This window comes from Scophthalmus maximus, chromosome 22 (assembly GCF_022379125.1).
Source record: "Scophthalmus maximus strain ysfricsl-2021 chromosome 22, ASM2237912v1, whole genome shotgun sequence".
Taxonomy (NCBI): Eukaryota; Metazoa; Chordata; class Actinopteri; order Pleuronectiformes; family Scophthalmidae; genus Scophthalmus; species Scophthalmus maximus.
In genome coordinates this window covers 8,652,501-8,878,200 of record NC_061536.1, presented here as the reverse complement: position 1 = coordinate 8,878,200, position 225,700 = coordinate 8,652,501, and the positions used below count along the sequence as shown (strand labels likewise).

The following is a 225,700-nucleotide window of genomic DNA, read 5'->3' as shown; positions in this document are numbered from 1 at the left end:
TAACGCTTTTCTAGTCTTATTGACCACTCAAAGCGCTTTATAGGAAGAGTCACATTCATACAGCTCTTGCCCTTTACTGCACTTTTTCTGTCACATTCATACACTGCTGGAAGACCCGCAAGTGGCAATTTAGGGCTAAGAGTCTTGCCCAAGGACACATCGACATGCAGACTAGGGGAAGCTGGGATTGAACCGCCGACTTTTGGGTTAGTGGATTCTCTACCGACTCTACCTCCTGGGCCTCAGCCTCCAGGGAAGTATGTACTCAGTTGACTTTGATTGTGAACTCAAGCAATCACACCAGGCGTAGACAAGATGTATATTTACTTTTATTCTGTGATATTGATTAATATTTTTGTTAAAATACATTTTATGGAAAATCAGTTGAGAGACCCTTTACTGTGTTAATGGATACAAGATTTGTCCTGTGCAGCCAAAGATATTCAAGAGCGCTAAAGCTTGATGGCAAAATCTCATATCAGCAAACACCAAATCAAATCAGGTTCATCAAGTCCAGTATATTTTACCAGTTTATCAAAGTAGTCGAACATAAGGTAGAGTTTAAAGTAACAGTCATCAGTAACAGTCATCACTGCCATCATCCTGTTCACATGTTCAACCTGAACAAAGGGCAACACAGCAAACAAGTCTATTGTTTGACAGTAGTGTTTCCATCCTTCTGAGTGGTCATCGTATCCCATCTGCACGCTTGGAAATCTGCTTTACTCTCACCGTGGAAATTATAAAAACAAACCCAAAGTGCTCTCCATGGGAGTTTACCCTACTCGGCTGCCCACACACACTCCACGCTGACTCCCACATGAACTTCACTCTGCCATCATGTTACTTTTTCATGATTTCAATTTATAGTAGAGACTTTTTTTTTCTAGCACTTTGAGCTGCTTCAGGGCTCTTAACTGTGTTTGTTTTCTTTTGTATTTATCTGTTTTGCTGTCTATCTATCTATGTCGAGGAAATAAAGAGGTCACACTCCTCCAGTTCAAACCAACCTGACTTAGAAACAGGAAACCAAAAGAACATTTTTAGAACATTTTTCTTGATTATTTTCTCACAGGTCTAGTATATTTAATGGAAATGTTGCTTGATTAAGCCTTCTATAGACAGAGCTAATACTGTAGTCTTGGTGGAAAAAAACTAATTGTGTTTGTTATATTTATATATATTTCTAAAATATATCATCAGCTTTTAAACCACAACATGTCCAATTTGTTTGTGGTTGCAGTACGTTAAGTTTTTACGTATTTCACACACACACACACACACACACACACACACACACACACACACACACACACACACACACACACACACACACACACACACACACACACACACACACACACACACACACACACACACTATATAAATCCATTTTGTTTTCAGAAGCCCTGACAGTTCAGTCTTTGGCCGCGTGGGGCAGCAGATAGTTAGAATTGAACAACCCACGGTGGTGAATGTAATAAACAAATTGTCCACATGATGGCAGCAGTAGAACAGAGAAAAAAAACATATAACTGTGGATCTTTTCTTTCTTTCTTTTTTGGCCTGATTCCATCAAACTGATGCAATAAATACACGCCTTGTGCTTCGACCACGAGGCCAAATATCTCATTGATGTATATATATATATATATATATATATATATATATATATATATACAGTATATATATATTTTAATTCGTGTTCAGTCAGTAAATGTGCATTTAATCACTGGACCACTATTAGATACATCACATACTGTGACACAGCAGAGAGAGATCAATGCATCGTTACCACTGTCACAGTCGCTTCCAGACCTGTTTGATTTACGATTTCAAAAAAATGAATCTACTGATGTCTGATGGTCTATCTTTTAGATTAATGAAGCATTATATTGTCAACCCAGGTTTAAAGTGCTGCACTGGAATTCTCACTCAAGATCCAAACCAGTTTCAGTTTTCATTTGTGTGAATTTGAAAAATCCAAAACGGAGAAATGTGTTTTTTAGAAATTAGAACTGCTCAAAATGTCCCATTTTTGTTGTTGTTTCCGCCTTTCATCAAATACTGTAAAATAAAAAAGGAAAGTGTAACTGAAGTATCTAATGAGAGCCTCAATCTGTTGTTTTTTCGTTTCTAACTATAAACCACTAAGCAATTTCTGATTGGAAACGTGAACTTCTGCCTGATTGATTCATTAAAAAAAATATTGAATAAATGGAAGCAGTTTTTGAACGGTTGTGCGATAAAGTTGTGGGTCTTTTCTTTTAATGAATGTACACAGAGGAGTCAAACAATTCAAGATAAAACCCCCAAAATAAAAGGAGGCCACTTTATTCCCCCCGGAATATGAAGTTTATTTTGTCCCCTTGGCAATCTGAAGATTTGATTGATCACGATCAGCGGGCAGCGAGTTGAGTCAACTTCAATCATTTGCTGTGTTTTCTGTGGTTGTGGGAAAAAAAACCACATAGCTGACTATGACTTATTTTCGTTATGAGGGGATTTTTTTTTTCATGTTTTGAGTTAAGTTTGTGTCTGCAAATATCAGTGAGCACCTGTTGGTCTGTGAGTCAAATCCTCTCCGAAGAAAAGCCATCTTACTTGTATTCTACTTTATTCTAGTCACACATTCAGTTCGCCAGTCTCAGCCAGTTACATAAAAACACTGAAGGGAATTTGATGAGATTTTACACACTGTTTGTTTGTCCGTTTTGATGTCATGAAATGTTCATTTGCAGCGTTAATACATCAGATTTTTCATTCAAAGAGACAAAGGAGAAAAACAAAACGAGCACGTTGCCAAATGAGTAACACACAAGCAAATGAGGGGTTAGATTTCTTTTTTTCCGACTTTCATGGACTAAATAAGGCATAAATCCATTTAACAGCAATTTGAGAGGAGTTGGAATAATCTATAGTGACTATAAATTACAACTAATAAATATATTTTTTTTTGCAAGATTCTTCCTGATTTTTTCCCATTTATTTTCTATAGAGGATGTGTGGTGGAGTGTAAGTCGTTGTGGCTTCATTCAGGTCATATAACTTTAAAGTACAATAGTTTTTATAACCAACAGATGTTTGAAACAAACACACACACACACACACACACACACACACGCACATACACACGCGGGACAAGTACGAGAAAAAGCTCAGCCATTAACAGGCTACTGGTGAACATGTAATACTCTTCTGAATAGGAAATCATTGAAAAAGCCTTTTTACGTTTATCGAGTTACTGGATGTAAAATGAGATTGTGCTCAACCCACTAAGTGATAGTGACATTTCCAAAAGGGACTAACAATGTTCAGAATTAAAAAATTAATTTGAATGCAAACTAAAAATAAAAATACACTGAAATAGAAGAAAATCAGGTGTCAAACTCATGGCCACTCCTGCAGTTTCAATTGCTTTTTGATCACTTGACTGAAATGTGCTTCAGCAGAAGAATAACGTCATGTAAATATTCTGCAGCCTGATGAATCCATGTGGAGACGCTGCGTGTGGTCCTCTCGTCAGAGCATCAGTTGAATTTGACCAGTTCTCTGAGGAGATGACGCCACATATATGATCTTCCCCCTGACCCTGATGAATCCCTCAACTCACTTGCACTGAAAAATGTTAGATTTTGTCTTGTGCATATCAGAACTTACAGCTGGTGCTGTTACGGTTGTGAGTTTCTGCAAGTTTACTTCTCCAATACTTCCAAAACGTTCATTCCCCTCTTTAAAACGTGCAAAGCCACTCTGATTTAAAAAAAAAACCCAAATTACAATAATTAGCTGCGATCCTGGAATAACTCCAGTTATTCTGCAGCATGCCTTCAATCTAGTGAAGGGCCCCCGCTTTCATTTATTATACACCACCATGTCTCATTAAGCCCTTATTCAAATCAGAGGATCCCAATTTGAATATTGGCGCGACATGGGGGTGAAAGGGTGCCAGGTCTGAGTGCATGCATGCATGGGCACAAATACGTAATCCCTGTAAGCAGGATAAAGTAAGTATTCCAACTCATATTTACAGTAACAGCAGGTTTAGTACAAATCAGTGGTAGTGACGTGGTCCTCGTCACCGTGCGTAAAAGCAGTTATTTTTTGGCGCCACGCGTTCGCCAGCCTCTCTGCTCAGCGAAGCGCAGTAGGATATATGGTGTCTGGGCTGGCAGCAGTAAAACAATGGGCTGATGCTGAGGGTGGGTTACTGCTGTCGGAGGGTCTGAGACAGACTGTGACCCACCAGCCCAGAGATTGTCTGCTTCTCACGGCCCGCGTGACGCAGGTGACAGGAGGGAACGGGCGGATTACTGGCATTTAATGGACGAGCCTAAACATCACAGTCAAAACGAATGCAAGTCAACAACATTCCGGATGAATCACCCTCGAATTCGTTTATCAGAGTTTGAGTTGAAAAAGTGATGGAGAAAAAGTTACCAAACTATCAGCTGGTGACAGAACTCAGTGAGCGAAGTGAGGTACAATTTTAAGGAAGCCCGTTCTTTACTTGGGTATTTTACTCCATTACATGGATTGCAATAGTTATGAGCTCCATCTTGATCAATAGTAAACGCTGCATTAATTAAAAAGTAAAAATGCATTACATATATAAATAAAATCTACCTGTGGACCCGTCAAGAGCTTTTTCTGCACAATGAGCACTTTTACTTTTGTCATAATTAAGCCAAACAACAATAATACAAACGTACCATGAAACAATAAGCAACTGATGCGTCATTAAAACGGTGACCGATTCAATTTGAGCTTCAGATGATCATAGTCATGATCCATGTAAGAGATCCAAATGTTGACCCCACTGTGCAGACAATTAAAAAAATTCTACTTTTGTCTGTGTAGTTTAGCATTTTAGATTGTGGAAGAGGGAAAACCTCCTGTAGTGTGCCTTCCATAAGTTTGTCCCATTCTTTTTTTTTTTTAGAGTTTTCTCTTAAGGTCTTACGGATACAATGGATGATATATGATCCTATCAGGAAACTATACTTGGACAAACAAGTGAATTAATGTACCAGACTTGGCTTGACTTGCATTGAGCCTCCATGTGGTTGGCTACCTTACAGCTTGCAGGGCACTGGGCAGCTGTTCTAAACTTTAGGCCTTCTTTATATATTGCTAAATTTAGATTTACAGCCTATATAAACCCATACATACATTGTCTTCTTTTTAGACTACAGTGTAATGGCCCATCAGTTTCCTGGCGAGGCTTGCGCCTTGAATCCGTGGCGGTGTTGTGTCTGTGTTGGTAATGAACTTGAGTTATGTCCTCGCTCGCGGCTCAGTCAATGTGTCTGGAGCCGGCTGCCGTGCCGTACAACAGGGAGACGAACATCGATTCTCCACGGATCATCGAGCTGTCAGTGTGAAAACTTCAAATGTGCAGTGGTCTTTTAAACCATTGATAAAGGGAACTTGCATTCGCTTTCCACTTGTTTCTGATGTGTCAAAATGTTCCGCAACACCTTAACACCATGACTACAAGAAAGGTTTCACCATTGCTCTATAAAAACCGTAGGGTCTTATTATAAAGGGTTATACCATAAAAAGATATGAGCCTAACTGTTGTTGCAGTGTGCGGGCTGTTTGACATGGCTGCGTGTGAGGGCATTTCCACACACTGAAGTGGTCTAGACAGCTCAACATGACTGAGGTAACTTTGTTTAATGCAAATAATGAGCACGTCTAGGCTGAGACCCCATACAATAACGTTGGAGGGGATACGTCTTTCAGGGCATTCAAAAGATCTCTGGTGGGATTATCATGATAATTAGTCTGGCCGGAGCACCTCTCAAGTCTGTCGCTGGAACTTTCAGCTGCAGATACCAACTCGTCGAGATATAGTTCAATACTATAGGTGATGAGCTAACATTCAAATACGATTTTCCACATGTATCCATGAGAATTTGAGATTTTCCCCTCGCTCATATAGGCTGCACTATAGCATCCAATACTGACCCAGGGACAGTCGATAGCCTCTCTTTATATAGAGGTGTATAAGAATAAAAGTATATCGATATTTGCACTTTTAAACAATGAACACAATAGATGAACAAACGGCTGTGTTTCATGGATTATTGTAAATACAGTGATGTAGTTAAAAGGCCCATATATCTCTTTACCGGAATCGGAGCAGTTCTCTTTTTGTATCGTTTCGAAGATATTTCAGTGATGATGTGCAAGCATGAAAAAGTCATGCATGTAAGAAAACATGTTTAGGGGGATGTTCGGTGTAAGGATGAGTGATGGTACCACCATGCACTTCTGCATGTGTCTGTTGGGGGGCGTGAGAGGCGCTGCCATAGGTCCATATTACAATTACATCGGCCGTCTTGCATAATATCAAAAAAAAAATCTCAGAGGGTGGGGGCAGTGTTACCTCATTGACTCGCGAGGGGGAGGGCCTTCGAACGGGCATATATGATTTTGGACAAATGAGACGTTGAACCATTTGGAGACAAGGATGGTGGAGGAGATGTAGCCATCCAGGGCGGGCAGCCCCAACTCCCCCGTTTGTTGGTGGGGGGGCTGTGGGTGTGGAGGACAGCTGTGTGGCGATATGCAAGAGAGGGAAAAAAAGAAGGACCCGTTAGATTAAAAAAAATAAAATAAAAAAAATGGACGGGGCCGGCGGGACGTCACGATGCGCCGTCGCCACAAAGCCCGAGACGCCGCTCGTGAACGCGCTCATTTGGCTCCCAGCGTGCCGCACGTCCGGAGGGACTGCTGCTTCCCAGGAGCTCATCCGAGCCCGGTGCAACCCGCCCTGCTGCATCTGAAGGGGAGACAGTAAAGACAGGTGTGTTATTTTCATTCCATGTGATTGCACTATTTCATTTTCCTATAGTTTTGATAAAAAAAATCCCCTGGATATGGCACAGGAGATGGTTTGTGGCGCGTTCAGGCTGCAACATGCTGTATTGTGTGTGCGACCCCATTGTGAAAATAAATGAGCATTTATACACTGAGTAGTCGTTTCAGACTAAACCTGTGCTACACGTTCTTCCAGTGGAGCCTTGATCTGATGCACGAATGATGCGGAGCAGCAGCATCAGCAGCATCTGAGATTAAAAAGAACAAAAAGGTTCCACATCATCTGTGGACACAGACGAGTTTCACTTGTGGCTGCAGCCACTTTTGTTTGGCACTAGACGTGTGTGTGTGTCCAAGGGAGTTTGTGGTGATCTGACCATGGCCAGTGTGAAGCCAGTCAGCAATTTCAGTATTTAGATCAGTGGCCTTTCCTCTCTGATTTAGTCAAAGGCTGCTGCCCCCAACAAGGTCCTTTGATTGGTTTCCAGTCAGCTTTACTTATAGCAATGTTGAATATCATTCTAAAGAATCAGCAATACTCCTCCTCTCTCCACCCCCACAGGCCATTTAACCTACTCTATATTAAAATATGATTCCTAGAAGCCACTAATTACTTTAAATGTTGCTTTTGCCAGTGCCAATAAAGCAATTCATCACTATGTCAAATGTATATTCATGTATATTTTTCTATGATGCTGACCCCGGATCAGCCACATACACTTATGCCAAAGTATTACATAAGTTCAGGTAGCTCCACCTCCACTGGTTTATATAGTTCACAAACTGAAGAGCTGTTGAGTTATTAATGCGCGCTGCATCTTCTTCTTCTTCTCCTTCGGGGCATCTCATTGTAGGTTTCATTGGCTGTAATTATGATGCTGCACTTGGTGTATGTAGCGCGGGCCTGTGGTGCTGGTGTGACAGTGGCCTCGGGGCAACAGTGCAGTGTTGTGTGGGGCCCGTTTGCTGTCAACGGATTACGCGCTGAAAAGGCTAAGCAGGGGGAGAAGCATGTAAAAAGAAAAAGAAAAAATTGAAAAATAGAAAAAAAGCTAAGGTGATTATTGCACTTGGAGCCAGCAGCGTGCGGCTCTAACGCGGCTCCCTGCAGCCGTGGGATTATACGGTGCCAGCATCGCGCTCTGCACGGGGAGCTCTTACGTAAGGCCCGTTAATCTGTGAGAGAGGGTATCAGACCTGCCTCTCATGCATGTCTGCCTATGTTTCTTTTATTGCTGCAATAAAACATTACCTAACATTTTCATAGCAGTCAATATATATATAATTGCAGTGGAAGTTGCCCATTTAGAAGCAGCGATGTGTCTCAGGAGAAAAAGTTTTCCAGATTTTCGGATTTTCTCCTTCTATAACAACAATGTTGCAGAGATTTTTTTTTAACGTGTGCGTTTTTCACCCATTCAATAGACTACATTTTTGTATCTGAACAAGTTGGCTGACAGAAATCCGTCGGGTCCTATTCCGAAATTTAGACACGAAAGGGGGCCATTACGCACGAGCGTGCACATAAGTGTTAACAGGTGAATCCAGGAAGAAAAGAAAAAAAGACCCACTGTGAATTTGATCTCGCCTTATTAAATTCCCTAAAGTGAGACATGGGGAATGAATCCATGTGGAAAGTTTCAAAGACAGCTCCGCTGCGTGAGACAGACGCGAGTCAATAAGATGCAGTAATTTGAAGTGGGACCGCGGTGAGTCCGCAGCAGCAGCAGCTCCGGAGCCTCGCTCACATGGTGCAGAGTCGGTGGAGCTGCAGGTGCAAAACAACTCCGACAGAACGACCCCGCTGAGAAACACAACCTGGGCTAGTTTGGAGGTGTCAGTGGCCTAGTGGGCATATGTCCCAGGCAGGGTGTTTTCCATGGGGTTTCCAGAGATGGAGGGAGAGAGGGGGGGGGGGGGGGGGGGGGGGTCATTCAAGTGGTGGACGGAATGCTGACTATTTCACCTTAATTTGAAGTCTAATCCCCAATGTCATTGTTCTTCTTCTTTCCTCTGCAGTTATACGCATGACGCATAAAAGCATCGGAAAGGAACATCGACACTTCCTCCAACTTCCAGGTGAATATGAATGATCGACCTTATGGTTTGTCGTGATTCGTGATTCGAAAGAAAATGTAGGAACATAGAAGAGCATCTGTCTCTCTACATAGCAACACAGCAGCACGATGTGTAAAACTAATTGATTGCTTCTCCAAATCATTTTAAAATCCTTTCCGAACCCTTTTTTTTTGTGTGGGTGCGACTGTTGCGCTTATATTTTGCACAATTTACAGCAGATGTTTATGATCCTGACAACCTCCTGAAGTAGAACATTTCTCACTGTATAGCTGCCAAGTTACCTTGAACGAAAACGTCAGTGCCACGGGAAAAGATGAGGGGCAATGGTACAGTTTGGATGAATATTACTTATGTTTTCTTCTTCTTCTTTAATTTAATCTTAATGTAATAAAGTAGAGGTTATTTGATAGCTCCGCCTCCTCCATATTGCGTGCCCCTTCTTTCAGATCAGACATCCAAGATTAAATTAAAACTGTAATATTTCTTTTCTAGACTATTAAGGACACGTCGTCTCGTGTGAGCCGCTCACTAACAGTCAGTATTTAACAGCTTATTTAAATAGAAAATAGTCAATGTTCTAACAATAGCCATGATTATTATGAAATTCGTAGCACATGAATATTCACACTCCTCATTGTAAAACCAAGCCCGCAGCAATTTTGTTGATTTTTACGCAACTAGTATTTTCACCAAAAGATATCCTCCTCAAATTCAAAATATAATATGAGTGTAAATTTAGCATTGGAAAAACACACACACACACACACACACACGCACACACACACACCTACACTTGGTCGATCAATTCAACTGTATTGTATGCAGCAGCTCGTCACCTGCAGAGCAACAGATGCACAGTTAATCCCCAGATTAAAAATAAATAAATGGTAAATCGGTGTAACTGGTAATACATGTATTAATAAACGAGAAACCCTGGCTGTGTGCGTGTGTGTGTGTGTGTGTGTGAGAGAGAGAGCTGAAGTCGTCAGCAGGTGTGAGTGTTGAAACGTGTGAGTCGCGGCCTGCAGACGTGAAACAGCCAAGTGATCTCCTCTAATGGACGTTTGGCAAAACTCCAAAGTCTGCGTATATAATTCATCCCTCTTGGTCTTACGGGAGACCTCTACCAGCCAGCACTTGTAAAATCTAATGTAAGACATGGCATTAGGCTGTAATATGTTTATATGTGGGTCTATTTTTTTAATTTTTTATGGAAATGTTTTCTGATTCCGATACCTGCAGCAGCATCTTTACCTGCACGGTCACAGAAACAGTGGAAACTTGTTCACGACGCTACACTCCCTCTCCATTCTGGCATGTTCGAGTCACGTGTGTGTGAGTGTGTGTGTGTGTGTGTGTGTTAATTAGATATCACACCTTGCTGTTAAAACGCGTTAACTGAAAGCCAGCGATGTCTGTGACGTCACTCAGAGCACGTTCTTCGAAAAAAGAAATGGAGGAAGTTTTTTTTTTTTTTAAATATTCATTAATCATTTTGGAGTGAGAAACACAAAGGGATTAATCTGGCTTAGTGTTTCTTAACATTTCATTATTTTCCCATAATTATGTATTATGGGAATTATGTGTGTATATATATATATGTGTATATATGTATATATATACACTCTACATAAACTCATGTTATAAATGTCAGGGTTTAAAATAAGTGCATTAAGTAAATGTATAGAAGAAATGTAACCACAATTAATGCCACAGGTTTATTGATTTAATATATATATATTCTTATTTAATCATTTCTTTTGCAGTTAGGTAGGAGTCTCTTGTAAAGCCGGTGTAGGTTCTACATTTATTAAACTAGCCCTTTTCCCAACTATGTTATGATGAGTTTAAGATATTTTTTTCGGTTTTAAACACAATATGACTTGAGAGGTTTTGAGATTTGATGTAATAATTTAAAAACAATAATGCTCAGTTTGAAGACTTTTTATAGTGTATAGTATAGTAATTGAGTATTTACTTACTGTGAAATGAGTGCATGTATTACATTTCCATTTTACATTCCGCTATTATATTTCCTTACAGGAGTGTTTGTGTAAACGATTCCCCCCAGAGCCATTTTGTCTCCGGCTTCTGATGCCTCATAAAGACCTTTAGTGTTGTTGTCTTTAGTTCACCGGATAGTTGGCTGTAATGCTTTGTTTTGAATTCCTTTAAGAGCCCTTTCACATTTCAGTCGTATAAAAACACTTAATAGCTTGGAAAATGTGTTTTCCCCGCCCCTCTCCCTTGTGAATCTTTAGTCATGCTTGTTTTTCATCTCATTTCACTGAAGCGTCTTTAAGACTGTGTGATAAATCATCTGCATTAACACTCCAGATATATGACCATCACGATCATTATTTCAAACTCTGGATTATGTAAAAAAAAACCAGTAGGTTTGCTACATCAGCTTTGTTTTGGTTAATTAGCTCTTTAAGCATCTTCCCTTGTCATTGTTTGTCTGTGCAGGTGTATCGGAGGTTGTGTGTGTGTGTGTGTGTGTGTGTGTGTGTGTGTGTGTGTGTTGGTGGCAAAGAGCTGCGTTCGCAGGCCTGAGGGGTTGTCTGTTATCTTTGGTTATCTAGCTGTATGAGTCATGTACATTCTTCATAAAGCTAGATAACCGAAAGTAACAAGAATCCCATTACACGCCTGCACGGAAGAAGAAAAGGACATTAAAAAAACAACAACACAAAAAACAGAAGTGATGCTCTGACTCGGAAAATGGACGCTGCTCACCGATGACGTGAAGGTATGATGCTGCGTTACATAAGGGGCAGTTTTAAACAGAGGGGAGGGGGAGTTGTGTCTTTTGTAGAGGAGCTCACGTGCACCAAAGTTAACAAAGACGATCGATATCTGAGTGATGATTACAGAAAGCATTTACATTTTCACAGAACACAAAATCTGCATTGTCATCGATACGGACCACAGCGATAGTGAAGGTGCAGCTATATGGTTGTGGACTGAAGTAGATCACGATGGCCGACAACGTGATGGTGTAACTTGTCGAGTGTGCATGAGTGCTTGTGAATATTTTCCTCATGCTCACGGGTAATTTCAAACCCGCTGACATTGAGGGAGTCCTTTGATTGACAAGGAGAAAGAAGATTAGTTCAACACCGAAGTTTTCTTCCCAAATTTGCACTTAAAATCACATTCAAATGAAAAAAAAAAAAAGATGGGAGCTAACAATAGGTTACTGTACTATGCTACTGTGGAGACACAACAACACACAATCTGTCATTTTCACATCCAAAATGTACATGACTCTCAAATCAAATGGGAAAAAATTTCACCTTCACCTGAAAAAGTATCAACACTGCAGGTACAAATAATTGATTAATGAAGCAACTTGCCTGCAGTTATTTCAACAATAAGAGGATAATAACGGATTGAAGAGTTCATTGGAAAAACAACCTTCACCTTTTGTCCTACTGTAAGCCTCTATTTATCAATCTTCCTCTCCCTCTCTCACACACACACACACACACACACACACACACACACACACACACACACACACACACACACACACACACACACACACACACACACACACACACACACACACACACACACACACACACACACACACACACACACACACACACACACACACACACACACACACACACACAGGAATTACTGTGTCTATTTACATTTTAATTTGGGTAAGAATTTGGCCTCAGTCTGTCCCTAATTAGCCTGTTTTTCTTTGTTGTATTTTATTGTTTTGCCATGTTAATTGGCAAAAATTTGGATTTTACCACACATTTGATGTTGTCGTTCGATGACATGGAGCGTGAGCCCCACACATTCAGACACTTAACAGAGGCATCTGTAACTGGCAAAGAAGCGGCGATCCATGTATCTCTTAATGGCCCTCAAATAGTGGCTATTTCCTATATTACATGTATTTTTAGAGCATTAATAGATAAATTAATCTCCTGCTGAGATATTTAGACTCATCAATGTTTGGCTTCTCTTTTTCCCGCAAAGGAAAAGCAAAACTACTGTCCCCACTATTTTTGGCGAGTTTCAGAGTTTGGATAATACGTTACGGTACTAATGGCCGATAATGTCATGCTGCTCTTCCGGGGGTTTTAGGGTCCATGTGGAAAAGAGGCAGCAGTGTGGTGAGAGAGGTGATACAAAACAAAGAACACCTCGAGAGGCAATTAGCAGCACTTTGCCATCATTTGGAGCATCTCCACTCCAGTTGATGCTCTTCTGCGTTTCCTGCTAAAAAACTCTCCTGGTCTTTGCCTCATACGAGGCGACAGTGCGGCATCAGTGGGGCAGTGAAGAAAGACAGTGTGCGTGCTTGTGTGTGTGTGTGTGTGTGTCAGCCCATTTCCCATTTTTAGTGCACATTTTTGGGGGATTATAAATAACCCATGAAATAAAAATCTTCAAAAATGGGCCACAAAATCTCTTCTCAAAAAATACATTTTTTTTTTAAACTTCCAAATTTTGATTCCCATTCATTATTATCTGTACTACTTCTTTTTAAGCAGCTCTTTATATTTCTAATGTCCTACTGAAGGTAGGTTATAATGTTTTTTTTTGTTCACATGCTTTTTGTACTATGAAGTGACAGTACTTTGTCCACACATACTTCCCAACACGCTTCTTCTTTCTTTTCTATGCGTTTCCCCTCATTCATTTAATTATATTCTTTTCTTTTTTTTCCCCAGCTCTGATTCTCAGATGGTTGGTCCTGATTTGTATGCATTTGCATAATGAATGTCATTTGCATGCTCAGGGGCAAACCATACCATGAGAACGGCTGTGTTGGTTGTTTGTGCGTGTGTGTGTGTGGGTGAGAGTGTGTCTGTTCATGCATGGGTACATGTGTGTGTTCATATGTGTGCAGCGTATATTAAGCACATAAATTACATGATGTTTTTTTACACAAACAGACCATCACAGGCTGTTTCGCCCTCACACTGTATAAACACATTGTTCTTCCTCTCGGACATGTCACTCGTGTGTGTGTGTGTGTGCGTGTGGGAGTGTTTGAGAGTATTTTTATGTTCATGTGTGGCAAAATTCCTTCTCTAAGTGGTGCATGTAGGGCAGCAATCTGACGATCATGCCTCCGTCTGTCTTTGCGCCTCTCTTGCCCCTGTCTTGGTAACCGTTCAGCAATTCACTGACTAGAAGAATGAAAATAAGAGACTCCCTCCTCAATCCCATAATCCTCCTCTTCTCCGACCCCTCCCTTGCCAGTTTGTCCTCCTCTCCCACATGGCAAGTCACAGTCCTGCCACCATCTTAGGTGTTAAGACTGGCACAAAATGGCAGCTGAAAAAGGGGGAACGTGGATCGCCAGCGCTGCACCTTCCCCCACTTCGTGTTGGCCCCGATCCTCTCCGCGCCATCGGTTGCCTCAAGACAGTGTTAATTACTGCCAGTGCGTTAATTGCAGAGATCGCCCCAAGAGACACGCGGGAAGGGATGAGATAGGAGGAAACCGTGGAGCCAGTGGCTTTTGAGGGTTGACAAGCTGGCATTTTTAAGGGCAGCTGCGGTTCCCGCACCGCTTTCCCTTTTTTTGCCCGTCGTCTCGCTGCGGATGCTGACAATCGACCATTTTGTAGATTTCCATGACACTCAGAAAACTCTTGCGATTGCCTTATTTGTGCGCCGTTAATTAGACAATTCTAGGGATTTTAATTACGAAGGCATGACTTCTGCATGTGGAGCATCCATGCGATTTTTATGCCGCATGCTTGTGCAGACAGCTTTTGTTTGATGGTGTGGGGAAAAAAAACGCCTACATGCTCACTGACATCCACTAGGAGCCATAATTAGCAACACAGCGATCTTCATAAATCTCCACTTGTTATCACACTGCTCTCTCACATGCACAGTACACTTCCTATATGGGTTTAGAAGGGAAATGTGTCGCCATATGTGGAAAAATTGGAAAGTGTCATTAACTTTCACTGATTCCTGAATTGTGGTAACAGCTGAAGTTCGAGGTTTAACTGGGAGCGATACTTAAATAATCTAAAAATAACCGTCTCCTCTTTGGCTGCTGTTGAATGAACCCCTTGTGTTTCCATTAAGTCAAGTTTTCTGGCCTTATTTTTAGCTTCATGCGTATCATAAGCTTCATGAACAAGCAGTCTGGACAACAACCATTTGGTTTTGAAAGGGTCTCACAAGTCTGAGAAATCCCTTCATTAGAGAAACTTATGTTGCTGTAAGATTTACTCAGTTTCTTTAACTTCCACATATTTTTTTTTAATCAGAAGATCTAAATTTGGGTATTTAAAGTTAAATAGCCTTAAACAATATGAAGTCACATCTGAATGTAAGAATCCTGACTACCTTACTGGTCTTATTTTGAGCTTCGTGAGAGGACATTTTAATTGTTAACCATTTGATTTAGCTTTGACAAACCTAAGAGCTCGGAGAAATGTACCTTTAATAAGCGATTCTGAACTGAGCAGGATCAACTCCTTTGATGTGTTTTTCTGACCTAACCACTAGAACACAAGGAACCCACCTATAACTGCTGAGAAAAAAACTGTGGTGAGAGAATGAGTGAGAAAAAAAGTCGAAGGAGGGTGGGGGGACGAAGGAGAGGGGGGCAGACAGACAAGGAGAGGGAGCCTGCGACAGTGAGATCTCAATAGTGAGAGGCCTTCTTTGTGTTTCTGTGTGAGGTTTGTTTTGGGGGCGCAGGGGGCGCTAAGAAAAGACGGGAAGAGAAGAGGGTGGGGATCCTATCCCGGGCCCTCAGACAAGCGGCACATTGTCCTCCCCAGTGTGTGGCGGCACTTGTGGCGTAACGCCATTATTTAGGCCAGTGGAGGGAACGGGGTCTGGAGACCAGCTTAACCAAAACGCCAATTAGAGCCGGATCGTCCTGATTAATGGACGAGGGAGATTGGTAAACAATGACGGCCATTGTTAAGCCCTCCCTCCTCTCACACACACACACACACACACACACACACACACACACTCCCCTATCCCACTGGTTTCTTTCACACGGCAGACCCTATATCCCTACCGCCTCTGACACACACATACTCATTTGTCTGCCATGCCAATGTAAAGAGTCCTGCCATTAGCATGCTGCTCTGTTTTTTTGGTTTTAGTTTTTACAGCCTAAATGTAAAGTTTGAGTTGATCCTCACATTGCCAGATTGTTTAATTTACTCACAGATTGAGTGGTTTAGTAATTACAAAAATTAAGAAAAACAATCAAGATATATCCTAATGGATTTAACGTACATAACATTTGATTAAAATGTAACATGAGTCATTTCATGTTGGTTTTACTTGAGTTTTAACTGAAGTGTCTTTCTTCAAAACCAGCGCTGGGCTCATATGTTAATCACACACCATGTGATGCTTGGCTCTGCATCTCAATACGTCCTACTTTATTGTTTTTTTAAGCATATGCACTGAATAATTAGCCACCACATACTCCAATCAGGGGCATGCCAATGTGGGGTTGCCATGGAGACCCCATCAGTTCCTATACCCACCCCTCCTGCCTTACCCCTTCCACCCCCCACCTTCTCCTCCCCCTCCTCCTTCTGCCTGGCTGCAAACAGGACAGAGGAAAAATGAAGCGTGGGAAAAACACTTTGGTGGCTCAGACAATGATCGTGGACGAGAGGAGAGGAGGAGAGGAGGAGAGGAAAAGAGAGGAGAGGAGAGGAGAGGAGGTCTGATGTTGGTGATTGGGAGAGCAGCTTGTGTCTAGACTGGTTGTTTTGGAGTTTGGTGGTTGGGGGTTTAGGGGGCATATTTTACTTTGTTGTCTGGGATGACTGTTTGTATGTGAGTTTGTTGCATCTGTTATTAGTGTGCCATCTATGGGCAGTGAATGGCAGCTCACAGCAGAGTGTAAAGGAGGCGATACAGTAACACTGAGCTTAGTGATACATTGTGCCTGGCTTAGCCCATGAGTCCCACACATGATTGAGTTTATGCACATGAGCCGATGCTCAAAATCCACCCAGCCCCTTACATATTCAACATCTTATGAATGTTTTCAAGACTTAGATAAAAAAAAAATGCTTTATGTTTTTCTTCAGTTGGATTGGACCATAAAGGCTGATTGTTGTCAAATAATATGGCATATGAGTTCCACATCGGGAACAGGATATGTTTGATTAATAATTGCATGTATATTTGTAATACCATTGAGCTTTATTTAACCAGGAAAGTCTCTTGGGATCTTTTTGTCTCCAGTTCTAAAAATGCAGTTAATTCAAAACAGTAGAATCGGAGCAACTGAGGGATTGATTACCTTTATACTTTGACTAAAACGCAATATCAGAATGCACACATATACTGTGTACGTGTACATGCATTATTCGTGAGGAACTAATCAAAAAAGTGTGTCTTATCAAGAGATTAATGCTGGAACAGTAACGATAACACTTTGGCACCACTGCATAGTTTGGTCTTTCTAGATGTAAAGTTTAGACAACTGTAGATAAATATGGTTGTGCTTTATCTTGTAATTTCTTAACTGTTTGTAACTTCTCCTTGGCTTCTTCTTTTTAGGTTTCTGATCGGTCTGGAGTTTTGGAATCACCTGATCTTTGGATTATGACTTTGAGTCGAGTGATGCCCACTTCCCTCAGGACTACATCACGGTCAACTGCTGTTTTCTAATACTGGAGGACATTGGTCAAATACATAGATTCAAACGCTAGTCATCTCCGACAACCTCACAGTGGACACCGTCAGTTCTTAAGACTGATAACGGAAACGAACTGTTTTCAGAAACAATGAAACATCCTCAAAAAGACAAACTGACATTCAGCCAACGTAAGACTGAAACTGTGAGAGTGAAGGAAGGAAAGATGGACTGTCTTTTTGATTGTTTGTTTGTTCAGAAAACTTGTGTACTGGATGTTCATGTAGGTGATGTAGATCATTTCTCTCAAACACACTATAACTGACATTAATGCAGATTTGCGGTTAATTTCAAAAAGGTGGGGGAAAGGTTAGATAATGACTAAAGTAGTAAAAAAGTAGATGTGATGTTTGGAATGATTAATTCAACAATTAGATCTCCTTAGATTAGAAATGTGTATATATATTTAATTTTTTCAATTTGTCATTTCTTCTTACAAATATTTTGCGTCTTATTTGTTTGTAATTATTTTAGCTGGTAGAAAAAAAAAGCATATTTGTCTCTTGTAAAATGTGTTTGACAATCGGTATGACTGATATTACTTGAAACATTTGAAACATTTTTTTCTGGTACAAAGTCAAGTTGATGCATCAATTATACATTTTACAGTGTGTGTGTGTGTGTGTTTGTTTTTAGAAATTATTGCACTGGTGATAAATGAGGTTCTTATGTGGTCAAATGGTTGTTGGATTAACTGCATTACACTTGCCAGTTTTTTATATTTCACAGCAAACTTTCAGTCTTTATCATGTTATATTCCATTTATAGTAGAGAGCAACCACCACAGCAGGAAATATGTCAAATTCAAAACAAATTTTTATCTTATTTTATCTATGCAAAAGAAAATTAGAAGAAGGCGTTCAGTTTGCACTATTTGTATGTGTTTGCACATTAACAGTATGAGTGGTCTGAGATAAATGTGGTAAATTGTGATGTTTTACTAATGTGCAATATGAGCACAGGTGCAATGTAGATTATGGAAATGTATATTTAGCTGGTTATCTATGCCAGCAGAAATGTGTTCTTTTCATTGATTTAATCAGTAACTGCACTAAGTCTCTGGATTTATTCGACACTCCATTTGTCAAATTGGCTCCTCTGATAATACAACTACAGAAATGCATTTGATCAAATTTGGAGAACTTGGAGATGTGCAATATATTACATATGACGTTTGAATACATATTTTGAGGGAATGGTATTTGCATTATTATGCACTGTGAATTACTGTTTCAGGACTTATATGCTTGATTTGCACAAGTTACTGTGTCTGTACTATACAACTGTTTCTATTGCAGTTAATATAATCAATAAAAGTATTGTTTACAATGAGACAATAACTGTCTAAATGTGGATTTATTATGCCTATCTTTATGATCCTCTCTACGTCTTAAAGCTACATGAAGATCAGAATGGATACCATGATACAGTTATGATGAACATCTAGATTATAAGTATGAATTAAATCTGTCGATACTCATTTTACAAATAATCATCAAATTATATACGTATTTACAAAAATTTATTCTGCTTTCCTCCAACGTGGCATCATACATAAAATACCTATGAGAAGAATATGCAACAAGTCCTCCAACGTCGTACATAGCGTACTCTAGCGGCCGAGTACATAACGACTGCTAGAGGTCTGCGGTTTTTAAAGAGACAACATAAGTCGCAATATGCTGCTTCAAAAATGACCTATCTGGTTGTTTATGGTGGAGGACAGTCTCAGAATACGAGTATTGCTGTCTAACTTATGTGAACCTGAACTGATTAATCCACTTTGTTGGGGTTAGCCGAGGCTTTTCAATTCAGATGAAAATAAATGAATCAAGTGTGAATAATTACAAACAATTTTTTTGCTAAAGTATCAGGCATGTAACGAGTATAAGTTGGTCCAGGATGACTGGCTTTTTATGTTTCTGTTAAGACTCAAAAACAAGAAAATATTTGCACTGCAAGATGCCGTTGAGAAATTAACCACTTTTTTCCAATTATCAAAGGCACATTACAGAAAGAGTCAATGAAAAAAGATTATAAGATGAAGTTCCTTACACAGTTTAGATGGGATGTGGATGAATTTCCAGCATGTTGTCTGTCATGGGGTGTAGCAGAAGCCTGTGAATTTCATTACACTCAAAAATTATAATACACAAGACAATTTAAGTATCAGGATTGGTATCGATACAAAATCTATTTAGTATCAACTCTGATGGACAAACAAATACCTCAGAAGATATTCCCTGAAAGTGGAAACTGTATGTTTTAATATCTATGTTTATTGTCAATAATGGCATCTATAATGCACAGCTTGTTTAAGATGAGTTTCCTTTTACACAGATGTATGACTCAGGAGTGTGTGAGATTACATAAACTGGGTATATTTCATAAATAATACATTAGTTAACTTTGAGAGACGTGGTCTCCAGATTATTCATTTTCAGATATTATTCAGGTTGAGGGGATCCATTTAGAATATACTACTTGGCTTCATGGTCCTTTGTCGACTACACTGCAACCCACGGTTGTACAGTACAACACGAAAGATGTAAATGTGTAGTCATATAACTGACAAACCTACCTCTATTACACCCTCGTTAGAAACGTCAGGCGGTATAGGAACAGTACACCATGCTCCCATGAGCACTCAACGCAATCACTGATCAATGTGTACACGCACTGTACACATGCAGAGGAAAATCAGAGTCACATCTAGATGAAGTGTTGCCTGGGCCATCGTGGCGCAGCTGCTCTTAAGGAGGTGCAGGCCAGTGGATCCAGCTGCTGCTGTGCTGCACGAAGCATCTGGAAGGACGAACTCCACAGCTCGCAAACAATCGTGGGGCTAAAGGTTGCATCAAGAGAGGTTGCTGAGCAATAACAAAGGTAGAGACAATTTAGATTTAGGTTATATAAACTTGAGTTTCAAGGCATGTTTGTCAAGTAAATAATATTAAATGTTGAGTATTTTAAACTTGTCCTTTGGACTCTGTACTTGTATGCCTCATCACACTGATACGCAAAGCCGTCTGTCAGTGAAGTTAGAAGGACAAATATTTAAAAATAAAAGAACAAAACGTTTTTAATTTACGTTCACATGTATTAAATGACTCTATACAGTTTGGACATTAGTGTCACATCTTTTCAGAGTGTCACCCACTGTCGAACGTGACTTTAAACAAAAAGACGACCTGACTCACTGAATTAAATCATGACATACAAAGCACGACTTTCATTTACTTTGTCTTACAGTTGATGCCATCACTGTCCACGTCTTTTAACAAGTCTGGGCTTAACTGGCTGACCATTCCCTTGTTTATGTAACCATTAGTGACTGAAGCTTAACAATTAATTTCAAATTTAAACTCAGTAAAACAATGAGCAGTCATCACAGGAGGCGAAAGTCAGCTCAGTTAATACTTTTAGAAATGAAAGATGGTCTTAAAGAGAAAAAACGGTTTATGAACCAATCTAGGAAAGGCTACCTTTGGAGATTATTCCTTGACACCAGAGCATTGACAACAATATTGCAAAAAATCTAAACATGTATACTGCTGAGTAAATTCAAGATGATTCTCTGCCAGTTTTCTGCTTCATTGTGGTCTTTGTCAGTTCAAAACATTTGACATAAAATGAACAATGTTTAACAGGCAGCAATATAAGTAGAAACAAAAAAATTATCAAATCTCCACGTGTGAAAAACATAGTCCTACAAATTATTCAAAATTGTTACAAGAGGCAGTAGTTACAGACTGATCAAGACCATTTATAGTGAGACTTATTCATTTTCAACATTCCTCAGATGCATTATTTTCTAATATAAAAGGTATTTGCAATGATTGTGAAATGAAAATGCTTCAGATTTAAACATAAACATTAACACAAATGTTGTTCAAACCCTTTTAGCTGTCAGTGTATAACAGTAAAAGGGGGTAAAACCTGGGACTGCTGTTTAAGCTCAAGTATCAGTAAATTGAGAATTAGCAGTTTAGAGATTAAAAAGTCCAATCGTGAATGAATGTGAGCAGGGCCATATGACAGGTAGGCCCTCTGCTAAAGTCAGCGCGGCAGACCGCCTCCAGACAGCAGGATAGTTAAGGGAACCGTCTGATTATAATGGAATCAATAACAAAACAATAGCTCGCGTCTGGGAGCAAAATCGTGGGAAGTGCCGCGGAGGGCCTGATTAGCATTCTGTACTGTGAGTCCCCGTAGTCCCGTCTCCTGGAGCCCCCCGACCCAGAAGTGAAGAATGGCTGCTCGGGGAAGGGTGGGGGCAGAGATGGAAGAGAGGTTGCAGAGGGCCAGACGGGGGATGCGGAAAGTCAAGGAAGACAGCTTAACAAAGACAGGCATGGTGCTGAGGACGACGGGGGGGGGGGGGGGGGGGGGGGGTTTGAGGCTGCCACTGCGAAATCAGGCAGTGAGAGGGAACTGGGTTCAAGTTCAACTGCAAATCCTTGTCTGCACGTTGAGTGGATGCAGACAAAATACCTCCCAAAGATTCCTGTGAGACCAACTACCTCGGTCTATATCCACCCATGGCTGGTGCAAAACTAAAGAGAAGAGGAGAGTATCTGAGAAAAGTGGAAATAAATGAAATTACACAGATTCCTCAGCGAAATAGAGTTTAGAGTTGATCACAAGCAGTTTAATGTGCTTCATTTTCTGTGTGAATCTGAGTGAGCAGTAAATACAACTAAAAGTTGGCGTCAAATGTTTCCTTAGATTAGCATTCTTGTTTACACTAATTGAAATAACTACAAATTTGATAAACTTTGTGTATAGCAAATGTCTAATGAGAGAAATAAAATTCTGTAAATCTACGATTAAGCGGAGGTCAAACTTTTCCTCCAGAATCTTCTTAGACATTCAAATTTTTTACGTTCAATCTTGACATTTCTAGTGCATCTGTGCAAATTTAGCCAGTAAGCAAACAATGTAAGAAATGTAGAATTTCTACTCTTTTTTAACTTATTTCAATCAGCCTGTGTCCGATTTAAATTCACAAAAAAAAGGTATTCTTTTTTTTTCTCTTTTTCTACTAGAGATACTTTACATATTATATATATTTATATATATTTTCATAGAACTTTATATGCTTTTTAAGAAAAAGTCTGCAAACTCAATCACTAATATCTCCATGATGTACAGTTTGTATTGTGCTGCAAACCAAGGGAAAACATTGCGGAGAAAAAAAACAGCATAAATAAATTAAGGTCTTAGGGGTCAGAAATTGAAATGAAGAGATCTGACCTCAGAGCAAAGGGACAATGGTCACTTCCTCCCCGATTCACCTCCTCTCTACACATAATTGACTATTTTAATGTGCGTGTGTGTGAGATGCATTGGACAGAGCGTAGGGTGGAGGTTGCTCCGTGTGACCCTTTTCAATGGCCTTTTTAAATCCACAAGTTGTTTGACCTATGATCCCTTTGATTGTCGTTCCGGTTTCAGGTCTCAAAGATTTCTCAAAAAGACACCTGTGACATCCTGCTGTTAAGGTTTCATGGTGACACACCCTCCTCATCTAACACCACTAATTCCTGCTGAAACGGTGGTAGAAGAATTAATCAGATCCTTTACTTGAGTTGAAACTTTAAGTACTAATTCTGCAGGAAATTGGCCCCTTAACAAAAGTTTGTTAATCCTGATACATCAAGGTGTAAATATAATTTTACACATGGAGCTGCTTTTATTCACTTTATGTGCAGGTATTAATAAATGTTAATATCTGCATTATTGAAGTAAAAGCTGTTGGATCTTTACTTTCATTCTCATCTTATTTGTGGTTTTCAAAGTTGAGGTCATTTAGTCCATGTGATATCAGATCAGTTTGGGACAGAAGTTTTCAGAAATGTGAAATGTCAGAAACAGGCTCCTCGGTTCATTCCTAAACTGCAGAATTGGGGTCAAAGTTGGATAAAGAGGTTGTTGACCTGCTGGTTTGCCAAGTTTAACCTCTTGGCCTCTTTTTCTGATGAGTGCTCAGAGGTCATGACTCCAGTCAGGCGGGGTCGAGGGGAAGTCGTCCACTGATGGCCAGACAGGAGGTCGAAGTGTGTCGTCCATCCCCAGCGGGACGTGAACATTTATTTTCACACGTGTGCTCAGACAGACACAGATACAAACTTAACAGCTAACTTTTTTCAAATAAATGCAAATATGCACAGATTGCTGCAAAAACAATACAGACTGAGTGCACAGCTTTAAAAAAACATCTCTTGACCTATACTTTTTTCTCACCTATTGTTTAGCTCTTAAATGTGTGACAAAGATCATACATGTGCATGCATAGTTGAACCCCTCTCCACAAAATGGACTTTGCCTGAAATGCCTTTCTCCATCTCAAAGTCACCCACTTGCTGGTTTCCCACAAAAAAGTGGGTGCCATTGAGCGTTTTGTGAATTATTCCTCAACTTTCTCAGACCATTGACAGAGGGGTGCCGGGCTCGATGGGAAAACAATATCTTATAGATTGCAAAATAAAACCAATCTATCCAGACGAAGACACACGCACAAAACATGGGTAGAAATCAGCCATGAGTATGTCATGGCACGCTGGAGGGTCTGACTTCTTAATTAGACGTGTAAAAAGGCCGGGTCAGACGGAGCAGACAGGCAAAGAAAGGCAGGCGTGATGAGACCCTTCAAACTGTCTGCGTCACACTGTGGGTGTGTGTGTCTGGACAGTGCTGTGAGAAAGTGTGTGTAGTGGGGTTTTGCATGTCTCAGTCTCGTCTGTGCAGGTCTGAGTCTGATTGCGCCTGGTGAATTAAAAAAAAAATGAACATTTGAGGTTTTGTCGTGGCCGAGTGCATCAAACTTTCTTGTCCTTGAAAAACGTGTAAACGCGACTAAGTAGATTTATGAAAATGACAAAGGTTTTGGGCTGTAAAAGAAGATTCCTCCACATGACAGACGTTGAATTTTTCATTTGGATAAAAAAAAAAAATCATTCCAGGACATAAATCAGAAGAATGATAAACCTATGGGTGAAAATTACCAATTAATAATATCACATACTAATAGTAAATTGCACAGATGATCAATTTTTTTTACCAATAATTATTAAATTCTATACGGTTCTGTTGCACCACACTATGGACCAGTGGGGATCAAGAGGATTAAGAGAACAGGAAAGAAAATACACACTCATGCTACATCAAATTATTTTTATTTTGTCAGTCTTTCACCAATAACCACTGTATATTTTTTTGATTTTAAAGGGAGGGGTTACAGGTAGTAGAAGTTTAAAACCTTTTGTTGCTACAAAGGCCTCGAGTGATGTCACTTGAGTCTGTGGCCATGGGGTCTGAACATCTGAGGCCGTGGAGTTAGAGAGAAGTGAGTTTACAAGATGTCTATAGCTCAACGCTCATCTCTGCTTGATCTGCTCACGGCTACATTAACTGCAACTTGTATGTATCACCCAAATCTGTCACCAAAATGACATTCCCAAGTTCCACTGAGGAAAGTAGGCGCAAGAATATATTCCTGCTTCTTCTGCATCAATTTTAGTGGGGTTTTTTATGTTGTCTGTCCATTTTGAATGTTATAGAAGTACAATGCTAAATTGGTGGACTGCTACTACTACTACGTCCATTCAAAAGTGGAAACACTGAGTAAAACATGCAGTAAAAAGTAATGGTGCTCAGGTGAACAGAAACCTAACATGTCAGTAACCTGTACAGGTGAGCAGTGGCTTATTCCAAGAACAATTTCTTAGTTCCCCACCCCACCCTCTGCAGGTTACCAAATATCATATGTGATTAAGTGCAGTCCTAGTATGAATTATCTGTCCTCCAACATTTCAATGTTAATTTGCACTGTTAATCTATGCATTTGATGGTCCCGACTCTCACACTGGCTGGGCCTCTCAACATGTTTAAGCTATGCAAGTGTACGGAGGAGGATAAAGAATGTGTCTCTCAATAAGTCATTAATGGTGAAAACAAGTCAGAACCACTTATAATAATCACTTATTCTTACTCACTCATTGTTGCCTCTGGGCAGACATGTCCCAGTCGATCTGAACTGGAGTCTGTGGGTGAGAACCGTCCGGGAAACCCCTTCCATCCCAGCTGCAGCTGTTTGTTGTCTGTGACACATAAGAGAGAAGGTCAGAGGTCAAATAAGTTCACAGGAACTGGGGGCTTTCACATGTTAATGCCTCAGAACCGCACAAGAAAAACAACAGAGAGAGAGGTGCTTATACGTTGTTGGGACTCTGTTTGTTTAAATCCGTCACAATCTCACGTTTGATGGACGTGTCTACTTGACTGGTGGTGGATATGAAGGACTTTGGGTTTGCCAAACATTCTACATTTGAATTGTTCTTCCAACATGACACGAAAATATGGACAACGACACGGTTAAGAAACAACTGGGTCTGAAATCAGCAGAGGCCACCAGAGCAAACTTTTTTTTATTATAATTATTATATATCACATTACCCTACTTAGGAAGCAAGTAAAAAATACCTTCACCTCAAGTTTTGGCAATCCATCAATACATGATAACTTTCCTGAAGAACAAGTACTCTTACTTTCAATATTTTCAGTACAAGTTACAGATCATAAACCTGCGTTCTCACAATCACTGCAACTCATCTATTTTTAGAAAAGAAATCTTTCATATTTCCTTTTGAAAATGTATTCAAAATAAAACTTAAATTTGGTTCACACACACACACACACACACACACACACACACACACACACACACACACACACACACACACACACACACACACACACACACACACACACACACACACACACACACACACACACACACACACACACACACACACGTCACAAGGAATCCTGGTGTCATGCCTGGGACCTTCATTGTATGTCATTCCCCCCTCAGTCAAGTTTTTTTCCCACCTGGTTCAATCACACAAATTGAAACAGGAGCTGAATATTGAAAAGAAGAGCTGAGTAAGCACAACTTCAGCTCAGAGTGCCCCCAACTGGAGTTTTGCAGCACTGCAGGGAGTGAAGGTCTGGCAACAGCATTGTGATGGTCAAGTCTTCTACTGATCACCAAATATGATTCTTAAACTTGAGCTCATTTATTAATAGGAGTGTTTCTGATCATTTTGTGTTGGTAACAGAAATCTAAATTCTTGTACTTCCTAATTGATTTCTGTTTCCAATTGTAATTGAGACCAGTTCTTCTTGTGTTGTATTCAAGTAAATCATAATTAATATTCATTGCAACAGTAATACAATATTGTATGCAGTGGGGGAACTTTTGTCTCTCCCTTTGGCAGTGAGAGTAATTACAACAACACTGTCAAATACAGACATTTCCTCAAATGTAATAACTACACATTTACTTACAAATAATTTGATATATGTCAACCTAAGTAATCACATTCCTAAATGGTCCCAAGTGCGTTCTTGTCTTTCAGTGCCCTCCAACAAGGAAAAGTCACACCACTGGTAATGTATATTAGTCTTCTTTTCTACCGTGCACTCCCCCCATTATGCTGTAGTTTGACCTGTCTTCGTCGCTATTGTTGCTGTCCTCTTCAGCTTTGGCAAACTTGCTGGTTGACGCAATAAACAACAACAACAACACTACGCAACATATGCAGCATGGGGATGTCACCTCAGACACAAGATCTATAACAATGGTACACTGTGGAATACAGGGAGATTTACCTGGGGCTAACAGGCTTAATCAGTATGGTGAGAGTTCTTTTGCCATGTGCTTGAATGTAATGGATGTTCATTCATATGTAAAAGTCCCACAGTGCAGCTTTGATGTTTCCCATTATATATATATATATATATATATATATATATATATATATATATATATATATATATTATACAAGAGCAGTGGTTTCCAACCTGTCGTGATAAAATAAATCTGAAGGTTCATGATATGATAAACCGATTTTTGATTGAAATCATCTTTTCAAGCCTCACAATTACATTTAAATTGAAACACTGGGAAGTGTGACGTAATCAGTTCTTTAAACATGAATGTAGAAGCTGTCTGTGTGTTCATTCATATTGATCCTCAATGTGGTCCGATTGGCTCATTGGGTCATGCGTCTGATCCGATGGAGGATTTTTTTCCTAGAGTAAGAGGATATCAGTGAATGATAGTTCTACAAATCGTTTCCCATGCAGGCTGCATCCTCCATATTGCCTCTCCATGGGTTCTAAATTATAACCTATTTGTCCCTCTGTTTTCACACGGTGGCCTGTCAATCAGCCATCCCACCCCCCAGCGCAAATTGGTGCAGTGTGAAAACAGCCACTCCCTGTACCCCGTGGGTCTAATTGGCTCGGATTAAAGAAGCTATTATATCAGTGGAGCTGATCTGAGAGCCGAGTAGCTGACTGCGGGCAGCCCGCACTTTTTTATCATGCTGAGAAACGCCGCATCCAGCTGCTGCAGCAGCTTCCACTTACCAGGAGAGTTCTCCCACAGCACTACTGATGGTGTGCGTGTGTAAAACCGTTATAATGATCCAAGGATGGGATTACAGTGTTTGCAGATAAGAAAACAATTGTACACGGAACCAGTATGTTTGAGGTACAACTAGGTATTATATATATATTACATAAAATAGAGATTATATACATGTTTGGGCCATCGTTGAATATTTGGTTTACCAGAGATTTTTCACGTCCCACTCAGTACAGATTTTGATCAATAAACATTTAAGTGAATTGTTTTTAAATATATGTATGTTTCCATTATGTTGTGTGAAAAATAATAATATGATTGTATCATATTTGTCCTCTATGTATTATTATTAATATTCTGTTCAATGTGTTATTTTTTGTAGACAAGTAAAATTAAGATATGTTTTATCCTTTAATAATGGCCACTAACAGTAGTTAGAGGTTTCTCAAAGGAAATAATGTGCATTTCTTACAATTGTAAATTTTGAGCAGAAGAGTTTTTCCAGTGACATTCCCTGTATCTGAACATTGATTAAAGTAAAATGAGCAAATCTTATAGGTGAAACCAGAATTTTCCTGTTACAACTCCATTACTTTCACAGACTTAGAAGTATCGTTCACATTTACTTTCAGAATATCATTTGCCACACACTCACTCACTCACTCACTCACTCACTCACTCACTCACACTCACACTCACACTCACACTCTGAGTATTTGTCTTAATATTGTAGTAGTAATACCAGAGGAAGAAGGGGATGCTGCTGCTCAGACCCCCAAAAACACAAAACACTGCATTTGTCCACGTTGAAATTCAGAGGGAGAGAAGCCACAAAGGTTGTTTGTATCCCAGTGAGCGGTGGTGGTGGGGTGAAGGGTTGTGGGTAAAGCTCACTGCTGAGGTTCCCAGCAGACTTGGCACGCCTTTTCAACCTCTCCCCATTCTGTCTTTTCATTGTGCGGACAAAAATATTCTAACAATTACCAATACATTTTGATAATAAATTTGCCATTCTGGCAATTTGTCAAGAAAAAAAAATCCCAAATGTATGCTGGTTTCTCAAACGGGAGAGTTTGCAGACTAATCAGTGTATATTTAAAATATTTGGATTACGGGCAGTTCGTCGAGAAAAAAAGCAGTGTGACAGCACAACTTTAGGCACTTGTGTCGGGCATTTCTTTACTTGAAATGTTATAGACTAAAATATAATCAACAAAACTAAAATATTAATAAATAAAAAATGCATAATGAAAGACAAACACTGGCTGCAGCTCCAACAACGCATTCCAAAATAATTACCACTCGTGTCTTTTCATTCCCTGCAGTTCACTCGTCTCCCTGCAGTTCACACCGGTGGTCATTCTCAAGTGTCAAGGACCTCGCACAGGGTTTAGGGGAGGTGGGCCCTCAATTAGTGAGCCACGCGCCTTTGGAAGAAAGAGGAACTCCGCGAGGAGTCCTTAAAGATTGGCCTCTGTTCACTCTGCACCGACCCCAGCACCTCAGGGTCACAGGCCACAATGCGTTCCCATCTGGAGCTGTGTTATCAGCTCTGTGACAGAGGGGACGGACACCGGCCTCCTGCATTCAGCCCGAGCTGCGTGCCACTGCCGAAGGCCTGAGAACTTCAGTCATGCTGCAACACAAGACACCTCTCTGAGCATCCGCCCCGCCTCGCAAATTCAACTTCGGCCTTTGATCGGCTCTGATAATGTGGATCGGTCTTTTTAATTGAGCAGGAAACAGAAGAGAGGAGGGCTGCACGACATATTGCACACCGGGGGAGCTGCGGGCTCAACTATAATCCAGTATTTTTGGCCACCGAGCAGCACTAATGTGGATCTGTTTCAGGCTAAATGCCTTGCTCAGTGGCGTGTTGCTTAGAAAGAACACGCATGTTTGCTGCATTCTGCATAATAATGCACGCACACACAAAACGGTTGTTTAAATGTGTTTTTGCCATGGATAATGGTATTAATGATTACTATATTAGACTTAACCAGTGGTGGAATGTAACTGAGTACATTTACTCAAGCACTTCATGCAACTTTAAACTTCTCGTTTGTTGATTATATTGTGTTAATCTGAAGCACATAAATTATGATTCTTTATAAACAGGTTCAAATGAGATTAGCTTTTTTTTTATCCGCAGCAATTCAACAGTTTATAAAGTCATTACAATCAGCTTCACCTTTATCAGCTGCAGCATTAATGTCATGAACACATTAATGAGTCAATATAAACATTCAGCAAGCACTTGGGGTCCCAACATACATTGTCTGAAATGGGTTATTCTACATAATGAGTACTTTTATTTTTGGTACTCTTAAGGCTATTTCTTTATATTTTATACTTTTGTATTTGTACGTTACGTCAACGTTTTCAATGCAGGACTTTCTGAGCACTTCTTCCACCGCCGAACTAAACATACTGAATTTCTGTATGTGTGCGATAGCTTCCTTGTGATGATAATGATTTCAATGTTTATTGTGCATTAGCCTGTGGGGTCGTTTTTTTTTTTCCTCACACAGTTGCAAACGAATTCCCTCTCACCACCTACGAAAGATTTACCAGCACTTACTAATGTCCAACATACTACACTGAGAATAACTGCACATTCAAAGAGTGCAGTACATAAACAAAGACATTTTCTCCAAAGGAAGATGGAAAATAAAGCAAATAGTGGTCCACGGGTTTAGCAATGTGGCTGCACACAATAACAGCATGAACGGCTTTACATGCAGCCAGTTGAAGGACTTGCAAAAGTCAAAGCTGATATGCAAAAAAATATTTTGCAAAACAAATGTTCCTACATATCTGGACTCCTTTGTGGCATCTCATCAAGGAGCAACTCTTGGGAGCAGCTTCATTAGTTTCTGCTTGTCTACTGTATATATATATATATATATATATATATATATATATATATATATATATATATTATTAGACATGTCAAGTGTTCCTTCCCTGTCGCTTTGCCATTAGTTTCCTTGAAATGATTCCAACAGTTCACGGCACAATGATGCCACCTGGTGGCAGAATAACCAGGTCTGTTGGGAGTCTGTCTATGAACTATATGAGCATTCGTTTAAATAAACTCTGCTGATCTAAAACAGCAAAAATAATAACGACAACAAAATTAATATGTTATTCACGCCAGGTAGGACCACAGAAAAACACCCCAGTTGAATTTTCATTTTTAACCTATGTGTGGAAAATGAATGTTGTTTTTTTTCATAGCTAACTCCTCTGCAGGCTAACACGCCTGCTAGCTTAAACTCACCTGCTCCAGGTGTTTCGGCGGCGCACGTCAACGAAGTTGCACTACACATTATGTTCCTTACTTGCACCTGCTCCCCTTCACATATGTACTTTATATTTTAACGTTAAAGCTAAATGTGTACGAAAAAACACAATTACAGTAAGTAAGCGTTTCACTTACTGTCCGCGTTCCTCCGCTTTTCCTGCGTTTCCTCAATTTTCCGACGCAGTGACGAAACCGTGACGTCATATTCGAGTGACCTGTGGACAGGTGGTGTGGGATCGTCGCACATTTATACCCAAACTTTTCCTTCTTTCTTTTCTTCCTTTTTTGTTTTTGGGTGAAACTAAATCATTTTAAGTGCAGTTAGAAAAAACCAGGAAGCTCACTCTTGTTTATTTTTCAGTGTTTAGATGAATAAATCATCTGGTGGTCTGTCAGGGGGATTTTCTTGCTCTTATGCAGAATTAAAATTAGAGCTATAGCTTATAAACGCCTTGTACAGTAGACTTGAGTTAATGAAGTGAACATGATCAAATACAGATGTAGCTTCAGAAATGCTACTGAGAAAACCCCCCACAAGCTTCCCAGGTGCAGTTCCTGCCTGAGGGAAGAACCAGGTCTACTTCATTTACCCAATGGTAGATCAATTTCATCAAACTGTTTCTTTCATCTTTTTCCTCCTGAAATGCCTTGTGCATCGGGGAATCTTCATCCACGTGATCTGTTAAAATGTTTTTGCAAGATCGGTTAACACACAGTCCGAATCACCAAACATCAGTCTCAGCTTTCGGTCCCCCATGTCCAACTTGCATGTGAAATGATGCCCACACACAGTGCTATGGGTAAAATAAGAGAAACAATTTATTCTTTGCTCTGTTCTACAAAACTTTATTACAACATAAAGCTGACGAACAAAACTGTGTCTGCTGGAAATCAAAGGTTTCAAAATGCGCACAGCACTTGTCTGACAGGTGAGAAAGCTGATATATTTACATTGTTTATTGGGTTTTTGTTAAGGTTGACTTTGTGCTTTGGACGGAAAACTAAAATATCTATTGGATACAAAGGTTTGAAAACATTAGCACCATTTAATAAAAAGGTTCTTGATACCACAAAACCCACAAAGAGAACGGTTATTGATGTGGATTTGGAGCCGGCATAGAAATTTAGTCTCTGCACATTTACTGTATTTCTTTATCATGAAAAGGACCCTCTTCTTCTTCTACTTCTTTTCTGACAGCCACTGTATTCATTCATTAAAATCCCCCTAACTTAATACATTAGAGAGAATTTAAAGGTAATCAAAAAATTGGAATGTTGTTAGTCAGTGTCTCCCTCAAAAGAAGTTAGTCAGTTTCTGCGCACTCAGGGTCTTTGGGAAAGAGGATGTTTCGTTCAGTGTGGCCTGTGTTTCATTTTGTCCTATTAAAGCATTCATTGGTAAAAAGCACTCGGTTCTTTTGTCATGTTACAGCAGCAGAGTTTAACAAAACAAGACAAGGAAAGCATGGCTGACTTTTAAAACTTGATGTCCCAGTACTGTGGTGTCTCTTTAGTGGCTTCAAACTCGTCGTCAAACACTGCAAGGTTGTCGGTGGGTGACATCGCTTCAGGTTGCTGGGTTGGACCTCCAGCCTCTGAAAATAACACATTTTGATAATTGTTTAGTATTCTTATCCTGTGTGTCATGCTTTCATTTGAATCACAACACCATTGTTTGACTTTTGTCCCGATTCCACGATGGATTGAATTTGTGATTTTTGTTCCTTTTATTTAAAAGTTGTTCAACAGAATAAAATGATAATTTTGTTGTTGTTGAACTAATCTCTTATCTTACCAGGGCTGCACATGATTTGAGGCCTCTCCCACATGCCTCCAGACCGACACCTGACCAGGGGATTTAGTCTCTGCTGGAAACCCTTGGCACAGTGATAGCGTACAACTGCATTGGTTTCATATCTCTGTCGAGGTTTTCCAAATACGGAGGCATTTCGGACCCTTGGCGGTGGACCGCATGAGGCTGTTGAAACAGATAAACACTATAGATCTCATATTTATTCACAACTTTGCATCCTTGAATAATCGCTCTATTTGCAGATATCACTGATGTATGGTGATGTTATCACCCCAAATAACCTCAGGAGGGACGTGAACCCATTAATGATGACCTCAGTGTTCATCTCCATTCATTTACTCACAGGTGCCCTTCTTGCAGGTGTAGGCCAGGTGGTAGTTGCAGGGCACGTCGCTCCAGCGTCCGTCATCGTGCCACACCATCACCACACAGTCTTCTCCGGAGAGAAAATAGCTGTCCGGCTGCCCTCTGTACCAGTTCTCATAGAGCTGTAAACATGAAGAGAAAAGATAGTCTGCCCATGTTTTTATGGGTTTATATCAACAACAATAGAAAAACTATGCCATTGTAGGTAGGCTGGAACTGTGTAATATAGATTTTTATAAACTAAATAAGTTAACTATCCAAAACAGGTCAGGTTTTCTTAAGAACTGATATGAGCTAACAAGTAGGTTGAATCATAGGAAAATAATGTGCTAAATGTCAAATAATTAGAGAATCCTGAACATCAAACAACTACTATAAAAATGAAGAAATCTAATGAATGAAGGTAAAGTGCAAAGAGAAAATATTCCAGTTCATATTTTCCACAAAATCTGCTTCATCTGTGTTGGTCTTTCTGTGATGCACTTGGAAATGTTTGGTTTTTCTGTAGCCCACATGTTTCTGCTGGTTTTTAATATTACTCACCAGCGGGTTGCCATCCGACCAGCGGAAATCATCCTCTATGGTCTTATCGTTCAGACCGGTCCACTGGTATTCTTTATAGTTGTCTGAGGAGGAAGGTAATAAGATTAAATATTCAGTCCCTATTAAACAATAAATAAATCACACATACATCTATTTCATTTCCCGTATATCAAACAGACAGTTGGCACAGTGAACCCACCGTTGATGTAACTCTGTTCCTCGGGTGTCATGACGGAGACCAGGTGAGCTCCCAGGACGCGACAGTGCTGCTCTGCGACCTCCCAGCTCAGACGCTGGCTGAAGTGTCGGTAGCAGAAACCGTGAAACTTATCCCAGCCTGGTTCACATTGCTCCAGGTCTGAAAGAAACGCAGAGAAGGAGAGGGGACACTGAAGAGTCTTCAGACATAACTGCAGACATGTTAACGACCATTGAAGTGTTTCATGGATTTCCAAAAAAAAATCATTTGTGGGCTCACCGGTCTGACAGAAGTTTCCTCCATATGATGGCAAACAGAGACACTTAATCTGCCCGTCTCGGTCGGTACAGGTGCCTCCATTGAGACAGGGGTCGCCCAAACAGGCATCTGAAAAACAAGGTCCGGTTATTAGCAGATTATTCTGCTGCTTAAACTACACAGGACCACGGGACAGAGTCAACCACAGTATTCTAAATTTATTAATAATGCAGAAAATTACAAAACAATTCAATGTGATTCAAGATATATATATCTATATATATAGATATATATATATTTATGTGTTTTAAATGTACAATATAGAGGTTAAATATAGGAGGAGGAAAATAAAAAACAAAATATGCAAAGGTTGCATCTTCAACTCAAAGAATCATGATCCACATGAACCAACAGGTGGCAGCAGAGGACAAACATCAAGATGTCCAACTCCAAAGGTCCTGTTCTTGAAGCAGGTTTGGGTTGGTTCTGTGAGATTGTCTTTCTTTCTTTCTTTCTCTTCCCTTTCTTCCTTAAAGATCAACTTTTCACATCATACTTTGGTAAATTGGAGCCTTATCGCTGCCAAATGATATTACACTGTGTGATTGGGTCCTACTATTTAAAAAAAACAAAACAACTTAGCTTCAGTTTCATTTTCCTCAAACTGTTCACCCCTCAACATCACACTAACTTTGTTTATTGGGTTTGACATGCCAACACATTATGCTTGGAATAACCCCACAATGTTCCTTAGAAAATGCAATGACATAGTTACAACTAATAATCAAAAGACATTTCTGTGATTTTTTACTTTTCAGTACTAAAGAATCTGTGTCAACGATTCTGTGCAGAAGTACAAGTTGCTTCCTTTTACTGTTAGATTATACAGTATGTCAAACAATAGTGTGAAAAATCTTCTTGTGTTGATTGATGTCTCACATGGTAATTCACGTAGACTAGATACCTGTGTGCACTTGTTACACACCCTCCCCATAAAAAGTCTTTAAAAAGAGGACTCACAGGACCATTTTTCTGAATTTGACTAAACTAAATTAAAGAAGAAAAAACAGCAACCTGCAGATTATTTCAAGGTCTTCATGGTTTCTGTTGCATCAAGAAAGAGCTCCGTTAACTCTTGGATAATGCAATGACCTAACAATCATCATTTCCATTAAAATGTGTGCTTTCTTGTGCTAGATTGAAGTGTTTTGTGTTGACAGATTTAGATAAATTATGACTTTTTTGCTGTCAAACTCCTGCATGAATGATTACACTGTACAAAAGTTGCAAATCTCTTCAGTTTAAGCTTGAGTCACCACTACACAGATTTTCTAAATGTGTAAAAGAAGGCTAAATGTTGGCATGTGTGTCCCAACTGAAATTAAACCTTTTACAAGTGGAATTGGTTTGTTTTTCCCTTGACACCCTATAAACAGGAACTCTGTGGTGTCTGTCATTATACTGAACACTCATATAGTGCTATTTAGACAGCTCTCTTTAAGTTAGTGAGTGTACGAAAGGTAATTAGTGCCTTACACAAGTAATGAGAATCACATGCAAAAAACATTATTCGGTTTTGCAGAAAAATACACAACAGGGGCATTGAGACTAACTCATATAGCTTTCAAGTCTTAAGTACTACGTAAAGTACGTAAAGCAATGAAACAATGTGCAGCTACACGTTTGCACAGCAACAAAAACCCGGGTTCAGTTCTCACCCAATTCTGGGAACAGTCTTCATGATCTCCCTGTGTTTTGTTGAAGTGTTGTAGTTTTCCCTCACATGACAATAAATCAACTGTAAGTGGTGATGTGAGGTCAGTAATGTGAATGACTGAATGAGCTGTGGCTTCACCACCACAAAGTGATTGAGATTATGTACACGTATGAGTTTCCACTGTGATTTGTTTGCACACATAAATGTCTTTGCATCATTTAAAATTCTCTTTTAAGTTCTGTTCTGAAGACATGCACTAAAAAAATAGATTTCAACTGATGGCGAGAGGAGAAACAATCATTTAGTCGACTTTATCATTATAACACCTAAAAAACACAACACTGTACAATTTTGGAATGATTATGGTAAAACAATAGAACATGATTGGATCCATAAAGAACAGTTAAAAATGTGATGCTAAATGCTACAACAAAACCACACTTAACAGTAATTGTGCTTATAAACATAAAAATAATCTGTGCTTTTGCTACCAGACTTAAATAGCAATAGAAGTCTAAAATCTGAGGAATTACAACGGTTTTAAACATTTGATGACTGGACAGTTTAAGATTAAATATAAAAACATGATTGTGGTCAGTGCCGCTACATTCAATGTTATTGCTGTAACAGAGAAAGATCAAGTCCCTTTATCATGTTACTTCCAGATTACTGCAAAAAAACATGGTGAGATATGACAGCAAGAAGAGAATTATTATGAAGAGGATAGTTTGCATTGGCTTAGTCAGGAGATTCATTTTCTGAAAAAAAGTAATCCATGGATCAAGGTTCTGAGAAAGGTTCACCAACATAACTCTTGCAGAAAAATCCTGTATCCTGTTGGAAGAAGCACTAACACTCATTCAAGCTACTATATTACTGTACTTCACAGAAGTCAATCTTTGGATGAGGATCATGCATAACGAGACAGGACTGTTGACAAATGCCAAATGGGAGCAGTCCCAGTGTGAGTATCTTGAAGGGAGGTTGGGATCACAAGGACAGAAATGAGAAGTGGGAGGAGTCAGAAGGGTGAGTGGGCTTTCTGAGACAAGCGAAACAAACGTGGGAAGTTGTTTGAAAAGGAGAAGGGGGGTGTTTTTTTTTTTTTACAGAAAATGGAGCATAGGGAGTTTGGGGCAGAGGACAGACCAGGGATTTTAGTGCATCATTGCGTCGAGTAGAAAGAGGAGGACGGTAAGGCTGATGAGAGTGGCTTTAACATTACCTGAAACTTTCCCTGTGCCGCCTACAGCTGCCCTCTCATTGGGCAAGTTAAGCAGGGTGGGTGGCTGGGTGAGACTAAACTCTACATTCACCAGACCCTGATCCACTGGTGGTATGAGGTGCGTCACCTTCTGGGGCTCTGTTGTCTTGTGGAAAACTCTTGGCCTTGAGGCGGTCGGGCTCCAGGTGCGTCTGGACCAGTGTGTGGTGGTCGTGGTAGCCCCAGCGGTCGTCTTTGTGGTAGCCCCAGTGGTCTTAGTACTTGACGCGGAATCTGGAGCTACCGTGGAGGTGGCTTTTCTGCTGTACTCAAGGTCATTGAGCGACTCTTGGGGTCCAGTTGTGGTTGTCAGCAGAGCCCAGTTAGATGTTTGAGAATCAAGAGGAAAGATAGTGAAGTCCTCCACAACAGTAGGAACAAAGTAAGCTTCTTGTTCTAAGGTTGTGACAATGTTAGCTTGTTCTTCAAGGGCTAAGGCACCATCAGCTTCCTCTTCTAATGGTGGGGAAACATTAGCTTCTCCTTCAAGGGTTGGTGAAACATAAATGTCTTCAAGGGTCGGGCGAACATTAGCTTCTCCTTCAAGGGTTGGGGAAACCTTAATTTCTTCGAGGGTTGGGCGAACATTAGCTTCTCCTTCAAGGGTTGGGGAAACATTCATTTCTTCAAGGGTCGGGCGAACATTAGCTTCTTCTTCAAGGGTTGGGGAAACATTAATTTCTTCAAGGGTCGGGCGAACAATAGCTTCTCCTTCAAGGTTTGGGGAAACCTTAATTTCTTCAAGGGTTGGGCGAACAATAGCTTCTCCTTCAAGGTTTGGGGAAACCTTAATTTCTTCAAGGGTCGAGCGAACATTAGCTTCTCCTTCAAGGGTTGGGGAAACCTTAATTTCTTCAAGGGTTGGGCGAACAATAGCTTCTCCTTCAAGGTTTGGGGAAACATTCATTTCTTCAAGGGTTGGGCGAACATTAGCTTCTTCTTCAAGGGTTGGGGCAATGTTAGCTTCTTCTTGACGTGTTGGGGCAACATTTGTGACTTCATGTGTTGGGGCAACTGTAACTTTCTCTTCCAGTGAAACATAAACTTTGGCTTCTTCGAAGGTTGGGGAAACTTTAGCTTCATCTTTAAGCGTTGGAGTAACGGTCATATCCACGTCAACAGTTGAGGAAACATTCTGTCTCAATGAAAAGGAAACTTTAGTCTCGTCTTCAACAGTTGGGGTAACTTTACTTTCCTCGCCAAGGGTTGGAGTAACTTTAATGTCTTCTCTAAGGATTGCCGTAACTCGACCAGGCTCCTGTCCACTTGCCTCTTCATAAGCAATGGTCGCAGTATCCCAAAACACTCTGTACCCTGATGTCCGATGCTGTGCTGTAGTGGGATCAGTAGGCAAATGAGAAGTGTTTGCCACTTCCAAAGACTCAGTGGTAGTTAAATTTGCTCTAGGAAGAAGGATGTCTTCAGCCTTTGTCGTGTGCAGCTGTTTTTCCTCACTTTCTATTGTGACTGTGTCTTCAGATTCTAAGCTTGTACTTCCCTCCTGTTTAGAAATGGAAGACTCCCATAATTGTGCTGCTGTGGAGAGGATATCGAAGCCCAATTTATCAGTAGTTTGTGACCCAGATGAAGATGTTGGATCTGGGGGTGAAGTCCGTGGTTCAGCAGGAGTGCTGCTAGTTGAAGCTGAAGGTGACGGGTGAATGGTGAAAGAATCTGATGTGCTGGCTTCAATTTCAAGGTCACTCTCTGGAAAAAAAAACACAAAACAAATTTGGAGCTGTAAGTATGTAAGTATCTAATAAGGTACTGATTTTTTCAGACATACTAGCAGCATGGCTCTATAGATTGCAGTATCAGTCAGTCCACCGCTTGGTGTAGACTAAACTATCTCAACAGCTACAGTACTGGCAGGATTAAGATGAACTTTTGCACATTACTGGTCCTAAGAGAACAAAACTCAATGCTTAACCATTTCTTGATTTTAACTTTAGTTCCTCCATGTGATTAAATTGCTTTGCTTATCAGTGAAAAGCCAATTGATAGTGTCATGTCTACTACTAGATGGACTGCTAAGAAATCTGGTACAGCTAGTGCCCAGAGGATTCATTTATATGTGTCCCAATATCTCAGCTGTATAGTGATGCATGCAATTAACATGTGATATCATACTAACACAATAAACTAAGATGGTAAACATCCTCACAGAGCTGCTATAGCATGGCAGTAGACTCTTACTTTGGTTACATCCAAAACAAAAATGAAATCCTTACCTTGAGAAATATCTCCAGATCCATCAAGTGGTAGCCACAAAGAAGTTTGGTTTTTAGTGGGAGCTTTAGTAGTTTGTTTAAGAAGCTGTCCATCCTCTCTTGGTGACTGAGTCGAGAAAGACATCTGCTCAGGTCCTGCTACTGCTGCCTCCTCCAGCTTCACTTGGAGCATGTTGTCAGGGGTTGTTGGGGTCACCTCCAGGATATTCTCCCCTCGAGTATGGTTGCTTTCTGTCTCGCTGTAATTGGCTTGTGATCTGTTTGAATCCAAGTTGCTCTCGTGTATTTCTTGGGAATCCTTCGAGCTCTCAGATGGTTGTGTATGTTCTTCAGGGTTTGTGTCTGGAACGGTTTGGTTATGTGTGTCAGGTTCATGTGATGGTTCAGGAAACCCTGAGGTGCTTTCTTGTTCAAACTGGTAAATGGTGAAGTTCAAGTTCTGGTGCAAATTTGTGTTATTATAAACACTGGGCAGAAAGGATGTATTTTGTGGGACATCGTAGGTTTCTTTGCTACTGATTGTGCTGTTCATCATGGCTGTAGGATGCTGGGCGTGAGAGCTCATTTCTGTAGGAGAGGAAGTTTCATCAAAAGGCTGAAGGAGGTCCAATGTAGATGTGGTGTTGATGGGAGACTCTGTGGTATCTGATGTAACTGTTGGGTGAGTGTCAACCAGGTATTCCTCCGTGGAAACATGCGAGACAAAGGGAAAGGATTCAAGCACACTCTGAGCCTCTCGCTCCACTTGCTCTGCATGTTGGTTCAAGTGCATCTCTTCATCTGTTTCCATAAGCATGACAACATCTGGTTCAGTGTCTTCAGGCTCTGTGGCCATGTAGTCAACAGGAGAGTCAGTGGGAGCATTTCTGTTATCTGCAAAAGACAAGATAAGTTATTAGAAATAAGAAGTAAGAGGTAAAGTATGAAAGCCACAATTTTCTGTTCCTTTGCTACTTTGAATATTTAGTCCACCTCCTTCAAGTGGCATACATAAATACAAATGGTAAATTACTAAAATGTACATATAGTAGAATGTCCTTATATTATCTATATTTAATAATGGTTATAAAAAGCAACAATAAAGCAAACATTGGTTACTGTGTCTATGGTATTTATCATCAACAGTTTGCATCATTGGTGATACACAGAACACTCACCTCTAAAACAATAAACGTCATGAAGGCTGGATGGCTCTGGGAAACCAGTTTGGTTGCTGAAGCGGTAGAGAGTTTTGACGCCTGCCTGAGGCCCTCCACAGCGCACCCTGGGGGTAATGATGGGGTAGCGCACACTGCCATCGGACAGCCATCCGGGGCTGCAACGGTCCAGGCCTTCACTCCACGCCAAGTACAGCTGTGCTGTTGTAGCCAGCTCTGCCCCTGCAGCTCTGCAGTATGACTGTGCTTCAGCAAAGGACAGCAGCTTTCGGACAGAGTCATGGATCACCTCTCCTGCAAACACAATTTTTTTTTAAAAGTTTTCATCATTTATTTTATAGTATGTACAGTTTCTTTAGCTCGATCACACATTTTCTCATGGGTGTAGATATACAGTAGCCTGCAGGATACACTGTGGAGGCACTTGTGTCCTGTTTAACATGAATGCAATGGACAAAAGTCACTATAACAATGCGATACCTATATTTTGGGATCATTTTTTATTTCTATTGTAGCTTTTAAGCTCTAAAATATGGATTTAAGTATTGGCCTAAAAAAATATAGTGTGTGTGTTAATATCCATACCGTCAATTTGTTCCACATAACAATAAACGTCAAAAAGATCATCTGGATCCATTGTCCCATAGCTTCTCAATCCTGGCTGCCCATCCATGTCACCATAGCAGCCTTCACGGGGAACTTGGATCGGGTACCTGGAAGAATAGAAACAATCAGCAGGTACATAACATTGACCTCTCAACGTTTGTCTGACAAGACCAACCAGGAATCCGTATTTTAATTTATTTATCCAAATATGGCAGATACATGCAAACTTACAAAAATTAGAGGGGGGGGGGGGGGGAGGAACCATGTATCTGGACTTTTTAGTTTCAGTATTGGTGCAGATTGAGTGTGAGCATCACTGAGACCACAGAGGTGATGAGATACCTGACAGATTGGTCTGCCACCCAGCCTGCATCACACTGCTCATATCCGTCGTGATAAGCTGCCAGCAGCTGGTAGTCAGTGGCAATTTCTGCCCCAGTTGCCTCACAGGCCCTCTGGGCCTGATGGAAGGTAAATGCATACCGGCCCAAAGCATCTCTGTAGTGAAATACAACACCTAAACACACATAATGAACATTAACCTTATGCCATACATATCTACAAATCACCATTTTTTGCACCAGAAATATTGAGGGTTAAGGTTTTACATATGTGAAAAAAAGTTGCCTGAGCTCTGGTGAAAGTCCAAACAGTGAAGGATTTAGCAATGAAAGGATTTTTTAAATATGGCCTGTAAATCTATGCACAACAAAATTATAATTCGTAGTCTACGGTTTTTGCAGTTAGTACACAAGAAATTAACATATTTTAAACAAACTAACAACAAACATTTATACAATGAAGAAAGAAAGTTGTGGCCAATTAAACTTCACAAAGGGACCTCAAAATGTTTTCCCAAAAATATGATATATTCTTCTAAATTTTCCTTGGAGCAATTAGTTTAAAATTTTCCCAGCTGAGAGCCACTCCTCCATTTCCTTTACATTGCATTATGGGACAGCACTCTCCAAAATTAAGGGTTTTCAATATGCACGCTGACTGTTAAACCTTGTCTTTTCACTTCTCCAACAGAGAGTGTGTAGTGTGGGTGTTCATTTACCTTTGACCTTGAGTTGTACGAGGTCACTGGCGTCCTCCAGGCCTTGCTGCACCTCGCAGCGATAATGACCCGAGTCACTGGAGCGCAAATCTTCAAGCCACAGTGACAGGTCATCAGAGGAAGACGTGTAGTTGAGCAATGCGGCCCGGTATCTGTATGCCTCGTTGACCTTCACCCTTTCACCCTTCGCCACCAAGATCTGCGTCTCCACACCGCCAGACACCACCGACCACTTGACCCGCGGCACAACAGGGGAGGAGGAGGAGGAGGTGCTGGCTGTGGTGGATAGAGACACCATGCAGGGGATGGAGATGGACCTGCCCAGTGAGGCAAAAACTGGACCCGAGTGGGGAATGTTCACCTGAAGGGACTGGACATCTTCTGCAGAAAAAAGAGAAGAGGATACAGAGTGTGAAAGGCAGAGCAGCTCCTTTGTATTCTTTGCTCATATATTAATTAGCACAAGATCTGATATTTATTTCACATATAATATGTAGGATTCATTGATTCTGAGTATTTTGTGCTATTTAAACATAATGGGAAAATGTAGACGTACCATATCCAGATGGTGTTTGGGTGGGAAAGGCCAGAGTGAGACGGCAGACTGCGCAGAGAAGTGGAAGAACATGTCTGTGGAGATAAAGAGCCAAACACAATAAAAATTCTGTTCTGACACAAATCAAGATGAATAAAGAATTCCTCAAATAAATTCAGGAAGGAAAGGAAAGACACAAAAAGGACGAATGAATTCCTTTCCTGTTTCTAATTTCCCACGTATTTAACCTTTAATAGTCAGAGTATCAATTATGATACTGGACGTCATGTAGTGTGTTGATTCAGCCAGTCGGGGAACACGCTCCATTGATCTCTCTCGCCTGCTTGATTTATTGTTATATTAAAGGTCACAACTGAAAAGCACCTTCACCACAGCGTCCACCTATACTATGATTTTAGTCTTGAACATGTCTTAGCTTTTTATTATTTGTATTTAACATGATTTGCTGCTATCATGATATAAGTTAAGATAACTTAACGTGAGCAGATACACACAAATAAGGTGAGGAAAAGGATCATGGATTTCAAAATATGAAAAATTTAATTTCTTAAGAGGAAGATTTGAATTAAAACATCACCATAGAATCTGTGAGGGAGTTTTGTTTAAAAAAAAAACATATTTCTTAAAAGTTAGGCTACTGTCATGAAAACAAATTGTGATGGGAAAAAATGATATTTATTCCATCTGTGTATTTGTAGAAGGGAAAATTCTCATGGATGAATCATAAGAAAACATCTGTTAACCAACGTTAATATATACATGTCTGATTTTCATCATTGAATAACAGGAAGACCTTTGTGCATCATCACCTCTCTTAAACAGTTTTAGCAAAAACTGTACATAACAACCTTCCTGACGGTATTTATTGTAGAACTCCAGCATTAAACTTGACTAGTTTTAGCTGCGTAGGTGCACCATGGCGACTGAGGGAGTGGAGGAAACCTGCTAGTCTTTGTTTTATAGGCATCCTAACACACAAGTCTCCTAAAATACTGGAAAAAAAAACTTATCTCAAAGCTCAACTATGCAGCATAAAAGAGCGACTTCTGCAGTTCTCAAAGGGAAGCAGGGAGCACAGGCTGCTGACCACAAACCATTCATCACAATCGGGAGCTAATGACACGGCGTCTCAGCCCACAGCGGCATCCTGCCAGCTCTCCGTCAACAGTCTGGCCCTGTTATTAACCCAGCAGGCATGGCAGGATGCTCACTGTGCCCTCACACAACCTCCAAATGTCCATTCATTATTTAAAAAGCAGCAAATACACTGCGGGTTACTTTTCAAGGCTGATAAAGTGTCTTTTTTATTTATTTAGACATGTAGAACAGCTAAAATAATTTGATATTGATTTAAAAAATATCATGCTTTGAACCGCACTGCACGTTCAGCTCTGTTGCTCTCTGCTGTAAAACTTTAAAAAATTTATTAATAATAGCTATATTGCTTTTAACCAACCAACCTTACGCCTGACAAATCTACAAATCACCATTTCTTGCACCTGATATGTTGAGAGTTTAAGGTTTTACATATTTTTATATAAATGAAAAAGTTGCCTAAGCTCTGGTGAAGGATTTTAAGAACATGGCTTTTAAATCTATGCACAACAAAATTATCATTTGTAGTCTACGGTTTTTGCAGTTAGTACACAAGAAATTAACATATTTTAAACAAACAAACATACAATTATACAATGAAGAAAGAAAGCTGTGACTAATTAAACTTCCTCCTCAAAATGTTTTCCCAAAAATATGTTTTTTTGTTTTTTTTGGAGTCTTCTTGCAGCAATTCGTTTTAATTTTTCCCAGCTGTGAGCCACTCCTCCATTTCTTTTGTGCATTGCATTATGGGACAGCACTCTCCAAAATGAAGGGTTTTCAAGATGCACGCTGACTGTTACACCTTGTCTTGTCACTGCTCCAACAGAGAGCGTGAAGTGTGGTTGTGGGGAATAGCTAATGAAGGAGTTTCTGTTTCTCATATTGTTTCAGGGTAGATGTTTTCTGCTCGCTTGGCTTTGAACGAGTCCAGAGAAAATTTCTCGAAAAAGAATCCCCAGGGCAGAGTTTGACTGTTGCTGATGCCGCTGACACAACAAAACTCTTGATGGAGCGAATGTTGAAAGGAGTCTCCGTGGCAAAGCACAGAGGGGGTACTTTGTGTGTGTGTGTGTGTGTGTGTGTGTGTGTGTATCACCCTGGTGCATTTATGTCAAGAGGGAGTATCAATAAACAGAAGACATACAGTAATGACTGCAGTGTGTTCTGACACATTATCAATGCAGGGGCTCTCTTCTGTAATGTGAAAGGAAAATAAAAACTGTAATACTGACAAGATCAAATTCAAGAATCACTCATGTGTTCGAACCTTTTCTGCATCTGTAAATGAATCAAACGCATCCTTTCGTACGGAGTCAACACAAACACGGACCAATAAAACTGCACTATGTTAAATGGCCGTCTATGATGGAAGAATAGTTGATGTCTGTTTCCCCACCAGCTGGGTGGACTCCACAGAGCTCGTATCACTATTAGTATTCTTGACAAGAAAACCTCTCACAAAAAGTGAGCAGTGGGCCAGGAGGACAGCTGCACACTGTGCTTTCACTTCATCCCGACTCCCTTACAAAAGGCTTCAGGCGAAATTAAAGGACAGGGCACTGGCACACTTGCTCGCCCTTTTTCTCTCTTTCTTTTCTCCAGTTCCTTTCAGGGATGGAGAAGGACGTTTTGAACTGCTAAGAATGAGCATGCTTCATACAAAGGGAGAGGCCACATTAAGACACTGCACACTGTTTCACATGGTATAAATGTTGTGTAAGTGTGCTCACATATGGGCCTGTGCAGCGGAGATAATCCTGGTCGCTGCCGGTTATTTTGTGACTTTTTATTTTAAGATCGCATTTTTTCCACTTAAGCCGCTGGTCTTGCCGCCACCAGGCGCTCCGCAGTTCAGCTCTTTTTTAATGTCAGTGACAATGAAGGCAAGTCAAGCTAAAAATCCATGCAATGCACTGCATTTGCAAGGCTTCAAAACTGCAGCCAGGGCATTATCCATGAGCAGAACTAATCCTCCTGCTGCAGACACAGACCAGTGAGCAAAAGCAGTTTGGTCCTCGGTGGAGGAGAATCCGTGAAAAATCAGGATTAAAAAAACATTGTCAACTTTAATTATTAATGCAAGAAGTAATAGTTATTAAGGGGGATGTAATCAGATGCCGATATCCCTGTCAGTGAGTTGTGGGTGGTCTCTGCAGCAGCCTGCATCGAGGTCAAGTCAGGTCAGGCAAAACTCGTCTGCGCCAACAAGCCGGAAAATGACTGCTGATCCCAGTTCGGCCGATTCAAACGTGCAGAGACTCTGGTTTGACTGATGTCATCGGAAAGCGGAGAGCTGAGCTGGACCTGGCTTTGGCACTAATGGGTCTGTGATAAAATACAGCAGGCGTCTCCTGAAAACGCTCGGTAATTGGGTTTTTACAAGGCAGAAATCCACTCGAGTCCACGTTTCTGTCTGCCACATGAGCATCGGGCTTCATCCCTCTCGTTTTCATTTTCTTAAACCAAGATGGACGATACATGACAAGTACTTTCCCCCTATTACTCCTCATTGTCCTTACTCTCCTCCATCTCACCCACACTTCATGTAGAACATAAATCTTCTCTATAATCAGAGGTTTTCAAGAGTAGTGTAACTGATATAACATCTGGGACTCTTGGATCATTCTTGCAACCTTACCACTTACATCAGTGCCAAGTCTTCACTCTTCTTCTCAGAAGACAATCAGACAAGATTAAATCTTTGTAGTATGATCTGACAAATTACTAAGAGCACTTATGTTATTCTTTTTTTAAAAAATCCTGCTTATGTGGGGAATAGTCATGTTCCTGGTCAACGACAAAGAATTCACCTTGGACTATAAGTGTATAAAGATGACAGGCCCTCACAAGGATCAGCTCCTGCACTAAACCTCAGCAACTTCTGTAGAAATGAAATGCCAAAAACCAGATCCCACAGTTTGATCTATGCTGACGACATCCATCTTAAGTCATTGGAGAAGTTGGTCGATGAAGTTGGAGTCACTGTGCAAGATCTGGCATCAAACACAAGAAACTCTCTGAGCACCATCAAACGTTTGCTGTAGCGCCACCGCACATCACATCGCCCCCGACCTCCCAGACTACATTTGACAGGCGTCACGAACACGACAACTGTCGGGCCTCCTTACAAAGGAGGACTTTTTGTCAAAGTCACCCACCAGATGATTCACCGCCCAGTGTAGCTGGAATAGAGTCAAAAAGGATGTTTCGCGCAAACTGACTGATCTCAGTCCTGACTCAACAACTCCAAGGCCGGACCATGGTCAGTCCATCATAAACCACGCAAAGACACACTTGGTTGATGATGTTCCCTCTGGACTGGGCCTGTAATTTGAAGCTCTTATGCTTATGTTGGAGTATCACTGCTGGACAACCACATTCAGGACTTGATGGGTCCGAATGAGCAGCTCTGATCGTCATAATCATGGGCTACATTTTGTGAACAATCAAGTGTCTTCAGGTGAACACCAGAACAGAGAGGACTCTTTAAAAGTCTGCCTTTTCATCATTCTATTTGCCCCGTGTCTCTGTCTCCCTTCACATCTCTTCCTGTCCATCACTGAGGTCCACCTGAGCCCGGAGGTGCGCCACAGACGATGAGCAGTGGAGGATACATGTGCACTTAAAGACAAAATAGCAGCTCCTTGTTTCTGCTGCAGGGCACATGCGGGGACAACCTTTCAGAGCTTAACAAATCCATCCCCATCCTTATTTGACCCCCACGGAAACAGCGCTGGACGTTTCACAGTGGAATGAGAGCTGCGGTCTGGAAGTGTACAGAGGACGGTAAGTTCATTTTAGGCTGGCAGTTATCCTTGAACTTCTTTCAGCTTCATGCTCATGCACACATGATGTTATGAGAGAAAGACAAAGTTGCACTTTAACTATTAACTGCGTCAATTGGTCATTTTTTACGAAATTATATTTAAAAGGAGAAAATAAAAATAACTATACTGGCCCCAATTTCAGGACCTCGGCCGAGGACAGCGGCTATGTGCTTCCAATAAACCCGGTGCAGATCCCGACTTGCTGATATGACGTCGTCATTTCAAACGTGACACTGTGAGTTTAAAAGAACTTTGAGGAGAAAAAAAAAATGAAAAAATCAACACGACGAAGAAAAAAAACCTACCCGATTCTTCTCAGCAGCATTTCAGCTGATGCAGGGAGGGACCGACAGTCTCGTCTGTAAAATAATAATAAAAAGAAAAGAATAATTTTCCCGTCAGCTTGCTGCAGTGCGACTGTCCCGTCGGGGAGAGGGGGAGCGACTGTGGATGCTCTGCGCAGGTACACGGGGAGGGGGGAGGGAGCTGAGGAGAGAGTGGTCCGACCGACCCCGGGGCTCGGAGAGAAAAGGGAGGCAGTTGAGAGAAAGTGAAGGACACACACGTGGAAATCACGAACTGCCCCCTTTTTCGCCCAATACCCGGGATGGTGGACGGCCTGCCACGGGGGAATTGGGAGGGGCGACATCTAGAAATAGCCAATGTTACATGGGCTGGGGAGTGAAGCCTGCATGCACCCAGGAGAGGACGTGTGTTCCTGCAGGGAAACGAATGCATGAGTTGAGTCGGTGCTGCAGCTGCTGATGCTGCTGCTGCTGCAGATGGGATTTTTTGGCAGCACGGTCACTTTTGCAGGAGAAGGAGGATGAGGATGATGATGATGATGATGATGATGATTATGAGGGAGCTGACTCTTGTTCTGTCCTCATCATATAACTTCCCAGCTGCACGGCCCGAGCGGACTGTTTGGTCTCCTTAAATCACATGGAACAAAGTCTGCATTCGTGTAATGAGCAGTTGGAAATATCTTTACATGAAAGGAACGTGTCTCTGTGTGACAGTCCACATGCAGCAGCTGCTCCATCATGTCCAACTTCAATCTGCAGGGTGTGCGTGCATGTCGACATCAGTAAATCCAATGCACTGCCACAATAAATGCAGCTAATCCAGAAATAACCAAAAAAAGAAAAGGAAAAAAGGCCCTAAAAGAAAGTGTCAACACATTTATTTACCAGCACAAACTGTAGGTCACTGTACATTGATTCAAACACTACATCAGTTCCCTTAATGCTGTTGTTACGTATTAGTTTCAACTAATGGTCCACGTCAAGCTCAAAGGGGTTCGTATGAATTCTGTTGAAGAGAACTCCAGCGTGTATTTGTCTCCTGATCATAACCAGATTAAGCTGCATGGGGGCCTGGGCAAAAATGGGCCTTTGACCACACCTCCACCCCTCCCACCCTTTCCATGCATTATGTGTCCTGTCATCTTCGGAAAAAGAGAAACCGAACAAAAAATGTATTCAGTCAAATGCACCATGGTGAAGCAGATTTGACACAGGGCCTCTCAAAGATAAAGAATCAACAAGCCTGTCGTCATTGAAAGAAGCGACATGCGTAGAAAAATGGGGATAGTTTTCATTCTCTCCTCATCATGGTGTCGCTCTCATTTCTACACACAAAAAGTGACAAGAGGCAGTTGGAGGAACAATCAAGACAATGAATCTACAGCCAGGCCGCGGTCTTTGAGGCTGTACCCAGGAACGCTGCAGCGAGGCTTTGAGCTGGAAGCTTCATCCTCTGGGAACCATGAATTTCTGTGTAAAATATTGTGCCATGACCTGTTGACAGTGCCAGACCTAACATAAGTGGATCAGTTCAGTCCTGGGAATGTTTATAGGCTCAGGTTTATCAAAGTTTGGGTTTTGGAAAGTTGCAAAAATTGTGCAGAAGGTCTGCCAGGAGGCTGTTCACGGACTTATTAAGCATTTTATTTGTCATTTCATGGCTCATATTCTCAAAAAACTTCCAGTAATTCAAATGACCACAAACCAATTCTGGTCTTGGGGTTATTGTGCCCTGAGCAAGCAGCCAGCCTTGCCCTGTCAAAAATCAATACTGGTCCTGTCATCAAGTTTGCTGCTGCTGATGAAATCTGAGGTCATTATCGGTCACATGCAGTATGATTATAACTACGTACTTGGCTCATCGCTGGGTTTTTACCACCTGTTGTAACAGAGACACGCTGAAGACGAACAGGGTCAAGTGAGGTGTGGTATACCTGTGCCTTCTGCAGACGGGACTGAATGCCGCTTTGTAGTCGTCGTCCCGTGGCCCGGCAGCAGCAGGTGGTGCTGCAACACCTGAGGAATCTGACACCCACATACCAGCGGGACTGTCTGAGAAGGAAACGTCAAAAGCTCACAGAGCAGACAAGATCAGAGGGGGTGTGTGTCAGACCAACTGTAGCAGTGATGAACTGTCACCGTGACCCAGATTGATTCAGCTCCAGTCAGCAGTTACGTCCAGTGTAAGACATCATCCTCCCCGCTGCTGCCCTTGTCTTCAGCAGCAGGGTCGTGAGATGGCGGCCTGGGGGTCCTGACAAAATGTACCTTTCTGTGAACTAACGCAATCAACCGTTGTTTAGGGGGTCCCCATCTGCTCGGGCCCCCAGGCAATTGCCTGCGTTGCCCACCCTGTTGTAAACGCCCCCTGGCTCCATTTGACGAAGAAGTTCATGTGATGTGATCAAAAGCACCAGAACCGCTTCCAAATGAACCTTGTGGTTGAACAGTTTTCACACAAAAAAACGTACCTGCTCTAAGTGATGAGAATAAAAAAAAACAAGACTTTAAGTTTGATAATGTCCATAAAGATCAAATCTGATATAGAAAGTGAACCGTGTATAAGTGAAATAACAAATTTAAGTTACAGACCTTATGGAGAGAGGACATTTGGCCTGTCCTCACTTTCTGAAAAACAGTGATACAGGCCTGTCTGAGGGTTTAGACTTGAATTTGGGGTCGGAATTAGTCTTAGGTTAGGGAATGCATTACGTCTATGAGTATCCTCACAAAGGAAGACATACAATTTGTGTGTGTGACATAAAGTGGTGAATGTACATTTACTCACTAACTGTCGTTCAGTAAGGTTTGGAGGTACTTTACTCGGGTATATTGCTTTTCTGACACTCTACATTTAATGTAGTGTGGTTAAAATGACTTACCAGCTACACAAGCTTGAAGATAAAACATACTTCCATTCATCAGAATCAATATAACATAATACAATACAATAAACTGACCATAAAAATGTTTGGGTTAAGGAATTTAAGCCCAGAAGGGAAAAGTAAGGGCGGTCTTTTACTTTCTTTATAAGTTCCTAACTATAACGTAATGAGGTCTATATAAGAATCAGCTGGGAGCCAACTGAATTAGACCAAACACAGTTAAACATGCATGCAGGCCATTCCTCAGACCTGCATACAAGCTAACATTACATTTTCCAGCAGCCATCAAACAACCAGCCTATAATTAGACACTATCATTATATTGTAGCCGAGCTTAGATCATCAAATGAGTCAAGAGCAACGCTGAAATTTAGTTTAAATAAGTATCTTCAGATGTTCGGGAGATGTTTGAGCGATCGCAGATCCTTCGGGTTTCTGCAAAGAGAACGTGATGATGCCACATATCAGGCAGGGGTGAATTTGAAAAAAAATCGGGTTTTTAATGTAGCAGCAATAAACAGACAGTAACACCATTGTTGCCGAATTTGACTCTGACACATGCAGCCAACACCACCAGGTGGGATTCATTAGGTTACGTGGCGGAGCAGTAGATGTGACTCAGCTGAAACACAGAACACAGCCTGCACTTTATTTTTATGCATTCTTAATTCGACTTGAGTCATGTTCAGTGGTTGCATTTAACTGGGTTACCAGAATGGCTGTCAACTGACCACAGAGCAGACATTAGAGGATGGGCATTCTTGAAACTCACTGTACCTTGCACAAGTTGAGAAAATCTGTGCGTGTGTGCAAGCGGAAAAAGAAATGAGGACAAATGAAGCAACACAAAGGTTCCACTTCACCCAACGCCACACTTCACCTTGATGTGAATCCCAAACTGTAATCCATACAACACTCATGCAATGACAGGAAAGACGACAAGCCTCTGAATAATTTTTCCCTCCCATAAAAGCAAAACCTCAAACCCCTGTTTCCGCTGACTGGCTGCTTTTTTTTTTTTCCTTTCCTTCTTGGATGCAGTGTGGCAGAGACAAACTGGCAGGACGGACGGGGTGTGGGAAAGCTGCTCCGCTCCTCTTCCAAAACCAACCGCCTGACATGCTTTCTGCATGATGCTGCTGCACCGACCAGAAATTAGGGTATGGACTGCCACAGTGAAATTTTGACGCAACTGTTTTGTGACACATCATTTTTTTTTATTGTGCCGGGTGTCTGGGAACGAGGCTGGTTGCTTCTTGCAGCTGGAGATTGGGCGACAAGTTAAACTTCAGTCTTTCTGTAAATCAATACTCGTGGTTAACCGGCAAGGAAAGAAGAGACTTTATATACTTCCCAGTCCCACCTCCCTCGTTGATAAAAGAACAGCTGAGGATGATCTTAAAAAAAAGACTTGCTCTTTTATTGAGAGAAGTGGATAAAACTGGATATTTATAGGTACAGGTGGATATTTTAAGTGAAGTGAGTGTTGCTCACTGAAAAGTATAATTTAATCGGGCCCACAGCCAGAACTTTGGAAATTCGGAGGTCCAAATGTGCCCAAGTGAAACCCTACCCGTGAAATAATTAAATACTGAGCATAGCCACCAAGCTTGGGAAATTTGGACTAAATCATTTTAAGATTATTTTATTTTTTTGTAGATGTTTATCTCCCTACATGTTGGCCTGAATGCCTTTTCACACTCCCAGGATTGAAGTCTTTCACAGAATATTGAATACCTTTATATTTTATGTACAGTCCAAAAAGAATAAAACACATCTTGTTTAATAAGGAATAATAATAATAATAATAATATAAGAACATAACTGCTCCTGAGGATAATGAACTCAACAAATTCCCAGAAACTACATTGTGTGACGTTGAGCCCTGAATCTAATAGTGATGACTGAATTATTTATAATAATTAATTTTACACTGCTCTTTATCATTTCTTGTATTGACATTACAGATGTTACTGTAATGAACTGCAAGCTAATAAAATATGTCTTTAAGCTTGGTGTCCTCCGAATCAAAAAATTAAATCAGTGTGTGTGTGTACACGATACTTCTGAATCTCTCTCTCATGATGGCCTTTTTCATAGTAGCTAATAAATCCATATTTGTAACCTGATCCAACAAGAGACCACAGATCCCAGGAGTAAGTGCCAGTGTATAAAAAGTCAGATGAGGTCACTGCAGACTTTGTTGAAACTATCCCGTCTGTATAGTCTCCTCTGCGGCCCCTTCCCTCTCCACACTGTTTCCCAGACATGTTGGAAAGACAGACTCACAGGTTTTAGGTTTTGGAGAGCAGCATGTCTGGGCTTCTGTAAATTAATACGACTATTTTCAGCCTTATGAATGATTCAACCATTTCCATTAATAATCCTGCCAATACCAATGATTTCACTTGCACAGTCTTCCAGACTATATGCACGTAGTTTATTGTCTCAGGGACAGAAGTACTGCATTGTGCGAACACCAGAATTGACTGATGTTCTCCAGATGTTGGCTCTAATAACAACAATCTCATGTCACATCATCTTCGCCTTCACCATCTTTGCCTCACATACTTAATACTACCAATTCATATGTTCTGAATATTATTCAAACATTTGCAGGGATGTACATGCACAATTTGATGTTCTCTTCCCAAATTACTGCATGTTGTCATTTGATCAATCAAAGCCAAACCTGAAGTGAATAAAAATGCTTTTTCTGTATGACTCCCCTGTGGAGTCATACCTTGGGATTTTGTGAAGCACCTCAATTACAATACAAACCATTCATTAGTTTATGTGACATTTATTCACTATATTATAAAGAGAACACATTTCAGAAACATTAAAGGTACATGTCTGTTATCAACTGGGTTTATACAACTGTTTCACCTCAAAGCATTTTAACATAGCTATCATTACCTTAATAGTTGTGTATTACGTCTGTGTTTTACCGTCCAAGAGCCTAACTCATTCCGTCCTGACCCATTGTCCTCAGCACGACTTCCACCAAGGGGTGAGTGTCTCTGATTTCTGTGGTCAGTACCAGTAGGACTTTTTGTGCCGCCTTGGCTCCTCAATACCCATTTTCTCCATGACCTCTTCCTCCAGCGTTTTGAGAGATGGCACATATGTCTTGTCTAGAGTGTCTTCAGGACTCGTGTCTTTGGGGCCATCTTTGAGAGGAGAAAGAAAAACGGGTCAAATTGAGGTCACTGTCGGTCATAATTACATTTGCAAAATTTTGTAAATGTTTTTACAAAAGGTTCAGAGTTATTTGAACCGACTATAAAATCTCCTCTACAGTGTACAAATAAAGTAACTTGAACCAACAAAAAATCAGAATAACAGGGTTGATGTGTCATTGGAAGTACAAGTTGGAGGGTTGCTCAGTATATATTTTTTCCCACTGTAAAACAAAGACTCAAACTGCATCATCATGAAGCCTATTTTTTGGAATTTCAGGTCTGCACAGAGTGGAACAAAAAACAGATGGCTCTCATGTGCGGCCTGTTAACTATACATGGAATAAACTGCATCAGATTTGGGTCCTGACAAGAATACCTCTCCAATCAACACACACAAACACACACACACACACACACACACACACACACACACACACACACACACACACACACACACACACACACACACACACACACACACACACACACACACACACACACACACACACACACACACACACACACACACACACACACACACACACACACACACACACACACACACACACACACACACACACACACACACCTTTCCACTGCTCTGGCACGATGCCATCTCGTCGCTCCACGACAGGCTTAGGGAGGATTCGACCTGTCCTTACAGACACTCTGACTCTCTCACCCTCCTCAGTGAATTTCCACTCCACTTCTGTGGGCTTCCTGGAAGATAAATGTCAGTGTGTCAAAATCAGTCTGTTGAGATTCCAGTGATCAGCTAGATTTATCTGAATAGCACTGGACTGTATCTTGACTTTCAGAGGGAGTTTCAGGATTGTTGTCACGGGGCATTTGTTTAAATTATGGCGTGGAGAATAAATTAAATAAAAGACCAACTACACACAAACATTACAGATGCACGGTTCCGGTTCTGCTAGAAATGTCTTCCAGTTAAAAGGGAGTTTTGTCGCCAAGTGCTTGCTCATCGTGGGAACTGTTGGGTTTCTCTGTAATATTGTGAGGTCTCAACCTCACTATGTGAAGTGCCTTGAGATAATGTATGTTGTGATTTGGCGCTATACAACTGAATTGAATTGAATTTGACCCTTCTATTCAGCCATTGCTTAAGTTCTGAGATGGTTGCACACAACTATAGTCCTGGATTTTGTCGCAGGGCTCACCGTACCTGTCGGTGGGGTCAATGAGGGTGATGTCACGCAGCAGGAGGGGAGCCTCGGTGGCAATGTAGGTCCCACGATAATCTCCAGTAGCCCCAATATACCTGTGATGCTAACACACAAACAATACCTCACAGTTCTCCAACTCGGTGGTAGTAAAAAAGGCTATTCATGGTGCACTTTGTCAAGCTTGGACCTTAGACATATGGCTCCATCTGGTGGAGCTAAAAAGTAAATACATGAATTTTTACACTGGTAATCTAAATTAAAAAATTGTGAAAGTTAGTAATAACTTTCATTTTTTCGGGACATGGTTTCTTTATTATGTATGCTGAGAAAAAATACTTCAGGCAATACCGTGCTCACTCGGATACACAAATTAATGTACAAAAAGCAGATGAAACTGCTTCTAATCTTCTGGTTGGATCAACAGTGGGCTGATGAAGAATTAGTGGTTACAGGAGATATTTAAGTTAATGTTGTATAAGCAAAGTCTCTTCAGTTTTCCTTGAGAGAAACAACTTCCTTACTGTGTTCAGTCCCTCTAGGATAACCCAGTTTCTGTGTCGGAAGACTTGGATCACTTTTCCCTGCTTCCCTTTGTCCTTCCCTGCGAGAATCTCCACCTGAGAAGCAAAAGCAGATAATTAATTTGATGTCGAAGTAACATTTTTATTCATTCACCTCTTACTTTTATCAAGCCAGGTTTGGCCAGGAATGTAAAGAACACCAAAAAGATTGTAGTGACAATATAACTATCATCAGCTTGATTGCAAACGGTTGAAAAATTTTAAGTTAACTCAGTATTTAAAAGGTGCACTCATTCTTCTAAAAACTAGCTCCTATAAACGATGATGCTGAAAAATGAGGTGATATACTTGATTTAATATGTGTTATTCTAATCTGACCTGCACATTTTGATGGCTGCCCTGTCCAGTTCTGTGCCTCCTGTTCTGAATAAATGAACTTTTCCACAATTGCAGACTTGAGACTTGGACTTAAGTTACACTTCACAAATAGAAGTTCCTGCTCAAGACTCAACACGTGCCATCCAGATGTTGAAAGGTATGTCGTGAATACAGACAGATCTATCCTGTTATCAAACAATTGGGATCAATCTCAATAATATTCAGCACTGTGCAAAAGTTTAAGGTACAGATTGTCTAGATTCTTATCTATCACACAGTACCATCAGGGAGGCATCTGATTAGTCGCAAATTCATTCTGCAGCTAGACAACAAGCCAAAAACATACACAGTCATTATCATTAAGAACTATCATAAGGTGAACGAGGGGTCCTGCCACAGATGGTGTGACCCCCACAGGGTCCTGATCTCAACCCCATGGAGTCTGGTTTTGTAGGGATCACATGAGGAAAAAAAAACTGTGGCAAGATCTCCAAGATGCTTGAGGAAAACATAGTCTGTCAAGTACATTCAAAAACGGTGCACACGTGTTTACTCACCGTGTCCCCTCTGAGCACAGACCACTCGTGTGATGCCAACGGCTCCACAAACACCTTTCTCCTCTTCTTGCCCGGGGGATTCAACCTTTTGGCAGCCGCAGTCCACGGTCTGTTGGTGCCGTACCGGTAGTCCTTGGGCACAACCACCCTGGCCGCTATCGCCAGCAGAGTGGTCAGCCTCATTGTGCTGCACTGACAGAATGAATATCAGCGGGTTAGTAAAGCTTGTTGTTCAAAACGACGCAGTCTCCGCCGACAACACTCAATTCCACGCTAGGCTAACGTTAGCTTGCGGAGTAGCGATCATTGAACGTTTTGCTACTACAGGTAAACACACCACTGTGTCCTGAAACGAAACACGCGAAGAACTCAAATCGGACTGCTGCCTATCTCTTAGACTACAAAAGTAGTTGCTATAAAAGAAAACGGAGTGAGGGACACGCAAACATGATGTTACCTTCTGTTGATGTCAATGTCACATGCAGTAGTTTGCGCTGCTGACACACGTCCGGGATCGGCAGGCAGCGCCGCCTACTGGACGGGAGGGCAAGAACAGGCTTCACGCAGGCGCAGTTGCAAGAAGAGCTTGATTAGTGCGTAAGATAATTTATCTAGAGTCAGATATAGGCGTGGATATATTATATAGAACTGGATACCGGACCGCCGCTCAGCCTTGAAGCATTGTTTTCCAGTGGCCGCTTGTGGTACTGCAGCAACAAAATATATATCCTGAGGCCCAACAAGCATTTTTCCCACAGACCACAATTGTAAGAGTCGCATGTAAAACTGTTAACAGGACATTCCCAGCTATAAATACAGTCCTTTATTATTCTTTGTGTTTTATACTTTTAAACCACTGTCATGTGTCTCAGAACGAGGAAACCAAAGCGAAAAATGAATAAATTACACAAAGGCAACTGTTCTTTTTCACACGTCAACATATTAAGAATTGTGGTTCTTCACTTCATCACCACTGTTATGCATCCAAGTTATAACTGCCTGGTAAAGGAGTCACAGTATATTTTGAACACCCAGAGAGATCAAGTTTATTGCAAATCTGTTTATAAAAAAATGTAGAATGAAAAGGAGGACATCAATATTAAAACAAAAGCACAATAAGAAGTTTCAGTCTAGCACTTTATCTATATTGTTAAAAGGAGAAATGAGCATGGATTTATAATTCTGTATTACTCATACTCAACTGTTATATAACGCCAAATCTAGCTTTCAGCCACCTCAGCCTTAGGCCCCAGACCGAGCTGCAAGCAAATTATTTATGACAAGTGCACACACCCACATAAAAGGTGCTATTACATTTGTAACATGAATGAAAAATGGGATGTGAAATGAATTGGGCTAGTTTGGTTTAAAGTTCCCCCCTTGCATGAAATTTGATTTGACCCAGGGGTTTTTACGATGGGGTTTAGAAAGTTCTGTGACTCTAGGATATTTTTTTTGGAAAAGAAAAGTAAAGCACACAACCCCATTTAAACCCCCGCCGAATACAATGACTAAGATCTAATCTTTAGGTGCCAGAGAAAGTGGATAATCTACAACAAACAAACATGATTTATTAGTAATTAAAATGACAGAACAAGAGCTTTTTTTGTAATCAACTGGTTTATTAAATGGACTGGCAACTACAACAGTAAACTAAGCAGCAGATTAAGATGAATGGCAGCTTCCAAAAGTAACACAGAAAGCAAAACCAAGAATTACACTTACCAAATCATACCCTTGGAATTAACTGCAGATCTGAGTGGGGCATTTGAAATTGAATTGAAATCAGTGGTGTGGTGATAGATAGGTGTCCATCTTTAAAACAACAGCAAGAAATATTTTCACTTTCATGACCTGTGATTTCCCTTAAGTTTTTATTTGATAAACTATGGCCTCATGTTGCCAAATACACGACACTGAAGCAATGACTAGGACATCCAAGTAACATGGTGAAAAGGCCAAGAATTTAAAAGAAAAGAAAAAACAATCTTGCACCTTATAAATCACATATAGTGGAAAATAACAACACCACATATTAACCACATATTGATAAAGTTTGAACATGTCAAAACAAATGTTTGGATCAAACATCTTTAAAACATCACAACTTTGTTTCACAGCGAAAAAAATAATAAGACCACCGAAGTAGAACAGACCCAGGATCCAGTTTGGAGGGTCCGAAAAAGCAAAAAAGTCAAAAACTTGAGATTTACACATTGTTCACTCTACAGATTCTCTCTCAATTCAATTTCTCACAAAAACACTTTGTGTAGATCACAAGTTGGTATTAACAATGTCAACAATATATTTCAGAGCTGAAAAATATTTGGAACAACTTAGTACTGAATGCAACCATGTGTTCTTCACAATTACATGTCCAGTATCAACAAATGGCAGCGATAATGTGAGCTAAACAGGAAATTAAAACAACATGAGAGTTGAGTCGATGGATTTGAAAGAGTTTGACACAATTTCCAAAGAGAAAGACAACTATCAATTTCCCCCCTCAAAAATGCCGTCACTCCACCTCCACAAAAACGGAGCTCGGACACATCAACATTCAGGAATGTATTTCTGCTTTCAGTGATGCACATCAGTTAGAAGAAATTTACAGAGGCTCTTGCAAAGAAACTTTTTAAATCGTAAAATTGTTTACTTCTTAAACGGGGCTTACATGTTTAATACGTTCAAAAGCCAAGTAGGCCATATGTGGGATCCTGTAAAATTAATCACGTAATTTGGTCACATGCAATGAAGCATACTACAATGGGGCAGTGAAAAAGGTGCAAATCATAAATCCTACGAGTGACTAAATGATTCAGATGAGGCTGAGACATGTAATTCATGAACTAAAGCTGAGAGCATGGGTGACATTTTGTTCTTTTTTATTCCTGTACAAGATCTACGTTTTAAAACCACCAAACAGGAACCATTGTCAGATAATTGCTGCTTAAATGTTTTCATTTTTTAAATTTCCTTTACTTTATTTTCAGTGTTTATTCCCTCTAAATGAAAAAAGAAAATGTTTTGACACCTAGCATTTAGTCTTTGTAATTATGTAATTGCACTTAGAAATAAAAAATATATACACACCAAAATCCCATTTATAAATGAGCCTTAAAGTGCTCAGTTCAATTGTTTGAAATCAGATTAGCAAACTTTTTTAATCCCTGGGATATATGATATCCCAAAAATGGTAAATGAGGATTTGCTTTTCTCTCAATACAAACACTTAGGCTTTTTAAAATTTTCCTATGAATTAAACAGCTGAGATGTGGCATCCTGCAGGGAACCGCATTGACGCTTCAATTCCAAGCGTCAACGGTTCTTGGTTTTCTTCTGAGTGGATGTTAAGCACTACCTGTCACAGGCTGCAGACAGAAGAGTCGAGAGCAATTAGGAATTGTAACATGTTTCCAGCTTTAAGACCAGCACATTGGTTGCAATTAATATCTTTCAGAGAAAATGTATAGTACAATTCGTTACATCTGGATTTGCTCAAAACGAGCAGATGAAAGTAATTGAAGGTTGTTTTGTTTTTTTAAATGAAGATAATCCTTCAAAAAGCTGTATTATACTGATCACTATACATTTATATATTAACAACAGCACGTTGGGTCTTTTGTTGCCTTCATGTTGCTAGTTTCTTCATATGTTTATACTGCCTCTGTTAAAAGTGCCCATATTATGCTTTTTGGGTTATCCCCATTTCCTTCCAACAACCTGTTAATGGTTCAAAACACTGGAGTTAGTTAGTTGAGAGTTAGCAGGCAGGCAAAGTCTCACCTTATCTGCTGTTAGCTGGCCTCCTGCTGGAGCCTTTTCCTGGGCCTCTGGTTTTGACTCGCTCTGTGAAGAGGGAGCAGTCGCCTTGGGCCCAGCCACATCGTTGAGCTTGGCCTCCGAGTTAGACTTGCTGCCGTCTACTTTAGTGTCACCTTCCACTCCTGTATCCTTCGGCCGCTTCGGAGAGGCCTACCGAAAGTTTGAGGAAGTGTCAGAGAGACAGAACCGACTATGATGCTCACCACTTTGGACTGTGTACAACTGACCGGCTCAAAGCTCACCTCTGTGGAATCCTCCGCTTTTCGCTTGCCTCCTCCCCTCTCGTTCTTCTCGTCAATGACCAGGGCCCCTTCATCCTCATCACTGCTGCCCTCGGCATCAGCTTTCTCTGAACTACCTTCATCTACTGCTCCTTCAGATGCGTTATCCTTCTTCGATGACTAAAGGCAGGGATTAAAATATTAACGAAAGTAAAGAAAAGCTTCAAAGTTAACAAAGAGACACTTGTTGATTAGTGCAACAAGTGGCTCTATCCTACAAATCCACCCACCTCGTAGTCTTCATGCGTGACGGTGGGGTTGTTCTCGATCTCCCAGAGTCCCTCAGCAAAGCCTTTCCTCTTGTTTGATTTCCCAAACTTCTCCTTACATTCATCATACGAGAACAAATCCTTGGCCCCCAGGAACGCCCTTTAATGGGGTCAAAAAGGGACTCAGTATTTTTTTCTTAATTTGTACACCCACCCTGTCAAGTACACAATTAGTGTCTATTGTGACATTTGAATGAATGGTATAACGTCACATTAATTCCTTGCTTGATCTACATAAATTCATCAGTGACGATTCTGGCCAGAAGAAGATAACTCGTCCATGGAAAATTTTGATTCAATGTATAAATACATCCAAAAATAAATATATATATGTTAGAAGTAACAAAAGCATGCTTTTGTACAACTCACACCAATAACTTGTATTTACTTAATACTTACGTCTCATGTGTTCCAAAAAAGAACACCTGGTATTTGTTTGAAGGCGACTTCACTGCTCCTTCAGGTAACTCATCAATCTGTGAATTAAGAACACACCTCTTTACAAAAAAGGACGCTGATGAATCCATAAGTCCTCTTAAATTATTATGAAGTAAAATACAAGGCTAAAGCAGATTCTAATACTGACGACATGACAAAAACATGAACTCAATATCACTGACATATGAAAGGAGCTCACTTGAATTCTGACTGATATAAAAAAAACACTTTTGGAAAACATACGCCGCGATTCACAGCTGAGACATATGTATATTCACTTTTAAAGTTCAGCCAGAACTGATTATTTTCATTATTGATTAATCTGTTGACTTTTCATACCAATTAATTACATTGTCAAAATAAATAAATTAATAACAATAATGAAAATGGTAAGTTTGGTTGATTGTTAGACCAATTCATGAAATCAAATTAATATATACATATCTAATTTATGATGATAAGAGCAGCAAAACCTCATGTTTAGGCAGGTTGAAGCGTATTTGGTTCTTTTCGTTGATTAATGACTTCAACAGTCAGTTGATTATCAAGATTGTTGACGGCTCCCTTTCTGTAAAGTGACTAATGAATCAACATTTGGGCTCCGAAATTCTGTAGTGGTCTTACAAGAGTGGAGTGTCATGCAGCAGCACCACAGACTTATTTTAGCCTGATGAGGTCTTTCTGGCGACTGCACAATCCCCTCTGGTTCAACAACCCAATTCTCACAATTAAGCAGTGCACCGTTTGCCTCTGCCAGACAGGCCGCTTGGCATTCCCCGATAGGGCCACTGTGTCGGGAGAGGTGGGGCACGGCCTGTGGCCTGCTGTGATGGGGGCAAGGCTGATAACGCCGGGGGGGGAAAGGGAGGGAAGAGGGCCCAGACCTGTGTAGGAATTCACTTCATTATGTGGGCTGACTACACAAATTCAATTCTTTACATTTAGCGGCTCTTTGAACAAACCAAGTGTTGACACCGAACACAGATTTGATCTGGAGGCAATTCATTCCTTTTTCAACGGTGCAGGACAGCTGTGGCTGGGGATTGCTCTAGAGCAGTGTCGTGCGACTCCCAATGTGTTTCTGTCGCTTCTGGATCTTGAACCGTCCCTCACTTTGAGGGATCGCTCCCCTCGACCTCTCAGCGGGGTTCCACTCGTTTCAGAGGACAACTACTTGAAAGTTCACATCTCACATCGAACTGAATGACTGGGAAACACACGACAACAACGGTGTGTCCATGCACCGGGCAGACATTGTTATTATTATTATTATTATTATTATTATGGTATGCCGTTTCAATTGATCTGGACCAAATGTTAACGCAATGGAAGTGACTTTAAGGGGACGTGCAGAAGCACCTTTAACCTATGACAACAAGTGTGGGCTGATGGGCATGTTCACCTGGGTACCACAACATACGGGCAGCGTTGTAATGCAACGGTGCATTTAAGCGTATTGACAATCTAGCTAAGCGCGGGGCTGGCGTCGTGTCACTTGACGGTGATGTCTGCGAGTGTCGGTGACCGACAGGGCCGTTATGTGACAGAGCTGACGGTCTGTTCAACCACTGGCGGGGTCGTGGCTCACGGTGAACATTAGCCGACCAGGCCCCTCGGGGGACCGGGCTGGCACATGAGACAACCCCGCTTCACGTAGAAGAGAGGAGCCGCTAGCTAACAGTATTCACATTTGGTCCGCCGGTCCGGTCGGGCCGACACGACGGATCGCGCCGAAAGAAACGCGGAAACTGTGCGCGGCACAAGAGTCCGCGCGGTGCGCTAGCCGTGCGCGGATGCTAGGCAACGTTAGCTAACGCGACCGAGCTAGGCTAACTCATGGTGGCTAACAGCGTTTAGGCCTCGCAGGTAAACGGGCGACGGGAGCGGGCGGCGATCGCGGACCGACGTGGAAGAGCGAGCCTAAGGAGCTGGAAGCGAGGAACGTAACATCGGCCGCTTACCCTCGCAGGCCAGTGTGGATACCCCTTCATCTTGGCGAAGACGAGATCTCCGGGTTTGTATTCCTTTTGCCTGTTGGACCTCGGCATGTTTCTTGCAGAAATAGCTCGCTGCGTCGGATTATGCGTGACACACTAACACAGACACACACACACACACACACACACACACACACAGCGGTGGTACAGAACCCGGGATCGGTGAACACCTGCAACGACCGAGCCAAGCGTCGGTTCGCCAAATGAAACCAGGCGGAGCAGAGAAAAAAAAAGCTGGAGCGAAAAACGCGACGGACGGACGGACGGACGACCTTTTCTTTTTTTCTCTTTTTTTTCTTCTTTCTCTTCGCTGATTCTGTGGGATGTTAGCACGACCGGCGAGAGCAATTCCGTTCAGATGCACGTTTGAGTAACGTTTTACGTAAACGCTGTTACTGTTTGGTTTACGCGCTTTCCCTCCTCCTCGGACTGGGGTTTGAAATTGAAACCCGCTTCCCTCTGTGTCGACGCGCCTCCAGAACCTGATGAAGCCGCACAGTTAGCGCCCCTACTGGCTCATGATGGGAATCACTCACGTAGAACATAACCACCGAAAGAGCAGTCGGTAAATTATTTATTGCCTTCATATGTGGTGAAGGGTAATTTTTTGAAAAGGAAATTCTGTTTAGTTAAACATTTCCCCCCTATTGCCTTCGGTCCAAAGGACTAATAGGGCTTCATTTGCAATGGCCGAATGAAGTTGCTAGGATGCTACCCCCCTGGGCAAAAATGAGCTGTTGGGGCCCCAATAACCCCCTCTTTCCTCCCACTACTTAATATACTTAAAAGGGCCTGTACCTAGAAATCTAGTCAATAGCCTTTGGCTCACCCACTTCACTCATGCGTTATCCAGTCATGTTTATTTACCAAACGTGAATTTATAGCATTGGTGAATCAGAGAATCGAAAAGAGTGTTTTATAGAATAATAGACCGAGTTGTTAGGAAGGGGCCACGTGAAGTTTAAGTCTGAGATTAATTTTAATTATTTTAAGAGATTCCTCTGAATAAAGTCGTTTTGGGGGGGTTCAATTTACGGATTTAAACTTTTCAGATGCTGTAAATTGATGTAGATGCACACTCGGCCCCTTGGGGCGGTAAACTATTTTCCGCCTGAAAATAAACAGACGAAGAAGAAAATGCTGCGCAGGAAGCTGCGCAGTTGCTTCGACTTCGGTCATGAATGATGGAGACGAATGTTTTGATGGAGTCTAGGGACTAAACTGGATATATTTGTTGGTGTAACACCACACTGCAGTCGCCGTTTTAGCGGTTTAAAAACACTCCTGCTGCATCAACCGATGTGCATCAACAGTTGTAGACTGATTTAATCTGACTGAGCAAGAAGTGGTCGGTTAACGAATATCGTTTACAGCGGCGGCCTAGCTAACATTTTAGCTAGCGCCGTGAAGTTTTTTGTTAGCCCTCCTTCAACCTGCGGTGTTGTCCACGACACTACACCTCCACCTGGGATTATTCCATCACCACTGTGGCTAGATTGACGAGAGATTGTCGTACCTCTTAATTGACTTCAGTTCCTCGCAAAGCCAAGTGTGAGTACGGCGCCTTGAGAGCAGATCGAGTGGAAGTGGTTACCCATGTCCACGAGCTACTGCAGAGTAATACTCTTTGATAACCTCAGCAAACATGTCTTTGGTCGCCTATGGTAGCAGCGATGAGAGTGACTCCGAGGGGACCTCTGCCGCACCGCAGAGCAAAGTCGGCGCAGGTGGGCTCTTCTCACTCCTGCCTGCTCCGAAAAAGTCTGCGTCGACAGGCGGAAGCGATGGACCACGCAAGGAGACAAGAACGAATCCTTCGGCGCGGGACGCCTCGTCAAACGACGACCTAGATACGCTGCCATCTAAAGGAGGCTTGTTATCCAGTCTGCCGAGGCCGAAGAAGCGAACGGAGCCCGTCAAGATCACCGTGCCACAGATCCAGAGACGGGATGTGAGTGCTGAGGCTGATCGACCCGTTTGCTCATTCATATCACAGCTCCTCTCATATGTAATCTGTTTGTAATTCACAATTGAATGTGCGTGTTTCTTGTCCATAGTCAGACTCCGATGATGATGATGAACCAGCGAAGAAGAAACTACAACCTCAGGTAAAAAAAATTAAAAAATCTCCGTGACTATCCCAGATTATACGTGAGTAATGTAGCTGTCATCTCTGACCTCACAATCACGTTTGGATTGTGTATATATATGTTATATAATTTATGTCTGACACAATCACTAGAGTTTAACAAACATCCATAATGTTTTGTTCATGCCAGCCTAGATTTGACTCTTCTACCTCCCTCTTGTGTGTCTCAGTCTCAGGATAAAAATAGAAGATAGAGGAACTCTGTGACACAGAAAAATGATTATATAATCCCATAATAGACCAATAGTGATTCCCTTAATTCACACGTCCCCTTTCTTTCCATATCTTCACCAGGGTGCCGGCACGGGCCTGTCTGCCCTTCTACCGCAACCCAAAAACCTGACGGTGAAGGAAACGGCCAGAACCCTGATTCCACACACACTCACCAAACGGCAAGAACCCAAAGGAGCCAAGCCTGGAGCACCCGCTCGGGCTCTGGTTGGCTCCAGCGCGTCTCCCTCTGCTATCAAAGCCGCAGCAAAGTCGGCGGCCCTGCAGCTGGCTCGACAAATAGCCGCTGACGACCAAGATAATGAGGAGGACATAACCCCACAGAACTACTTCTCCCTAGGCGACAGCCCCCAGCCCCTTCCCGCAGTCATCTCTAGCTTGGACCCTGAGCCAGGAGCCACGGCAGAGCCTCCTTCTATAACACCTGATGATGAGCCTGGTCAGTCGGACGCCCCTCTTGACTTTGGGGGCAGCCAAGAGGGAGCCGGTGCATGGGGAGGTCAATATTCTCAGTATCCCCAGCCCATGACAGCCCCAGAGGCTTTCCCTCAGGTAATCGGCACGTGTCCAGTTGCTTATAACCTTATGACCGATATCAGAATGGCTTTAGACTCAGATTCCACGCTTCTCCAGCTGGCAAGACCTTATTAGAACATGTTTAAGGACACGTCAATTCAGTTGCTTGGAAGAGCTAGATTGTCGAATTAAGAGTCTGCTAATAAGATCTGAGTGCAGTCATGGAAACTTTGACTGCTAAGACGTAAGATGCGTGTCTTTGCACTTTATTTATTCCCATAGCACAGATGATAATGTGACACATTCAATGATACAATTTCCCCTTTAAATGCATTAATGATACAATATGAATATTCAGGGCCATATACATGAATTAGCATTTATATCCTCTGGCCTGCTTACTGATATGTTTACACCAAACAATCACTGTGTGAGTGACAACTCACAAACATTTATTTTCCTTGTGCAGGATTACTATTCTGAGTCATACTATCAAGATCCTGACCCCCCATTGTCAGAGGAGATTGAAGAGCCTGGACAATCTGCCATGTTTGATGATGAAGCGGTAAGATGTGCACGGCTTTTTCCCCTCAATTTTTTTTTTCTGTGAAGAAATAATACTATTGCATACTTGGTTGGTTTGTCTTTTTTATTCTCTAAATTTAAGTTTGGCAATTGCCCCTATTTTTGATTTAAAAAAATGTGAAATGGGGCTGCGCCATTGTGACTCAATGAGCCTCTTCTCCCCTTTACTCCAGTTCATGCGGCTGCAGGGGAAAAGAAACCGAGGCAAAGAGGAGGTGAAGTTTCTGGAGATCAAGGGAGACGACCAGCTGAGTAGCAACCAGCAGTGGATGACCAAGAACATGACAGAAGAGAAGCAGAACCGCAAGTCCTTCAGCAAGGTGATCTGATCTCTGTCTTATTGGGGTGGTAGCTGTAAGAAAGTACAGCTTTCTTCAGTTGACTTTTGAGGTTTCGAACAAAAAGAAAATGCAAATGGTCTTTACATTTAATAAGCTGTTACAGGTTTCATGTCAAGTCAAAAAGCCTAAACATACATGTAGGTTTCACCAGGTGAACACAAGCTCATAGACACATTAACATTATTTTAAGCAGCACTAGTTTTGTATTGTAATTTAATGTAACTTGTACTTTTTCCTGCAGAAAAAAGGAGAACAACCTACAGGACAACAGCGACGCAAGCACCAGATAACATATCTCATTCACCAGGTCAGTGATGCTAAAGCTGAAATAATACTTTCTGCATTTCTGTGACGTGAAGTTTATCACGTGATCATGTCTGCGCTCATGTCTGTTCAGACGTAAATCAGGACTACGCCTTCTTTTTGTTAGCTGAGAAAAGTCAGTGATGCCTTTGAGTTGCTTCAATAACGTAAACCCAAAGATAATATATTGTATCTAAAGCAAGTTGAACTCATAAATGATTTTTCAGCTGGTTTTGAAGGAGATACACAGCAGGGTGGAAGTCAGAAATTCTCGATCAACATACCAAAAATTTCTATTTGAAAGGCATTAATTTTATGACTTTTACTTTTCCAAAAACTTCTGAATTAATAATTTTACTCTTTCTTTCCCAGGCAAAGGAACGTGAGCTGGAGCTGAAGAACAGCTGGGCGGATAACAAGTTAACCCGCCGGCAGACCCAGGCCAAATATGGTTTCTAAATGTCACACTGTGTGGACTCAATGGTGGCTCACCAAAACGCCGGATCAGAAAGTAGAATAGAGATTCACAGATTTCCCAAACAAAGAAGTGGTTGTGTTTTGGGGGTGTATATCCTAATACAGATTTTTCCTCTTGCCCATCATGCATTTTTGTTGAACTGTTAATATTCAATAGTTGTTTTGATCAACTGTTTGATAAGGTGTAACTCCCACTTCAGAACTGAAGTTAACAGCAGTGAAACTCTCCTTTGACTGTATTTTACCATAAATAAACTGGCACTATACCTACATACTGTACAACAGTGTTTTTAAGGTCAGTCAGTGGTAGAGAGGATGTTATGTGACTGAAATGACCATTACAAATGTTTTCTTTTGAATGTGTATGCTTCCTGACCATTAACATTAATGAATGACAACTTTTTTTCTGGTGAAGTCCCTATAGAAAAAGCTTGGTTCTCTGGCGATCATAGTCATTAGAAGGCTGTGAAAAAATATACGTTCATAAATATATATTTATACACTGAATCAACAACTTTGAAGGGAAAAATAATGTTGGAAGACAAACAAGTTGATTTGCTTGTAAAAGTTGTTCATATCTATTCTGTGGCCATTACTACTTATATTCCTGGTTATGTTTCTTTATCTTCATAAATTGCCAGAGAACCAAACGTGCATTTCTACTCCAGGTTCTGGCGATTCTGGTGTCAGAATGAATTTTTGGAATATGTGTAGGCTCATCCTCTGCCAGTGTGCCAGAATGTTTTAAACGAGCGGATTACTTTTGTTTAGGGAAAGACCTTTTGTTTACCTTTGTTATGAGTGTTGTGCAGTTAAGATTGGTCAATAAATATTTTGCTTTCCTGGCTCTGTACCTTTGATAGCCACCGGACAGATTTATTATTTTTTAATAATGGCTGGTATCACAATGATGCAGATGTAACATACATGGTAAAATAATTAATCACATTATCCTGCTTCAAATTAATAATAATATAGTTACCAACATAAGACTGCAGTTTCTTTTGATATAAAACCTTTATAAAAAGGTGCTAGAAAATCTCCCATGGAATTAAAAAAACAAAACAAAAGAGGGAACAGACAACCTTTTATTTCCCACCATACTAAACTACACTGTTGTCCTAAAATTAGTTTAGCATATTCTTGCATATTATTTCATGTTAAATCCATAACCACCAGAATTAGACTGATTTACTTGACAAGACATTGTGTTGAATTGCCAGCCAGATGTAAGAGATTTTAATAATTCAACCAACAACTGTTTTTTTAATTCAGGTATAATGTGTATTATAGGTAAACATAATCCACTGTATGTTGTCTTCGTTTGGATTCCTTCCTAATCTTTTTTTGGGCTGTCACTTGGTGGTGATGTTGTGTCTTGAGTTGTCTGCCTAGAGGAGGCTGTTTCCTCAGCAGCAGAAGCTGCTTCACTCACAGAGTCTTTACCAGCTTCAGTCTCCACTGCTGCATCAGAAACTGCCTTCACAAGAGCTTCATCTTCGTCAGCGACCTCTGACGTGGGTGCGGCCTCCTGCTGCTGCTTTTGTCTCTTCAACTCCTGCCGATACTTTAAAGACGGGTCTTCATATGGCACCAGGGACATCGGGACGCGAACTGTGTTTATTCCATTAACCTAGAAAATAAAATTATGAAGAATAAGCAACAGTTAAACTATCTGCTATTTCTTAAATCAGTTTCTACCAACCACAAAAAAGTCAAATAGCTTGGAGCTATAAGCATGTGATGCACAGAAAGAGATTATTTCTTACCATCACTTCACACCAGTAGTCACCCACGTCCTTGATCGGCTCAAATGGAAGACTGAGTGCATGAGGTGGCACTACAACTCCCAGCTTAGGAGAAGTTTTCAGTAAAGTTAATAAAACAATTACATAATCATTTGCTTAATGAGAAATGGACCATTTAGCAGTTTTTTGACTGGATAATGTAATTTAGGTAAAAACTAAGCCAAACACTGACATACCTTCTTGAGAAACTGTCTACAGACGACCTCTTTAGTGAGTTTGAATTCTTCAGAGGGCATTTTGTTTATCTTCAGCTGGGAGTGTTTGAGGAACTCCACCGTCTGTAAAAAAAAAAAAAATATATATAACTGCGACTCAGGCAGAAGAGCATGGTAGTGAGGACAGTTTTTGAAAGGTGAAATACATTCAAATATCTTCAGAGGACAAGGACTCACCATTTGTCCAGTGCGGGTTTGGACTCTGTCCTCTGGCTTCCCCTCCTTCAGAAGCTGTAGGTGACAAAAAAGGTGATGATGATGATAAATAGCTAAACTCTGCTTAGTAATGTGTAGGCGGGAAAAAAATAAGAAACTAAGTTGTGCAGTACACACCCTTAACTCCTCCTCAAACATCTGCTTGTTGTCTGGGGATGGATACGCTGCGAGACCCTGAGGCAGCAGCTTGTTTCTGCCAACGGATTTCTGCACAAACACAGTGTCTCCTCGGCCACCGAGCTCTGTCCAATCCAAGAAAAAGAGATTTCAGTTCACCAATCCTCAATATATTTTACTACTACTCCAAACTCCCCAAAATGTCCTGGTGTTCGTCGGTAATTCAGGTTCATTTGATCTGTTTAATAAAATGAAAAGATACTCACTCGGTACTGTCTGAGTAAGAATGAGCTCCATCTTCTCCTTGGGAGCCTTGCTGGTGTCTTCAACCAACTTGTAGACCCTATGTCTTCGCGGGTGAAGCCTTGGTGGGCTGCCTACTTTGGACAGCGGGACCTGCCACCATCGCTCCACCACAACTGTGTTCTGTGGAAACATCAAGCAACCAGAAAAGATGTTAAAAAATGTAAAGTCTGGTGTCAGTGTCCATGTGAGAAAACATCTTTCTTTCTTTCTCAAAGTGACCTCCAATCTGTACAAAGCTTCAAGTGATTTTATAAATGAAGTGAAAGGATGAATACTTATATTTTAACAAAATTGATACTAAAAGGGAGCAAAGATATGGACACTATCACAAAAGTAGAAAGCAACACTGTACACTAAAGGAAATGATATTGACAAAGATATACTTCCAGAAACACAGTAATCTTCATGAGGATATGACTTATTGTGGGATCATTGTATAAGACTGCATTAGGTTTAGCCATTTTATATACGTTTTCCCTGAGCCAATTAGTTTATCCTTTTGCATATACAACAATAAAAAACAAAGTCATATATCAATGCAACATTACACATGCATATACAGTATGTATGAATTCAACACTTTGAGCTTGAGAACATGGTCCTAGTTTTCAGTTCAGTCTCTCTCCACAGGTTTTTATTTTTACTACAAAAGAACAAGATAGGTGCAACAACTCTCTGTTACAGAGAGACGGATGTGACTGATGTGTGTGTGTTTGATGAACACGTGCAGCGACACTGACCTGAGCAGGAGTCAGAGACAGACTCCTGACAGCCGCCGGGCTGAGCAGGTCCTGAAGAACGCGGCGGCCTGAGCTCCACATGTTCGGTCAACGCCGGCAGACAACTCGCCTCTCACGGTTCTATCCACACAGATTACTACAAGGTTAAGGACAGTATCTATAAACAACTAGAAAAAACCTTTACTTTATGCCACGGTCGCCGCTCGGGTCACCGCAGCGTGAATGTTCGCTAGAGCTAAAACAGCGTCGCTTTTTAGTGACGTCAGAGGACCCCAACAGTTGCCGCAGCAGTCCCGAAAGAGAGCCTGAAGTAAAAAGTCTTCACCTCGTAAAATATCACAAACTAAATTAACCTTGTTAATTTCTAATTAATTAAATCTATTATGTTTTGCAGGTCATCCTTATTAAAACACAAGACAGAGACAAAAATCAAACCAGCATTTCTTTATTCAAACCCTTACCTCCGGCCAAACTATGTTCATCACAGAATAACCAAAGAATCCTTGAGTTCTTAATAATTCATTTAAAAAAAACAACAACATACAAGTTTACAACATAAAAACACACAATAGCCTCCTAATATCCATTTATGTTTTATCTTAATATTGGATCAAAATTAGTTGCCACTAAATTATCTACCATTTTATCTTCTACCGTTTCAAAGGTTTACTGTTCAATGTAGGTTTCAGCAGGAAACATGTGATCTTTCATCATCTTTTTTTGGAAGCTGTTGTTTAAGTACCTGTAGCTACAATTTTTATAACTAGTTTATAACTACCAGAAGAAATAAAATGAACCATAAACTGCAGGAGGAGCAGGAGCAAGATCAGTAAAATAACTGTTAATATTTGGATTTTAATCAGACATCTCCAGCAATGGGTTTTTCAAAATCACTTGTCCCACCATAGTCAGTATTACGGCGAGGTATCAAATAGCGCCTTGCCCTCACAGTCTTACAACAGGTCAGTACAGCAAAGCAACTGCCACAGACAAATACAAGAGTCAGCAAGACCCATGTGAGGGTGGTGACAGTAAACGCAAACTGGAAGGTTGTCTTGTGGCAGTAGCGAGCTTCTCCTGGTGTGTAGCTGGGGGGATATACTGAATAAACCCAGATGGTGCCTACAGGGGAAAGATAGCACTCAACATTAGGCTGCATACATACATTCAATTTAGAGTTGAAATGGCACCAAACTGAAATTAAAGGTCCTGAAAACATATTTTCTAAATCAGCTTTTATTATTTTGTTTATTGTGTTTCATTTGAATGCAGTAGTTGTTTCAAGAAAATTTCTCTGGATATCAACATCTAATGAACCTTTTTCTAACACAGCCCCACCCACTGAAAACAATTGAGAAGAGCACAGTAAAAAAAAGGTGAATACTGAAAAGGTCTCATTTAAAACGATCAGAACTGTTCTAACTTTGGCAGAAAATGTTATGTTCACACAGAATATCATCTCCTATACCAACGAGATGGTTCAGAAAAACATAGTCATGGCCTTTACTGCCAGATTACTGATTGCCGAATATTTTGTCGTGGAAAAACACGTTTTCTGGTAAGTATTTTAACCATCAGGCCAACTTTTAAAAAATGGGAAAGAAATGAAATATAACATCTTTCTGACATTTTCTCCCACCTGCAATGAACCAGCAGAGACTGAAGAAGTACAGGAAGGCAGTGCATGCTGAACTTATTAGGGAGACAGCACCAACTTTCCATGTGCTTCTAGTGTATGTCAGGGATAAAGAGAGGAGGCTGGCCGCTCCCAACACTATCAGGAAGATGGGGACGTTTGGCTGTACTGGACAACGGCTCAGATGTGTGGCCCCTGTATGATTAAGCAGCACAATGTGATTATTAACATTTTGTCCAATGAATAAGATTCCAAAACATACTACTGGATTCCCAAAATGACTAAATAATCAACCTACCCAATCCAATGGCTGCAATCATAACCATCCACCAAATAACATTCCCCACAACTACAAGAAAGAGGAAAAGGGCCAAGAATTACCGTAACAATCAAACAGATAAACTCATGTCAAAGGAAAGTGTGAATGTGACGGAGAACAGGACTCTTACCTATTGTTGAAATCGCCACAGCACTTTGAGGCATGACTTCTTCTTGTGGAGACAGGTTCATATCTACTGCGGAGAAAGAGGAGAGATAAGTCATAAGTTATGAACAAGAAGAGCTGCAGTAACAGTGTTATATACTGTACCTGCTGTGAGCTGACACACTTTGAAGTCTTTTTCTTCCAGTATCCAATTGAACAATGAACAAGTTGGCATTAGACGAGACACTTGGCAGGATGTTATGAAATACTGTTTCAAGCCAAAGCATTTCAACAACTGTTTCGCAAAAGCCTTGTGCATCTAACTAAGAGGAAATAATGGTAAAATGTGATACTGTTATCTGATGCACGCAATATGATACAAGCGCTTATATATATACAAGTATATACATAAGTATATACAAATAAAGTTCATTATTACATAATCTGTAGTGTTTTTTTATGTCACAAACCATATGGTACCCTTATATTTCTCTGGCAAACCAGTCTTATTTGAAATTTTGTTTGTTAAACATAATCTCTACATCTCAATGGGATTGCGTGGTTCAGCATGAGGGCTTGATTAATGTAATGCAGCACAGGACAGACTACCAACTCAAGTGACATCACATAAGGTCATCTGTTAGATTATGCACAGCTCCCTCAGGAGTCACATATGCAGTAGCAAACCTTACTTCTGCATACAAAAACATGAAGGTGAAATCACCTTTCTGTTCCAGTTAGAAATGTGGCTCAATTTGAGCAAATCATAGTGAAACAGCAGCACGACAGTTAACGTGGGTTTGTGTTGACACACTTGTTCCCCTTGTCTCATCAGACAGACGGATACCAATGAACCAGAATAGGATGTAAGTGCCAACAAGCGCCTGAGCAGCAGTTCTACCACCCAATAACGGCTTACATCCATCCCGGCTCAAACACAACTGGTTCTAGCCATTCGAAGAGACGGTGACCTCCGCAAAGTCAACAAACTTCTGAATCAGGTGTTGGCCTGGCCTTTTTCTTCCAGCTTGAATCTATTTGTCTTATATTGGCTTTAATGCAGCTACCAAATGCCCTGACGAGTGATGAACAAGAATTGCTAAAAGAGTAAACATAACACTTTTTCAGGTTCCTCAGCAGTTTATTATTTTGTTTTCAATATCTTTGGTGAATGACACAATGACAGATTCTTTTCTAAAGTATAATTTAAATCATGTTTTTGAGTAGGAAGGTTAAACTTACTATTGCGTTTGTTGTCGGAAGTGATACCTCATCGATTGTACAGTCATTCATAAGTCAACTGCTCCCTGCACAATGCTTAATTGCCTGATTGGTTCAAATATTAATACTAAAATGTTTGTCCATCTTCTTTCTCAATGAGGACATTGCATATTTCAAACTTCCCTTGCTAAGAGCTGGATTAAAGGCCTGTCTCCTCTTTGTAGCCTCTTCAAACTGGAAGTCAATGATCATTTGAATAATGGGAGCAGCGGGGAAGTCCATGCATATGATCCCAAGGCGCTGGTTCAGGTCATTCTTGGCCCTCAGGTAGCCGTACAGTTGTGCGTTGATGCGCTGAGCGACGGCTCTGGGGTACGCAAACACACCAGCACCACTGCTGAAGGTGAGAAAGATCTGGGCCTTGTTTCCTTCAGGCGCAGCCTCCAGGTGTTCATAGATGCTCTGCCATTTCTCCTCCACGTGCATAATTGTGGGAACCTACAGGGAACACCAAACTTTTGGTCACCCACAAGATTTTAGAATTGTCTCCAGCTACTTTAATTTTGGTTACGCCCTGATCTGTTTAACTTCTTTTGTCTATCATTGGGAAAATTCAAGAACATTCAAAGAACTTTACTTAAAAAAACGCAAATTAAGTAAATTCTGAAAATATTTAAACAATCACAACTGTACATACCTTCCAGTCATCTGCTATGTCGAGGGATCCATAGCGCATCCCCAAGTCGGGGCCAGAAAAGTCTTGCAGGATGACGAGTTTCCCTCGGGCCTCTCCCATGGTTGGCACGAGTCGGCTGTGCCACAGCAGGTCCCAGTGGGCGTAGCGGTGGATGTAGTCTACCACAGCACCGTAGATGTCATACGTCTCGCTTAACTCCTCCTTTATACGCATCAGCACAGTCTCACTGGGATACTCTTGCAGGAAGTCCGCTACACCCTCCAGCACATGGCCAAAGTGGGCCCGCTGATAGGACACCCCGTGATGGATGGTGAGGTTCCCCTTGACATGGCGCACACGGACGTCCAGGAAGCGGACACCCGCCTGGAGCTGAGAGGCCAGGCTCCAGGTCTGGCATTCGGCATACACACCGCCGTACAGGGCCATGGTGTTGTGGGTCCCAGGCATGGTGACCTCAGACAGCGGCTGATCATCAGGGATACTGGCCATCCAGGACGGGTTGAGGAACTCCGGGTTGGGAGTGTCGTCGTAATCAAGTCTCTGAATGGCACCGTGACTCAAACCAATGACTCTAAAATGTAATGTAATGAGATATATGACAGTTTTATTGATCTCAAGGAATGTCATATGTGGCACTGATTTCCACATACTCACCCCAGCAGGACGATCACCTCAGTTAACATCTTCTGCATTTTTACTGGCCGTCCTCTGATGTTGCTGTTGATTTCTCAGTTCTGATGACAGGGTCTATCTATGATCAGCAGAGGTAAAGACCAGAGGTAAAGTGAACAAGAGCTGAGCAATCGCCCAACAATATACTGTTTCACTGTCAACGATATGTGATGCCCTTTTACCTTGCACAAGACATATCATTGATTAAAAGAAAAAACAATCACATAACCTCCTAACAATATTACTATGTCTATTAATAAACTGTCCACCCAGTGGTCAACCAAGAGCAGGACAAACAATAATCCAAACATCCATCCTGACTTGCTGATGACCTTATTGGCTAGAGTCAAGAGAAGCAAAAGCCTTTTCCACATGTGGACAATATTCTTTACTTCACTCACACGGCAACTGTTTAGACTGAGTGAATACATTTCCTGACTAAATATCCATAGGACACAACCAATATTCTCACATGGCAATTATAAATAATTGTTAAGAACTCCATTTGCTCACTACTCTTGTAAGGCTAATACAAAAATGAGCATAAATATTGCTCCGCTTATACCTCACTGGCTGTCATGACTTTTGACCTTTGCACACCTGATTACTAGACGCTTAGATTAATTAAAATGTCTGAAAAAATACATGTATTTTCCCTTTCTGCAAAAACACAACCGAAACAAACAGTGGAAACAATGTGATCCCCATCCAGGCTGAGGTCGACCTCTGCTCACCCCTCCAGGCAAATTCAATGGCAGGCTTAAAGCTTTCTAATCCCGAAACCGAACCAAACCATGCACTGGTTCTGTGTCAAACCTGCTGATGTGCTGATGTGCTGCTCTCGGCTGCTCCGGTTCATACCTGAAACCTGGAGGTGTTCCTCAGACCGGGTCCGGGTGCCTGGAGGGTGACGGACAGAGAGAGGGATGGAGAGAGGAGCACAAGGGTCAGAGGCAAAATGACAGAGTCAGTGTGTCGACCCGGGATGTTATTGTGGGAAATACCAAAGAGGAGCTGAGCTCTATGTTAGCACGCTGGGGTGCAAGTAGAGGGGTGTGTTTGTGTGTGAGGGTGGGGGTATTTGTGTGTGTGTGAAGGGCATTCAGAAACACATTGCATCATGGACTGACTCAGTGTTTTCCTGTGTGAAATAAAGTCAAGGAAGAGGGTAAAAACTAATTATGGAATTAGTTTATCTCGTGAATCAGGTACCTTATTTTAAAAAGCCCGTACAGACTGTAAAGTGAAAAGGATTTAAAATACAAAATTCATATCAGATCAGCTCTCACAGCAACGAAGGCCTCATATACATTACTGTAACTGCAGCTGAGTGATTTCCCACAGTGTTTCTTATCAGTTACTCAAAGCCCAAAACAGGCACTATATTGATAAGGTAGGTATCAATAGGAATGTAAGAATCTCAGGGGAGAAAAACCTAATTTTGACACAAACATTTGATATATATGTTGGTTTCTACATGTGAGACATTCACAAAACAAAAGAAGGGGAAGAAGAGCAGAAAGGAAAGACACAGGTTCAATCCAACCTGGATACGCAGAGACAAAAAAAATAATAAAATGAAATACAAAAACTACGTAAACTATAGATAGCATGTAGGTAGCACCACAATATGCATGCTGCTGTATTTCATTATTTCTCTCAACCTACAGTTTAATAAATACTGTAGCTAACATCTAGGTGTGGGGAAGGGGATTCCTGGATTTGATTGGGTCAGCCCAGTGCCAATAAAGAAAATTAACCAATGGGCCACTGTCTGTTCTTTAAAGCCCTATAAATTATATCGGCGATTCGGCCCACAAGTGCATCGGCCCACCGGGAAAATGTCTGGTATGCCAGATGGCCAGTCCAGCCCTGATGCCACATACTAATTCACATCAGTGAAGTTTGACCCCCTCATAGGACACGAGGTAGCAGGAGGTCCTGAGCTCCAGGAGGTCAGGGAGAGGTTATCTGGGAGAGAGAGAGAGTATGGTACTTGGAAAATTCTGCAGATGTTTTCCCATTTTGTGTCGTATCACTATGTGGGAAGTCAAACATTACATAACAGACTTTTCCGTGTCCTGATGGAATAATATTTGGTAAGCTGCAAATACAGATTGTATACCCAGAGTGTACAGAATAGAAATTCCTGCATTATTTTTCCAAAAATAAATAATCAGGCCAGTTGAATCCAGGTGAAACCCAGGACATATTTGTTTTTCTTTACTTTTATCAAACCATTTCAATCTTCAACATTTCTATAGAATATACATTGAAAATTACAGTAAGTGTCTTAGTGTCCTTAAAGCTGGTGATCCACCATCCTGTTGTCTGAAGTTGTGGGGCAGGGGCGTGTGCTGGGTGTCATTATTGACATTACCACTAGATGACAGCAAAGTAAGAAATCTTCAAGTATTGCTTAGTTTCAAGTACTTCTTCAGGTACAAAAGACATGATTATGAGGTATGAATTTTAAATTTCATTTAAAAAAAGAAGCATGTCTGTTTGGAAATATATGTGTAAGAAAACCACAAATAAAGGCTATTTTATTTTTCAACATCAAGAGTGTCTTTCCTGGTTGATTTTACTTTATGGTCTGTGTGGTCTATGGATTAACTTACCTTGTATTGCCATGGTGATGGCCTACGGAGCTGTTACCACAGATGATAAGGCCGGAATTCGGGAAAAGTTGACCAAGAGTGTGGAGAACATCCAGAGGAAGCTGGGGGAGAACATGCCTCTGTTGAAAATGTCAAATTAAACTTTTAATACTGTGAGCACTGCAGACAAAATCAATTTTTCTCCATTTTATTTCAAATCAATCTATCTGCTTACCAACTGACATGAAGGAGAAAATGTGTATTTATCCTCCACATATCATGTCATCATGTCTTGCTGTATTTATTAATTCTGATCAAGAATTCAATAAATCCACATACAGTGATAATCAGACATACAAATACTGAAAGTTTTTTTTAAAGCAACACAAATGGAGAGGATGCCCTGTCATTCAGTGTCTGTGCTGCAGCCTGTGGTTGGAGCTGCAGTGCATGCGAGGAACTCCCCTCATCCAATCAGCACAGGGCAAGCACGAGTCACTTCCTCATGTTCACTCCCTTATTTGGCAGCAAGGGGCCGTCCCTTTTGGTTGACCAGGGAGGAAAATGGTGGAAAGGGAAGTCAGACGGCTGCTGTAAACAGAGGGATACCGACAGTTTTATCTCTGGTGAGTAAACATCTGCTGCCTCAGCGCTTTGTAATCTCTGATCTGATGGGGGCTTGAAGTCTGGGAGATAGCTGAGTCAGCGGCGAAGGATGAAATGAAAGAAAGTGATTGGTTGTGGATTCATATGTGTATGTGTGAGAGGTTAGAAATCAGGAAATGAGAGACACAAGCTTGAAAACAAAAAAGCATCACATCCTTTAAGTTTAAGGTCAAGATGCCTAATAGCTACTGGCCGTTCATTAAACTGTTAAAGATGATAGATTAAAGGTCACGACCTGCAGCCGTTTCTATATTTCCAGTCTTTCCTGTGTTACTACGAACCATGACACACCCACTGTTGTCCCGGAGTTATTTTTCCTGCAGGACAACATTGAGAAGGATGATTAAGCTTAAAACTATGAGGAACATTAATGACAGTTGGATTTTGGGTCTGTGGTCGTCTGCCAAACTGCACTTTAGTTCTTCACTATAAACAATATGGTATGTTAAATAACATCACACAATACTTCATTTTGCTTTATTTTTAACTGAATGATTAATTGTGAGATTATTATTTTGACCTAATAATGGAGGAACAAAATCAGGTTTCCTCCAGGAACTACAGGAACTACCACTATTTTGATCACTGATTCATTTTTAATTTTTTTGATTTATTTTTAAGCGCTTAAAAAACACCTCATCACATGTATTTAAATATATACTTGAATACATTTTGTTTAACTATTAGTAAAACAAAACTGAAAATTTGGTCTTAGGGAAAGTAAGATATATGACATATTTTACTATTTTCAATAGTAAGACAATAGTAAGAAAATAGTGGCAAGGTTCGTGCGTGCGTGCGTGCGTGCGTCACTCAAAACACAAACCCTCATTGTGAGCAACCTGTTGCTAGTAACATTAGAGTGTAAGATGACACCTCTGACAAAATGGAGTACATCCAGCAGCTGGTGACGTGGGCTTCAGTCATAGCGACCTAACAGTTCACCATGATGTAAAGCAAGAAGAGGCAATATGTTACTCTCTGTGAAGTAGTTTCATTGTGTTTATTATATCCAGAAAAGCTTGTGGTCAGATGCTGAGGTATCTGCAGAGTATGGATTCAGTTTTTACAGATGTTTTTTTAATCTCTCCAGCTTTCAGACTCACTTCGTGTGGACCTTTCAAGTGGCAGAAGAAAAGCAGCAGCGATGGCCGATGCAGTACAGATCAAGAAAACTGCAGCCAAGGTGCTTTGCTGTGTGGAGAAGGTGTCCTCTTTCGCCTCCTCCATCGACCCCATCTTTGGCATCGTATCCTCCCTGGTTGGGGTGGCTCGCAAGGGCCTGGTAGACGAGGAGGCCCACGCTCTGGACAAGGACTTCCAGGCAATCCATTCAAAGCTGGAGAGCATCTCACAAAAGAACCAACTATGCCTGAGGCAGATCCGCATCGACGAGGTGAACGAAACCTACGGCAAGTACGAGGAGTACATCAAGCACCAGTACACGGCGTTCAACAGCATGGTGGCGCAGCTGAAGAAAGACCCGGACAACACCCAGCGCTACATGGAGACCTTTGAGAAGATATACGAGAGAGACAAGAGCGACATGAGCCTGGACGTGTACTACCGCGGTGTGATGGGTACAAACTCGCTGTTTGGGAGACCCCTGCTGAAGGTGTACCTGGAAAACTGCGACCGCGACCGTGAGATCATGGAGCGCCGCTGTTCACACATCACCCACCTGTTCCACATGGGCCTCATCGCGCTCATGGGCTACACAGCCGTTACAGAGGACGATGAAGATGAGGTGCGGGAGAAGTGGGCGAAGAGGGTGGAGGACATCCAGGAGAAGATGCAGGAGGTGCTCAGTCAGTGCAAAGACAAGACGGCCTGAACGAGGACCAACCGAGAGAGGATGTGAAGCCAACGACAGAGGGACCATTATCTGTGCTCTCCGCTGTGGACCAATGAAAAAAGAAGAATTATATCATGAATATAAATATAAGTATAAAACCAAAACCAAGTTTGCATTTGTGCACTTGAGCTGCGCCTGCGTATTCGTATTGCAGCTATTTACTAATTGTACCGACATTGTTATTTTTCAGTTCCAAAGAGACCACTGTTTTGTTTCAGCTGCTGAGTGTTGCAAACCTATAAATGCTGTTTTGTACAATCCCTTCAATTAAAAATGTATAGATCATTAGTTGATGTTGATGAATTCGTGTATTTGTGAAATCTTTTTTATCTACACTAAAACCAACCATTTATACTTCAAAAAGTCATGCTTTACTGACTAGTATTAGCCTGCCCATCTGTAAGGGTTCAAAATGTATTAATACTGTATATCCATCACACAGCACACACAAACCTGCCTATTCTAGAAAAAACAGCTCTTCATGAGCTGCCAGCGCAAACTTGTGCAGTGCAGCCCAAAACTTTTTGAACCTCCAGAACATATTTCAACACAATTCTAACAGAGAAGGAAATTAGTATTCATTTGATTATATAACTATTTAGGTTATATGTTTTCTGTATGACTTTCATAATCCATTATTGGTTTATTTTATTATAACATTTTTTGTTGTGATGGAATAAGAGCTGAGATAAAAAAAACATGTTGCTCATGAAAAAACAACAACAACAACAACAACATTCTACGAGAATAAAAACTGTACCAGATCAATAAGAATAATAATGATTATATAATTGGACTTGGAATTGACTTTTTTGTTATTTCTTTACCGGAAACAAATATCGAGATATATATCGAGTATCGCCATTCAGCTAAAAAATAACGAGATATGGTTTTTGGTCCATATCGCCCCGCCCTAGTTTCTAGATGTGAGACATTCACAAAACAAAAGAAGGGGAAGAAGAGCAGAAAGGAAAGACACACAGGTTCAATCCACCTGTACATGCAGAGACAAAAAAATTATAAAATGAAATACATATAATAAACTATAGATAGCATGTATGGAGCACCACAATATGTAGGCTGCTGTATTTCATTATTTCTCTCAACCTACAGTTTAATAAATACTGTAGCTCACATCAAATACCCAAAGGTCAACAACTTCCTGCCAAACGCCTACTGGGTCAGAACAAATGCAATAGAGAACCACATTTCTGACATCAATACTAAAGAATATGCCAGAAATTAATATTCCTGGATGTGTATGCCATGTATTAATTCAAATCAGTGAAGTTTGACCCCCTCATAGGACAGGAGGTAGCATGAGGTCCTGATCTCCGGGAGGTCAGGGAGAGGTTATCTAGGAGAGAGAGAGAGAGAGAGAGAGAGAGAGAGAGAGAGAGAGAGAGAGAGAGAGAGAGAGGTCAGAGAGAGAGAGAGAGAGAGAGAGGTCAGAGAGAGAGAGAGAGAGTATGGTACTTGGAAAATTCTGCAGATGTTTTACCATTTCTGTTGTATCACTATGCGGGAACAAAAACAGACTTGTCCGTGTCCTGATGGAATAATATTTGGTAAGCTGCAAATACAGATTGTATACCCAGAGTGTACAGAATAGAAATTCCTGCATTATTTTTCCAAAAATAAATAATCAGGCCAGTTGAATCCAGGTGAAACCCAGGACATATTTGTTTTTCTTTACTTTTATCAAACCATTTCAATCTTCAACATTTCTATAGAATATACATTGAAAATTACAGTAAGTGTCTTAGTGTCCTTAAAGCTGGTGATCCACCATCCTGTTGTCTGAAGTTGTGGGGCAGGGGCGTGTGCTGGGTGTCATTCTTGACATTACCACTAGATGACAACAAAGTAAGAAATCTTCAAGTATTGCTTAGTTTCAAGTACTTCTTCAGGTACAAAAGACATGATTATGAGGTATGAATTTTAAATTTCATTTAAAAAAAGAAGCATTTCTGTTTGGAAATATATGTTGTAAGAAAACCACAAATAAAGGCTATTTTATTTTTCAACATCAAAAGTGTCTTTCCTGGTTGATTTTACTTTATGGTCTGTGTGGTCTATGGATTAACTTACCTTGTATTGCCATGGTGATGGCCTACGGAGCTGTTACCACAGATGATAAGGCCGGAATTCGGGAAAAGTTGACCAAGAGTGTGGAGAACATCCAGAGGAAGCTGGGGGAGAACATGCCTCTGTTGAAAATGTCAAATTAAACTTTTAATACTGTGAGCACTGCAGACAATCTATCTGCTTACCAACTGACATAAAGGAGAAAATGTGTATTTATCCTCCACATATCATGTCATCGTGTCTTTCTGTATTTATTTATTCTAATCAAGAATTCAATAAATCAGACATACAAATACTGAAAGTTTTTCTTTGCCGGTTATAAAGTGTCAAATTCTTTTTCCACCTGATTTGTTCCGTGTTACATAGTTAGTGATACTGGTTTGGAAGGTGTGGAGACTTCCAAGTAAAGCAACACAAATGGAGAGGATGCCCTGTCATTCAGTGTCTGTGCTGCAGTGCATGTGTAGGAACTCCCCTCATCCAATCAGCACAGGGCAGGCAGAGTCACTTCCTCGTGTTCACCCCCTTAATTGGCAGCAAGGGGCCATCCTTTTTTGTTGACCAGAGAGGAAGGGAAGTCAGACGGCTGCTGTAGACAGAGGGATACCGACAGTTTTATCTCTGGTGAGTAAACATCTGCTGCCTCGGTCCTTTGCAATCTCTGATCTGATGGCGGCTTGAAGTCTGGGTGATAGCTGAGTCAGCGGCGAAGGATGAAATGAAAGAAAGTGACTGATTATGGATTCATATGTGTGTGTATCTGGTTAGAAATCAGAAAACAAAACGGCATCAGATCCTTTAAGTTTAAGGTCAAGATGCCTAATAGCTACTGGCCGTTCATTAAACTGTTAAAGATGATAGATTAAGGGTCACGACCTGCAGCCATTTCTCAATTTCCAGTCTTTCCTGTGTTACTACGAATCACAACAAACCCCACTGTTATGTGAGTTATTTTTTCTGCAGGACAACATTGAGAAGGATGATTAAGCTCAAAACTATGAGGAACATTAATGACAGTTGGATTTTGGATCTGTGGTCGTCTGCCAAACTGCACTTTAGGTATTCACTATAAACAACTATTTTAAAAAACATCACACAATACTGTTTAACTTTAATTCTAACTTGAATGCTTAATTGTGAGATTATTATTTTGACCTAATAATGGAGGAACAAAAACAGGTATCCTCCAGGAACTACAGGAACTGCCACTATTTTGATCACTGATTCATTTTTAATTTTTAAGCTAAAGTGCTAAAAAAAAAACACTTCACTGATTAATCACATGTATTTAAATGAATACTTGAATCCATTTTTTTCACTAATAGTAAAACAAAGCTGAAAATTTGGTCTTTGGGAAAGTAGGATATATGACATTTTACTTATTTCTGTCTTTTTTTATTAATTAAAACAATAGTGGCAAGGTTCTTCAATAACAAAACTATTATTTACTTCAAGTCCTAGTTTCTTCTTCTGCTAACATGTTAAAGCTCTGTGTGTGTGTGTGTGTGTGTGTGCGTGTGTGTGTGCGTGTGTGTTACATTAGAGTGTCAGATGATACCTCTGATAATATGGAGTACATCCAGCAGCTGGTGACGTGGGCTTCAGTCATAGCGACCTAACAGTTCACCATGATGTAAAGCAAGAAGAGGCAAGATGTTACTCTCTGTGAAGTAGTTTCCTCGTGTTTATTATATCCAGAAAGCTTGTGGTCAGATGCTGAGGTATCTGCAGAGTATGGATTCAGTTTTTACAGATGTTTTTTTAATCTCTCCAGCCTTCCGACTCACTTCGTGTGGACCTTTCATGGGAGAAGAAAAAGCAGCAGCGATGGCCGAAGCAGTACAGATCAAGAAAACTGCAGCCAAGGTGCTTTGCTGTGTGGAGAAGGTGTCCTCTTTCGCCTCCTCCATCGACCCCATCTTTGGCATCGTATCCTCCCTGGTTGGGGTGGCTCGCAAGGGCCTGGTAGACGAGGAGGCCCACGCTCTGGACAAGGACTTCCAGGCAATCCATTCAAAGCTGGAGAGCATCTCACAAAAGAACCAACTATGCCTGAGGCAGATCCGCATCGACGAGGTGAACGAAACCTACGGCAAGTACGAGGAGTACATCAAGCACCAGTACACGGCGTTCAACAGCATGGTGGCGCAGCTGAAGAAAGACCCGGACAACACCCAGCGCTACATGGAGACCTTTGAGAAGATATACGAGAGAGACAAGAGCGACATGAGCCTGGACGTGTACTACCGCGGTGTGATGGGTACAAACTCGCTGTTTGGGAGACCCCTGCTGAAGGTGTACCTGGAAAACTGCGACCGCGACCGTGAGATCATGGAGCATCGCTGTTCACACATCACCCACCTGTTCCACATGGGCCTCATCGCGCTCATGGGCTACACAGCCGTTACAGAGGACGATGAAGATGAGGTGCGGGAGAAGTGGGCGAAGAGGGTGGAGGACATCCAGGAGAAGATGCAGGAGGTGCTCAGTCAGTGCAAAGACAAGACGGCCTGAACGAGGACCAACCAAGAGAGGATGTGAAGCCAACGACAGAGGGACCATTATCTGTACTCTCTGCTGTGGACCAATGAAAAAAAGACAAAGTATATTATAAATATAAACATAAATATAAAAGTTTGCATTTATGCACTTGAGCTGCACCTGTGTATTCGTATTGCAGCTATTTACTAATTGTACAGACATTGTTATTTTTTAGTTGCTGAGTGTTGCAAACCTATAAATGCTGTTTTGTACAATCCCTTCAATAAAAAATGTATACATCATTAGTTGATGTTGATAAAGTTGTGTATTTGTGAAATCTTTTTTATCTACAGTAAAAACCAACCATTTATACTTTAAAAAGTCAGCCTGCCCCTTCTATAAGGGCAAAACTCAAATTCAAAATGTATTAATACTGTGTATGCACCACACAGCACACACAACCCTGCCTCTTCTAGAAAAAAACAGCTCTTTATACACCTATTGAATAAAAAAATCTGTGACCTGCCAGTGCAAACTCGCATTGTGCAACCATAAACTTTTAGAACCTCCAGAACATATTTCAACATAATTCTAACTGAGATCCCAGTTTTTTTTTACCAAACTTAAAGCTACTTTAGTACACATGCACAGTGTTAAGAAATTAAATAAATCAGACATCATGAAAAAAATAATTATATATTAAATACAATGTATGATAATATTGGCTTTTCCAAAAACAATCAGCGATAAACGAAGACTGTGAAAAGTGGCTGTACTGAGTAAAAGGGAATTAGTTTTCATTAGATTATGTAACTATTTAGGTTATATGTTTTGTATGACTTTCATAATCCATTATTTGTTATTTTAATACTAAACATTTTTTGACCTTCACAGGACTGGATCTATTACGTAAGTGATGGAATAAGACAAAAACAACAACATTCTACCAGAATAAAAACTGTGATGGATCAATAAGCATTATAATGATTATATAACAACCTAACAATCATAGGTGAGTTATATTGATGACTGTGTTTTAATAGTTTCAGTTTTTTTTCCCATGGATATACTCTACTTTTCTTTCCTTGAGGCTTCTTTTTCCAGACCATATACAATCCTGCCGAGATACATTTGCCTTATATATCATTATTGAAAGTAACTAAACACAATCCGGACGAGGAAGTAGACAGGCACTGGGACCGTGTGTTGCACCGACTCCCCCTCACCACCAGAGTTCTCTGTTTTCCGACCCGCGCCGCGGAACTGGAACGTAACGTGATTCCTCTGTTTGTGTCCGCAGCCCTGCCCCACACTGAAGGTCCCTGCTGCCGCTTCCACACTCCCACGGCTGCCGGGGATAGTTTCTCCGGAGCGGCGGAGCGGCGTCCCGGCGGCGGAGCGTCACCTTCAACCCGGTGAACGGGTCCGTGAGAGCGGGGAACACTTCGAGGACGAGTCACGTCGCTCCGCGGTGAGTTTCGGCTGCTCAGCGAGCGGAAGAAAGCGGCGGGGATGACAGTGAAGTGGCCCCCCGGCGGCAGCCGCCGACCGTGGGGCTGAAAGTTGGTCGTAGTGGTCGTGGAGAGGAGACGCGGGTCAACGTGGTGTTCAATGTGCGAAAGAAAGAATGGGACAGATTCAGTGTAATGTAACTGTTTTACAGACAAGAGCCGTTGGTTTCCGGGGCGTGACCTCCCTCTGAACTGCACAAGTTGGTTTTTGAGCTGATGGTTGTGGCTTTTTTAATTTAAATTTTTCAAATGATTTGCGGTGAAGATATTCCACCGAGGCATTGGTTTATTCTCCCCGTTTTATTTCTTTTAAATTCATTTTCTGTTTTTACCTTAGACATTTCTGTACAGCACTTTCGAGTCGAATTCTGCGGTCGAACTTGAAGCGCAGGTGAAACCTTCAGTATTTCACTGTGTTCTAAAAGATATAAAATCTATTATGACGTGTTCATAATGCATTATTGAAGTTGCTAGGTCTATAATGTACTAGTTAGTGTCATAAACCACAGGTATAAAACGTTGAAATGAACGATTCAACAGTAAACAATTAATGTCAGTTCTTTAAAGCATAATATTAAACTTCTGCTTGTTTCAGCTTCTCTAGAATGTTACGTTTTATCATATTTAACAGTAAATGGAATATCTTTGAGTTTTGGACTGATGGTCAAATGTTGTTTCTTCTATTATGTGAAGGTACCTGGCCCTTGTACCTAAGTGAGATGAGAAATGAATGTTAGTAGTACCTATTCATAACTACCCTGATGATATATATATATATAGATATATATCTATATATATATCTATATATATATATAGATATATATATATATATATCTATATATATATGTATCGGGCTGCAGCCAAGAGCTTGAGCTCTAGATATATTCTCTCTGACACCAGTAACACATATCAGCCTACATATCGTATGGAAGCATCAATATTTCAAGAACTACTAATATTCTATTACTGATTGAAAACTATTATTTGACATTTGATACTGCAGCCGAGGTGCTGCGCTGTGTGGATGGTGATGTAAGTTACAGTATGGACATGTTGGGATATTGGTCCCGTGAGAGTTGAGTGACCTCGTTTGTCTTGATAGTATTTTCTCTCCACCTGTAATCTCTCTCTGCGGCAGGCATGCCTCTGCACGGCATTTGGCCTCTGTGTAGGATGTTTTGTCGGGACTGAGGAGAAAGGCCGGCGCGATGGGCAACGAGGATCGCCTCGAGGATGTGTTTGTCGCCGTCATTCGTCCGAAGAGTCAAGTCAGCCTGAGCTCGAAGGAGTACAGAGCCAAGGCCTATGAGGTAAATGTGCCGAGTCTGAACGTCGAGCTCCTGCTCTTCTAAAGATCTAGTCAAGAAGCCACAGAGAAAAAAAGGGGCAAAATAAATGAAAACATTGCTTATTCCCTCTGGTTCCTGTAAAGATCCTGTTGATTGAAGTGCCTTTGGAAGGGAAGGAAAAGAAGAGAAAGAAAATCCTCCTGGCGACAAAGATCCAAGCAGGAGGAGACAAATCCAAATCCATATTGGATTATGTCGACGAAACAATCAGACCGATATCTAATAATCAAGGCTTCATAGGTGAGTGAGACATTTATGTTCTATTCCTACCTGCAGACTTTATTTAAAACCAGCAGTTTGCTGCAGCAACTGTTTTAGCTCGTGACCTTTTAGGTGAAGGAATAATATATTCATGACCTCTTGCTGCACATTTCTAAGTTGTGAGACGTGCAACCAGAGATTGACATTACCTTCTAATCTGAGGATTGTAAAACCTCTGAGTCCTAAACACAGTTTGGTTTGCAGGAAAGCGTGTGGTGCACATGAAGAAATTTCCTCTTGATGGAGACAATGAAGGGAAAGAGGCCTCACTTTTTGTCGTGCCCGTCAGTGTTAAAGGTGAGCAAATATAAAAAGAAGAAACAATATTGTCTATATAAACTCTCCATGCTGTATATTCATTATTAGTCATTCTGAACAGACAACAGCAAGCCTGTGTACAGCGCCGGGAGCCCCAGCTTCTACTGTTTCCAGGACATCATGCGGGTGTGCAGTGAGACCAGCGCTCACTTCTGCTCCATCACCTCCAAGATGCTCCTGGCCTTAGACAAGTGAGTGTTTGTTGAAAACATTGTCTACCTTTTGCAAGTAAATAGGATGAACGAGGGATTCATTTTGTTCCCCTTTTGACTTCCGCAGATGGTTAGCAGAGCAGCACACCGTACCTCACGCTATCCCCGCCCTGTTCAGGCCGGCGCCCGTGGACCGGGTGAAGACCAACGTCAGCAACCCGGCCTACGGCAGCGAGGGGGGCAAGCTGTGTGACGAGGGTCTGCACATGGGCTACACCGCCCTGGAGATCAAGAGCAAGATGATGTCCCTGGAGAAGGCGGACATGTGCATCCTCAACCCACTTTACGGCTCGGACCTGCAGTACACCAACCGGGTGAGAGACTTCATTGTGAAGGGAGATGTTTCTGTATGGGGACGTCAGGTGGATTTATTTGTTTTGTATCAGAAGAGACTTGAAAGACTAGAAAAATAGTTGGAAGGATATATTTACATTGGAAGTGTGGATACCGTAAAGATACCAAGCCCAGCTGAATAAAAAAAACAGCTTTTTAAAAAATTGCCCTTTTTTGTACAGGTGGACAAAGTAATCATCAACCCATACTTTGGGCTCGGAGCCCCGGACTACTCCAAGATCCAGATCCCCAAGAGGGAAAAGTGGCAGCATGGCCCCAACTGTGTGACGGAAGACAAGTGAGGAGTTCTTAATTCTTCTGCGGCTCTTCTTTTTGTTTTCTTTTCTCATGAAACCTAACTGATTAAATTGCTGTGAAAACGATAACGACAGCACAAACCTCCCCACTGTCGCTGCAGGGAGCGCCAGTGGGTGGACGACTTTCCTCTCCACCGCAGTGCCTGTGAAGGCGACACGGAGCTGCTCTCTAAGCTTCTGGACAGCGGTTTCTCAGTCAAGCAGCTGGACAGTGACCACTGGGCCCCTATTCACTACGCCTGCTGGTGAGTCTGACCTGCTTTTTTATGAGAAAAGTCTGCGGTATGGAACGTATCCGTTCGTCTCATGAATGATGAGTCGGTTTTTTTTTGCTTCCCTTCAGGCACGGTAAAGTCGAGGCTACCAAGCTGCTGCTGGAGAAAGGAAACTGTAACCCGAACCTGCTGAACGGCCAGCTCAGCTCGCCGCTGCACTTCGCTGCCAGAGGAGGCCACGCAGAGATCGTGCAGCTCTTGCTGCAGCACTCCGAGATCGACCGGGTATGAAATATGATGCTGGTGTTCCGCAGAAGCTGCAGTGGACGATTATCAAATGTTTTTTATAATTTTGACATGGTAACAGTGTCAATACTGCAGCGACGTGCACTGCTGTTTCCATCAGGAAATATGTATTTATTTAAATGCAACATTAACATCCACTGTAGAAACTGGTTAACACAACAAAACCAGGTAACTGTTACTGTTTACCTCCACCACTTTGAAAGTTATTTGATCTAGTTCAAACTAAATATCCCATGCAAAGAATAAACATATCGAAATATAAGGAAGGGGCCTCCTGCCAGTATTGACACAGTGTCAGTCAATAATTTGCTTGAAGCCTTATGTATTGAATATTAGATGCTTATTATTCTGGACTGTGTGATATTGGTTAATGTAATTGTTAATTTGAAAATCCCCAACAGCACATAGAAGACGAGCAGAAGAGGTCGCCGCTGCAAGTGTGCGAGGAGAACAAGCAGAACGAATGGGAGGAGACGATGAAGCTTCTGCAGCAGGCCAGCAGCAGACCTGTGAGTGGCACATCAGACACCGATTCACTCTGTTTGTATTGTAACCATGGCAACAAAGTGGGATGGCAGCGTGTTCATTCATCAGCCATATCCAGCTAATCGTTTACATACTTCTTAATAGCTTCTGTTTGACTTTTTCCCAGATTGGACTAAGCTTCTTCACTTATTTTTGTTTATGATGTTTATATGTGTGTGTGTTTTCCACAGTATGAGAAGGTGCGCATCTACCGCATGGATGGCTCCTATCGCTCTGTGGAGTTAAAGCATGGCAACAACACCACAGTACAGCAGATCATGGAGGGCATGCGTCTCTCTCAGGACACCCAGCAGTACTTCACCATCTGGATTTGCTCCGAGAACCTCCGTGAGTCGTCATGTTCGTCCACTGGCTGTGAAACCGACCACAACAGAGTGCTGTAAGAGGATAATGTTGGTATTTGTGTACTGTGTGTACTCGGTGTCAGACCTCCAGCTGAAGCCGTACCATAAGCCCCTGCAGCACCTGCGGATCTGGACGGAAATTGTGACTGACCTGACGGTGCTGGATCCTCAGAGGGAGTCACCTCAGCTCTTTCTCCGCAGGGACGTCCGGCTGCCTCTGGAAATCGAGAAAAAGGTAGCTCACGCTTTTACAACAGGCTACTCATTTCAGAATGTTATGTATATGTTGGGTGTAAAAGTCCTCGCTCTTTTTGGTTCCAGGTGGAGGATCCGCTGGCCATCCTCATCCTTTTCGACGAGGCACGTCACTGCCTCCTGAAGGGCTTCTTTCCCGCTCCGGACACCAAGCTCATCACTCTGGCCAGCCTCCTCCTGCAGATCATATACGGCAACTATGAGAGCAAAAAGCACAAGCAAGGCTTCCTCAAGTAAAATACTCCCTTCAAATTATGTTTATGCTTAAATACATAAAGTGATGACCCTATTATATGATAAAACAAACTGTTTTGTCTTTGGTACGTCAGGCTTCAGTAAAATAAAGCTGCATTTCTTTGTGTTTTATTTTCAACAGTGAGGAAAACCTGAAATCTATTGTGCCCATATCAAAAGTGAAAAGCAAAGCGTACCACTGGACCAACAGGATTCTTCATGAATACAAAGTATGCTCAATTTTTTTCATTGTAAAAATTCTTCACACCCAACAGTGCCCTGAGTTGACTCAAAGCCTTTTTGCCCTCCTGCTCCGACAGGCCCTGAGCACCAGCGAGGGGGTGAGCAAAGAGATGCACCACCTGCAACGACTCTTCCTGCAGAACTGCTGGGAGGTCCCGACCTACGGAGCAGCTTTCTTTACGGGCCAGGTCTACACCAAGGCCAGTGCCAGCAACCACAAAGTCATCCGCGTCTACGTCGGGGTCAACACAAAGGGGCTGCACCTCATGAATATGGAGACCAAGGTATCATGTCCTGCATTGAACTTCAGCTGAATGCTAAGTTTTCCTATTTACTATGAATTTATTTCACAATATTGTTATTTATTTTTTAAATTTGTTAAGACCTTAGATATAAGGCCTCATGCAAAAACCGTTCATATGAACGGATTTGTACTTAAGTCAGGTGCACAAGTGATTTAGGAGATTATTAAACTAAAATTCTCTGAAATTGGCTCATGACATTTCTATTCAACCGTACGAACAAATATAAATTTAGGATAAGAATACGAAAATATTCTTGCATGAGGCCCAATGCGTCTGAAGGAGGCTATGAAGCTGAAAATTGTGTTGAACTGTTCTTCTACTAAGCTTTATTTCGGATGGAATATCTGAAATATTGTTTATAGTCCATGATTGCAATAATTTAATATGTGGTGCCCGATTTATATGATGCGATAGGCCCTTCTCATCAGTTTGGAGTATGGCACGTTCATGTGGCAGCTCGGACACGCGGACCAGTACTTCCAGATACACAGTGGCGACAACAAAATGAACTTCATTGTGCACACAAAACAGGCAAGTGCTCGAAAAAATTATCAAACAATTTAAAGTATGAAAATGTTGTGGCTGTGATGTTTTTTTATTTCTCCACAGGCTGGCCTTATTGTGAAGCTTTTAATGAAGCTGAGTGGACAGATGACTCCGAATGATAAAGTTGTAACAGACAAATATGCCTATGGCTGAAAACTGTTGCAGACACAAGAGCTGCCAAGGATCCCAGTGCAGATTCTTTCTCACCGACTTTCATCGACAGTATTAACTCTCAGCACCTCCGTTTTCACTCACCAGTATCTTTCACTTCACATTGTGTATTTTGACAGGTCATATATTTTCATTGCAAATGTAAATATGTTGATTATTTAATGTTTTTAATAAACTGACTTGATTTATGGATGGACTTGTATTGTTATTTTAGCTATAAATATATCATTAGATTATTAGGAAATTATTTTGGAGGATGCAATCATGCATACAACTGAGTACTTTGTAATGGCACTATGAATGAGTGCTTAATGAAATATTATAGAAACAACATATTAATAATCAAGTAGGAGGGCCACTGGTTAAAAAAACCCAGTATAGTATTATTGTATAGTTTATAACATCAAGAACATTATTGTTATGTTGTATTGGCTTTTAAGGATATTTATGAAATGTATCCATTATACTTCGTTTGAATTTTTAAAAAAATGCATGGAACAATATTGTATGTAACTATGTTCACATAGTCCATAAATAATATTTTTTTTACATATTTTTTCCATGTGGAAATATTCTTTGACAGCCTTACAACATATCTAGATTTTTAACTCCACTGTGCTTTTGTTTAGATGAAGATGAACATTTTACTTTCTTTCACATCATATCATAGTAGGAAAGGTCCACTTCAGATTGACTGTAGACCATCTCTCAGACAATATCATGGTATTCTTAAAAATAACTTTAAAAATGAAAGTCCCTTAAATTTCTTATTACAACAATATCGTTTATAAGTCACATTTACATTGATATCAAAAGGAACACTGATGTAGAATTTCCAAATTAAAGCCCCATGAACCAATTATATACACGTCAACAGCAACAACACGGGGGCTGGTTCGACCGTGTTCGTCGAAGTGGAGGCTGACTAGAACTTTTATCCAACGTTTCACTTTAAAACCGCGCCAACGCAACTTGACGCTAAATGTCTTCCTTACAAATCGATGGTCGCGTCCTGCCGGGCGGGCGTGACATCATATAGCAAGACATCGGTTCAGGTGGCGCCAGCCAATCACAGTGGCCCTCGCTTGACGGACACGCCGCCCACAGCCAATGGGACGTGCCCGTCGGTCAGGCGGGGGCAGGACCAGCGCTGACAGGTAGAGATGTTGGGGCGAACACAGGAACAGCAGACGGAGGGGAGAGTCGGTCGGCCCGTCGGAGGAGAGGAAGTGTGAGTTACTTCTGCACCGCGGTGGGCTTTCTGATTCCGAGGAGGAGTGAACATGGCGATGCACTTGTACCACTTGAGCAGTAAGCTGCTCGAGGACACTGTCGGGACAATGAACGACAACCTGACCTCCGTGGTCCTGGCGGCCTCCGTCATCACCCTCACGCTGGGATATGTGTCCAAGCTGCTGCTCCAACAGGCGCCTGGCAACGAGCCGGTAGGTCAACACGAGGAGACAGGGAGAGAGAGAGAAGAATGAGTGTTTGACACGGTTGTCACGTTGACAAATTAATCACTGTCAGTTTCTTTCCTTCTGCAGAAACATCCACCTTACATCCCCTCCAGCATCCCCTTCCTGGGCCACGCCATTGCTTTTGGGAAAAGTCCCATTGAATTTCTCGAACATGCATATGACAAGGTAACTATCATGCATTCACTGCAGAACTGGAACTATTTGTCTGCAGCCATTTTTGTTTAAATATTTTATTATTATTATTCAAAAGAACAAATATGAATTGCTCCACCTTTTCAAATGAGAGTGTTTGCAGGCTGTCTCAGTCTCCTGATGTGTTTAGGGCTGCAGCTAACGATTATTTTCACTAGAGATTCATCTGTTGATTGTTTCCTTGATTAATCGATTAGTTGTTCGGTCCATAAAATGTCACACAATTGTGAAAAGTGTTGATCGTGTTTCCCAAAACCAAAAGATGATGTTTGGTTTCGTCCACACACCAAATATATTCAGTTTACAGTCACAGAGGAGCAAAGAAACCAGAACATAGTCACATTTAAGAAGCTGAAATCAGAGAATTTTGACTTTTTTCCCCATAAAAACTACTAGAACCGTCAAAACGATTATCAAAATTGTCGCCGATTGATTTAGCGGTCGATTGCTAATTGATTAATCGATTAACTGTTGCAGCTCTACATATGTTCAAAATTGTTTGTAGGTTTTTGGGACAAAACAAGCAGTGTTAATATGTCAGAATGGGCTTTGCGAGATTATAATTTTTAAACAACAAATGGACCAAACTGTCTCTCATCTAATGTAAGAAAGTATTTTACAGGTTAACTAGCTAAATAACACTTTTTTATGTTGCAGCCCTTTGTTTCAGTGCACATACAATCTTGAGCGGACGTTTTTGTACCTTGTTCAGCATTTTTTTTTTTAAACGACAACGTCTACTTGTGCCACATCAACCCTAGTTACGTGTACATGGCGTATGACCTCGAAGTTCTTTGAGGCTAGAAAAGGGTGAAATTGTCTAGTAATTCGTTAGGACAATACATTTTTGTATTGACCCTCGTATCTCACCTCACAGTACGGACCAGTGTTCAGCTTCACCATGGTGGGGAAAACGTTCACCTACCTGCTGGGCAGCGAAGCGGCGACGCTGCTGTTCAACAGCAAGAACGAGGATCTGAACGCCGAGGACGTCTACTCCAGACTGACCACCCCGGTGTTTGGCAAAGGAGTCGCCTACGATGTGCCAAACCCTGTGAGTCTTATCTCGGATAAAATAAATATTAAAAATCATTGTATATTTGCTGTTGTATCAAATCAGCTTTAATACAAACACTCTCTTTTAATATGTTGCAGCTATTTCTGGAACAGAAGAAGATGCTGAAGACCGGACTCAACATTGCTCGTTTCAAAGACCACGTGAAAGTCATCGAGGCAGAGACCGTCGAGTACTTTGAGAGATGGGGAGACAGCGGAGAGAGAAGTGAGATCATTGACAGATCACGTCATTGACAACACGAATGTTCGAGCGATAGGAACTGACTTTTAAGATCTAAAAAAGATATTCTGGAGTAATAACCCAACATAGCTCATTTTATGCAGATTATCTGCTAAAGTGAAGTTTTTTGGTTCAGTCAGTTTCATCTCTAACTGTCATCGCATGTCATGTGTTAAGTTACTGAACAACTAGAATAAATAGAAGCCAATGGAGCCATTAACAAGGGATATTAGGTACGTGCGCAGGTTCAGTGTTTGCCTGTGTGGCTGACTTGGGTTGTATTGACATCAGACCTGTTCGAGGCCTTGTCGGAGCTGATCATCCTGACGGCCAGCAGCTGCCTCCACGGGAGGGAGATCCGCAGCATGCTGAACGAGCACGTGGCCCAGCTCTACGCCGACCTGGACGGAGGATTCAGCCACGAAGCCTGGCTGCTGCCCGGCTGGCTGCCCCTGCCCAGCTTCAGGTAGGATGGCCCCCCGGACGAAAGGCATCTGCACACGGTCAACACCACATCTGCCGCAGGGTGAAGCAGCTATTTAGACATCCCTGCAAAGAAATCAGAGCAGTAAAACATATTTAAATAACGTTTTTTTTTTGGTTTGCTAGGAAGAGGGACAAAGCTCACAGAGAGATCAAGAACATCTTCTTCAAGGTGATTCAAAAACGCAGAAAGTCTGGAGAGACAGTGGACGACATCCTGCAGACCCTCATCGATGCCACCTACAAGTAATGGAAAAAAAACCCAACATTATTCACTGTGTGCTGCAGTCCAAAACGTCCAAATAGGCAAACGCTTTAACTGCACCATTTTCTAAACCCCCTAAAGAGACGGCCGGCCCCTGAATGACAGTGAGATTGCGGGGATGCTGATTGGTCTCCTCCTGGCGGGCCAGCACACGTCCTCCACCACCAGCGCCTGGATGGGCTTCTTCCTGTCCAGAGACAAAGCTCTGCAGGAGCGCTGCTACGCGGAGCAGAAGGCCGTGTGCGGAGAAAACCTGCCGCCGCTCGACTATGATCAGGTAAGACATGATCAAGATACAGATGCTCGACATTTCATTGAGCAAAACACATTCAAGTACTGGAAGTTACTGGAATATATTTGGTGAAAGCCTCATCGACCGCTTCCCAGAACAAAGAAAAAAGAACATTATTAAAAGTATTTCAGGAGGCCGGGTGTCAAGAGTGAAACTAAACTAGACACGCTCCAATTATTTTCTACACATGATGACGTGAGATCAGTAACAAACGAAGGATAATTTTAATACTCCCTGATGAATTGTCCTGGTGTCCCCCCCCCCAGCTGAAGGATCTGAGTTTGTTGGAGCGCTGTTTGAAGGAGACCCTGCGTCTGCGCCCGCCCATCATGACCATGATGAGGATGGCTCGTTCTCCTCAGGTTAGTCCGACTGGATGATCATTCATATTTCATATTCTGTACATTAGTATCATTTACACCTAGAATCCTAAATCAACAACTGCTTCTCAGCAGTTGTCTGCTGAGAAGCAGCTTGATTATCCTCTCCTGCATGCAAACATAAGGACATTCTCCACCTGCGTCTGAAGTTCCTCCAACATTTTGTGTGTAATGACCCCCCCCCCCCCCCCCCCCCCCCCCCCAGACTGCAGCAGGCTACACCATCCCCGCGGGCCACCAGGTGTGCGTCTCGCCGACCGTCAACCACCGCCTGCACGACACCTGGGTGGAGAGGATGGAGTTCGACCCCGAGCGCTACCTCAACGACAACCCCGCTGCGGGGGAGAAGTTTGCCTACGTGCCATTTGGAGCCGGTGAGAAATATAATAAACACTTAAAAACAGAATATTTTGTATGAATTAAATGAGTTCAATGTCTCTGTACCTTAAACACAAAATGCTTTCACTCAGGTTTACTCTCGTTTGTCAGCAACGCACTGTCAATATCAAAATATTTCCCTGATTGGTTATTTTCCCTTAAAAAAATTAGCTTTAGCTTAATAACGTACGTGTTTCTGAAAACAAGCTGCATGTGCCTGAAAGAGTTTAAAGAATAGGGTCAGTATTTGATGAAATTCCTTGTAGCTTTTAAAGGGAGACAAACTTGAGATTAAATGCTGCCAAAGAAATATTGAGGCACACCAGTCAAACCAAATCCAAACCATAATCTCTTTGTCTGTTTTTCAGGCCGCCATCGCTGCATCGGGGAGAACTTTGCCTACGTCCAGATCAAAACCATCTGGTCCACTTTACTGCGCATGTACGACTTTGACCTGGTGGATGGATATTTCCCCACAATCAACTACACCACCATGATCCACACGCCTCACAACCCTGTCATCAGATACAAGAGGAGAAAACAGTGAGAGACCGAAGGAAGGCAGTGACGGAGGAAAGACACGTCCTGTGTGTGTGTGTGTGTGTGTGTGTGTGTGTGTGTGAGTGTGTGTGTGAAGTGGATCGCCACGTTTCCTGGGACTTGATTTGAGGAATGTTTAGATGAAACACACTTCGCTCCATCTAAATACCTAAAGCTTGTGCTTTTATGCTTTCCTTTATTTAGAGTCCAGATTTTTGTCCGTCAACATAATAAACAATTGTTAGATACTTGTGTTTCCAGAGCAAAACACACCTGTAGTGTGACTCTGACTAGCTCATATTCACAATGTGAATTCTTAAAAAAATATTTGAAGTGTGACCAGTGTGACCAGCAGGTGGCAGTGCTGTTCAGTGTTCAATGTGACATAGTACCAACACTACCTTTGCTTTCCCTCATCACAGGCTTGTGCTTTTCAACAATATATTTTGGTTTATTTCGTTGGTGTTTTTTGTGGTATCTCAGCATCCAATCGACACGACCTAGAGCTTGTACAGATGGAAAAAGTAATTTATGATCATGTGGTATGAATAACAATGTCCTTGCATTATTATGCCTTCTTTAAGAAATAAACTTTAAAAACAGTTTTGCCTTCTTGTCACATTATAACTCAGTAAAATTAATAAATAGCAAACATATTGCACAACATGAATATCTCATTACTAGAAATATTTTTGGACTGCTTGCAAACTCACATGAAAATGGCTGGAAACCCCTTCAAAAACTGAACAGCAACTAAGGATGAAAAAAGTGGATAGAGACATTGACTTATGATCTGATCAATGTGAAACAATAGAAGAATTGACAATGTATGTTTCAAAAGAAAAAACAGGTGATCCTTTGTAGAAAAACTTCTTATTTTGCATTAAGATCCAATAAAATATTTTCCAGCTAGGTGGTGAATACGAAATGAAAAGTGCACCACTCATTCAAATAATGTAGTCCTCTTTATTTCAGTTTTTGACAAAATACCCAGAAAATTCAAAAGCTCCTACGCTTTACAAAAATACGTTCTCTACAAATGTCCTCTGTCGTCTGTCCGCCCTAAACAAAACACAGTGTAGTGTAGAATATCCAGTAGCAGCCTCCTTTAAACAGTAAACCCACACATTCTCTACGTAACGCTCCACCCATACAACACAACATAAATTAATCACAAGGTCTTAAATTAGCATTAGACAAATATACATGATTGTAGTTCATCCACGACAAAGAGGCAGATTCAATTACAAACGTAGCTGTTTTCTTTTCAAGTGCTGGGCAACAAAGAAGCCTGAATACAACATGTCGTACGTACGCTAATAAAAAAAATATGTTTTGGTCCACACATGGAAAGATACAGTCCACACCAGAACGATAGAAAACAGCGGAGCGCTCAGCACGAGAAAAAGGCAACTGAGTTTCTTCAAGCCAAAGTAACTTGTCATCATCTTATCTCCTCAAGCCAAAGTGCAATTGAGCATACGAAGAAGCACCTGCGAAGAAAATGAAAGTTAGTTAATTGGACATCAAAGCATGGGGCTGGTTTTAAATGTAAGTTAAGACTTGTCATTCCTCAGCATAACAGTAAAATACCAAACTAGCCAACATTTACCGATGTTAAGAATATTATAGACACAAAACTTCATGACAAAAACCTTTGAAACACATTTCAAGGCTTCTGCTGATACAAAATGTCGCTAATTTTTGGAGTTTGAATGAATCTGAATTTCACAAGCAGTTAGTTAGTTGTGGTTAACTGCTCATTTAAACTCATGAAGTCTGAGTTTAAGTTGATTTTTAATCTAATTATTTCAAATCAAAAGACGTATCTCTATGTGTAACATGTTTTCTAGGGAAGTAGGTTTCCTATAATCCTCTTCCCCCGATTACAGTAACAGGATTTCTTCCATACGTGACATTTCAAAAGATCAGATTCGTGCGCCAACCCCTGTCGCCATGAAGTGCGTGTGAAGTCACTGTGCTGCTGCGTCTGTTACCTGAAGTCACGCTCCCCAGCCTCCGCTGCAGCGCCTCCAGTCTGGAGATGTAGTCGGTGAGCGCGCGGTCAGGGTCGTAGCTCTGCAGGTGGGAACAGGTGAGACCGCCGTGGTCTCCAGCCACGTGAAACCTGCACGGCACACAAACAACAACAACAACAATCTCCTCTTCAGTGACAGAACTGGCCAATATTTCATCACAACACATCTAAAAGTTTTTCATAGCAGCCTCGTTGTATGTTGTACCTGTGAGGGGTGGAGGAGATAGCCGATCGGGGAGACTCGCGTCCACTTCTCCCCCTGCTGCTGGAGACTCCTCCTCCGCTTCCCTTTTCTCTGTACATCTCTACGCTGCCCGGGTGAAGATACGGTGAATCTCTCACATCCGTACCTGCGAGAGATAAAGAGAAAAATGTATTGAACATCACTTCCAGATGATACCCTCCGTCAGAAATAGTAAAAATATAAGTTATATTTTGATTACTTGATGTCTGTCCTGTTCCGTTCTTGTTCACGCTGCAGAAGGCCGTGGAGCTCATCCCTGTTGCCTTATGCCATCGCTTCACTAGGAAACGCATTCTGCATTAACATGGAAAAAAAATGATAATTTAAATGACAGTTAAAGTCATAATCTTCGTTACTACACATTCATCAGTTATCGGCTGCCGACCTGGAGAGGGCGATGGAGACCCGGACGGCAGAGCGGAAGCGCATCAGCCCTCGGCGGCGCTGGTTGAAGGACTCCAGGCTGTGGAGCGACGGCCGGCTGCCCATCCTGGAGAGCAGCGACAGCGTGGCCTCCTCACACTCCTGGAAACCGCCCAGCAGTAACAGCAGATATTTTTTCTGGTAGATCAGTGCTTTGCGGAAGCTTTCTGACCTCAGGTACTTCCCATACATCCTCTGTGAGAGATACACAGGAGACAAGAAAACATTCAATATTGATTTACAGAATTTTCTCTACAGACTAATTTTCTTTTTCAACAAACTACCAAGTCCTCTAATAGAAGTTGATGTTAAGTGATTATTAGCAGAAATTAGCCAACCTTCAGTGCAGCATTGTCAGCCTCAGGTCCGGTTATCTCTCGCAGCGTGTCCGTCCTGATCTCCCCCCTGAGTCGGGCCACCTGGGACTGAGCCAGATGTAGAGCTTTCTCCAGACGGACCTTCTCGCGAGTCCAAGCCTCCCGCTCATGGGAAAGCAGCATACTGTCCGAGTCCATCTTTGACGCCCCTTTCCGGCTGCTGAACTGCAGGAGGAAATCAAAATAATCAAACAATTCTATTTTCAGACACCTACTGCATGGCTCAATGTGCTAAAAACAAAAATAAAGTTGATATTAAACATCTCAGAGCAGATTGTACTCTCATTCTGTCATGTACTTACACTGTCTGCTGCTCCCAGTCCAGCCTGTCTATAACGTCGGAGCTCCTCCTCCAAGCGCAGTGTGTGGTTCCTCAGGTCGTTCTTCTCCTCCGTCAGGCGGCTGACGAAGCCCGTCAGCTCAGCGTTCTGCCTCAGCAGCCGCTCGGTCAGGGAGCTAGAGGAGCTTGAGGAGCCTCCTGCCAGCAAGGACACACTCTGGGGGAAAACACAGCGGATCACAAACGTGCGTGGCCCACAACAGACGGCAAATGTTTGCAAACATGAACAGTTAATTTGAAGATCATAGGCTCATTGTTTGTGTGAGTGAAATTAATTCTGCAAATATGTTTTCACAAGATTTTGATTGTGCATATCCTGGACAGAGACAATCTGAAAATATTCACAAAAACATTTCCTTACCTCAGGGATGGAGGGTAGACCCGGGGATTGCTGCAGCAAAGTTATGACCTCATCAACACTGGACTGCACCCAGGACAACTCTTCACTGTCGACCTCTGCAGTCAGTCTGTGAAGATTCAGAACATATAGACATTCATTTTAAAAAAGCAAATTTTACATAAGGCCACATAGGAAAAGGCCTGTATACCACAATGCATCAACGTTAACTTACGCTGCATATAAACTAGGACAAATTGTTCTTAAGCAGCATCAGCAATCTGATCTGTTCTGCAATCTGTTAAACCTGTAATAACTATATTTTTGGTCACACAGTGAACCTTGTTCAGGAGACATAAAGCAACATTACAGTATTTATTTGGAGTTGTGTTTAAGGATACTAGACACATTTAAGTCCAGTATTGACTTTCTTTTTAGTTTTTGGTTTTCATCTTTACCAGTCTCTTTATTTACGTAGTGGTTTAAAGGAAACAAAACAGTTATGTTGAGCACCATAAAACCAAAACAACAAGCTGAAAAACATTCTAAGCACAAAATCAACCCATTCTCACATTCAAGTAGTCATGTGATCCACTGTTACCTGCCAGTAGTTTTGTTTGCCATGCTGCGGATCTTTGAGGAAATGAGGTGGAGTTTTCCCACGACCTTGTCGACTGTGCGCCAAGAGCCGTGATGTGGTCCACCGGTGAGACCCGTTGGAGAGAGCTCATGGTGGGGTGACGGGCTGGAGCCGGCAGACTGAACATCTCCACTCTTCTGCTGGAACACCCAGTCTTTGGTGAGGTCGGTGGACGCTCTGTTCGATACGGCCTGCTGATTAGATAAAAAATAATATGGCTTTAATTCTTCCTATAATCACTAAAATGTGAGGATTATGTGATGTTGTAACTCTTACAGCGTGGCTCTCGGCCTGCTGAGCTCCGCTCCCATCCCTTGGTCCTCTCTGCTCTCCGACTCGGGTCAACCTCTCCTCCAGCCTCTCCTTCTCCTCTTCCAGGCTCTTCCTCCTCTCCCCCTCTCTCTCCAGCTGCTCCTGGGTCTCTGAAATTCGTGCTTCCCAGTTCTCCAGCTGGGCCCGAGCCTCCTGCAGCGCCTCCTCGTCCCGTCTCGACCTCTGGCCTGCCAAGGTCAGCTCCTCCTCTTTTCGCACCACCTCAAGCTTCTGGGCCTCCACCTGACTGAGGAGATGCACCACCTAGAGAAGAAGAAGAATCAGGTTAAACTAAGATAATTTTTTTTTTTAAAAAAGGTAGATGTTTGACACTTAATAATGTTACAGCGCGTTTCAGTTGTGTTTACTGATGTGTGGTAACCACTGGAAGATATTTGATCCAGCTGGGATCAAAAGTGTCTGTTTAAAAAAAAAGTTGTATGGCAGAATTGTCCTTCCAACTCCTGACTACAAATGCGTGAACCTCTGATTGAGTGAAAGCATCTTTTTGACTACTATGCAGTTTATCAACATTTATATTTTTGTCTTGGGGCCATTTGGATTAAAGTTCAGTAGAGAAAACCACAAACATCCCACCTGTGCGTGCTTGTCATCCAGCTCCCTCTGCAGTCTTTCCAGCAGACTCCCGTCCTCCTCGAGGCCCCTTCTGTCCTCCTCGACCTGTTCCCCGTTGGAGGAGCCGTTGTCAGAGAAGCGACCCGTCCGCAGCTCCCTCTCCCTCCCCAGCGCAGTGCTCATCTCCCGGGCTTTGGCTCGCTCAGTTTCCAACTGGACCTGAAGCTCCTGGAGGTGTCTGTGGAGACTCAGGCGCTCCAGCTCAGACTGCTGGGAGAGCTGGGACGAGTCCCTGCGCTCCTGGTCAAGGGTCAGGGTCAGCTGGGCCACGCGGCTCTTCTGCTCCTCCAGACTGAGGTGGAGGTCCTAACAGGAAAAATAGAAATACAACTTACTTAAGATAATAACCATAAAGTGGAAACGGTTAATGTAATGCTTGCGAGTCCTTAAAAGTTTTCCAATAGTAATTACTCCTCTTACCTCCAGTTGTTCTCGCTTATTCTCCTCAGTTCTCCCAGTTCGACATTTCTCCTTCTCCATCGCCCACTGGAGATCTCTGCCTCGCTTCTTCTCGTCTGTCAGCTGATCATTCAGCGCGTCCACCTCGGCAGCTTTCTTTGATACCTCTGCCCTGTAGACAAAAGATCATTTTAATAAGGGGAGAACTTTAGTCACGTAGTCACTATAAATCTCCAAATTAAAATCTGCTTTAATTGGTCTAACCTGAGTGTGTCCAGCTCTTTGAGGTGTTTGTGTTGAGTTTTGAGCGTCGTCTCAAGCTCTAGTTTAGTCTGGAACAGTTCACCCTTCAGCTCCTCCACCAGCAGCCTGTCGGCCTCTGTCACTCCACCCGCTCCTCCTCCTCCTCCCTCCCACTGCTCCTTAATGCTACATTCACCGGTCAAAGACACTGCAGGCTGGACGCCTGAATGACAGTGATTAGGGAAAACATCAGTCACACAGCATGTACAAAAATATCATATTAAATCTGCAGTCAGAATTTTTTTTTAAAAAGTTGAAATCTGTGTTTATGATTAGGTTGTGACATATTCCAGTGTATTTCAACACAATATACTAGCAATAAAAACGATTTTTTTTTTTAGTTTTTAAACAGTTTCACCTTGATGAAGTTGCTCTAATTGACCACGAAGCTGATGAATCTCAACGATGAGACTAGACCGCTCTGCAGTGTGGAGTGAACCCATGGCGTCTCTGTGGTGGGCGTCCTGTAACAGGATCCCAAAAAACAACAACATTAAAAAAGCAACATAATACAATGAAAACAGGAGAAAAAATTATTAGCTCTGCTCAATAATGAGCAGATTTATCACGCCTGGGTATAAGTAAGAGATTGACAATATCATGTCCATCAGTAAGTGGCGTTGGTGTTCATAAACAGCCTTTCAAACATTAAATGCCATAGTTGACATAATGTGGTCACCTTTTTATTTATTTAGCATCATTATTAGTATTCATATCGATTCATGCCCACAAAGTTTGACACAGTGGAGTAATGCTAAAGAGATAGTCCACTGATTTGGTAGTGCATGTCTATAACGTAGGTCAGGATACAGAAATCCTGACTCCTCAAAAACTCTGGATCCTATTCTTTTTCAATTACAGCTGTGATTACTGACCTGTTCAGCCAGTCTGCGCTCCAGCTGATTGAGGTGGATGATGGCGTCGCTGGTGTCCAGCAGGTCCAGCTGGCTGTAGAGGGTGCTCTTCAGCACGCTTCGTTCCCTCAGAAACACCTGCCTCACTGCTTCCAGGAGCTCTGCACGCCAGTCCACACCACCCGGCGCCTGCAGCAAGTTCGAGACAGATATCAACACACAAGCAAAGAAGAAGATTTGTCCATCTCAAACGACAAGGATGACAACTTGACATCTGAATCGACCATGTCGCTTTTAACTGGCCCTTGGCAGGTTTCCTCTACCTGTGTTTCTCTGCGTGTCTTCATCTGAGTGATGAGGCCCTTGAGAGAATCCACGGTTGCGAGCAAATCTTCTCTTTCCTTCACCCAGCCTTGGACATTGAACTGGTTGCCCGGCTCGCCTCCAGAGAGCGGAAGCTCTGACAGAGAAAGAACCTGCATCCCCTCCTGGTGCACCTCACGGAGCAACAACTAAAATGACAAACACCACACAGAAATGTTTTTTGGATTTACCTTCGGTCTTTTCTAGGTCAGGAAAAAAAGAAACAACACACACAAAATACTGTACTGACAGTATTGTATGAATCAGTGTTTAAATCACTATAGTAACTAAAATCCAAGATGATAATGAGTCTCCGTTAATTTTTTTCAGAGCTCTCGGCCATAAGCAGGGGTTTATAATAAGTAGAGGATGTACTTTGATCCGGTCAGGCATTGGATCATCAGTTTCTCTCCTGGCGCCCTCTGGAGTTGTCCTGAACTCCTGCTGCAGGCTTGGGAGGTCGTATCCAGTCCGCTGGCTGTAGTCAGAGCTGCTGTCTGCAAGAGCACAATATGAAATTTAAAAAAAAATTGAAAATGACTACAACGCAGTCACATATGCTGAACTGAGCTCCCCTGAGCTTTATTGTTACACAAACTAACACTGGAAGTTGAAACCAGAACAGCACACTGCTCTCTGTAGATGATTATCTTTATAGCACAATTTGTTAATTAAAGCGAAAGCCCAAAACACACGGTCGATGCTAAAAAAACAACAACATTTCATCATTGTCAGTTTTAGTGCATTTCTAGTTCACAAAAATGAAAAACATTTTCATCTTGTGTGAAAGTGAACATTTGTTCACAGTCATTAGTTATTGAATGTCTTGTATCTTACCACTGGTGTATCCATCTTTGAACTGTGGCGTAGGACGGTCTTGTCTTGATGCGAGAGTCTACAAATGATGACATGATATACAAATGATTCCTTGTTTGTAGACAATTAATGTACAAAACTTTTCTGCAGGTGGGTACTTAGTGTTGAACAAAACAACTGAATGTAAGCAGCTGCAACAATTTATTGCTAAGCCAATTGACAGAAAATTAATAATAATAGTTCTCATAATTGATTAACTGTTGATTGAACTATTGACCTTCTAAGTTTTACATCATTCAATATTTTGGTTCTGAGCTTTTGGTAGACCAAATTAGCAAATTAAAGATGTTTGAAAAAGTCTCCTGACATTTTTCTGAATAAATTATTAATTGAAGAAAATCTTTGCTGGATTAATTGATAATGGAAATAATCATTTGTTACAGATCTAAATGCAGTGCTCATTCCTGATTTCTGAAACTGTGTTATGCAGTATTTACATAACAGAAGTGGGTGCAGCATATATCACTATGCTAGTGTTTAGATGAATGAAAGATGCACCAGTTCATAAAACCGGTTCCAAAATCCATAATGTTACAAGACAGAATGCAACTTAAAGTCTTAAGACTTAAAGTATTTACTGCAGACACATTGTAAATACAGTATCACACTGTGTCTTTCTTGTTTCCTGCCCTCACCCCAGTAGAGCGCAGCTTGTCAATGACGGCCTTCAGGGCTTTACACTCATCCTCCAGTGCATGTGTGTCCCTCCGCAGGTTCTCGCTCTCCGAAATATGCCGAGCCTCCATGTCCAGGATTTCTGCTGCATGGAGCTCCTGCATCTGCACTATCTTCTCCTGAAACTCACCGATCACCTCCTCCATCTCCTCTTTGGCGACAGACTCGTTTTCTGGACTGAGACGGGACATTTGGAGGGGTTCGGTCTGTGTGAACGAGTCTGCAACAGCCAAATGTTGCTGTTCGATGCTGCTGTTTGGCCGGGAGCTGTGAGATCTGTTCGACGACTGGCTAGAAGCAACAGAGTTTTTCTTGGACAGAGATGGTTTATCTTTGGCACTGCTTCCCTTAGCGATCGGCTGTTTGGCTCCTTTCCTCTTGGGCTGGGTGGTGGCGGAGGATGAAGCAGAGGACTGTGGCTGAGGAGACGGAGAAGGAGACGGCGACGGAGATGGAGATAGAGGACCAGAGTCTGCTGGTTTCATCAAAGCTGTTTTCACCACCTTCCGCTCCTCTCTGAGCTGCGAAATAGACAGTTCACGGACGTGCAGCTCATCCTGGAGTTTCTCATTTTGCTGCCTATAGCTGTTGAGTTCTTCTTTGGTGGAATCCACATCCTTGATCAACTGCTGGAGCTCCTCTTTAAGTTTGGAAATGGAAACTTCACGGACTTGGAGCTCTTGCAGCAGTTTCTCATTGCGCTGCCTGTAGCTGTTCAGTTCTTCTTTGGAGGACGCCACGTCGTCTCTGACCTCCTGCAGCTCCTGTTGAAGCTCTGTCCTGTCTGCTCCTTCGACAGATTTTACCTGATGCACAGTTATACAGAGTCAGTCAGTTCTAGATAAATATAAATACATTGATAATACTGTACATCAAATGTCAATGCACAAAATGAAGTTAGAACGCTCCTCTCTTACTTGGAAAAGTTCTCCTTTAAGGTGAGCAATGGTCATTTCCCGCTCCTTAAAAAAACAGGATTGTATGTGAGTAACATGTGTATGAATTAATATTTACTATTTACTAATATAGCATAATAGAAATAGAAAACTGAAAAAAAATTATTTCTAAAACACATCAAACTATTCTTTAAAATATAAGCTACAAGAACTCAAAGCATCAATTTAAAATAAAGTGAAAATATGCATAGATACAGATGTATTTCACAGTACAGGGTAAATTTGAGATATCCAGCTGGCTGTGTACCTGCAGCAGCTCCTGTAGCTTCTCCAAACTCTCCCGGCTGCTGTTCAGCTCCTCTTTGGTAGCTGCTGCCTCATCCTGAGCCTCCGTGAGTTCCTGTTGAAGCTCGGATAGCTTGACTTCCTCACTGCCACTAGATGATACCTAAAGTGACCAGGTTGTAGTGTTAGACAGGACTAGCCAGTAAGCACGTCTGTTCTGAATGTGTAGTTTTGTTTTTTTTGTCTTACCTTTTGAAGTTGGTCCTGTAATATTTCTATCGTCACAGTTTTTTCCTAGAAAGAAAAGCAGACGATGGTCACCCAACAAATACTCTCACAATAAGTAAGAACACTGATGAGCTGTTTATTGTGACATACTTGGAGCTCCTCCTGGAGTCTGCTGCAGCTCTCCTTGTAGCTGTTGAGCTGCTCTTTGGTGGCCAAGGTCTCGACTTGAACCTCCTGTAACTCCAGACGAAGCTCTGACACAAGCGGCTGGTCATCAGCAGAGGAGGCCTGATAAAGAGGTCACAAAGATCCAGACCTGTCAGATCCAGAGCTGCCTTTGTCTGAGAGACTTGTATAGAATCCAGATACCACTGCGCCACGGGATTTATGTTTAATTCCAGTGTATATGTAAGTATAATCAAGTCTGTTCTTATAAATCATGATCTGAAGAAGAAAACTGAAACCAGTTGGCATTTTAATCAGTATGCCTGTCTGAGTCTGCCTTAAGATCTGTGACCAACACCTTAAGGTTGTCTGGACAGGCTTAAATTTGACATTTATATAAAATATTCTATACTCACTCTATCACGAGTCAGACCAGTTTTTAGAAATAATAAAAACCGAAAGTTTCAACATAAAAACACTCACAAACTAACCGACTAACAATTTATGCTTTAGTGGAAGGTTACACGCAGGGCTATTTGTGTCCAAGCCCGAAAGCTCGAACTGTTTTCACGCTGAACTCTTACGTTCACAGCTGCTGAAGTCCTCTGGTGAGTACTCGACTTCATCTGACTGAGCAGGTCCATGAGCATGGCCAGCCTCTTCTCGTACTCCAGCACCTCCTCCTCAGAGCTGGAGAGCAGCTGCTTCTGGAGCTCCTGGTCTTTCTGCATCCCACTGAGTCCCACCTCCAGCTCCAGAAGCTTCTGGGTCAGATGAACCACCTTGCCAGTGGAAACTTGTGTTGGTTGACCCAGTCCACTGAAATCCATTTTGGGAATACCAAAGTCACCAAAGTCATGTACACGTGGCTCCACGTTGGGCTTTCCTTGTGGGTCTGCGTGTCTCTGCACGTCCCGGTTTTCTCTGGATCCCTGTGCCTGCTGCTGCTGCTGCTGGAAGACCTCCAGAGTGGCTTGGCTGACCAACGCCCCAGCCACTTTCTCCCTCAGATCTTCCTCCAGATTGGAGACCCTCCGTTGGAAACCATCTGCGTGGCTTTGAGTTTGCTCCACGAGGAGGCGACAGCGACTTATTTCACTGTCTCTTTCGGCGACCAAGTCCTCAAGCTCCTGGATACGGAGCCCTAGCTCTTCCACCCTGGACGTTGCGCTCTGCTCCAGAGCTTTTACTTGGGCCTGCATGACTACAAGTCCTGCAGTCTTCTCTCTGAGAGCTTCTTCGAGTTGACCCTCTGAACTACCCAGTTTTTCTGTTTCATCAGCTCCCTCCCTCTCTTTAAAGCACCGATATGTCTCCAGCAGCTTACTGTGGTCTGTTTTCAGTGTATTAAGTTCTTTGGTGGCCAGGTCCATTCTCTGCTTCATTTCATCGTACTCATCTTTTCCTGGCCCCCATGCACCACTCCCTGGCTCACCCTTGATGTCCTCGTCCTCCTCTGCAGCCTGTTTTTGCTCGATATTGGCCAGTTCCTGCTGAAGTTTGTCTATGACTGCATTCAGTTGGTCAAGCTCCTCTTCACTATTCCTCTTCAAGCGCTCTTGCTCACTGCGCAGGCACTCAACCTGGGACTCCAGATCTTTTATCAGCTCATCCTTCTCATCAATTTCCTACAGAGTAGAACGTAGATATTATCAAACCACAAAAATACCAGATTTGAGGAGTCCATGGGAATACAGCTGTGTGATTAAACCTCTGAGTCCCCATTTCTTTTGGCCTTAATTAATGTAGTTTTCACTGGAAGATTTCATTGAAAATTTCTGAAGTTTTTCAGAATACAAGTGCTGTGCAGAGATAGAAAACTCAGAGTTTTAATAAGCCACCTCAAATGAGCAAATGATCACCTCACAACAAAAGATGGTTCTGTGGATCTACTTACCAGGACAAAACAAGCACAAAATACCCCAGCAAAAAAACACGAGCCAACAAAACTTAAAGTGAACATGAAACCAGGGAACACACACTTATGCACTACCACGGAGCTATGCGTATTCGAAATAGACTTTGGCTCTATTTCGTATATGCATATTGTGTTACCTTGTTATCAGAGGCTGTTTCCATGTGTTGAAGCTTAGTGATCTGTTCATTAAGAAGTGCTATTTGCCTGTCCTTCTCCTCCATCACCTTTAAAAGTCAAGAGATTATAATGCCATGGCTATTAATAAACACGTCACGCTAAAAGTCCACTCAGAGTCTGCCTTGTGGTGGACTACTGAAGTTCAAAAAGTAAATCAAAGAATACATGTATCCGTCTTGCATCTTGCAAAGCAGAGTGATGAGCAGAAAAATCCTTCAAACTAAAGTTAGCAACAAATTCCAAATTAAAAAACCTGAACGAGTATTTTTTATAGTTTATGAGCAAAAATATTCATCTACTTTGGAAATGATAACATCACATAAAGTATCTATTACTTCTGTTGGGAGCAGTTTTTGGTAAAGCCCGACCGATATGGAACGGTATCTGGCAAAAAAATTAACGATATACACTCTGACATAATAAAAAAATTATTCGTAAGATGTCATAGACATAGAAATGTAATTAAAAATGTAATTAAGGCTTTATTTTATTAGAAACATAATCTGCATTGTTAATTCCGTAAAATAACATTTTAATATTGAAGTTTTCATAAGTCTGGGAAGGCTTATATCGATTGATGTAATATGCCAATCGTCGGGCTCTAGCTTGTGGTGTTACTGTTTTTTGGTCAACAGTCTAATGTGTGTACGGTAACCGGTAATTTAACTTTTGCACTTTAGTCGAACAGTTAATAAAGTGACACATTAGCTTAACATTTAAAGTGTTAAGAGGACAATTGATTAGTACAGTTGATACAGTCCTTCCACTGTCATCGGACAGCCAGACTTCACCTCCCATTTAAAGACATGACGTCTTAGCGTCAGGACGTGTGTTTACCTGGAGCATGCTGTCCCTTGTTTCTTGATATTGCTCCTGGCTGCTGATCTCCTTGCTCTGGATCTCCATCTGCATTTGAAGCTGCTGCACCTCCTCGCTCTTGTTCTCCAGCTCCTCTCGGAACTGCTCCAGCTGCTCCTCCAGGTTACAGATCTGAAAAAACACGCAGATATTATCAGTCTTTCTGTTCACGACTTAATATTTACTGTTCTACTTTTAATAAGGTCTTATTGTTTTTAACATCATTTAGTATCTTTATATGATCTTTTTTTAAGCTTCATCCTTTTTTTCATGTAAAGCACATTGATCTGCATTTGATGCTATGAAAAGTGCTATATGGATAAAAATTATTATTAATATTATCATTATTATTCATCTGCTTAAACAAAAATCCACAGATCTTTATACCATTATTTATACTATCAAATAATATCTTTCCCTGTCTGTCTGTTTTCTTTATGTTCAAGTACGGTTTAATTTTTGCTTTTGGCAGAGTATAATAATGATCCAAGTGTCAACAAATACCTCTTTCTCTTTGCGCTCCAGAGCTTCTCTCTCCGTCTGTAGCTGAGCCTCCAGTGTGGAGTGTCTGGTCTCTGTAATGGATGCATGCTGCTTCTTTTGTTCCACCTGCAATTCACGCACATTAAAAACGCATACATGAAAGAAAGTATTTAGCTCAGCAGTTATTTTACGACATGCGCAGCAAGACATGAATTATAAAAAATGAAACAGATTCTTAAAGGGAGATAGACTTGTTTAGATTTTTATAAATGCATTTGTCTGCCCTGTATCGTCACTGGAACTCACTTTGGAACCAACGGGAGCATTACCTGCAATCCTCACTCGCTCCCTCACTATCTGCTCACCACACCTCCACAAACACTGGGGGGGCAATCTTGGCAGTTGCTAGCCAGAGCTCACTGTCATCTCCAACAACAAAGTGCTGAGGCGGCTGAAGTAGACCCACCCACACATTGTTCCCCTTTTCGGTGCATCTCACTCCTCCTCCCATTCCTCCACTAGCTGTCACCTCATCTACATGCTCTCACACACACACACACACACGCTATTTTTTCAGGTTTTTCTCTATTGCAGTCTCTGCTTTAGCACATCGTTCATCTCCCCCTCCCTCCCCCTCCCTAACCTTCTCCAGGGAATCAGCGCTGGCCAGCAGGGCCTGCTCCAGCTCGCGGATGCGGCTCTCCAGCTTGTCAATCTCCTCGTCGCGCTCTCGCAACTCACGACGCAGCTGCTCTGAGCTGAGCAGCAGCTCACTGCACCAATCCGCCTTCTCCTTCAGCTGGGAGGTCAGCTGGTCCACCTGGTAGTGAGAGGAAGAGAGAGAGAGAGGAGGGGAGAGGGCGAGAGAGGAGGGGGGTTGTTTAATGAGATTCGTTCTCAGACACCACTCGCCACAGCGTAGCTGGTACATGTACAGCTAGCTGGGAGGTCAGCTGATCCACCTGAGAAAGGAGGGGGCCAGGAGAGAGAAGAGATGCAGGCACAAAAGGGGGAGAGAGAGATTTCATTCAGGGGGACACAAACCACAGAGCAATGCATTAACCAGGAGGACAGTTGGTAGGTAACTGATCCACCTGTGAGATGGCAAAACAGCAGCAGATCAATGAGCAGGGAGTGGAATCAACAGGAGGAGGGTTTGATGAGGATGAACTTGAAACTGGGAAATGAAAATGACATGTCCTTATTGTATAAACAGTTTCTACATGGTAAACTCTCCACTGCTCAATAAAACAAGAAAAATATATTCCCTCCATCAAGGACTGACTTTTTTTTATGAATACTGTTGTTTCAAATTTTTGAAGATCAGAAATTCAGAGATCAGAGATTGAATTCAAATCAAGATGAAACTGCAGAAAGGCTGATGAAATACATTCCCTCACTGGCAACCCTTCATTAAATATTAATAATTAAGTATATGTATTCATTTCATTTCTATTCATGTTATTTTACCAGAATGGATGAATGGAAATATAGTCAACACCACATTCAAAAAAAACCCTTTTTGTTTTACATATCTTCCTTTCCTTAATGAAAAATACAGCCATAATTATGAAGACATTTAGAATTTCAACAATGCAAAAGTAACATTTGGTCTGATTTTGACAAAAACAAGCTTGAACCTTAGGTTAGTTCACTTATTCGATCCACATCGTATGTTCTACTTTTTAACTGCTTTGCTGTTGAGTTTTGCACGGGGACATTTCAGGATGGATCAGAGTGAGAGCAGCGGACAGAAGACGTTGTACAGTAGAGATGAACCAAACAGGGGAGCAGAGAAAGAAAGGGATGCCAGAGATGGAGAGGGTAACTAATCGCTACAGGGTTGGGCAGGATTACTTAAAATGCACTAATTGCTCTCTGGGGGAGACTAGACTCTACATGAAGCTAGAAGCAATACCTTTAAGGTTAATCCATCCACCTGCAATAGCCACGGGAGAGAAAGGCAGCGGCATAAAGGAGGATGGAGAGTTCAAGGGCAAAAGGGGGAGGAAAAAGCACTTAGTGATAAAAATGTGGCATGAGTCTCTGGAAATTGTAAAAGTGCTAAAGGTATTAGTCAGCGTGTTTAAAGCAGAGGTGACAAACACAAGGAATCCAAAAGACAAAGCGACCACAGCAAAGGTTAAAGCTGCAATTGGAAATAATATTATTCCAAGTCTTTATCTAACTTAAGAGGAAATGAACTGGTTATGAACTTCATGCTTCTGTGATCAGGCAGGTCAAAAACAAAACAAGGAAACTTCAGTAATTAAAAACAGTATTGTGGGAAAGGACAGAATGTTTTGATATCAACGAGTTATCTTCCCCTGAATGAACAACTGACTTATCTTGTCAAATGATGTTTCAGATTGAAACAGTTGATTTTCTAAAGCTGATTCTGTTCATATAAATTATTCAAAGAAGAATTACTTGAATGTAACAGTTTCTTTTCTTTATGATAAACAGGGTGTCCAGATAAATCAAGTGCATTGCTTTGCAAGCAGATTACTTGTGCAATTCCACGACATGACAGTATTGATCAAAACTGCATTTCTCGTTGCCCAAAGAGAACTGGGGGCCAGACAGAGATTTTTTTTCTTTTTTGAAATGACAGACTACTAATTTAGCAGCAAAACAGCAAAAGCACATTAGGCACAGAAAATACACTACATCTACGATGAAACAGAAACAGCAGTGATGAACTGATGGAATATCATTCTGTGACTTGGTGACAATGCTAAGAACTTAAATGAGCAGGTTACAACATGCAGGTCATGTACAGAGGGTGTAACGGAGATATTTTGCCCTGTTTTATTGCAAGAGATTATGCTGATGAGACCGAATCAAAACAGTAAAGTTGTGGACGTACAGTAAAAACCAAAAGAGCTTAAATATGCTACAACACAGCAGAACTGGGGGAAACAGCAAAGTCAGGTTATAATTCTCTTTGCGTTCTACACAACAAACTACCCTTTTCACATAAAATTAAACATAAATTAAATGTGTAGCTTTAAAAAATATATATTTTAATTCAGCCTGTGACCTGTCACCATTACCTGACATGAGTATTCACTTCTGAAACCTTACGTCAGGGGTCACGTTACATATCATGTAATTTCCCTTGTCAAAATGTATGTGATACAGACACATGGCCTTATTTTTGACAGACTTAAAATCAGAGTAAAATCTGCACCAGTGCAGAGATTAACATTAGCACTCCCCATGTATAGTGTAATTGATTGCAATATAACCCACTACTACACAACTTACACAAGATCACAAGGACAATCATTAATCCCACTCTCATTCACCTGCTCAACACTCCCACTATTTGGTATCGTTTTCGGGGCAGCACAAGTAATTCTACCAGCTCTTTTGTGCGAAAGTGTTGTCGCCACAACAATGATGTGCTCAGAAATTGAGCATCTCTATTACTGCCTGGTCCACACAGTACAGAGCTTTCTCCCGTTACCTCTCGGTTCCTTTGCTCAGAGCCGCCCTGGAGCTTCTGCGGATTCTTCAGCTGCTTCTCCAGTTTCTGGATCTCCTCCTGGAAGAAATCCCTCTCGTGTTCCCGGTCCACGGCTTGTTCCTGGACATCCAAAATAAAGACGGAGAAATAAATAAAAATGGAATAGGAAAATGTTAAAACAGATATTCAACAAATTGGACAGGAAAACAGCATTTACTAACAGTTACTAAGAGCAACAAACTGTGCAGCTGAATGACATTGGAGTTCAGTGTCGCTTACGTCGAGGAACCTCCGGTTTTTCTCCAGCTGTTTCTCCAGAGCTTGGATCTGTTGTTCCAGGTCTCCGCTCTCTGTCCTCTGAGCGTGTTCCAGCTCAATCACCTTGTTGACCTGCTCCTCCAGCTCTGCTTCCAGTAGCTTCACCTGCTTCAGGAGGTCGGTGTTCTCCTTCTCTGCCTGACGCTGGACCTCCACCTTCTCTTTCATCAGCTTCTCCGTCTCCTCCAGCAGATCTAAAGCACACGATAGATGGACGGAGGAGAGGTTATGGCGTCACTGTCTGGCACTGAAGGTGGTTAAAGGGAGTTAATAATTTTCGATTTGATTTCATCGATGAGCAGGATGCTGAGATGATCTGAAGAGTCTGAAGTCTTTGAGCCTTGTAAATAGATTTTATGACAGTTTTGCTTTTTGCAATGTCGATCATCTTTCTGGTGCAAAATCAAGGTTTTCAAAAAGTTTTTATGTATTTATATATATATTTTTTCATATATTCAAGTTACTTTTTCCACTCCATCTGAATAAATGCGTAACGTCAGACTCTTCTAACATCTCAGTCAGCTTCCCAGCATAACGCCCTGCTACCAAACACGACCACCCATCACGGCACCTCTTTGCCCTTCTGCTGTCACCAGTGAACAACCCCCGCTGGGTCACCCAGGATCAAACCCCACAGGATTAGTGCAAAAGTGAGAGAGTGCAAAGGTGAGAGAGTGCAAATGACAGATAGATCAAACACAGTCCAGACATAGCAATATCCATGCCCAATAAGCATTTACAGGCAGGGGGGAGAGGGACTTCCTGAACGGCCAATCATCTCACTCGAAGAAATGCAGTAAACACAGCATCGACACATCTAAAACATACATAAAGCATTATAAAAGATCGAGTGAAGTTGACTGACAATTAGGAAATAATGACTACATATAAATGTCTGAAAATTACCTTAAGTTAATCATGCTAATATGAGTGCTAACAGTGATTCGAAGACATAAAAAATGACAAACCAGGACAAAAATCAAAATGAAAAGCCAAAGCGGAGGTTAGTGATTTGAACTGAGTGAGTTTGTGATCCCAAAGCAAGCAAGCTCCAAGCTTCTTTTTTTATTGTGAGTTGCTGGATTAGGGTTAGAGAAATAAATACTGTGACTCAGCTACAGTGGACAATTAAAAGAACATATAGACATGACCGAGCCATGCTCAAAGTGGACACACCTGCTTCAGGTGCTGCAACCATTGCAGCTTCAACTAGGCCTACAGGAGAATAAGAAAGCACAGGAGTTGAACATGCTCTTTTTTGTCATGACAGGAAAACTCTAAGACAAAGGAGAAAGAAAGGTGAAGATAGTCTGGCAGTGCTTTTTTTGTCTGCCTCACAGTAGAAGGTAAAGACTGCAGAATGGATGCTGTGAAAGGAAAAGGTTTCTGAAATAGCCCCTTTTAGTTTAGACCCTTACATGTAAAATACTCACCATTTTATCAGTGAATGAACCAACAGCACCTTTTTGATAATATAGGACTTATGTAATGTAAAATTAGCCGATACAGTTATTGAACTTCTTGGAAAATACCCGTACACTTATGACTTGTGTCACAAGAAACCATGGCAAGTGTAGATGAGCCCAGAGAGGTGACTCAACAAAAAAAATTAAATTATTGACTTTTACACCTGTCACTTATAAAACTGCCCGATTATCTCATGCTCATAAATGTTTTAAATCACTTTTCATGAGGCCACATTAACACAAGAACTACAGAAGAAAATCAATATGAGGGCTGTGCCCTTTTAAATCAGTTTTGAGACCTTTCCGAGAAATCGGTAGAAAGGCAGAATTGTGTACAGTCAATACAACGCACTGTGTACAGTACGTGACTTGGAAAGAGGAGTTAAAAACAATGCTAACAACTGCTGCATGACATGCAGCTGACTGGGTTAATGATTCAAGCCAAATCAAGTCGAGTAAATCAAAGAACAGTTTTTGTTTCAGTTTAGGAGCGTAATCTTTGACTTTTCTTTAATACAACATATTAATATAACATACTCCTGTAACTGGAAATTTGAGCCCTGATAAAAGAGAAATATGATCTCTGATGTCACAAGGTGAGATATATATTTTTGGTCCTTATTTCCTCCTTATTTCGTTTATCTAGAATAAGCATGGCGAAAAAATTAACACCATTAAACTACACCTACACTAAATGTTCAGAACATTCTGAATAAACTGATTTCCAAATATTTCAACCATAAGGATAATAACTATGATCCTTATAATACATTTTTTCTCATCTTTGCAGAGGGAGTTCTGGGATACATACGAAGCTCACGGGGCCCGGCGTGCTCCCTCATAGCGTCCTGTTGCCGTGACAGTAGCTCCCTCTCTTCCTGCATCTGAAGCCTCTCCTGCTCCAACTCCTGCAGCCGGCTACCTGTAACCTGCAGAAAAATCATATTCAGTTAGAGCATGGCCTATATTAAAATACATGTTGTTAGCTTAAGGATAAGGCTGGTGCTCTTCTTTAATTTTCTTATTATAAACAAATATCATGTCAACCAACCAACCTCCCTATCCCAAAGGATTAGATCATACATTAGGATGTAAACCTAAAAATCAAAAAATTGAAGGCTGCATAATTTCCTGATATATCGGTTGGCCGATATTATTGGCTAATATGAGCCTTTCACAGACATACCGGTATCTGTGTTTATGTTTACCGATATGAAATCTTTCATTGTACAGAATAAACAATGCAGAAAAATGTTTACATTTTAAGTAAAATAAATTATTTTTATTTTCTTAATTCAAGTTAAGAAAATTCAACTATATATTTGATTGTATTTGTGTTTTCTTTTTATTCATAGTTTAGGGTTAAACTAAAATATCAAGCCTCAATTACATTTCTTTGTCATAAAGGTTTGATTAAGATAATTAAGAAATCATTGACATATATATATCTTGGCCAAATCTTGTACTCCCTAATATTGCTATCGGCATCGGGCCCCAAACATCCACATCTGTCGAGCTCTAATTAAAACTACCAAATTCTTCATATTTTCATATACTTCTAAGTACACATTTTATGTTTTTCCTTCTGGCAGAGATTGAATTTACTTGCTACGCATGTAAGTAGAGTTACTGTACTTACATGTGATTTGCTACTATGCCATTCTAGAGCGAAAATGCAAACGTCAAGTGATGTGCTGTCTATTATTTATTATTTTCCATCCTCTCTGCAGCTGGAAAGCCTCACCTGCAGCTCTTGCTCAAGGCTCATCTGAAGCTCTGCCTTCTGACGCAACTGCTCCTCCAACGCAGCCCGTTCGCCCGTGTAGCCATCAATTAGACCTGAGTGTGGACAAAGCGACAGAGAGACGTAAATCAATCAACAGAAGAATATATGGGAATTAGTTTGAGCCTCGTTGGCAAGCCACAGTCGCACGCACACACGTGAGGCAGCCATCCAGATGAATGTGCACCTAACAGCGGGATACAAAATCCAAGGTTGCTGACAACACAAAGGCAAACAAAAAACATACAGACAAAGCGAGATGCACAAACGTGCATACAAACGCAGAGACGAACACAAGTGAGCCCGTCTGACCCATTTTGCTCGACATGAAGTACAAGACTGAGCAGTAAACACAATGCAATGCTCTATGATTACTCTACTGCTCTGTCACAGGTCAGCAAGCATTATGCACCGGGATGGCATTCAGTTCATAGATACTGTACAGGGGAGGAGGTGCGCGCACAATTACACACTTGTCAGAAACCATTTACTTGTGTACTGTAGCTGTGATTTTGGTGTAGGCTGAGGCCAGTTCTATGATGAAACCTATATATTTTCTGATTTGATTCTGCCCGTCTATTTTTACTTTGAGAGACAGAAGGTAAATGTCACCTGTGTTGTCAGAAGATGTTGTTATTTCAGAAGTGTCAGCTGGAACCTAAGCTGTGTGTAAACTTTGCCTAAGGAGGGATAACTCCACAATACACAGAAGCACATGATTACCAGTTAAATTAAACACTGTACAGTATGTCCACTAAAGACAAATAGCTTTACTGATAATGTCCATCAGCTTTACTCTACAAATAACTCCTCTGTCGCAAATGCAGACGTCTCATCCTGTTCAGTGGTTTCACTGACATAATATGTTCCGTCACCCAGTAAAGAAATCTTCTTTCCAGGTAGTCACCTAGGTGAACTCAAAACCAGTTTGAATCGGCCACACCCTGAGATTTAACCTCACACAATCATCACAATAGGACAATGATTATGTCTCTTTTGGTTTCATTGGCATTAGCAGAAATAGATCTCCACGGCACAACAGGTTTCAAACACTCCCTTACAGCTAACGAAGACGAAGCAATGCGTAATACCATACCCATATGAGAACAGCTGATCGCAAACTCTTTTGAATGAAATGACAGTATGACAGTTTGCCGTTTTTGTTGTATTTGCCACATGGTCTCCTCTAACCCATAAAACTGAAAATCTTTATATGATGGTAAATATTTGCTGCTCTTCAGCACCTCTGTAGGATAACCAAAGACAAACATTCGTAACAGGATCCGACACAAGTAAAAGACAATATAAGATAAGAAATAGCTATAAACTCACCATTGTTCAGTGTGTGAGGAGGCCAGAGCATAAGAAATGACTTGCTGTACTGTGCACTTACCAAAAGGGAATTGAAAACAGCAGAGTCGACTCGGTTTGGTGTGTGTGTGTGTGGATGTGGTTGTAACAGTTGACCCTCACATACCAGCTGTCTCTGACATGGATGGTACAGCACCCTCCCCCCCCCCCCCACTGCCCCATGACCCCGAGGACCTGTCACTGTTCTCAGGTTGTAAAATTGACGTCCTACTGAGGTTATTGTCTAAAAGATTTTTCTCACCCTCACCTCCAAATGCAATCATTTAGTTGTTGTGCAGATACAATCAAATGTTCAAACAAAAACAAGAGAGAGACTCACAAACACTAATTACCATTTGTCGATTTCTCACCACAGATGGTCTCGCGCTCCTTTACTCTCCGTTTCAAACAGCTGATCCCCTCACTCCCAGTAACACCCCCCTCCACCTCCGAACACATGCACACATGTATTTTCACCTCAGTTCCTTATGCTCTCTAATGCAGTTGTTTCCTGTACTAATTAATATATCGCCCACTGCTAACCAAAGCGTCACTGAGTAAATATTGCATTTTATTCCTATAAAGAGACAGCTTTGAAGAAAATATCTTCTAGAAGGCCTTCTACAAATCCAATATAAGATAGAACTCAAATCATTTAATTTGCAAAATGTTAAAAACACACTAACCCTCAGCGCGATGAAGCTCCAGAGCCAGCTGCTCCCGGGCCCGGGACTCCTCCGAGACCCTGTCCTGCAGTTCCTCCTGCTTCTGCAGCAGCTCGCTCATCTCCTGGTTGTGGCGGAAGGACTCCCGCATCAGCTCGGTCTGGGTCATCCGGGCATGTTCAAGCTGAGTGGAGGAAAGGAAGGACTTGTTTTTACATTTAGTAATCTTAGCAAACATTATTTATTTTCAATGTTTTTAATGTTAATCATTGTCCCTAAATGGTTAGAGCAATTTACACATGAAGATCAGTTTACTCATCTTGAGCAGAAATATTCAGCTGTTGAAATCTGTTTTATAAAAGTGTTTCTTTGCTGATGAAAAAAAAGTTCGGGATATCCAGCCTCTGCTGTTTTCACCAATCTAAATCCTTTTTTTTCTTATGTTCAGTCACTAAATGACAGTGACATGTAAAATCACTGGATTACAAACAAAGGTTTGTATTTATCATGTGAAAGGGCCATGGGGAATACAGCTTCACTTACCGAACCCATCATACAAGGGAGAAGGGAAAGGAACTTACCAATCATACGATCACTTGATTATATCATGTAATTGTTCTATAAATGAATGCTGTTGAAATAAATATCTCCGAAATTAGTTTGTGATTTTGTTTTAGATAAGAAAAGTTCAGTTTCATATAATTTACTAGCTGAAAAAAAGTATTTTTAAGTAAAATGTACTACTATTGCAAATGGCTTGGGAGCATGTTTCACTGTTAAATTTCATAATGTGAAGGTTTTTTAAGACTCCAACATACAATAGTAAAGACACAAAATGAGTCGTGTAAACGTGACAAGGATGCACTGACACCATGACATCACATTTATTTTCTTATCAGGTGACAGAGGGCATCTTTTCCTTGAGGAACAGCTATGCAATCATCATAAGGCAATAAACCAGCAGTGTGCTCGTGTTCATTTGGTATTTACTTTCCATAGATTTCCATATCTCCCTGAGCAAAGGTCTTATTGTAACATTACAAGAAGCCCGAAGTTGCAAAGTGACCCTGCCGCATAGAAGTTGTACAATCTTTCACCGACTGATTCAAAAGCAGCACAAAGAGCTGCTCAGTGACTGTTTCGAATTAAATTAAATTTGCATCACACATGCATATGTAGACCTGAACTAAATAAAACAATCTGTAGGAAAATGTACCCATAAGATATTAATCAGCAGTACATGCCCTACATTCATCTGGAGGCTGTTTAAAATTGCACAAACCTATTCTATGTTTAAGGTGTAAAACTTACGGTATAAGGAGGAGTGGGCAGGGAGATTTTGGAGATAACCTTAAGCAAGTGACCATTGGTCCTGTGATTGACATGCGAGATCTGTGTCTGAACCACCACAGCATTTTTGTCGTTCAAGGTGCTGCAGAGGGGGAATGGTCGGGGAAGTGGTATGCGAGATTCCACCTCATACACATCCTGGTCCTCCCCCTCCACCCACATACTGCTCTGCAAGCTCGAGTTCCAGTAAGAGCGGTAGGAATCCATGGTCAAGGATGGTTGAGTGAAGGAAGAACTTCCAAACGGGTTTTGCTAAGTTGAAGCCCTTTTTCTGGAGTCATCAAAAGACGTCTCAATTTGCCATGATGCGTCAGGCTGAGCTGCGCGAGCTCAAATGAGAATGAGGTCCAGTGGGGAATGAAGCAGTGGGAGGAGGTTTTGGACAGCTCCAAGCAACAGTTTCTATGTTTGCCACACACGAGAAGAGTAAACAACATTTGGAGGGCGTGACATCCACGTCATCTCAATCACATGCTGCATGGTGGAGGTAGAAAACAAGTTCCAGGTAAATATTGAGACAGAAAATCCTCCGGCAGCGGTGAGAGTCTTTATAGTCCAACCGAAAAGTGTCATCCTCGGCAGCAGGTGGAAGCGATAGCTTGGTCCAACAGCTTAAAGGGCATTCCTGTACATGACAGCACAAGGTATGTCAACTCAAAGACAAGCATTTCTCCTCTTTGTGTCCTCTTTGGAGATCTCCTGCCTTCTCTCTGTGTTATTCCTGACCTCGTTTCTTCAGCGTGAAACCATATCATGTCCCTCTTTAAAGCTCAAACCCCCACGTCAGCTCCAGCTCCCTCTCTCTTCTCTCCCTGGAGATTCTTTGACAATACTATGCCGCCGTAGCAACCCCGACCTGCAGGGAAGCCTCCCAGGGGCCCCCTTTAATTGTTTAGTCCAAGCGGTCGTCAGCCGAGGGTGAAATGACAGCGTGCGGATGTAAAGTCGTTCGCTCCTTCCTTCGTACTTCCTAATAGGACAGTCATTCCCTCGCTCTGCACACGCTCCACGCTAGCACCATAATATTACTCACTGATGCCAGATAGCTCTCCAGTCAGGCGAGTCTTACTTACCCCAGGCAGGCTACTGTCACTCTCTTACACTCACTTTGACCTTGTCTACCGACGTGCTTTAAAAAATAAAAAAAAGATTAAATCCCAGACTTCCAGGGCAGTTTTCCACTCGTCAAAGTGGCGGATTTTTTCTTCCACTTCCTACATTGGTCACAGACAGCAGGATACTGTTCAGCAAAAGTAGGAGGGAAGCAGGCGTGGCTTCAATCCTGAGGGCCAGGTAGATTTGCAAATAGCTTTCACACAGACACAAATAAACACAGACAACACACACCCTTTCCACAAAAAGTTGACAAACCAGATTCCCTCCCTACGCAGCCACAAAAAGAAGTAATTAAGCCGTTCTGACATGCAGCCTCCAGGTCCCACCTACTGCCTCTGTTCTCGTCATCAAACTCACTGCACACGAACAATTCCACGTCTCACTGAGGCGTCTCACTGGCAGATAATGGGAGGTGAGCGATGACACAACGCCTTGCGCGAGCAAATCATTTACAACAGTAGTTTAGCACTTGAGACACTTAACATTCCCGACCGCCTTGTCACATCAATCTTTGTCCACGACCGACGCTGCTTCACAGACGAGACATGATGATCCAGCACCGCTCACTGAAAGATTAATGTAACTCGGATCAATGGCAGCAGGAAAACTATTGAACAAACCATTAGAGCCTTTGTTGATTACAAGTTTATTGTGCTGTTAATTGTGCGCACTTGGAAGTGATGTAAACTGTTTTACATGTAACCAGTCTACTGTATAAGAACCAGAGTGAGTCCTTACTGGGGCTGCAAACAACTGTTAGTTTAATTTTTGATTTATCTACTCATTATTTTGTTTATTAATCTATTGTGAAATACATGAAAATGATGACTCAAAGATTTAAAATCAAAACAAAAGTTAGTGTACAATTAACGGAAGGTTTTAAAAAACATTTACTTTTTGGGGTGGAAAAAAAAATCTGGCATTTTGGTTCAAAAAACGACTTGCCAATATATCAGCTTATCATTTTCAGCTCTATTGTTCAATATCACGAAACATTCTTTAATTTTTTTTACAGTGACATTGATGTAAAAATGTATATTATAGATTATTGTATGATTCTGAAAATTACTAGAATAGACAACATTGATTAGTTTGATTATTGTCTACTGCATGCTACAAAATAAATCAAGGAAAGAAAAAATAAATAAATGTGAGAAATAATTCAATGGATAGCATTACACCAACATGGACGCTGGAGCAACGATGTTGTGATGCCTTGGCCTGAAATTTCTTTAAAGCTATTTTTAGATTCACCAAGATAAAATCCATCTCGGCGTGAAAAATGCATGAATTCCAGCCAAGGGGAAGATGTGCCGAGCAGTCAGTTATTGTAACACATCCAGTGGCCTACTTAAACTGGCCCCGTCTCTGTGGGCTGACGCTGGCCACAGCAGGCACGTTACATAGGCGGGGGGGGGGGGGACTTGTTCTGTCCTACTGGACTATGATAGGCTGGTCAGCCAAACAAAAGCTCAAGTGTAAATACAGCTCGTATCTACAGGCAACCACTGAGAATGAGGCAGCTCTTTTGTGTGTGAATTCTAGACAGGCCAACTGTGTTGCCGGCCACATTCTGCAGCCTCATCCCCATTATACCTCCATGAACCAGCGCAGAGAACACACAAGGGGTTAACTGTGTCGATTGAGGGCGTTTGAATGTTTTCACAAAAGATAAATGTGTCACTAGGTCTTTCTGTTGATTGGTAACTTATAGAAACAAACACACAGAACCGTTGAGGAAAAATCTATCTGAAACTTCAAATCATTTAAAGATTTCAGCTCAGGATGGGTATTAAACATTAACGCTAGTATTTAACAATTTCAAGTATACGTAGGTAGCATCAGATGTTTGATCAGAATTCTTGGGCTGGTTTGTTGATTATTTGATTATAATTTCTAACTAAAAGATGTTTAAGGCAAAATAGTTTTTTTTAAAGGAATGATTTTATTTTTTGTGAATTCTGCATTTTTTTTTTTTGGACAATTTTTGGTTTGTACCTGGTCGGTGGTGTCGGTGATGGCCATCAGCATCTTCTCCAGAGCAGTTTGGAGTCGGCTACCAATACCCATTAGATATTCCTCGTTCTGTAACTGTGTCCCCGCCCCCTGCAGCAGGCTGTCCATCATCTGCTGGGACACCTCCATACTGTCATCAGCCTCCGTCTCACCCGACCATGAACTTGCATCGTCTCCACCGGTCTCACTGCCCTGGCAACTTTCTGCAGCATGACCTGGAGCGACCGGAGGAACAGAGGCGTTTAATGCAAAACTCCTGCTTGAAAGGCTTTTCTGCTTTTCAGTGTCATATTGCTAACATAACATAATTTGAAAGTTATTTACATTCAAACACATGATTAGATTTAGTGCTGCTTCCACTGCACATGAAAATTATCAGGCAGGTATATAATTCAACAAGCACCAACCTCATTTTCATGCAAGCATGTCATAATCCCAGCCACGTCTATGTAGCATCCATGAAAGACTGATATCTACAGCGGCGTGTAGAATGAGCAGCACAGTGAAAAAACAGGCTTTTGAAGTGCTGAACTTTAGCACAGACAAAAGGCCAAAATGAGGCTTAACACTTTGAGTTTAATAGTAGTCATATTTCACTTGAAAAAAAGAAAGAAAGAGTCTCGTGACAAGGTTGGTCAATTAATCCACGACTACGGTATTACTGTAGGATTAGACTGTTATCATTAGACTTTGTTGTCATTCAGACTATTTCACCTGACATCAGTGTTGGTGTAGGTTTTTTTTTTTTCAATATAGAAAACCAAACAAAAAATCTTAAAGAAAAGAGAAAGTCAGGATTATCTCTTTGATCACGGATAAGGATTATGTAGTCATGGTGCAGCTTTACTCCATTTCACATGACAACATTAACAACAGAGGAGGTTGTCTGATACTCTGAAACTGAACTCTAACAACACTCAATCCCTGAGTTCAATTTATAAAACATTTCAAATAAATTCAATTTACATCAGATTTGCACGCCTTGGTTTGCAAATGTTAAAAAGACGATGCCTCTGGATGGTGGAACCTCAAAGCACAGCAATAGATTTAAAGTCCACTATTGACATTCTGTACAATAAGTAACATTTTGTTGAAGTTATACTATTTTTGCTGGTCTTTTTCCTTGTTAAACTCTGACCCACAACCTACAACAATATAGTGCATAAACCAAGGCCTTTTCATCAGTAGATGTCGTTTTTTTAACCGACAAGCATTTACCTAAATTATTTCTAATCCTTTGTGATACTTGCCTGCAGAAAACGGCCTGAAGGACTGCGTGTTAACTCTCTGCCAGGTTGCTCTCTGTGAGGTGGGAGGAGAAGCCTGCCGCCCTTCACTGGAAGCATCATATAGACTTTGTATGTGGAGGCCCATAGTTTCCTCTGCTGCTGCCGTCGTCTTCAGGACATCAGCCAGCACCTGGCTGAGTTTCTCGTTGGCCTCACGCAACAGGTTCCTGAAAACCAGAGAAAATGTGAAGTTCATATCAACAAAAATTAAGTGCCGTTTCTTTAAATATCTAAAGTGGAACTCAGTGGAAAAAAACTAAACCTTGAGATTACAGTGTCACCCTCTGTCACACAATGAAAACGATGGAAATCAGAATTATTCTTTTCTGATTTATGGACAGAATTGAACAAACATGCTGCAGGTTATCACAAAATAACAACTATTATATGTGCAAGTTTATTTGATTATAAGATTAGAGGTTTATTAGATTATAAGGGTTAGAGAGCAGTATGAATCCCATACTACCTTTCAGTGTCCTTATCGGAGGACTCTCCATCATCCTGTGATGAGGATTTTTGTGCATAAGCCTCCTTCATTCCCGGCCCACCAGGATCTTCCTCTTCCTCAACTTCTTTCTGATCGTCTTCTCTCTTCTTAAAGGCCTGGACAGGCAGGAGAGAGAACACAGACAGCAGCCCCGTCATTGCAAAATAGGAGCTGGATAATCAAGACTTCTGAAAACTCTCAAAAGCAGCGGACAGTGTGGCTGAATGTGCGGCCATTAGTAAGAGGGAATTCAAACGGCAACCGTACACGCACACTGCTCTTTTACGAGCACACATACAGACACACTTCTCACTCCCTTGGAGCCGAGAGAAACACTACTATCTTTGTGCTGCTATGGCAACAGGTGCACCTGAGGCACAGAAACAATAGCGCCACCTCCTGGGAACACAGCACAAATTCAGAAACTCTCCTTCTGAAGTCTCAGACGCTGACTATGAAGAGACTGCAGATATGCAAGACTAGAAATGGTCTCAATTAAAGAATCACTTTTTTAGACAGATATACGAGAATGTTTTAAATTACACTCTTTTCCCAACAGACAACATTTAATACTGTGCACTTAATGAGGTTTAAACATAAATTTGACATGGGACACAATATCAACCAGTACAGAATTAAGCTTTTAGTGACAAATTGCACATACTTGTAGATATTATTGCTTGTATTTTATATATTTAAATCTATTGTAGTTTTTTTGTTAGTGCTATTCTCTTTGTACTACTGTACATCCTTTTGTATTTATTTTCTTATGCACTAAACGACCAAGGCAAATTCCTATTATGTTGAATTACTTATCATCATTACTAAATTTCCATTCATACTAAAAAACCATCACTGTCAGAATTTATAATCCTCCATATTTCATGGGCCCATAGAACATTCAATGTTTGTCTAAAAGTTTTTTAAAGCATCCCGTTGGCTTTCTAAGACAACTTCAATCAACCTTTTTATTTTCTGTGGAACAACACCACAATGTTCACCTTGTTGAAAGGCTTGGTGTTGCTCGGTTTTTTAGAAATTAGATAATTCAGGAGAATTTAGGAGAGAATAACACAATGCACGTAGACATCTCTGGTGGGTGTTGTCAAAGACAAAAGATGACATTTTTCTCACTCATTAAAATGAATCCAAACCAATATAGAGGCTTAAGAACTTTGTCCCTGAATTATAATATCTGAATCACCACCAAGTGTGTGTTGGAGCAACTCATTTGATAAAGAGCGAACCTGAACCTGACAGCCACAGCTCCCACCCAGTTGAAGCCTAATCATGCAATAAATGGTAAGTGAAAGATAATCAGACCCTGGGATAAGCTCTACAAAACAGTGCTTTGAAAAAGAACAAATCCGATATTAACTTCAGGAAACCAGGGCAATGCGGAGTAGATAGATGATGAAAGTTTGCATGATCTAGAATAAAATATTATTTTAAAGAAGTGGGGAACAATAGAACAATGGAATATGATTATATGTGAATATCAAAACAGCTGTTTCAATGTTATTCCCTAAATTTACAGCAGAAAGGTAACTATGAAAGACTAAAACTATTATGGCACTGTAATGGACTTAAACAGGAGATAAACTGTGAGTATCTTGTTTTACATGGTCCTGTGCTGCTCTTGGGATGAAAGGTTGGTTAAATAATGTCCAAACAGAATCCCATTCTACCGACAACCCATTGTTTCTGTAAACTTGAAAACCAAAACATGTTCCTGAAAAAGGAACCAGGCTCAAACAAGGCAAAATGAAAAGGCCGCAACCACATTGTTTACTTGTCGTATATGGACACAGAGTCATTGTGAAGAGCAGGTAAAGAGCAGAGACAAGCAACATCAACCACAGCTCAAACATACATAATCAATGATACGGTATATAAATTCAGTCAGATTGATGTATTACCTGCATTACAAGTAGGGAATTATCTCAAATGAAATATAATTTGTGGAGTGTGGTGAGAGTAGATCAACACATGAGGTGTGACAGTTCACTGACCTGCTCCGGTGCTGTTTCAGTTTTCTGCAGCTCCTCCTTTAACTTTCGGATCTCTGCATTCCTCTCCTCCAGCTCCTTTTCCAGTCGCTCCCTCTCCACCTCCTCCAGCCAGGCGCCTGGGCTGAAAGAAGCCCTGGGAGTCCGCTCTTCGTTCTCCCTCTGCTCCATCTCCTCTTCATATGACTGGGTCTGAATGGAGGTGCTCGTCTCGCAGACAAGCTTGTTGATGCGAGTCCGCTCCGTCTGCAGCGCGAAATCCACTGACATCTGAACTATGGCCTGACAGAAAACATGGACACAAAGCTATTTTAAAGGACTTTATATCATGTGGAAGATAATGGAGATCTAAGAGGGTTAAATTGGGGTTAACTCTGGATCTTCTTTTCCCCTTGTGTGTCCCCTTTAATGTTTGTACAGTATCTAGAGCTGCAACAATTGGTTCATTATCGATCAAAAATGAAACTTTCCAAAGCCCAGATTACATCCTCAGATGTTCGACCTACAGTCAAAAAAACCAAAGTTATTCAGTAAACTATCGCAAGGAAATATTCATATTTGACAAGCTAAAAACAAGATCTCAAACAACAAATGAATCATTGATTTATGTACTATTTATGTTAATTCCACATGTATCCTTTCATATCAATCAAAAGATGCTGAGAGTTGCATAAAATTACAAAATGCCTGGCCACCTACTTTGGCAACTTCCTCCTCCGCTCTGCCCCAATGTTGTTTCTCCTCGAGCCCGACCTGTCCGGCAGCCCCGGGGCTCTGTCTGCAGCTTCCAGCGCTGCTGAGCTCCTGCTCTCTCCCTCCTCTCTCTTCCTGACACTCCTCTCTTTGGCTCTCCTGCTCCAATTCCTCTCTCAGTCGCCTCAACTCACTGCTGTGCTGCTCTTTGAGAGTGGCAACCTCTTGGACATACTTGTGGTATAGCGCTGTCCTCAGTGCCTGCAGCTGTGCAGTCAGGCCTGCCGACTTAGCAGGCCAATGCACCTCCACACCTCCTTCTGACAACACGTCTTCAACCAGGTCCTGCGGAGAGCGAAGGAAGCAGAAACATTTTTTAATTGAAGAACCAGATAACAGTTGACTGGGGTGTTTTAAAATTGCTATTGACAACAAGAAATAGAAAAATAAGTTCCTCAAGACAGTTCCCTGAAATAAACAGGTCTTCTTCAATGCTGCTAAACCCAACCCACCGGTCTAAATAGACTATTTTGTTCCCTCCGTCCCCCCCAGGGATGGGGATGATAGGGCGATTAAGAGATATCTTGCATTATCAGCAACATAACAACACTACTGCTCTGTCTCCTGATGAATCCCGGTCTTGTCTGTTTCACAGTCTTTGAGCTTCTTTGGTACCACCCGCCTCAAGCTTAACATGTCCAATCCAAATACATAATGTCTCAAAGGGTATTATGCACAGGTTTTTTCCTAAAGTTTCTTACGAGTTCTCACTCCTCCTGTGCGACTGTCAATCTTCCATTATCTCCCTCACTGATCTCTACAAGAGGATGAAGGAGGCTCACAGACGCGAGATGTGGAGTTTTTCAGTTGGAGGGAGTGAGGATGAGTATGAAAGGAAGGAAGCTGGAGCGATGTGAGTGAGAGATGGATTCAAATGGAGAGCGATTCATTCACGCAAGACAGGAATTCTCCATTCACGCAGCCGCCAAGATTACAGTAAGTCCACTTGGTTCACGAGTAACACGCTACAATGGCAGGTTATGCGACGTCCAACCCTTTTAATCGTTAGATACAGTATAGGTCCGCTCACGATGCTGCTCCTGGAGCAAAGCTGGGGATTTAGAGCATGTTTTAGCCTAAAGGCTGCAACTGCCCCCTGCCTCTCCACCCTTACTGTCATAGCCTCTTAATGCATGTACACATATCAGCTCATAGTAAGAAGTGATGCATGTGACATGGGGGATTTAGATGAGGCCAAAATGTGGGAGACAAACCTTTAGTTCCTCGCTGTGCTCGTCCACCCGCTCAAAACTGGACTCTGGAACTGTGGACAGGCTGAAAGTCAAAAAAGCAATGTCAAAATGAATTGTTCTGTGAATCGCACATCAAGTTCAAAATATATTTCTTCTTACCTCTGATATCCAGAAGTGTTTTATTAAAATATTAGGTAATATTAGGCAAGAATGTCAAATCTTATTCTTAAATTTAGTTAATTAATTTCTTTTGCATTTATAAGAACAGATGAATACATACGTACACAGTTTCTTATAGTATTAACATAAATACATGTTGGCTGGTCATTACCTTTCATAAGTTAATTAAAAAACTCAAAACTTAAGCAGCAAACAAAAGCGTAAGCATCGACTTCTTTAGTATTCTCAATGAATGAAAAGTAATACATCCAAAAGTGATAATGTAGACCCAAGATGAATTAATTAGATAATTTGGACTGCAACTAACTATTATTATCATCAATTTGCGTATTTGTTTCTTGAGTAATGAATTGTATATATAAATGTATATATAAAACCCATCTGAAAATAGAGAAAAATGTCCCTTCCAAAGTTGTGTTTGTTTTGTCCAACAGATGGTCTTAAAACAGGTCTTACAACAGGATTAGACAACAAGATTTTAAGACCGGGTCTTGAAAACGGCAATATCAACTGTATTTAGAAAATCAAACAGTGGAGGGCAGCATCAGCTCACAGTAATGGTGGGTGTGACCCAGAGTAATCTGGATTGAACAATATAAATTAGTCTTTGTGTATATGTCATAACTGGTATGTAAGAGATATTAGTAGTTTATAGATCTTGAGATCTCTGTCTATAGCCTATAGTTAATGCATCAACCTGGCAGCAAACACGTGATGCTTTTTTCTACTTCAGAGTGAACCTGAAGTTCATCAAGACACTGATTCGGTTTAATCTACTGAGTCCTTCATGTGCTACTGCCTCACATTCATCTTGTTTCCTATGCAGCACTCCCATCAGGAAGCCATCTGGAACAGCCGATGAAGGTACTTTTTATAGGTTAGTGGACAAACAAAGGGCATGAATAACGCTCTAAACAACCCAGTGAATATTTCATTAGTCGAGTCTTTGTTGTCAACTGAACTGGGTCAGGTAGCTTCCACATGCTACACAGTATGTGCAGACCAGCTTGTATTAGAAGTTGTCTGCAGGGGATCATGTGCTCACACCCGTCTAATACATGCACTGTATAAATCAATCAGGTGAACAAATATTTACACGAGCTCTTCTAATTTACGAGAACTGTAAATGGGAGCGGGAGTGTCAGTGAAAATTTAAATGTAATTTATTGGATCCCCATTTTCTCTTCTCAAACAGCTTGAGATAATTTGTTGACCTACTGCTTCAGAAATCAATGTTTATAATGGAGCAAATTTAAAGGTATATTCTTTTATTTTGTTGTAACATCATGTGGACGATATTGGAACTCAAATGTGAAATGAGTAAAGTTTTAAAACAACAACAGTTAACTGGGAGTCAAGCCTGGCATGTGGTTCTCTGCTAAAAAAACAAAGGTTTTATGTTTGACAAAGTTAGCGCTTATGTTTCCTGTCATTAACATTTCACATAGTCCCCAGTCATTATCTATGTAAGGACATTTAGCTGTAAAAATGCCTCGTCTGTGTCTGAAGGCTTGTGTCGTTACCTGTGGGGGGTCTCAGTGTCTGTGACCTCCTGCAGTCGCTGCTGCAGCATGAACAGCTCGGTGGTGTACTGCTCCTGGGTCTCGGTGGCCTGCTGGTGGTAGTGAGCTCGGAGACGCTCCAGCTCTTGTCTGTGACTATCCTCCAGCTGGAGCTGCTTCTCCTGAGCCTCGACCTTCAGCCTCTGTGACTCCTCGGTTATGGAGGTGGATGGCGCACCAGCCTGCTCCTCTGAACCTGAACGATACAGAGGTGAAATGTGACATTCAAGAAGCTCAACTGGAAATTTAAGGATATAATTAATTGAATGAAACTTGAATGGAAAAATGGGCTTCTGTACTTGTAATATACGTGTGATAATGAATAAGGGTAGGCGTAATAAGTTTAGCTTAAGCCTACACATTTTCGATAAAGTTAAATTTTTGTTGTCGTTGTTTTCATTATGATTGAGTTTGTTTGAAATAATCTCTCAATTTATTACTCAACATCATGAGAAAGAAATAAAAGCAACAATAACATCAACATAACAACAACAACAACAACAGCTTCTTAACAAGTTACCAGAAAATTGCCACCTACCGGTGGGTGTTTTACAGTATATGCAAATGCAGGGTGTGAAAAAATGTTCAAAATATTAGTGTTTAACCTATTTGCTTTAATTTTTCATTTGTGCCTTTAACTCCATTTACCTTTGCTTGAGGAGGGACTACAGCGAGCAACCTGCAAACGCAGGTCAGAGATCTCCTTCTCACTGCTGCTCCTCAGTTCATCGTACGCCACCTGCAGCTCCATCACCTGGGACACCAAAAGATCTGTTAGCGTGTCTCCGTTAACGCCGTTATCCCCTCTGTTCATTTAAACAAACTCAGTCTACAGAGTCTCACCTTGTTCCCATCAGCTCTCAGCAGAGCCTGGAGCTGTGACAGTCGCTGATGTTCCCGCTCAATCGTCCCTTTCACCTGCTGAAGACCTCTGTATAGCTCTACAACAAGAAATGAGTCAAGAGTTGTTTTAGAGTAGATGTAATTTTTATGAATCCCATTTTAGGTTATTTTATTTTCATAGGATTATGTACAAATGTGTGGCTGGGTTTTGAATATACAGTTTTGTAGTTTTAAACAGATATTACTGTGCATAAAAAGAATGCAGAGCTGCATTCACACGTTTTATTATCTGTAATGATTTTTTAAATGTTTTAGAAATTTACCTCTGGCTTCAAGTACAATGGAGGGGGATTCACTAGTTTCTGGTCTTTCCTCCGAATGAGGCTTGCAGCCCTCATCGACACTCTCCAAAAACTCTTCACCAAACATCTTACGAAAAGACTGAAGGAGACATGGTGGAAACACATAGTCATGAAATTCATTCATAAACGCTTACTCTTAACTACTGTATTTAGAAATATATCATCTTATATATAATTACCAGAATGATCTCACTGCATTCTTTAGACACAGCTTGAAACATGTTCTGATATTTGGAGATTTTTGTGTCATCTGTGGAAACAAAAAGGCATACAATTCGACACAATTCATTTAATATTTCAAATGTTCTAAATGTTTCTGAAAACACAAAGAAAACTATAACAAAAACAAATGCCTGATACATCAGCTAACCAAAATCCCATTCTGTTTTGAACCATCGTGAATGATGGATCAAAGCACACGTGGGGAGCACTGCTTTGCGACAAACACAGCAGCACACAAAGGCAACCAGCTACAAATCTGCTCACCCAGGTCACCGTGGACTTTCTGGTTTTGCAGTTGCAGCTCCAGAGAGTGTGTGCGGGTATCAGTCTCCTCCTGCAGCAACTCGAGCTGGGCGGCGTGGATCTGAGACAGGCTGATGCGCTGGGCCTCCATCTGCAGCCTGCACTCACCCTGACGACAGGAAGAAGACACCACCACATTTAAAATTGTAGGAATAATGCACATGTGAACAATGCAACACAATGTGAATATTTGTGCAAATTTGACAACAAATGGACAACCCGAAAATATAATGCTCTGGGTTTGACTCTTTCCAGCATGGAGACATAAAAAGAAAATGCCTTTGAGACCGAAAGAATTGTAAAAAAAAGCAAAGGATAAATATCACTTTTAATTAATTACAAATTAAACTACGCAGCATCTATTTGCTAATTAGAGCAGCTAAATGATTAAATAACATAATCCTGTTACTGCAACACAACAAGCCATCTGTTTTCAGGAGGAAAGGTCTGCCATCATCACTTCAGTAGCAGGGAACAAAAGGAGCACGGCAAGGTCCATTTGTCTAAATATGCACTCTGCATTAGCACAAATTCGTTAGGGTTATGCAATTATGAAATTGCGATTCTTGTTACCTTTGATGTTTTTAAAGTGCACTCTGCATCTTAATTAAGCTGCATTTAAAATGCTTTGTGCCCACGCATACCATATCTGACGCTGTAGTGACGAGAGCCCTTTCAAAGCCGTAACCATTCAGATGTTGCTGCTTAAAAACATGCAGAACAGAGACCATCAGTAACTAACCAACAGACGACCGCTGTTGCCACACACACACACACACACACACCAACAAATACGGAATTACTTCTATGATGAAAATTATAATTTACTGAGAAAAATAAAAACCTAATTAATTACTACAACCCATGAGAACATGCTGCATTTATTGGCCCTTGTGCAGGAACTGCTCCTACAAAGAGATTGTTTCTTAGGTGGCAAAAATCGAGTGACCAAATAATCTTTGAGATTCTGCAATTTTCACCTACACATACAGTGATATTCACAAGTGGTGGATTCAAACCTGTTGTACAGGTCGTGTAAGGATACTCTGCCATTCTCCACAGCCAAAAACACTGCTCACCGTGCCCATTTACTTAGAGATAACAAAGAGGTTTCAGAAGTTTTTAGATTTCATGAATTTCGTGGGATATTTTGACTTACTGGGAAATTATCTCACTCTGCTGCCTAAGGGCGCTGGATCATCCTCCAGCACACAGACAGTGTAATGTCATGGTCTGGTTTGCTTTAAAAAAATATTGGGTTTTTTTACTTTTTATTTCTGTCACGGTGCAGTGCCGCTCTGAGGACACCTCATTTGCAGCAGTAAATGTTTTGACTCGTCTAATACGACTACTGATCTGCTAATCTGCTTTTTGTTTTTAAGTTTTAATTCACATGATTTGAGTGAAACAATTTGGGGGCACTGTTAATGCACCTCCTCATGAACAGGTGGTATTCATCAGGCTGAAAAAATACAAAACTGCCGTATGAGCATCTATTTATTGAGCTTTATAGAGTATGATGTTCTGTATAAAAAAAAAATCACGCCTGACACTGCAAAGTCAGGGGCAGGATGTGAGCTTAAGTGGCATTTACATGCTCAGTAGTCTCCTCTTCTTCCTCTGCTCTCCGGCACACGACGGGCTCCGTGTGGTGGTCGTCCGCCTCATTACTGCTCACCTAAATAAGAAAGCAGAAGAAAAATATTGTGGTTTTTCTGAAGTTGCCTGAAAAGAAAAGATGTGCCATTATTGATCACTTCCTGAGAGGGAGAGGGGAGCAAGTGCAGAAATCAAATTGTTATTAAAAGTATCCACTGTAATTTGTTTATTAAACCAGTGTATGGGCTTTACATGAAGTTGGTGTGTGTGTGTGTGTGTGTGTGTGTGTCATTTAAAAAGCAGCTCCATTAAGTTCTGGTATTGAATTTAAAAATGTAGAATGTCTTACACAGAACAAAATAAAAAAATAAAAATAAAAATGTTCCAACCCAGCAGGTGACATGTACAAAACACAGATGTGAAATGGCGGAAGGACACTGTAAACTATCTTTTGCCTGGCATAACGGAGACACAGCTTGAAGTGACTAGACACAGAAAAGACTGGGGTAAAATGGCTCCTCACCTCAAACCCTTCACTCCCTACAGGACGGAAAGAAACTACAATGTGCACATTTCTACACAACCGCAATGATTCAAAGCTATCAGAGGACTGTGGGTGATTGTTTGCAAGCAGCATCAAATGAAAGCAGATTATAAATATTGTATAGTGCCTCTTTAAAAAGTAGAAATGAGCAGAACATCGGTGAGAGTCTTGACACCTCTTCTTCTGCTTTGTGCCAGTGGAGTGCTAGTGGGTGTGCATTTTCTGTCACATTATTATTCCCACAAGCACCCCTCACTGTCAAATGAATGGTCCTCACAAACTTAATAAAAAAACATGGGTCTCTAACAGTCTGTGCGGCTCAATGCCACATCCGAGAGCAAGCCTGCAGGCAGTTTGCACTCATGAATGTCACTGGAAAACATGACAGTGCTGAGATGCCTCAGCCACATTATCTTCCACGATTAAGCGTTATGTGGCTATGAATGCGGTGATCACATTTTGAATGAGGTTAATAACAACATTAGACACCACCGAATTAATTGTGATACATGCCACATTCACTGCAATTCCTTTTCACACAGTCTTTCTAAAAGCTCCTGAATCAATCAAACGTGCAATTTAATCCGACTTAAAAAGGCAGAGAAACGGCAGTGAGATCGTTTTTAGTGAAGAGCAGTGCAGTAGATGCATGCGAGTGCCTACCTGATTGTTGATGTAGTCTCTGCCTCCGTCTCCCTGGCACCCATCATTGAATTCCTCCTTACTGGCCCTCTCCTGTGAACATGACATAACCTGGCTCTCCATCTGAGGCTGCTTCTCTTGCTCTGCGGCACATTGAGCTCTCTCTTCCTCCACCACTGCCTCCTCTTCCTCCTCCCTTTGCCTTTCTTCTCTGCTGCAGTCTTCTCTGCCCAGTTTGCGCTCCTGCTTCGACCTCTGCCGTCTCTTGCGCCTGTTTGACCCTGAGGCTGTGGACTTCTGCGGAGAGGATCGTCCTTCAACAGGTCCCTCCCCCGAGAACTGGAGCGCTGCTGCGGTCTGCGAAAGCCTCTGAAGATCCAGGGTCTGCCGGATGTCGTCTCTCTCGGATTCAGTTGCCAGTAGCAGGGACTGAAGAGCTTTTATCTCCTCTCGCAGAGATTGAATCTGAGAGTGATGATCCTCAAAAGAACTATCTGGCTGTACAGCTTGCTCTTCTTGCTGGAGCTTAGCTTTTCTCTGGGCATCCAGCCCCGTCGTCTGCTCTCTCATAAGCCCTTGCTCTTTTTCCTGTACTGTTCCTAGGCTTTCCTTGTGGGCCATGACCTTTGCGATTTCTGTTCTCACTTTTATCAGCTCTTCATCCAGCTGTCCCACTTTGCTCTCTGCGAACATTAGTTGCTCTGTAACTTCTGAAAGCCTGGCAGTCAGGCTTTCCTTCTCACTCAAAGTAACATTAAGTTTCTCCATTAGCTCTGTAGTATATTTTTCGACCAAAGATTTACCATCTGTAGTTATGTCCTCCATTTTGATATCTCTGCTGCTCTCCTCCAGCTCCCGAATCTGTGACTGAAGGCTGGCAATTTTAGCCTCAGACTCTAGTGTCTCCTTCAGTGTCCTCTCCTCTAGCTGCGTCTTTGCCTGAACCAGACACACGTACTCATCCTTCAGCTCCTGATAGTTTACCTCAAAATTCTTTTCAGCAAAAGAGAAAGTAGTCCTCTGGTTTTCAATTTCCTCTCTGAGCTCATTTACTTGTTGCTGTATTTTACTCTTCTCTGTTGTCAATGTCTCAATTTTCATCAATTTTGCATCCAACTCTTCTCTTAAAGTGTTAATGGATTCTATTAACGTCTTTGTTTCTAATTCCTGCTCTTTCCATTTGTTTGCCCAGCATTGTTCTTTGTCTTTTGTCTGTGTTTCAAGCACCACCGTCTTTTTTAGTAATGTCTGAAACTCGTTTTCCATTCTGACCCGTTCTTCTCCTCCCTTTCTCAGTTCCTCAATCTCCACCTGAAGTTCTTGGAGCTGCTCAACCAGCTCATCTGCTTTGGAGCTGTGCAACGCTAGCTTTAGATCTTCTTTCAGGCCAAGAATTTGATGCAAAAGCTCATCTCGCTCTGTGGCAAAGTTTGCCTTCTCTCTTCGTAACAAATGCAGCTCTTCTTCATAACTAATGCGCAGCTCATTCAACGCTCTCTCATGTTTGATAGCAGCTTCATTTAGAAGGTTTTCTGTGGTCATGAAACTCTCCCTCTGTAATTCTTCCCGCTGTTGGGTGAGCTCTTCCTCATGGCTGAACAGGAGCTGAGTCCGCAGCCGTTCCAGCTCTGCTTCCTGTGACTCGGCCATGCGGTCCAGCACAGCATCTTTCTCCCTTTCTAGCATCTCCAGCTTGATCTTGTAGTTGGTTGTTTCGGATTCATGTTTTGTTTCTGCGTCTTGTGCAGCTTCTTGCGCAGCAGCCAGGTCGCTCTTCAGACTGTCAATTGTCTCCTGGAAGCGCTGAAGTTCACCTTGTTGGCTTTCCTGAGATATAAGACTGTGGGAGACCAGCTCCACTTTTTCGTTAGCAGTACGAAGATCTTGAAGAAGATCTTCAACGTTGACCTGCAGGTTGAACTTCTCGCGGGAGACTTGGCTTAGCTCGTGTATGGTTTTATCATGCATTGCTTGGGATTGCTCTAATGTCTCCTGAAGCGCCTTAATCTTAGCATTGAGACTGTCCACCTCAGCAGTGCTAACAGTCGAGCTTTGAGACAGTTGTGCTTTTAGAAGCTCAAGCTCAGTACTATGTAGCTCAGTCATTTGCTCCACTTTCCCTGTGTGTTGCAAATTAAGCTCCTGCTTCATTTGGACAATTTGCTGGCCGTACATCTCATCCAGCTCTGCCCTGACAAGTTCAAGTTTCCTTTCAGTCTCTTCCTGCATTTTTTGGATGGTGTCACTCTCAGACAGGCTGCCCTGGTGACAGCGTTTCTGCAGGTCCTCCACTGAGCCCATGAGCTGCATGATTTCATTAGAGGACATTCGCTCTTTTTGTCTGGAGGCTGAAAGTTCACTCTGACAACTTTCTAACTCAACTCGCCCTTTCTCCAGTTCTGATTTACAACTGTCCACTTCACCTATACAACTTTCTAAGTCAGACTTGGTGCTCTCCAACTCATCAAGGCATTTTTCAAGCTCTGATTCTTTTGTGGCCATTCGCTGTTGGAGATCACGCAGGCGCTTTTCGGAGGTCTCAAGTTCATCCTCGAGCTGTGTGAGAGAGCAGTCGCGTTCTGAAATGACTCTCTCTTGCTCTGCTATGATCAGGTCTTTCTCATCTGACTGCTGTATGATATTCTCATCTGAAGTCCTTCCTACGTGAGCAAGTTCCTCTCTGAGCAGGGTCAATGACCGCTCATGCTCTGTGATTATTGCAGTTTGCTCCGAAATGAACAGACTTTTCTCTTCCAGTGTTTGTCCATAAGACTCCTCTGCCGCTCTCGATTCTGTCAGCAGTTGCTCCTGATCCGCAATGACTTTTTCTTGTTCGGCAATCAGCAGGTCCATTTTGTTTATCCTCTGTGTAAACGACTCTTCGGATCTTCTTCCCGACTACGGAGAAAACACGGTGTCAAATTGAGAACATGGTGTGTAACCACCAAATTTAAACAGAATTAATATCTAAAAATATACATCTTCTCACCATCTCCATCTCATTGAGTTTGTGCTGGAGCTGGCTGATGTGCTCCAGATGTTCACTGCTCCTGCCCTGGTGCTTCCTGGCCTCCATGTTCATTTCCTCCAGCTGCTGTTGGTACTGGACAAGCTGCTGCCTGGTCTGCAGTAGATCGGCTGCTGTGCTGCTGTGACTGGTATTCCTTAGTGTCTCACCCGCCTGCAGCTATGATTATTAGTGGAGGGTAGTCAGGATCCGCAAAAATAGAGGAAAAACCTTGTACTTCCCATTTATAATATGTACAAGCTCAACAATTCCTAATTGGACAGATTGATAAGAAGCAGAAGTACAAAGTAATACCTTTGTAAAATAATATAATACAAGAGTTTAGGTCAAAAAAAACACTTTTTTGTTGCTACCTGCTGGAACTGAATTTGTAGTTTTTGGCTTTGTTCTGTCAGCTCCAGGAATTCTTTCATGATCTCGTCTTTCTCTTCACGAGCCTGCTGAAGGTTTGCTGTGAGCTGGGTGATGATGCCATCTCGCTGCTGCAGAGCAGCTTCAAAGTCCTGCAGCTATAAAATTACAATTGCATTATGTGATATGACTTCACATCAGGCTTACGGTTGATATTAGAGCAAGAAACTGGTATTTTCCATTGCAGTAGAAAGTTTAGCCTTAATGTACAGAAGAAAAAGAAACGCTTAAACTCCAAAGGAATAATCTAGAATACAGTAAATATCAAAACTAAATATCTACCTGCTGTACTCCTTCTGTTCCAAAGGCAGCCCGGATTTCCTCTTGACTCAGGTCCTCCACTGACTGGGTCTCGGCAGCGAGCGCATCTTCCATATCCTGCATCGTACCTCCTTTTGTCACCTGTTGCAGAGACTCCACCTCGTCCTGAAAAGGAAAATAACAGTTAAGAGGTAGGCATTCACAGGGCTTTGGCAAAGTGGTAGTTTTCAGGAATGAGCTTAGCTCTTAGTCACCACTCCAGAGCAACAGCAGTCAGTTACAAGAGCAAGGGGTCACATGGAAAAAAAGTGTAGTAAATGTTTTGATATTATCAACTAGTAAAAATATATGTTTGGTTGTTAGACAAAGGACAGAAAAGCTGTCAGATCACTGTTATGACTCTTTCTCTTAAAAAGATGCAGACATTTGCAGTGCTGCAGAACGCTGGATGTCATGGGGGAAATAATTACAAGGTTTCATCCCACACACTTCAATTTTTTTTTTTATTTATAATTTGTTACAGAAAGTTATGGTAGCACTGAAATTATTTCATTTTAGTCATAGTCATACATCTTTGTGTAACGCCTCCTTTCCTCTCTCTTTCAAACACTTCACTGTGTCTCCCTTCTTTTCACCTTCCTTCAGCTTCCACAAATCATTTACAACTCTAAACTGTCACAAAGAAGTCAGGTTGAAGTAAACTCAACTGACTTTTTTCTCATTTCCCCCACATCATGGTTCTTAAATATCAAACAGTAGGTAGGCGTAGGTCAAGGTACATTCAGCATAAGACAGGCATGGTTAGTGGGTTACATGACATCTTGCAGACGACTGAAATGTTAAGCAAATAGAGAGTCAATACAGCAGCCACAGAGTTTGCTAGCAAAGCCGAGAGGAGAGCAAGTAAGGACTGCCTGATTGGATTACTGTACCCAGATAAAATCCTTCGAAGACATCATTAGAATCTCTGTCATGTCATCATGGCACCCATTTACCTGTTAATTCACAATGCTGTCAGTGAAACGTTAAGCTATGGGAACTGCAACGGAATCATAGCTTCAGAAATCATCTCTCTGCAGATTTGTACGGAATACTAACTCTTTCTCTTGTTGCTTTAGATTTTCTTAATTTGATAACTTTTTTTGTTTTAAGTTTTAACTTATAGTTGTATTAGGCATCACATCAGGTTCTTTAAGAACAGGAAAAAATATATATTTATACGCCAAAGACAAACTCCATCAGTGCATGGTCCATCTCACCTCTGAGGAATAATCTTCAGCGGTAGTGGACACTTCGCTCTCCGGCTGCAACAGAAAGGACCCCAATTAATATTAAAATAATATCAATAGAAAAATGAAGTGATTTCACCAATACACCACATAGAAAACTTACACAATGTATAAGCCCTGTAGAAGATTTTACTGCATTACATTAATCACAAATAAACACTTATATCCAACTTTTGTTGGTCTTTTATTGTGAAAATAAGGGTTTCCAACATTCCCAGATGTCTTCCCAATCTACAGAATAATGTTCAGTCATCATAATTTGAAACAATGCCGTCGTATGTCCTACTTCAGAATCCACTCTGAATTCAAATATGGGTTTAACCCACATCTTCCACACAGCTCCTTTCGCACTCCGACAGAGTAATGACTGATATTATTGAAGTCTATTTTCAAGTTAATTCTTAAGTCATTAAAAAATGCAACTGTGTGGGAGCCAGCACAAAAGAGAAATAATGGGTTTTTACTTTAGTCGATTGCAGGACTTGAACGTCACTTAAAATTGCCTGATGCATTTAAAAATAATTTCATAAATTATGTGTGTCTCAGTTTGTGAACATTAATTAGGCTGTGGTGCTTCTGCCTTCTCAACCAACCAAAGTTAATGAGCCATCTCTAAGTTGCGGCTATTTTAGCCTTAAATAACTTGTTGACAGGTCAACCTATTAACATTTAATTAAGCAACTAATAGGATTCAGATTTGATAAGTGGATTAGATACTGGATCTAAATTTAAAAAAATGCTCTTGAACCCCGTCCCTAGACATGACCATGATATGTGGGCTTTTCTTTTACAACCTCGTTGATAAGAGAGTTTGATGGAAAGTTCATGTCCAAGCTCTGGTGTCGAAGAGGCATCGCTTGTATTTTATAATTATTGTCTTTTTCGGACGCCTGTGAAATGACATCATGTAAAATTTTGATGCTGGTTTGTTTCCACAGCAACCATGTAAAGCATCACCACAAAAAATCTCCAAGCGCCAAGACTATTATGTCCGCGAGAATAAAGAAAAATCACAAGAGCGAGGGCAAACAGAGCATTAAACTCAAAGTGGCTAAACCAGTTACCTGCATGAATAATTCACACACACTACCTGGTATGGTCTTGGTGTCTTAAAATTCATTTTTACAGCAACTTCCTTACAGCTAAGCTGCAGCTCGGCTACAGCATGGGTCGCTTCCAAGATAAAAAAATAAATAAATAAACATCATCCTTCCGATCAACACTTAAGGTCTGCTGAAAAGTGGTGCAAGGCCATAGGAATTGGTCACACAGACTGACGCATCACAACCCGTTTTAAGGCAATTGTCTGTTTCCATGGCAACCGGTAGTTTTGTCGGCATGTACTTCATCAGATGTACAGTGGGTTCAGGGAGAGAGGCTGCCCAGTGCCGATAAAAAGAGACACACACACAGGGCTCAAATGATGGAGAGAGAAAAAAACATGCAAAGACCCATAGGTCTCTCTCTCTCTCTCTCTCTCTCTCTCAATAAACATTGTGTTTTCAAAATCTCTCTCTCTCTCTCTCTCTCTCTCTCTCTCTCTCTCTCTCTCTCTCTCTCTCTCTCTCTCTCTCTCTCTCTCTCTCTCTCTCTCTCTCTCTCTCTCTCTCTCTCTCTCTCTCTCTCTCTCTCTCTCTCTCTCTCTCTCTAAAAATCCATTAAAGGCGTTTCAAAAAGTCCAAGCTTGAGCCTTGAGGTACAAAACAAGACGACTATTCAACAGTGGTTCAATATGATGATCAATTGAAATGTATAACGACGTTATTGAGGTTAGCAACATACTTTCGTAGGTCTGAAAGACAGAAGTTTCGGCCTCTGATTGGCTCGAGGACGGCAGGCAGAAAGATCATTGGCCAGAGAGGCCGACGTTAGATATGAATGAAAGAGAATTTGACAGAATGACAACAAGGAAGTGACTGAGCAGATGAAGCAGAAAAACATCCCCAACAGAAAGAAAAGTGAGACATAAATTAAATTTCTTTTTGCTTTTGCCACAGCATACTCAATAATGCAACATAAATAAAACTGCGATGCTCCATCAACACATCGACTCTTTAAGTTTAACAAAAACTTACATTTCTGTGGCACGTTCATTTCCAGGCAAAAACAGAAACAACACTCAGGAGAAGAAAATTACCTTTTGCAAACAGATCTATGACTATGAATACATCTTCTATGAACTATAGGCTGAGTACAGGCTAATGATAAATAACTAAAGCCATATAAAATGAACCCGCAGCACAAAAAGTTAAAAAGACTTTCTCGGTGCAGGAGAAGCAGATGACATGAATAAAATCAAGTGCCGCATTAACTGTAAGATTTTTAATTAATATAATGTATTATATTAACTATTTAGTGGAATGTTGTGGGAATTATGAATCAATTAAAGAAATGCTGTGGCTTTCCAACACATGATGAGGGATTCACTGATTGAGACATTAAAAAGTCACTTCAGTATTTTTTGGTAAATTTCCAGCAGCAATAAACTATTTAAAATAATCCTTCCTTAAAATTAAGTGACATACTTTAGATTGTCTGGATTTAACTTGGGTTGATGTATGAGCATTTGAAATTGATTCCTTTCATCACATTAAAAACAGTCCAGAAATTATGCGTCAGTTTACCGCAGACCATCTTGACTCTGAAATACAATTTTCTCTCCGTCATGAGTTTTCGTGCAACGAATGCCTTTATCTGTGTATTTCAGCACAAAGCTACGGTTCAAACGGTTCATGATATTCATTTAAAGGAAATGAACAGACTTGAATGTCCCAATATTTTCCAAAAACCTTTCTTTCTGGTAGTAATAAAGTAGAAGAGAGAAGTGTGTCTACCTCTATAGTGTAGGTCTGGTCGTGCTTGACAGTCTCTCCGCCACGCAGCGTCCTTGCGAAGGTAAACTCTGTGGTGGGAGGGTCTTTGTTTCCTTCTTGTGATCCATCTCGACAGACCTCCTCTGCCTCCACAGACTTATCTGGCTCGACCTCCACCCTTCTCTGCGAATCCCCCTCCGAGTCCTCCGCAGTCTTCTTTTTCTTCTTCTTTTTCTGTTTCTTCTGGGAGTCTGCGTGGGCTTTTCTCTGGCGGTATTCAGCCAACTGGAGAGGAAATAAAGGAGAAAAGAATGTAATACCGTTATATTCTTCATAGGTCATCCTTTTTCTTTAGATGTCAAAGCACACAAAACACTTCAGCAACCATCATTTTAAGCATTATTCTAAGCATACATTCCCAGTCTTTGCCTCCGCTCTGATCTTTGTTTATCTGACCCTAATGCTCAGACTCCAGGGAAATAATCACCTGCTTTAACCTAATTCAAGACCCATTAGTCTGACGACAAATATACGTCTAATAAAATTATACATTATATATAAACCTACACTGAGATTGCACAGTTTGTTGAAACTCAAGCGAAACATCTTGTGCCCCAAAAAGTCGTCTTCCCAGCTCCGAGTGAATCCTCCCTCCCTGTGTCCATATGACACAACACATGCCTCTTGCTGTGCCAGGTGCTAATCCCGACTAAAGGGATTACATTTTCAAACTATGTCAACTATCTGTCCAAACAGCCAATTAGTACATGTTTTGTTATCTTTACTCTTGTTCAAAATTCCATTCTGTGTTTTATTCAGTATATTTAAAAAATATATGTTAAGCATTAATAATTGTGAATATTCACAAATTTTATGATTCGAAAAACCTTTTTGGAGAAGAAGTATCAGTCTACACTTTTGTACAAAGAGAGTGCTTGTGCTTAATATAAATCTTCCATTTCCTCCACGGCAATGTCAATCGCAGTCGATAAATCTTCCTCTAAACACAGAAACCCACATTGTAGTTACCCGCTGGATCTAAAAAATCTATTTCATTTCATTTTCTCCTTCATTTAAGTAAGTATTTATTTGTTATTTATTATTTATTCCTCACATATGTTGAAGTGTGTCCTTACCTGTAGAGAATATCATGTTATAAAGTGGTTTGAAGGAGACCATATACAGTATTTTTCATGTGAGGCTGAAATGTCTTTACACAACTTATTGTTGCTAAGGAAAACGTATAAACATGGCATACCCCACCACAACTCGCTTAAAATTATGAGGTGTGAAGTCACGTGTAATATGAGCACGTGCGCTGACCTAATTAAATTTACAACTTCCTCTCCTAACAGTCGGTACCTCGGACATCCATTATGTATGAGGTGACAGAAAGTGGGCGTCAGTCAGCTGCGTGGGGGCACACAGCAGGGCTACAGGTGTCGAGGCACAGGTGCTGCATGGATTGCCATTGATATAGATAGGTGGTTGCCAGGGATACCCTGGCAACGCTTGCTTACCTGTGCAGGAAATGGCTCTGTGCCCCATCACAACCGTAAACGAATTAACCAATTAGTTGCCTGTTTTATTTGACCAACAGTCCTAAATATATTCAGTTTGTGTCAAAAAGAAAATAATCAAATCCTGACATTTTGAGAAGCTGGAACCAGAATATGTTGCTTGAAAAAACGACCAAAAACGATTTAATGATTGGCAAATAAGTCAATAAATTTTGTGATGATAGACTAATCAATGACTTGCTGCAGCTCTAGTTTGCTCTCACCAACACGCAGCACAGATTTTATGCACTTACTGTATCAGGTAAACCCTGCTCCTGTAGGAGCAAGGCTGATTCAAGCAGTTGGCAATTCCTGACAGGTCTGGTTTGGTGATGCTGTAGAAAAGGTTAGAGTCTGACACGGCACCACTGAGAGTGGGCGTCGCGATCTCGTCCCCCGCCTACAACAAACGGCTAAAAAGCTCAAAGGGCTCTTGATCTGTGCCTCTGCACCTCCACACGTGCTCCACCTCTCGTCCAAATATACCCGCCTATCTGTGTTTTCAGAAGAGCTTCATCCACCAAATACCAGGGCACACAGAGTGAGATACGAATGACTGTGAGGCCCAAAGAACAAGCTGTCCTTTATTTCCACCTGAATCAGAATAACACACAAGCAGTAGTGTGCGATATGCAGAGGACATGCCAGCAGAAATCGCTCCATACACCGTTGCCTTTTTTTGTTGTGCTGCTTAACGTAGCGGGCTGCCTTATTTGGCGGAGCAGACCTGAGCATTGGCCGAGCATATGGAGTGATGGAGCCTGTGTAGCTGTATCACCATATGGGGAACAGAGCCTACGTAGGTGTATCACCATCTGCTGTCTGAAAACATTTACACAAGCATACTTTTCACACAGGCTTTTTTTTGTATCTGTGTCTAGCACACAAATGCACAAATTGTTATTACAATCTGGTGTTAATGGGGGAACCAAGAATCAATGTTGTGACAGTCGGAATGAACACTGATGTCTGAACAAAATTAGTTTTTCAGAATAATATATTGTAGTTTGAGGACATATGTAACTACTCCTCTATTCTAAGTTTTTATCACTAAAGTATTTATTACTATTAAATTATTAGTCGTGTACTTATTGGCTGTGACATTTTAGTAAAATGCATCACTAAAACAGGGGAGTTCTGTAAGTTTGACTTTTTGTCAATATTACACTGATTCTGAGCATTACTCAGAAGTCCACTGCTGCCAAAGGGGAAGCTCACCATTTTGTGTCATATGCCAATGACTGTGTTAGTCACACACACACACACAGACACACACACACACACACACACACACACACACACCAGTTAACATGTAACAACAGTCCTGAAAACAATGCAACAGCAACTGAAGCTACATCGGCCCCATCTGGTTCATCACCAGTACAGCAGGTGGAGCTACATCTGTGAGGCAACAAACACAGGCAGAGCCATGACCACGCCACATTCATGTCTTAAAGACAAGGGATGAAGCCCACACAGAATTCTCTCTACACAGCAAGTAGAGCCTTAATTGTGCTTCATCATTTAACAGCATTATTTCTCAGCACGTGCATATTGCCAGTAGAAGGGGGCATTCAAATTGGTGATAAGAAAAAACTAATTCAAGGCTCTGTGTACATCACAAGCACAAGCACAGCAGAGAAGTTGCTTCTTGAAATCTAAAATCACCACAAGTGTCCCTGTAAAACCTCTTAAGATTTTTGTATTTAAATTTAAGTGTTTTGTTCAACGACTGCAAGTCCGAGAAACATTAGACATAAGCAGACCGACCAATCACCCTGAAATATATTCTAATTATTCACGATCCTGCAGGCTCTTTGCCTCTCCATGAAATCCAAGCCACAATCAATGTCAAGTATCCTCAGAACCTCTGCAGAGTTACTGAAGTGCTTGTGCACCATCATCCTCCTCCTTATGAGAGCAGCCACAGTCTCCAGCCCCAGAGACAACAGGGAGCAGTGAGCGACACAGCAATGTCCTTAGTGCATTTACATCTGGCACACGTTCCCTGGTTGGAGAACATAAAATCAGAAACCCTCTGTGTCTGTCTTTTCATGTAGAAAGATACAGCATCAGCATGGACCGGGATAGTTTTTCTGTTAAAATCATAAAATTCCAGGTTTAGTAACTTCAACTATATGCTGGATTTTGGCCAGCTGAACATATTAGGTTTAAATGCAGTCTTTCATATTCCCATTTAATGAGCTGGGCTTTCTTAAGTCCTCATATGCAAACATGTAGAACATTGGTGGTGGGGGTTTTTGTTCAAATTACAGAATACATTTCTATCCATAACAAACTGCATGACTTAACACTTTCAAGCTTGTTATTTGGCACAAACCAGACTGTTGCACGACTGAACAAACCCAAATGAAAGACTGAAAAAGAAAAAAATTCTGCTGAAAAAAAAGTATTCTGCTGTGGATGCATCCCAAGAGTGACAACAAACTATTGTTGCTGAAGCTGTGATGAATACGCTTCGGCCAAAGAAATACTAATTCCGATCTGAAAACATTTTTTATCTAATACTGACATTAAAACTGATTTCCGTGTCCATCAGCAGCTTCAGATTACACGTATACAGCTCTCCGCAAGATGCTGACTGTAAACAATATTGTGTGAAGTGAAAACAAGTCTTTGTAAACATCAGACGAAAAGTGCTCAGTCACCATTAAAGGTTCCAAGAGTTGCACAGAAGGTTCGGTCGGGTTCATTATCCAGGTTGGAGCTAATTAAAACTGGGCACCTGTTTGACCATCACATTCAATCAGTCAAATGAAAATCCCTTCTTGAGCAGGACGACGCACCCAAAAACAAGAGTTTTTAACAGTATTCAGTGTTTTGTTGTTGCATTGCCGATGATAAAAACTGTCGCCTGAAAGCAAAACTCTCACAAAACTGTCATTCAAGACAATTAATAAGCCACGGTGGTAATATATCCATTCATCACACGGAGCGTTGTTCATGCTTAGTCACCCGGAGGATTACCTATTCAGGCCTTTGCTAAGCAGATCAACTTGTACCTCCGCTGACCTCGGAGCCGACAGTGACGCTGACCTTTAGAAATTAACATTTTAAAATTAGCCATGTTACACATGGTTCAGCAGACGCTCTCTATCATTTGGGCTGAATATATCATTACTATTAGAAGATGTTGTTCAGCATCACAATTAGCTGTTAAAAGCACACAAATTGATCAAATTTTTAAATTGTGCGCATCAGAAAGCACATACATCCATTATCATAATGGCAGAAGCTGTTGAACTACTGACTTTTTTTTTTTTTTTTTTTTTTTTTTTTTTTTTTAAATCGGCGCCCAGTAGACACATCAGAGAAACAGGAAAACAAATAAGCGTGACGTCTGCATCCCTTGGGACAAATGAACAAACACTGCAGTGTCCTCCCCCCTTTAGCCAAACAGCGTAATTCTGAAAATGCTGGAACAACAAATGGCCTGGCACACCTTATTCCCTGAAGTTACATTAAACATCAGCGCTGCTCAAAATACTGAGTGGCAGACGAATGGCCCGACAGAGCAGGACTGAGCAACAGACATTAATAAGATGTAACTGCACTGGTCCTAAAGGACAATTAGCACCATTTCTTCTTCTTGTGTGGCACTAAAATGTGACACGTCTGGGTTTAGACAGTGTGGGACAGATGTTGACGTCCCCCCCCCCACACACACATCCCTGTTGAGTGTAAAAGGTGGCGTACAATGTGTGAGGCTGTGAGTTTCTCTTGACCTGACACACTGTCTTACACTGTCTTGAGCTCATTATAGCAATGATGGGTGCTTTTCAAAAAACAGAGTCTCAAAGGATGGAACTCAAGGACAAATCTAAGTCTTGCACAAGTAACAGTTTTACCTTCACTCAGACATCGACAAGGACGCATAAAAAAAAAAATCCATTCCCTGTCTTTGCTTCTGCTTTGCAAACTTGAAAACAAAAGGAAATGCTCTGAAGAAAAGTCAAATTTCTGCTGAAAATCAAATCAAAATCTATTTCTCTGGAATTGAACAGCTTTTCTCACGGTTTGGAAGTCTAAAGTGGAAATAGGCCACGTCTTTATCCAAACTTGCTTGCTAATTGACTCAGACATACATCAAGCTTATTCAAGCTAAGCTTGGAGGATCCAGTCAGAGGTTGGGAGCCTATTATGAACCTCCTGGATAAAACCTGTGGACATCTCTCAATTTGTTGGTCAGTGAAAATCACTTGAGAGAGTTCTCCCCCAGCATGTGAGCACGCAATGGCGACATGGTCCTGTGGAGACAACAGGCGGGAGATCCTCCTTGCAGAACAGAGGGGCCTTTTACAAAGTGAAATGCCTGAGCCATAACCAGGGAGCTGGTCTTTCAGAAGGTCTCTTCCCACAGTGTGCAAACTTAACAGCCAGAGCACCCGGGAACCACGAGCGACCAAATGACAAACACAACATACTAGATGTTCCTCTGCAGTGTCAGGATGGAAAGTAATTTGACTGCGGCAGCTTTTCAAGTCGACGTTCTCAATACAAACTCTGGGTATGACCTCTGGGCAGAGATCCAATGCTGGACAAAACCTTTACTATGGGGAGTAATGAATATTTAATAACAGTGGTGACAGCTATTTGTGACTTTTGCAGGATTAAATCAGACACGCCCACCAGAGGCATTATTATAATAATAATAATAATAATAATAATAACACAAACAATCTATTATGCGACCAAAGGGGGGGGGGGGGGGGGGGGGTCTGCACATTCACTGCTACACTCACTGCACTGACCAGCTTCAGCTCATATGTTGCAGGGATTTCCTTGCAGGCGTGTTATTGACAGACCCGATGGCAAAGTTATACGAGAACTAAAATATCAGAGGTGCCGCAAGGTCATGCAACCCCATGTCACCAGTCGAAGCACAGAGAGGAGCCTGGTTCAGGCAGAGCAGTGGGTCGTTCATTTCAGTGCACCACATGGTATTCACCAAGGTTCACAAGGGAAAACTAGGTTAAACATTATCCTTGCTTTTGAATGAGTTGCTGAATGGCTGCATGGCGTAGTGGAGACGTGGGGGGGGGGAGGGGGGGGGGGGTGATGATGACCTCCTTCTTGATGCTGCTCATTGATAAAGTCAATAGTTGCATGTGGGGCAATGTATGCTCCACCCAGAGGGGACACGTCCCGTCAGTCCTGTTCCGCCAGCCTGTCAGTCTCAGTTCATCCGGCATGTGGAGGCACGACTTGTGGGTCACACTTCCTACAGCCACCTTCACAGTACAGTGAAAAAGGGGGCAACACTGTGGCAGCGCTTCAGACATGCAGCCTGACAAAGGAGGCTGTGGCTAACTGTAGCTAACTGTAGCTAACTGTAGCAAGCCGACCACCACCCGACCACCCCCCCTACGGCGGCCGGCTGGCTGTCAGAGCAGGGCGCATGTTCCCTGGGACTGACAGCTGAGACGGGGTAGTAGGCGGTAGGGAGGGGGGAGGGGGGAGGGGGGCAGAAAAACAGCTGACAGACCCAGCTTTGAGGAAAAACGACTTGCCCCGAGACTTGATAACAGCAGTGTCACAGAGTTAAGCTAACGCCACAAACCCGCAGAGTCCTACCTTAGCTTTGCCGGCCTCCAGCTTCTTCTGCCGCTCCTCGTCCTCCATGCCCGCGGTCCCTGTGGCGAAAACAAGAGTGAAGCCGCTTCATACGAAACACCAGCGTGTCAAATGTCTTCTCCTCCTCCTCCGCACGCCGCCGGAGACACTTCCAACCGTCCTTTCCCCTAAGTGCTGTCTCCCTGCTGGCAGTCCGCCGCCATGTTTTCCACGTAAACATGAGACACAACTATGATGACGTCGCCGTAGGTGCCTTCGTGACCACGCCCATTGGGATTCCACTGGGTGGTGCCTTTACGTGCCGTCAGAAATGTCGGAAATTCTCACGATCAGAACCGGTCAAGTTTTATTCTAATTGTCCCCTTTGCATACTTGCCACACTGTCCACACAGGACCAATAACAATGTCCAGGGAGATACAGATGAATTTACAGTTAAAAAAAAACGAGCGCAACAAAGTTGAGCAAAGATTAATAAACACAAATATATGAGTACTATGTACAAGTCAGTAGGTGAAAAAAGTTTCTTAAAGAAGTAAAAGTACACATTTTCTAGAATATCCATCCATTTGCAATGAATTAAGCTCTGAATAATGTGTAATCATCATTGTACTGTTATGGCTGCTTGAGGTTGAGCTAAACTACTTTATCTACAGATAGTTAGGACTAGGTTTATCAGCCTGTGGGCCCGGCCTCTTCCAAAGGTTCACAAGACAGATCTGGCGGGTCATGAGATTATTAATGGGAGGGGGCAGAAAAAATAAACATTGTTCAGTCTTTTCTCTAATCTTTGTTTTTTGGGCGAATTAGCGGAGAGTGCTTAATACTTACAAAGTTGCGTGCAAATCTCATGAGTAATAAACAGAAATTTTGTTCATAATTATCAATAACACAATCATCACATATGATGATAGTTATTTTTACATTGTATTATAAGATAAGTCTGAATTCACCTTAAAAACAACTGCACAGTTTCCATGGTAACGGGAGGAAAGGTTTCCAGAGTTGTCCCAGTTGAGACTAGACACAAAACATTTCCATTTCAAAGCTGTGTTTTCTCCCGACGAAGGCGTCGGGCATCACGTCATGTTTTCCAGCAACAACAGTTGTCTGGGCTACTCTGTGTCTAATCTATGTTTCGAACTACAGTGGAATTTTTTTTAACATTAAGAGGTAACATTTGAGCCTTGTTGAGCTGAAGGGGACAGCAGGTAACATGAGCGACTGGCATCAGTTTCTAGAGCAGATGGGGGGCAATAAAGGAAAAGGATGGCCGGTATATAGTTTACTCACAGACTCCATGTTTAATTAATTATATTGACATATAATTAAAACAGGATATGATGATCGTTTCCACTTGCTGTATTTGGACATAGTTCACAGAACACAACACTTAAACTGGACTGATACAGACAGATATTTAGTTCATTTATTCATTCTTTTATATGAATCACTGAAATAATGGGAGTTGTGGACAGCGACATAGAGTAATAACAACCAGGTTGGTGGCAGGATTGTAAAAGAGGCCAGTGTCATGTTTTAATTGTTTCTGTCTCGTTCAATTAATTTGGGTTTCTTTGTTTTAATGAATTGTTTGTTTTTTGTACAACATACCTTCAAATTCCTTCTGTATCCGACAGACTTTTTGATTCTAAAGACAGCTTAGAAGATTTTCTTGTTTTTCTAATGTTTTCATATTTTCAATAAATTTGAATATAGGGCAATATAGTTATTTCATCCCTTTAAAAAATGTTTTGCCTGAACACAAACTAATGCAAAGTATGTGAATTTGAAGAATGTTAACCTCAACATTTACAGGGAAAAAAATCTAAAACTTTGGCTCAATTTTAGCCAGAACCCTAGTCAGAATTTGAAAAAATTGCTGAATGGAAACATACCAGTAGCAGCAGCAGCAGCAGCAGCAGCAGCAGGGGAGGATGCTCTGCGTCTTCTGCTGACAGGAGCCGAGCAGCTTATCGTCTGGCAGATCTTGAATTCCACCCATCTTCGTTTGGACATTCTTACCTATTTGATCCCGCCTGTGAGCCTCTCGCTGTTCGCCTTACAGCGTCTGAATGGTTATTTGAAAGTTTCGTCGGTTCCTGAATTATTGATTGGCCGAAGGAGTACAATGTCAGCAGTTACCCAAGCATCTTTACCAACTAGACCACAAACAAATGGATCAGGACAGGATCCAATGTAGTATTAAAAACACAACAGCAGTAGTGTTCATGCCTGTAGTATGTGCATATAAAGTCACTAAACATTTAAAAAGAGGGGGAGCAGGAAAACAAGTGCATTGAAATAAAAATGGATTCAGTGAACTAAACACTTTATTAGTCATAATTATAAAGATACCAGTGTTTTTAATAAGACCATACATTAAGGGGGGGGGGGTACGTTAGAAATAACCTTAGACATTATCAATTTGAATCAATACCCCTCTATAAGGTTTGAACATAAAAATGAAGATAAAACCAGATTATTATTATTATTTTTTAAATTGGAATAATACATCAAGATTGAGTTGTATGTTCCCATCAGGAAGATTTGGACAAAGCTTGTGAGATGAGTAGTGTGATGAAAGTGTGATTTTCTTTAGGACATAAATATATTATTTGAAAGAATTTAAAAGTGCATATTGTATAACGTTGCGTCATTGGCCTTCTTCTGAGTTGCCATGGAAGCAGTAATAAGCCACACAAAAATGATAAGATGTAAATTCTATGAAATCATCTGTAGCTAGAATTAGAATTAGAAAATACTCTACTGATTCGCAGGGGAAATTGTGTTGGGTTGTAGTTGCTCCAACCATGAATACAAATAGATATTAAAAAAATAAACGTAAATATAAAACACAAATAGGAAGAATGTAAAAAAGTGAGTAATTTCTCAGCATCATCATCTTCGTCAACCGCTTCTCCGGGATCGGGTTGCGGGGACAGCAGCTTCAGCAGGTGACCCCAAACAATTGCTCAGCACCATTCTCGAAATTGAAACATGGGGTAAGTTTCCCTCGTTTTGTCCAGTGGAACAGTGAAGTCTGTTTTCAATCATTAGAAAGATCACTGGCGTCGGTAGAACCAAAGGTAGTTGCGATAAACGCCCAGCAGGTGTCGCCCCGTGAGGACCTCATCAATAGGTCATCAAATTCTCAAAAAAATTGAAATGTGGCTATATTGACAGCTGGACAGAAAAAGGCTGTAGCTGCTATCCATGCATACTTACCTGATGCGATTTTGAATTTCAGTGAAGAAATTATATCTTGGTATGTATAAAATTAAATATGTTATTATCATCGTTATTCGGGATCGGGTCGCGGGGGCAGCAGCTTCTGCAGGTGACCCCAAACAATTGCTCAGCACCATTTTCGAAAAATAAACGGGTTAAGTTTCCCCAGGATGTTTACCTTGGTCCAGATTGTACTCAAGTTAGTGCAGAATAAAGATCCCATCGCAATTTAGCTCCAAACAACATTAATGAGGTAATAAAAAACTAATTCTTTATAGGGATAAAAATACAGCTGCATTTTTGCATCACCACACCTTGGTTCTTTGCAAGTGTGGAATATAGTTATGACTAGTAGCTATTATATGAGTCAGATTCACATTTGGCTGTTAATGTGTAAATAATCCAGTCAAACAGTGCTACAAGTAACCAAGAACTACACCAATTAAAAGGCCATATTTACTGGCCTTACTTCCTCCATTTTCTGCATATCAGAACATTTCATCAGCAAAGAATAATTTTTTTTTGGTCAAATACATTTATGCTGACTCGCTGCAAAGAGCTTTTGTCGAACAAAGGCTAACAATTGTGAGAACTTTAAGGCCAGGTATGCCACATCAGAATGTTACAATGTAGTTAATATTTCAAAACCATCTACAGACACCCAATACAAACATCTAACCTCAGCATCACATACAAAGACCGTTTTAAGATGAAAATAACGTTTATATAGCCGTTGAAAGGCTTGCCACTATGTGCCTAACAATGACGAGAATGACTCGTAACAAACCACCAACGACAGTATTATAAAAAGTAGCATTTATTTTTTCAGTTCATCTTTATAGATCTTTCAGCAAATCCTTATGGTGCCTAGAAAGAATAGAAGAATACGATTAGACATTAAAATAGAGTTGGCACATATTGCAAAGTTTAGAGACTCACCTTTCCATCAAAGCACCGCTCTTCACAGGTCTTTTCCAATGGTTTACAAACTTCAGTAGAGCACATGAAATAGATCTGCGAGGGAAGGACATTAACCATGTAAGGAAAACTAGTTCATCCTTAAGAGTATACTTTCCTCAAATGTTCAAAAAAGTCATTTCATTTTAGCACAGACTATTCATATTTCTAGGCAAGAATAGATTCCACATTAAAATTCTTATTTTGCTTTGTAGTTTCAACTATTTGCAAGTTTGTTGGCTCTGTACTTCACTCACTTCTTCATCAAGGTACTTGTTTGTCGTTTGATCCATAAACTGGAAGGCGTTGACCACAAAGCGCCTCTGGTTGCGATTTGTGGGAAGGTCACTAACTTTAAGGATGGACACGTTGGTATCAAAAGGGTTGGCACAGCTACAGAGGCAAACAAGTTATGGGTAAGTAAATACAGGACAAGGGTATATCAACACACTTGCAGTGGGTTCAGACAGCCATGCTTACCCTTCATAGATAAGCACAAGTGCATTCTTTGCAGAACGTGGGTAAGCTAGACAGTAGTTGACAAGAATTACTGCATCTGGTTTAGGAGACTTGATTTTCAGTTCAAGGTACACTGGATTGCCAAGGAGCTGTCGTAAGGGCTGATAGTAAGAAGGCCAGTAACTTGAATACGTCTTATCTGTTGGGATTATATAGAGAAAGAGCAAAGGAGAGCCACTTCACTAGAATCTCACTCCAACCACACTGACAAAGATTATTGCATTTGAAAATTAACACAAAACCCAACCTTTAGCAATTCTCAACTGAACAGCATATAAACCAGTTGAGAGGACTGATGAGGGCATGCTGGAAGAAGGAGTCTTGACCATGTAGCCAACGCTGGCCAGTGACTGCTGAGCACTGCCGTCTTTGCTGTAGCGGCACTCGACCAAATATCTGTTAAAGACATTGTAATGTTCCAAGCTTAAAACCAGACAGTTAAAAGCTACAACGTGCAGAACTAGATTTATTAGGCCATATGATAAATAACGGAGTAGAATTGTACCAACAGAGTTATGTGTATTGTATAACCAACTAACCTGAGTGGGTCACTTCTTGTAATTATGCCATACTTGAGGTTTAGAGCTTTGACAATAGTCTGCACCTCAGCCAGGTAGATCTTTGTCTCACCAACTTCCTGCAGAGAGAAATAATTTTATCCTCAGGTGGGCATCAGATCTCCCAGGTCAAAAAGTATGTATGATGTACAGCCTGAGGCCCAGTCACAAGACTGCCAGCATCTTTAAAATGACAAGCTTTAAAATCTTAAAGCCCATGGGGGAAAAAACAAATTCTAAATGCAATCCAAGTCAACTTTTTGCCACAATAGCAGGTGAGTAGCACTGCATTTTAGTATACAAGATATGAAGCCGTACAATGCAACTACAGCCTGACATTAACTTACATAAGCACGAGTCCCACATTCAGTAACTTTGAACTTGAAGATGGCCACCTGGTCATTAACAATGACTGGTTTACAGTTTGTATTTCCAGGAATAACAAGCTTGGTGGGGTCCACAGGGATGGTTGCAGAGTTGTACCGAATGGCAAAAACAAAGTGTTGATCCCCAGTGCACTCTAAAATGAGATAGAACAGAATTGTCAGTTACCCAATTTCTGAAATACATACCTTTCTGTCATTAGAAAGTGCCAAACAGAATCCTTACCATCCAGTGGATAGTAGCAAACAGATGTAGAAGAATCCACACAGCACCCCATATTCTCACAATCTGAGGAAGACATTCCTGAGTCGCCACAAGTCACCTGCTCTCCCTCGGGGACAGCACAATCTGAAACAAATATTAAGTATCATAAGCAACATAAAATTTCATTTTAAGTGTGAAATTAATAGAACATGACAAGAAGCTAGCTTCTGACAAAAAAAAATGGTCTCAGGTCTTTGGTCTCAGTAAAGAAACCCCTTTTGTATTGCATGCCATGGATACAGCATTTATATCTTACATAAGTGCAAAGTTTCATAGCTGTAGAAAGTCTATGCCAGCCAACATTCCTTATATCCTGCTCAATTGATGTTTGGTTTGTAGACAGTGTTCACTTACTTTGTGCCCTTGATGGTGATGCAGTGCACTTTGCCTTCAACTGGGGTTGGTCACTGGAGCGCGGGAGCAGGCCAGGGTTAAACTTCGGGCTGGTCTCACAAGAAGCAGTAGTAACTTGTGTTTGACCCAAGTCATTGACATACAATAACTGCAGGCTGTAGCCGTCTGTCTGAAATGACTTCAAATCGGATTTTGCGCTTCAGTACAGCAAAAAGATTTTTTTTTTTTTTAAACGCAGCCAAGGCAATTACGTTTCAGTAACTTACATGTTTCACATGGCACCCACCGAAGGGTACAGTCAAAGTGTTCCTAAAAGTGTCCACATCAAAACCACAAGACTCTGGAGCGTCCATGACAGACAACAGGTCTCTCGAGCCTGATAAGGGAAAATTAAAAATCGTAAATAGAGATCACTGAAGAAAATTAAGACTCAAATCATAAAAGTCAGATTACGTACCCAAAACTTTAACTTCACTTATTTGACCTGTTGGCATTGTTATTTGGAAGCCATTTTCAAAACAAACAACATCCAGGCCAGAAGAGCTCGAGGAGGTACTACTGGTCCAGCTCCTTGGCGGGGCGTCTATGAATTCCACCTGGAATCCACCTTCTTCACTGCTGGCCCAGTTTCTTGGATCCAGAGCTTCACCTTCCACATGGAATCCATGGTCAGCAAAAGTGTCAGTGTCACTGGTGGTGGCAGCTTCAACGTTGGGAAATGCATCTTCAGGAATTGGTTCTACCTCATCCTTGCCATTGTCGTCATCTGGAGGGAAGGTGGATATAAAAAATGTAAAATAAAGTTATTGCGGTTCAAAAGATTAAAAAATCCTTTCACTGATTTATAACTTATAGAACAATCTATTTCTGTATTCATTTGAAGAGTATCATTATACAGCTACTAAAGTGGACTGATCCAATTCTGAACCCACCAACCAAACATAACTACTATTTATACCTTAAACTACATCTCACTCTTAAGGTCATTATGAAACTGAAATTTTACAATAAAGAAAAAACAAAAAACTCTAGTCAACTGTTTTTAAATCATTTAATGAGACTCAATTCATTTGAATGTTTTTAAACTCTTGTCGAGTTAAATTACTTGAATTTTTATGTATTTATTTATTTTTACTGCTGTTCAAATCCATGCACTTATTTTAGCCATTTGCTCAAATAAAAAAAAACTAAAACCTGACCTCGCAGTGGACTGACACGACTTATAGAACACAAGGAAAGGTTACGTTAATATTTGATTTAAAAAAAAAAAAAAAAAAGGCTTGTTCCAGAAAGGACTGGTTAATGTCAGACTCCAATATAATAACAGTTACAATAAGGGTAAATTTAAAGTATGAGGAGCACAAAGAAGTCAAATCAACGCAAGCAATCCCTGGCTTTAGTTTCTAACGTATAATAATAAATCCTGAGTAACTTAAGTCCATCAGGGTTTTTTCCCCTTGCTGCTGTTGCAGAGCCAGAGGTGCATGCGGGTCAGGTGGTGAGAGGGAGGCCCCCTCACCGGCAGCGGTTTACCCGGCCGTGTGACGCTCTGAGCATCGCCCCAGTGTCCCGCGTCGTACAGACTGAGCACGTGAGCGTCGTCGATGCGCTCCCAGCCCTGCGCCGACACCAGAAGCAGAGGCCCAGTCCGGACCGTCAGGACCACCAGCAGCAGCTCGACCCTGAGACCAGCCATGGATCCAAGTGAAAGGTTTTTCTCGCAGCTGCAGAACACCGTGTGAAGACGCCGCGTCCCGCCGCGGTACAAGTACAGGTAGAGGTTTGGACTTAATCAGTTGCACCTGGTGGCCTCTGCTATTTGCCACTTGCCGGGCCAATCAACGTCGCCAATCAACGTCGCCAATCAACGTCGCAGGTGTGTAAGTGAAAACCGCACACGTGCTGTGAAGAAAAGGAGCAAAAAGAAAGAAAAAAAGGGGGGGGGGGTTATAGTAGCTGATATTTCATAAACCTTAGAAAACACATTGTCTGACATATAAGTGACCAAATTCTATGTTACTGTAGCTATGACCTTTATTGTCAAACATGCATTTTGTGGCCTGAACACAACTGGAAAAAATACACTCCCTGTGTGTGGCCACTTTATTAAGATTATTGTCTTAATAAAGGTTTTTTAAAAGATATGGCTGGAGTGACCATTTTAAATTACATACAAAATGTGAAATGTTTCTACATTTCTAATGTTATAAATTTTTAAATCTAACAGCTGTAAAATCACCATGATCATGATAATTTTCTGTTTTCCTCATCCATGAAGATGTTGTTGGACAAAACGACTACAAAACAGTTACACTACTTACTAAAATATCCAAAAGTAGAATTAATGCCTTTTTGTTAAAAGCATATTACGAGCTTCGTACAGACGAGGTTCATAGCAAAGATGTTGTATTGCATTTTCACGTCACACCAAAATAAGTACACGCCACCATCTTTTCCCAAGGTAATTAAAACAAGACAAACAACGTATGTAGTATATTATGGGGTTTTGTTTCAGTCATAAAGTTATTATTTTATCAGAGATCATGAGCCCCAACATTTTTGTATGACCCCAAAAAAAATACATGTAAATATCTTGTGGCCAAAGACTTTATTGCATATATTATTGGTACACAAACATCCACAATGCACCACAGGTCAGAAAGAAACAAACCATTCAATAGTCTTTATCATTTAAATCAAAACATATTTTCTTTTACTTATTTAAAAAAAAATAATCAAAAAAACTGGATGTTTTTTAAGTCAGACAAAAAGAAAATCATTTGTAGGAGTTGGCTTTATGTTTGGGCAAAAAGTTGAAATTCTTCGGTACAGGTCCAAGGAGCATTTCACTGGAAAAAAGATAAGGAAAAAGTCACAGTCATATAATCTATTTATTTAACTCTTTCATCTTAATGCAGCTTGTTGAATGCAGTTCTTTAAAAGAGGCTCTCTGCTCACCTAATCCTGACCCAGTCCCCAACATTTTGACTGGCCATCAGTGATTCCAGGTAGTTTCTGCCCATGTAGTACGGAGGTCGTTCATTGATTTTCTGAGGCACTCGCTCCAACAGGCCCACTGGAATATATCTGAGAGAGAAGGATGTGGGAGGGAAGACAAATGTAATCGTTAATTTCTCTGTCAGTTTGAATATCCAGATTATATTTGATGTTTTTTTTGTTATAGTTCAGAAGTTAAAAATTGAATTCTAATGCACAAAGTGTAGATTTCACACAAGAGCATCCCGTCTTCCTTTTTTTGAATGAAAATGAATAATGCTTGTTTATAGTAGAACAAATATTAAATAGAATGCTGGTGCACACCTGCACATGAAGGAGAGCCACTCCAGCATGAAGGTGCGGGTCTTCTCCACACCCCGAGTGTCAGAGCCCCAGTGCTCCAGACCGAAATTGGAGAAATCCCTGAGGATGTCCAGTCGCTCGCCAGACGAGATGTCCCAGTGTCTGCTCTCCTTTATCTCAGTGAAGATCCACGGCTTAATGAGAGCACCCCTGAGAGGCAAACATGCTACACTGATTAATTCTGAGAATTGCTCAAACTGTTCAAGGTTCAAGTTCACCACAAAGGTAATTGGGATCTGTAATATTGGATTGTAAGACGTCATCATTATTTTATCAACACTGTGTACCTTGCAATCATGATTCCAGCAACTCCAGTCTCTTTTGCTTTCATGGCATCTTCATAGGACAGAATGTCTCCATTTCCTGGAACAAAACCCCCCAAAAAATCAGGTCACCTTAGTTCACCAGCAAACATATTTTTTATATTGCCTGTGCGTGGTTTTAAAATGTATTTTTTTTCTCTTGTATTTGTCTCTAAATGTTGCTCTACAAGCTTCAATCTTTAGAAATCCACATACCAAAAAGTGGGATTGGACCGGCCAGTTTGGAGCAGGTGGTGATATAGTCCCAGTCAGCTAACTTAGTGTAACGCTGCTCTCTGGATCGGCCATGCAACTGTAAGAAACAACAACATCATTTGACACAAACACCATATCTCATTTATTTGCAGATCTAAAAATTTAAACAGGCCCTGGATCATTTTTGTTATCGTGAAAACACACACACACACACACACACACACACACACACACACACACACACACACACACACACACACACACACACACACACACACACACACACACACACACACACACACACACACACACACACACACACACACACACACACACACACACACACACACACTTTACAGTTGCTATAACATTTCACATGTAATAATGCTTCTGTTACTAAAAACACATACTGTGATCATGGAGACACCCCAATTTTTCATCTCTGGAATGAGTTTGTGTGCCATGTTGCTCTTCTCCTGGACACCAGTGCGGATCTTGACTGTTAAAGGGACATCAAGGACCTTCAGGAAGGAAAAAAAATGTAAAATGTAATGTAAAATGAAAAAATGTTTTCATACAGCCTTTACCTTGAAATGTAATTTTTGTAGAGCCTGTACATGTGATCCAAGCCAAAGATACAGTTATATTTAATTAATTTCTTTTGAATCATGTACAGTATCCCAAATGCCAAACAGCTCTCCAAATACAGTCGACAGCATAATATTGCGATCACTGGAAAAGACAATAAACGTAACACTTACATAATCCATTCCCTTGATTATCTGCTCAAACTTTCTGGTGCGTGTCATCAAGCCACAGCCTCCGCCCTGATGAAGAACAGCAAACAAAAAAACATCTGTCATTGAGTGTCATACCGATGTTTAACATTTCCTGTAATATGCTGCTTTTCCTGTCTATGATTTTCACCCTGTAAAACACAAAGATTCATCTCAGCTCGTACTAATCACGGCACCATCAACTGGCCTCCCTTATTTACCCCAGCAAAAGTAACAGCGCATTAACATTTGAAGAGTGGTTATTTTCTCATGTCTGTTCAGGTCCAGGTGCAATTAACTTATTATCATTCAAGAATATCTGGCTATCTATTCTCTCAACCACTATAGGTAAACATGGTTTTATTGTCTGTGACGTCATCCGTGGCTTGTTGAGGAAGAATTTAAACTGGTACTTGGATTTTCAAAAATGGTGCTGATCATAATGGAACCACAGATGACACAAAAGTTTAGTGTTAGGAATGCAAAAGAAATTCCTTCCAAATATAAAAAGTTCAGAGCATGATATTAGCCTTTGATGCAACTTCAGAAAGCAAGATTGTTCTCCTCTTGTCCAGTGATGGATAACTAAATCAGATTAGAAGTCTTTGTTTGTGGAGACTGGAAAGTAAATCTGATTGGTGCAATCTGGCTTAATGAGGGTTTACCTTCTTATAGACAAGATCGATGGGGCATCCGGAGTTGATGTCCACAAAGTCAACTTCAGTGTTGTTGTTGATGAGCTCCGCACACCTTGTCATGGTGTCGGGGAAGCAGCCCTCCACCTGGTTACACAATCTAAACTTCACAACTGATGCAACATTCACTCTGACACAAAAACTTATTTTAACAGGGAAATAGACATCACCAACATGAGCCATTCAACAGCTCTGAAGAGTTTGAACATTTTCCATAAAGACCTCACCTGGACTCCGAAAAGATCTTCACTTTCGTGCCTCTTGAGGAGGGCCCACTCTGATTGCTGCCCTTGCAGCAGGTTTGTGCACATGGCCATCTCCCCACAGGTGATGTCTACGCCCAAGCGTTTGCACACACGACGGAAAGGCAGATTTCCGCACTGAAGAAAGAGGGAAAGCATTTAGTCCGTCGGCTCAATTAATTTAATATAACTTGTTGTCTCAGTAGTCAATCTAACCTGTTTGTTTTTAATTATACACGGAATAAAATGCCCTATACATAAAACAAAAATAATACAACTATTGTAAGATGTCACAGTTATTAATTATTCAACTCAGGCTTCAACATCATTTCTGTCCTGTATTACTTACAGTTGTTAGAGGAGCAAGGTAGAGCTTGTCACGAAAGTCCACCTTCAACATAGAAACACAAAAACAATCCATGAACCCACACTTATAGTGCAGAGATAATATCTCTCTTAAACATTTGTTGGCCTTTATCAATATCTACATCTATTTAGCAAGACATTTAGACACTAAACTCCTTTGAATAACAAAATAAAACAATAATTTTGGAGGAGAGATAATTGGCAGAGATGTACCTGTTTCTTCTCACATGGGCGCAACTTGATGACATCCGCATCGGTCAGTGGACCGACAGTCTTCACTGGAGGTTGTTTATCTGTGCTGGACGGCAGCTTTTCTCAAAGAAAATAGAAAAAAATATTCACAAAACACCGTGTATCACTCCACATATACCTCTGTCACTGACCAGTAGACTGGGGTGAAGAGGTAGATCTCCGAGTAGAAGTTTGTACCTGCGTTCCTGCTTCAGTAGACGCATGCTGCTCCCCTCCTGTTGGACCTGCGGATACTTGAGCTGCACGCGCTTCACCTGGGTGTCAAAGAACTGAATTATAAATCCATATTTAATCCATTTATCTATTTATTTACATTTTATTAGACGTGCCTTTTCAAATATAAAGTATTTGGGAACTAAACATTAAGCAATGAGTAGCAACTTAGAGTAAGTAAGTAGTTGATAAATCAAGGAGACAGTTTCATAGATGTTGCAACGGTTTGTTGCCCAAATGAAATTAATCCGAACTGATTCATTGGAAGCGCCAGTCACAAAGTGTCACAAAGACTCATGTCAGAGACACTACATTTTCCCTGCTGATTGCTGCACTTCTGTCAGTGTCAGTATCAGATTGACAGCAGCTTCATTTTTAAGGAGTTGAAATACTTCAAATGTACCTGGAGGGAATTTGTGTAAAGAAATGTGCCATTAGATCACGTACAAGTGAAATTGACTCATTCAAATCTCTATCAGTAGATCTTAAACCACTTGAGCGCTCTTACCATTCCCTTGCTGTTCTTTTTTGTCCCTGTTGTTTGAAAGCGTTTTCAGATACTCAGCTGACTTTTCGAAGGCCACCGAGTGCTTCCTCAGACGATACTGAAGGTCTTTACTCAAGCTGTTCTTCACCGGGATCTTGCCTTCACGAGCCTTAACTAGATCTGTGTTCTCCATTGTTTTGAAGTCGGGTGTAGTGTGCGCCTTGGCAAAGCGGCAGCAGAGACCAAAAGGACACTTTCCGAATGTGTCATAGAGGTAACAGCTCTCCCCGATGTCAGCCGGCTTTGACGCCATGTATTCAGCGATGTCATGATAAAAGTAGCATTTATCTCCAAAAGGACATTCCCTATTTTCCTAAGTGGATATGAGAAGACGCAACAGCAACCATCAGTTCACATAGCCAATTGAAAAGTACTGAATTTGTGAACAGTCCAATAAAGCTTCATACCTGAATGACTGAGAGACACAGTCGTTTTTCATCATAGGTTGTAGGCTTCTTGTGTGGCCTTGACTTATTTTGTCCTCGAAGGCGTTTACTGTCTGGCTTCCCTGCCTTATTCCCTTCCTCTGTGTCGGGTTTGAACTTTTTGACTTCAGGTTCCTCCACACAGGTCGCCTTTGCCTCCTCAGCTGTGCCATTATCACGAGCCTTTTCGCCTTTTGAGCCCTGCCACTCAGAGTCAACAAAGCCATGAAATTTTTCTTTGGTGGTTATGAATCTGCAATGAGAAGAAGAAGAAGAGGTGTAAATCATCCAGCTCTGTCATAGTACAGCATGTGTGCACCTTGTATGTGGATTTTCGAGTGTTCAACACATGGCAAATTGCTTACTCAGGTCTGAGGGCAGCTTCACCTTTCACAGCCACATGTGCCCCCTTCTCAGTGTTGCCCTCTGCCGCCTTCTCCATCACACTTTCACAGGGTTATTTCCCCCCCCCCCAGAATTCTCTCTCTCTCTGAAACATGTGGATACACCAACTGATCACTTTCGATCAAAACACAGCATGACGATAATGTTCATCTCATGATCCAATATGTCTCGCGCCGAACTAACCAGCATATCCTCGGGTGATGCTGTTGGTATTTTACAAATCAGAACCAGCTTTCTTGGCCAGGTATGTTGTGAATACAAGGAATCTGGCTCGTAATGTTCTTACACACAGTACCAATAACAATGTACAGGAAGACAAAGCATTGATGAAAAATATTACAAACTTAAAAAAACAAAACACGTAAACAAATCTAATCGGTATATTTTTCTTCTGTTATGATAGCCTTAGCTGTATAATTTTTTTTTTATAGCTGTATCAACCTTACATCATGTTTTACATTTAACTTCCATAGAAACTGTGTATGTGGTTTAATCTAAACGAGTTACTTGTCTATTATTTTCTAAAGTTGTCAGAGTAAACTGCTACGGCTGCTGCAACTGACCACGCTAACAAGCTAGCAGCTAACACCGGACTGTTGAAACGTCAAACACCGTGTACGACAACTAGTGGAATTTTATTCTGTTTAAAAGTCTCGTGGGGAAGAATCGCAACCGATTGAACTAAAACTTTAAAGTTCACTTGTTTCTCACCCTGAGATGTTCAGCAACAACCCGGCAGCGTGAGAGGAAACGGTTGTGCAGCTGTAGGGCGAGGTCCGTGTGAAACTAGCCAGCAATCATTGGTTCCACTCTCTATATTTGTCTACGCAGCATATTCCCAGTTTTCAGATTTAACGATTAAATTAATTCATCTTAATGGACGTCTGAAGTCAAGGGATGCAACCGAATCTGATTACTCCTGTTATTTAAATATGCATAAATGTTAGTAAATATCTAGATTGCTAAACAACAAAAAACACACCCTCAAATGAGAAATCACTTGTTTATATGACGACATAAACACAAGATTGGAAATTGGTTTTATTTCAAATTGCCCCCTCATATGAACTCAGCTCTCCAACATCTACATGTGCATTACTCCAATATATATATATTTATATTTATATTTAAATAAAATAAAAATAACATTCTTGTCAGCAGTAATCTAATAGATATTAGATGAAACATTTAACAGTCAATTAACTGATTAGTCTGTCAATATAAAATCAAGCATCGATCATTCATTGAAGTAATTTTTCAAAAATGCGAAATATTTACAGCTTCCAGCTTCTAAATTGTGATGTAAACTGAACAGCAAAAACAACAATAACAGCAATTTTAACATTGCATCATTGGCTGAGTTGTGATTGTCATGTTCACTATGTACTAACAATGTAGAGACAAAACAATCAATTGACAAAATTTATTGTGAGATTCATGGATAATTACTTTTACAGAGTAGAGTAGACAGAGTATAGTGAAAATGTTTTGAAAGAGACATCAGAGCTGTCAGGAATCCTACTTCGGTGACAAAACAAATAAATAAATGTTGAAAAGGGATGAAAGGATTCTCTTGGAGCCACAGTGATTTCAAGGAATAACTTTCAATTGTCTGGTGGGGCAGCAAGTTTTTTTTTTTTTTTCATGACTTGCATTGAGGCAGCAAATTTTTCAATCTTTGTGACAAAACGCTTTTGGCTAGAGTCCAGGATATTGATGCCATTCTTCTGGAAGTCATATCCCACTCTTTTCAGCTCCTCTAGTCGCCCTGTGATGTTCTGTGTGCTGAAGTCCAAAACCCTGGGCTTCTCCACTATCTGCTTCATTGTTATTCCTTCTTTCAGGAGACAGTCCAGTTTCAAGCTCAATGTGCTCTGCCCCATGTACAGAACCATGGGAAAGCTAATGATCAGTTTTTTAATGTCCTCTTCCTGACAGCTGAGCGAAACCATCCTCTGCCGGAGTGTGTTAAAATTATTTTTCATATACTCATTTGAAAGGTCCAGAATTTCTGCTCCAGGGCCTTGCAGAAGAGCCAGGAATTCTGAATTGCTCAGCTTAAGAAATGCTCTCAGGTTATCAATGTTGGTCTTGACTCTCTTTATGCTTTGGATTAATATGTAAATGTTTCTGGATATGACATCTTGGGCAAACTGCTGTGGATCCTCCCCACCAAGCTCAGCACAGATGTCTTCCAGAAACTCCACCATCTGCCTGTTGAGCTCTAAACTGTTGGAGAATGTCCGAGGTGCTGAGCTCAGCAGCCGGTGGAGGTCTTTGGTTTTCAGTCCCAGAGAGGTCAGAAAAGAAATGTTCTCCTCCAGGTTCTTATTATCGCTGGACCGGAAGAAAGACTCAGGTGAGCGTTCAATGATGGCCACAATTTCTGCATCTGTCTGAAAGATGTTTCTCCACAGCTGCCAGCGCTGTTCCAAGTGTGCAATCGAGCGTGTGATAGCACGCGGGTAACGGGATATTATGCTGGCAATTATTTTGCGGCTGGCCCCTTTGCCTTTGAGAAATTCAGCGACGCCTTGCTCATTAGTGAAGACTTTGCGAAACACACCCGGCTGACGCTGGCGTGCCATTTTCACATCAACTCCCATGAGACTCAGGGTCTCCATCAGGGATTCGTTCTCTGGGTTCACCTTCGGCGGCAGCAGCTTATCACCATTTGGAGGCGCACTGCAGAGCCTCTCTGAGAGGCACATTGACCTCAACTGCCCTTTAATGAGCCCAAAGCTGTGCTGCAAAGGCGCCGGTCGACGGAGGCTGAAGAAAGCCCTCACTCCAAGTACCACTGCCATCTTTAAAGAGGGGGGCTGCACCGTATCGCCACCACCGTCGCTGTCACTGGAGCTGAAAGAGGAGAAACAAACATGGCAAAACAAATCAACTTTATGCTACCATATTAAACACTTGGTCAAAAGCAAAGCAAGTTTAAGGTAACTAGCTGGTTATAATGTGGGGCTCTCTGGTGGTATCATTTAACTATTATCAGTTTGAGTTTTACTGAGTTTTACGTATCATTTTATGTGTTTTACATTTAAATATTCATTAATGGATTAAGTAACAACGTTTTTTATGTGAACTCGGGAATCTGCAAGGTCACTATGACTAAGCGATACACATTAATACTATTCTTGCCAACACAGAAGCAATGATATGAAATTCAAACTCAGAAAAAGCACCACCAACTCATGGTAGCAACGTTGTGCTCAACACTGATCCGTTGAGCAACTTATAAAGAATCACTGCGAGTTAAGTCCTGGGCAACCTGACAGCCTTATATAGATATATATATATATAGATATATATATAGATATATATATATATAGATATACGCTTTTACCACCGACAATTTGTTTTCAGTTTATTAACAGTGTCTAAAAGCTGAGCGTTCTAGCAGAACTTAATCACATACCATATTTTTATGGGTGTGTGTCGTCTCGTCCCTCGGACGGCATGCGTCGTTGACAGCGACGGACCAGAGATACAACACAAAGCGGAAACGTTCAACTTTTGTCGTTGAGGGGGAAAACTTGACGTGAAATTGGACATTAGTGCCACCTAGCGGTTTGGAGTAAAACAATTAAAACAATTTTAAAAAATGAAAATCACTTTCAACCAGTAGGTGGCAGCAAATAGCTTACATGGAGGTGATGGAGATGATGGTTGCAAGTTTCTACCCACATGAGATTGTAAAGAAAATAGGAATTGCTGATATAATCAGGACCAAGGTACGTTTGAACCGTTTTGTTAATAACATTAAAAAAATGATTCAAAAGTACCTTGGTCCCATTAACATCCATTAAGTAAACTAAAGTCATTTTATTTTTTTATCGTCTGGTGCAGCTCCCCTCATTAATACGTCACTGTCTGGGCAATAAGTGACAAAGCACGCACAGATCACCCACAATTCCTTGCGCCACACGTCAGACAGACTATGTACAGAAACATTTAAACATCCGGGACCACTGTTCGGGAGAGTCGTCCGTGTTCTGTTCCGACGGAGAGCTGTCAGGTGCGGTCCGGTCCGGTCGGTGAACACCGCAGCGTCCCGTCAGGCGAGGAGTCACATCGGCTGACCGCGGATAGAATACGAGGTAAGTCCACGCAATCTTCGAACGGGTTGTTTGTGTCACAGGTTAGCATGGCGTGCTAGCTAGCTCTGTTTGAAGCGTCACATGAAGTGAGAACCGGTGCCGCAGGTCGAGACCCTCGAGGCACGTGAGCTGTGTCCCACACACAGCTGTCGTAAGCCGGCCTGCTAATGTCACACCACACCGGTCCGTCTTTCTGCTAGCTTAAGATGTGTAGCCCGTTTTGAAAGCTATGAGTTGGTCCGCAACAAACCATATGTATTCTAATATCCTAGAGGCATAGTATGAACTACTGTGCTTCTGTGCACTACAGCATTTACAGCCTCCCCTAATTTGTACATTCCCATATGGGTCCTTTAAAGCACCAGCAGCTCATGGTATAATATACGAAACCTTCCTGCATTGAATATGTAAACACAAAATTATAATAATAATATTACATTTCATTTATAGAGCACTTTTCATTGCTTAAAGCGAGCTCAAAGTGCTATTATTATACATTGAGCGCCTATCCTCCTATTTTGACATGTGAGTAGATGGTCAGGTCATACAACCCTGCTGAAGGCTTCCGCAGTCACACACATGAGGTATGATGTGCAAAGTTCCCATGCCACGAAACACTTCAAGGAAAAAAATAGGTGAATGAATCATAGGCTGTATATGCAAAGGAATAAACCAATGCAACTGGGCACTTGATACATAGAGCATGAATGTGACCATAATAGGATGCAATTTGACAACTTTAACCTTTCATCGCCATGAACCAAATAACAGGCCAGTCAGCTGTGTGGAGTTGCGAAATCACAGCAGATCCACTTCCTGATATGGAACTTGCACGTCTGCTACTACAGTATGTGCATGACAAAGGAAATGGTAATACAGCAGCGGTCAGCATTCAGCAGGAGGATGTGTTCTTTGTCCTGCTATAAAATAGCACATGGTTTGAGGTAGACTCTCACACCATTCTGCCTGTTGAACCCTCAGCTCATCCTGTCACTGGCAAAGATGGCTCATCTCACAACGCTTTTCAAGTATGTGGACGAACACCAGGATCTGTATGTGCAGGTAAGCTCATTCTGATTGAGGTTTGGACATTTCATTTTCATAATCGACACAGCAGCACATTAGTGTAGCAGCACAGGGGAAAATGTAATAATAACAAACTAGAATAGAAACTGAATCTATTGTAAATAAGATAAAATAGAAATACTATGCCATAACATTAACAAACACTATATACAATAACAAATACTATATACGACATTGTGCAATGTAGCTGTTGTGAAATATGAAATGATTGTGCAGTTATGTTTGTCTGTATAGGGTTTGAGGGCACTTGATTTAGATGTGTGCCAAATGTCATAAATGTTCAGTGGACAAAATCACATGAGTTTCAATGACATGTTAACTGTAGTTGTAGTTAAAGTTAATGGAAACCCAACTTCCTTTGACAATTTTGAACGAAGCTTTAACCAAATATGATCCTTACACCTCTCAAAAACATTGCCACATGCAACTCCTATCATGTTATACCAGACAATATTAAAATGTTTGTGGATTTTTTCTAATTTCCTAGCGCCTTGCGGATTGGGTAGCAGTCCAGAGCGTGTCTTCTTGGCCAGAGAAGCGCGGAGAGATCAAGAAGCAGATGGAAATGGCCGCCAAGGACATTGAGAAACTGGGGGGAACAGTGGAGATGGTGGATATCGGCATGCAGACGGTAAACCTATGCTGTTGAAGTTAATGTTTGAATTTCTGAAAAAGAAAAAAACATTTCCAGTTGTCACAGTGAATAATGGACAACTTTCTCAAGCTGCTTTTAAAACAGGAACCAAACAGTGTCTTATTTAACAAAATACATTCCTCTTTTTTGAAACCTTAACCTTTCCTAAAATCTACAGCATTATTCCACAGCTATTGTATTATAGTCATTATTTTGTACGTGCAGCTTCCTTCTGGAGAGGAAATCCCTCTTCCTCCCATTATCCTGGGGCGTCTGGGGTCAGACCCAGGTAAGAAGACGGTGTGTATCTACGGCCACCTTGATGTCCAGCCAGCCCATATCGATGATGGCTGGGATTCAGAGCCCTTCACTCTGGTGGAGAAAGATGGTAAGAGCAGGACCTTTTCAGCTATGTTGGTTTCCTTGGAAGAATCTGTATCCTCACTATCACTTCATAATAATAACAATAACATCAAACTAATTCTTTAGAGAGCACAGAAGTTGTTTCCATCATCATAACTTAAATGTAACTTTGAGTTTAAATGTCCTTTGAGCTTTTATCAGCTCTGTACTTGTGATTGTATCGCTGTCTGCATATTTCCAAAGTCCAGTCCAGTTAGCCCATGTTTGAGGTTAGAGCAGAGTTCTTAATCATGTCTTATCTGCAATTCTCACAAGGTCAAGTTGAACAGTGCTGTTGTTGTTTTTAAGAAGAATCAGTAATAGGCTCAGCTTTCCAGAGGGCAAAAGGGTGTTGCATTTAATCTAGTAAATACATTGCACAATGAAGGACTGTTATTAAATGCTTTTTTGTTTATTTACAGTGCATCTTTCTTATTTAAGCATAACTAAGACAGCATTCTGGAATTGTCACCTATGCACTTAGACTCTACACAGTAATGCAAATGCTGCACTGGAATCCTTTTAAACTCTGATGTTGAGTGTTATAAACAGCACAAAATGAATTGACTCTATTGTAAGTGGTCTCCTATAAACCCTGTTTAGTTAAGTAAAGTAGCACAAATTAGAATTGCCATCTATTCTGTGACATCAAGTCATGTATAGATAGTTTATTCCTACACATTGGGACAACTTTCTACCTCCTTCCTACTTTAGTTTGTTGGATTTTTTTTGCGGTACTAATACAAATGGTCTTGTGACAGAAAGCACCACATACACTTCCCCCTGTCTCCTCCCTGTCTTGCTTACATCATTTTTTAGTGCATATTTCTTTCCATTTGTTCAGTCGCTAAAGAGTTTGACTTAACAGAACAGACTTAACTTGACAGACCAGTAATCTGCCTTCTACTTTTTGTCATGTAGAAGCGGCCTGTAACTATTATTATTAGCTAGTCCCTCCCAAAGAGAACACATTTTGGGGGGGTTGGAGCTATAGCAACCCCAAGAGGTTGTGAGAAAGAGAGGGACAGAAGAGGTGAACATTGAGAGTAAAGGCAACACATTGACATTTAATTGCAAACTTAAATATATTAAATCATAATAATTTGAAAGGCATTGGTCACAAGGAAATTCTCATTGGGACTTTAAACTAAATTATTTATTTTCTCTTTGCAGGTAAGCTCTATGGAAGAGGTTCAACTGACGACAAGGGTCCAGTGTTGGCCTGGTTTAACTGCATTGAGGCTTACCAGAAGATCCAGCAGGTAGACACACCAGCTGAAGCTTACAGTATATAGATCGAAAAATCACTTATGATCATGTGGTTGGACAGGATGTAAGGATGTTAAAGGAAAAACAATAGAAATAAAATATTTAGATATAGCACAACAGAGGAACAGAGGTAGTTATTATTCAAAGCGATTCTGCATCACTGAAATGAATCATATCAGTGTGAGAGTAGAGAGCTGATTTAATCAGTACTTGATCTCTTCAGACTTGTCCACAGGAAAGTGGTCAAAGGTCTCCAGATGAAATTGTTGATGGTGCTGCATGTCTTATCCAGATTAATGATTAAACAAAGTCACGTCACCTGTTTTTTCTGAATCACCTTTTCTTGCCCCTGTAACAGCAATTGACAACTGAAACCTGTTGTCTCAGGAAAGAGATTATAGACATGAACTAAATCTTACACAGATTAAAAAATAATTCATGATCATATGGTAAGAATGAACTCACTAGTATGTAGTCAGAAAATGACATATTATAATGTAGCAATGCATCATGTTTGCAACCAATAACATAAGAGACACAACCTACAGCTTATTTAGAGTAACCAATCATTCGTCGTCATATGGTATAAATCAGTGCTTCCCAACCGGGGGGGCCCGACCCCCACTAGGGGTCGCCAAAGCTCAACAGGGGAAACAAAGCCCTTTTGATTTTAACAGTGTAAGAATTTTTATATGGAAAATATAGATAACTCAGCATTTAATTATCATGCTCTGCCCAATTCTCATCTGTCGTAATCCACACACTCACGTGAGCAGAGAGAATCAGTCAGTCATGAGAGCCCAAATGTATGCTATAGTAAAAATATGGGTCACTCAGGAAAAAGGTTGGGAACCACTGGTATAAATGACACCATTATGAAATGGCATTATTACAATATAAAAAATCCCCTCTGATGCTTTTCTTCATTGTTGTGCAAAGCGATGCCTGGTGATAATATATGTTAGTCTTAACAGATCCCCCCCCCCCCCTCTTATCTCTAATTATGTTCCAGGAGCTTCCCATCAACATTAAATTCTGCTTCGAGGGGATGGAGGAATCGGGATCTGAGGGCCTGGATGAACTGGTGTTTTCTCGAAAAGACACCTTCTTTAAAGATGTGGACTATGTCTGCATCTCTGACAACTACTGGCTGGGCAAGACCAAACCCTGCATCACCTATGGTCTGAGAGGAATCTGCTACTTCTACATTGAGGTGGAGTCAGGTTATAGAGATGTTTTAGGTTTATAGCACAACAAGTTAATCTGTGGCGAACACAACGCTAACTCCCTTTTATATCTTCAGCATTTAGTGAAATTGTGTTTTCATGAAGCACATGAAAGTGATTTATTCTTCATCATTAAAGGTGGAGTGCTGTGAGAAGGACCTGCACTCAGGGGTGTTTGGCGGCTCTGTGCATGAGGCTATGACCGACCTTATTGCACTTATGGGCAAGTGAAGCCTATTATTGGACCATAACCTCATTAAACCCACTTAAGGGTTAAGTGTTTTTCTGAACTGTAGGAATTTTAATCTCATGTTTGTCACTTCTTAAACAGGTTCCCTGTTGGACCCAAAGGGGCATATTATGATTCCTGGGATAAACGACAATGTGGCCCTTCTGACTGAAGAAGAGAAACAGCTGTATGAGAAAATTGATTTTGACTTGGAGGAGTACAGCAAAGATGTTGGCGTTAAACAGCTGCTGCATGACTCAAAGGCAAGAACATTATTTATTTTCTTAACATCACCAAGTAAATAACACCGTGGGCTAATCATGATGGGTATTATTATTTTTCTGAAATATCAATGCACATATTGGATACATTTTTTAAGACTAAGTAAAAATTCACTGTATGTAATCAAGCTAGCAATGTAATGTTAACTGTTGTGCTGTCTTTTCACCCAACCTCGGAAATTCATGCCAATTTTTTTTTTCCCTGTAGGAGAAAATTCTAATGCATCGCTGGAGGTACCCATCTCTTTCTCTTCATGGTATTGAGGGGGCTTTCTCTGAAACAGGAGCTAAGACCGTTATCCCCCGCAAGGTCATTGGCAAGTTTTCCATCCGCCTCGTCCCTGACATGGACCCCAAAGTTGTGGAGAAGCAGGTAAACCCTGAAATACCTTGCGTGACTGCAGCCCAGTGAAATTTAAAATGAGATGACCTCGCCCTGGTTGTGGGTCACACAGATGACTTGCTTGGTCATTCTTGTGCCAGTAAAGTTGATTTAAAGAGCAGACTAAGTTATTTTTCTTATTGTTGTTTTGCATTTTGATTAAATGCATGCAATCATAGATTTTGCTAACAACAATATACTTGATGCTTTGGTTTCATATTTTTCCCTTTTTATTTTCAAGGTTAACAGCCATCTGCAAAAGAAATTTGCTGAGCTGGGATCCCCAAACAAACTCAAATTGTCCATGGGCCATGGGGCCAAGGCCTGGGTTGCTGACTTCAACCACCCGCACTACATGGCTGGTCGAAAGGCCATGAAGACAGGTACAAAGACTGAAATATATGATTGATTAATGTATATGTTTAATTCAACTTGTACTCCCTCTTTTCTCTAGTCTTAAGCCTAGATTTAGAGTTCTAAATTAGTTTTGTTTGTAGAGTATTGGAAAAAAGAAGTTGCATTACTCTCCAGAAAAAATGGGCCTCATGCAAGAACCGTTCGTAAAGACACGTTTGTTCTTAAATTGTTCGTTCTTAATTTGTTTGCTGTTAATCAAACCATGTTATTCCACTTATGGATTGTCTTTTCATCACTTTAAAGCAATTATACACATATAATTTCAATAAAATGTTAATATATAAGTTTATATATATATATATATCTATATATATATAGATATAAATATAGACTTTCTTTTATGGATGTCTGAAAACAGAACTTCAATCTCCAATCTTGTAAATGTCTTCTTTTTACTCTTTAACACTGTTTTCATGAATGAACTCTTCCTGACACGGGACAGGAAGCCAAACCGTATATGGTATTTTTAGGGCGTTGCTTATGCTAATTTGCAAGCCGCTAAAAGGCTCTCTCTCCCAGGTGACATATATCCTGTTTATGCACATAAATTAAACATTTTTCTTAGGAGAAATTTAGGATTATAATACAAATATGTTCTTGCATGAGGCCCATTGTTAAGTTGGGTGAAATTACTTTTTAATTATGAATTTAAAATGTCGTTGGAGATTGTTTGTTTCACTAATTGTTGGTAACTATATGGGTAATGCTTAATAATGAAAATAGTATTTATTCAGAGGTGGTTTTCATTTTGACATATTTTCCTCTATTTCTACACTTACCTTCGTCTCATCCTCCTTGCTGTGTCATAGTCTTTGGTGTGGAGCCTGACCTGACTCGTGAGGGTGGAAGCATCCCCGTTACCCTGACCTTCCAGGAGGCCACAGGGAAAAACGTCATGCTGCTTCCTGTTGGGTCCTCTGATGATGGAGCTCACTCCCAGAATGAGAAAATCAACAGGTATATGACAATAAAAGTGCAGTCAAATTTCCTTTTCTATACAAATCTCTGTAATGGTGAAAAGTGGGTACATTTTCATGGAAAGAAAAGTTAAAAACATTTCAATTAGTTTTGATATCGAGGAAAAGAAATAATACTATTTTGGCCAAAATAAATAAATATTCAAGGTGTGTTCTACTGTCTGCTTACTCCGCTTTTTGCGTTACCCATGTAAGGAGAAAAGATTGCTATAGATGCTAAGGTGCTATAACTATCCACTGATTAAACAAGCTCATTATCATTTCCCTTCCAGATCCAACTACATTCAAGGAACCAAGATGCTGGCTGCATACTTCCATGAAGTTTCCCAGCTGGAATAAAGTGAATTCTCATGATGAAAAATGTAAAATAATCTCCTTCTCCAGAATCAGAGCCTTTACAGTATTATTGACCTTCTACAGTAAATGTTTTATACACACTGCCTCCTTATAATAAAAGTGTTTTTCTTTGTCACTGTTGTCCTGTTTCATTAACACATTGTTGCTTTGATAACATCAATTATCTGTTGACAGTAAAACATTGTCACTGGATTTGGAAAATAATTTAGTGTCTGTGTCATCTAAAATATGATCAAATGTGTGCAACTGCTGCCCTCTTAAACTGTGTTGCTGCCTTGACTTTGTATGAAGAGGCATAAATATGTTGAAGAATTTATAATACAACAGCTGTATCCAGATTATTTTGGCATTTTTTAACATTCCATTTATTCATTTTAATGGGACAATTCAGATGAAACATAGGACGTTTCCCAAAGGATGAAATCTATCAGAAAAATGAATCTACCAATAATTTTGCAATTGATCTTAAAAGAAATGAGTTTTGTCGTTAAGCCACAAAAGTCAGCACCAAATACTTGAATGAAAGATGTAATGAATGAACCATAGAATTTACACAAGGAATAAACCAAGGCAATGGTGACAGAAGTGCAAACATCTTAATTTTTTTGTGTGAACATTTTATGTGTTTCCAGATACATACAGCTTGAACGAAATTGAACCCTCTCCCATTATATGATGAACTTGACATCAATTATTTCTGTTGTTGATAAAAAATTACCATATGCACAAAGTAACAGGCCAGTCAGCTGTGTAGTGATGCAACATCTCACTAAATCCACTTCCTGTAATTGTTTTGCATGTGTAACATTTCTTGCGTTAAGGTGCTCAGTTAAAATATGAAGTGGTGTAATAGTGGGAGGGGATTATCTGGACCCTGTAACAACCCACGTGTGTGCGTGTGTGTCATGTATCAAAAATATTGCCAAGGGCTCCAACATTGCTACATTTCATTTCAATTGTCAGTCACGCATCACTTACGGTATGTGAAAGACGACGGTTTAGCAGGAGGGTGTGTTCTTCGTCCTCCTAGAAATTGGCAGATGGTTTGAGGTAGATTCTCACATCATTCTGCTTGTTGAATCCTCACCTCCTCCTGTCGCTGGCAAAGATGGCTCATCTCGAAAGGCTTTTCAAGTATGTGGACGAACACCAGGATGAGTATGTGCAGGTGAGTTCATTCTGATTGCAGTTTGGACATAATGTAAGATCACTCTCTAATGATTGCTGTGATAAGATTGCTGAAAATCAACTTCACTGAATTCAATTTTGTTGTGTGTCTTTAATACTGAGAAGCATTGTAACTCATCTATTGTGTAGGAGCTTGAGCACAACGTGTGAGCCACATGTCATAAATGTTCAGACAGTCTATCTCAAAATCGCATCATTTTCCAACTGTGCTAACAAAACACTCACTCTATCGCCACTTTATAATTTTGAACAAAGCTTTAACAAAATATGTGCCTTACACTTCTCAAAAACATAGCTGCATGAATCACCTATCATGTTACATGAGACAATATTAAAATGTTGGGGAATTTTTCAAATTTCCTAGCGCCTTGCTGATTGGGTAGCAGTCCAGAGCGTGTCCGCTTGGCCAGAGAAGCGTGGGGAGATCAAGAAGATGATGGAGATGGCCTGCAAGGACATTGAGAAACTGGGGGGAACAGTGGGGATGGTGGACATCGGCAAACAGACGGTAAGACTGTTTGACACTCTACTGTTGCTGGAAATCTTTTAATTTTTGTAAAAAAAAACAAACAACTGTTTAGTTTACTTGCATGTCACAGTGAGTAATGGACAACTTTCTCAAACCGCTTTTGAAACGGGAATCCAAACAGTGTGGCTAGTTTAACAAAATGCATTCCTCTTTTGAGAAACCTTAACCTTTCCTAAACTCTAGGGCATTTCTCCACAGCTATAGTCATTATGTTGTACATTTTGTACATGCAGCTTCCTTCTGGGGAGGAGATCCCTCTGCCCCCTGTCGTCCTGGGGCGTCTGGGGTCAGACCCAGGTAAGAAGACGCTGTGTATCTACGGGCACCTCGATGTCCAGCCAGCCCATATCAATGACGGCTGGGATACAGAGCCCTTCACTCTGGTGGAGAAAGATGGTAAGAGCAGGACCTTGACAGTAATGTTGAATGTAGAATTTTTTACCTTGATCTAGTTTGGTAGAATCTGTGAAGTTATTGAAATAGACTTGAATGCTGTACGGGCATGAACAATTTAAGCGCAGGTTTTTCTGTTCCCATGCTTCCATGGAATGATTACACAACTTTCTTTTTCTAAAATCAAAAGCAAAGTAAATCGCCAATATGTCCTGTAGACAAACAAAGGGCATAGTTGAATGAAAATGTTGTTTAACTGAAGCATAAAAGGAAACTGGTAATATAAAAGCAGAACCATTCATCAAAACGTGTGTAACGTCATTTTCCTCTTACAATCCTAATAATATCCACCAGCTCCTTTTTTCATGAACTCATCTTTCTCTGTGTAGGAAAGCTCTATGGAAGAGGTTCCACCGACGACAAGGGTCCGGTGTTTTCTGACCATCGTCTCATCCTCCTTGCTGTGTCATAGTCTTTGGTGTGGAGCCTGACCTGACTCGTGAGGGTGGAAGCATCCCCGTTACCCTCACCTTCCAGGAGGCCACAGGGAAAAACGTCATGCTGCTTCCTGTTGGGTCCTCTGATGATGGAGCTCACTCCCAGAATGAGAAAATCAACAGGTATATGACAGTGCAGTCAAATTTTCTTTCTCTAAAAATCTCTGTAATTGTGAATAGTGGGTTAATTTTCCATTGAATGAAATGTTCAAAGAGTTGAATAGTTGACCAGTGATCCAGTCCTAAGACACAGTCCAAATTTTAAAACCAAGGTTGGAGGTTGGTCCAAACAGCTAAACATGGGCAAGAACAGAATGCAAACACGCTGTGAACAACACACACATAACACTCTGAAAGGTGAAAACACAAGGATACCAAAACAGTGAGAGACACAGGTGCAACAGAAAACTGGAGGGAAAATGGACAGGGACAGGAAGTAACAGCACAGGTGCTGCCATCTTGATGTCATTTAGAATGAGAGTCGTGATCGTGGAGTGGAGGCATGTCATCGAGGTTCCACCGAAAATATGCGTTTGTCCAGTCGCGAGTGTGATGAGAACTACCTAAAATGACAGAAACCATCTTTGGGGATAAAAATACTTGGACTTTCTATTTCGGTCCATGTCCCATCCACTAACATGAAGGAGGCAGGCTTAATGACCTATGGTTTATCCAGCCATTAAGGGGGGATCCAGATATCCATATACTGTATATAAAAATGGACTTGGTAACCTGGCACCAAAAAAATGAAGCCAATGGGAAGTGACTGACACCTGTAATCTCTGGAATGACCAGCAGAGGGCGACTCCACTGGTTGCAAAAACAAAGTCAGTTTCTATCAAAGTCTTTGAGAGAATGACTCTACTTCTCACTTGATTTATAATGTCAGGAAACATTTTCCATTGTGGGGGAGTTGTCATGTCGTCCATCTTTGTATACAGTCTATTGTTCACACAGGGATCAGATAATAACATGTTGTCAAGGTGTTCCACCAAAGTGAGGAAGAACATTTTCTCTAATATACTTGTAATCAAGACAACTATCCACTGATTAAACAAGCTCTTCACTTTTTTATGTTTCCCTTTCAGATTCAACTACATTGAGGGAATCAAGGTGATGGGTGCATACTTCTACGAGGTTTCCCAGCTGAAATGAACTAATGTCTTCTCATGAAAAAAATGTGTTTTTCTTCATTTCTGTTGTCCTGTTTCATAAACTCTTCAACAAAATGTTGAATATTACGCAAAGTATGAAATATATTTGAGTTGAACATGTTAATGGTGTTTCTATATTTAACAATGTAGACATGGTTATGTATATAAAGTGCAGCAATCCCACCAATAAAAAGTTAAAACAAGGTTTTCATGTGCAATGTATATTATATGATATTTTTGAATCACATGGATATAAAGGGGGCATTTTGACAGATAAAGGAAATGTTAACTTTCATGTCACTGTCAGAAATTTTGACCATCACTGAGGCCCATTAAATTATGAAATGACTCATAACCTGACAAATATTCAAACTGCGGAAAAAGCATTTGTTAAATGTCACTACCCCTGTCCCTTTAACGGAGGAGGCGGGTCTTTGTGTCTGTGGCGCCAGGAGGAGGAATCGTTGCTGCCTTTTGAGTGTAAATCAAAGCATCGAAAACTAGAGATCTATACATATTTCAGCAGTATTTATTTTTATTTAAATATCTGTTGACTTAATTTTCATCAGCATTTGGTAAAATGATCATCGACAACAGAAGTTTTCGCCTCGTAAATAGGGTGCGGGATATGTGATAATGGTGGATACATGAAGGAACCTGGCAACTCAGACTGTCAGTTTTCGGCGCGGGAAGATTGTAAACATCATACACCGGAAGTAGATGTTCACTACATTTGTCCGATGCGTTTGTTGTGCACCAGAAACAAGACGGTCTATTGAAGTTGCAGTAACTTGTATTTCAGGAACAAGAAGTTAAATTAAGTCACAGTAACAAAAAAAACCACAACGTTTTTCGCTGTCGACATCAGAAAAAAAGGACCAATATCGTCGCGTTTGTAAAAGTTAACATTAAGATAGCCTTCGTGTTGATGCGGCTTTCTCCTGAAGTTGTGACCAGAACCGTGTAAATATGCATATTTATAAAGTTACGTCGCGGTAAAAAGCAGAGTATTTAGCCGACCCTGGAGACATGATGGAGCGCTACAACGAGCTGAAGCTGCTGCTGAAGAGCTGGGAGCAGGGGTTTGTCCAACAGCACCAGAGGAAACCCAACAAGGTGGGTTACACGTTAGCACACAGTTAGCTTCAAACCAGCAATGCATTGCTTTGAATGACAATAACGTGATCATTTGCACGATGGCTCCGTGTATACACACACACTCACACAGGGTATATATATGTCTCTTTCTGCTGCAGATAGAGACATATATATATATATACCCTGTGTGTGTGTGTGTGTATACACACAGTGTTTAGTGAATTGATGTGTTTATAGCTCAAACCATTACATTTACAAACAGGGCATGTGAAGAAAACAACAACAGTCAAACAATACAATAAACCGATCAAAAATATACAGTAAATAATAGACATCCCCAGCACAATAATGTTCAATTTGAATTTAAATAATAAAGTGAGTTGTGTATAGGAAAGACAATGCTCTTAAAAGGAGCAGACATTACATTGAAATGGGGGTTTCTTAATCTAACAAATGCGACGGATATTTATAAATGATAAATCTGAGACCCAATTTATTCAGCCTTGGGTAATAATGATTGAAGTTGAATATATCAGTTCTCTTTAATTTCCAGGATGATGTTGACCAAGCTCCAGAAGAGACTAGGAGTGAGTACCGGCCTTACATTTATTAAGGATTAACAGATTTATTTCCTCGACCCTTACATCTTGTCCAATTGTAGCATTAATCATCTGTCAAGAGGCGGAAGAGACTCATCATGTGTGTCTGTGTTTCAGAGCTGTATAAAGAGTATCGCAGTTTGAAACAAGCCAAAGAGAACAGCAGCAGTGTTGCAGCAAGCGGACACGATGAACAGCCCAAATCAGCTACGGTCAGTACATCCCACTCAGCAGTGTTTGTGACTGTGGATGCTTGGATACTTCAGTTTTGCAGGATCCATTGTATGTGAATGTGGCTCCCAATGAGTCCACCTAAATTTTCGACCATTTGTTTTTTCCCTCCGTCTCCCATTTGTTCACCGTCTTTGTCCGTGTGTCGTCTGTCTATTCAGTCCGACTGTTGGGGTGCCCATCTGAATCGCAGTGTGTTACCAGTGTCTTCTCCTCGACTGTCATCCCAGGAGAGAGACAGCCTTCAGGCCTCAGCCCAATATTATGGCTTAAAGCTAAAACACAACCTGGCTTCACTCAGTAAGGTAAGACATACTTTAAAAAACAAACAAACACCTGATCACACTCCTAATGGATAAAATAAGAGAGAAGATTTGTGTCCATAAAAACAACCTGGGCTTCACAATGGTACTAAAAGAGAGACAAATGGGTCACGGTTTTAGTGCTATTGTTAGAATTTCCTGTTATTCCAGGAGAAACCTGTCTCACTGAGGAAATCAGTCCTTCCTGGTCGGGTGCCTCTGAACTCATTAAAAGGTGGACAACAAATTGGTCAGGGAACCATCCCTGCTGCTGCTGCCACTGACAAGACCACATCCACTGGCCTTGAATCCAGCCCCTTCTCACCAAGGTAATGAAATCACTTCATCTATCTGAGAGGATGGTCTAGTTTTCTGTGATCCCTCTTTGTAACTATGTCCTCTGTATGTTCACAGAAGAGTAAAGACTTGCCTGGGGTCCCTTGTTACAAAGACGCCACGTCCAGTGGAGCCTGAAGAGCCGTTTGAACCATTCGAAGTTGTCAAAGACTTTAGGGATGAACCTTCAGATGCAGCAAGTAGCAGAAGACTTAGTAGTGTTAATGTTAGTAATATTAGCAGTAGGAGTAGTACCAGTAAAGTGATTAGTTCACAAAATCAAAGTGGCTCTAGTGTGGCTCCCTCTTCAGTCAGATCCTCTGCCTTGTCGTTAATGTCTCCTTTACGTAGTGTAGAAACTTCAGGTGACGACGTTGGAGGAAAGTTAAATGACAGTAAAGGAGCTTCAGGAGACAAAAAAGAAAATTCCGAAACACTAGGAACCCCACATCTGGGGATTGGTTCTCTTAGAGGAAGCCCACAGTTTCTTGGAGGTTTCAGAGGAGGAATGGGAGGTACTGGCACAGGAGGAAAGCCCTCCCCTGCCAGCAGGCTGAACTTTGTTGACAGGAAGTGGCTGGAGAGATGTCAGGTTTTTGGAGAGATGGGGGCAGAGGAGAGGCCTGTAGCAGGCAACCAGGAGATGGTTGCAGAGAGAACAGAGGCAGAGAGGGAAACGGAAGGAGAAATACAAGGAGGTGAAAGAGTGGAAAAAGGAGAAATAGATGCAGAGGGAGAAAGAAGAGGGGAGGTGGACTTGGGAATAGATGAAGGCTTTAAGAGCATTACTAGTGACAAAACAGGTGATGATGGTTCATTGAAACCTGACCTACAACCCGATAGAAAAAGTAAAGGAGGAGGGAAAGAAAAAGTGAAAAGGAAGGGAGGTGAGGAGAAGCAAAGAGGGCTGACGCCACCTCCAACACCAGACGGTGATGGTGAGACTAGTCCCAAGACCAAAGGTCCAAAGAAGAGAGGGAGGAAGAGGCAGAGAGAGGGAGAGGGCACGGAGGGAGAGATGACACAGGAGGGAGGAGAGAAAAAGAAGAGGAGAGGCAAAAAGAAAGAGGAGAGCTCAGATTTGAATCCCAGCCCAGCCCAAGGAAGAGGGAAGAAAAGGAGAACCAAGGGAGAGGAAGACGAAGAAGGCGAAGAGGAGAAAAAAACCCCGGTAACCAAAAAGGTAAGGAGCTAAATTTATATTTATCTTGAAGCACACCATATGTTGTTTCATATTATTTTTTGTGCAAGTGGAAATAATCAGTTATGGTATTGTTTTTGTCGAGGTGCCTCAGGAGAACTTGTTAGGAGAAATAGAGGAGGAATTTGTATCTAGGAGAATGTGTCAGAGTCAGCCCGTGGCAGCAAGGTAAGATCACACAATCATGTCCTGCAAAATGGTTGTGCAGCATCTCTATGTGCGGCCTGTGAATTTGTTTTACTTTTGACAGAGGCGTGAAAGGCGCGGACGGTAACTTTGTGAAGATAAATCTGAAGAAGAAATCTCATGTCAAAGGTTATGCACTCCGAGGGGTGTTTCTACGAAAACAGGTACGTTTTGTGTATGTGTTTTTGGTATGCATGTCCTTACGTTGATGTGTCTTATCCGTAGTGCTTAGAGAATTTGTCTAATAAGGAAAATATTTGATATATAAGCTCTTAATTGCTGATTGAAAATAAGACAAAATGTTAAACATGTATTTTTGTTTGTTTTCCCATTGCTCTTAGATGATAATCGCAAATCTATCCAGAGTAACAGAAACATGTCTTTGTTTATGCCTTTCCTTGGTGTCATAAATCTGTGGTGCATATTTTTCAGATGTACATGCAGAAATTCCAGCTGAAAGGCGAACGCTTTGGTGGAGGGGGTGGATTTTTTGGCAGAGGAAGAAGAGGAGGCTTCAGAGGGGGCCTCAGTCGTCAGGGTGACACCTGCTACAAGTGTGGAGGGACCGGACACTGGGCCATGGACTGCAAGGGACCAGGTAACACAGAGGGAACATTCACACATAATGACAATGGCAAATGTAAACTTCCAGACAAATTCTACCTCTGAACTCTGTCTTGTAGCCCCTCCTCCTCCTGTTCCGGTTTCTGATGAGCCATGCGCTGAAGAGGAGCCGTTTGAACTGCCAACTCTGGAGGAGGTTGCCAGGGCAACGGGAACACTGCATCCTCAGCCGCTCTGTACGTCTGTTGAACTTTTGCCGTTCTATCTTGTTTGTTATGTTTTGTCTCATAAATAATACATTTTAAATTTGTACCCAACTCTCCTTAAGAATTATTAACATTTAATGCAAATTGAATCGACCACATCATATTCTCACAATGTTGAAGAAAAGTTTAGCATTAAAAAAACATGTTTCTGGTTATTTAAGCTTCTGTCCTAAAAAGCTTCAGACAGATATCTCAACAAACAAAAGCCAAAGGGCAACATGGAAGTTGAAAAAAAAAAAAAAATTCTAAACATTATTCATCTCTAAATATTACTATAGAATAATTCTACAAAATCAAATGCATTTTTAGCATTTTCTTCATTAGCAAAAAATGACTTCGTCAGTTAATAACCTTTTGAAAAATGCTGCTGCAAATACAAGAAATTTTAGTTTGTCATGTTTGTGTGAATCCTGGTATGTTCGTGTTCCAGTGTTGTCTGCCGGTGCCACCGAGAAGCAGCAGCTCCATGAAAATGAGGCTGATCATAAACGTAAAGACGAGGTGTTGCTGAATGTGATTCGTCCTGACTATGAGCGGCCTGCTCCTCCGCCACCAGTGGCACCACTTTATCATCTCACAGATGATGGAAAAGTCCAAGGTAAACAAACACATAACTCCTGTATTTAACAGACCCCAACAGATTTTTGTTAATTCCGTTTGTGCACATGTGTTCAGCCACACCTGCTGAGGTGTCTGCAGCTCTGCAAGACCTTGGCTACAAGTCATTTAGACCAGGACAGGAGGAGGCCATCATGAGGATCCTGTCAGGTACGTACATATAAAAAAACACAGCATACTCTTTTGTCTTTCATTTCATCTGTTTTGCTATAATCTGTATTTATGTTTGTCTCTCACTCTTTAGGTCTCTCTACCTTGGTAGTGTTGTCAACAGGGATGGGTAAATCTTTGTGCTATCAGCTTCCCGCCTACCTTTACGCTCAGAGATCAAACTGCATCGCACTGGTCATTTCACCTCTCGTCTCACTAATGGACGATCAGGTAATCACATAAAACTATTTTTTTTTGAATTGCTGATCAGAGTGAATTTTCCCCTTTTACACCATTTTTATGTGTGTCCAGGTGTCTGGCCTGCCAGCGAAGCTGAGGGCAGCCTGTATCCACTCAAACATGACGATGAAGCAGAGAGAAGCTGCGATAGAAAAGGTAACACACATAACAGGAAGCTCCACAGTTGAGTAGCAAGAGATATCTTCCCTTCATCCCTCTTCTTCTTCTTTTTCTTCTTCTTCTCAATTGTGGATGAGGTTTAATGTAAAATTCATAAAATAGTCTTGACTCCAGCAGCTCTACAACTAGTCTTGTGTAGTTCTCTGCTCTGTAAGCTGTGGTTGACAGTTTCAATCACGATTTCCCCTCTGGGTCCATTTAGTGGCTTTTAATTTATCACATGACCTTCATCAACAGATGAAGTTGGACCATTTCTCATCCATGTAGTTAGAAATGCAGTTGTATGGAGGAATGCAGTTTAAGCCACAGTGAAATTTTTGCTTGAACAGGACTGTGAGCTCTCCTCCTCCTCCTCTGTCTCTCCAGGTGAAGTCAGGCCAGGTGTGTGTGTTGCTCCTCTCCCCAGAGGCTCTGGTTGGTGGAGGTGGTTCAGGCTCAGGGTGCCTGCCCTCCGCTCAGGAGCTCCCTCCTGTGGCCTTCGCTTGTATAGACGAAGCTCACTGTGTCTCTGAGTGGTCACACAATTTCAGGCCCTGTTACCTGAGGCTGTGTAAGGTGGGTTTGTGTGTGAGTTTGTGTGTGTGTGTTTAAGTTCTTAGATCTTATCTTAGGCAATCTAAAGTTCATTTAAGGGGAAAACAACACCTGAACATAGAAAACACATATTTACAAGCACAAGTGATAATAATAGTAATATTAAAATACTAATATTGTATAGAGGTTATATGGTCACCAAATTAAAGTCCAGCAACGTTGTGAGGAAATGTGAATAGTCTAATTTCAGCACATCTGTAGTGAACATTTCGCAAAATTTTAAAGACTATTGAGAGGAAATAGTAATGCTGAGTAGTAATACTGAGTATAGAATAAAGAATTGCAGCGTACCAGCGTACTTTAAAATGAGATTTAGGAGTTTGAAACAAACAATAGAGATCAAGGAAAAATAGTATTATAATTATCATTATTAAATATATTCAAAAATTCTTATAATTGGCAGTGTCTGGTATCTCTTGTTGTGCTTTCATGTCTCTCCTTCCACTCAAAGCTGCTCTATTTATTGTCATAGCTCAAATCTTAAGCACCCCTGTTGGTTTAACACATTGATGTACATCAATCACAGTCTGATGAGTGTCATAAATAGGTATGTCATTTTTTTCGTGTGTGTATTTTTTAGGTCCTAAGGGAGCGTTTGGGGGTGCAGTGCTTGCTGGGACTTACTGCTACGGCCACACTATCTACTGCTCTAGACATCGCTCAGCATCTGGACATCACTGATCAGGATGGCATTGCAGTCAGATCAGCAGCAGTGCCTCCAAACCTGAATCTGTCTGTGTCCATGGACAGAGAGAAGGATCAGGTGTGATGATATACATGTGTGTGCCTATGCAGCAGCTGTCTGGAAATGTCTAAGGTTCCATGCCTCGTGTCTGTCTAGTAATATTTTTTAACTTATTTTACTTTTCCTGTGTGTCTCTCCTGTCTTCATGTTTTAAGGCTTTGGTGTCGTTGTTGAAAGGTGATCGTTTTGGTTGTCTGGACTCCATCATCGTCTACTGCACCAGGAGAGAGGAGACTACACGTGTGGCAGCGCTGCTCAGGACCTGCCTGCAGGGAGTGCTGGTGAAAGAAAATAAGCAAATCACCGGCAGCAGCCAGGCACAGAACAGCCCTGCAGGACAGAGAAAGAAAGACCTGGGTAAGCTCAGAGAGAGAAAAATATGTTTTGCCAAAGGTTAGGAAAGTAAATAACATGCATACTAAACTTCAACAACAACTACAACACCATTTTCTAAATTTGAGAGTTTTGACTCCTGTCCCGTCTGTATTCAGCAAGGAAGAAGATTCGTAAGCCACTGAAATGGCAGGCCGAGTCGTACCACGCCGGCTTGACGGCATCCGAGCGCCGTCGAGTCCAGAACAACTTCATGTGCGGGGAGCTGAGATTAGTGGTGGCCACTGTGGCTTTTGGCATGGGTCTCGATAAAGCCGACGTCCGTGGCATCATCCACTTCAACATGCCAAAGGTGGGTTGCTGTCGAATTCATCGTAAGCAGCGGCTCTTCAAACTGTGTAATCCTGTGGTTATGAGCATGAATAAAATATAGATAGAGAGGATTCAGAATGTTACCTGTTAAAAACTTGGGAAAAATACCCATGAATGCTGAATTTAGTGGATTGAGAGCTTCCCAACTCCTTTCTGTGTCAGAGTTACATTATTGGTAATTGTTTTTCCAGAGTTTTGAGAGCTACGTTCAGGAGATTGGGAGAGCAGGGAGAGACGGAGAAGCAGCCCACTGTCACCTCTTCCTCGACCCTGAGGTGAGATTTAAACTGTTTGATTTGTTGTTTGATACTGACATTGTCATTATGATGTTTATTCCAGTGATAAAATATATAAAAATTTTCTCTCTATGTGGCTGTCTGCTGGTCTATTTCCTCCCTTACACAATATGTTTATTTGTGTGCAGGGTGGAGACCTCCATGAGCTCCGTCGTCACATCCACGCAGACACAGTGGACCACTACACAGTGAAGAGGCTGGTCCAGAAAGTTTTCCCTCCGTGCAAATGTAAACAGATACACCAGAAACAACAGGAGCTCATCAAGGTATCTCTCCTTTTATGTTTGTGTTGAGTCCATTGTAATCTTTCTGTAAAGTAAGACGGTGGATATCTGGTGGTCAGAGTTCTTTACGGAGATGATAGAGAATGTTTCTTCTCCGTCTGGAAGGCTCGATTCAAATACGAGAGACAACGATTCTCAGTTGTGGCAGTTTTACTTAACACTTGGTCAATGTTCGTTCTCAGCATGCATTCGAGAAGAAATTGACATCGACAAAGAAATTCAGAGTTTATATAATTCACTGCGGGATAAGATGATGTGTTTACATGGACAAAGAATGCAGGGGAAGTATTTTGATTCCAAGAAATAGGGATCCTGAGGTTAACATGTCCAGTGGCCATGATTTTCTCTTGACATCAACCATTAAATAATCTTCCAATGGGCAAAACATGTCAATGATGGTGTTGAACAAATGGAACATGACAGAGAAAAGAACGTATGCATGGATAGTCTAAGCAGAATCTCAAAAACAATCTCTCTGCATGTGTAGGACATTGACGACTCTGAGCTGTTGGAGATGATGGATGTGTGTGATCCGGAGAGCAGCCTGAACCCTCCCACTCAGCAGGACGTAGAATACACGGACAAACCAAAACCTCATGCTGCACAGGTGATTCAATTCTTCTTTTCTTTTTAACCGTTTGACCCAATAAAAGGCTGAAATTATGCAGTGCGTGGTTAATATTTTTTGTTCTTTATGTATAAGGCACCAGTATTTCTGACAAAATTAGTGCATAACATAACCTTGTTTTCACTGCAAGGAGACGTCACATCCTGATTCAGCTGAGTTACCAATCCAACAAGATGGAGATAAGGGTAATAAAAAGGAGGAGAGGGAAGAGGACCCAGCAGTAAAAGACGAGGGAGCCAGTGGTTCAGTGAAACACCAGGATGTGGAGGTGAAGGCAGCCGGCGATTGGCTGAAAGACGATAAGGAAGAGAGCAGTGATTGGCCCACAGAACGAGTGTGTCACACGCATGAGAGGGCGATCCCCATCCAACAGACTGTCGAGGCTCTGGACATCACAGAGGAAGGCAAGTAAAAAAACACAAGGCACGGACATGAATCAATTGAGTCGAATCAAGTTGGTAGATAGACGGGTACAGTATGTATTTTAGAGGGGAAAAAAATGATGTCTTTATTTTTATGTATTTCAGGTGTGGAAACAATGCTTTGCTATTTGGAGCTGCATCCTCAGCGCTTCGTGGAACTTCTCCACCCCACCATGTCTGTGTGTAAAGTCAGCTGCTATGACGGGCCGAGACAACTCCAAAAAATCACTAAAATGTATGAAATGTTCGTTGACCTTCAAGATATTCTGGTGCAAAGCCACACGTACTGCATCAGTATGAAATCAGATTTCATATATTTTTGTTTTCTTCTCCAAAGTTGTCCTCCTGTTGCTGTGGTTCTGGCCAGAATGCGGATGGCAGGCGAGCGAGTGGAGACATGTGATCAGCTGGAGTTTGATGTGGTCGAGGTTGCGGACACTATGGGATGGCAGCTCCCTCTTGTGAAGAGGGGGATCAGGCAGCTGCAGTGGAGCACTGACAGAGGTTTGTTCGGGAGAGTATTATTATCGTGATATTATCGGCTCTTGTGAAAAATATTACCGAACATTCAATTGAATTGAATTCAGCTGGAAACCTTTGTTGCATGTCACCTCCAATTGTCAGGTCTTCTCTGCCACTGTCTAATAAAGGCAACATTGCTTAAAAAAATAGAACATTTGACTAGTAAAAAAAGAAACAATTGGTCATATTTGTGTTGCAGCTGGTGGTCGCAGCGGCATCCACGTTGAATTCTCCTCTCCGTCGTTCTACTTCCGTTCCTACGGTGACCTTAGCCACGAGGAGATGGACAGAGTTTGTCAGTTCCTCCATAATCGAGTGCAGGACCAGGAGGGGACACAGCTCTACCAGCTGACGGCCTGTTTTAAAGCCTTCAAGAGGTACACTGCATTTTAAAAGTTGTTTAAAGTTGTTTTCACCCTTGAAACTTGAAAAAAAAATTTAAATAATGGTTGAGCAGCATTCAAACAATCTCTTGTGGGGCTTTTGAGGGTTAGAGGGATTGACTAAAAAGTTTGTGTGTTTGTGCTGTGTTGTTTTCCAGTGTTGCCTTCCAGAGCGTGTTGTCCTGCGTTGACGATTTGGATGTGAGTCGCAGTCTGCAGCTGAAACACCTTCTCTCCGAGTACTTTGACAAGAGGCGAGACCGAGCGCACACACTAAAACCAATGGACATCGAGGAGCTCGACAAATATAAGGTAAAACACACACACAGGATGGTCATCAGGTGTTGCAGCTGAAATACTCTGAATATTCTGGTTGTGTGTTTGTGTTTGCAGTTGTCGGACTGGGAAAATCAGATTCGAGCAGACATCAGAAGTTTTCTCTCCAACCGGAGCGATGAGAAGTTTTCTGGAAGAGCTGTTGCCAGAATCCTCCATGGCATAGGTGAGAGTACACACACGCATCTGAGTGTCTTCCTACATATCCAGGCTACAGAAAAAAACTTCCACTGACAGCTACCAACTTTCTCAGTTGGTTGCACCAGGACCCTTTTCTTGTGAAGTCCTCTCTGACTCTTAATGCCTCAACCACAAAGCCAACAACAGGCTATCCGATGACCGTGACTATAGAAACTCTGGGCCTCTAGAGGGCGCTATAGGACTAATGGGAAAAAAAAGGTGAGACTGATAGTGTGAAATATCAGTTAGACTGGTCTCCAATTCTCTTTCGAGTGTTATCTAGTCTTCTTCCCTTGAGCGCACTTCATTCAGAAATCCGTGTCGACTGCACATGTTGCATCTTGAGCTTGGAGGACAGCTTTTATCTGTTTTGAAGTTTTTGCATGGTCGTCCATTCAGATTACCCTTCTGATCAATCTGTGGTCATTTTGAATCTTTCGGAAGAATTCAGCTCTTCAGCTGTATCTGCCGAGGTTGTTGGTAAGGAAGGATTAGGGTTGTATCCATAATTCCTTCCCAGTTTAAAGTGCATTTAGCTTTAACTGATGAATGTATGCCTAATCTAAGGACTAAGCATATGCTTAAGATGGAGTCTGTCTTTCAGGCAGTCCGTGCTATCCTGCTGTGACCTACGGCAAAGACAGACGATACTGGAGGAAGTACATCCAGTTTGACTTCAACCAGCTCATCAGACTGGCCACTCAGGAGATCATTTGCTTCAAGTAACTGACCAGAAGGAATATACGCTGATCTGCACTTGTATAAATGCATCGTCACGTTGAATGATTTAACTTATAGTTTTTTCTGTTAGGCTTTGTATACATGTTTAAAAATATATATTCTTTGTGGATCATAATGAAATAAAATCTATTTTTCTAGCTTCATCTTGAAGTAATTTATGTAAAAATATCTCCGGAAAATCACCCCAGGATACCACAAGGCAGAGGAAGTATTTATTGTTTTTTTTATATTCACATAAATTAATAACTCATAGAAAAGAAAATTCCTGACCCAGAAATGAACTGATATGAGGAAGTGGAAAAATCCCCCAAGTTCTCTGTGTCAATATCACTGTTTACTCGTAAAGAAAGAAACTTTAGATCAGAATGCAAATATTGATTTGTAGTGACTGGAATTCCTTGTGACTCTAGTTTGAAACCCCCCAAAAAATCAGTTATGACGAGTATCTTGAAAGTGATTTTTTTTTCTCAACTTCAGCAGACACACATTGACCTTGTGAGTCATAAACTTTCACAATACTAAGATCAATTGTCTCGTGTTACTTTAAAGAGCAGTTGTGAAAGTAAGCAAATCTGTTTATTACGTTCATAAAAGATGACCTGCGCTAGAAACAGTTTTGTCATCATTTGGAATAATCTTGCTTTTCATGCTGCTCTCGGATGTTTGTGTGTTAAATATAAGCTTAGCTTAGCACAAAGAGTGGAAACGACTTTCAAAATTCAACTAACTGCTACTTCTAGTCGAAGCTAGGCTAACTGCCTCCCGGGTTTGAGAGTGGTATTTCTTATCTATCTTAAAACTCAACCATGCTAACATTCAGGGTGAAAATCAGCAATGCAGCTGCATGGCTGGGGTGGCAGCCTGACCTGCTTTCTGTGGTTTGTTTCAAGAGTGGACTCTGGCTTTTACATATCTGCTTTGACTCTGACATCATGTCGTAAAATGTCAAGAAATCTGTCCAGTGGGCACATGTATAGTGGGGAGTCATCTTTCCACAATCTACAAATATCGGTGGAGGGGTTATTTAAACCAGAATGCTGCAGCAACCCTTTTCTTTCTCTCGTTTTTTTTTTGTTGGGAATGTTGACATGCCAACCCCATGACCAAAATCAAGGCTTGAAAAATTAGTTTTCCTGTAACTTGAATCTGCTTCATCCAATGGCCAACACCAAAAGCTGAGCTTACTGAAATTTCCCAGTTGGGGATCGATAACATAGCTGTGTATCTATGTGATAGTACAAATACCTCTGTGGGTGAAACGGGAAAACAAGTGGGCTATTGTGTCACCCGTTCCCAGAAAGGTTAGGTAAAGAAGGTCATGTGACGGTGATCGATGTACAATCAGCAAACAGCCACTCCCTGGGAATGTTTATTCTTAAACAAGACTGGTGCTTTAGCAGAGTAGATTCAAACTAAATATGAAAATAGGAACAGAAGACTCAGCTGACCCTGATACTTGTATGAAATGTAAATGCTGAACTCTAAAAGAACAAGAATAGAAGTTATAAAAGTTATAATTTCCATAGTAAAAATATGATATATTCTTTTCCTCATTCCTACTTTGTTTCTTCATCTAATGACCCCAATAATGAATCTTGGGACCCCTAGCAGGGTCCTAACCCCCAGGTTGAAAACCGCTGCAGTGGAGCGCATAACAATGTTTGAAAGAGGAAGAAGGGTAAGAACATTTGGATCATCTTGTAGTGACTCAAGATGTCAATGACTTACAACAGGCTGTTTCCCACAGAGAGAGAGAGATTAATTTTTATAACTTTATCATTTAACGTTCCTTCAGAAAACATTTTGAAAAACAATTCACAGTGTGGAACCTTTAATGGAACGTTTTGTTGACGGGATAGCGACAGAAGGCTCAGAGCTCACATACTCGACTAGACTTGGCATCACTCAGTACAACTTACACACCCAATTACAGACCTCTAAATATGGGATATGAGCAGTATGACAACAGTTGTATGCTCTAGTTGTCCCTCTTAGCAATCAAATGCACTGTCATAGACTCAGCTGGATGTCCCTCACTTATCATCTCTCCTTAATAACAGTCATTAGATCTCAACACTCATTGTATTGTTAATGGCTCCACCTTTATTTACTGTATGTGTTCTCATAGGGGATCATTTACACTTCAGACATTACAGTAACACAGGAAGTCAACATTTACGTTTTTATCTTTTACCAAGCTGTTTTTATTTGGTTCTTTTTAAAATTGGTTTGGAAGGGGTTCGAAATTGTATGACTCAGTATTGACAATAATAAAAAAACAAAAACAGCCATTTTATTCATGGCTCCTTTCATCGTTCTATATCACTGGATTACTGCTTCATGAACTTCTTTATGAACTTGTAAAACTTCCCATCCTGCTTTCCAGAGTTGGAGCATTACCCAACAAGGAAACTACTGTAAAATATGTATTAGCAAGTATAAGATGCTCCAAGGTTCAGTTTTGGACCTATCAACAGTTTTATTTGAAAAGTTATACGAGTTTGGGTTCATTAAACCTGTGGAAATGTTCTGTAGAAAGTTGGAAAGCTGACATCAGGAGAATCCAGTTTTCCTCGGTCAACAGCCACATGGTGCAATCACTGTCATTTTTTTTTTACAGCATATGATGAAAGGATAAGTACACAACATACCGTACATGTTGTCATTAAATTGTTCCATTTTGTCTGAGAGAAAGTAGACATGTTAGCATTTACTGTATGTACATCCCTTGAGTCATGCAGCTTTACCAGTGAGCATTCCATCACTGGGTAGGGCCTCCACTTTCTGTCAACAAAGCCCTTGATTCTTCATGGCATGGACGCCAAAAGATGTTGGAAACATTCCTTTGAGATTTTGCTCCATGTTGACATGACTTTCATCACATAAACTCTCATGCTGCGAATGTCACGTTCCACCACATCATAAAGGTGTCATTAGATTCAGATCTAGTGACTGGGGAGGCCACCGGAGTTCGCTGGACTCATTCTCATGTTCTTGAAACAATTTTCAATTTTTCAACCTTTGCTTTGTGACGCAGAGTATTATGCTGGAAGTAGGCATTAGAATATGAGTAAAAATCTAAGAACTGGAGTGACATGATACATTTTCTTGGTCTTCTTGAGGAATTGAGCAACAGTTTCTGAATCAGTTGCAGCTGTCTGATCAAATTCTGCTGACACAAATCCTCAATATGTTCTCACGATGATAGTAGGTTGACTTTGGAATTATCTGACTTGGTTTGTTGTTTTTAATCATCTGCCTGATTGTGGTAAAAAAAAATTGTCGTTTTCCTTAATCTAAGCTAGTGGGAGCATGTAGATGTTGAACAGAAGAGGCTCCAGAATGGATCCTTGGGGAACTCCACATGTAACTTTGTTAACTCATATGCAGACACAAACTAGTTCCTTTCCGTCAAGTGAGATTCAAACCAAATCTAATCTGATCTCCTGATCTTTATCAGCATGATTTTAGTGCATTGCCCTGCTGCCACGTGATTGGCTGATTGGATAATTGCACCAATAAGCAAGTGTACAGGTGTTTAATACCTGGTGAGTGTATGTCTCTCTTCGTGCAATGTGTTGTCAGTGGACTCTGTCCCTAATGAAGATGATCATATGTTAAGGAGATTAGATGAGACAGATAAGTCCAGTTCTTGAAACCAGTTTCAACAACATAATGAGGCTCAGGATTTTTTAATTTTTCAAACAAATACATGAAAAATACAAAAGATATACTGTACTTTAGTCAATATAATTGTTTTGGAGTGAACAAATAACCAATGTTGCATTGGTAAAAACTTAGACATCTTGTTTTCTTTTCCCCCCATCAGAAGATCTTACATTATTGACACGTTTCATTTGAAAACAATAATATCTACTGTGAGAGTAAAGTTTAATAGGTACTCTACAGTTCAAGTCTTGTAATAAATCCTGCCTTTCACAAAGTTTATCATATTCACTTTCAGTGGGGACTGTCAGAGAAGTAGATAATAATAAACACATCTAATTTTAATCACTGTTTAAGAACTTCTATGACTGTATTAATTCAACACCTGAGAGGTTCTTTACCCTCTTGTTAGTGAGGACGTCTGGAGGTGGTCTTACTACTCCCCCCCCCACCCCCCCCCCTGCTTTTTCAGTCTGTTCCAAAGGTCTCATCACGGTTACTCATGTGGAATGTGCATAAATGTCACTGTGTACGTTGTTCATTCATCAATTTTACAGTCTGCATATATTGTACCAGAAATGGGGCACACCAATGTGCTGGCGTACTGTACGTGACCGGAGTCCACGCATTAGAAGCTGATGCGCTCTTCGTAAATAGACAACAATAGCAGAATACCCCAGCCGCTGAGAAGGCCGACGCTCTGCAGCAGAAACATCAGCCAGGGCCTCTTGTTGCTGATGTGGACCATGGTGGGGAGCTGGAGAGAGGATGGAGATTAGAGTGAAGTTAATTAACCTCCAGGGAACCAAGGAAAAAATGTGTCTTCCAATTTCTCATTTTTAGTGATTTCCTATCTATTTAGGGTTAACAAAGCATCTTAAAATGAATTAGAGCTGTATAGTGATATTTAACCAAGAATTCATTCTGCTTGGGAATCTAAACTGTGTTGTTTCATTTGCTAGTTGATTACAAGGATGTTAGTATATTTTCTAACTTGAACAAATTTGAACAAATTGTCGTTTTAGGTCCAAATGGTTTGATGGGACCCTTGAGTCCCTTTGAGTGTTTAGAACTCCATCCATTTTGGATGAAAAGGAAGAGGAAGTTCCCAGCATTCCAGGCTATCACAAGAGACATCACTGGAAGCCCAGGATATCCTCTTCAAGATACAACAGGGATTGATAGAGTAGCTCAAAAGGGTAAGAGGAGATGCATGTGAACAAAATGTCTACTGTAGAGTGAATGGGCGGGGTCTCAGGAGGATCACCTTTCTTTGCAGGTCCTTTATACATGACTCGTTCTGTTATCACACTCACCATGTCGGCGAGTCCCACATAGAGGAAGAGTCCTGCGGTGATGGCAGCTATCCACTGTTTGGTTGCCAGGTCAGTGGCGATAGACAGAGCGATATACATGCCGATGAACGAGGTCATGGCACTGGCAAAGTTTAACAGCAACGCCCTGCGCACAGACACGCCGCTGTGCAGCAGAATGGCAAAATCTCCTAAAGAGGAACAACAACAACAGGATGACGATGTTAAGAATTTTCTTTAATGAAATAAAATATCCGGACACTTCCTGCCTTTGGGTTCGCTCTTTACCCAGTTCATGCGGTAGTTCGTGGCAGAGTACAGCCAGTGACGTAGCCAAACCAGACTTCCATGACAGGGAGAACGCTGCACCTATTGCTAAGCCGTCCGCAAAGTTGTGGATCCCGTCACCGATAGTTATCATATAAGGCAGCAGACGCTGTTCTGCGGAGGCAGGCGGACAAAGTTATTGTTAGCGGTGGTGCCACAATAATTAACACCGTCTTCACAATTTGATGATATCATTCTTGGTTTTGTGTTTACTCGCCTCGTGTGCGCTCCTTCGGCTCTGCAAGTGTTTTCCCGTTGTCTTCATAGCCAACCTGAAATGTACATGTTACATAAAATGTAACTGCATTGAAAACATTCAGTAACACATCCTGTGATTGACAGGTTCTATTTTTTTTTTTTGCTGACGTCTCCGAAAGTTTCAGTAAGTCCAACAATTGTCAGTATCGATATAGACCAGTTGAATACGATGGCCAGGTCTGTAACTGTGTATTTGTACCACCCTGTTCTGTGCAGGTGGATTAGATCCTCCTGAAATTTGTCCGAGGAGATTGGATCGACACTCTTTTCATTCCCAGTTTTGATTGCACCCGAGACGTGAACGTATGTTTCTCACCAGGTCTGCTTTTGATGTCGACTTGTTTCTTAGTTTCCTCTCCTGTTGATACATCTCTAAAACCCTCCCGTGGTCACAGTGGTGAGGCTCAGATTCTTCCTAAAGAGAGAGAGAGAAAGAGAGACGGCTGATTAAAGACGATAAAAGATCGTAGGGGGGAAATACAACATTTTAGTATGGGTAAAATCTTTGAACACTCACTGCTGCAACAATTTGGAAGTAAGATTAGTAGGATTCAAGAAAAGTAGCTGGTACTACTTTAAGATTATTAAATATTCATTACCTACTTTTGCAAGATTTACCTGTTGACAGGTCCCTGCTATTAACGTTTTTAATTTAATGAAAAAGAATGGAAACAATTGTTTGTGTGAAATGTGTTTGGCCCACATTTATATTCTTATCAGCACAATGCTGTGTATGATGCTAAAAAAAAAATAAAAATTAATTTACCGCATGATGGTGTTGGTGATGGTGGTGATTCCCTTTGTATGCGATCAGAGAGAAGGTTGTCTCCATCAGGTAAAAGTAGAAAATCCCAGCCATCACAACCATCATCTTGTAGAGGTAGTCCTGCATTTCTTCCTGGTGATCGTGGCTGCCACCATGGTCTCCGTGCACGTGTAAACCTAGTACCTGGACACAGAGACCACAAGGAGAGGTCAAGCTGAACATATGTTGCATAAAAACCGACATGAGTGTCAATGTCCTGGGAAAACTGGTAAGCCCTGGTGAGGTATAATTGTTATGATGAATACAATATCACTGCACAGCCTCCAAACCCAATCTAAAATGTGAACCCATCTTGTTTTATAGTTTTTGGTCTTCTTAGCCTTTAAAAAAAACAACGATGCAGCTGTGAAACTTTTAAAATCACTCACCATGGGTAGCAGGTGCAGTAAGGCATCTCCAGTCAGTGAACCTACAGCCAGGCTGATGCAAAACTGGATACACAACTGGAACACACTGGTACAGGCGGTACACAGCAGCAGCACAATGCCAAACATGGACATCAGTGTTATCAACGCATTGGCGAGCGTTGCGTAGAGGTATCCTACGAGAGGAGGAAAGAACAGGGAGAGGGGTAAGTGTGTGTGTGTGTGTGTGTGTGTGTGTGTGTGTGTGTGTGTGTGTGTGTGTGTGTGTGTGTGTGTGTGTGTGTGTGTGTGTGTGTGTGTGTGTGTGTGTGTGTGTGTGTGTGTGTGTGTGTGTGTGTGTGTGTGTGTGTGTGTGTGTGTGTGTGTGTGTGTGTGTGTGAGTGTGTGAGAGAGTGTGTGTGTGTGTGTGTGAGAGAGTGTGTGTGTGTGAGATCAACTTAAAGGCTTGGAAAATATGCGACCCAAAATTATTTACGACCTATGTATTTGCAACCCAAAATTCTCAACATGCACTTACTCTCAGCGTTGGTGAGCTCATCTGGTTTCACTTGTTCTGTGACGTGTGCGCAGGCTCCGCTCAGGATCTGCTGGACGAACGCAGGGCTGAGCCGAGCCACGTCGGGCCGACCCAGACCGGAGGAGGCAGAGGTGTTGGCTTCCAGACCAAAGATCAGGAGCAGCTCTTCCGCCAAGAAGCAGCGCTGGGAGAGAAATGATCGGTGAGGTACTGTAGTAAAATTTGGCATTTTGATATACTGTATATGTGTGTTCATCACAACCACTGTGGACTTAATAAAAAGAAAAACACTTGTCGCCTATTACAGCATTTTATGTCAGATTATTATTTTTAGGGTTGCAATTAATGATTATTTTCATAATCACTTATATTGCCCATTATTTACACAATTAATTGATACATTTTTTTTGTTTATAGAAAGTCAGAAAATAGTGAAAATGCCCATAACGGTCTTCTAATACTAAAGTTGGTTCTCTTTCTCTCTGAGCCCCCCCACAGGTACTGAGATCAGCCGATCAACACACAGATGCTGTTTGTAATTATAGTTTGAATCCTACAATTTCACTTTCACGTGCTGACAAAATGCTAGTTTTTTTTTACTTTAACTCTTATTCTCTTGTGCTCGCATGCTACCTGATCCCAGGTGGTGTTTTGCTGATGATGTTCATGGATGCTCCTCTTCCTCCGCCTTGCACCACTGTGGTCATGACCGGCGTGTTCATCGTGGTGGTGGTGGTGGTCGTGTTCATCATGCCCAATGTTCAGACTCCTCATCAGAGCCTCCAAATCTGCAGGGCACAAACAAAACAACCATCAGATTCATGTGGCTGTTCGGTACATTTACTGTATGGCAACAACTTGTGACATGACAAATGACAAACAAAGAAATGTAGCGAATAAAGAAGTGTGTTCAAATAGTTTTAGTGTATTCCTTTTTGAGCGATAATTATTTCTGCAGTTCTGTCTTTGCATGTGGCTGTGTCCATATTTATTCGCGCAGGACATTTACCACCGACAGTGAAGTTCTCCGACCCCAGACGGTCCATGATGTAGTCCAGGAAGAAGCTCTCCTCGGGCAGGGGCTGGCCGATGAAGCAGTGACCTTGCAGAGCGTGATACAGGATGCGTCCCAAAACTGCCCCCACTTCCTGTCTCTGCTCTGGCAACGATGCGTTGACCTCTGTCATGATGTCATCGGCTGTTAGACAGCTCTGGTTACCGCGGTGGTGATGAAGAGGAAAGACGAGGAGAAAGAGGCATGACAGAGTTTTACTAATGCACTCGACTACAAGAGAGTAGTTCAGCCATGCATTGTAGAGTGGGATTAAAAACGTTCTCAGGACAACTGTAAATACATCTACATCTTTCAAGTCTAAACTTGATTAAACTTAAACTTTTGTAGTAATTATTTTTTAAGTCACTTCAGCCAGGACTATTTCAAGGGACCTGACCAGACAGAAGGGACCTAAAACGTCTTTAACTATCTATAGCTGGGGACAATCAATAAAATGACCATAGATGATCAAACGCTAAATATTTCTTTGGGTTTAATGGACCAATACATTTGTTGCTGCAGTCCTGAGCTCACCTCACTGTGTGATGGCTCATAGTGGCGTTGGAGCTCTTGAAGCAGAGCCTCTAGTCCGTGAACGTCTATGTGTTCATGGCCGTGCTGTGTCCTGTGGTCTTCATGATGCGCAAATTTGTGCAGGAAATGCTCGGTCTCCTCGCCCCACCTGCCCTGACTGATCGCGGTGCAGACCAGGTCAGGGGACGTTAGGTACAGGACGCTGCCAGAGGTGAGGTCAGTGAACTGCGATACGCTGATGGTCACATTATCGCTGACTTTTCCACTTTCATCCCCCCCGTGGATGGAGTTACTGCCGATCAGCTGGTGAACGCCATCTGTTAGATTACACTGCACGTACAGCAGACCAAACACACAGACAGAGAAAAACGTACATGCATATTAATGTAAGTAACAGAATATTGTTATTTATTCTGTTAATTCAAGTCATTTCCAGGGAATTTTGGCCTTTATTAAAAACATACATGTTAAAAAAAAGAGTTGCTACAGACGGCCCTGGATCAATTAAATCAATCAATTAAAATCTTTTTAATTTTTTTTTTTTTTTACAGTTTTATTTACAAATAATTTACAAGAACCTGTAGTCAAACCCTAGATATCAGCCTTTTTTATTACCTTTTATAATTTATTAAACAACCTTTTCAGATAACAAGACGATGGGGATGTAGGCTACAATATAGATGAAAGATGACACCATAAATTACTGGTAACCTATTTATCCTGACACTTATCCTGATTTTTCAGGACAAAAAGGGCTTTTATCAAAGTTTCGGTTCATCTAAATGACAGGAATAAAAGCATATTCTTACATAACTGTTGTTGGAATTGACCATGAATATAGTTTTTATTTAATTTGCCCGAAATACCATAGAGATAAATTTAAAAAAAAAATTCAGCAGTGTCTTGGTTGCTCTTTACTTCGTAACTTTAAATAGTCCAAATGTAAACCAACAACAGATTATCCAGGGTATTTGACACTTTTAATACTGCGGATGTTTTAAACCAACAAATTACACTGGTAGAGGGAGACCTGATATATTGGCCTATACAAGCCAATATATCTGCATGAATACTAGTAGAACTGACCCTTTAAACTGTCCGAACAGGAAGTAAAGCTGTGACTATAATATGAACTCACAAGGTCAAACTGTCTGCTACGGTGACATTATAGACTTTAACTGTGGGTCAAACGAGGTTTATTATTTTACTATGTATTTTATTATTGACTGGATCAAGTTCGACACAGTACTTATTATAGGACATTCATAAGCCTGTGTCACAAAATCATATTTTGATACCATTTTTTATGAGTAATATTAAGTCTATCATTTGTGCACTAAAGCACTTTTATATGTCTTATTATTTTCTCTCTCTGTTATATTCAATGCCAGCTTTGGGCGAGTTGTATCACACATTGATGCTTATCGACCACGCACTGTCCATCCGTGCAGATTACAGCTGACGAACAGGAAATTCAAGGACTCACACGCACACTCACTCATTCATACAAAGGGTCCACTCAGGTTGCCAACAAACACCTGGAGTGCCCTTCAGAAAATAAACAGACAATAATAACTTTTCACTATACATTTAAAATATATATATAAAATAATAGTAGATTGTTGCGTAAAACTAAAATCACACCAAGATGCTTTGTTTTGCTAAGTTTTGAGAGTTGCCTTTTGTCAAACCCATGCCCAGATAGAGTAATGAAAGCCTGGCTTTAATATTGATTATTTTCAACAATTATTATTATTATTTTAAATAACCATTTTTTTTTTTTAAAAGGTAGATATCTTTAGTTTCATGTGAAATATATTAAGACAATCCAAAGCAATTGAATGGCCAGTGTCTGACGGCAACTATATAACACAACTCCTTGCTACGTTTAATTGCAAAGTGATAGTTTTAATCCAGCTTTGCTATAAATTAATCTTAATAATTAATTCTTGTCTTTTAAATGCACTTTTATTTTTATTATATCATGTTTTATCGCTATAGTTTTAATATCTATTTTAGTGTAGCGCTTTCATTTTAATGTCTTAAAATGTTGCTTTTATTCTAAATTTGTATGTCTTTGTCGTAATGTATGTCAATGCCTCTGTAAAGCACTTTGAGTTACTGTGTATGTATGGTGCTATATAAATAAACTTGCCATGCCTTATTATAATAATAATAATAATAATAATAATAATAATAATGATAATGATAATGATCATTTTACAGGCCTATACATCTACAGGTTCACAGGGATTTTCTTCTTCTTTAAAAAGTTTTTAAAAAAATCGAAATGCTTCTTAGATTATATGTTAATCAAATGTTGCAATGCCTTTAAGTTATTTTCATGTTTTTGCAGAATAAGTCTGTCGGTTATCATGACTTGTCTCCATTACAGTGTGATATCACGCACAATCCATATGATAACATAACTTTCCATAACTTTAATATATTACATATTATATATTATATTACTATATTCGTGGTGAAATATTCCCTAGAAGACCCCCAGTGTTCCAGTGGGGTCGTCGGGTCAGTCAGCATGTAGCTGCAGCCGGTTAACGCCTCGTGGACCTTGACCCCCCCCTCCTCAGAACCGGCACTGTGCCACACGGCTCTCCGATATGCCGGAGGACCTAGCCCAATAAAACCTACCTTTCCACACGACACTTCGCCGCCGCACTGCACACGGTTCTCCAGTGTATTAAATAGGGAGCGGAGGGACTCCCCGGTCAGAACGCGCCTTCCGGGACACACGACGCCGGCCACGTCCCCGTAGACTTGCTCCACGGCGGGAGAGCCCGACACAGAACCGAACAGACCCCAGGCGGCGGAGAGATGCAGAAGGAGGAGCGCGGAGGAAAACATCTTCAAACTTTCTTTGAAAAAAATTACTTTTATATATATATATATATATATATACAAAGACCTAGAATGGAGAAGAGGTGGCGCCTCACAGGCAGATAGAGGCTGATACGGTCCCGAGGTATTTCTAGAGATACTCACTCAGCTCTCGGCTGTTATCAGTTTAACACCACTGCACTTCCAATGGACCTCGACTCTGGATTGTGATTGGCTGAGACGTGGCTGGCGAGGCCCCGCACCTGTCTATTAAAGCTGCTGACACCTGTTGAGGGCAGAGGAGAGACCTCCACATCACGTCCACGCGGGGCCTATCAGAGTCCAGCCTTATGATTTATGTAATGACTTTTGATTCAGCATCTCTCAGGGCACGTTTACAAAGTGCGAGAGATTACAAAGTGCTTCACCAGCAATTAAAACAAATCATGAATTCAATATAATTAAAAGACAACTGTTATAAATGTTCAAAGAGAAAATGAAACAAATGGGGAAAGACTCTGTTAAAACTATTAAGTCTTAATTAAGGGACTTTTAATAAACTTCCTTTGCCATAGCTATACCCTTCCACCAGATTTTGTGAAAATCGGTTGAATAGTTTTAATCCAGCTAACTAACTAAAAAATAAAACAAACAAACAAATAGACAATGGCCTCCCTGGTGGAGGTTATAACTGAGTGAGTTATGATTCCCCTTGGGCAGATCGTTCCACAGCGTTGAATCTGCAAATGCTCTGTCCCCTTTAGTTTTCAGCCAGGTCTGAGGGCCAGATATCAGGGCCTCTGCCCGAGAAAATCTCAAGGTAGGACGAGCTGGTGGGGGTCGCTTATGAACAGGTCAGATGCATAACATGGCAGAACGGCTTTGTTGAAGAGCCTTAAAAGTATCAAGCAATATCTTAAAATCAATTCTACAATATATTCAACAAAGTATGTATAACCCAACAAAGGTATCTGGCAAATCTGACACAGATTTGCCAGATAGACAGACAGTCCCTATCAATGCCTGATATCAAACACTGATATCAATGACCTCACTTACCTAAAAACAAAAACAAAACATGAATGTGGTTTCACAGTTTGATTAACACGTCCTTATAAGGACAGCTGTGCAAACTTTGTGAGCGTGTGTGTATTTGCTGTATTAACCACTAGATGGCGGAGTTGCTTAGTGTAATATCACTATCAATAATTAATGCATCTGTGTTGCGCAGCCTCCAAATAATAAAAGACTTATTTCAGTTTTTAAAGTTTTCATAATTTGAATTAAAATTATTGTACATATTACGACAATTCCATCACTGTTGTCAGGTAAAGATTGAACCAATTAAGTTGGCAAATGTGAGTTGAAGTGCTATGTCAAATTCTATTTCAAATACATCCTGTTATTATTCAGCAAGCACAAGGAATAATGCATTTCAATGTTCTGCACATTCGTTTGCGATCGTAGCACGTGATTGAAGAGTTTAGGTTAGATCTTGGGTAGAAATCCTAGAAATGTATTCTGAAATTTTAAATGCGGCCTGTAAATAATAATAATCTAAACAATCTGGGAGGATGGAACAAACAAAAATGTAAATTTCTCAAACATAACTGTGCAGAAGAAAACATCACTACATACTAGATACTGAAACAGAAACATTCAGTGTAAATATGTGACATTATTAACTACCATCTGTTACTGTTCAGTGTGTACAAATCTTAGTAAAACCTCATGGCTGCGTGAAATCAGGAAGCCAGGTTGCATGTGTAAAGCAAGATTGCAGGAAACAAAGTTGTGTGTTTCAGTTCTGTAGCCGTTCAGCTGTAAAAGAGCTTGGTACTGTAATAATCTTCTCCAACAATTCTGTTCAGCATTGCCAAAATCGCTTACATTGCCAAGTGTCATTCCCTGTTGTTGTCAGAAATTGCTGTCTGCACATGAGCGGTCTGAAATAAGTCACCGGGGGAAAAAAAGGAAAAAATGTCTGGTGGAATTAATGTTTTAATCGTCTCTAGCAATGAATAAGAATCAGTCTTATCACAGTGCTGTTTTGTTTTTACTGTTAGACTGGTGATGTTTCTGTGAACGAAATCATTTCAACAGTCACTGTCAGTCGTGGAAATCACTGAACAGAAGGATATTGAGTTGATTGGCTGCACATCACTTCACACACACGATCAGACAGCAACACACACACAAGCTCGCTTATGACATGGGACCCTGGACATCTGCCCCTGTACACACACACACACACACACACACACACACACACACACACGGCATGGTGACTGTCCCCCGCACCGCTAATCTTTGAGACAAAACACACTGTCCAGTGACCTGTTTTCACATCCCCCATTGTCATGTCACTGCCTGTAGCCCTGTCTGTCATGTAAACCTGTAGATGTTCTCAACACACACATTCATCAAGTCCACCACTGTACACACACACCCACACACACATGGACAATACATGGGACAATAAGACGCACAACAATCCCCCCGAAATATGAAAACAACTACCAACCTTAAATCCAAAATACATATCAAAAGAATAAGAAAGAAAGAGAAGAAATGAAAAACCCAAACTATACTGTATATTCTCACATCAACACAGTATTTAACTATTAGGTAAATTCATGGAGTTTGAGCGTTATGTGGTGGGAATGTTTAAGGAAAGATGCTGTTCAGTAATTATGGGAAGTGTAGGAAAGTGTAGGTTTTTGTTATTTAACTCGACCTACATCGGGGACTAAATATGAGGACAGCTTGGCCACTGCTGCACAGAATTTGCCCTTTAAAAATAATGAAGTTTAAAAATGTTCTTCTCACAGATGTTTGGTCTCATTATTGCTGTTTGAAATGTTACTTTTCAAAAAGAAAGTAACATTTCAACAAATGTTCTATATTGATTAAAATCAAACATTTTTGCTGTAGTAGCTTGAAGTTGACCAACTGATTACTCTCTATTTTATCTATAATTAAAACCAAACGATGATGTGCTTTCCAGGAAACATTAGGAAATAAATGTGAATTTATGGACCTTAAAAAAAAAGAAGTATTAAATTCATCCCAAAATTTAAACACAAAGCTTTCGGTATCAATGCTGCAGTTCAAAGCAAACATTAGGCAGAAAAACATGTTGGATGAAGACGTTCCTCTCACTGTTTGTACACTACTTACACCCATCTCCCTCCCTCTCTCCCCCACTGTCTCGTACACACTCGCTGCCTGCTCGCAGCCCCACTTTCTCTCTGAAGCTGATGTTTCCATTACAGAAATAAAAGCATGACGGCTAATCCAGTTATATGTTCCCTGGACGACACACACACCCACACATTCAAATGTGCACACACACACACACACACACAGAAGACTGTGGGGGGGGGGGGGGGGGGGGGGGGGGGGGTAGAGTCAATCCCAGCTGACCTTGGGTGAGAGGTGGGGAACACCCTGGACAGATCACCAGTCCATCACAGGGCTGACATATAAAGACAAACAACCGTTCACGTTCACAGTCACACCTACAGGCAGCCCATGGTGAATGAAACCTAACCTGCATGTCTTTGGACTGTTTAAAATATTTGAAAATGTATTTTAAGCAGTTCTTTTTGTATTGCGCTTTGGGTACTTGAAAAACTCTTTATAAATCCAATATATTATTATTATTATTATTATTATTATTATTATTATTGTCTTTTTGTACATGTGGTGCATTTTGATAATTCTGTCCAGAGAAGAGGGTGGAAGAGGTGAATTAGCCTCAAATAGTGAAGGATCTGATGTTAAGGACAGTGAAGGGCTGAGAGAGTCATTGAGGTGTTTCAGGAGCGACAAGGACGAGAGAGGAAGGAGAAACAGTGATATTCAGAGAGAGAGAGAGAGAGAGAGAGAGAGAGAGAGAGAGAGAGAGAGCAGGTATGTCCTACATGCATGGACACTCAGGTCACTCCAGATAATTATACTACCTATTGCATTTTCTCTCTCTGTCAATCCCCATACATTTATTAATTTACTGTATTAACCCTCACATGCCTGATCACAAGTTTACTCTGAGGACATGGACTGGATAATAAAACACACACACACACACACACACACACACACACACACACACACACACACACACATACACACACACTACACTGCTACAACTACTGTACATGTATGTGATGTTTAATTGGTATCCCAGCGCTCTTTGGCGTCCACTGATTGTGTTAATTACGCCCCATAATGAGGACACTGTATCTAATTAAAGGGTAGTTACATCACTTAATTGTCAGTGTGTCCTGAACGTGACCGTTGACAAGTTGGAAAACTGCTGTCCTGTGGGAACCTGAGTGTTTGAGCAAGTGTCCTAACTTGCTGCTGTGTGCGTGCGTGCGTGCAGGCTGAAGTGGGTCATCACAGGTAATTTGACCTTGGTAATATAAATAGAGGGAAACATGTTGTAACACAAGAACTCTTTTGCGGCAAATTGCAACATTAGGTGAAATACATTACATGAAACTGATGGCATTTGGCTGTAAACACATTTGGATGGATGAACACGGTGGAGCATTTAGAGCTTTCCCTCAAGAGTTGATGAAAATGTTGCTCCTTAAGAACTACTGGATCTGTAAATGGGCAACTGTATATTGACAAGTTCACCTGATAAATTTTTAAAGGTCAATACAATGCACAAAACTTGTTTCTGGGTTCATTCCCTGGATTTGGTAGATTTGGTTGGTTGGAGCGCAATTTGCATAATAAATGTGGTTTGTGAAAATCTGCATGCATTTTGGATTTCATAAGAAACCATTCCATGTGAGTTACTTATGGATCAACTAAGTGGAAAAAATTCTATAGAGCGCACGCACGCACACACACACACACACACATGCACACACACGCACACACAGGTCAAATGTTGATGATTTATTAATTCATTAGTTTAAATCTTCTACAGGAAGAAGAAATGGTGATGAACACACGCACACACACATGCATGCACGCCCACGCGCACATGCACACACACACACACACACACACACACACACACAAAGAAGGAATTAAAAATGTGTTAAAAATAATAACCATGTCATGGCCTGATTGGTTTGGTTTTCCCATATTTAACTTCAGTGGACTGGGAAATGAAAGGCAGAGAGAATTTGTGGTAGATTGAAGGGGAGAGTAAAATGAGCAAAGAAAAGAATGAAACAAGGCAGTGAGTGAATGAATGAATGATTGAATGAATGAACGAATGAATGAATGAAAAGAGGAGAACAAAAGGAAGGGGGAAGGGAAAAGAAAGAGAGAGAGAAACGAGAAAAGCAGTTTCTGAAGAAACTGCACAAGAAGCATTTGACATAGTATGAAGAGATGGAAATGTAAAAAAAAAAAAAGCAGAAAGAATATAAACTATAGTTTGAGAATTATGTGGAGGCAAACAAATTATCCATAATAATAATATTTTCTAATAAATCTCACAGCCTGCAGTTGTCTATCACTGTTTGTGTGCATGTGAAGAATGCCTTCATGTATCTGAATGTGTGAATTTGTAGTGCTTCTCTAGTATAACACTATTTTGACAAATTCTACATCATAGTGGCTCAGGAGTTCTGAACTTTTTGTGAAATCATTGATTGGCTTCCATCTTTTTTATTCTATCTTTAAAATAAACGCTTTTTCACTGTGCCCTTTACACAAAAAAACTTTCATTACATGATGCCAGTGTGAGAAATTAAATCTGCAATATGTAGCTGGCATGAACACTGCAGAGGTACTGAATCTCAATTTGGCACCAGAAACAAATGGAAAGTACTGGTTTGCCTCATTACACCAGCCGTTACCTCTGCCTCAGACAGGAAGTAATGAGCAGCAGGAGAACCAGTCATTAACCCAAATCGCTGCAATGGCAAAGGAAAGTCACGTCGCTTTAAGATGGCGACGTTTAAACCTCTGTGAGAAAAAAATATGAAGCTTCCCCCTGGGAAAAAGGACACACTAGCTAGATCTCCAAATAAAATTATTCTTTTTTAAAAAGTTTCATGATGATGATGATGGAAAAAGCTGCGGGTCCATAAAGAAAATAATTAAAGTGGAAAAGCTGTAAGATGACTTTGATTTCATGCTTCTGGTGCGTGCATATGAGTGAGTGTGTGTTTCAATCTGAAATTCTGGAAATAAATGTAGAAATGAATGTGGAAAACGTGGCATTTTTGTGCGTTTCACCTAATAATTTGGGTACAATCGCCTCAGTGGACATTTAAGTCAAAAGCTTTCATGCTTCATTCACAAAATTCGTGTCCATTGCACTTAGTTGCATTTTTCCCTTCATCTCATATTTGTGATATGCCATTTCTGGTGTTCTTACTAAAAACAACTGGCAGGAAACCAGTTAATTTATTAAATAGCAGAATGAATTCTGGATTTGGTTTTGGTGTTTTCATGGCACTTGTCAAAGGAAAAGAAAGATCCCTCACCAGATCCTTCTCAGGTTGCAAGGAACATATTGTAAGTTCCATCTTACAAACACACATTCAATTGTTAAACTAGTTATTTCCATGTTTTAGTTTTTTTTATAGCTAAAGTTTAAAGTTTGCTGTTGTTTACTTTTCTGCTTCTTTCTCCTGATTCACACTGATTCATTCCAGCCGCTCTCAGCAGAAATGTGCTGACTCCCCCTTGCCTCTGTGACGAACAGAGATTATACAAATATCCTCCAGCAGTAACAGTTTCCCATCTCGGAGCGTATGACTTCTCTGTTCAGGCAAAATGAATGTGTTATGAACATTATTATAAACATACTCCCACATTTTTAGACTTCAATCTAATTCTTTTTGCTTTTCCTTCATGCGTTTCATCTGCCCCTCCCCTCTGCTTTGCTCCTCCTTGTTTCTCCCTGTCTCTGCTAAATCTGCGGTTAAACATCTGCAATATGATTACTGTTATTTCACAAGATGAATCACCGTAATTGTCTGATTTGTAATCTGATCATCTGTTCATTTTCTAAATGAAATAAAAGCCAAATTACACATTACTTGATGCATAAGAAAGTCCGATACAAAATGAATATCCAGACACAAACCGCTCTTTCAGTATTGATACTGATTTGTCCACACAAACATTACCCTGTGTTGGCCAATGTGCAGATATCTGCAACAGATCCAAACAAGGACTCTGAACCCAAACAGATGGGTTGTGTACCTTCTATGTAAAACCCGTCTTCACGAGCTGAAAGTCATTTTTTCTTCACGTTCGCAGGTGAGTGTTTGGCCACTGCAGCTCGGCCACAGTTTTTGCTGAAAATATATATTTCATGTGGATGAGTGTGTGCAGAGGAGCAGGTAGCTTGAAACCTCACTGGTGGATGTCTCACTGAAACTGCATTGAAGGGAGCTTCCTCCATGTACAGATTCAAATGAAACTGTAAATCCACATTGTTTCATTTTCATCATATTTACTGATCTTTGCTTGGCACAGTGTTGCAGAAAAGAAAAGTGGGTCTTCAACCGTTTTGCCAGACTAAAAATCTTCGTCAGAGTTATATGTTTATGTTTGAATGGCATTTATGCAATGGTGTAAGACAATGAAAGTGGAAGTAGCACCTTGCAAATTCCATGTGAGGGAATCTCCAGTGAAGTACATAACTCATGATAAGGGAAAAAAATAACTTGCAAAGCAATAAGCAATAGCTTTGCTTTGTAAAATATCCGTTTACCAAACTGTAACAGCAAAGAAATGCAGAGGTGGAATGTGAGTAAATGTCTATTTAGTTGTTTTTTTTTACTCCCTGCATGTGTTAATCCTTTTTTTTTTTTTTACTTCCACAAAATGAATTCCCTTCATTTTGTCCCACTGTGACGAAATTGGAAACTGTGCCTTTTGTTTTGATTTTCAGACGTGACAGCGCTTCAGTCACCATGAGGAGCTCTGTGGTGTTTTGCCTGGGTGTCAGCTTTGCCATGTTCGGATTTGGTGAGAAAAAAAAATTGGGAGGCTGAAGAGGAAACTCATTCATCAATGCTCACTCTCTTTTTTTTCCCGTCTTAAAAGTGCAGCGAAGTAAAGCGAGAGAGATTAAATGTTTCGCAAGAAGAGGACACAGTTGCCTGAAGGAACATTTTGGCAGATCAGTGTGCAGTTTTCCTGTGCTGCTGGTGTGTCGTGTACTTGTGTCATGTACTTCCAGTTCACAGTATTCAGAGTCGGTGATAAACATTCATTCATAATCATTTTTTATCGTATATCAGAAAATAAAGTTTGCTGTGTGTACAGTTCGGATGTGTTTGTCAAGTACAACTTATCAGGAAAGTTGTAGTTTCGTCATTGTTGAGGATCTAACAGTCTGTCACCCCTTTTTTAAATAAAGGAGGAGACAGGTATTTAATGATATTTACAATGATAGTACAAAGTTAAAATATATTTATCACTATGATTAGTTATGTGGGTGGAAGATGACCTGATTTTCCATTTTATAAAGTTTAGGACAGGGAAATAAAATGTCTAGATATATATCTCAACTACGTACTCTTTAGATTGTAATGGGCTTCTATCGTTTTGCTTATAACATTAAAAAAAAAGACATTGAATAACTAAAAAAACAACTTTGTAGATATACTTACAAAACTAAATTCTGATTGTACAGGTAAAGACCTCCAATGTCTGACATTAAGATATATATCTATAGAGATTAATTAGGTCAAATCATAAAAGACAATGTTTAACATATTAAGATATCCACATTATTTTGGGAAAGAGAGAGAGAGAGAGAGAGGCAAAGTAAGATGCGATGATTAAATGAAGAAACTGACAGTAAATGTTCAAGCACTAAAGGTCCACGATAAATCCGCAAATGAGCTAAATGAACACGGTCGATAACATCTAGGCTATCCAGCCTATCGTGTTGGTTGGGATACAGCGAAAGGTTTGTGACTTGAGCTCATGTTCACATACACTGTCCTGATCGAGTGACTGTGTCCGCGCAGGCCTCTCGCTGCAGTGCTACTCCTGCCCCGACGGCTCCTCCAGCGGCTGTGACGTCAAACACGACTGTCGCCAGGCTGAAGACAGCTGCCTCAAACTCACCAGCGGAGGTGAGTGTGGCAAAGGAAACTGATGGACACTGACACGTGTGACCAATGATGAAGGACACAAAGGCAACCTCTGGTTAAATCATTCGGGAGGTCAATCGTTTTCTGTACTCATTGAAGGCCACAAACCTCATGCTCGTGTTTTTTCTCACCGTCTCTCTGCAGAACAGACCTACACTGGATGCCTGAGGTACACGGACTGTGACTTCATGACTCTGGCCGTCAGATACTCCGTCCCCGACTTTGAATTCTCCTGCTGCCAGTCCAAACTCTGCAACGGCCAAGAAAAAAGTGCCTTTCAGAAATTTAAGGACTTTTTCGGTTAAGAAATGAAAATAGAAAAAAAAAGAAAAGAAAGGGAAGAATAAGATTTCAGTTCATTGATTCTCATTTGTAGCACTTCACTGTTAAACAATCAACAATAAAGTCTTGTTCTCATAAAAGGAGTGATCTCACTTTGCTGGATGACGCAGTCGAGTTACAGTCACTGTTTGTCAGATTTGTTGTGGAGATTCACAGATCGACAGAACAAACATGACACAAGACTTATAACTGATCAGCAGACCTTAGGTATAACCATCAACATTTTAAAGGGTTCCTTGTAAGGAAGTCATTTGTTTTACATCGTCCATCTCAGATTTAAAGGCTGCTGGTTGAAGAAAAACAACCTGACATTCACCATCTCGACTAAATCCCCTTTTCATGCAGCTGCAGAATTAGTAAGGACATAAGAGTTTAGCAAGCAAACCGTTTGAATATAAGATACAGTATATCATCCAAAAGACAGAGGAAAACCGATCATGCGCAGAGATCAACAGGGTCGACACCATGATGGTCGTTGTGGCTCAGTGGGCCGAAGCACAAGCCGCGTCCCCTCTGCGATGGCTGGATTCAAACCTGGGATTTCAAAAGCGCGCAGTGAGAACCTTCAACCGGCTGAGGCACAACCACAACCACAACCACAACAACAGCCTGAAAACAACGGCAAAGTCCAGGACTGTACAAGTGTCTGCTGCTGTCCTTGAATAATAATTAAACAAGCTGCAGTATCCCACTACAGTCGATTATAGGATAGTGCAGACAGGACAGAAGTGTGTGTGTGTGTGTGTGTGTGTGTGTGTGTGTGTGTTGGGGGCCTGTTTCTGCAGCAGTGAGTAAGTACAAGGTCTTAATTTACTGACTTTAATTAAAAGAAGGACAGCATCTGTTACCAGAAATAATGGTTGCAGGTTTGTTTTAAATGTCTATATTAACTAAAAGTAAGTAAAGCATGATAGGGTATTTTCTAATGTGGTACGTCAGTGTCAAAGCATGATGATAGTGTGCGCAAAGTGTGTGTGTGTGTGTGTGTGTGTGTGTGTGTGTGTGTGTGTGTGTGTGTGTGTGTGTGTCGTTGCAACTCTGTCCAGGTGGCTAGATAATTAAAATCATTCTCACACTTGATTTTACATTGAAATCTTAATGCTAACATCTGGCCAGGCAACAGAGGAAAGCATGTGTGTGTGTGTGTGTGTGTGTGTGTGTGTGAGTTAAAGATGGCCTCTATCAGGTGGAATCATTGATTCTTTTGAGACATAATCAGCATATAAAAAAGACTAATAAACAAGACGTCAGAACGTATGGTGACCATGCGGGCCGATTCACTGCAACAAAAATAAATCACATGCAAATAGGCAAAAAGCAATTACATGGAGAAAAAAAAAAATCCATCAACGTCACAACACATATCCAGTAATGGGTAAAAACACACTGGAAATATAGAAAACAAGCAAGTATAGAGGATGTGCAACAGAAACAAAAACAAACAAACAAACAAACAAGCAAGTACAGAAGTTATAAATCAAAAATAAAAATAAAGAAGGTATCCGGTGGACACGAAGAAACTAATGAACTCCTCAGGGGGCAGGTAACGGTTACTTTATCATGAGTTCAAAATGATATAGGCTGTGTTGGCCTGTGTAATATATACACTTATTATCTAGGATACACTAACATCTGAACCCTACTCTGTCTCATGAAAACACTTTGATTCACAACTAATTTGCACCAGCAGCTTTTGGAGCCTCGGAGGAATGTTTTTTGGGGGGGATTTTAAATCCTACTCTGTACGTCCATGTTTTCTCCTTCTCGTCTTCTTCCCCCACTGGCTGTCTCGGCACATTGTTACACTGTTGTTTGACTGTTGTTACCACCACTCGTTGTTCAGGCTAGAAGAGCTGGAAGTCAACAACAGGAAGAGGAAGCCTGTCGCATTGCCTGTGTGTTTTGTGCGCAAAAAATTGCGTCCTCGTTGAAATATTGCTCAATAGTGCTGCTAGTGGTCAGAAACTCCACGGGGAATGTGTGTTGAGCTTTTGGGCAACTGTAAAAGAATAAATGAAAGACCCCTAGAAACACAACACTGTCATTAGGGGACAGAATAGAAAAGGGCAAGATATGATATGTGTCATAATTTAGCAAATAAAGCAACAGTTTCTTGATGATTTTGGGGGGTGAAATGGTTTGTCTGCTTGTCACGGGTTCAAGTGTCCGGGCTCACAAATCCTCGATGAAAGATTGAAGTGTATATTTCAGAAGCAATGAGGGGGGACTAAAAAGAAAAAAACAACAACTGATGTCTTGTCTGATCCGCCTGTAAGACCGACAGAGAGGAAAGCTTGCCGCTTCAGAGTCGAGCGCCTTTCACAGACGAACCGGCGGCGTGACACTGACGGAGGAAACAAGAGCTGACGTGTCGTAGAGCCCCTTTTGTCCGAGCACTGAAATATAAACACAGAGCTGTGTGTCTGAGGCCTTTCGGCGGCGCACGTGAGCGCTTCAGCTGAGATCCGCGAGAAGTGGCCGCAGTCGACAAAGAACTAGCTGCGTTTTCGGAAGGTGGGCGCCTGTTTTTTAATTAACAGCAGATGGATTTTAGGTGCTGAAACAAGAGGACGCCTCAGTGAACAATTGAAGTTTAACATCTTCAGGACGGGTTCTTCCTCCAGACAGTGTGATGCCTCAGGAGCTCTCTGTTTCTCTCCACACTCCTGTCCTCCTCTCTCTCTTACTAAATTTGAACATAGTTATTTATACAGAAAAGTGTTTTTATATTATTAACTACATTTATAAGTATGAGTGTGTTGTCTGTTGCCATGTGCACCGACTTGAGAAAAAGAAATGACAGGCCTCCCACTAATGACCTTTCTTTTTCGATTAATTCAACCAATTAAATTTGAAATTTGACAGAATTTCCTCTAAAAAACTGTAAGCATTTCACTTTTCTGTTTATTCATTATATTTGTTATGTTTTTGGAATAAGGACATTTTTTTAACCAGGTTGTTGAATGCGCCATTACATATCAACTCAGGTCATCTGCAATAGGCTATTTTTGATATTAAAAGCTAAGACAGCTGTTTCCCTCCGTATCCAGTGTTTATGCTATGCTAAGCTAACCGACTTGCGGCTCTTGCTCCGTATCTAACACAAAGACGCGTTATCAAGCTTCTCATCTGACCCTTGGCATGAGGACAAATTGTCTTTGTGACAGTTTTCATTTAAAAAACTGTTTCCTGCCCATATTTCCTTCTCAAAATATATTTGACGTATCATGTATATTGATTATTAAGGTATCACATTTGTTTATTTTTACATTGGACCAAACCGTGTGTCTGCCTGGTGTCCAGAGGCTTTCATACACTTGCAGAAAAGCCACAGGTTCAACACCTGCACGGATCTACGATGAGCTGTGCTGTTCCTCTAAATCCTTTTGTACGATTGGTTTGCAACTCTGTCATTCTGGCAGTAAAGGCAGCGATGGTTTTATTTTCTGTCCCTGTTGCTGTTGCACTGTTGCTGACTATTGCCATGGAAACCAGACCTGTGGAGGTCTTTGTATAATTTTTGTGTTTATTTTTTATTTTATATATATATATATATATATATATATAATCTCCTCTAATCCTGGAGCAATTAGTTTCAGCGCAGGACAGAGAGGAGGAACATCTCTCTGTCTCTCCTCGCCTTGATGATTTTCTCTCTGTGTCTTCATCCATCCCTCTCTCTCCCTCTCCCCTCTCCCCCTCTCTCGCCATCTCCCTAGCTGTCTATCTAAATCTGTCTTCATTTCATATTTTTCTTCGGCTTGTTTTTGCACAACTGCAGACACGCACACATGAACACTCATACACCAGATCATCCCACATTAATTGAACTTCCTATTAATCCAATTATTCCTGAGAAATTTGTTGGTTTGGCTTCTTCTCTTCTGTCCTCTTGCTGCTGTTTTTGCATATCCTCCTTTTAGTCTCTGCTAGGTTTTTCCAGAAAACTGCACTACTTTCCACTACCACTGCTTTTACTTCTACTGCTACCAAGAATAATACATCTGTAATACTAACAAATACCACAGTTATCAAACTGTGTGTATGAATGGAGTTGCAACTATTTTTTGCTCTCTTGGGGGCCCTCAGGCATGTGTGTGTCAGAGATCCCATGTGGTGTGTGTGTCCTGGGTACACACACACACACACACACACACACACACACACACACACACACACACACACAGACATTGTCCCAGTTGGGGGTACAGGCTCAGATCAGGGGGAGAGAGAAGCACAGCGGGAGTACAAGGGAAATAGATTATAACTCTGAGGCTGACACATGCACACACGCACACATACACACACACACACACACACACACCAAACCCTGAACTTTGAACAGTGAGGTGAGATGCTCGTCAGCAGAGAAACACAACGTAGATATAATATATTTTCATGCCACTTATTTCGGAACTCCATTACATATAATAATAGCAATAACTTTACTTTTAAATTGCACTTTTTAAAACGGACTAAAGGTGTTGTAAAGGGGTGAAAAACACTGATATTAAATCAACTTTTATGGAATTGCAATAACTCATAAACCACCCACTGCTTGTTATTGGACAGCCAGCGTTCTTCTCGTCCATTGAGCAAAGACAAAAAGGAGGCTGCATTTTCATCTCTTGGATGGAAAAGTTGTGTTTAAAACACCTTTTGGTTCACTTTCAAACTGAGCAAAACACGTGAATTTACAGCTCAGCCCACATTCCTGCTCTATTAGCCTCACACTGAGTTTTATTTTTCAATAACTGCAAGAGTCTTTGTGGGTGTCCCTTACATGTACATCTGCAGGCAGTTCAGATAATTCCCTACCAGTTTCTAGCCAGCGAGCATCGTCTGGATGGCAATTTAGATGACTCTGCGGATAAAATGAAAAGACAGATTTTAAAAGGAAACACTTCAACCATCACTTTCCATGGATTAAACTGTGTCAGTGCATGTGATATTTAGTTTTAATGGTTCAGGCTAACAGTGATGTTTATTAACCACATACAGACTCAGCAGCTTACACATGCATTTAGATCGTCTCTCTCTCTCTGAACAGAAGCAGCGGTTCTCTGCGCTTCTTTTTTTTAATCTCATTCCCATTTTATCTCATTTATTGTTTATTTTTCAACCAAACCTAATCTCTTTGTACTCGTGCGATGACAACACAATTCTTTATTGGCCCTTTGTGTCATGCAAAGAGAGATTTCCTCTTTGTCCTGGTGATATGTAATGACCACTCAAGCATGGAGGAGCAAAAGAGCTGAGGTCAAGGGTGAAGGCGCAAACCTTCTGAAGACTCCCAACACACTTCAGACGGACAGAGAACACCGGCGTGCCCGCTGACAGCATTATCAGCTCTGAACTCCAGATCATGTCTCACGCTGAATCGTTTCGAGAGTCGTGTCAACTGAACCGTGAGACGACAGACGTCATATTCGTTGGTGAAAGTGCAGCCATGTGCTGTCAGTTCAAGATCGCGCCCACTGTCTGTCAACTCAAAGACATAAAAACACGATTGGGGGTGGATGGAGATGGAATATGATGGTATTCAATTCAATTGGCCTTTGACAAAAATTTGCCAGTTCAAACCTCTTATCAACTGGGACCTTGCTGTGTAAATGCTGATGTAAACATGGGTCTTTATGACAGAGAGTGATACGGTATTGCCACTGTTATGTAAATTAACATGCCACAAACGACCAAATATCTTTTTAAAATGCAAGAATAATTTTCAAGTAAACGGAAATCGAAATGTATTTTGTGCCATGGAAGAAATAGATATATTAATACTAGTTATTACTCCATTTGATCAGAGCTTTGATTGGACAAAATGTAATGCAAACAAATTTGAAGGTTCATGTTATTTTTTTTCTGTACAGGTTTTTATAATTTTTTTAATATATATACATATTTATCTAAAACTTTGAGAAAAAAGGATAAATGAATGAGCCACATAATCCAAGCCCTGACACTAATAAAAATTTGATACTGGATTTTCATGAAATATAATTGTTCCTCTGCTGCATGTGACAACAAAGAAAAAAGACAGAGGGGCGACGTCCTACTGTGGCACACATGCACGCCCACCCTCCTCTAGTCCCCATATGGACCCTCTCCTGTGAGAAAGAGCTATCAAGGAGGCGTGTATGTGTTTTTATGACATGTGTGTGTGTGTGTGTGTGTGTGTGAGAGAGAGAGAGAGAGAGAGAGAGAGAGAGAGACTGAGGAGAGGCCAGTGCACCAGTCTGGAAATAGGGGACACATTAATCTTATTTGTCATAACCTGTCCCTTGAGAGACTTGGACCCCCCTGTCCCCATACCCACCCACCCACATGCACACACACACACAGACACACACAAAAACACACTCACATACATCCCTACCTCACCAACAGTGGCTTGTGGGACTAATTGCACCAAGTAAGGACCACTATTTCTGGTGGTCTGCAAAACAAAGAGATATGTAATTTATATGTTGAAAAAACTGCTTTAGTCATTTCCTTGGAAAGGTCCTGTGTTGTAAAAAGGGCGATTATAAAAGCAACGAAGATATTCACATAGTTGTCAAAATGGGTACACGCAAGCCTGGCTAATGTCTACTTCTTGACTCATCATTCTTCAAAATTCACTGCTCCTCATAAGTATGAAGCCCACATACTTCCTCTAACATGCTTACCTGTTTAGTTTACTGCTTTTACGTTTTTTCTTAGAATCATTGACAAGTAAGGCTGCACACTTGAATCCAACCTGTAGTGGCGATGCTGAGTATGAATTAAAAGAACTCTATCAAAGGTTTTTTTGTAAGGGTTGATTCAAGGCATGACCAACAGTGGACCTCTGAAATGTGCCTTTATGGATCAATGCTGTTTGAGGGTGTAACAATGGAGAGGACCACTGTTGGATAGGTATGTCAACCCACCCACACACACACACACACACACACACACACACACACACACACACACACACACACACTGACTATGCTATCGATGTCTGGAATAGACGGAGAGAGAGAATGAAGCTAATTACATGTGAGAGTTAAGCTGGTGGAAACAAGACAAAGACCATACTGGTGTGTGTGTGTGTGTGTGTGTGTGTGCGTGTGTTGGTTAATATGGGTAAACATATGAACACTTCATAGGGACTACTTTTTGGTACTAGTGGTACCACATTTTTAAACATTTGAAACCCCACACACATTCTTTTGGATCGCAAAATCATGACAAACTATGTGAGTTGAAGGAACATTGGTTGTAATGTGGGTGAAATGGCCCTTTAAACACAGCTGTAGGTATCATGCAGCGTCACACTGATGAAGGTTGAAAAACAAAAGGAAAAAGCCATACATTTTTGGAAATTGAACTTCCTCCCTGTCTTTCCTACTCTCTCTCTCTCTCTCTCTCTCTCTCTCTCTCTATCCCTCCCCCCCTCAGGCCAAACTGCAGCTATCAGATTTCTCTCTGCTTGGTTCTTTTCAATTAGACTTGTTCACTTTCCCCACCTCTCTGAGCAAGTGCGTGTGCGTGTGCGTGTGTGTGTGTGTGTGTGTGTGTGTGTATGTGTGTGACACCACTTGAAAACACACTGTGGTGAATTCTATTAAGAAGCAGCTCATTTACCAACACTCAAAACGCAGCAAGTGTTCTCCTCTCTTCTCCTCTCTTCTCTTCTCTATTAACAGATAAGAACATTAATGGTGACAGCTGATTGCATTAGTAGGCAACAAGGGACACATACTTATCTTTCTTTCCCCTTGGAAAGTTTATGATTACAGAAATTATTTCGACCATATACAACAAATCAATTTGTGTCTTTCCCACACGTTTTGATAATTAATGTGACATGATGTCCAGTTAAAAACAATTTGTAAAGCACTGTTGCTGTGTTTGATTGTGACAGAAAAACCATGGTCAATAGCAGCGCTGTATGAATGTGTGTGAATGTGTGAATGTGACTTGTGCTGTAAAGCGCTTTGAGTGGTCAATTAGAAGACTGGAAGGTGAAGCCAATGCAGAAGTACCTGAAACTGTATTCTCTTGAATAACCAGCAGAGGGCGACACTAAAGAAGTCTGTTTCTATAGATGTCTATGAGAGAATGATTCAACTTCTTACTTGATTTAGGTCAGTAAATATTGTCCTGAGTGGTTTATGATCCCAATCACTAGTTTCAAGTCTTCTTCTATACAGCTGGAAATTATGGTCCCGTTGACAGTCAAATAGACCATAAAGCACGGTATGCATCGGGGTGTGACTACAATGTCATTGACAGCTTGTCGGTGTCCAATGGGTGCAGGTTGCCCTCGGTCAGCCCCCCCCGCTCCTCCAGATTCATGGTCATTTATGGTTCCATAAAACCAAGATGGCACTGGTCAAAACGCCAAAATTTGAGGCTTCAAAATGGCAGCTCACAAACCAATGGGTGCCGTCGCGGTGGGTTGCCAGTCCATGTCATGATAATGCCAGTTAAGTGTTGAATTCCTCCTCTGGTTTTATGTTAATCCACTGAATGGCATGCAAAGTAACACCGTGCCACAAAAAAGTGGGTGAGGACAAGACTGCTAGTCGCTGGAGACATGGATTTCAACAAAGCCAGTATGAAAGCATTTCAATTTCTTTTAGATATTAAGCCAGTTAGTTCCTGCAGCCAAAAAATTATCTTTCGTTTGGACGTAATGATGCAGGTGGAGGAAACCAGTGTTTCCCATTGAGCCATCCATCATCGACAAGAGTAAGACGGCCTCCCCCTGAGCACGTCGGGCTGAGTGAAGAAGTCCAACCTGGAGGTCGGGGTCTTCACACACACTCTTTATGTACACTTAACCGACGGTCCAGTGTGTTTTCATACAAGAAGTTTTGGTGTCATTAGTTCAAATGTCAAGATGGAGCCACTCAATATCCCCATTGATGATATTCTAACTCTATACCGGAGCTATTTTATGCTTGACAAGCTAAGGGGTGTGTGTGTGTGTGTGTGTGTGTGTGTGAGTGAGTGTGTGTGTTATCTATAAGACAGCCTGGGGGTTAATTAGAGAATAGTAAACAGAACACATGTGGCAGTTTAATATCCCCTCTGGTTTACAGCTCATGTCACACCCCACCTGCTCTGTTGCTCTCTTCCTGTGTGTGTGTGTGTGTGTGTGTGTGTTCATCTGCATGGTCGGGGTCATGGGGTGTTCCCCCACCATCTATCCCAGAGGTACCTACCCCTCCTCCCCCTGAACTCCACACCCATCCATCCACCCACCCACCCACACACACACACACACACACACACACACACGCGCACACACACACACACTTGCACAGCCTTGGTGGTGCTGGTGCAGGTGTGTGTGTAGTTGGGAGGTAATTTAAACCAGATGAGGTGGTGTCTTTCAGCCTGGGGCCCATCATTTCATCAATATCGAAGTGATGGAGGGATGTAGGAATGAGGGGATGGATGGACGGGTTGGCGGATGAGGCAGAAGGGGGGAGGAAGCATTCTCTCTCCAAAAATGTAATCTATCTATCTATCTATCTATCTATCTATCTATCTATCTATCTGTTACTAACTCTGTAGTTCAATTTTGCTCACACAATGCTTGTGTACAGTATGTTAGAAAGTTGTGGAGAAGGTGAGATATGGGAAGAAAAGGACAAAAGTTTTTTTTTCAACATCATTTGATCCACTACTACTACTAGTTTTTTTTTAAAATCCTTTCATAATTAATGAAAACTTTCAGGGGTGAAAAAGCACACGTTTTTAAAATAATCGTCATATGATATGTGATAAAAGTGATAGAGATCAATATAGCCCATGAAAATGGCTAAAATCTTTAGAAATTACTTTATAAGCATTGACTAAAGAATCCCACAAGCCTTATCCTTTACTAACTGTATTAAAAGTCATGGTTAAGTGAAAGCAAAACGAGAAAACTTCACAACAACAACATAAACTCCCTGTGTGCAAACTGGGAGACCTTTTTGTTGGTGCTGAAAGCAATCATATCCACTCATCCGTCACACACTTACTCTCCCCTTCGTCTGTTCATTGTCAAACTACTGTCTGTTTACGAAGCCTCTTATTTCCTAATTATAACACCAATTTCATAGGAGGTCTGGCTGCAGCATTTAAGGCGTTTATGCTTGACGACAGGGAGCTTTTTCTCCCCCGAGCGTCGTAGTCTGAACTTCAGCAGTTCCTCCAGCGTGAACCAGCGACCGAGCAACAAAAGACCAATCTGTTAGACCAATAAACGAGCAGTCAGGTGTGTGTGTGTGTGTGTGTGTGAGGGGTTGGTTGGTGTTGGGGGGGGGAGTAA

At 41.2% G+C, this 225,700-nt stretch overlaps 18 protein-coding genes and 2 long non-coding RNA genes across 31 annotated transcripts; 10 read left to right on the top strand and 10 right to left on the bottom strand.

Annotated features, from left to right (window-relative positions):
• The first annotated feature begins 11,546 nt into the window (after positions 1–11,546).
• LOC118292371 lies at positions 11,547–18,924 on the top strand. Its single transcript, XR_007030341.1, has 2 exons — positions 11,547–11,659; positions 17,449–18,924. It is a non-coding gene; the product is annotated as an uncharacterized LOC118292371 (long non-coding RNA).
• A 13,197-nt stretch (positions 18,925–32,121) lies between these two features.
• Positions 32,122–48,551, bottom strand: LOC118292504 (brevican core protein). The gene is made up of 14 exons (XM_047330296.1): positions 48,327–48,551; positions 43,097–43,170; positions 42,541–42,921; positions 41,823–41,997; positions 41,460–41,587; positions 40,875–41,168; positions 39,718–40,590; positions 37,448–39,193; positions 34,527–34,634; positions 34,248–34,406; positions 34,049–34,131; positions 33,483–33,627; positions 33,122–33,304; positions 32,122–32,921 (listed from the first exon to the last, which is right to left on the bottom strand). The coding sequence occupies exons 1-14, from the start codon at positions 48,344–48,346 to the stop codon at positions 32,803–32,805; spliced, it is 4,488 nt and encodes a 1,495-aa protein (XP_047186252.1). The 5' UTR covers positions 48,347–48,551; the 3' UTR covers positions 32,122–32,802.
• Positions 48,552–54,001: 5,450 nt separating this feature from the next.
• On the bottom strand, positions 54,002–57,651 carry mrpl24 (mitochondrial ribosomal protein L24). Of its 2 annotated transcripts, none has more exons than XM_035621196.2 (6): positions 57,497–57,651; positions 57,040–57,231; positions 56,105–56,200; positions 55,583–55,686; positions 54,989–55,119; positions 54,002–54,387 (listed from the first exon to the last, which is right to left on the bottom strand). In XM_035621196.2, the coding sequence occupies exons 2-6, from the start codon at positions 57,220–57,222 to the stop codon at positions 54,251–54,253; spliced, it is 651 nt and encodes a 216-aa protein (XP_035477089.1). In that variant the 5' UTR covers positions 57,223–57,231; positions 57,497–57,651; the 3' UTR covers positions 54,002–54,250. The 2 variants fall into 2 exon arrangements, with proteins under 2 accessions (XP_035477089.1, XP_035477090.1); XM_035621197.2 differs by having other exon boundaries at positions 57,040–57,226; positions 57,497–57,647.
• A 989-nt stretch (positions 57,652–58,640) lies between these two features.
• Positions 58,641–64,286, bottom strand: LOC118292411 (hepatoma-derived growth factor). Its single transcript, XM_035621341.2, has 6 exons — positions 63,814–64,286; positions 61,814–61,890; positions 61,376–61,514; positions 61,107–61,265; positions 60,826–61,014; positions 58,641–60,410 (listed from the first exon to the last, which is right to left on the bottom strand). Exons 1-6 carry the CDS (start codon positions 63,898–63,900, stop codon positions 60,390–60,392), a joined length of 672 nt encoding a protein of 223 aa, XP_035477234.1. The 5' UTR covers positions 63,901–64,286; the 3' UTR covers positions 58,641–60,389.
• A 191-nt stretch (positions 64,287–64,477) lies between these two features.
• Positions 64,478–69,304, top strand: prcc (proline rich mitotic checkpoint control factor). The gene is made up of 7 exons (XM_035621331.2): positions 64,478–65,800; positions 65,907–65,957; positions 66,293–66,781; positions 67,215–67,310; positions 67,504–67,650; positions 67,913–67,978; positions 68,347–69,304. The coding sequence occupies exons 1-7, from the start codon at positions 65,495–65,497 to the stop codon at positions 68,431–68,433; spliced, it is 1,242 nt and encodes a 413-aa protein (XP_035477224.1). The 5' UTR covers positions 64,478–65,494; the 3' UTR covers positions 68,434–69,304.
• Positions 69,305–69,525: 221 nt separating this feature from the next.
• mrpl9 (mitochondrial ribosomal protein L9) lies at positions 69,526–72,103 on the bottom strand. Its single transcript, XM_035621338.2, has 7 exons — positions 71,854–72,103; positions 71,074–71,233; positions 70,808–70,932; positions 70,652–70,705; positions 70,436–70,537; positions 70,221–70,304; positions 69,526–70,084 (listed from the first exon to the last, which is right to left on the bottom strand). Exons 1-7 carry the CDS (start codon positions 71,932–71,934, stop codon positions 69,788–69,790), a joined length of 903 nt encoding a protein of 300 aa, XP_035477231.1. The 5' UTR covers positions 71,935–72,103; the 3' UTR covers positions 69,526–69,787.
• Positions 72,104–72,282: 179 nt separating this feature from the next.
• On the bottom strand, positions 72,283–81,589 carry si:dkey-266f7.9 (uncharacterized protein LOC100006223 homolog). Of its 6 annotated transcripts, XM_035621335.2 has the most exons (11): positions 81,451–81,589; positions 79,125–79,243; positions 78,338–78,474; positions 77,365–77,403; positions 76,486–76,582; positions 75,832–76,402; positions 74,079–75,632; positions 73,939–74,004; positions 73,788–73,838; positions 73,493–73,684; positions 72,283–72,975 (listed from the first exon to the last, which is right to left on the bottom strand). In XM_035621335.2, exons 5-7 carry the CDS (start codon positions 76,521–76,523, stop codon positions 75,249–75,251), a joined length of 993 nt encoding a protein of 330 aa, XP_035477228.1. In that variant the 5' UTR covers positions 76,524–76,582; positions 77,365–77,403; positions 78,338–78,474; positions 79,125–79,243; positions 81,451–81,589; the 3' UTR covers positions 72,283–72,975; positions 73,493–73,684; positions 73,788–73,838; positions 73,939–74,004; positions 74,079–75,248. The 6 variants fall into 6 exon arrangements, with proteins under 6 accessions (XP_035477228.1, XP_035477226.1, XP_035477227.1 ...); XM_035621333.2 differs by lacking the exon at positions 78,338–78,474; XM_035621334.2 differs by lacking the exon at positions 78,338–78,474 and having other exon boundaries at positions 79,125–79,225.
• Positions 80,917–81,927, top strand: LOC118292410 (protein rapunzel). Its single transcript, XM_035621340.2, has one exon. It carries the CDS (start codon positions 80,917–80,919, stop codon positions 81,601–81,603), a length of 687 nt encoding a protein of 228 aa, XP_035477233.1. The 3' UTR covers positions 81,604–81,927.
• Positions 81,928–84,233: 2,306 nt separating this feature from the next.
• On the top strand, positions 84,234–86,226 carry LOC118292409 (protein rapunzel-like). The gene is made up of 2 exons (XM_035621339.2): positions 84,234–84,336; positions 85,487–86,226. The coding sequence occupies exon 2, from the start codon at positions 85,516–85,518 to the stop codon at positions 86,224–86,226; it is 711 nt and encodes a 236-aa protein (XP_035477232.1). The 5' UTR covers positions 84,234–84,336; positions 85,487–85,515.
• Positions 86,227–87,525: 1,299 nt separating this feature from the next.
• Positions 87,526–93,851, top strand: krit1 (KRIT1 ankyrin repeat containing). The gene is made up of 17 exons (XM_035621330.2): positions 87,526–87,664; positions 88,843–89,014; positions 89,137–89,293; positions 89,519–89,611; positions 89,694–89,823; positions 89,912–90,158; positions 90,360–90,475; positions 90,596–90,739; positions 90,838–90,994; positions 91,417–91,524; positions 91,732–91,888; positions 91,989–92,140; positions 92,227–92,393; positions 92,537–92,624; positions 92,715–92,921; positions 93,357–93,473; positions 93,552–93,851. The coding sequence occupies exons 2-17, from the start codon at positions 88,913–88,915 to the stop codon at positions 93,639–93,641; spliced, it is 2,232 nt and encodes a 743-aa protein (XP_035477223.2). The 5' UTR covers positions 87,526–87,664; positions 88,843–88,912; the 3' UTR covers positions 93,642–93,851.
• A 957-nt stretch (positions 93,852–94,808) lies between these two features.
• LOC118291669 (lanosterol 14-alpha demethylase) lies at positions 94,809–99,570 on the top strand. The gene is made up of 10 exons (XM_035620028.2): positions 94,809–95,104; positions 95,207–95,305; positions 96,210–96,386; positions 96,488–96,614; positions 96,921–97,095; positions 97,239–97,358; positions 97,459–97,654; positions 97,936–98,031; positions 98,255–98,423; positions 98,796–99,570. The coding sequence occupies exons 1-10, from the start codon at positions 94,943–94,945 to the stop codon at positions 98,972–98,974; spliced, it is 1,500 nt and encodes a 499-aa protein (XP_035475921.1). The 5' UTR covers positions 94,809–94,942; the 3' UTR covers positions 98,975–99,570.
• Positions 99,571–99,913: 343 nt separating this feature from the next.
• akap9 (A kinase (PRKA) anchor protein 9) lies at positions 99,914–153,486 on the bottom strand. 6 transcript variants are annotated; one of them, XM_035620022.2, is made up of 55 exons: positions 153,275–153,486; positions 146,142–146,405; positions 143,278–143,322; positions 142,951–143,013; positions 142,040–142,183; positions 141,700–141,855; positions 141,308–141,505; positions 138,340–141,216; positions 137,128–137,211; positions 135,495–135,642; positions 135,188–135,258; positions 134,970–135,087; positions 134,647–134,744; positions 134,452–134,557; positions 133,765–133,999; positions 132,083–132,143; positions 130,815–131,153; positions 130,119–130,397; positions 128,086–128,222; positions 127,581–127,786; positions 126,313–126,545; positions 121,870–122,032; positions 119,795–119,889; positions 118,862–118,979; positions 117,761–117,799; positions 116,546–116,778; positions 116,267–116,386; positions 113,438–113,614; positions 112,816–112,920; positions 112,291–112,443; positions 111,414–111,500; positions 109,943–110,986; positions 109,344–109,481; positions 109,215–109,259; positions 108,988–109,128; positions 108,702–108,746; positions 107,745–108,590; positions 107,071–107,128; positions 106,609–106,730; positions 106,194–106,382; positions 105,892–106,059; positions 105,375–105,480; positions 104,978–105,179; positions 104,735–104,885; positions 104,276–104,620; positions 103,643–103,942; positions 103,328–103,560; positions 102,751–102,856; positions 102,352–102,546; positions 102,011–102,214; positions 101,635–101,867; positions 101,449–101,543; positions 101,211–101,355; positions 100,965–101,095; positions 99,914–100,460 (listed from the first exon to the last, which is right to left on the bottom strand). In XM_035620022.2, the coding sequence occupies exons 1-55, from the start codon at positions 153,320–153,322 to the stop codon at positions 100,417–100,419; spliced, it is 12,486 nt and encodes a 4,161-aa protein (XP_035475915.2). In that variant the 5' UTR covers positions 153,323–153,486; the 3' UTR covers positions 99,914–100,416. The 6 variants fall into 6 exon arrangements, with proteins under 6 accessions (XP_035475915.2, XP_047185966.1, XP_035475919.2 ...); XM_047330010.1 differs by having other exon boundaries at positions 103,328–103,557; XM_035620026.2 differs by lacking the exon at positions 111,414–111,500.
• On the top strand, positions 131,152–133,588 carry LOC124849769. Its single transcript, XR_007030311.1, has 2 exons — positions 131,152–131,804; positions 133,068–133,588. It is a non-coding gene; the product is annotated as an uncharacterized LOC124849769 (long non-coding RNA).
• A 3,818-nt stretch (positions 153,487–157,304) lies between the features above and the next one.
• LOC118292331 (zona pellucida sperm-binding protein 4-like) lies at positions 157,305–161,385 on the bottom strand. The gene is made up of 12 exons (XM_035621210.2): positions 161,072–161,385; positions 159,996–160,304; positions 159,805–159,914; positions 159,539–159,716; positions 159,146–159,268; positions 158,884–159,056; positions 158,519–158,616; positions 158,227–158,375; positions 157,941–158,118; positions 157,718–157,853; positions 157,443–157,517; positions 157,305–157,370 (listed from the first exon to the last, which is right to left on the bottom strand). The coding sequence occupies exons 1-12, from the start codon at positions 161,232–161,234 to the stop codon at positions 157,362–157,364; spliced, it is 1,701 nt and encodes a 566-aa protein (XP_035477103.2). The 5' UTR covers positions 161,235–161,385; the 3' UTR covers positions 157,305–157,361.
• Positions 161,386–162,127: 742 nt separating this feature from the next.
• dus3l (dihydrouridine synthase 3-like (S. cerevisiae)) lies at positions 162,128–168,112 on the bottom strand. The gene is made up of 16 exons (XM_035621209.2): positions 168,049–168,112; positions 167,298–167,422; positions 166,915–167,185; positions 166,469–166,820; positions 165,925–166,001; positions 165,709–165,804; positions 165,479–165,520; positions 165,115–165,267; positions 164,858–164,974; positions 164,178–164,243; positions 163,827–163,937; positions 163,417–163,513; positions 163,186–163,261; positions 162,860–163,048; positions 162,497–162,625; positions 162,128–162,387 (listed from the first exon to the last, which is right to left on the bottom strand). The coding sequence occupies exons 2-16, from the start codon at positions 167,372–167,374 to the stop codon at positions 162,315–162,317; spliced, it is 1,926 nt and encodes a 641-aa protein (XP_035477102.2). The 5' UTR covers positions 167,375–167,422; positions 168,049–168,112; the 3' UTR covers positions 162,128–162,314.
• Positions 168,113–168,745: 633 nt separating this feature from the next.
• Positions 168,746–170,915, bottom strand: LOC118292080 (transcription termination factor 1, mitochondrial). The gene is made up of 2 exons (XM_035620744.2): positions 170,762–170,915; positions 168,746–170,196 (listed from the first exon to the last, which is right to left on the bottom strand). Exons 1-2 carry the CDS (start codon positions 170,896–170,898, stop codon positions 168,942–168,944), a joined length of 1,392 nt encoding a protein of 463 aa, XP_035476637.2. The 5' UTR covers positions 170,899–170,915; the 3' UTR covers positions 168,746–168,941.
• A 339-nt stretch (positions 170,916–171,254) lies between these two features.
• On the top strand, positions 171,255–178,818 carry cndp2 (carnosine dipeptidase 2). The gene is made up of 12 exons (XM_035620743.2): positions 171,255–171,443; positions 172,425–172,505; positions 173,017–173,160; positions 173,389–173,551; positions 174,739–174,827; positions 175,847–176,047; positions 176,199–176,283; positions 176,392–176,552; positions 176,779–176,943; positions 177,194–177,335; positions 178,179–178,326; positions 178,619–178,818. Exons 2-12 carry the CDS (start codon positions 172,446–172,448, stop codon positions 178,683–178,685), a joined length of 1,425 nt encoding a protein of 474 aa, XP_035476636.1. The 5' UTR covers positions 171,255–171,443; positions 172,425–172,445; the 3' UTR covers positions 178,686–178,818.
• Positions 178,819–183,023: 4,205 nt separating this feature from the next.
• On the top strand, positions 183,024–194,414 carry recql4 (RecQ helicase-like 4). The gene is made up of 28 exons (XM_035620920.2): positions 183,024–183,580; positions 184,116–184,149; positions 184,279–184,373; positions 184,554–184,697; positions 184,866–185,023; positions 185,109–186,213; positions 186,317–186,399; positions 186,482–186,581; positions 186,850–187,015; positions 187,101–187,217; positions 187,678–187,845; positions 187,923–188,015; positions 188,110–188,246; positions 188,328–188,411; positions 188,802–188,990; positions 189,610–189,792; positions 189,930–190,131; positions 190,266–190,459; positions 190,671–190,754; positions 190,904–191,041; positions 191,547–191,666; positions 191,818–192,091; positions 192,215–192,344; positions 192,447–192,613; positions 192,831–193,008; positions 193,173–193,326; positions 193,408–193,516; positions 194,135–194,414. The coding sequence occupies exons 1-28, from the start codon at positions 183,494–183,496 to the stop codon at positions 194,254–194,256; spliced, it is 4,815 nt and encodes a 1,604-aa protein (XP_035476813.2). The 5' UTR covers positions 183,024–183,493; the 3' UTR covers positions 194,257–194,414.
• A 3,533-nt stretch (positions 194,415–197,947) lies between these two features.
• On the bottom strand, positions 197,948–206,333 carry slc39a4 (solute carrier family 39 member 4). The gene is made up of 12 exons (XM_035620923.2): positions 205,784–206,333; positions 203,132–203,461; positions 202,553–202,754; positions 202,177–202,331; positions 201,544–201,727; positions 201,030–201,202; positions 200,602–200,784; positions 200,152–200,250; positions 199,795–199,849; positions 199,539–199,691; positions 199,254–199,441; positions 197,948–198,694 (listed from the first exon to the last, which is right to left on the bottom strand). Exons 1-12 carry the CDS (start codon positions 205,994–205,996, stop codon positions 198,566–198,568), a joined length of 2,064 nt encoding a protein of 687 aa, XP_035476816.2. The 5' UTR covers positions 205,997–206,333; the 3' UTR covers positions 197,948–198,565.
• Positions 206,334–213,136: 6,803 nt separating this feature from the next.
• LOC118292514 (CD59 glycoprotein) lies at positions 213,137–215,483 on the top strand. The gene is made up of 4 exons (XM_035621500.2): positions 213,137–213,211; positions 213,849–213,925; positions 214,936–215,043; positions 215,206–215,483. The coding sequence occupies exons 2-4, from the start codon at positions 213,871–213,873 to the stop codon at positions 215,364–215,366; spliced, it is 324 nt and encodes a 107-aa protein (XP_035477393.1). The 5' UTR covers positions 213,137–213,211; positions 213,849–213,870; the 3' UTR covers positions 215,367–215,483.
• The last annotated feature ends 10,217 nt before the right edge of the window (positions 215,484–225,700 follow it).

Coding starts and splice junctions, on each gene's coding strand:
- LOC118292504 (XM_047330296.1), bottom strand. CDS start 48,346: ATGCTGCTGAGAAGAATCGG. Junction 41,998..42,540: donor CGTACAACTCAAGGTCAAAG/GTAAATGAACAC, acceptor ATGTGTGTTTAG/GTGTTGTATTTCACTACAGA. Junction 34,132..34,247: donor GGAACAGAGTTACATCAACG/GTGGGTTCACTG, acceptor CTTCCTCCTCAG/ACAACTATAAAGAATACCAG.
- mrpl24 (XM_035621196.2), bottom strand. CDS start 57,222: ATGAGGCTGACCACTCTGCTGGCGATAGCGGCCAGGGTGGTTGTGCCC. Junction 56,201..57,039: donor CTGTGCTCAGAGGGGACACG/GTGAGTAAACAC, acceptor TTTGCTTCTCAG/GTGGAGATTCTCGCAGGGAA. Junction 55,120..55,582: donor CTCATTGACCCCACCGACAG/GTACGGTGAGCC, acceptor TTTATCTTCCAG/GAAGCCCACAGAAGTGGAGT.
- LOC118292411 (XM_035621341.2), bottom strand. CDS start 63,900: ATGCCGAGGTCCAACAGGCAAAAGGAATACAAACCCGGAGATCTCGTC. Junction 61,515..61,813: donor TTTTTTGGAACACATGAGAC/GTAAGTATTAAG, acceptor ACCCCATTAAAG/GGCGTTCCTGGGGGCCAAGG. Junction 60,411..60,825: donor GCCAGCTAACAGCAGATAAG/GTGAGACTTTGC, acceptor TTCTGTCTGCAG/CCTGTGACAGGTAGTGCTTA.
- prcc (XM_035621331.2), top strand. CDS start 65,495: ATGTCTTTGGTCGCCTATGGTAGCAGCGATGAGAGTGACTCCGAGGGG. Junction 65,801..65,906: donor CACAGATCCAGAGACGGGAT/GTGAGTGCTGAG, acceptor TCTTGTCCATAG/TCAGACTCCGATGATGATGA. Junction 67,311..67,503: donor CCATGTTTGATGATGAAGCG/GTAAGATGTGCA, acceptor CCTTTACTCCAG/TTCATGCGGCTGCAGGGGAA.
- mrpl9 (XM_035621338.2), bottom strand. CDS start 71,934: ATGTGGAGCTCAGGCCGCCGCGTTCTTCAGGACCTGCTCAGCCCGGCG. Junction 71,234..71,853: donor TGTCTCTGACTCCTGCTCAG/GTCAGTGTCGCT, acceptor ATGTTTCCACAG/AACACAGTTGTGGTGGAGCG. Junction 70,538..70,651: donor AAACCCGCACTGGACAAATG/GTGAGTCCTTGT, acceptor TTTTTTTTACAG/ACGGTGGAGTTCCTCAAACA.
- si:dkey-266f7.9 (XM_035621335.2), bottom strand. CDS start 76,523: ATGCAGAAGATGTTAACTGAGGTGATCGTCCTGCTGGG. Junction 76,403..76,485: donor GAGGTGATCGTCCTGCTGGG/GTGAGTATGTGG, acceptor ATTACATTTTAG/AGTCATTGGTTTGAGTCACG. Junction 75,633..75,831: donor ACATAGCAGATGACTGGAAG/GTATGTACAGTT, acceptor TGTTCCCTGTAG/GTTCCCACAATTATGCACGT.
- LOC118292410 (XM_035621340.2), top strand. CDS start 80,917: ATGGCCGATGCAGTACAGATCAAGAAAACTGCAGCCAAGGTGCTTTGC.
- LOC118292409 (XM_035621339.2), top strand. CDS start 85,516: ATGGGAGAAGAAAAAGCAGCAGCGATGGCCGAAGCAGTACAGATCAAG.
- krit1 (XM_035621330.2), top strand. CDS start 88,913: ATGGGCAACGAGGATCGCCTCGAGGATGTGTTTGTCGCCGTCATTCGT. Junction 91,525..91,731: donor AGCAGGCCAGCAGCAGACCT/GTGAGTGGCACA, acceptor TGTTTTCCACAG/TATGAGAAGGTGCGCATCTA. Junction 92,922..93,356: donor TCATGAATATGGAGACCAAG/GTATCATGTCCT, acceptor ATGATGCGATAG/GCCCTTCTCATCAGTTTGGA.
- LOC118291669 (XM_035620028.2), top strand. CDS start 94,943: ATGGCGATGCACTTGTACCACTTGAGCAGTAAGCTGCTCGAGGACACT. Junction 95,105..95,206: donor AGGCGCCTGGCAACGAGCCG/GTAGGTCAACAC, acceptor TTCCTTCTGCAG/AAACATCCACCTTACATCCC. Junction 98,032..98,254: donor GGATGGCTCGTTCTCCTCAG/GTTAGTCCGACT, acceptor CCCCCCCCCCAG/ACTGCAGCAGGCTACACCAT.
- akap9 (XM_035620022.2), bottom strand. CDS start 153,322: ATGGAGGACGAGGAGCGGCAGAAGAAGCTGGAGGCCGGCAAAGCTAAG. Junction 141,217..141,307: donor AACTCAATGAGATGGAGATG/GTGAGAAGATGT, acceptor TTTTCTCCGTAG/TCGGGAAGAAGATCCGAAGA. Junction 106,731..107,070: donor CAAAGATGGATACACCAGTG/GTAAGATACAAG, acceptor GTGCTCTTGCAG/ACAGCAGCTCTGACTACAGC.
- LOC118292331 (XM_035621210.2), bottom strand. CDS start 161,234: ATGGCTGGTCTCAGGGTCGAGCTGCTGCTGGTGGTCCTGACGGTCCGG. Junction 159,915..159,995: donor AAGTGAAGTTAAAGTTTTGG/GTACGTAATCTG, acceptor TTCCCTTATCAG/GCTCGAGAGACCTGTTGTCT. Junction 158,376..158,518: donor ACAAGAAGTGACCCACTCAG/GTTAGTTGGTTA, acceptor TGTCTTTAACAG/ATATTTGGTCGAGTGCCGCT.
- dus3l (XM_035621209.2), bottom strand. CDS start 167,374: ATGGAGAAGGCGGCAGAGGGCAACACTGAGAAGGGGGCACATGTGGCT. Junction 166,821..166,914: donor TGTGTCTCTCAGTCATTCAG/GTATGAAGCTTT, acceptor ATATCCACTTAG/GAAAATAGGGAATGTCCTTT. Junction 162,388..162,496: donor GGGGACTGGGTCAGGATTAG/GTGAGCAGAGAG, acceptor TCTTTTTTCCAG/TGAAATGCTCCTTGGACCTG.
- LOC118292080 (XM_035620744.2), bottom strand. CDS start 170,898: ATGTCCAATTTCACGTCAAGTTTTCCCCCTCAACGACAAAAGTTGAAC. Junction 170,197..170,761: donor CACACACCCATAAAAATATG/GTATGTGATTAA, acceptor CTCCTCTTTCAG/CTCCAGTGACAGCGACGGTG.
- cndp2 (XM_035620743.2), top strand. CDS start 172,446: ATGGCTCATCTCACAACGCTTTTCAAGTATGTGGACGAACACCAGGAT. Junction 176,048..176,198: donor TCTGCTACTTCTACATTGAG/GTGGAGTCAGGT, acceptor TCATCATTAAAG/GTGGAGTGCTGTGAGAAGGA. Junction 177,336..178,178: donor TCGAAAGGCCATGAAGACAG/GTACAAAGACTG, acceptor GCTGTGTCATAG/TCTTTGGTGTGGAGCCTGAC.
- recql4 (XM_035620920.2), top strand. CDS start 183,494: ATGATGGAGCGCTACAACGAGCTGAAGCTGCTGCTGAAGAGCTGGGAG. Junction 190,132..190,265: donor ACAGAGAAAGAAAGACCTGG/GTAAGCTCAGAG, acceptor GTCTGTATTCAG/CAAGGAAGAAGATTCGTAAG. Junction 193,327..193,407: donor AGGAGCTCGACAAATATAAG/GTAAAACACACA, acceptor TTGTGTTTGCAG/TTGTCGGACTGGGAAAATCA.
- slc39a4 (XM_035620923.2), bottom strand. CDS start 205,996: ATGTTTTCCTCCGCGCTCCTCCTTCTGCATCTCTCCGCCGCCTGGGGT. Junction 201,203..201,543: donor TGAGCTCACCAACGCTGAGA/GTAAGTGCATGT, acceptor CTCCTCTCGTAG/GATACCTCTACGCAACGCTC. Junction 198,695..199,253: donor ATGTGGGACTCGCCGACATG/GTGAGTGTGATA, acceptor TCCTCTCTCCAG/CTCCCCACCATGGTCCACAT.
- LOC118292514 (XM_035621500.2), top strand. CDS start 213,871: ATGAGGAGCTCTGTGGTGTTTTGCCTGGGTGTCAGCTTTGCCATGTTC. Junction 213,926..214,935: donor CTTTGCCATGTTCGGATTTG/GTGAGAAAAAAA, acceptor GTGTCCGCGCAG/GCCTCTCGCTGCAGTGCTAC. Junction 215,044..215,205: donor CCTCAAACTCACCAGCGGAG/GTGAGTGTGGCA, acceptor GTCTCTCTGCAG/AACAGACCTACACTGGATGC.